This window comes from Ixodes scapularis, unplaced genomic scaffold, assembly GCF_016920785.2.
Source record: "Ixodes scapularis isolate PalLabHiFi unplaced genomic scaffold, ASM1692078v2 PGA_scaffold4__175_contigs__length_147842914, whole genome shotgun sequence".
NCBI classification, from domain to species: domain Eukaryota; kingdom Metazoa; phylum Arthropoda; class Arachnida; order Ixodida; family Ixodidae; genus Ixodes; species Ixodes scapularis.
In genome coordinates this window covers 124,418,507-124,677,606 of record NW_024609879.1, presented here as the reverse complement: position 1 = coordinate 124,677,606, position 259,100 = coordinate 124,418,507, and the positions used below count along the sequence as shown (strand labels likewise).

The following is a 259,100-nucleotide window of genomic DNA, read 5'->3' as shown; positions in this document are numbered from 1 at the left end:
TTTTTTTTTTTTTTTTTTCAAAAAGTTTGTTTGAAATGCTTCTTTTTTGTTTGGATAAAGGAGGGATAAAGTTGGACACTCGCAGGACATTATATTTATCTATTTATTTATTTTCGTACAGGTTTCTGTTGTGATTTATAACATGAGGAGTTTTGAGTGAGTTGATTGAACTCCAATAATTACCGTGAGCTTCAATACCATACATGTTTAAAAGTTGAAAGTTTACCCGGTGCGGACTGACTATACAAGGTTTTGCATCTTTCTAGAATCGTTCACTGCGACAAAACGCGAAGGATTTTATGACTAACAGAGTATATTATTAGTGATTTATGTCTAATATACAAGCTCCTTTGCCAGCTAATACAGCAGGCATTTGTCAAGGTGTGCTGTGATGACAATTTTTACGTTCGGGTTAGGCACTAAGTGCGGACTATGCGCCGCGTATACGAACTATGCACCGGGTGCGGACTATCTGAGCAAAATCTTTCACTTTGGACCCCAAATTCGCCCCTCCGACGCACTGTTTACAAACAACCCCGCATTTGCCCACACCAGGTGTGGGCACTGCACGTGCGCAGAAACCAGATTCGCGAGAGATGAAGCATCTGCGCATGCGCCGTGGAGACAAGAGCGCCACCGCAGAGGCGTGACGTCGGAGCCGCGTGTTGGTCTACACACCAGGTGCGGACTTAGTCCGGAAAGTACGGTAGAACCTGCTGACGTCTTCTCATCGAAACATTTTTACGCACAATCATGATGCGCCATCGCCCACATCAAACTGGGTCGACACGGGCCGAAACCATGCAGGGCAATGTTTTGCTTCCATTGTTTGGGGCCACTTGTTGATTGTGATGACGTGCCAAGACAAAGCCCGTTTTGGTGATGGACACGCCGTGCTGTCTGGACGGTGACAACTGGAGAACCAGAATGAAATTAAGCAAAAAGTGAAGGTCAGGTATGGTCACGTTCGTATACGGCCGTCCCCCGCAACCTAAAAAGTGTGTTCAACTTTTGGTCGGTCTGCACTACCGAGGTCCGATTAGCTGAGATATAGTTGACAAAAAGTGCAGTGTTGATAAAATCACCCTTACATTTCAGATGTGTCCTTTGAAGGAATATAATTAAAACAAAATAAATAAAACGTGTACTGGTCACGAAATCGATGTTGTGTAGAACGGCTGATTAACGCAAGGTATATTTATATTTGCTTATTAAATTTGAGGAGTCAATGGCCATATGTTTACTACCTAGAACTATGCCGATAGTTCACTAACACACCAACCGAAAGCAATTTATTCTTTATCTAGTAATATGCGCTATCGCCTTTAATATGAACTGAAACAGTCCTTACTGATCGTAATGCGAAACAAAATGAAGAAACTTTCAAGTTGACGAAAAAGACAAAAGTATGAAAACGACTTGAAAGTTTCCATATTTTTTTCGCACCACAGTTTCAGCTCATGATTATAATTACCGGCTCGCCTGCACACTCATATTGTTATTTTAGTTAGTCCCTAATGCTATTTTAGTGCGCCTCCGAACTATATATACCAAGAAAGTGAGGCAGACAAGGAGGTGAGAGCGCGGGGGCGTCAGAACGCCGAGCTCTCATTGGACAGATTAGTGGTATAGACCTAAAGCATTAACTCCACTGCACTCGTCGGACACGATAGAACGCGGAACGCCGGCGTCCGCCGTTTCATTTTGGCATTCGAGCGCGTTCGACGAATGCAGTTGCAGATCGCCACGAGAAGCGGCCGCCGAAATTGAAAAGGTAGAGCGGCAGACAACGGATGAGAGAGGAGAGCAACGTGGCGGCCGCCCCGCTGCGGCGAGACGCCGAAACACACCTCTCCGGAGTTATGGAATGTCCGCTTGTGCCCATCGCGTTCCTCGCGCTACCGCTTCTTTTCTCGACGGGTTTGAAAGCACTGTTTCGGGTCCTCGCCGCTGCAAAAGTTGTGCGCTGGCGTCAAGGTTCCCGAGAAATGCTCTGCGCTACCAGAGCCTCCTCGCGCTCGAAATCTGCGACCGCGGACACTCTATGGCTCCGTTGTCGAACTGCCAGGCTTTGAGAGTATATAGAGGAGATTATGGCAGTGGGGATAAAGGCACAATCTCTCACTTTCTCAGCGCATATGAATAGAACGCGAAGTCGAGGTCCCATACTTCGGACCACATGCGCAGAACATGGCCGGCTGGGATGTTTTAGGTCATATTGGCTCATGATAGGACATAATATATTTATGAAACTTCATAATACTTGCCTCGATATGTTAACCAAGGAGTTCGGCAGGTTAGCTAGCTAGCCAACATCTTGGCTGGAGGTATACGGTGGGAATGCTTTATAAGAAATGCAGACATCCGGAAAAGATTCGCCCATCGCACCTTTGACCCAGCTTTTTGCGTCTGTGATGTGTTTAGATGAAAGAGGATGACTTGAGGGATAAATTTCAAGCGGAGCCTCCGCGCGCGCTGGTTGCCGTTGCGTATAATTCACGCGGAAACATATAGTATCGATCAGAACTTATCCTTCAGGATGGAGTGATTGAGAGCAATTTTGAGCCCCACGCTGCGGGATTGGCGGCCGAGTTTAACGCGTCGCTGCTCGGAGCACGTGGAGCGAAAGCTCCCGGCTGTGCACCCCAGAGATCTCAATCTGAACGAGCATCGTGCTGGCGTGCGGCCTCTCTTCTACAGGGTGTCCCAAAAATATGTTTATATGGTTATTTTGTGTTTGTGTACATGTGCGTGCGTGTCCGCAAAAATCACTCATCCTTTGCCCATATGTGGCGCTAGCTGTCCGAACCAAATACCGAAGTTTCAGAAACCGTTATATTATTGAAAGGTTGCAAGCAGGGCGGACAATAAAAAAAAAAAAAAAAAAATCAAGATGATTTAAGTTTTAGTCAGGCCTGTTTTACTACAGTGATTTAGATCAAACCTTTATCGCAAAAATAATCCCTCGAAAACATTTTAGTTTTCAGTTATCTACCTTCAGTTGCTTTCTTTTTGTATTTATCTAAAAGTAATCATCAAAGAAGAAAATATTTTTATTAGGCTAAACACGAGCAGGAGGCAATATCAACCACATTACTAATATTTAAAAAAAAAGGATTTTTGTATACAATGTTTTTACTGGGCAATAATGCGACTAACTACGGCCACTGTGGATCCGATGCTCAAGTACCTAGAGTTTTAGCTCTATTGTTAAAAGTGAACAAATGATAAAATAGCCTCTAGAAAAAGTTTCAGCTTACACTTAAATCTAAGGTGTGTTAACAAAATCGCAACAAAAATGCCTAATTATGGAACGGTTAGGCAAGTGGCTAAGTTTGTCATTTTATTTAACTTTGAATATAAACCTAAATAAAATAAATTTAACAAATTCAAATAGAACAGTTGGCGTGCTTTATCATATAAACATTGTTGCGTTGCAGGAAGGTGTATTATTTATACCAGTGGCCCAAAATCGTTGTTCCACCTCTACTCAGACGCGATCTATTTTGACGAAAACAAGAAAGTATCTTGCGAAAGTAAGGTACATTCCGTTACGTGGTCATATTTTCCTGCCTCATATAAGAACTTAATTGAAGAAAAATCAAATAGAAGTGACACCCCCATGATCGTACTGATCTGGAAACACCCAGTAACGTCTGACAGCAAGAAAATCAGAATGTCAAAGAGAAAGCAAATATAACTTCCTAACGAACTTAGAAATCAAGCTGATTTTGGTCTCATAAGGCGGGGTTTGCATGAATAAATTGTGTTGGTTACATTCCTTCAGGTTTACAGTAATTCTTTCTTCCGCATTATTATCGGTGATCGGACGAATCAGCTGATTAATCTGCCATGTTCAAAACCCCATATTGTGATAAAGAGTCCATATTTTCGAGCTACAGTGATTTAAATCTGATTTAGATAAAATAAATCTAACTTAAATAAAATAAACATGTTTCAAATAAACCAAAATACAACTGCTTCAAATCAAATAAATTTGATCTATATAAAATTAAATTTTTCGATATGTTTAAAGCCGCTAGCAGTGCCACGCATGACTTGTGGTCGTGGTTTAAATTATCGGTCGATTGCATCCACAAGTTCGTTCAGTTGCGAATGAAAAAAGTAAAAAGATATAATGCATAGATCCCCCGTGACATCCTTTACGTGAAACGCAAACTACGCCGAGCTCACAAACTTTGTAATGAGAACAACACTTTTGTTTTTCATTTCAATAACAAACACAAAATACACATTTTTTTTTTTTTTTTTTTACTTTGCACGGTTATTTACGTAGCAACCCCCCGAAAGTTCTGGAGGTTCCTGAAACGAAAGAAATCAATTTTCGTGGACATGGAACTGTGCAACGACACAATATAACTCTGTTTCATACTTCGTGTGCGACGCTGTGAAAGCTACTGGCGCGAGCGTGTGGCTTGATCTCGTTGCTCAATTGCACGCGTTCTCGCGCAAACAAATAAACCATAGATGAAGCCACGCGTGCTCACCAGTAGCTTTGACAGCGTTGCACGCTAAGTATGAAACAGACGTACAAGTGAGAAGCAGCTCATTTCTAACGCAAGGGGACAATCCCGAGTTACGAGGCCTCTCCGCGGATTACACGCGGATCATCCGCGGATATCCGGAGTAAACTGGCGGATATGCGGATAAATATGGATCAGATTTGGCGGATTACGGATAGGGTGCGGATGCCTGAGGCTGATGCGGATTGAATGCAGATATCCGCGGGAACGGATCTTCATTTTTTTTTTTTTTTTAACGAGGCGGCCCATGAACGTTAGCGACCGCACAGTGCAGAGTGAAAAAGTGAGTGAGGCCATAGGTATGAAGTGCATAATCCAATGCACTGCGGGAGAAAACTACTCTTTCAGATAAAAAAAAAGTTGCCAGTCGGGGAGACAATTGTCCTCTACGTCAAGAAAGATAGGATTCTCACCAAAGGTTGCTTTAGATTTAGAACATTCTATCTCGTCAAAAATGCTGTCCCTATAAAAAAAATATAATGATAAAAAAAAAAATACGAGAGCATTAGTTGTCCCAGGAAAGATTGTTCTTGTTTGGCAGGGAAAGAGCAGAGAACGTTCTTTGGGCAAAGAAACATCAAAACGGATACAAGCCAGAAGAAAGTAGAAGAAGCCTGCAAGTGCATGGCTTCTTCTTCGCCTACAAGTAGATCGAGGAGTCTGAAGTCGGTCCTCTAGAGTGGTGGAGCTTGCGCTAGCACGCGTTTCCGCACCTCATTATTGTAGTGCAGTTCGTGCATATGCCATCTCAGCATCAAGTGCACCAACGGAGCGAAACTTCTCAGCAAGAGAGGCAAACCAGTCTGAATCCGTCAATCTTGCAGAATACGATAAAACTGACTAACCATATTCTGACACGAAGAGTTATTTGTAGAAATAACTTTTCCTGCTTTTTTATTTTTATTTATGCTTGACTTCATGATGCAAATTAAATGCGCGGATTGAGGGTCGAATGCGGTTCCGAGTTTTGCGGACGCGGTTCGCACGCGGATACGAGTCGGATGTGGATGATCAAACCAGATCAAACTGTTATCCGCGTAGGACTTTAACGATAGGGGACATCACCATTTCTGAGGAAGATGTATTTGCGGCCCTTAATCTAAAAGCTAGGAGGAGTGCGGCCCCGACAATATTCCGAATGCGTTTCTTTTTAGCTACGCTGAATGGTCGGCTAAATTTTTGCACTTGATTTACTGTCATAGTCTTGACGTGCCAAACGAGAGGAAAATCGCAAGAGTCTTATCAATATTTAAATCGGGCGACAACCACTCTGTCGAAAACCACCGCCCCATTTCCCTTTTGTCTGTGGCTAGTATGGTGTTAAGGCACCTTATTTGCAAGCGTTTAATTGTGTTTTCCTGTACAGTAATTTTTTTTTTTTTTAGAAGGAACAGCATATGAGTTTAGACGTGGTATATTAAGTGGGACGCAGCTAGTACGCACGATACATAAATTCGACGATGTCATTGATACAAACGGTAAGACGAACGTTTTTTTTTTCTTCGAAAGCTTTTGTAGCGCATTTTAAGAAAAAAAAATGTTACATAAGTTGAACTGTGTTATCGGTAATGTGAATGTAGTACGTTGGCTATAGACTCCTATCTTACCAATCGACGACAGTATGGGACTGTCGATGGAGTTGTTTTATCCTGAGTCATCTGTATTCTCGGGCGTACATCAAGGATCCGTCCTGAGACCTCTCTTGCTTTTGGTCTTCATCAACGATTTGAAGATAAAAAAAATCCATCTGCGCAAAGTCGCTTTTTTTTCCTGACGACTGTGTTTTATTCTTTATGTGTAAGCACCAGGACCAACTTGAAGTTGGTCCTGGTAAGCGCACTGTCACATCAGATAGAGCTGAACCACTGCCTTGCTTCAATGCACTCATGGTGTTTAAAACGGAATATAGTATTGAATTGCCAGAAGTGTGTTCAAATGTCTGTGACGCGAAGCATGTTCACCATTGTCTTTTACAAATTCCATTAATGCCGACGCGAAGCATGTTCACCATTGTCTTTTACAAATTCCATTAATGCCGAACCACTTGTGTCAGTTGATCAATTTCGATATCTTGGTGCTTTAATTACTTCTGACCTAACCTGGATCGCTCATGTAAACGCCATCGCCCAGAAAGCTTCGCAGAAACTGTGGTTTGTTTAAAACGGAACCTTTGTCACTTTACGACAGAGACAAAGTGGTTGGCTTATGTATCTGTAATTAGGCCTAAGCGAGAGCATGCTGATGTTATATATGGGATCCCCACACCAAATTGTCTTCTAACGAGCTCAAAGCTGTGAAAAAAAGAAAAAAAAAAAATACATTGTGGTTTGCGTACGATTGCTACAGTTTTGCGTCTTCAATATCCGAATTATACGTCCTGTGCGTAATTTCTTTATAATATCGTTCGTGGTGATTTACGATTGCGCCTGTACGATTATTCGTCAATTAACGAAGCTAGATCTACAAGAAATAAACAGGAACTACCAATCATCGAATCATTGCGTAGAACCACATTTTTTTACATCGCCCTTCTTCTCTAACGCAATAGGCGAATGTTACTCAATTCAGAATCACTGACCATTTTTAACGACGGTCTACTCAAACATTTCTTTGGCAGTTGTTTACCTGTATTGGATTGGCATGGTTTGTTTTTGTCGTTTTTGTTGTATGCATTTTCTGCCTCGGCGTTTATATATATTGTATAACAATGCTGGGCAGTATAGACAAATAATAATGATAATTAAAAAATCTGATTTAAATCAAGTAAATCTGATTTATTTTTGTCCTTAAACAAAGGTCTCTTTTTTATCTTTGTTATAATTGATTTTCTTAAATGGGAAAATGGCGGTCGACAGAGCCTTCGAATAGATAGAGCTCACACATACCAATTAAACTTTTAATCAACTTTTTTTTTCTTCCTCTAACGCTCGCTGTAAGCATGCTTTAACCAAGGTGCACGCAGCAATGGCCGCCGTAAATACATGGCTCGACATGCTGATGATCATTCCCACTTTTTTCCAAGAAAAAAAAAAACAAAAACAAATACGACGATGCTACATTCTATGCTTCAGAATGCATGCGCTCAGCAGCAAGGCCATCACAATGGCCGCTGATCTGCAGTGGTCACGTGCAAGCCATGTACAGGGTGCGCCCCCCCCCCCCTTTTTTTCCCCCCAATTATTATTATTATTATTATTATTATTATTATTATTATTATTATTATTATTATTATTATTATTATTTTCGAAAATGAATTACATACACGTTGCCGAACACTCATTCTCTCACCCAAATGTAGTGCACCGGTCCGAACGGCCGAAGTTTTGGAAATACAAGTTATTCAAAAAGTTAGGTGACTTGCCTAAATTTTCAATGGGGAAATGGCTGCCGACGGAGCTCTCCAATACATGGCGCCGAATGGACGCCAGTTACCGAAAACGGGCGAAGACGGGCCCGAGTTTCCCATTTAGATACTGAGAAAATCTCATAACCTTTGAACGAGATAACGGTTGGTTCTCAAACTTGGGCGTCATGGTTCGAACCCGAAGTGCGCTACGTTTGGGTGGAGAAGGAGCGTTCGCCAATGCGTTTACTTTTTGCCCCCTTTTTCTCTCTCTCTCTCTCTGTGTGCATGCGTGCGTGCGAGTGTGTGTGCGTGTGCGTGCGGGTGTGTGTGTGCGAACGTGTGCGTGCGCGTGTGTGTGTGTGTGCGTATGTGTGTGTGTGTGTGTGGGGGGGGGGGGGGGGGGGGAGTATGCTGTTTATCTGATTTGGATGAATTCTGATCATCTATTCGACGCACATCCCGACCTGCAATGTTCGCTACCCGCCAGCGTTCCAAAGGTCCGTCGCTCATTTGTTGACAAGGGGTGACGCCAGTTGTAAATATCGATTTATTCGGCGCGCCGACGACGACGGCGACGAGAGCGAGGAGGAAAAGCGGCTATTTTCGACGCCCCACTGGGCTAAAAATAGCAACGAAGTCTTAGCCGTTAGAGCTCCTCAGGAGGTGTTAGGGAAAGATAATGCCTCGCCTGTTGCCATGGCGTAATAAAGACTTTTTTTTCTCTTTTTTCGAAAGTGCGCGTTGTTTATTATTTGCTGCGCCAATTATCCGAGCTAGTCATTAAGTTGGGCACGCAGGTCGGAGACATAGGTCTGCACACCGGGGGTGGGGGAGGGGGGGGGGGGGGGGGGGGGAGTGCATGTTTTTTTTCTTTATTTGTTAGACAAAGAACAAAACATTTGTCATACTTATTTTTATATACATATATAGAGAGAGAAATAGGCTTGCAGCCCCTGGCTGTTCATTTTCTGCTGACGAGACTGCAGCATTTAAAAGGTATTCACTTGGGCTAGTTGGTGGTACATTTCAGGAATAGAAGCGCTAAAGAACGAGAACCAGTGTGTCTTCTTTACTGGTCTTCTTACTGATCCTCGTTTTTTAGCGCTTTTAATCCTGAAAAGAGACTGCGGCAAAGCATTCTCTGATCCATTGTTGCATATCCTTACTAGTATTTGATGGCAACTTATTCGCTTTTCACCCATATATAAAAGCACTAAGACTGGGGTGTCAGAGTAAGCTGAAAACACTCCAAGTCCTTTTGACATTGTCACACAACTGACCACTGAAGTATTTCGAACATCACTCGCCCATGCCTAGACTGGGTGCCGAATCAAATTAATGGTTTCTTGATGAACGGTGCTTTTTTCTTAGTGCACGGCACTTCTTAGGAGTTCGTATCTTCCTCTAACAAACTCATTCTGCCACTGAGAACAGAAATCGGTTCCAAAAACAGGGGTCCTTTGTCAAAATGCACATAAGGCCAGTTTGCTGTAATTGTCTAAATCAAACCTTTTCCACCAAAACATTCCCGAAAATAATTTTTATTTAGCGCTCGTAATTTCGCTGCAATTATACAATCAGTCTGCACCAGAAGTAGTTGCACACCATTCGAATTACTAGTGCACCGAAGGCAATCAATTACAGTTACCCATTACATTCAGAAAGCAAGGCAATTACTTCTAATTAAAAACAGGCCTTACCATTCGCCTATTATTTGATGAATTCTACGTGCATTTGCTTTCTATTTAAATGTTAATTTGTCCTTTAATTTTAGTTATTTCATCCGCATTGTTATTAGTAACCGGACGAATTGATCAAACAATCTGCCATGTTTAAAACTAACGGTTTGCCATCTAGCAAAGCGAGCATTGTTGCATTATAATCTTTTTGTGGTATTGAGATTAATTGCTTTAATTATAAGAGAATGATCATCACGTCAACTAATATTCCCCGCTAAATAGAATGAGTTTATGAACTTCATTAGAATCTCTTGCCCTTTTATCAAGGAGGATAGAAGGGTAGGAGAGGGCATGACGCCAGCCGCGTAGCCTCCACAAGCCATGCTCCCTTGACGCCTCGCATCTTTCTCATTTTCCTCCTTACTCTCCTCACTTACCAGGGTAACGTGACCAGATCACGTGACCGTAGCTAGCCTTCGTCTTGCTATGGGTTACTAGAACGCACCACAGCCTAGCCTTCGATCTGATAAAACCTACCGGACGGAGCGCGCGCAAGCCTGCAAGAAGTGCTTCTACAATCAACCATCCATCTCACACGTCACATGTCACGCGCACCAATCGCCAGAGAGATCAGCCGTCACGCTGGGCACAAAATCGTTTAAACTTTTTATGACTAGGCTTCACCAATACTGCGACGCGCCCCCTCCTAGTACTTTTAACCTCCTTGCCTTATATTGTGTACTCCTTCATGCCTTCGCCGACAAAAGTCGGCCGGTGGTATTCTTCAAATAAACAACAACAAAAAAAATCTATACTAAACCATAATAATTTAAAAAAAAAGGTCCGGCTCGTCACGGAGCATTACTCATTTCCCTTTTTATGTAAAAATTAAGATACCTGTATGTGCATTTTACAGCAGATATATGTTATCTTATCAAGATGTGCACGTTTCAAACGCCAAAAAGCATCGTATCGTCCTCTGGCAACCCTGTCTTGTAGGAACTACTTCGCGCGGCGCATGAAGAATGGGCAAAATAGCTACAATAATTTAAATAAAAATAGTATAATTTAAATTATGTAAATGTTATTTTTAATCATTATTTTTTTACAGCCTGCGTATTACCCCTATATTGATATAAATAGAAACAATAAACATGTAAAAAAAAAAAAAAGAAAAGGGATGCAGTTTGTGCGATTCGACATTCAGAGCGGAGGTCCTTCGAAACCCCAATTATTGGGGGACCACCGACAAAACAAAATCTGGGGGACTCACGGAGTGCCCCGCGCACGAAACAGAGAAACAACAAAGCCGCCCAGCCATAACTTCCCGACGAAATATCAGGTAACCCTGAACGAACTTTGAATGTAATTTGCGTCACTTGTGCGAAAGCCTTGCTCACATCTCGTGTACTACGTATGTACGTTAGACTGCGCGCAACAACACATACCAATCGATCAATCGCAGGCCTTACTTTTCCCTTAATTAGTCTTTCCAGTGTTGGAGGCCTTGGTTCCAACATCCCAGCGTCCTGCCCGGCGCTGGTTGCCGTCCCCTGAACTTTCTGGCCAGCCAAAATCCGCGCATTTATTTTGATGTCGTTAAATACAACAGGTTACAATTAAGTATTCGTACGATATTGGATTCGCCCTTTTCGTGGCTGTCCATCCACAAGCATTTGCGCGAGATAAAGCGTTTGCGCATGCGCAGTGCCGACAGCAGCGCCACCGCAGCAGCGTGACGTCAGAGAGTGGAGTTGTTGTGTAGCTTAAGGTAGAGCACTATACACTCCGTGCGACGCGACTGGCGCGCCGCCGCGCGGCCGGTACCGAAGGTAGGCAGTGAGCACTCCAGAGAAAACGAAACCGAAACCACGCCGGCGTACGTTGGTACGCGTTGAAGTCGGAGTGGTGCTGTTGCGCTGGGTTCACAGCATGAGGTGCTGCCTGTGCTGCGTCATTAAGTGCTTCAATAGTTATGCGTCGTATCTCGTGGAGACAAAGTTTCACAGTTTTTCCCCTCGCCGATGTTTTGTGGGACAGCGACAACGATGGAGCCGTGCCGTACGACGCGAGAAATTTGGTGTCCCGATCATGTCTGCCACTGTGTCGGCACGGCTGACATATTCTACACTGCCGCTTTGCGCTCTGCGTTTGTTTTCGTACCAGTAACGCCTACATGTGTCAGCGCCGATGGGACGAACTGAAATGCCATCCCACACTCGCGGGTATGCAGTGCCGATTTCGTTGGAGGAATGCCCTCCAAAGAAGTTTCGTCCCCATCGTACGTGTCGATGATATTTTCGGACAAATATGGCACGCAATCTGTACTTCATGAAGAAAGATTTGAACGGTAAAAAAAGTGACAAATATAAATCTAAAGAAAACAACCATGAAACTCGGAATCACTGGAGAGTCGGCGTTTGAGTATGGAAGTTTATGTGGTGTGCTTTCTTTCTTGATAAGCCTCCTTTTGGATGTGGAAACACTGACACCCCGAGTTCTGTAGACAACAATTTTTTTTCTCGGCTCTAGAGCCACCTATTGCAAAGTGGTTCGAACTGGAAGTACCGCCCACTGGTCCCTTCCTACCTGTAAAGTGTGCACCTCCCACGATGAGTGGTATTTTCTGACAGCCTTTGACGGTCAAAGCCAGTTCCCATTTAGTTACGCCGCCCAAACTAAATTTCCACCTGGTTTCGCTATGCCAACTATTTTTGTTATAATAAGTGTTGTGCCAAGTGACGGTCATGTCAAAGTACCTGTGGGCCGAAAATCAGCACCTCGCACAACAGGTTATTACACAACAGCTGACCGCAAAAGCCCTTGGCGGCCAAACCGTGTGTTGGCCGACAACTTCGTTTTCTCGGCTTTGGAACCACCTTTCGTAAAGTTGTTTCAATTGGAAGTACAGTCCACTAGTCCCTTTCTACCTCTAAAGACTCCACCTTCCCCGACCAGTGGTATTCTCTTGACAGCCTTTTCATGGTCAAAACCGGTTCCCATTGAGTTACGCCGCCCAAACCAAATTTTCACCTGGTTTCCCTGTGCCACCTTTTTTTTTTTTTTTGTATAATAAGTGCTGTGTCATGTTACTGTCAAGTCCAAGCACCTGTGTGCCCAAATCTGCACTATGCACAGCCCGCTATAACGCAACATTTTGGGCCCAATATTGGATATACCGTACAGCTTTATTTCTTCATTCGTTAGAAACAACTTTCACACCTGCTGTCTTAGTGAAACTTGGCACACTTCGTGCAGAAACTTAGTGGACATCTCACTCGCCTCCAATATCATCGTTCCAGCAGTCCTACGTTTACAGCGACGAGCGAAATAAATTTCCCACTCAAAGCAATTATGGTGGCGGCCGTCTTGCTTTTCGGAAAATTGCTCCAACTCCTTTTTTGGCCGCAACTAGAGAAATTCCCCCGAATAACGACTAAAACTCATTATATAAGAAGAGGAGAACAGCTAAATGCCCTTCTTAGGTCTGCCCCGGCATTCATGCAACGTCACCCTCAACGTATCGGCTCAAAAAGCAAAAGTTTCGTCCGTGCGCGCTTCCGCCGCCACAGCTTGGCATGCGAAAAGGCGCCGCAGGCTGCTGAACGCGACTCACGGTCGAACGCCAGCTCCTCCGCTAGCGGCGCTGCGCGCGTTTTTCAAAGCGCCCCCTATAGTTCCCGCACGGAGTGTATATAGCTCCTTCGGAGCAGAGTAGCGCAATCTAGAACGCCGCCTCTCGGCGACTAGCGGCGAACGCCCGAAGGTTCCAACTGCGGTCAGAAATGCATGGAGAACGTGAGAAAATCGTTGTTTCTTCAGTATTGTGGGAATATACGGAATGGAAATCGTTTGTGACATAATAATGAAACATTTTAGAATAATTTGGGCTAAGTCTTGTGACCCGCAAGAACCTGACTTTTTTTTTAAAAATTGCTTGAGCGGCATCATGCAGCAGACGACACGGCGACGTCACACCATTCACGTGACCCGCTCCGGCCAACCCGAAAAGCCCATCTCCGCTGCGAGCAAAAATCGTCTGCTTCAAACGCCATTGAAATGGAAATTGCCTTCTCAAAATTTGCACACGCATCCGATATTATTAAAACTTTGACAAAGTGTTTAGTGCTTTACTAACTTCACGACAGACTAGTTTTGAAAAGTGTGAACTCGCCGTTCATTTTTGAATCAGCCGTGTTGTATCGATCTCCATGTATTCTCCCATAGGGCGGGCCGCCTCTTGGAACCCTGAGTACCACGTGACTCGCGCCGAGCCGCTCTGTCGGCCATCTTGTCGGCAAAACACGAGGTTCAAAGGATTGCGCTACTCTGCTCCGAAGGAGCTATATAGTGCTCTAGCTTAAGGAGCTTTGAAGTTATCCAAGCGTCAAAAAAAAAAAAAAATCTTAATTTTTTAATAGTGCACATCAAATGTATTTTATCTGAATCGGAATGATTGAAATCAGTGTAGCGAGAAAAATGGTGATCCTTAACCACTAGATGTATATTGCAACATGGTAGATTGACTGAACAATTCGTTCGATCACTGATAACAATGTTATAATATCAATAACAGTGTAACAATAACAGCGTAACAATATAGCAGTTTCACCAACAACTTTGTAGCACAAAGAGTTTTTTTTTTTCTTTAGTTAGTTAAAATAACTTTTTTTTTCTCACTTTAAAGTTTTGACTTGATGGCAATAGGACATTGATTTTCTGGTTTTCGTTTCTTTCTTTTGCGTTTTGATTTTGTTGCAATAAGTGAAGGTAGAAACCAAGCTCAACGCTCCAATTTGCTCAAACGAGCACTTGTTTTTACTGGCGTTCAGCGTTGTATAAATCTTACTGGCTCGATGATATCATCGAGCCAGTAAGATAAACACAAAAGAAAGGCGCACGCAAAGCATTATATGATAGACAAAACGCTAAACCAGAAAATATTTACTGGATTATTTTTGCGGGAAAGGTTTGATTTGAATAATCCCAGTAGATCTGGTCTGACTTCATATTTATCTTCATTCTCCACTCTGGGTAGGATGTCACGTCATTAAACGTATAACAAAAAATAAATGAATAAAAAAAGTAAGAGCAGGTTGACAGCGGAGATCTACCGGTTGTTTCAAGTGGCGCCCAGGCTCTTTAAATCGATAGGTAAAGAAACCGAATTTTGCGGTCCATTTAAAGAGCCTTGCCACTATTTGAGACGCCCAATATGGTATTTTGTGTGTAAATATGTGGTAACTTATAAGCATTCGATAATATCAGGTGTGCGTTCCCATCAAAGACCATTTTATACTTTAGACAAACCACTAAGTGGCGGAAATCGCTATAGTATATTGAATGAGAACATCCCCCCCCCCCCCCAAACACACACACACACACACACACAAGCAAGAAAGAAACTTTCTGCTAGATGTGATTGGTGGTTTACTTTTTTCCACTCGCCTCCTCTCCGACGCTCGTCATGACAAAGTGGAAGGGATGGTGTGCTTTGTAGTACTTTTTAGAAGAAGGTTGTCCTGCTATATGTAACAGAGTGCGTTGGAAGAACTTGAAAATGAACTTTTAGGGAGGAGCTGATGGAACCAATCAGACAGTGTAAACATAAGCACCATCTTCATGTTGCTGTACTTGCTCCATCATCGCTGAACCAATCGTAAACAGAAAAGGTCTAGTGACTTGAGCTTTTGACGCTTCTTAATTAGTCCTATCGACTGCGCCATGTCTTAAAAGTTTCCTCATGGCTGAAGAAGCTGCTCCGCTGCCACTTTGAAGCATACCTCAAGTTGTAGGCATGGTTTGCACGCGTGACGTTATTGCACCGTAACAATGGTCATTCCTACCTGTTCTTGCCGAGAAAAAAACTATTCCTGTGGTTCCACATGTTTGCAGCAGAATGTACGCGAGCAGAAGCATGCTCCTTCACAATGACCGCTGGAGTGACGTCAGTGAAAGCCATGTTGTTTGTTTTAATAAGGAATAGAATCGATACCTGGTGGCATATAACTATATACACGACGCGGGCTTGGATACTTACATTACACCATGTGACGTCGACCGTAAACACCTCTGCGTAGTCTCCAGCGTCGAAGTGTGCACCAACCACCACTTGGCTCATTCCAAACTCCGTGACGCTGCACCAAAACTAAGCTGGTGACGAAATCGAAACTGCCGCAGCCGACCCCTTGGAGCCGGAACCCGCTCGTTAGCAGACGGAGTATTCGGTGACGAAGAGAGCTTTGATATGCTGGAGGGCGTCACGTGATCGCGAGAGGGCCGGATACGCGGCAAGAGAGAAAGAGAAACGCTTGCGCACGTGCCGTCCGTGCCATCTTGGGACCGGCGTTGGCCTCTCAACTAGATCCAGCCGTGTCGGGTTACCCTAGCGTTTATTGTCCGCACGGATTGTTCACGCTCGGGCCTGGTACAGCCGCGACTGTTTACACATTGCGTTCAAACAAGGGACGATATGGGCTCGGGCCTCGCGGTCAACGCGACAACATCCAGGTTCTTCCGGGGTGCATGCTCTGCATGTGTATAGCATTACGCGTCTATTCTCTTTCTCTCTCAATAAATAAAAAAATAAAAAGGTAACCTCCCGTGGAGTGAGGGGGGGGGGGGGGGGGAGAGTAACGTCTGCTATTTCCGTAAGAGGCGCGCAAATATCTGACGAAGAGGCAAGTTGCACTGAGTGCAGAACCCTGGGGTTCAATCCCACGGGAATTCCTCCACTCTTTCAAACTTGGCAGAGCGAACGCTGGGGAGGAGGCCAGTTGGAACGAGGGGACGAATGTACACGGGATCAGCTTGCCCTGCTTTTCTGAACCTGCAACATAGTAAAGAAGTGGCACTGCGCTCGCTGAATTTGTCATCTACAGCGGAACCACCAGACGCCCATTGGGGCCAACTATAACTTCCCGCTGTCTAAACATTAGGGAGTTTTCGTAGACCGCGCTGCCCCCTCCGCTAAGCGTTCCGCAACGAAGAAGTTGCTACTGCGCCTGCGCGCCGATAGCCTTGACTGGGGAGTTCCCGCTATCGTAGCGGGTTGCGGAGGGCCTTGCGGGACGGCGAGAACGATCTACGAAAACTCCCTATTAGCGAGTTTTAGTAGACCGTGTTTCCCGCTCCGCTCAGCCCCTCCGCTACCCGGAACTCTACAGCGAAGGCCATCGGCGCGCAGGCGCAGTGGCGGTTTCTTCGTAGCGGAGGGCTAGCGGAGCGGGAAATGCGGTCTACTAAAACTCCCTAATAGGGAGTTTTAGTAGACCGCATGACGTCTCATGTGAAGCGGATTCCGAGCTTTTACAAAATGACATCGATTCGATTTTATTTTGGAGTAAAACATGGAAAATGTACCTCAACTTCAACAAACGCAACTATAGGCAAGCACCCGGAAAAAATTAGAGAAACGTACGTCCGATTTTAGAATATGGTTGCATCGCGTGGGACATTCACACCTTGGTCAAGTATGGATGAGCTAGAGCGCATACAAAAACGAGCAGCGCGGTTCGTGCCGGGTAAAGTTTTTAAAAGCTCATCAAGTATCTGGGATTGTCCTTACAGCATAGTCAATAGCCGAAATGGCATTCGTAAGAACAATACATAAAAGGTCCAACTTCCGTGTAGCCCCGTACCAATCATCATCTAAAAATCCGCGAGTACAGGAGCAGAATAAATATATTTAAATACGCATGTTTTTTTCAAGAAAACGAATACTTTTTTAAAGGTTTTTTTTTTTTTTGCTAAGTGTCAAATAGTGATTTTAATTGCTAATATGTTTGCCGAGTTTTTTTGCGAATTTTATATTATGTTATTATTTTCATTCCTGATGTTACTGGAACTCGATGTATAACTTTGTATTTTATATACGTTTTTTTTTTTTATTGTTTTTCCCCAACAATAATGCCCTGCTAAGGGCGATGTAGGTAAGTGTTAAATAAAGAATAACTAAAAAACGATGACGTGTCGCTCATCAGGCATCGATAAAATCTATCCCCAGCACCTCTCTTTCCACTTTTGTGCGTCCCCTGCCAATCATTAGAGACCGACAACCAGTTCGCGCTTTCCACTTTTCCCTCGCTTCCTCTTCTCCCCTTCTACACTGCCCACCGTTGCCTGTTTCCTCCTCCCCATAATGAAGAGGATCTTCTGCCTTGCAGAATCTCTGCCCTGTGTCCCCCCATCTTCAAAGATCATTAGCAGGGGACGCACAAAAGTGGAAAGAGGGGTGCTGGAGGCCCGTCCAATAGAAAGAGCAGGCACGAGATACCGTGTAAGCCAGACTTCAATTTACCAACCACACGCTGTATAAATATCCCCCCTCCTCCCCCCCCCCCCCCCCCCCCCCCCACACACACACACACATACAAACCAAAACCTTCAATTTAACTACATAAACTAGAGGTCGATTTTATCGATGCCTGGTCGAGTGGCACGTCATCGTACTGCTTGATTTTAGGGTGGTTTCTTGTTCGAGCCGTTTCAGAGCGCAGCTTTAAACGCCCGTTTCCGGGTTGAGCGGCGTCGGCGTCGGAGTAACCGCGCGTTGCATTATGGGATGTTTTTCATAATGACGTCAAGAGGGTAAAATGTTCCCTCTAAATTTTGTGGGAAAAAAGTTTTCCTAAATTTAGCGGGAAATATTTCCGCTAATTGAGTGGAAAAAATGTGACCCTCGTGACGTCACACGTGACGTCACGTGTGATGTCATTATGAGAAACGGGACGTCACACGTGACGTCACGCTAAATTTAGCGGAAACGTCACGTGACTTCAACACCAATTCGAATCCCCGCTAAATTTTCGCATTAAAACGGCAACTAAGTTCCCATTGACTGAGCGAAACGCCACCTAAAGTCCCATTGGCCAAAAGCAACGCAGACGGTTCGTCACGGAAAGCGGTGAGGCACTCAAGGTCAAAGCGGACGCGCCTCAAAAATAAAACACAAAGAAAAGCATAGCAACGCAGATGCATCGTCAGGAGCCGGCGGGGGGTGCCGCGCCTGCGCACTGGGGGCGCGATGTCACCGCTGGAGCGCCACGTGAAAAAGAAAGACGTGGCGCGCTGCTTGTAGGGATCCGCTGCGTGTAGGATCGCTCTCGCATTCCTACATGTAAGTGTCTTTTTTTTTTTTGAGGGGGGGGGGGGGTTGTACACAGCGGGTGTGGGCAATTTTTGTAACTTTGCAGGTCTTTTGTTAGAAGTTTGAACTCGTGACAGCGTTTCCCTTTCTTTTCAAGTTTGGCACATTGTCTTTTTTTTTCTTTTTTTTCCAAGCTTTTGTTTGCTTTTTCTTATTTTTCCGTCCTTTTCGATACGCTGGTTTGGTCGCAAAAAAAAGTCGATCGGATGTTTTTTTTTTCTTTTTTCTTTTAGAAGAAGAATTTAGAGGGTTCTGATTTTTTTAATCCCCTTGAATTCTGCATTTGTAAACATTTAAGGGGGGGGGGGGGGGAGGTCGCAAAGAAACGACACGGTGAACCCCCCCCCCCCCCCCTCCCCCCTTTTTCTGCAAATACCTGCGTCCGCCACTGGAATTACGTGTTTATATTCACTTTTTGTGATCTTGGGCCCACCGGACCATGTCATTTTAATAAAAGTTTATTCCCTCTCTCTTCCTATGATCCATGGCGTAGCCAGGATTTTATTTCGGGGGAGATTCAACAGAATTATAACCCCCCCCCCCCCCTCCCCTCATTACGATGTAGGGCGAACTCGACTTATACGGACGCTCACGCAAAGATTAGGGATAAAACGGGTAAAGCTGCGTTGTCACTTTTGAAAACGGAGCAGGCTTCATTGAAGGGCAACTCCGCTCAATTCCGAAAAATTTAGGCTCACATGTGATTCCATTTCACAAAGCACTACTAAACAGCTCTACGTCCTCGGATTCGCGAAATGTGGAATATTATTTGTGTAATCTTAATTTAAACATCAGCTGATACAGAAACCGAAACTTCGGATGCGTCAGGCAACATTGGTCTCGTGCCGTCAGAGTCATGGCCACGTCACGCCAAACCACGTGGTCTTGTGACGTTCGGAGGGGGGGGGGGGGGGGGGCGAGGGACAGGACACGCGACGCGGGCAGGTCGCTTCACATGGCGTGGGGTCGTGGACGGTGATGGCCCGGGGGAGAGGGAGACGACGCAAGAGGAGAGGGAGAGCCAACGTTACTAAAACACTCAGTTGGGAAACTCCCATAGAGACAGCTTTGAAAAAGTGGCCCCAAACTGTCTTCGAGCACCGAGCTGATGACGAACACAACGACACCATTCCTCCCGCAGCGGCCACTCGAGGAACTGCACGTGACTTCTATTTTGGCGTTAAGAACAGATATAGCGGTAGAGGTTACAGGGGTGCCACCCCCGTCTCCCCGGCGGACGCGCCGCGTTGAGCTACCGAAGTTAAAATGCACCTAGGGCGGGACGTGCTACCTGAAAGGCCCGCTGAGGCATGGTTGTATAAAAACAATATTAATTGTGCCGCAAAACCCTGCAAACTAAAGATTTTAAAAACATAACGCGCCCCTCTTTTGGTACTAAACTCCAATAAATTTCATACAAAAAGAGTCTTTTTCGTTTGTTTTTACGCAAAAACAGGCTTTCAAAAAGCTCAAGGTGACCACAGTACAGACAAATGATAAAGAGTGGCGCTGTTGTCGCATTTAGCTCGGTCTCGGTGGACGCCAGCGGCCCAGGTTTCGACGGCGAGTTTCCCAACTGAGTGTTTTAGTAACGTTGGGGAGAGCGGAGAACAGACCGATAAGCGCGCAGGGCAGCGCAAACTAGCGCATCCGCGTTACGGTGATCACGTGGACTCCGCTCAGCCAACACTGGGAGAGATAGATAGATAACAACTTTAATGTTCCACCAGATGAGGAGACACCTAGTCCTCGTCCCCGGCACGCAGGCCTAGGATACGGGGCCAGGGACCTCCGCGGTTAGAAGCAGGCAAAGAGGTCTTGGCTCTTCGCGGCTTCTTCCGCCAGGCGGATGGCTTGCTGCTGTAGAGCAGGGACCTCGCTCCGCAGCAGAGCTTCCCAGGCTTCTCCACAATTTATATTTGCTTTAGCCCCTGGGGAGCTAGCACATTCCCAGATTATGTGGTCAAGGGTCCCTCTCGCCCCACAGTGCTTGCACTTATCGTGTTGCCTGTCATCTATCCGAACATGGTATGCCCAAACTGGGTTTATGAAGTTCCCAGCTTGCAGACGCCGCCATGCGACTGCCTCCCTATTGCTTAGACTTTTGTCTGGTGGTGGCACCTGTTTCCTTTGTAATCTATAATTTTCCACAATCTCCGTATAAGTTTGCAGACGCTCGTCCATGTTCCGGCAGTCGGGCGGCTCCACAGTTACCCGGAAGTAGAGAGCTCGGGCTAACTCGTGGGCCGCCTCGTTGCCAGGAACGGACGTGTGTGCGGGGGTCCAAATTAGGCTAATTTTTCTGTTTAGCTGTCTACCGGTAAGAATCCTTGCCGCTTCCGGCGAGATCCTACCCTTCCCAAAATTCCAGATGGCCGTTTTGCTATCGCTAATAATAAAATTGGCTTTCGTTCCAACGCAAGCGAGCGCTATCGCAACTTCTTCAGCCGTTTCTGCGTTGCGGCTTCTAATGGTGGCGGCCGATACGGGAGCACCTCGGCCGTCAACCACCGAGGCGACCGCCGCACCCGACTTGCCACTTGCCGCGTCCACATACGCAACCGACTTGCTGTCCATTAAATCGAAGCGTCTGATTAGTGCTTCTGCTCTCTTCTCCCTCCTCTCCGTGTTGAATATGGGATGCATGTGACGAGGGAGGGGGGGAATGATTAGGTTTTCTCGGCAGTCCTGCGGAATGCTTGACTTGACTCGTAGTCCCCTATCTGTTTGTAGGCCTACCATCTCGAGGATAGCTCTGCCCGTGGTTGTTCGGCTAAGTCTTTCGAGCTGCGATATTCTGACAGCCTCCGCTTTGTGCACTCCCATAGAGAGGAGCTTCACTGTGGAGGTGCTAATTGGTAAGCCCAGGGCCCTCTTTGTGCATCGTCGGATGAGCGAGTCTAGTTTTCTTCTCTCCTCCGACCTGATGTTTAAGAAAGGCGTGGCATAGCTCACGCGGCTTATTACGTATGCTTGAATTAGTTTAAGCAAGCTTCTTTCTTTCAGGCCTCGTCCTTTCAGCGCGACCCTTTTAAATAGTCCAAGGGCTTGCGTGGCAAATCTTTCTAGTCTTTTGATTGCACCATCATTATATCCATTCTCCTGAATGAACAGTCCCAAGATTCTGATCTGATCTACCTTTGGAACTGGTTTCTCCTCTACTTTAATGCTAAAATCCCATCTGCGTTTGCATCGGAGAGACTTTGGGTTATAGACGAATAATTCAGATTTTTGCGGAGAGCATGAGAGGCCCCTATTGGCAGCATAATTCACGACAGTGTCTGTCGCCGCCTGCAAGCGCTCCTCAATGCTCGCATCACTCCCCTGGTTAATCCAGAGGGTGATGTCGTCCGCGTAAATACTGAAATTCAGCCCCTAGCTCTATTTTCCTCAGAGCTGCTGGGAGGCTCCTCATTGCCACGTTGAAAAGGAACGGGGAGAGAACCGAGCCCTGCGGCGTGCCCCTGCTCCCTAACTTTAGTGTGTGTGACTCAATGTCTTGGAACTTTATGCAGGCAGTTCTGTCTGACAAAAAGTCCTTGATGTAGTCGTACGTTCGCGTACCTACCCCGATTTCTTGGAGACCGCAAAGGATCGCTTCGTGTTTAACATTATCAAAAGCCTTTGTCAAGTCCAGGCCGAGAATTACTTTGGCGTCTCTAGAACGCGAATCGATTATGTCATGTTTCAGTCGGAGCATCACGTCCTGCGTACTCAAGCCCGGCCGGAAGCCGACCATCTCGCACGGCCACAGGTCGTTTTGCTCCATAAAGCGCGTCAATCTGGTCTGGACTACGCGCTCCATCAATTTCCCCATGCATGAGGTTAGGGAAATTGGTCTTAAATTTTCTAGTCTAGGGGGTTTGCCCGGCTTTGGGATTAGAATTACGTTTGCCGACTTCCACTGCCGAGGCAGGTGACCTTTAGTCCAAATATCTTGCATGTACTCCGTCAGAGCGCTGATGGAGTCATTGTCCAGGTTTCTTAATATTTTGTTAGTTATCTCGTCAGGGCCCGGGGCCGATTTTGTTTTAGTCCCAATATTTCTGCCCTGACCTCCGCTTCCGTGATGGGTGCGTCGAGCTCCTCGTTGGGAGCTCCGTCGTACTCTAAGAGGGGGGTACTAGCGGTATCACCAATATACATGTTGACTAGTTTGTCCATAAATTCTGCGTCTGTTCCCTCGAACGCGTGCCTGGCTTTTGATAATCTAATTCCTGATTGAGTTTTCGAATTGGTCGAATCTAATAGGTGTCTCAGCAGACCCCATGTTTTGGCAAGGCTCATGCCCCGTTCCATCTCGTCGCATCGGCTGCACCAATTTTGTTCGCACAATTTGATCGCATAATTTTCAATTTCTTTGTTATGTCTAGCAATCTTCCTTCTCAGATTGCGGTTCCATTTTTGCCTCTTTAGTCTGCGCTCCATACCGTGTTTTGCCTCCCACATGTGAAGCAGTTTGCTATCAGCTACCTCAGGGGCATTGTCCCCTTCAAGTGTCTTTGTGGCCTCCCCAACGTGACGCTTGAGGATCTCCGTCCATTTCTCTATGTTTGTGATCCTCCCAGTGGCAGCTTTCTCTCGTTTATTCCAAAATAATTCCCATTCGGTAATCCTCGGTTGACGCGCACAACGCGTCTTCACTCCTTTTTTAATGATCGAGGCCAGAATAAAATGGTCGCTGCCGAAATTTTGCTCCGAATTTTGCCACGTCAGATCTGTCACATTTTTGGAGAATGTCAGGTCAGGGGAGGTGTCTGCGCACACGCTGTTACCCACCCTGGATGGACTACTAGGGTCGGTGTGTAGTGTGAGTCCCAGCTCATGCGCATCCTCCCATAACTGCCTGCCTTTAGGATCTTGTTTAGCGTAACCCCATTCCGGGTGCGCCGCATTAAAGTCACCAACTATTAGCAAGGGGTTGGTGCCGGCTGCCTTAATCGCTTTGCGGAAGAGGGCCCTGAATGCCACCTTTCTCTGCTTTGGGGGTACTATACAAATTTAAGAGGAAGACGCTCGGTTCCTCCTTTCGTCCCGTAAGTATTTCCAATAGCACTGCCTCAATTTCTTTCGAGTTTATTTCGTGCTCAATAGCTGCGATATTCCTCTTAATCAACGTTGTGACGCGAGATTTCTCACCCCTGTCACTTGAAAAAGCTTGGTATCCTGAGAGTTTTGCTATTTTGCCCGCCTCCTGCAGGGCTATCACTAGCGGTTTCTCATCTAATAGCGTCAGATATTGTTGCACTAACGCCCGCTTGCGTTGGAAGCCGCGACAGTTCCACTGCCAGATTAACAACTCACTTCGTGCGCCTCTGGTCAGTTTGGAGCGGGTCGAATTTTTCCTCAGCTTTTTGTTGCCGTTCTCCGATGGCAACTAATTCTGCCCTTTGCTTTTGAACTTCACCCGTAAGGGCTTGTATCTGGCTTTGAGTTTGACTTATTGCTCCCATAATTTGGGCCATGAAAGAATCGAATTTGGCTTCGATTTTGGCTTCTAATTTTTTCTCCAGTGCCACCAACGGATCAGCGTCTTCCCCTTTGCGTTTCGGTGGAGGCGGTCTAGCCAATTCTAAAATCATCTTTTCCTTCCCTGGTGCCGCATGCTGCGTGGAAGTCTCAGCCCTAGAGGCCGGGGGGGTTGGTTGCAGTACCAATTTTGGTTGAACTCTGGGGGGGGGGGGGGGGGGGGGGGGGGAGGGGGACCTCGTACACTTCTGCAATCTTGGTTTCTGTAACTCTTGAGTGAGCTTATTAACGACCTCTTTAAGCTCCCCAACCTCTTTCCTTAATTTATCGATCTCCTCGTCCTTCTTATTTTTTGCCTGGGAAACCTCACTGCCAAAGCTTACACCTTTTCGATCCCTGCTCGGGCTCCGCTTCTTTGTCCACGCGTTCGCCGGGACCCGGGAACTCGATCTCCCCCCGGGTCTGGATCCGGAGTGCGCCCTGGTGCGGGAGCTCGAGCGGTTGCGCTGCTGCTTCCCCCCGGTGGTCTCCCCCAGCCTCGGGAAGGAGTCGCTTCTGGCGCGAAAGTCCTCGTTTCCGCGCCTGACCTTGGAACGACCTCGGAGATTCCCCTCGGTGGTCGCTCCGGCTTGCTGCTTTTTCTGAAGTTGCTGATGCTGTTGCATGTTGATCTTGCGTTCCCATATCTTCCTCTTCACCTCGTAAGGAACATGATAGAGTTCTCTACATTTTTTGTCCCCGAGCGGGTGTCCTCTCCCGCACAGTTGGCACTTGGACTCGCATAAATGGTTTTGTGGCGGTTTCTCCATGCCACAGCCACGGCATTTCACATTTTCGGGGTCCGGGCAGACGTCTTCGCGGTGCCCGAGCCGGCCGCAGGCGTTACAAACCTCGTACTTCTTGCGGTAGAGTACGCAGCGTTGCGCCACGGGCGTGAGTCGCACCCAGCGCGGTACCTCTCTGTCTTCGAAGAGCATTAAAACTGTCCTCGATACTCTTCCGAGTCTTCGCACTCCTAGGACCGGAGGATTCCCGTAGATTTGCAGCCTTTTCAAAATATCTTCGTCCGAGAAGGACAAAGGGACTTCATGAACGACGCCTTTCCCGCAGTCCTCCGGCATAGCGATGTACGTAGTCATTTCTATTTTTTCCCCTTCAAACATGAGGAGCTTCAAGTCGGCGTATTTTCTCTTCCTCTCTGCGCTGACGGTGGCGACGAGAATGGAATGTTGCTTCACGTTCATCAAGATGACGTCCTCCCCGGCCGCGTCTGGGCTGACACCAGCAGCCCTAAGTATTACGTCGGCCAAATACGCACTTCCGTATTTTATCATACGTGTGAGACCGCCGTGCGACCTCATGACTATTTTGTCGGCGCCGTCCGGAACTCGGGCAAACTGCCTTTCAACCGATTTTGCCGCCAGCTTCCTCCCTGCGAGCTTCTCGGCGGCTCGCTGCCGTTCCATATGGCGTGCCTCGTTGTCCACTAGGGGGGCCGCTTTTCCTTTCTTCTTACTAACGTACCATTGTCCTGGCACGTTCAACTCTTCCGGATCAATCTCCGTACCTTCCACGGTCTCCATCATGGCTAGATCAGTCTCCGAGCGGAGCCTCAGCCGCCGCCGACGACTTCTGGCCGATGGGTCTAAGCTTAGGCTTAGCTCACGACATCGCTCGTCGAACACTTCGGAGCCTCGAAATTCGTGAAAAACAAGGGCCCACCTTGAAACAAAAATGATGATAGTCTAGATGTCCGTTCGTCACGGGCTGTTGATTCCAGTTAAAATTTAAAAAAAATACCCGGTGTCCAAAATCAGAGGAGCATAGGCGAGACACGCCCACACTCCATCCAATCTTCTTCGTTGTCTCCCAACACTGGGAGGAGAAACTCATGACGTCATCGTTCAATTTCGCTCTGAGAAGTAAAAACAAACAAAACGTGAGAATGACGTAGTCATGCCTCTGACGTAGTGGCTCAACGTTGGCCGTTCCAACTCCGTCGCATTGACTGCGCTGACGATTGCGCCTCCCGTCGCACGCTATAGAGTTGGCAGATTTCGGCGACTTGGCTCGCTTGAAAGTTTCCTGGCCAGTTTATTAAATATATAGACGGAATTAGATCGTAACATTTGACATGGGGTCTTCCTATATTATAGTGAAGAGGGCTGCATAGTTTTCTAAATATCAAAAATGAAGCGGAGTTTCCCTTTAAAGGAATACGGGCGTGATGGCTCACTGTTCTCCTGTCGTCGTAGTTGCGGTCCACCAACTTTGAAAGCTTCCTCACAGCACACAACTCCCTCCACTTTCTGAGGCACCACTGCATTACCAACGCCTGCCGGCCGAACAAAAAAAAAAAGTTATATTGTCGAAAAAAAAAATTAAAAAGCAAAAAAAAAAAAAAAAAAAAAAAAATCCCGTCGCTGACAAATCAGAGCAAGCGTCCACTCACAAGCACTAGGCATTACTCCAAGCTGCCACTAAATTGGCCGAGACAGCGGAAGTTGAAATTCAGATGCCGCGATCGAGTTGCAAACGTCACCGCTCTAACATCCCCAAATGGTAGCACAGAAGAGCATTTTCAGCGCTCCGTATTCCTTCCTTTCATGGATTAGCTGATCACACAGTTAGATGGGACCGACGTACGTTGCAATTACCACGGCCACTCGATTAGGACTGGGGGGATCGAGTGGCCGTGCAATTGCTTTTGTCGCTTCTGCCTGTAAACATCTTGGAAAGCGGAGCAGCTCCCGGCGCTGAAAAGTTTTTGGAGCCCTATTCAGGCCTGGTTTAGGTTTCTGTGCTCCAATGCGAGCTGCTCATATGCTGCCAAATGCAAGAGGGAGAAACGCGAAAGGCCCGTCACGTCTGCGCGGTCGCCCTCTGTCCGGAGGCCCTATTCCTAAACGTCCATCGTCTCCTCAAAAAAGATCCTATCGATTCTGCCCGTAACAATTAACGGTAAAAGCTGAGCTCTCGTTCTTTTCACTATGACGGTTGAACAGATGCCTGAGAGCGTCCTCTTCGAATGAGCGACTGCTCGGTCTTGCGCTTTTGAATGTTTACCGCAATAGGAAGTATTCACTGGCGGCCATAGCTGTGTGCGCGACTGCTGAGCGCGTGCTGATGGCGAGCTTCCACAGTCCTTTTGTATACGTGCATTTCGCACCCTCAAGATTGCCGGTCTTGGCAGCCTATTAATGGGGGCTCGTTCTGAGCATGCGCTCTAGACAGCACCTACAAATATGGCGCCCAGTGAATACTCCTTATATTGAAGTTTAAGCGGAGGACATTTTGGATATTCCTTGCCGTGAATGCAGTTGGCTACATCTTAATGTGTAGGCGCTTGGCATAAATGAGATGGTCAAGAGAGCCTGTAAATTGCTTTCTGAAATAACTAGTCACAGTTACTTTTTTTTATTCGTGGTAATTTCTAGTTGGAAGCACGTAATTCTGATCAGTATATTCAAGGTGTGCGCGAGCGCAGAGTCACCCGTTGCTTAAAGTGAAATTTTTATTACAGTACATTTGAAATTTAAACATCACTGACATTGTTACATGTTATTACCTTGCGTTGGTTTATAATGGTCGCTTTGGTTTGATTGGACTTTGTATTTTAGTGAGGATAGTTTGCTATACTTGAGCTTGAAATTTCCATCCTTCACCCCACAAATGTTTCGAAATATCCGTTTTCTATGCATCTGAGATCAAGTTCCGCATCCCATCAAATAAACATGAGTGAAGAAATATTGCCCATTTTATTTATTTGAGCTTTTTCTACCCCACAAACACTTTTCCCGAAAGCATGTAAGTTGGAGATAGTCCGCGCTCCCCCTTTGCTCCATGCCCCGTGCAAAACCAAGCACAGCAGTGGCTAAGGCAAAGGGGGGGGGGAGTTCGACTTCCTCCCTTTGCCTTAGCCACTCCTGTGATCTCTGCAACATTTTTTTTTTATCAATGTATTTACAGCTTTTTGGAGGTCACAAAAATGGTGTTCATATTCTTTTCTATTTCTAATAACCCACGACTTTGAATATAGTTCAAGTTGGTACGCAATGCATAGCTTGAAAGCCAAGTGACCATGGAAACTAGAGCGAGCGCGACTGAGACCGGCTCTTTTCGGGCGGAAAGAAAACGAATTTCGGGTCGCAAATTGTGCTCTGGGTAAGTGAACTCTTATAGATCATGTACAGATAAGAACGTCGGCGAGCAGAAATCTTTGGCGTAAAATGCCCTATTAGTAGACAGTTTTAGTATAGCGTTGCTGGATCTTACGTACGCAATACGCAATAGTATAGCGTACGCTAAAAATGACCTGCTCGGGCCAAATTTAGCTGTGCGTTACGTTTTCGAGTGAACACCGCGCATGATCTTGGTTAAATTTGCTATAGAGCCGTAGAATTCCGCGTGCTTATAGCGCAACCATGCTCCCGGAAAGAAATATTGAAAAAGAAAAAGTGACCAATCATTTTATTTCAGATTAAACCAAGCCACAGCTGCCTCGTCAAGCGCGCTCTGTACCCGTCAAGCGGGTACAGAGTAGCTACGAGTACGAGTGCGTAGCCAAATTCGATCATGGATCCTCCATCAGTCGTCCCGTGGAAACGGCACCTTTTATCAATGCTATCGCGGAATGAAATTCATGACCTACTGATGTCCAGCGCATAGCGAGAACTGCGGCGATTTCTTTAAGAGTCGTTCGTGCGTCGGCGATTAACTGTGGGAATAGGCTTAGCGTTGAGCAGATGGCAGACGCACACTGCGAGCGGCGAACATTTCCACTGTGCAGCTGCAGGGCGATATGATTCGACCGCGCTAGGTCCCAGAAAGAATCGCCGAGCTGAACACCACGCAATAGACATTATTCAGATTCGCGCGCCATCTATCGGACGTGGCGCCAACCTTCCTTCCGACGCCATCTTTGAGGCGACTGGCAAAGCGCTGTGGCCGTTTGCGGCGCGTGAAAGCGACGCTCAGCGACCGCACGACTGCTCTGTTCCGCTATCGTATTCAACGAGGAAAAATGAAAAACAACCGATGTAAAGATTCGAATCCTATTGTTTTCTTTTCAAGTTAAAGGTATTATAGCCAACGTTTTAACAGCCGTAGCGCTTTCCTGCACTATTCATGCTCCTAACAAGAGCCACCCGCGCGTTAGTTTTGTGTGCTTTTACAACACTTTTAAACCGCTTTTAATATGTGACACTTTCCACAATGGCATGAAGGGCTCATGATATTCGCATGTAACAACAGCGAGCATCTATTATTTGATGTGATTTTTTGGGAGCTCGATGCTGGCTAGCATCGTAGCTTCGCTCGCGCAGAGGAATGGCGAGGTCCAGTCAACATCACTAAGATACACTGGTTCGAGACTGTTATTTTTTTTTTTTTTTCTTATTCTCGCTCAAGTAAGTCTTTTACATCCGATTGAAGGCTGATGCAAAGTGCAGAAGAGCTTGGCAACGTTACAACTTCGTTTAACACATGAATGATAAAGACAACGATGCTAAAAAGCAAAGGTGAACGCCCGCTTACTTTACGTTGTATCATTATTATCACGCGACTCTTACATTTCGAGAAACATTTCCGAGACGTAGACGAGAGCATAGAAGCGGGCTCTTCTTGACCGCTAACCTGGACCTGTTGGCGAGTTCAACAGTCGCGCTTGCTCGCTTCCCAACAAATCGGGCTCGCGCTGCGGGAGGAGCTTTTTTATTTGAAGCCAATACCGCAAGCAGCCACTTTTATGAGCACTGGTCATATTCTATTGCTAGTAAGCATAAAATTTAACTCTATTTAACCACGCTACCAGGAGGAGCACATTAAAATGTCGCTGACATTTATTAATGCACTTTCTCTCAAGGGGCCAAGGAGTATATATGCACTAGTACTGAATTTATTTGCTGGTATTATTATTATGATTATAAAAGAAAAATGTTCCAACTTTCCGTAAAATCGCTTCTCTTTTTTTTTTTTTTCTTTTTTTCATACGTTATATTCCGCATACTTGCATTGCCGCGACAGGCCCGGTCATTTCCTTTTACGCTTTTGTGCCTCGCATACGCTTTGGTGCATGAGCATGCTAGTGTAGATCTTCAGCGTTTTTTTTTTATTTTTTACCTGCGATAAAAAATACTACTATCGTAAATTCGCGATGTATCACACGCTCTCCTTATAATGATGTTTTGAGCTACCTTTCGATGATCTCCCAAAGAAACTAAATAAAAATCGATATAATATATTTGTTTTCATGCCTTTTTGTGTGTGCGTGTGTGCGTGCGTGTGTGTGTGTGTGCGGAATCGTATCTTCAATATTCCTAAGGTTAAGACAACTGAAACCAAAATTAATGTTCAAGGCCGCAATCATAGAATTCTGCAATTCGGGTCTGCACACGCTGGGCCAATGCGCACTGGGTGAGGAACTCCTCGCATTATTTAGACCCGCAGCCGCAAATGCTAAATAAAAACAAACTGTCACACAGTAGCTGACGGCTCTGCTAAATATATCATATAAATCGTCTTTGTGCGAACAGGCATAATCGGCGGATCAGGCAACTTAACGCACGATCCTAAAACAAGTGCGTGAGTCGGCCTGCTCTGGTGCTGGATTGAAGCTCATTTTTATAAAAAGAGATTCTTAGTGAAACCGCTGAAAACAAACTTGAGCTTAGTATTCGCAAGTTATTCTCGAGCAGCTAACACCATCAATATACAAAAAAAAAAAAAGAAAAGCGCAGGAACATGCATACATGCATGAACGCAACGCGGGGGAGGGATTCGTACTGCGGCGGGCGGCGGGGAGGCGAAGCCTCAAAGATGGCACCGAACCTCTGATAGTACCCGAGGCCGCCGAGATATGGCGCTAATAATGAATAAGGTCTATTTCACGTAACACAGAACTTCGAAAACACCACGTCGCCCTTGCTGCGCCAGTCGAGGCAACCGCCATCTTGAAACTGGCTCTCTCGTTGGGTCCGAGATCTCTCGAGAGCGTCCCGCAAGGCACGCTAGCCAGCAACGCAAAATCCCCAGCGTTGCGTGCGTACGCAATACGCTAGCCCTTCTATTGCAGTCTGCGCATGCGCTCTCACGACCCGCAATCTCCTTGCGTACGCTAAGCTATAGCGTACGGTCCACTTAAACTAGGGAGTTTTAGAATAGCGCACGCTAAAGCTTTGCGTGCGCAAAGAATAGCGTCGTCGCCACTGCGCATGCTCCGAACGGAAACCAGGTTTCGCGCTTTGCGTGCGCAATTTTAGCGTGCGCTATTTCTCGGAAATAGCGTGCGTACGCAAAGAGTCTTTGCGCTTCTCGAAGGAGGATTCGTGATGAGAAGTTGACTTAAGCCAAGACGAGCAGAGTTAAAAAAAAAAAAAAAAAATGGCGGCTTCCAGGATTATGTCGGCGGCTGCTTTGGCGGCGTCGTGAGTGCGACGTCGGCGGCATTCCCGCGACTGGAATTTTCAATACGGGACGACAATGTACTCGGTTTGGCAGCGATCACCGGCAACTTGATGCTTGCGACGCGCGAACATTTCACGGCGAAGGAACGATGTGCGAAGGTCAGTACACGAGTCCTCTCTTGCCGAGTCGACGCAAGCGGACACGACCGGTCAACCGCTCGCGTCGCGTTCTCATGTTTAAACAAATTAAAATGCTACTCTGGACCAAAAAACTCGTTTTCTTCTAAAGTTACATCACTTCGTGTGTAAAATAAAAATTTTTACTGTATCTTGGTGGCGTCGCAAGCGCGAGATGCTTGGGCTTTTGCGTCGTGGCGGAGAAACGATATATTCTAAAACTCTCTCGCGTCGCGTGCGCTAATACAAGCGCTAAATTTAGCGCTAGCGTGTGCTAAAATTGCGTACGTTATTCTAAAACTCCCTACTGTCTAGTGTCCCTTGTGAGGATTTTAATCTTCCCGCTCCTGAATGCGCACGCTCGCCGCACGAGTGCACGCGCGAAGTTAGTTTCTGTCTTGAAGTTTCATTTTATATCAAATTAAATTAACTATATTTCGAACTTATATAATGCTTTCCCCTGTTACTATCGTGAAAAATAAAGGTGTTTTGATCCGGTTCAACATTAGTTTATTTTCTTTTATTCCCACGAGATGCCGCTTCGGGACTGGGACACGTTCGTTTATATTAAAACAGTCAAAGTTTAAACGACGCTACACTCAATGAACCATTGACGTCACCTATTTAAACGACTTTCGCTTGAACAGGTCAAGCGAAAGTTGTACAGTGAATGACCCTTCGAGTCACTCCTCACGACACCAAAGCGAACGCGGGGCCACACAACACGATCAAACGAACACACCCGATACGCCGTCGCCTTGTCAGCCTTGTCCTCATCCGTGCAAGAGTTTGATTGGAACAACGGCGGACCCTTTCACATCGCAAGTTCAAAAGGCAGCGAAGCGTGTTTCTAGTTCTTTTTTTGTTTTTCAGCGACTTGTAAGTTATCAAAATTGGCACCGGCATGTCATCGCAGCGTCTGGCAAGGAAGGCATCCCACGCGGGAAGTTGGTACACCGATTCACGTAAGACTGCAATCGTTCTTGCGCTGGTTTGACACAGCTGTTTTTCTTTCGCTTGCGATCCTTTGTTTTCCTGCTGAGTTTCCTTTGTTTTGCTCAAGTCATGTTTTTGTACGGAGATCGTCGGCTTGTTTTCCCGTGCTTGTCATGCGGGTCTCGGCGTCGGGGCTCATTTGAAGCGATTCTCGGATGATCCCCCCTTCGTGTTGTCATGTGCGATGAGTTAATATTGTATCTGTTTACTTGTTTTTTTTTTTGTTTTTTTTTCTTGCTTATTTGGTCCTTTGTGATCATTGTCCATAAGCATTCTCCACAGCTCCTAGCTTAGGCGCTTAACTTGATTACTTTTAATAGTTTATTTTGATCCCCCATGTACGTAGAAAACGCCATAAAAAATATCTGCCTTTCAAACTTGACATGTTTTTACTCAAAACGTGTATTCGCGTGGTAAGTATGCTCCCGAGGCTTCCTGAAGTCAAACGTTTAATTTAAAAGATTGAGTACACAGAGACTACAGACGTCTCGATCAATTCAGTGATCCCGGTCGAACGTGGATCGTGGATCGTGTGACTGCAAATTATACGTTTGGAATTTTTGCCGGAGCACAGATTTTTGTTATACCTAAGCAGACAGAATTGATTCACGCCAACTTCGAACGGACCAGTGACCAGCAATTTCAGTTTTAAAAAGTGCCCACTCACCGTTTAACATGAAAAAATGTGCATTGATGTCTCAACTTTGCGGGCTGCATAGCGTGCACGGGTACGAAAGTGAAGCAGAGGCTCATTCTGAGTGCACTAAGAAAGTGGCAGCGCAATGGAGTGGCACTGAAAACTCGAAGGCTGGTTCAGACATTTTCGTTTGAGTGCAATCGATTGCGCTGCACTGACTTGTAGCCACTTACGAGAGAACAGTCTGCCACTCTGGTGCCACCCGCCAGGTAGCCCTGGAACGATTCTGACCTGCCAATATATTTTCTCAGTTTTTTATGCTTCATTCTTTCGCTGTGGGCTAGAAATCATTCTTACAATGCTTTGAGCATTGGGAATACTGGGAGAACACCGCAAAACCATCATTCTAGTTATACACACATCTGTGGTGTTCCAGGGCCGCCTGACAGATGGCAGCAGTGTGCAAGCGTGTTCTGTCACAGCGCGCTCGATTACACTTAGACTTAAATGTGTGAACCAACCTCAACTTTCCTTATCTGTGGATGCACGCACACCAGAGTTCTTGCGCTGTTCCTTCGTGCAAGATTATTTCTTAAAATTCTTTCAAACCAGCCCATTTTTCTCTTTGTTGTTTTCAGCACGAGAATTGAAATACCAGCTCGAGAATTGGTTATCGGCTGCAGGAATGCCATCCTTTGGACCGGCGAGAGCTGTGATTGCACCGTGAGGCTTTTTCCTTTCGTCCTAAGGGGACGCCAAACTGCCCCCCCCACTCCACTCCACTCCCCCCCCCCCACACACACATACCAGAAAAAAAAGCTTAATTTTTACATTGGAGGACTCGTTTTGAGTTGGGAGCAATTTCGATGTGTGCTTCTATTTCGACATTGACGACCTGAAATAGTAGTGTGTTTTAGAATTGCTCCTGTTTAGTTAGTCAACACCCCCAGAGAAAAGAAAGTGTGACAGCACTAGTGGAAAAAGATTCCTGCTATCTAAAATAAACTCCAACTTTAAAAAGGACAGCATCTGACCCTTTTTGAAATTTGGTCAGGTCATTTCCATCATTATCATCGTCCAAGCGTGTGGCATCCATGACATGATGTTAATGGTGGCCGCCTCATGGACAGTAAAGGAAGAAGTTGAAGACGTGCACGGATAGCACGAAGCCTGTGCATTTGGGTGCCGACAAAAATGTGACGCACAAATTGGGTATGAGCGTTGCATCTGCGTCCAATCAGTCTGCTGGCACGTGCCTGGCCTGCAAGCTACTCGAGTTAACGCTTTACCTTTGTACAAACCTGCTATGTTTGTACAAAGCTAACGCTTTGTACAAACCAGCAGGTTCCTTGTTGCCGTCGAAACCGAAACGCAATCAAGAAAAAACTGCGTCACGAAGAACAGACTTCCATCTGTCGTTGCCACATGAAAGTTATAGTGCCAGACGAAAGGTCGCATTTCTAGCTTCACGAACATGATGAAAGGTGAACTGATATCTGAGCCACTGAATGGCTCCGAATTTCGGGGAGGGCCTCTTGATTATGGCCAGAAGCGTTGTCTGCAAACCGTGCCAATGAAATCTCCACCGTTGAAGACTAACTTACACAGAAAGGTGGGAAGAGGTGAGCGTGGCTTTATCACCTCTCTGCAAAAATCTGAGGGCTGAAAATTTTAGATGCATGCTAGCCATGCGATTTCATCTATGTGACAAGTGACCACAAATGTGTGTTTGGGTCGTTGCAGGCATGCGGGCTACCAGTACTGCGGAGCCTGTGCCGCTTACGCGTACAAGCAGGTGGACCCAGACCATGTGTGAGTGCGAAGTGCCACTACTACATCTATTTGTTGTTGTAGATAACAGAGTGATTGAGTTTCCAAATTGCATGCAAATGAAACATACTTTGACATTCTCCTAATCTGTCTCGACATAGCTTCAGCAGATACAATTGTTCATATTTAAAGTGCGAGATACTGTGTTCGTGCTCTCTTTTGCGGTGTGTAGTAAGGGCATCTCAGCAGTCACTATACATTTGAGCAAACTGTTTTCAGGTTAGTTAGTGCTTCCAGCCTTCCTCAATTGAGATTACCTACAGTGAGGAAGCTAGTGATGTTTAGTATTGGAATAAAAGTGTCAGCATTAATTATTAGCTTGGAGCTCTAAGAAACTGTATGAAGTGTGTAGCTTCTCTCGGTTCGAGTCGACAACATTTTCGTGCAACTCTGGTCGAAGACGGGCGACGGACGAAAATCCTTGCATTGTTGGGGGTCAACTAAAATAAGGCTACTTCGTTGTAGGTAATAGGTGCACCCAAAAAGCAACGTTTTTGTCGCAAAACTCTCGCCCGAAAGATATAAATGCCTTCTATGCAGCGGGCTAAAATAGCTAGAAATAATTGAGTGTGTCACGGAGCACGCCCAACTTTGTCCCCTTTTCCTCTTTCCTCCTCCACATCGCAAGGAGGAGAAGAAGCAGCTAGAAATAAAGCATCAAAAAATAAAAGTGGCGTTCAAGCCAGTAACATTTTCCGAAGAAAAAGGTTTAAAAAGACAAAAAAACGTCACGGACAGGGTTCTACCGGTACTCCGTCCCACCTTACGATAGACCGCGGTGGATGCTGCGAACCGTCTCGGCGAACCCGCCGCAGTTTTCCGTAAAGCGAAACGTAGTATGCATGCAAGACAGACCGATACCTGGAACGGACAGCAACAAACGTCCCCGACTGGAACGTTTGCGGATCTTTCGGAAGAACCCCGCGTTTTAATCACGTGGTCTCGCGGGGCTGGTGCCTCGACAACTCGTTCTTGCCGACGAGCGTTGACCGCCTTCTCGGTCGATTGCAGACGGCGAGTGTTCATCCTGGGTCCCTCGCACCACGCACGTCTCGGAGGCTGTGCCCTCTCGCCCGCCAAGGTGTACCGGACGCCCTTTTACGACCTCACCATCGACCAGGAAGGCGAGTGGCGTTCGGTACTAATAATAACAACAATGATAATTAGAAGCTTATTAGACGCGTAGAGTGCAGGGTGATATTTGGACCCACAAAGGTGCAGACACCTTTGCTTCGTCGGATTCGACGAGTCGCGCAGAGAGTTCTGTGTCGTGCCCATCTTCCACAGGGCACGGTGAGCCGAAGCTGTGTAGTCCAGCGGTGCTGTGCTGTTAATCCTTGTAAGGGGGGAAGCTATGTATAGATTTTTTTCGCAAGGGTGCCGCCATCTTGAAATATTGTTACTTCCAGTATGGGCAAAATCATTGTTTTGCTGTCGCCACGCCTAAGAACGCGTTTAGGATACAAGTGCAGCTGCACCCATTCTCGTTTTGCCTTCCCTTAATTATTTTTACAATTTGCAGGTTGAAATGTTATACTATTTTTTTGTCACCCATAGCAGATATGCCTACCAGGTGGCTGGCGGTGAGAGTAAGTTAAAAAAAATGGTCTATAGTGACTCGACGTTATTACGTTCAAGGCAGGATTTGTGCACATATTTATATAATCGTTGGCTGGGAAAGCCCTTGATATTACAACCGACTCATAAAGGCCAATTCCTGCAGCCTTTACTACCTGGTGCAAATATGAAGTGAGTCAATTGCATCATTAAGTCGTTTATTTATTTATTTTTTTTTTGTGATGCCACTTGATATTTTATTGAGATGTCTGTTGCTCGTCAACAATGCTAACCGACAGAGTGCAGAGTATGACGCGGTTTCTGTTGTTCCAAGTTAGCATTGAGTACCAAACATTACGACCTTAGTCAGCACTGCACATAAGCACGTCCCACTTCACCTGTGGCTTTGATGGCAGCTGTTCGGCTGCGGGAGATAAGTGGGGAAAACCGGCGATCGCATGTTTGTGCTGTGTCGCATACTCTTAGGTACAAACAGACGACAACATGTGTCACTCTCTATCTGTTGGAATGGCATCAAAACCATTTAGTCAGCATTTCCCCATTGCTTTCATCATTGAGGAACAGACTTGTGTGCGCACACCGTCGTGTGTAACGTCAACATGGCATGCGACGTGTCAGTCGAGGCGTGTCATAAGTCAGAGAGCGGCCACCGGATGTCTCTACGTTCCTGCGTTCTCTCCGACTTAAACACCTGCTAGGTGGCACAAGCCACCACCCAAATTGGAAGGTTCAGCCCCACGCAGCCATCCATCCCGCAACGTTGAGTGCCTTGTTCTTCCCGCTCGTACACAGTCTACGAGGAGCTGTTCGAGACCGGAGCCTTCGAGGAGGTCAGCCTTCACGTCGACGAGAACGAACACAGCCTCGAGATGCACCTGCCGTACATCGCCAAGGTCATGGAGGAGTGAGTGTAACCGCCCCTTTCGTTTTTCCTCCCATGTTGTGGTGCCTGGTGCACGTTTCCAACTGGTGTGTTTACCGCGTGCTGACTTGTGTATCAGATAGCATCATTATATGTGTGTATGTACCAGATAGTATCAGTATGTGTGTGTGTATGGTATCAGATAGTATCAGTATGTGTATGTATGTATGATGGTATCAGTAATCAGATACAATGCATTTCAGGCATTGTATTTTATCTCATACTTATTCAAAAAAAGTAATCAGTTTGAATTACTCTCGGTTAAAAAGTATTCTGTTAAATTATTCGATTACTTGAGGGGAAAAGTAATGGATCGTTACTAAAAAAGGTAACCATTATTTTTCTGATTGCATCGGATTTCCGAAATGGTACGTCTTCCTGCCTGGTTTGGAAACGGGCTTTTCGTACTGTTAGTTAGGGTTAGGACCACCGGATTGCAAACTACCCATCTTTCGAATCCGACAGGCCGTCCCCGCCTGTCGGAGACTTGGTTCAAGGATTCCTCAGTGTGAAGGTTGCAGAGACAAAGGGCGTCATTGGGAAGGGGAGGAAAGAATAGTCGTAATGGTTGCAAACAATTTTATTACTTTTAAATGTAATCGGATTACTCTCGTAATAACTGTCTAATAAAGGTACCGTAATGTCCCGAGAGATGCCACCCCCGAAAGGTAACCTGCCCCTATTTTTTGGCTTATTTCGCTATTTTATTTTAAACACCGAAAGATAGCCCGCCCCTAGTAATCTTAGTGTTCGGATCGACAATGACCTCGACGTAAATGCAGCCGGTTAGCTATGGCGGGAGATAAGCAAACGTTGCTGACTGGGAAGTACGGTCATGTTTGCTTCATTGTCCCTCGCCGCGATAATAAGTTTGGCAAAAAAACATAATCTAAAAAAAAGAGTTTTTTCGTTTTTGAACTTTTCTTGATTGTACGCCGAAAGATAGCCCACACCTTATTTCCCCCGATTTGCTCCCGATTTTAGGTGGTGACTATCTCGGGATGTTACGGTAATCAAATCACTGCAACATTACTCGGAGAAGCAATCGATTACAAACGATTTGGTCACTCGAGACGAGTACCGTGCGAGTCTGCTGCACACCCTTGCTGTCCTCCTTCTGGCGCTCATTGCGTCGCGCCCGTTTCGCAGCCGGGAGTTCACCATAGTGCCGATCATCGTCGGGTCGCTGACCCCGGAGAACGAGGCCTTCTACGGTCGTCTCCTCAGCAAGTACCTCGCGGAGCCGGACAACCTCTTCGTCATCTCTTCCGACTTCTGCCACTGGGGTGTGTGGATGCGCTGCCCTCTCTTTTCTCTGGGATGCGCTCGTTCAGAGATACGAGGATTACAACCGACTCAACTTTTCCGTACCACATGCGTAGGCCATCGATCGCCCCCGATCGACGGCTTCTGCACGTTGCCAAAGCTCAACTGCGGTGTTCAGGGACACGTTACATAATCTCGTGGATGGCCGAATGACCCAAGTTTTGATTTCGATTTGATTTTGTGCTTTCATACGAGCCGGGGGCGGCATTGGCACTTTCCAAACATGGTGTCCGGGGGACGTTGGGGACGTTGACAAATACAGCCTCGATCGCGCAATTTTACTGCTTTTGCTGCTTTTTTTTTAAACGACTATAGCAGTGAGGGCCATGGATGGTGTGATATTGTTTGGTTTGAGCTCTGTCAGCAGTGTTTCACTTCCGAGGCTTGGAATATGAACCGCCGAATGCAGCAGCTTGTTTGAATGACAATGGTGCCACAAAAGCTAACTTGCCGACAAAAAAACAAACAATACAGTATCAGAGCAGAAGTGATGGTGCTGGGTATGGAACACACTTTGTATGTTTAAAATGTTTTTAACTCGTGGCATTGTCTGATAGAGCCACAAATGTTTTGACTCGTTCTAATTTTTATATAAATTTCGAGTTAAAAAATTAAGTTTTGAAAACGTTTTCCAGACATTATTGTAGCCACCCTCTTCTTTTAAAGAACAGCTTATCAGCAACATTTTGATATATCATAATGAGCTATATGTTGATCAGTTCTTAAAAATTAAAAATGTTTTGTCTGTTACTCAGAACTCGCCACACAATCGTGCGGAAAGGGTTGAGAGCAGTTGACAACAGCTCACCCAAATAAAATCCATGTCTAAAACAGAATAAAATAGATGTGCACGATTTTGTTTAGACTCAAACCATACGTCATAGGCACATCTAGCTCTGGGCTAATGTGTTGTATACTTGTACCCATAGGTAGGCCATTGAGTAGTGAGCACTTTATTTTAAGGCTATGGGATTAGTCGTACAACAATGTTGCCTGTATAATGTAGCGTGAACAATTTTGCTCTTGCTTTTCCTCTTATTCATGGACGAGACTGTGAAACTGGTCTTAAACCAAAAATCATCCAAGTCTGCATTCATAGTGCAGCGCCGTAGCTTCTGCGACATTGTTGCAGGATCGCTGAAACTGTTTGAAATATACGGGAGCGGCTGCCTCGGTCGTCCTGGAACGACGTACTTGTGTGAAGCGTCGCAACATTCCTCGGCTGTTGTTTTTTTCATTACAGGGGCTAGGTTCCACTATCAGTTCCACGACAAATCCTGGGGCAACATTCACCAATCCATCGAAAGGCTGGACAAGCAGGTAAGGAGGGGCGCTCCATTTGCTGCCACTTTTACTTGTTGCTCAAGCAGTCAATCAATTGATCCATAAGTGGGTCGCTCAGTCCTGGAGACATAGCAAAATTAATGAGTTTGATTCAAAGCAACTTGTACGCTCGCGCAGGGTATGAACATCATTGAGGAGCTCTGTCCGACGGCGTTCACGGCGTACCTCAAGAAGTATGGCAACACCATCTGCGGACGACATCCCATCGGCGTTCTCCTCAATGTGAGTGCTACTATTTCGTACGAAGCATTTCCGTAGGGGCTCTTTGGATTAAACGTTACACAAATGTTCTTGATGTTGTTCTGGTAGAAACAAACTTGCATTAGTATTGTAGCCTTTACGGAGCTTTCCCTGGTGCGGCTGCCGCCTTTTGTAATGCTGGCAGCCAGATAGAGCCGTCAATCATTGTTAAGCCGACTCTACACAAGGGTCTGGCATTGGACGGGCCGCTTTGAGAAGGTATGTTTTAGTTTTCGACCACCTCGCACCTCTCCGGGTTACGGGACAGCTTGAAGAAGCTTAGTCTCAGTAAAACATTATCTGCCATTACAAAACCCTCAAGGTGACTTCTTTTTCGGGTTCTATAGTTCTATATTTAGTTTTATGCAATTAGCTTGCGGACTCCACAATACATTGAAAGTCCACTGAGCCTAAGTTGGTTATGGGTAGGATCCCGTGTAGACGGTATTAAGGTTGGTCGGAGCACAGGGTCAGTCGTCCAGGGAAAATGCCACTCCAGCTTCCCTTCGAATCTCCGATCGTTGACGAAAGGGGTCTTGCCGTTTATCGCTTCAAAGTTTGCTCGGAGCACAGGTTATTGTACACTGGGGTCGCAACAAAGGAAACCGTTTCGATTTCTAGTAAAGCATACTGTTTCTGGAGGAAGCAGGGGTTGTGTTTTTGTAACAGTGAAAGCTATGAACCATGGACGTTTTATACAAGGGGGAAGAGGGGCGGGGGAGGGGTGGTCATTGGAAGCTTCCATATTACACCCTTTACCACAGCATCCCATGCAGCCGCAGGGTAGGACGATGGAGTGGGCTACGAAGAAAACATAGTTTCCTAATGACTATCCCCAAGACAAGAATCCAAGAAAGAATAAAAACACTTGGGGACAAGGACGGACAGCACTGTTCTTTCAACTGGCAACAAAGATTTATTGATGTCTCCTTCGGTAAAACTTCTAAAAATGAAGAAGATACATAAACGAAAAATAAAACACCTGGAAAAGGAAGAAAACCTTGAAATAAAGGAAATAAGGAAAGGTGTTTTTTCATGTACAGGGTGTCAGCAAAAAAAATTTACAGGGTTCTTTTTACTGCAAAAATAAACTAGGCATTGCCGAAAGCTCATTCTCCGCTTAAAGGTAGAGCTAGAGGTCACAACGAGATGCCAAAGTTTCAGCCGAAATGGACACCGAACTCAAAACTTATAAGTGATTCTCTGAAAATTTCAATGAAAAAATGAAGCCCAACTTCGCTCGTTTTCGGTTTCTGGTGCTATAGAGCCCCATGTATTTGAAAACTCCGTCGGCCGCCATTTTCCCATTGAAATTCTCAGGAAATCACTTTCAACTTTTTAATAAGGTGTCCATTCAGGCTGAAACTTTGGCATCTGGTTGTGACCCCTAGCGCTACCTTTGGGCAGAGAATCAGCGTTCGGCAATGCATTGCCTAGTTTATTTTAGCATTAAAAAAAAACAATTTTTTTTTTTGTGTGTGTGACACCTTGTATTTATTTTAGTTTAAGAAGTTGGGAGGGAAAGTGTATGCATTGAAGGAGACGTCGGTAAACGCTCGTTGCTATAGTTGGTTACAGGTTAAGAAGATAGCGGCAAATGCCCCTCAAAGGGAATCGTATATTCCTCCGCCACTTCCGCATCCAATAGCGTCCCATTGTTTCCGTGACATTGCAGCCAACGCGCGAGGAGGGTTTTGCCTTTCTGTACATATTTGATTTATCTTTCGACTTTGACTTAGCATTGTGGAAGCCACAAGAGGGAAATTAAGTTTTCCCCCTCCGATGGAAGCAAAGGTCGCTTTCTTAAGAAGTGGGATCGGATACAAGTGGGAATTCATTGAAGCGGAACAAGGAGCGTTTCCAGTGAACTCTTCTTTCGACTGCGGAGAGATTTGAAACGAGCGCATCACGCTTGTGGGTGAAGCTTCTCCTAACTTCTTGACTTGTAACCGACTATAGTTGAAAGAACTGTGCTGCCTGTCCTTGTCACCAAGTATTTTTACTCTTTCATTGATTCTTGTATCACAAACCCCTTCGTTGTCCTTTACCTTCGGGAGTTGAGTGATTTTAAGGTATCGATGTTTATCGAAGCAGTACTTGTTTGCAAGTCTTGTTGAGGGACAAATTAGTATTGCCAATGGTAAGAGTGCCAATGCCAAATCCAGGTGAAGAGTTATTAGTATTTGTTACAAGCACATTTCTTTTTTCTTTACGTCTACCATATGTTTACATCCAAATAACATTTATTTTTAGTTAAAAAAAAAAAATAGGGAACACTGCAAAATTAAACTCGGAATTCGGGAAAGTTGGGAATCGAACAAAACTGAACTTCGACAAACTCCGAATTTTGTTCGACGAAAAAATAAAACTCCATAAAATGTCCTCCGACTCCGACGAAAAATAAACTCGAAAAACGCAGCACTTTCGTTACGGAGAACCCGTTGGTTCCGTCGTCCCTTCTGCACACACTAAGAAGCAACATTCCTTGAGTGGCAGTGTGAAGCGGGACACGGAGCTTAATCCCTTGAACACCATGCTCAAGTGTGCTCGGTCGTGATTCCGTGTGGTTTCAGTTTTGGTTTGATCCCCGCCGCTCCCGGCTGCACCGTCAATGCCTTTCTCGTGTAGCGCCACGTACGAGCAAGCAACGAAAACAATGTTCTTACCTCGCAGTGTCACATTTTGACGGCACGCAAAAGGGTTTGTTTAGGCAACTTTTACTTTGGCGTGCTCCTTCGTTGTTACAGAATGGCGAGCATGTATTTCGACCTCGTGCTTCGTGGCAGATGCCGAGATCTAGAAATCACTAACGAGCTCTCGACGACTGTGAAAACAAGAAAGGTAGTTTTTTATTAGGGGGCAAAAAAAGGCAGAGTAAGGTTGATCTAATGTTCGGAGGCGTGTAGACTTTTTGCCCATTAAACTATGTGTCCACGACAAATAAATATTCTTCACAAAGCACGCCACAGTTTCACTGAGACCGAAATTTACGTTCGGCCTACAGAAAAAGTTCCTCCACCCCCTTCATGGAATTCAAGGGGATAAAGAGATGCTTAGTGTGTGGACTTTCAACTCTCTATGCTCTTCAACACCGTCTCGATTTCTTTGTGGAAGAAGGCACACGGCCTGATTCTCGTTTTCTCTCTCGCCGGCATCATCGGCGCGCAGGCTGTGGACACCCTCCAATCTTCAGGGAATGGTCACAGGATGGCGCTGAAGTTTCTGAAGTATGCCCAGTCCAGCCAGTGCATGAGCACGAGCGACTCTTCGGTCAGCTACGCGTCTGCGGCCCTCCGCCTCGAGTGACGCGTGGACGGAACGCCCCCGCGTCCTTGCCGTGCCCGTCTCTTTGCCTGCTAAAGGGTCTTCCGCTCGTCTGTCTCTTGCGGCGGCGCTCTGATGCAACCGGCACCGCCTGCTGTGCCTCCACCGCTGCTGGCGTGCTTCGTTTGACCCGTAACTTAGTAAAGAGCAAACGCTGTGGCCCCTTGGAGCCAATCGGAGCGACTGAGGGCCAATTCTGCGACGGCCCTTACCAACCAAAGGTACGGGGGCAAGAGCGTAACCCAAGCAGTTGGAGAAGAGGGGAAAGAGGAACTCCCCTTTTACGCTCTTTTGTCTCTACCAGACGTCGCTTTTGTCCTCCTTGGCGATTAGCCCGTCGCTCGAAATTTGTACAATAGCGACTTTTTTTTCTTCCTTCTGCCCGTGGCTTCGACGGTACAGCACGCAACTGTCGAGATGGAGTGTGGTCACGTGTTTCCCTCCGACGCGCCGATTGGCTCCCTGGGACCGTAGTAGTCCTCACTATTCGCGAGGATGCGGTGAGATGAAGTACGGTAGTTGGCTCGAAAAAACGCAGGCTTTGTCTCGACGCAGAGGCCAAAGGAGTCTGCAGAAAAGTGGGGAGGGGGGGGGGGGGAGGGTGGTTTCTAAAGCCCGAACGTGTCTTCTGAAATCTCTGGGGCGTCTGCAATAGATCCCGGCGTCGTAAAAGCTCCAACTTTCACTGAACTTGCGTTCGGGCGGTGCCGCAGGTTGCAACCCTCGCCGACTTGGCCGCCCGCAAGCAGATCCTTCGTCAACCCCGGCAAGTTTGTTGGCTTCGTGTTTCCCAGGAAAAAAGCTACACCTCAAAATTTCACCACATAAAACGTGCCACGTAAATGCACAATCAGGTAAAGTTCGAGCCTTCCACGCGCAGAAGGCAATTTTTTCGGCTCGTCTCGCGGCACTGGGATCCATTGCGAACACCCCACGTGGTACTGTGCTGGTATCTTGTCGTCGAGGGTCTAGTAAACCTGGAGAGAATTATTGCAACGATCTACAAGATGAAGGATGCAAGGCACTTGGTGTGCTCAGAATCCAACGGTAGCACCTCTTAATAAATGCGGCTCAAAAGGGAAATAGTCTTCTGTTTTGAAGGATGATTCTGGTGGTGTGGTGTCTTCTTGACCGTTATACTTTAGACAGGCTAAGCTATGTTTTAATTTGTAAGAATCTTTTGCATCGGTGTTGTGGATGCAGCTAGAAACTCGAGCGAGCATCAGATATGAATCTTGTCTGGCTAAATTAGGCCCTTTTTGGAGAATCTGTGCCATCTAGCAGCTGAGCTAGCAGTCTAACTGCTGCCATACTAATGCAAGTAATGGAAATATCATAGGGTATTCTACATCTGCAGCCAGTGCGTTTGTCACATCCTGTCGACGTCTTAAATGCACAAGTTGCGTGTCACATTTGTGGTCGCGCATCTTTACCTTCTTATTTCATCAGCTGCCTCAATGTTGCCATTAGCGCAGCACAGACACCATATTGTCAATCGAAGTGGCCAGACTGAATTTCAGAATGGGTCAATATTTGGCTGGAGCTGCTGTTTGGAGTTGCAACGGACTTGCAGTTTCTGGGGAATCCACAGGCTTGGCTCCAGGTGCTCTTTTAGGCGCAGCATATTGGAGCATGAAGGCAAGGACAAGAACCATGCAATGCAGAAGGTCAGCTGAATGGTGGCTCAGATGTCCTTGGTTGAAGATGGAATGAAGAGTGTCAATTTTAAAATGTCTTGCAAAATTCAGTTTGTGTAACCCTGTGTTTCCTTAATTCTTTTCAGTTTTATCAGCATGTCGTCCGAAGTTAGTTATTCTCGAAGCATCTGAAAGTGCCTCTTCTGGAGCACTGTTAATTTTTCTTAAGGGCTGCTGCTGTTCTTAGTTAGCAAGACCATTTGTACTTGTCTGGCCATCTGCAACATGCAGACATTCCAGTCGCAGACCTTCAATCTGTGATATCACGACATAAAGATTTTCTTCCGCAATTTATTTGAGAAGGTACTCCAGATTGAAGACTCGTCTGCTGTCTGTCAGAGCAGTTTGGGTTATAACTTATTGCAAAAAAGTACTAAATTGCTTCTTTTTTTTTTTTTTTTTTTTTTTTTAGCTATCCGTCGATTGGAGCATACAGATAAGTTATCCTTGAGCTTTCATTTTTAGAAGTCGTACAGATTTTGGGTGTGCTTATTGTATGAATAAGTTGCAGGACTTGCTATGTGCATCTGGGCTCTATGACTTGGGGACATGCACCGTGCTCAGTCTGCCTGTCTGACTTCAGGGGGTGCCCGAGTTATAGCAGTATCAGACGAGAAGTTCCACAGTACCAAAAAAACAAAAACCTAGAATAAGATACACCATGAGCAAACACAGATCAGAACCTATATTTAAGACAATTTGGAGAAAAGTTTTTCTTTTGTCATAGCACTGGAGAACTTATGTAGCAGCTCTTCCATCTCTTGTTTTGAAAGTGTCGGAGTTTCCATGCATGACGGGGCGGGTTTTTTTAGGGCAAAGTGCCACATGACAATGCTTTTGATACTCGGTATGGCGTTTGAAATGAAAGAAAGAAAACGGACAGAGTGCAGCATATATTTTTTTTTTTTTGCTGGTACGGGAGCGATGTATGTCTGCTATTTGACTGTCTGTTGCTATTCTATGCTTTTAACTTAATAATGACTGACAGCTCCCGGTACATAAAGCATGGCAGTTGGGGTGGTTCCACAGCCGCACAATTTTTATTTAAAAATGCGAGGTCCTGTTCCTTTGACTCTATCGACTTCGTTGCGAGAGCTTGGTGATTGTAGTACCCGTTTTGGATTGCTGTGCTGCTTTTTTCTTTGTGTGTGTGTGTGGCAGACTCTTTATTTGATGATGCACCAGAGCATCCTTGTGCGTCCTTCACAAATGTCCTCAGCAACTTTAGAGACATGCCATGCTACATTAAATGCCATTATGGAGTTATAACAGAATGTTCCAATACCTTTGACAGCGATGCAATGCATGGCCGCGGCGTTGGCAGAGCATCTGGTATCGTCGGAGTTACCGGAACAATCTACTAAAACTCCCTAATGGAAGAGCTGCCATGTTTTGGCATGGCCTCTACCAAGCCTTAACAATGGTCTGAAGGCCAATGCATGTTTTTATTTGTGACCTCAATATATCCGATTTCCTTGATCTCAAAACAGTACTAAGCTCTTATTTATACTTTTTTGTTTTTCTTTTCTAGAAATAAGTTACACTTTCTCTTCACATCCGTCTGGTGACTCATGACGTTTGAGGTGTCTGTATTTCCACATCATTTAAGTTTGAGTGCTTCAGAGGGAGTGGGTTTGTCATAAACACCCACAGGAGGGGGAGTCGCTATACACCTTGGAGGTCATGGGACGTAGTAGTAGGTCATTCTCCAAATCTGAACCTTTTTGGTGAGATTAGGCAAGTGGAACCTTGTATAGGTGTACGGCTGCATATGTATAGTGCCTGATGCACAGCTGGCTACCATGTCTTCTAGTGGTTTTAAGGTTCTAGCGGCATGGGACTACTGTTGCTGTAAGATTTAGACGAGGGGCAGTGCTGTTCAAAAAGCATTTAACTCAAATAAGGTGATGTTTGTGGCAGTTGGCACAATACTTGATTGACTAGGGCTGGGAGCATTACGGTCTTTGAATAGGAAGGTACGGCTTTGAAGTGACCCGGTACTTTGTATGCATATGCTTGAGACCTTTTTTCTTTCTTTTGAGTGAATAAAAGGAATGAGTATTTGTATTGATGTTGTGTTGTGACTTACCTAAGGTTTATTAAGCAATAGCAAACTTACAAAAAATATTTCCTTTACATTGTTGCTAGATGTTCATTTCCCTTCATTCTAAAGGCCCATCCACACGCTTACAGCCGAGTATGACCGAGTGAGACAAGACGGTGGCGGAGGACCTGCTCCGCAGCAGCCGTCTTGACTCAAGACGGCTGCTGCGGAGCAGCTATCGCAAGAAGCTTAAAAATTGGTCTGGTCTCACTCGGTTGCAAGTGTGCGAACGGTGCTTAATGGAGGCCTGTATAACGAGCCATATGCATACCTGCCAAGTCATCTGTATTCTCGGGAGACTCCCGAATTTCGGCCAGTTTGTACGGTTGTACGATTAGCAGAAAAAATCTTTCGGAAAATGCAAATTACCCCCCTGCACTTAAAGGGCAACTCCGGCCAAAACTCAAAATGAAGTAAATTACTGGTATCGCTGTAGTGACACAAAATGCGACCCTAGCCAAAATATTACATCCGTGGGCCGCCGCATTCTCAACTAATGCCGATAATAAAAATGCGACCCGCCGCGAGCCGCTGATCCTTAGCAGGTGGCCAGCGGGTTGCCGATCGCTAAAGCAACATCGTGACGTCAGTATCATTTTCTTTTTTTCCTCCGGTCTGCGCTTAGAGTATCGGTACTCCGTTCCACGACATTGTTGTGGGCGCCACCATTTTGGGGCTTCTGCAGGGCAGACGCAACTGCCGATCGTCATGATTCAAACGTGCGACTTCCTCAGCATTAGAATCGGTGTTAGGAAGCTCTTGTAATATTGCTTTGCTCTGTTGTAAACTGTTTAAACGTTCGTAGACGACGGAAAAGAGTTTCCTGTGATTTGAGATAAAGCTTCAGTAACTGGCAACCATGATTTTAAGCCACAATATGGCCAAGTGTCGTTACTCTGAAGTAGGGGTGTCACAAACTTTTGTCGAACCGGATTTTTAGGTCGAACTTTCGGGGTTCGACTGGGTCAAACCGGTTTGACGAACCCTCGAACTTTTCACCAGATTCGACCGGCCCGACTTTTTGGACAGTGTGGTCAGACCTTGATACGAGCATGTCTAGGTTTGGAGAATTTTTTTTTTATGCAAAGGATTATTTTATGAACAGTTGAAATTAAAAGAAACCATTTCTAATCACTGAAGAAGTTAATAACTTATTTTTTGTACTGTATTAGCTGAAATAGCCAATCAGCATTGTCCACTAAAAGTTCAAAAAAGTCGAACCTGGTCGAACTCGAACCTCAGCCGGTTCGCGCACCCCTACTCTGAAGCGTAGCTTATTTAGTGGCGCTAGTCCGGGCGTTGCGCGGAGTGCGCTTTTTTGAGCCGCTACCACTTCGGCTTGGGATTGGCATGTTTAGCCGTTGCTTTTATCTGTAGCTTGTGTAGCTTCGGTATAGCCTTTTGTTTATTTGCTTGTGAGGACTCCAAAACTCGTTTTAGCGAGCAACTCTGTGCGCCCAAGACTGCCCAGCTGTTCCTTGAAGGATGTCGAGTGCAACTTGTAGCGCTGTGGGCTGCTCAAACAACCCGCTGCGCAACACAGAGGTGCTTTTTCACAAGTTCCTACGGACCGGAAGTTGGAGAAGGTGTGGGTGAACGCTGTTCAACGAGTGGACTTTGCACTTCGGCTTTTATGCTCCCGAGGAAAAAAGAACAAAAAAACAGACGTGTACAGCCCAGCACACGTGTGTTTGGGCGCTGTGGCCCGCGCCGGAGAGCCTCAAAGCTTCGTGTCTGGGACTGACCCGCAGCACGAAAGCGTGAGGGCCCCTAATACTGTAAGTCACTGGCAGCGCGGCGTAAAGCAACGCCGCTCCATCCACGGAGCCCCAATGACAATTTAGGCCTAGCGACAAGTACGGAAGACCGCACACCCGGCGACAGCCGCCGAGTACGGCACCGAACGAGTTCACTCGTTTTCCAGTCGCTAATGTTTGGGTATACAAACAACGAGTACGGCATAGTGCACGCACGGCGGCGGCAGCCAAGTACAGTACCGCACGAGTTCACGGGTTTTCCAGTCGGTAGCTTTTAGGCGTACGCACTAACTCTTGCTACATATGCTGTCTAACTACCACATATTCAGAATTAAAACAAAATCAGCTTATCTCTTATCTTTAGACGGCTAGCTTAACAGAAATAGGTGCCACTCGGCCTGCGTACTCGTTGAACGTGAACGATCCTGACGTCACGTTCACATGGCTGATTTCCAGTGTTGCCGGGGCCTCGAGCGGCTAGTTTCATTTTTGTTGGTCGCGCCCCAAACAAACCTTTGAGGCGTCGATATCTTTAACACACAATAACGAGAAAAAAATTACGCCTTGCAATTCAGGGACGCTGACTGCACTAAAAACAGTCATAATCCCAAAATCTATAGTATGGACCGTGGTTGCCCTTTAAACAAGAAGTTTTTGCCATCGAAGCAGATGGCTGCAATGATAGGGAGGCCCATTTACATCTCGCTAGCATAAGCAATAGAATATAAGTATAATAAAGCTGTCTTCATGTTAACTTGTCAATATTTATTTTTAAAAAATTCTACCTTGCCCTTTTCCCCCCACACACTTAGAAAGTCTTCCGGTTTTGGTTTCCCCGAAATCGGCAGGTAGGCATATTTGTGACAAATCTTGGAATGGCAGCTTACAATGCAGCGTGGCATTGGTTGCTGAAACTTTTCAGATTTGTGGTTAAAATAGCTTTGCATTCACTGCCAACAGCATGTGCTGGGCTCTAAGCGCTTTGGTCGAAATAATTTAAAGAAGTGCTAAATAACCTTGCCATGCCTCCATGCAGAGATGGAAGCAAGGGAAATATAAATATGAAAAATGTTTAGATTAAGCCTTCTAGATCCTCTAGTGTCTATATTACAAGCAACTTGCACAAGATACTAGAAATAAATAGATGCCGAATGGCAAACAGTATTTTGGTGCATTTTTTTTTTTTTACCAATGTTTCAAAACATTATTTACCTTTGGGTCAAACCTCTAGCACTGTGGCAGATACAGTGCTACATTGGCTCAAGACATTCAGAATAAAGTAAATGTAAAAAGGCCAACAATATTTTTGGTGGCAACATTATTACCGTTTTAAAACAATATTTACCTCAGCCCCCCCAACCCCCCCCCCCCCCCCCCCCCCCGCCAGCACTTGCATTTGCTAGATACAGTGCTATATTGATTTAGAAGGCAACTGGTACATTTAATGAAAAGTTTATTGTAAACTTGAGTAAATCAGCTTATGTTTGTCAAGACCCACAACTTTGAACACTATTGAAATTCATTTATATGCAGTACAAAAGTATTGCCGCTTTTCTGTCAGTCGATAGATACGTCTGTAAATAAACAAAAAAGAAACGTCGTAGCAGAGCCAATTCAGGATGCATCCCTCTTGAAGACAATCTTCCCGTCGGGCCGCAGCATCACCTTCCCCTGAGCCACCATCTCCATGGCTTCTGGAAAGATCCGGTGCTCAACCAGCTTGACGCGTTCCGACAGCGTCTCTTCCGTGTCGTCCAATTCCACCGTTGTGGCCCCCTGAGCGATGATGGCTCCGGCATCCACTTCGGGGGCAACATAGTGAACCGTGCATCCTGTGATCTTGACCCCCATGGCCAGTGCCTGCCTGTGGGCGTCGTGGCCCCTGAAGGAAGGCAAGAGCGCCGGGTGGATGTTGATGATCTTTCCGTACCATTTGTTGATGAAGTCTTCGGTGATGATCCGCATGAACCCTGCGAGGCAGATGAACTCTACCCCCGCGGCAACGAGGGCTTCGTGCATCTTCATGTCGTACTCCACCCTGTTCTTGTAGCCCTTGTGGCTGATGACCTTGGTTGGGATGCCAGCCTGCTGGGCACGGACAAGGCCTTGGACTCCCTCCTTGTTGGAGATGACCAGGACGATCTCCGCGGCGCTGCGACCGTCCATCCTCGCGATGTGGTCAATCAAAGCCTGGAGGTTGGTGCCTGAACCGGAAATGAGGACGGCGAACTTGCGCTTCACGACCTTGCTGCCGCGAGTGTTAAGAGATTCCTGGAAGTTGCGAACATTCACCTTGGGCGACCCCTCTTCGATGTTCAGGATCTGTCCAACGATTCGGGCTTCGCCCTCAGACTCGTCGATGATGGCCTGTGCATTTTCGGGGGACGCAATGGCGACCATGCCGAGACCGCAGTTGAATGTCCTCAGCATCTCCTCGTCTCCGACGTTTCCTTCGTTGGCGAGCCATTTGAAAACTGGCTGGATGTTCCACGTGTTGCAGTCCAGGAAGGCACCGAAGCCGGGCGCAAGAACTCTCGGGATGTTTTCGGTGAGGCCACCACCAGTGATGTGAGCGAGGGCCTTGATGTAGCCCTTCTTAACTGCATTGAGTAGCAGCCGAACATAGATTTTGGTTGGGCTCAGAAGGACTTCCCCAAGCTGCCTCGATTCTTCGAATGGAGCTCTGTCTGTGTAACGGAGCCCGGCACGTTCAACGACTTTACGGACCAGACTGTAACCGTTGCTGTGAATCCCAGATGACGGAAAGCCGAGGACAATGTCCCCGTCCTTGATGTCGCTGCGTGGAAGCACCTTGTCCCTATCAACTGCACCGACAGAAAATCCGGCCAGATCGTAATCACCAATGGCATACATTCCTGGCATCTCTGCCGTCTCTCCACCAATCAGAGAACACCTTGCTTGCCTGCAACCCTCTGTGATCCCAGCAATAACTTGCTTGGCAACACCAGGATCCAACTTGCCGCATGCAAAGTAGTCGAGAAAGAAAAGCGGCTCTGCCCCTTGTGCCAAGATGTCGTTGACGCACATTGCCACCAGATCAATGCCGATGGTGTCGTGAGAGTGAAAACTCTGGGCAATCTTCAACTTGGTACCAACACCATCTGTACCAGAGACCAGAATGGGGTCCTCGTAACCAGCCGCCTTGAGGTCAAACAGTCCGCCAAAGCCACCGATCGAGCCCATAGTACCAGGCCGCTTGGTTGAATCTGTCAATGCAGTGATGCTCTTCACTAGGCGATCTCCAGCTGCAATGTCGACTCCAGACATGGAATACGTCAAGGGATCCTTCTTTGACACCCTGCCAATGGCCCGGAAGGCAATGTCGTGTCTGAAGAACTTTCCGTCGAACCTCACTATTTCGGCTCCAAGCTGTGCCAACTGTTTGGCCGTCCTAAGGTCACTGTGTTGGGCCAAACAGACCATGACTCGTCCTCCGGATGTGACAATGTCGTTCCCGCTCTTTGCAGTACCAGCGTGAAAGATCTGCACTCCGTGCTCCCTTGCCTTTTCAAGCCCAGTGATGACCTTGCCCTTGGGGTAACTCTGTGGGTAGCCACCACTTGCAAGGACTACTCCCACAGCATAGGTGTCCTTCTTCCAGACTGGAAGTGCCTTTGGAAGGTTACCTTCGGTGCAGGCCAACAGAGTCTCGTACAGGTCAGACTCCAAAAGCGGAAGAATAGACTCTGTCTCTGGATCTCCAAAGCGGCAGTTGAACTCGAGTACCTTAGGTCCCCTTTCGGTCAGCATCAAACCAGCAAAGAGGACTCCGACAAACTTCCTTCCTTCACTTCGCAGACCGGTGAGGGTCTTCTCAATGACATCCGTCCTGATCTGTTCCATGACCTGAGACGAAACCAAGGGGCACGGACAATAGGCTCCCATACCTCCAGTGTTTGGTCCCTGGTCGCCATCCTTGAGTCTCTTGTGGTCTTGAGCGGGGGGCATGACGGAATAGTTGACTCCATCGGAAAACACAAGCACCGAAATTTCATCTCCATCAAGAAGCTCTTCGACCACCACGGTGTCTCCTGCTGCACCGACCATCTTGTCCTTCATGATGGTGTCCACCGCAGAAATGGCTTCTCTCTTATCAGCAGCCACGATGACCCCCTTGCCAGTTGCCAAACCACTGGCTTTTACGACAAGCGCCGGGAAGTTGGCGTTGGTGATGTACGTCTTGGCGCTTTCGGCGTTCTGGAAGTTCTGGTACTGGGCTGTCGGGATGCCATGCTTGGCCATGAAGTCCTTGGCGAACGCCTTGCTTGCCTCGATTTCGGCTGCCTTGGCGCTGGGACCGAAGCATCTCACTCCGGCCGCTTCAAGATCGTCGGCTAGGCCCCGACACAGGTACTCTTCGGGCCCAACGATCACGAGAGCGATGCCGTTCTTGATGCACCAGTCCACCACGGCCTTGTTTGTCTTGACGTCGAGATCGATATTGACTGCCTTGGATTCCGTGCTGGTACCGGCGTTTCCTGGAGCAACATAGACTGTGTGTATGCGAGGAGACAGCGAGAGCTTCCATACTATGACGTGCTCACGACCACCGCCGCCGATGACGAGAACTTTGTCGGACATGATCGACACCTGTTAATTGGCAACTCCGCAAAAAAATATGGAAGCCGATGAACTTCTGAGGACGTACGAACTTGGGAAGCTTTTCAAGGTCCTGCGTCTGACGACGGCGAATAAGTCTGGTGGGAAGGCAGCAATTGAAGAAGCTCGGACCATCCGAGATAAGATAGCGCGACGACCCGCCTGCCGATAGTTGCCCCGCGGCCCAGCGAGTTCACTTTGAAGCGCCCCGGAAAAACAACTTTTTAAATGGTGGCGCCATCTGAAAGGACGTTGGGCAACTAAAAGCGCGCGTGCGCTCCGAAGGCTTTCTGGTTTCTGTTTCGGGTTCGCGCGAAGCGCGCCGTCTACGTGTTTTTGCAAATGGAGCATTAGGCTTTCCCAACGTTACTAGATTACCTAGGCTTTGCCTGACCGAATGGAGAAACAAAGCTCTACCCTAAAAAAACATAAATAATAATATTAAAAAAAATTAGACGCACATGCGTTTGTTGGAAGCAAGTCGAAGCAACGCGTTGTCTTTTTATGCTTTCTCTTGTCCTACCTAGCCGAGGGCGAGACCAGTGGCCTTGAGAAAACTTGTCCTTCTCTGGCGTGCTCCTGACCGGAATGCAATAAAAACTCCGGGTACGCAGTTAGCAGGGACAAATTTCTGGCAAGCTCTGCTCCAAATCAGGACTTGCATTACCCGAGGGGGTGAACAGAATGTGTTGGGTTATCCAATCAGACGAGCGCCGCAACTTGCAAGGATGTATTTTTGGCGCCGTTTGATTGGCTTCATCGGTTACGTTCGGGAAGAAATAGTTCCCTTTGCGTGCTTTTCAACAAGTTCCGCTTCGTTAACAACACACTTTCGCAGGCTCCGCAGCTTAGTTGGTGTAAAACTAAAACTTAATTGCAGTTTTGTTCTTCGGCAAGCGAAAGAGGCAAGCATTCATGAGCGGCGCGCCCCAAGATCCTTTTGAAAATACGCAGACGTTCACTATCTGCGACTGCACTACGTTCTGTCTGGCGTGGTCCGATAGCGCCGTTGAAAGATAAATCTCCCAAACCGGGCTTGACGGTATCAGTCCGAGGGCGAGAGCGAGCTAGGAATCTCGTGTGCTGTCAAAGCGTCTACAAAGCGATTTCGCTACCCGCGCAAGGACAGTGACTCAGCACCTTTGCGGAATCTATCTCGGCCGCTCACCAATATTGAAAGGAAATACGCAAACGTCGTCTTATTCTTTTTATGAGACGCGCCTGGAAAAGACAAAACCGGACTAAAAACGATTATTCGGTAGTTTAGTAGTAGTAATCGTTTTATTTTTACATGAATCATAAAGTGCATGATCCTAGAAACACTAGTATTTACTACATTCATTGATTCGTATACGGGCGAAAAGCGTAAATGACATTCATTTTGTCATTCGGAGTTGCCCACCGGTGTCTTTCATTTATTTATGAGTCCCACGCTAGAGCGATAAACAGAAACAACCGACACCGACAATCCACAAGCACGTGCAGAAAGCACGCGAAGGTATTTTTGGCAGGTTTACAATCAGTCGCGCTCTCTGCACGCGCTTGAGGCTCCTCGGTGTCGACTGTTTCTGTTTGTCGCTCTAGTGGGACAGTGATCAGTCGCTGCGAGTACGACGGAGCCCTTTGTGCTTGGCGCTGAATCCTGATATTATTATTTCACTCTACGGTTTGTTAGATTGGTCACACAGTTCCTGAAACACCATCGCTATTAAAATGCTGATGTGATAAAATGAAGGCGGGATTGGGGGAGGGTGGAATTATCGAAGGCAACATATGTTCCGAGATTGCTTAGTCATTCTGATCGCACTTTGGTCACGTGGCAAGCAACGCGCCACGGCTAGCCAATCGGACCGCTTTTTACTCGTGGCGTCGCGGCTGTGCTCAGGAAATTAAATTTCTGCTGAACAACTGCGGCTGAAAAAGGCTGTTCCAGTCGTCGCGGCTTCTTACTCTTCAGTTCAGCGGGCAGGCCGCGGTTGGATCGGTCGTCTGGTCCATCCAGCCTTTTACCACTCCTACAACAGTAACCCTTCAACATTCAGCCTAGCCCGCTATTCAGCTCTCAATCAGACTGAACTTCCAGTTCGTTGAAGCTCGCATGTAAAGGAAGGTTTGCAAGTGTCTCTCTTAATTACGTTCTGCGATGACAGAACGGCTATGGAAGTCGGTGATGGCAAGTGTTGGCTTCCGGACAATGTGTTTGTTGTTCGCACTGCTGACAGCACACATCGGGGGCGTGGCATCGGTAAGTCTTACGAACTATTACCGTCCGAGGCTTGTAGAAGATGTAGCGCTCAAGCATAAACAGTAACGGTTATTTCCACCATTGAAGCAGGGACCACGGCAAACACTGAGAAGTTCAGCGATATCTTAGCCAATTATTTTAACCTTTCAGTACTTAAAATGATGGTGTCATTACCTGGTTGTACCCTTCAAAGGTGCGTTCCATGTGTGACTATCACTATGTAAGTTTTCTCATGTAAAAATACGCTTGAACTATGAAAACATGCTGACCGAATGGATTCATCACGCACACAGACGTTACTTCCCGGTGGTATGGACGCACGATTGACACAAGCCGCCATGCAAGTCGTCAAGAGCCACACTACGCATCAGGCGTACCCCAGCGCTGGAGATGTTCCACCACTCTTCAGCAACGATCAGCTGATGCACTCTAACTACAGGACTAAGGTCGGCGTCAGTGACAGAGAAGGTGAGTCGTGCCATAGCCTCATCATGGTGACTATACCGCTACCTTCTTTATTGAAAAAAAAATAAAACGCAACTTTTATGGTCTTTGGAAAATTTCGAGTTTTACGATATGAGAGCAGGCGTGCTGCGTGCTAACTCCCTGCAAGCGCTACTGTCATTCGGCTATCTTCTTGCCCCCTCCCCCCCCCCCCCCCCCCTTATCTGGAAGTTAAAATAGTCCACACGATATGGTCAGCTTCCTCACACCTGACCTGTGTCTCACCTAAAGCTGGAGAAGCGACTCATCCCGCTCTCCGCTAAACCTTCAGACCGAAGTTCCCGCGGTATCTCGCGGTTTTGTAATTGAAAGAGAGAGAGAAAAAAAAGAAAAGAAAAGCGTGATTTACAAAATAATTTTGAAGTTTAAAGAGGAAAAAATTTAAACACGTTTCCTTGACGTCAGCCTCTTGCCTTATGAAAATAAAAACCACGCGGTCTTCAGCAACATTTCCTAGTTTTGGCGCCAGATAGGCTTAGCATAAAACGCCATATCATAATTATGTCGGGCGGTGGTGCCGAAAACGGACTGAACACACGGCGACGTATACACCTCTCCATCTTGTGCAGAGTTGCAAGTGACGAAGCTGATGCTCTCGGCCATCAGGACAGACGTCTACGGCGCGGCCCGTTGGACGCACATTCACCATAACCACACCGACCACGTGATGGCCACCACGCGGAACGGCGTTCACGTGTGGCGCTTCAACAGCCCAAACGCAGAACTTCGGACCAGGGACGCGATGTTCCGTTTCAACTCCGGTTCGGATGAAATCATCGACGCCATTTTGTTCGTGAGAAACGAGAAGAACCTACAGACCATGTACCTCGCCCTGGTCATCAAGGCCGGGCAGACCGCCAAGTTGGTCGCGTATGAAGTGGACTTCGCCGGACAGGCTATGGTGGGTGCATAGATCATCCTTTCTCAATCCAAGTCTTAAAAACAAGAAAAGAAAAACAAGACTGCGATTTTGTTTTTGAAGTTGTATCTATGGGCGGTTTCATTTGGATTCAGGCAACGAGGTGCGGTCATATTTTTATTTTGCTTCAATCTTTTATATTTCGTGGAGCACGTTTCAAGAACAATCCTCTTTATTTTAATGTCCTGACATGTATAGTTCTGAGAAAAAAAATATCAAAGAAGCGGGAAAGAACGACGAGGTTTTGACGATTGTCGTGTGTGGGTAAGTAGGTAAGTAGGTAAGACATTATAATTACTATTTATTATTCGTCGCTCCGATCTTTGTAAAAATCCCCAAACATGGCTCCGCGAGCTGTAACCTAAATTGCGGATTTTGTTTTAGTAGATTTTGTTTAATATTGCTTTTAAAATACCGCGTGTAGAACCTTTCATTGCCTTCAAAATTAAGCAAAGTCTGTGTTTTTATTGTGTACGAGTACTGAGAAATTATGAAACAGGTTTTCACTTTTCGTTCAATTTCAGCACGCCATATAAAATATATATATTTTTTTTAGTCTCGTTCTTTTTACCACCCGTCTTTTACCCAGAATACATTACGTTAAAGGTATATGCACTAGTTGAGTTTTAAGCCTCTAAATATGCTAAAAAAAGAGCAAATGCTGATGGGTTAATGGGTTATAGCTGTATATTTCATTCTTTATTATAATAATCTAAGGGACGTTTAATGAATAATCATAAGACATTGATGTCGTTAGGCGTATAATAACAAGTTTGCTATTCCAAACGCCTAAACACCCGCAACTGCGGAAAGCGGGTTTTCAGACAATATTCGCCGGTGCCATGATTGGAGAGACCCCAAGCTATGCGCGACATAATCTATACTACGTTAGAAATATCAAAGTATAATATTGCAAAAAATAGTAAAATTCACTTTCTGTTGGAAACTTAGATCTTTCAATGCGAAATTTTATATTTTTAATGCGGAATTCGTGTTGATAACAGAACAGAATAATTTTTTTAGCACATTTGGAGGCTTCAAAACTCAAAACCAGTGCATATACCTCTAACGGAATGTATTCTGGGTAGAAGAAAAGTGTTAAAACAACGCGACAGCAAAAAAAAAAAAGTTTTTTTTTTTTTTTTTTTTTTATACAGCGTGCTGAAATTGAACGAAAGGTGAAAACCTTCTGTTCCATAATTTATGTCTCAGTACTGGAACATGATAAAGGCACAAACTTTGTTTAATTTGGAAGGCAATGAAAAGTCCTACACGTGGTATTATTTTGAAAGCAATACTAAACATGGTCGACTCAAAACAAAATTCGCAGTTTAGGCCACAGTCGTTCGCGGAGGCATGTTTTGGGATTTTTTACAAAGATTGGAGCGACCAATAATAAATAGTAATTATAATGTCGTTTTACCTACTTGCATATATATCGCACTAAAAAATATAGACGCTCTCTTTTGAATACTTCGAGATTGAGAGTGATTAAAAAACGCAACACACGACAATCGTCAAAACCTCCTCGTTCTTTCCCGCTTCTTGCAGGTTTTTGCTCTGACACTAAACATGTCAAGAAGGATTGTTCTTCTTGGAACATGTGCCACGAAATGTAAAAATTTGAGGCAAAATAAAAAATACGACCACCTCGTTGGCTGAATCCAAATGAAACCGCCCCTATATAATACATAAAATGCGCTTGCATTTATTTAGCGGACATTAAGCAGTCGTTTCGGGGAGTAAACCTGTTTCTCCACTAAATTTAGCGAAGGAAATGACTTGTAATGGGTCACGTGACGTCGATTTCGCAGCTATAATTAGCGGGGGAAATGGCATTTTTGGGATTGGAGGCTTCTGCCAAAGTTTTTCAAGCTCTAGAAGTCCCCACATCGAATACACGTTGCAGCAGGGACGTCGCACCCGGAACAAAACCCAAGTAGCTAGAGCACCCCCTGGGGAGTAAAGATGACACCATTGGGGAGAACGCCTTAGCAGCTAGCCCTCGGGGTGTTAGCCGGTGTCCGCAGCGGACCTTACGAGACATAAATGAACATGTCCCAGGACGCGCATTTTAAGGGTGTTACTGGAACACCTTTAATATGCTAGTAGCCCCCCCCCCCCCCCTTATAAAAAGCAGAAAAACGGGTTTTCGCAATTTTAGCAACATTTTAGATTTTTACGAGCAACAACTGCTTCGCTCTCGTCAATATTTAACCTAAAGCTCGACATCTCAGCGTTCAAGGAATGGATCTATTAAATCGGAGGAATTAGTATAGACATTACTCCTTCAATACAATCGGAACCCCCTTCCACATAAAAGCCGTTCGGGTGTACGGTCGCTTACACCTTTTTGAGAAACAGCACAGTTTTGCACACCGTTTTTACTCCTTAAAAAATAAAGGGTCTTCTATGCCACAGCACCCTATGTGGGATAAAAAAAAGGGCATACTGCTAGAAATAAGCGCTGAACAGGTGTAACCATGGGTTAACTTGGAACACCCTTTCCACACCCTCAAGGGTGTAATTATCTGGTGTGTGTAAAATAAACAAATTACAGGACCCTTAAAACTGCTTACGTGCAAAAATGCGAAAGCATTCCTAGACGCAGCGCATTCCTACAAGAGCGTGCCTTGCTGTCCTCCGCAGAGGCCGCCCAAGCCGCACAACTTTTGGCCAAGCACTCACCAATGGCTGGCGATGGTCTTTTGGCCAATGGCCAAAGAGTGGCCATTCATCGACCAATGTTTGGCCGATGGCTGACGGCCATTGGCCAATGACCAAAGGCCAGTCATCGGCCAATGGCTGGCCCCTGTCTATGATCATTGCCATTGGCCTGCTTGGGCGGCCGGGCGGGGCGACATGGCTGAAAGCAGAGCATAGAACACGTGATACAGTAGTGCAGAAGGAGCGGGAATTGCCCCCCCCCCCCTTTTTTTTTCCTGGCCACGCCTGACACGTGACCCAAGAAGAGAGCGGCGGCCGCGCGCGCCCCCCCCCCCCCCCCCCCCCCCCCCATCCCCCTCCCTTTTATTGGCCCGCGGGCCGCAGTGCCAGGAGAAGGCTTCTCTGTGGGGTGGCGCTCCTTGGAACGATGACGCGTCGAAGCCGATGTGACTTTAGGTGCAGTTTCTCTCAGCTAATGGGGAAAATGTAAATTTAGATCTTTTTCGCAAACACAAATGCCGCCGGCCACCAAAAGAAAAAAAAGAAAAAAAAAAAAATGCCGGCTCTTATAAAATTGTGTTGCTTTCTTTTCGCGCAGCTTTTTTCGTTGCCGTTGGGAGAAGTTCCTATAAAAATTCGCTGGCTCCAGTCTCAACAAGAAGGTGCGCTCGTTGTGCTCTTCCCATCTGCCTTTGCAGACATCGGCTTCACCGACATTCGCCAGGGTATGTTGGCTTCTTTATAGAAGCATTTCTCTCCATTTTTTTTTTCTGTACGTTCATGTTTCGAAAATTGAGCCCCGGGAAATTCACACAAATCACGTGACCCCGCTGAAAATGCACGCTTTCGCTTTCATTCGCTTTGTTAGTTCACTGTGCTCATGATGCGCTAAAATCGAAGACAAAAAAAAAAAAAAAAAGCAATCTGAAAACTAGATGTGAAAGCCAATGCACAAAAACTCAACATAGAAAATCCTTTCAATGCTGCGAATTGTGTTAAAAATATTGTTGACAAAGGTCCCAATTTTCGACCAGTTATTTGGCAGATCGCAGTGGTCAGACAAGACAGTCACGGAAAACAGCCAGCAGACTCCGAATTTTTTTGTTTCTCTAGTCAGTTTTCGCTTGTGCCATATGTGCGAGGTTGTGCTCTCAATGCCGATTTTTCCTAGGAGGAATGGTGCTGAGCCATATTGTCAAGCTCCATATGCCAATGGCAACTGACCTCGAGACTACAACCATCAGCGGCTACGGTTACATCACCGTGAGCAATGCCACCACGGTGGTGGTGTATCGGTCTGACGAACTGGCGAGCAATTTCAGGGTCTTCGACATGTGAGTGCATAAATTGCAACTTTTAAAGCACGCAGCAACTTAAAAAAGGAAAAAAAAAAAAAAAAACGAAACAAACATCTATGGAAACATTTAAACCATTTCCGAGCACATATGCTCATATATTTTACTGATTCCTGCAGTTTGTTGCTTGCATCAAAGATATTGATGCAGTTGATATCCCCAGATCAATATTTCAAGCAGATTCACTTTCAAGGGAAATATTCTACAAAATCATTGTCCTCCAAATGCTCGATTGTCCTACACTGAGCTCACTAGAGTTCAAAGAAGTTCCAGCACTACAGACTTTTCACTTTAATGACAGAGTAAACTAACAGTATTGCTTGCTCCTTTTCAACGCTTTAGCTTGCATGGTGCAGACCTGACAGACATCGCCCTCTTCAGAGTCGGCTTCGAGTCTTTCCTGGCCATAGCGGGTTTCAAGGACCAGTTTCTCTACGTCTGGCGTGGAGGAGGTTTTCACTTAAGCCAAGTTTTCTCCATTCGTGACGGGTTCCAGTGGCACCCTGTTGCTCTAGGCTCATGTAGGGATGACGTGCTGCTAACACTGGCCACGAATGATGCAACATACCCAATGAAGCTGTTTGCATGGTCTTCCGAACTGAGGCAGTTCATGGAGATTCAAAGAGGTTAGTGAAAGGCTGAATCATTCCTGCAGTATGGTTCCCTTGTTGAAAAATCTCATTTGTACGAGAAATTTATTGTGTCCAATAAACACATATGAATCATGCAAGATATATAACATATAAGAAGCATATAAGAACTATAGAAGAACTATGAAAGATGTATAAGAACATATAATAACCATAAAAGAAACTCGTGAGAAGTTTCTTATATGCTCCTAATGTTTTATATATCTTGTACAGTTCTTATTACGGTTCGTATATGTTCTTATATATCTTGTATGATTAATGTGTTTATTGGACTCAAGAAATTTCTCACAAATTCGTTTTTCACTAGGGTCCTGCTTTGGCTGAGTAAAGGGTTCAAGTGAATTCTTTTCTATTAAAGATTGTGATCCTTCGAGCATAATTCTCTTTGAAGTGTTGTACCATCTTTGCCAGCAGATTGGAGGTTTTCCGGCTCTCAAGAAGTTCCTTTAAAGTATTGTGTGCCATAATTTGCCAGCTAATTCTTCAGAGCAAATCTTTCCATAGGGACTGTTCCTCTTGGAGGCTTCCTGGCTCTCAAGGACAGCCTTTCTTCATTCAGTCTCAAGGACAATGCTTGGCTCTTCTTCACGGATGCTCTTAAGGGAGGTGCAAAGTCCCTCATGGTGTCCACCAAGGTCGTCCTCCTCCCCAATCCCGTTCAAGAAAAGGGATCACAGCTGGTTCTCCGAATGAGAATTGCCAAGGTATGTTGCTAGTTCCGTTATATTCAGCATTGTCGATTGCCTGTGATTGTCCTTCGTTGGTTTTAATGTCCACTCCCTGGTAAGTCAGTCCAAATGGACTACCGAACTGGTCCCATGGATCCTGCTGGGACAACTTCTATAGTCCAGCTCCAGCTAGACTCATTTTCACATGCTAAAACTCCCAAGGCAAATGCCGTAAAAGGAGCCTTGTTGTAAAAGTGCTGATGTAGTACAACTCAGTTCAAGGATGCAGTTTCTTGGCCTTCCTAGGGTGGGCACAATGAGACTACACATGTATTTTTCTATCCTGGACAATATAAAATTTTACAAACCTGCTCAGAAAGAGCTTTGGAATTGTATTGCATACGTGAAACGTTCTGGCTTATTGCTCAGCGGTTCGTCGGAGATTCTGTGCACCTAAACGCCCAAGTTCGCGGCGCTCTTCGCAAGACCGGTACCATACCCACTTATAGCAGTTCTGGAATGACGCGATACTGCTAATCACTCCTCAGTCAGTGTGCCCCTGCTCAAGCTTGTGAACACCTCCTCACAAACTTGTAGCCACGTGACCTTCCCCTGTTAGTGCGTTAAGCTTCCTCTGTCGGTGCAAAAGAGGAACTCCTCTAGCCATGTGATCTCCCCTGTTAGCCATCAGCGTCCAGTCTCTTCATTCCTCCTCCCCCCGTCAACCATCAGTGCCCAGTCTCTTCACTTTTTGGGCTTCATGATATGCTGCGCAACTAGCTGAAGGTTTCACATTAATTAAAACCCTGCCACATGTTCTTCGCTTGCTTCACATCTAACAACAAATCTTCCTTGTTGTCAAAGGAGCAACTGGACCAGCAGCAAGTTTTGCTCGGGCAAGCATCGAACACACTGCGTCACGCCATCAGCTCAAAGACGCCAGTGAATGTGGTCCGCGTAAAGCAAGTAATTCGGTCCGTCCTTGTCAATGGACCAGTCTCCATGGGTTTTGCAAAGCTACCACAAGGTCTCTCCATGGAAGGCTCGCCAGTGTCCATGAACAAACTGTACGCAAGAATGCCGGAGCTCCAGAGAGCCATCAGTGAAATCGGTTTCAACCTCCGCAGGCTGACATCGTCCCTCAAAGGTACACAATTCCTCCTTGCAACTCTGCTAATTTGTAAATGGCTTGCAAGATATACTACCTTTATAATTATGCATCAATATTTCACTATTGTGAGCATTAGGTACTAGTTTATATTGTAGAGAAGCTTCAAGTTCCATTGGTCCTTGAACTTATGTACTTGTATTGCAATATGCAAGCAGCAGGACTGAGGCTAAAAGTAGTGCCATCTTTTACTGTTTTGTGTAATAGCAATTGTATAGGTCAGGCATAGATTTGAAACTATAATTGAGGAGCATGAAATGTTGGCAGTTCTGCCCCTTTATAGGCTGCATTTCTGGCTTTAGTGTGGGGACAGATGGGGCAACCAGCTTGCTTGCATCTTGGCTTTACCTTCCAATGACTTGCCTGGTGCTCAGAACTCAAAGACGGCCGAACTGTCTTGCAGACGCCGTGTTCAAAAGCCAGCCGGTCACAATCACCATGCCCAAAACAGTCCAAGGATGTCTGTCAACACAATTGTTAAAGACTGCAGAGGCCAATCTTGACACTATCCAAGGCGTCCTCACCACTGACCTCTTCAGAAACTTGTACTGGTATGGCAGTCATCTTCTTTACATTTTGTTTTATACTGCTATGATGTTCTTACAATTACTTTTCACTCTACTGTGGGTAGAATATTGCTGTTTTCATAAACTATACCTTGCAAACAGCCATTGGTACCACCATTTTGAACCTAAATAGCATTTCATTGTTTAAGCTCATATGCAGTCACTTACTGTTAACAGTGTCTACTAAGAATTTAAATATTATGAAAACTTAGTTCTCTCCAGGAATTTCTTTGGATGTGGACATATGCGAAATTCGCCTTATGCAAAATCGCTTGGTGGTCTGACAACACTGGGAGCATCACCATTTCAATGTTGGCAAGAGTCGTCGGTACCGGAGCACAGCGACGGCAACGGAGACAATGCAGTGTGCCATGGTGCGGCAGCTGTGTTTTCTGCCTTCTGACCGTGGATTGTGGACGATCAATATAAACAATCTACTGCAATTGTCTCACGAAGCTCTGAGGCCTGTGCACATTCAACAACCTGCACTGTGTAGACTTCCACAGCGAAGGTGTAGGACTTGCTCCGCTGCTTCAACGAGGTTGTCGCCAGCGTGCACAGGCCTCCGAGAGTTTCGTCGGACAGTTGCGGTAGTTCAAGTTGTTCGTTCACATTCCATGGTCAAGCGGAAAACACTGCTTCCGTGCCATCACACGCTGCCCATACACTTGTCTCCGATGCCTCCACTGTGCTTCGGTACAGACGACTCTTGCCAACATAAATGGCAATGCTCTCAGTGTTATCGGACCACCAAGCAATTTCGCATAGTCTTTCTAAGGTGTTAGGGAGGGGGAGGGAACGACCGCTGCACCTTTTTGTGCCCTCTGCACTTCCTCCGCCGCACAGCAGTGATTTTGTTTTCAGATTGATCATGCAGTACTGTCACATAGTGCCAGAACCTGAACGGCTCTGTTAGACTCCTTAACTGCCAACTCCTGCCCATAGCAGAGAGTCATCCGCTTCTTGTGCAGGAGTCAACGTTGTTAGATTAGCTCAGTTAGAGAAATGCTCATAGATGCTGCATGCATAAGCAGAACCCGTCCCCCTTCACTCACCGCGACGTTCGGAGCGCCAGATGGCTGCTTTCGTAACTGCAGTGTATTCTATGGGATGCGTAAGTTTCGAAGCGCAGCGTCTAGATGGCGTTCCACTGTGCTCTATGGAACACGCAGTTCATAAACGAAAATCTAGATGGCGCTTTGAACAATGGGACGCGGACTGAAGCGAGTGAGAGGATAACCCCCTTCTGCGAGAGTTCCACAACTGAGGTATTCTAATAACGTTGGCAGGAGTTGCGGTGATGTCAAAACGACTTCGAGCTCCGATTGGCTTTGAAGGGATAGTGCGTAGGCCTGAAAGCTAAATGCCTTGAAGTCTACCAAATATTTTCAATTGCCCAATGAGAGCTCAGCATTCTGACATAATTAAAACCCCTGTGCACGAAGCAGACAAACTTGAGCTCCCCATTCTAGCCAGATGGTATTGAGCATTCGCACTTCCATTTTTTTCTTTCAATCGTGAACGAGCTGGTTCTAATCTGGCTTGAGCCCTTCCAGAAGACCATGGATGATTGACCTTGGAGCCTACTTTGTGGGTTTCCAGTGCCTCAAATTTTGCGGAAACGTAGTGCTTAGATGATGAACCCAAACAACTAAATGGTTGAAGTTGCAAATATAAAACAACTTGGAAATATTGCATCTGCAGCAGATTGCCGGTTATTCGCAGCAACACAACCCAACTCGGAGTGCAGCACATCGATATAACTGCACGTGGGGACACTAAAGGCTAATTTACTTCACGACTCTTTGAAGCATGCTTCAGCTTGCTGCACTGCGCTAGGTAGAACCCTGTATTATATAAGCTACTCTAAGATGGGATATCAAAGTGATGCTCAGTCTAGATGCATTACTATAACTCATACATTCCTGAAATAATTTCGCTACATGATCATTACTTCATTGGTATTGACAAATGTTACATCTGCAAACTGTGATACTGAAATGAGAAAAAAACAAAAACATTACAAATTCATTATGCCTCATCGCCTTAACACGGGCACTTTTACGACCCCTTTTTTCTTTGTTAACTGTATCGCCACATAGAACCGCATCGATGAATGCTGAAAATAGTGCAAATCTGTGTGCTTTTCTTGACAATATCTGTAATGTGTAATGGTGCTTTTACTCTTGATATACATACCTACTGAATTGCTTCAACCTCACAGCTAATGGTGTGTTAAAAAAAAAATTGTGCACTAATCTTTTGAGAATATTGCCCTGCTAATCCCGAATGGCTCTTTGAAGGATGAACAAGCCTACACCCATCACTGGAAGGATCACCCTTGCAAGACCTGCTAGGGTGAGGAACACACTCCAGTCGCCCTCTATCAACGGCTTGGATCTTGCAGCAGCAGTCACCACTGACCGGCACCACACTCTTCATGGCAAGTTTTCTTCAGTCTAATAGGTTCGATCCAGCATATAAAATTAAAATACGGCTTCAAGAAGCTGTCCTTATTTTTACCCTTGGATATAATTTCCAAAAGCAGTCTGAAATGAGGGTAGGTGAATGTTTTTCCAGAAAAGAGCATTTTCAAGTTCCCTATTCGCAACTCCAGCCTGCCGCTTGCCCTCTTGCGGATGAACAAACAACCAGAGGAGTGGGGGCGGCGGCGACGTGGAAACGGTGGCAGGGACTGTGGGCCTTGACGCGTGAAGTCGTTTTAACGAAAAGTGAGAGCGTTAAAATAGGATTTCTTGTGCTCCACCTTGCAACAGTGTTGCATATAGGACTGTAGAAAAATTGTTTTTAGCACGCTGACCAGTGTCAGCGAGCCGGCGCATGGGAAATCCTGGAGAATCTATCCCAGTCTCTTCCGCCATCTTGGAACTACCGCCCCGCCACCTATAGGGCGTTGGAGTTGCAAATAGCGAAGTGTGCGATGCTTAAGAGGAGTACCATCGAAACTCCATGTCCTATTTGAGCATTACATCAGGTTACCACGTTCCATGTGCTGGTAGTGTATAGTATTGGCAGTAAAGTGGAAATGCTCATATTCGTGCAGTTTCCTTTCCAGTCCCCTCCTCATACCTGCCCGTTTCATTTTTCAGGTCTAACCACCTTTGCCAGGCCTCTGGAGATTCTCAAAGACTCTGCCTTGGAAGGAACACTGAATGGCATTAAGCTTTCCAGTCTGGTCACATTGGCAGGAACTCACTATGTCTCGGCTTCAAAGAGCTTTGCTGTCGTAAACGTCGTGAAGGAACTTTCCGCCCACAGTGTGGACGGGGTGGACATCGTCAAGGCAGTCGCAACGTCTCTGAATGTGGTAGATGACCAGGTTGCTTCCGGAGTCCTCAAGTTCACGAGGGATGTCCACGCCAAGTCAGTGTTTGCTCCAGTTCTGAATGGCATCGATGTTAGTGATATCGGTGGTCGCTTTGTTCGAATGGACTGGCCAGCAAGCATCACGGGCTTCAAACACTTCACCGGTGGCTTCGAGGCTCGGAAGCAACTGCATGTCTTCGGAAGACTCAACCGTTTAGCCGTGCCCCAAGACCTCTTCCTCAAAGACGTCGAACAAATAGTCAAAGGGCGAAAGTCCTTTAGGAGACTCGTGACAACAGTGACGACAGTGGAAGGCCTCGTTGATGGAATTTCTATTCCAAATGACATCTATAGGGTAACTGATGCATCTGCAATTGACGTTCCACTCGCATTTGCCAACGGGATCAAGGCAGCTCGAGATGTTGTGGTAGCAGGAACTCTCGATCAGGTTGACGTGTCTGATTTCGCAAGTTACGCCTTCAAACAACCGACCAAGGTTGTCAAGACAAATGTCATCTTCAAGTCTCCTGTCACTGTCCGGAAGTCTGTTCAAGTGAATGCTAAGGTCAACAGTGTCCTTCTGGATTCCCTGTACAATGATGCAATCTTCCCAACCGGTGACCCCATCATCACAATGGCTGGACAAAAAACCTTCCATAATGGAGCACATATTTCTCGGATGACGGTAAAGGGAGCAGTGAACGGCTACAATCTTCTCGAAGACCTCATGGCCACCGAAGACCACCAGGATGTAGGAGGTAATACTATGAAAAATAGTTTTCTAACTTCATAATAAAATGTTTAGTTTTTATTACAGGAACCAAGACACTTGCTGGACCTGTTGTCTTTGAAAAGGATCTCAACTCCAGTAAGTTATATCAAGTTTTTTGGCATAGTTTCACTTAAACCACAACATTGCAGATTTCATAGCTTCATTAAGATAAATTGTTTGGGTGTGCCATGGTATCACCATTGCCACATATTTTATATTCTGTTCACTCAAACTGGTTTGTAATGCACCTTTAAGTGTATCAAATTGTAGTGTTGGGAGGCAGGCTCGTTGTGTGATGCTTACTGAGATGTCTTATCTGATGCAAGCCTTAGTGTAAAAAAAATTAGAACTTTTAGCTGGGTACATGGGAGAGTGTGAAATCCAGCGCGCTGTAGAAATGTTCTCCAGCCTTGTTCACTGTTCTACTTGAAATGTTGGACTTTCTATTGGTGCATCAGTATTAAAGGTTTTGCATGTACCTTTGTTTTTCAGCCACCGGAATCGTTGACGACGTCCCGGTTTTCAGAGTGTTTGCTGGGCGCATCACTCTACACAGCGAGCAGAACATCACGGCGGAACCACTTTTCCTGGACACTGTAAGAGTGGGACACCTCTACACACTGGGACGCATCCAGGGACTCTTGTTTCCGCAAGACCTTGTGCTGAAATCGGTTCCCCAACAAGTCTATGGCACCAAGCACATGGTTCATGGCCTTTCTGCTGCTTTGCTAGATTCGAGAATTCAAGTGAGCGTTAAGGGACTCGTCGGAGGAGTGGACATTGTAGACATCGATAGGAGGAGGGTGACCTTGTCGAGGCATCAAGTAGTCTCTGGAGCACTTTCTATTGGCAACGCGACAATGTCCTCGCTGAATGCTGTGCTCATGAATGGCCGACCGGTACAAGACTTCTTGCAGAATGTGATGTCCAGGACCCGGCTACAAGTTGTGACTGCTTCGAAGACTTTCTCAGGTACGAAAAAGATCAATTTGTCTACGGTGTTTACGACACTCCAACGCTAGTCTGGCCACTTTAGTTACACGTAATTAGACTCTTGCTACTGTGTGCTTTATAACCAAGCCCTGTTCCTAGCTTAAAGGGCAATTCAACTGCAATGACTTGGACAGCAGGTGCGAAGTTAGCGGCCAAAGCGCGTATTTTGTAGCAACCCTCAAACCTCTTGTTTTATAGCAATTGTTTTATCTTGTTGGAGTACCCTCACTTTCCCTACCATAGAGAATACTATGTATTTGCCCATTCAGCACAAAGCGCCCACCCCCAAAATTTTCAAAATCTGAAAAAATATGAACAGTACATATAGTCGACGTAAAATTGATGACCTCACATGTGACCATTCCCTATTTTTTGCGATTATCTTCAAATTGTGAGTGGGTGCTTGCTTGGTATTTCATGGTAGTTTCAAGCAACAATTTCTACATCAATTTGCCCTCCTGTTAAAGAAAGCAGTGAGACACCAGTTTGCCAAAAAATGGTGTTGCAATTTGGCTAGCACACTGAGATTGCTCACCTTGGGTTTTTAATGTGTCGTGGAGTAGTTCTACAAATCGAAAACTGAAGGAATTGAACAGCTTGTGCTTTCTCTAGCTACATGCTCAATTAAATTTTGAACAGTTTTGATGATGCAAATGTTTAATTTCTCGCAGGCATTCTCAAGTCTTCGGCGCCAGTGTCGACTATGAAAGGAGTAAATGATGTTTCTTTGAAGCTCATCAACACAAACGCTGTCGGACTGCGAGGTCAGTCAGTCATCGGTGCGCCAGTGGCTATGAAAGACATATTTGTGGTGCTCGGGAAGATGAGCATCCGTGGCATGTTGGATGGACGAGACCTCAACACATTTGAGGCGGACACTGTTCCGAAGCGAGGCTGGATTTCGGTCCGTGGCAACTGCGTCTTCTACGGAGGCTTAGCAGTTCATGGCAACATTGCCGCTGGCGACGTGAACGAGCTCATGCTTTCGTACGATGCCCTGCTAAAATCTGCCGACCAAAGTATCAAGGGTGAGTAGTTCTTTTTTTGCTTATATCGGCGATCCACCTCTTTTTGAACTGGAGCCTCCCGTCGGAGACTTGGTTTAAGGGAAGACACTGGCTAGAGGTTGAACTTCTGAACTACTCAAGTGATCGGAACGAAATTTGCAAGGGAGATTTAACTTCAGATATGGCATACTGTGCAAACTTTCAGCTCTCTCGGACAACTTTACATACTGTACCTGCATAAGATGTGTCGCTCTTCGTTAAGAAATCTACAATATGCAAATGAAGCTATTAAGCATCATTTTAACTGATTGAATATACAGTGGGGGATGTGGGACTTCTGGCTATCTAGTTTTTATAACTCAAATGTAAATAATTCAGGAAGAGTGATTACCTCAAAGTATGAGATGCGTATCTGTCCTATGCCAATTTTTGAAAACAGCTTTTTCCAGTGTTGGGTAAAGTACATCTAAATGGTACTTAAAGTAAAGTTTATATCAACGTGGCTATTCAACGCATGGTTATGAAATTTACTGTAATTAGTCTCAAATCAAAACCCTCAAAATTGAAAAATGAATTTTTTCAAAAAATTTTTAAACTTGCGTTCACGTCCCCCCTTAAGGATTTCTTGGTAGGAAGCTTGAGAAACAAAAAGGCACACCATTGAGGGGGGGGGGGGGGGGGGGGGGGGGTTGCGGGACGAAGGACGAGAAGTATTTTGTAGGAAGTTGGGGGCAACAGATCAGCCATAATGGGCACAAGAGCAATGTTCCCAGAGCTGTCTAAATAGCGATAGTGCCAGCAGCATCTAGCACAGTCACTTAAGGGGACGTTGGTGCACGCTGGTGCCACGCCCACACAGCTCATACCAAAATGACTCCCCAGATGAAAATATGAAGCAAGATTTCAAGTGGTCCCGCTTATGACCACTTGAACTGCAAGTGGTTTCTAAGGTGGGAGTACTTAAATTGCAACTGGTTCCGCTTCCTTTGAAGTGGTTCCACTTGATGTCCAGTTGTGACTGTTTGGCCTGTAAGTGGCTTTTGAACTTCCAACATCAACAAGTCCATCTTGCAGCACATTAATGTCCTTCAGGTAGGATTTCTTCTGATCAAAGTTCATGGCTTCCATCGAATGATATGGCATATCTGGGTTACAATGCTCTATGCCGATTGAAAACTAAATACCATTGTTGATATTGTTTTGTCGCCTATACCTTCAGAGTATAGGCGACAATCTTGAGATTGAACTGGGGGCTATTTAGTTCGATATAAATTTATTTCATCACTCTTAAACAAAGCTAGCTTCAAGCCTACTTTGCACAACATAAGCTCGTCCATAAAGCATCATTTATGTGCACGAGGTTTTCAAAACATTGTTTTTGCTATTTCTCTAAGGTCACCTTGTGTTCAAGGTATTGTCATGGACCTTGTAGCACACTGTATTGCAGTAAGTGGTAATTACTGCGAGAACGAGGTTGAAGTGAGGCATTGTATTTCCTCCCTAGGTCATTACCATTTCAAGAAGAATGTGAAAGTTCTTGGAGATCTCCCGCATTTAGGTCACGTCAATGGCATCGACCTGTCTGTGTTGGACATGCTGGTCGCCAAAGAGGACAGAGAAAATGTCATTCACTCAGACTTGGACATCCAAAACGTGAGATTTCCTTTTAAGTAAGTGAAGTTGCTTGCCGACTGATGTGTGGCTTTTATATTAGGTGGCCTCAGTTGAGACTGACATCAATGTGGAAGGACTGGTCAACGGTCACAAGTTACGCTATTTAAAGGATAGGGCAATCTGCCATGCCAGGCACCACGACATCCACGGTACCAAGGTCATCCGTGGACCAGTCGAGTTCCTCAATTCTCTCGACGTCCGCCACTACGACAATCGAAGCCTCTCCGCCCTGTTCAACGACATTGTTCTCCTCGACGGTCATTTTGTGAGTGCTCCTTTCCCTTTGTTGTTCACCGTCAGTGTTTCTGCAGGTAAGGGTGCTTGTTTACCTTCTCCAGACGACTGCACCCAAGACATTCAATGATCTCCTCCTTGAGGGCTCCATCAAGGCTAAACAGGCTCACTTGAAAGGGCATGTGAATGGCGTAGCGCTTGACATGGTGCTGACGGATGCAGTTTGGATCAACGGGAAGTGTGAATTGTATGGTGAGTTGGCTAGTTCGCATCTCAGATTCTGTCACTGTGCAAGTCTCATTATGGGCTTTCATCATGCTCACAGGAGAAAAGACTTTCAAGGACCACTTCACGGTCCACAAGAATCTGACTGTTCTTGGTCTTCTGAATGGGCTTCGTGTACCGGATGATCTTCTACAGCTCTGCCACACCAACTGCAAGTAGCTCCATTGTCTTTCCTGCTTTTCCTTCAGTCTCCTTGACAAACTGCTTCACTATAGTGGGAATTAGTCTGTCCACTTCAATACATCCCTTCCTTACTCCAGTGCCTGCCGTTTTCACTGCAGCTTGCCCGTACCAGCAGCTTCATAGCCCAACGTTTGACGAGTTGCAAGTGCCGGGCCATGTGCCGGTGTCCGATCTTGTCAACGGGCACAACCTGCCACAAGCCCTGAAGAACACACTGTTTGTGCATTCTAACCAGACAGTACCAGGAACAAAGGACCTTCAGGTAGCTCTTCTTGGTGACGGAATTGACATGCCACGTAACCTCTCGTCTCGTTTTTCATTTTATTCATTTCAGTCTACAGTTTTCACGAGGAATGTTCTGCCACGCCGTGTCAACGGGGCATCTTTTCACCAGGAGGTGGTCACTCTCGAGACGCCACAGACTGTGTTGACAACAATTGCTCCCTCCAATGTGATTGCTCCAAATGTCAATGTTAAAGGTAAGCACTTGAAGGCTCCTTGATGTTCAATGTTTCCCAATTAATAAATGCGAGAGTGCAAGAACCCACGGCTTTGCTTTGCTGGTTATGTACAGGTTTGCGGGTAACTTGTTAAAACTTGAGGCATTGTTAAAAAAAACCATGAAGGTAATTTAAAATTTTTTTAAAAGGTGTTTTTGGTTACATCAGGTTTCATTTTTTTTCGAGCTCCACTTTTTTCTTTTTTTGTGCTTGGAAATAAATTTGCTACAACGAAGCAAACATTTGGACGTGACGTCGAAGAGCACTGTCTGTTTCCGGTAGGCTTTAGTGAATGCTCGGTGCGCTTCCGTCAATTGGCTAGAGTGCACGGCGGTCTGTAAACTTAAAAGGACATCACTGTGCTGAGTTGCTCCCGTCCAGTGACCTCACGTCGGCAGAAATGGACCCTTCTCAGGACTCGAAACTCTGAATTGGCACTTTACGAGGGCACCCCAGACTTGCTGTCAACATCTTGCCTCGGTCGCCGCCTTGAAGCGGGACTCTCAGATTCTCCGCCCAACGTGCTGCCGCAACGCCAAGAGCGCGCCATTTGTTTTAGACCAACTGCCTGACGAGGAGCCCGTTGTCGTCGTGCATCGACGTCCCACAGTAATTTAGTTCACGTTTCTGCCGCCGTTTTGGGGGGTGAGGGGTCTCCAGCACTGTTCCCGGCACAATTATTACCATAACCGTTCGATCGGTGTAGCACCCAAACGTCTGTTCAGACTAGAACTTGATTAAGTGTCTTCGGTCGTCAAATAAAACTTGTAAGGATAGCCTTCATGGTCCCTTTAAAAAAGGGGGGCCATTTCAACTAATACTATATCTGGCTTAGCTAAGAATTTTACGTTCTAGGTTTTTATTTTCATAGAAAATTCCATCCTTACTATTGCAGTATGGATATTATAATTCCTAATGTTATTTTATGTAAATTTATGTAATTATACTCACTCTCACTAAAACCATGCAGTACAGTCAGAGCTACAGGTGATTGTATGCCAACCTGTTCTAGAGGTGGGAAAGGAGGAACGGCAGAAGGGTTGGGATTCCCGTTCTTTCTTCCCTCTTGAACAGGTCGGGAACACTCTCTGCCCTGCAGCTTTCGCTGTATTGCATAGTTCCCAAAGCGACAATTATACAATCAAGTCCCAATGTTTGCTGAATGCCTTGCACAGGTCTCATCAACGGCATAGACTTCAACAAGCTTGTGCGGGACGCAGTCTACCTCAACGTCCCGCAGACCATTCCGGCTGCTCTGGAGCTCAACACGGTTGTGGCACAAAAGAACATCAAGCTCGTGGGCACACTCAACAAAGTACAGCTGCCCCAGCTGCACAAGGACCTCTCGCTCTTTGAACGTGCCGCCAACCAGCTGGCCACAGTCATGGGACAGAAGATCGGCGAACATGAGGCTGTTCTTGATCGCCTGTCCTGCTTCCTGACGGGTGAGCAACACTTTCTCCCGGATGACCCACATTTCACCCCCTTTGGAAAACACTGGTTGAGAGATGAAGAAATGAGTGACCTTTGTATTCTACAGTGGGTTACGCTGTGTTCCAGAGCAAAGTGTCTCCTTGGCTACATCTGTCGCAGCAGAGGTGTCTTGCACCATCTATGAGGCGACCCCAGAACTGTACTTCATTAGAACGACGGTTTTACGAAATATGCGAGATCAAATCAAACAAATGCACTGTTTACGAGAAATCGTTGTTTTTAACAACGTTGTGAAAAGCTTTTTTAAGCCGAAAAAGAATGAAGGAAGGTAAAAATAGGAAATGCACTAAAACAGTGTCCTCAAAATTTGGGAAGCTGGGTGGGCAGGCAATTGTAAACAGTAGCGATCGGAACCCAGATGGTGGGGAGCTAAAGCTACAGGCATCCGTCGTTAACTGCCATACTAGATCTCCGGTTTTTGTCGTCCAATATAAAACGCTCGCGACGTACGGAAAGTGGCAAAACAAAACAAGACTTGGAGCGAGGCATGGATGGCACTCGTTGCGCTGTCCGTGTACACCTCTTTCCCGGTCCCTTTTGGTGCTGGTAACATGTCGGTACCATGCATAACCAACTAGCCAGACTTCTGACCTCGTCGTCTTCATTTTCCTCTTCAGATTCATACTCGTCGGTGGATCATTTTGTTCTGCACCAGTCGCTGGACGTGGAAGCCACGCTGGTGGATGCAGAGTCCAATGTATACCACTTCCGTCTCTTGGACAGCCACGTGGGTCAGCCGGTGGCGCAGGCGTTCCACTTCGGATGGAGTGGTGCGGACCAACGGTGGCATCTGGAGAGCAGCGTGACGTCCGACGAGGGTCGCCGGATTTATTTCCGCCTCGAGGGAAAGCTGCTCTGGCTGGAAGAGCCGCTGCCGGACAGCAGGGCTAAACGTAGGTCTGATTTCGTCCGCATTATGAAGAGGAAAAACGTTGGCGGGACATTCCTATGCTGTAGTCGGATCGCAGAAATCCCCGTCGGGTGTATCATTGACGATCATGTCTCACCAAATATGGATGGATAAAACATTTTCGGGGACAAGCCGGTTAAATATTAGTTTTTGTCTCATTATGGGCAATTTTTGGGGGGAATGGAAAGGTGCATATTGACGAGACATAGCTGTGTTGGTCTCTCAAACGTCCATACCAGTTAATTTACAATTGTTCACATTTTTGAGACATTGCTGCCCAAATGTCTGCACCCTTTTTACAGGCGTGCACCTTATTTTTACTGTACATCAGGTGACCTTGTAATCAAAGTACAAGAATTTAAGGTCATGTTAAGAGCAACAGATGACTGGCATTATAATTCTTTTTTATGCATGAACTATGCTACGGAGGGGCTGATTTGTATCTATGCTACAAAATGGCAAACCTAATCTTGTGTGCTCTTGGTGTTTCCAAGAGCTCTGACCGACCATATAGGTATATTTATTCCACTGCAGCATTTAGTTTTTGTAGTTTTCCAGCACCTTTCGAATTCGGATGGTTATTTGCATATTAACACTGAATTCCTTTGCCTTCTCGGCCTTGTGGTGACATTAAAATTTGCAAGAAATAAGGCAAGAGCCTACTATTTGTTTCGTATGTGCTCTCTAGCCAAATTGTCTGCCCCTATTCACCTACAGGTGGGATCCTGACTGATGGCACTGCGGTCCTGTACAACTTCGGCGACGTGCACAGCATGTCTGCCGTGGCTGCGGATGCCACAAGTGCCATCGTTGCCAGCTTGACAAAGAACGGTGTCTTGGACGTCTTCAGTTTCACTCTGCAACGCTCTGAACCTACAATCATTGGCACCATCAATCCAGGACAGGGTACGTGGCACACTATTAGACGACAGTGAAACCTTCAGGACTGTTAGAGGGGCAACGAGACAACCTGCAGGACTGTTAAAGGGATGGCAAAACAATCTTCAAAGTTTGGGGAAGATATCCTAGAAGTCTTCCAGACTGCAAGCAGGTTGCATCATAGAACAGCTGCCTCAGCAACAGTGAAAACACTCAAAGCTTTCCCCCTCCTCCCCCAGACTGCCATCATAGAACCCAGATTTCCCAGAGCTCCCCCAAACACCAAAATTATCTAGCATCCCAACCTTGCTCTTTTACAGTTCCAGTAGCTGTCGTAAAATCCTGTAAGGACGCGACGCGGCCCCCCCACAGTCAAGAGATCGCCCATCCCCTTCCTCTCGCTTAATACCCGTAACATAAAACTCCGAAACATTGCCCAACACCATGTTATGCAATATCCCATGACCTATCTATTGCGTGATCTGCGGTACCGGTAAGTCTAACAAGCGAGTTTGTAGCGGGTTCCAGGGTTTTTGTCTGTCAGTGTGATCTGCGCACGCGATATCGGTTCCCGTGACGACAAGTTTGTAGCGGGTTCTCGCGTGTTTATTGCACTGTGAAACTTAATCTGCTGTGTTTGCAGCCTGCGGTATGCTTTCCCAAACAAGATTTTGCAGCGAATTCCAGTGTTAATCGCATCGTGAAACTCGAATTTGCCTTGTCTGCTATCTGTGGTATCAGTTAATGTTGTGGTGGTTTGTAGCAGGTGCCTCTGTGTTTATCACCAATTTTAAATAGTTCCTGTCGCATCCCCAAAGATACCCCACCCCATGTTTTTCACCATTTAGCCAGTTTCGGTGGGCATTCTTGTGGGATTTGACAGTAGTGGTACACCCTTTGGGGTGTAACACTGGTTGTCTGTAAGCTCCTGAACCGCCTATGACTCCCTCCCGATCGAAGAGATTCGGAACCTCTGCTATACATCATTGCTTCACATAGTCACCCTTGGCACTAAAGTGCACCTTGACTCATGTTCCCTGTTGCTGTCGATGCTAAACACCGATCATGCTAACTAGATTCTTTCCCCATTTCTAAATGTAGGTGCCCAAGCTGTCAAGCTGTTTGCTTTCAAGGGGGCGGTTTATGCCGTCGTATCGACCTATGACCCACAAGCGTGCCTTGTCGAAAACATTCGGTCAGCTGTCTACCTACGGACAGGCCGGGACCGCTGGACAGTCATTCAGAGGGTGTACGGGGGCGCAGCCATCGAATCCTTCAGCAAGAACGAGCGACTCTATGCCGTGTTCACTGACGTTGATGTCTACAGTCACTGCGGCGAACCCAGCCTCGTAAAGGTGACTTAATGGTGGTTCCACCATATTTCTGGAGTTTATTCATTTTCAAGTTGCAAATTCAAAGAACGATAGATGCGCATTGTTACGTTGCTACAGGACTAGAGTTTACACAATAATGGACGTGTCTTTGTACTTGGTGAGCTATTTGCTATTCAAAATGACTCATTCGTGCGTGGACATGTGTATTTGAAGCCCAGTATGTACAAATCTTTTAATTGCACTTCGTGTGTTCAGTTTCATTGCAAGTAAAGCCTTTGTTTTGGGAACCAGCTTTATGCTCCTCATAAGGTGAAAATAATTTCATGTGCATTGAACCTTGCATTGCAACAGTTGTGCTATCTAAAACAAAACATTGTAAAGTAAAATTGTACCACCCTCCTTGCTTCCGAGCACATTTGCTCTTGTAAAGTCATTCTCTCCAATATATTTTGAGAGCAACATCCATCCCTAAACATGTCATGTTCCATGGCACTCAAACAATGTTTTATGTTCAAATTTTGTCTTGAACTCCCCGCTGCTTGCATCTATCGCAGGTGTACCGCACATGCGCAAGCAAGAGCTCTCCTTTCGAGCTGTTCCAAACCCTTTCGGTGGTCTCGGTGTCAAAGTTGGCGGTGGTGCACTTCGGAGCTCGTCTCGACGTCTACATGGCTGCTGCAAACCACACTACGGTTGTGGTCTACAAACTACAAGGTATCTGATATTTAAATATACCATTAACCTCTTCTTCCGTTCGTCCACCATCCCTCCTTTCTAAGGCTTTCTGACCTACTTCATCGTGCATACCTAATGCTTAGTCTGTTATTCACAACTGCCCCTTGGTCACTTGCTCCCAATAGTAGGGTTGTGTGAATATTCCGAATTTCGAATAGTAGTTTCGAATAATGCACTATTCGATATTCGCTTCAAGAAAAACTGCACTATTCGTGTTTTTCGAAGTGTTGATTGCGTTCGGTTAGCCCCGTTGAGTGCGCTTCTTAGTGAGCACCGGAGCACTGCGGAAAAGCAATACCCGCGAAAGCGAGCTCCGCGGGTGATGCTTCTCTACATTACATCGGTGCTCGGTAAGAAGCACACTCAACGGGGTAACCTGCCGCGATAAACACTTGGAAAAGTATAAATTTCGCCATTGCGTGCTTGAAAAAAAAGCATACATTCAAAGCGGGATGGTGCACGCATGCAGTCTGCATTTGAAAATAAATGGAAACTTTGTGAGTGCAGTTTTTACATTGTAGTAAAAGTTTCAAAAATTGAACTTATTGTTATGCAAGAGTATACTATGCTGGGCAGATATGCCCTTACAGCCTGCATTCATCATGCGCGATTCATTCTTTCTTAACTCGAGATTAAAGAAAGAATATTTTATATAGCAAGATTTGTAAATTCACTCAATTGGGTATAGTTGGCCATCTCTATAGGATTCATTTTATGTCAAATCTGTCGTTTACTTGCCATCCCAAAACATCGGAAACAAGTGGAACAACCTTCACAAGTTTTTCTGGGTTTTCATCTAAGCATTACGCAGTGGTAGTGAAAAGTGTGGAAAAACTATTCGATATTCAATTCGAAAATGTTCGGCCAAAACCACTATTCGCTTCGAATTCGCTTCGACCTCAAAATCCACTATTCGCACAAGACTACCCAGTAGCAACTGAGCTAGACCATTTCTTCAGTCTGGCTGCATATTTTGCAGTAAAATTGTCATGCTGAAAGCTAACCAGAAGTTATTAGTGGGAGTATTTGTGGCTTCCATATGATTTCTAGAAATTCAATGATTAGCCTTTTAGCAGCTGTTAACATTTCTATGGGTAACCTAGCATGCTAAACGTTAAGCTATAACATTTAATTTGTGAAAGCTTCAATTAAGCAATAGTCATACAAGTGCAAATGCAGAGCTCGCCAAAAAGTCCCTAAATAATTTTATCTGTGCATCTCAATGTCAATATAGCGTTTGAACTTTGAGTATATAAGTGTACAGTGTTCCAAGCTCCCGAAAGTGGAGTGCCACACGTATAGGTGTAACACCTGGGACCGTGAATATCACGAATGGTACAAGTGCACTTGTACCATTATTGCACGTAGCCCCTCAATTCTAGTTAGGTATCCAGATGCTACTCCTTCATTTCAATGGATTGTGATTGTATGCCAGCGGGAAAGAATGTTGCCTCGTGCTGCCCAACATTCTTCAATTTGCTTTCAGGGGAGAGCGGCTTTGGGCTTGTGGCTGCAATCGCCGTGACTCAACTGACCGACATCGGCCTGTTCGTTCTCGAGGGGGACCTGTACCTCATAGTGGCTCAGGGACACAGTACGGACAGCACTGGGAAGACCATAGTGTACAGGGCGGCCACACAAGGTAGTGTATAAAGTTACTCGCATGTGGAGCTCAGGGTCAGTTCATCGTTACTAAGGAGGGTTCGCTCTAATATTAGTTTGCACCAGGTCGGAGAACACTGGTGAGATTGAAGCAGGATGCTTGATGAGGCTACAATGTGAAAATTTTGAAAACCCCAGTCTGACCGTTGCACTTACGCCCAAGCAATGCATTTGTTGCCGTAAAAGCTATTCCCTGAACAGCAAAAACTAGAAAATTGTTTACGATTAGGTGGTTGTCGTCATTGGAAAGCCTGGAATGGTTTCCAGAAACCCCTACTCCCAAAAAATTTGTCTGTCTGAGCAAAAATGTGGAATTGTAGGGCTAACTGGTTAGTTCAGTCTGCAAGTTCGCAGGTAGCCCTGTGCGAGCCTGGATCATATTCCTGTGTGGAACTGTTTCAGGTGCCAAGGAAACCTTCAGGAGGTACCAGCTGACGTGACCATCCCTTCAGCGATCTGCGACTGGGCCATTTTAAACTGTTTTTACGGTATATATACAAATGGGCGAACTAATTGTTATCGTTGCAGTAACTGCCTTTTTTGGCAACGTTTTGTTGTTTTATGGTGCGTAACATTTTTAACCACGCAAGAAAAAAAATAATATTTCAGAGCTGTGTATTTGGTATTGTCTCGTGTAGCGTTAGCTGTTAAAAAACGACTGCACATGTGCCCAGCACTGCCTACTGTGAGACAATAAAGACATGATCATTCATTGTGTGCTCAAGCTGCTATCAATTGGTTTCCACTGTCTGGTTGCATCCACTTCAAAATATTTGATTCTTCTGATGTGCAACATACGTCTGATGCACATTGCGAAACTCCAATTTTTCTAAACCTTTAGGTTCTGTTAAGGACTCTTGCACCCTAAAAGTGACAATCCCATATTCTAGCACAGGGGTTCTCAAACAGCCTAGAGACGGTAAACATGCTGCACACCTTGGTGCTGACAGAGTGAGAAGGGCAGGGCATATCTCGTGGATGATCAGCCTCCAGCACCCTTTCATTGCTTTCTGCTGCACATTCAAGCTTCACGGTTGGGGAAACACTAAGCGTTGCACGATGCCGAAGGTGGGACGTTCGGGCTGGAGGCGGGACAACAGACTGACCTCCCTTCCATTCTCGTCCTGCCTGGGACCATGGGTGCATTTGGCTCGTAGCTGCTTGAAGTGCGAAAATGCTTTAGCTTACGTAGAGACAACATAGAATTACGGTGCCCTGGGATAGACCTTTGGTTTTGCAAATCCACCCCTAGGGGCACTGTTCTCAACTGCCAATGTTCCAGGATTAGGAAGACTGCAGACCTATATTGAAGCATGGAAACAAAAAATAATTTGCCCTAATCACTGGGCACACAAATGGCTTGGTGTATATAGCTTTGCAGTCATTGTCAAAGTTTTGCTTGGACCTAGAAACGGCTTTCAGAGGCTGCAAAGGCCCCCCCCTTCCCCAAATTTAAGAACTGCTGTTCTATGGCATGCATTCTCTAACTGTACTCCAGAGTGCCCACACTGGTTTCCCAAACTTCCTCAGCTGTCCCTGCACGTAAGTACATGTTACCAGCTTAAACTTTTGGCTACCAGTCTTGAATCGCTAAACTGCAGATGTGCGATTTTTAACCACGCACAGTGCCTTGAAGTGAAGGTGGGTATACCCACAGGTGGAGACACTTTTTTTTTGTTTACTTGAGCCATTTTTTTGCTAAAATTTTTTAAATAAATTTTGGTGTTTACTTAGAAGATAGTGGCAGTGAGTAATACGCATAGTCTTTTGGATAATATAATTATACATATTTTCAATAGCAAAGATGGTAATGATTTTTCGGAGCCGCCTTCCCATCACTGGAAAGTCCTTGAAGAATGCGATCAACTCCTTCTTCCACATGCCCAAATGCCTCAGATTTTCCACATGAGAAATATGACTCTTTCCCCGGCGATTTGTCGACTAACAGTCTGCAAGAGCCGAAAAACGAGTCTTCATTTCTTGTTTATTCTTACTGAAAAAAAAAAAAGCTTGATTTTACACCAGCCAAACAATAGCACAAATACTAGCTCCATCCTTGTGCATGAAATGTGCAGTATGAACGGCCTCGAAGCTCTCACCGCGCACGGTAGTCAATGGGTTGGGGACCATTTTAAATCTTGGCCGCCCACTGATGCAGAACTACGAACCAAACAGATCCCAGTATGTGCGTTATTGTTTACAAGCTCTGTTGGCTGTTGCACTGCTCTATTGCATCTGATGCAGACCGAAAGGGGTTCTTCGGCTCCCATTTGAGCCGGATGGGGGTACCTCAAGACCAAAACGTCTGATAACCCCTGTTCTGGGCCACTGGTTTGCTCTCAAATCTCTTCCGCTCGGTTGAAGCTCTCCAATCTAGCCAAAAAGTAACCCGTTTGTCATTCCAAAAATGTTTGAGACAAGACAAGTGCCTGTATGTCCTGCGGGCATGTGCACAATTTCAACAAGTAAAATGTCGAACGAAAAAAGAATCATGTTTAGCTAGCAGCATTGAAACATTTTCTAGTGTCCAGATCGCAACTGCGAGGTAGCGGCTAGAAAGTTGACCAATCGTAGGGCACCCCTTTGCCTGTGGCAACCCGAACAGGGAGCGAAAATTTGGAAAACGTTTATTTGCGCTACACTAACTTGCAACCTCCAATTACACAAAAACAAAAAGCAGTCACTTCAATCACGATGCAGCAGCTATTGTATGAAAAATCATGAAATATATAGACTCATTGGTGACCTGTCCTGTGGTCTGTCGGGGGTCAAACGCATAAATCCTAAAAGAAGATAAGTGACTGACGTGATGACGCATTCACTGCTTGAACTTGAATCTTGCGAGGGTCTCCAAAATGCTGGGCTGGGCTGCGTCCCTCTTGGGCTTAGCCTTGGAGAGGCCGAGTCGTCTTGGCTTGGTAGCCGTCGCTAAATCGAAGGTACATAAGACAGCATTAACCGCAATAAAATGTATGTACCGTAAACGTCTTATTTTTCGTAAAAACTCGTTCTGGTGAGTCTAACACCCTATGGCACCGGATACATAACATCACTCCAGATCACAAAACGTGCCCCGGAATTCGCTTTCCTCGAATAGAACATTTATCTTGCCTTATCTGAAGGGGTAAAGACAAGCTACCAATTCTATCCACACAATATACTTTGAAGTTGGAAGTGGATGATGTTTACTGGCCACACCAAACCTACTTCAGCAGCCTCGGGAAGAAGTAGCACAGGAAAAAGTAAGAAGGAGGCATGATATTTTCTGAAATATTCATAAACTGAATATTTCTTGAATGACACATTTTCACTTTGAAAAAGACCAGCACTTTCATAAAAAGTTTTGACGATGCAATTAATGACAAGCAGCACCTTTTCCCGTAAATGCCGCTAATTGCATGTGCAATCGTTCGGCACAGTTTTCTGGGGTTCAGCACAGTACTGACAAGAACTACTCCTGAAAGAGCCATAGCTTGAACTTTGATAGCAAAAGAACATGTTATGTCCACATTGTTTTAAATGCGTTAGCACTTATTGCCCTGACGCATTCAGCAGTCTTTTGCTTGGACGGTGGACGTTTGTATTGGATTTGAACAATTTAATGATGCTGCGACGCGGTTCCCACCATGCTTTTTTGCTTGGTTTGCTCACTCGTCCTGTCCACTTTCCCTCTTACAAGAGGGAAAGAGTCTCCTGGCATGCTTCCAATGACATGCCACGGGAGAGAAGAGGATTGAGTGGTTGTGGCAGTGGCACAACGTAGGCGACAACATAGGTTGTCGTCTACTGTGATCCTTTCCACACCCTTTGCCTACTGTGATCCTGCTTCGCACGGGAAGCTGTGGTAGAGACACCAAAATCGCCGACATCAGGAAGAACAGTACACGGACACAGTATGCGGACCATTGCGCGGTTGGTATTTCCATCCTTTGCTGAGTCCGAACCCCCGCGCTATATGTTGACTCATTTCGTGGAGAAGCGCCGTAGCGAGAGCGGCAATTTTGGTGCGATTTCTTATAGTTTCCAGACCACTCAACATGAGGTGCTAAATAGCCACGCTCGCACCAGAGGGTCATTACACAGATCTCTCAACATAAAGCAGCACTAACCAGCCACAATTACACTAGAGTGCAGCATTCACTCAGATATATAAGACCGACAATACACCCACCTTTCTTGATTAGCCTCTTCGGAGCACACCGCTTCGCACCCACACCGTTTCCCAGCACGACTCTCGTCTTCTGAACAAAGAACTCCTTCACAACTGTGAGGTCATCACTGTCACTATCCCCAGTCCCGCCTTTCAGTTCGCACGACGACCACATCATTTCTCCTTCCTCTCGAACGTTTGGCGCACTCTTTGGAGTCGCGGCAAAGTCAAACGAAGAGCAACAACTCGATGCTACACGGTCGAAATCCACCGCGTCGCTGGTCTCAGACAGAACTTGCTTCGACCTCGGTAAGGGCGACTCATCTTCAAAGAAAGTAGATAAACTCTCGTCAAGGTCGTCTGCTTTTATCTTCGGGTCGGATTTGCAGGACGCTGCCATAGAGTAACGGAGCAATGGATCTTCACCGTCGGAAGACTCTGCGTCAGAACCGAGCTCCAACCCTTGTTCTGTCTTTTTTCGTGGGGGAAGCGCGACGAGCCTTTTGGCAAACGGATTAAACGGAGCCTTTCCCCTCTGCGGACCACTTTCAGCCACAGCTGTCACCGCTCCCAACGGATCTTCGTCCAGTTCATGTTCGTCGTCGTGCACTCGCGGTACAACCTTACTACCGGAGGAACGATCTAGAAGAGACGTGCTTCGGTTCTTGTCGATTCTCTTGGACGTGTCTGTGTCATTCATCTCGTCCTCGCTGTCTCTAAGCCTCTTGTAACTGTCCCCAGTGTCTACGGGGGCGTCGTTCGTCTGCTTAGCGTCTTGTTCCTTGTCTGCTAACGTTTTGTTGTTCCGAGCCGGAGTCGTAAATCTGTCATCGCTCAGCCGAAGTTTCTTGAAGGGAGTGGCCGCAAGGCGAGAGACCGGCGTCGTCTGCAAGTCTTTTGCCTTGGTGGTGGAGCCCCACTGGAATTTCGTCGGAGACGCGAGTCGGCGGACGACGGGAGAGAGGGGAGGGTCGACGTCTGGTACGGTTTCGCTGTCGACCTTTCGTTGCCATTCGGTTAACTTCGTCCCGTCCAGCTTCGTCTGCGATGATTTTGCCGGTGGTGACGAGAAGAACCTTTGGAACACAACCGAACAAAAATGGCAACATTAAAATGCGAGAAAAGAAGCAATGCATGCGACAATGGTACCAATGAGAACACAAACATAAAACTTGATCTAACGAAGCAGAAGAGTGCCGCAAATTACTTAGTTAAATCAAGAACTTCGTTAAGAAACCAAAAATGGCATTTTCAGGTACTAAATTCGACGAACCTAGATTGAATGTACGGCATCCGGAAAGCTACCGCAATACCCCATTCCCAGAGCGCTCACGTGCCAGAAATGTGATTTATTCGTGTATAAATTTAGTTTGTGAGGACGACCGGCCCTGCAAGTGCGTGAGGGAAATCTTGAAACTCTCGAAAAAATGAACTGAGGTTGTTTTTTTTTCAACATGAGAATCTGCGTATTTTTGTTGGCAAACTGTGAGACCCAGCTGGGGCTTGCATTGAAGTCCACATACCCCACCAGAGACGCGAAAAGAGTGCCCTTTTTGATGCAAGCACGAATGATTTCTGCATTTTCTTTTGAGGGTCACACTTTTTTTTCTTCGAGGCTTTGTTTTACGGCGACGCAGAAGTTGTTGATACAACAAGCGCACGGTGTCATTGTTCATTTCTGATGTCTAGCATCCAGTGTGCACTCGTTGTATGCCGTCACGCATTGGTTGTGCATGCATGCTCGAAGATCACGAGACATGGGAGTGCCAAGTGGAAGGCTCGCGTTGGAGGTGCGACGACTCAAGACCTCTCTGCCTTTCTTGTCTTGGCGATGCCCTGCCCTTCATATCCGCCGCGCCCGTCGTTAGACCTAGCGGGAGGGCGGATCATTACCGAAAGTAACCGATCTAAAACCGAGCGACCTGCGAGCTCCGTCGGCGCAATCTATTGCGTGCGACGTGAATGAAACGCCGTGAAACGGCTAGAGCCATCTGGCATAATTTACCAAAAAGCCCGGAGCGCCAAGTTTGTGTTTCAGTAAAAATAAAAATGTGGTCTTGCGATCTTAATGCTGGCACGCCAGCACGAAACTTCAAAACATTCTAAACAAAATAATTTTTTTAAAATTTTTTTGCTAGATTGAGTTGACGGCTAAATTTATTTTGTTGTTTTGAGTTTATAAAAACATTGAGCCGGTGGGGAAATTAGAATTTGTTAGTTAAATCGAGAATATCATATAACCGGGTTTCGTACAATCGAGTTCCAATATTTCAAAAGAGGCAATCGACACAGAGGTAAGTTGAAATGCAAAGCTGCCGTCCTTCCCCATGGTGAAAATAACAATAGATTCTTGTGGCTATATAGCCTGTTGCACGTCAAGAAAAGCAGAGCGGGCAAACTCCCAACCTCCCACAAAAATTCTGTTTGCCGTGCTTAGTGGTTTCTTCCTCTCCAACATTAACTCTGCTGAAGTGGAAAGAGAGGAGGGTTGTGAGAGTGGAGCTTGTTTTGCATTTTCTTAACCTGCAATGAACCATAATTCCACACGAGCATTTGTACAAAATACCCAATTGCAATAAAAAGAAAAAGTACAGAGTCACGGATAACTTGCAAGGACATGATGTCCTTGCAAGTTGTCGCTTTAGGGTTGGTGAAATCCCCACCTGCTCCGGAGGACTGCGGGCTTGGGAGCGACCTTGAAGATGTTCTCGGGCTGGTTTTGGACTCTGGGAGACGGAGACTTCGGCGTCCTCGGCTTGTTGGGCTCGGAAGTTCGCTTGGGGCTTTTCCACGAGGATTTGCGTTGAAAGTCATCCTCATCATCTGTTTCGAGAACTGAGGACCCGAAGCGTAAAAGGTCAAACCGGCAGGATGCAGAAGAGCAAGTGATGTTTATAGACTACCGTAAAATCCCATGTTAACGTCCTCACCTCAGAGATCGCCCATTTTGGTTTTCTGGCGAAATATCCAAAACATGAAAATTCTGAAACATTGCACACACATGTGTTGATGTCCCGTTGGACATCATCACATGTCTCGTCAAGTATCTCATCAATGTCGCATGACATGTAGTACCGGTATGTTTGACAAGCAAGTTTGTAACGGGTTCCCGCAATTTTTGTCCGCAATCGGCGCGTGCGATACTGGCTCCCGTGGCATGCACACCCGCAACAGGTTTCCGCATGTTGATTGCACCATGAAAGGCGAATCTGTTGCGTCTGCCATCTGCGATATTCTCTCCCGTGACGCGGGAGTTTGCGGCAAATTCTCACGCGTCTATCGTGGCATGAAATGCGGATTTGCAGTGTTCGCGACCTGCAATACGAGTTTGCATGTTGCATGGTTTGTGTCGGTTGGCCCTATGTTTATTGTTACCTTTTTTATAAGTTTTTCTGTCTCATCTTTAAAGATTGCCCAACCCATGTTTTTCACCATTTATATCTTGGTTTTGGAAGGGCATCCTTATGGAATTTTACGGTAATGGGGTTCGATTGAAAAATCGGTGCACACGTGCCTGAATTGCCCGCACGCTGGTTGAAGTAGCCGAAACTTAATGGTCTTTGAATCCTAGATGTGGGCTGGGGTTGGCCAAACTCGTTAATTGCCTGTTCCCAAACTCACAAGACATACCAACAAAAAGGACCAGAAAGTTTGAAGCTAGTCAAATTTCACAGCGCGATAGGTTCAAAAGTACCGGATTTTCCGGACTATAGTTCACACCCAGTGCATATTCCACATGGGAAAATTCCAGGTGAAAGAAAAGCTTTTCATTTCACTAATAAGCACCCGGTGCACAATCCGCATGCAAACGCAGCATGCACCAAGACATGCTTGTCTTATTAGCGCACAAATAAACTTGTGTCATGCAAAAATCATCAATAACATGATCTGTCAATCACAAACTTAATCATGCATCGTCATCTTGAACAATTTTGAGAGAGAAAAAAAAAAAAAAAAAGCCCTTGTATGTAAAGTGCAAGTTGGTCTGCTTCGTTTGCAGGGGTTGTGGTGAGGTCAGAACGCCGATCTATGATTGGCTCTGATGGAAGTATAGTGGGTTATGTTAAACAAAAATATGACTGCATCTCCACGCGGTGAATGATGTTGATTGGGGCGAAGTTCTGGCGGTTATGATGATACGGATTTTATTGTTCATAGGTAGTGCTGATGGTGCTGATCTTTTTTTTATTGCTCATAGGTAGTGCTGAGTTCCGGGTTGCGTTTCAACTTCATTATTACTGCTTTGTGGCCGGTGAAATGCACAGCCAGTGGTTCTTCTAGCGGATCAGCTTGGATCCGCTAGGAGCCGTGGGAACGCATCTCCACCGCTTAAGTCAACGGTCCATGTCAGAAAGAGAGTGTGTGGTATGGAACGTGGTTATATACGCATTTGAGCATTTGACCGCAGCGCCCTCTCGTCTATAAACGTTCAGCCAATACATGCAAAGTTTAACGCTATTATATACGCATTTGATCCCAGCGCCCTCTCCTGTATAGACGTTGAGCGGCTACATGCAAAGTTTCATCCATGACATCCCCAGCTCTTGAGTTACTACCACATCTCAGAGCCCCCTACTCGTCCCGCAGTCGTGGCCGAGTGGTTAAGGCGATGGACTAGAAATCCATTGGGGTCTCCCGCACAGGTTCGCATCCTGTTGACTGCGCAAACATTTTTTCTTTTTATGTGAGCATGGACACCGGCTGGACGGACAAGGATAGACCCTAAGGAGCTTCGCCCCTAAAAAATATTCTAATCGCATTGTTTGATCAGTAAACCTTGAGATCTAAAATTGATTGCACCACCTCTACTCGTGTAACAGATTTGTTACCTTGATTGCCAGCGATGTAAGGGCAACGATAATGACCGATAGAAACAGGACAGGGTCAAAGAGTGCATAGATTGACCAATCACTGACCAACGCCGATGTTTTCCATCGACTTCAGCGTCCTCGAAGGTCGCGGAGTCGTCTTGGGCGCAGCCGACGCGGGAGCAGATCTCCGCTTTGTGATCTCAAACGCCCCCAACCTTGGCGCTTTGGGCTTAGAGTCGCCGTTCGCAGGATTCTTTGTCTCCTTGTCAATGTCCTTGCTTTTTTCTAGGCTGAGGACCTGCGTTAAACAATGAAATACGGTGATGTCTCGTTAGCATAAACTCCTCCAATCACCCTAAAAAATCGTTAGTAATGTAAGTCGTCCATAATTAACGAGACAAAGACGCACGTATAGGGTGTCCACAACAAACTTTAGCAATGTAAAACGAGCCTCGAAAATTGGCGCTCGCACATAAAAAGCACATTTTACGTAATAAAATTCCAATGCTAAAAAAAAAAAAAAAAAAAAAAAACAACAACTTTTTTTTAAAGGCACAATTTTATGAACTACAATGGTATCAATGTCGTCACTCCCACACCAACTTAAATAGTCTGGTGTGTGTCCTGTGGCTTTTACTTTCAAAGTATATTTTCTTCTAAACAATTGGCAACAGTGTAGCAGTAGTTCAAACCTTTCCATCAAAAGGAACATAGTCGTCCACTTGGGTTCCCGTGTTGACGTCAACGTTTCCAATGGCCATCTGAAAGGCGAGCTCGTCCGAAACATATCTTTTTGTCGCAGATGTCAAGGATGAAGTCCAAAATTCTTTTTGTGCGCGGTCCTACAAGCTTCAAGGACTGACGCACTGCATTTCCGAGTGCCCTTTCTTCATAAAGTGTGTTCAAGATATCTGGGAGATTTTGCGGCAGACGACCACGCAAATGCCCTCTGGCCTGAGGGTACTATGTTCAATAAATAAATAACTCCCCAAGAATAAATAACTTACCACCAGCAGCGGTCACTGTGAAAATCATTGAAAGCTCTGCATCTAAAGAGACAGCAGGGTGTGGAATGCCTTTTCTATGACCGTGTGATCCTTAGATCATGCGATGGTGTTGTATCTGCTCACTATGACTCAGGGGCGGATCCAGAGCTCCGTTTTGGGGGGTGGCAAAAAATTTTTAAGGATACTATTCTCTCATTCTCTTTCGTGCAAGGGGGGTCCAGCCATGTCAAATTGCCCTCCGAGAAGGGGGGAGGGAGGAGGGTCGACCTTGTTTGGGAGGGCGGCCACCCCCGTCGCACCCCCTCCCCCCCCTCCTCTCCTCCTTCCCCCTCCCCTGGATCCGCCACTGCTATGACTTGCTGCCTGCATGTTACACTCTTTCGTAACAATAAGCTAATCGTATGGAGGCAAGCCCTAAAACACATTTTGTGTTAAAAAAAAAATCATGGGCCAATTTTTTTTTTTTTTTTTTGCAAGTGGCAATTTTGGAATTTACAGCTATTTTTCTTATTTGTAAATGTTCTACTTTTCTCTATCAATACTTGAATCATAAGATCAGTGAATAATATCTATGTAAGTTGAATTCATAGAAAATGATGCTAAAACGGTGCCTGAAATGAAAGAAGTTATGTCTAAACCAGTATTTCCAAATTTGCAGGAAGGATGCATATCTCAGTATCTAGGGCAACTAGAAACAAGTTTGTTTGCAACACGTAGCAAGATGTGCAAAGCACACAATGATAAGAGCAAATTACCGACATCAGTCTAGCAAATTTTTCAATTGATCTATCGTTTTATTACTTGCCACAGACTGAGCACTGAAATTCGTTTAGTGAAATCCCTACTAATGGTTCTATCTAAAAGGTACATTCAGCACTGCGTTCTTTATACTTCATAGTATCTAGCCATGTGTCACACATAACTTGGTGTAGAGCCGTTTTTTTTCTCCTATTGCCTTTGAAAACAAAGATAGGCAAGTTTCATTTATCTTCAGGCCTAATCTACTGACAGAAAATATTTGACCGGACATACAAACTATTTGCAAAGAGCTGAACAAGCTCGTGCAAGTTTCATAAAGTTTCGCCAAAACATAAAGAAAAAGGCTCGAAGACGTGCGTTCCCCCTTCAAGGATACTGTCCAGCGTAGGGCAGTTCTTCGGGCACCATGCCCGGCCTGTATGGGTTCAAGGGCACCAGGCGGTTCTGGAGCGGACAGAAGACGAGCTGGTGCAGGAAGGTATTCTCTGCCTTCAGGAAGCCCTCCAGATAGTCCTCATCCACCGTCAGTGACGGCATCTTGAGGTACGAGGGCAGCTTGGGCAGCGTCTGCGACGGAGAATGACCTCTCAGGGGTAATTCGCTACATACTACAGATACCTGTCACGCAAGTGCTCTCCACTGTCACTGAGCCAACGGCAGTTGACTCAATCGCGATTGGCAGGAGTTAATGGCGGCGCCGACTGTCAGTGGGTTGATAACATGACTGTGGAACTCAACTACCTACTCTTTTGGAATGTAGGAGTAAGGTATCCAGACACATATGTAACAGTGGATATTGTAGGAGAGGACATGTGTGGAGGTCAGAGCTACCTTTATAACGATCTTGGCAGGTTGCGGGAGACAGCACAACAGCGCACTGCCTGTCTGCACTGGCTTGAAGCGTTCCAATTCTCATTTCTTTACTCCAAGAAGGAATCGCGTATGTATCTCATTTCAAATGCTCATCAAGAATAAAAAAATGTGTCTATAATAAATTTTTCTCATTACTTAGGGCAATGGTTCTCAGAACCGCTCTGGTGTGCAAAGACATTTCTGGGGTACGCAAAGCCCTCGCCTCAACCCTCAACCCCCCTTCCATTGTTGAAAAAATTTCTCTGTTGACCCTGGCTGGGTGAAGCCTGTTATGAAGGGTACAGCCATTACCATCTATCCATCCATTCATCCTCTTACTTGATGCTTGTCACTTCTCCTGTCTCTAACAGTAAAAGATGTCTTTTTCGCACTGCAATTATACCCATTTTCACCCCAAGAACCACAGTAAAAGAAGTCCAGGTCCCCGTTGAGAATTACTAATTTCCCCCTTTATGTAGATAATTAAGACATATGAAGGTGAATTTTGGATTATATTTATGTTATCTTATCAAGACAAAACACATTCCAAACGCCAAAAGCATTGCTTTTTCCTTCAACAACCAAATCTCGTGCGGCGCAACTTTGAGCTGCATATGAACAACGCGCAAAACTTGCTCTCTTCTTGAGGTGAAAAAGGGTCTAGTTTTTTTTTTTTTATTGTATACCCCCTCAACCCCCCCCCCCCCCCCCCCCCCCCGCTCCTCCCCATGCTGGCACGGAGTCTCCCATCACTTTGGCATGTTCCCAAGGGGCCCCCATGGCCACATCCATGTTTGAGAAGCACTGATTTAGAGAGATCACATGACATCAGATTTGGTTTTGTTTTGGTCTCAATTGAGACTAAAATAGTTGTGTAATATCATCTCAGGTCAATTGAGTTCAATGGACCTCTTGGCGAATATGTGCTGCCACCTAGACACGCGACTGGGTTTGAGGCTAAGTGGCGAGAAAACAACGCGTGCGCAAGGCCTCTGGCATCCATTCTACACCCAAAACGTCAGCTACATCCTGTTCACCCATTGCGGCGCTGTGATCTAGATACGGCTCCCCCAAACTCGCCTTTGTCCCCATCGTGCGTAATCTTCCGCCCCGAAGTCGACACGACGAAACCATCTTCCCTCCCTGCTGGGCCAGAAGGAAGAGAGAGAAAGTACTGGAACCATTTACTCTCGAACCGATGTTTCTACAAAAGGTCCATTGTAGCTGGGGCTGCCAAATTCCAATACTCCGACAGTTACGATGGCTCGTGTAACAAGGGTGAAAATCGGCCCAGAGAAACTTCATAAACAATAACCTGTGTTGAGGCTCAACTGCACGCATAGAGTTCATGCAGTTGATCTAGAGGACGAGGTTTGCCGTCTTCCCATCTGTCTCGGTTGCCTCCCAGTATGGAGGAGCAGGGAGACGGACATCGGTGGTACTGACCGGCCAGATTGCTTACCGGGCATTATTAACACAAAGAAGCAGCAAAGTCTAACTTGTAAGGTCAGTGGTACTCAGCAGTCCCCTCTAGCTTTATTTTGCGAGAAAGCACCAGCATCATGCACTGTACAAAGAAAAACTAAAGTTGATAAGCACTCTAAAAAAATCTTCAAAGCGTCGTGCCAAAATGAACATGCTTAATGTGTTGTCTGCATCGTTTTCCCAATCGTCCGCTTTGTAGTCTGTTCTTTGTCCCTCTGTTTGTCTGTTCTGTTCTTCGGTTTATCTGTCTATTCTTCTGCTTGTCTGTCTGTTCTTCGGTTTGTCTGTCTGCTCTTTTGCTCCTGTTTGTTTCAAATCATCTGCTACAAATTGTCTGCTTTGGTTTTTCGCTCTTCTGTCCCTCTTTTTTTCTCGGTACCACCGATGCCAGTACTTACGATTTGCCACACTCCCCTCACGTCCTTACTCCCTTTCCTGAGACAAAGAATGTCTTCTCAAGGGCAATTCGTGGCATACTACTAAATAAGTCTAAAGAGCTCCGAAGACAGCTAAGCCGTACTGAGGCCGGACCGCACAAGACGGACACCCACCTTCTTCAGGTCTGGGTTGGTGATGAGCCCGAAGAACTTGCAGGCCTTGGCCAGGCCAATCCCCGGAAGGCTCTGGAGGTAGTCGCAGCCGGAGAGTATGCACATCTGGCGGAACTTGTCGTGGGTGAAGCGGTCGGCGCAGTTTCCCAGGCACTTGCCTATCGCGGACCGCTCGTACAGCGTGCCGAAGCCGCCCTGGTCCATCTTGAACACTACCTGAAACACGAGGCTCTGACGGAGTAAAGCCCGAAAAAGCAAAGGGAAGTCGCACTGACGAGAGACGGGACGCATCTTCCCGTAGATGTTTACTGGCGGTCCGTGCAACGCGTGTAAGGGAGATCTTAAAGGCCGGTTTGGACGTTTGCGTCCGAGCGTGAACTTGCACTCTGCTACAACGGGGATTTCGAAACATTTCGATCTCAAGGAACCTTTTCTGGTCTCGGCATTAAGCAGTAAAGCGGGGCAGAGGTTGAAGAACCTTGTAAACAACGATGCACGTGCCGGGGAGCATTTGGCTCATAGTTATACGTCAACGGACGGCTAAGGTCTACTAAAAAAAAATGACGTCTGAGATCCCAAGCTGCCGTGGCAACTGTCTCGTCATAAAACGTCCGAACAAGCCGTAAAGATTGCAAGCTTTCACTTCCCTCCTCCCCAACAGCAATTCAGGAATGAAAACATAGAGGCCACCAATGTCGGCTTGGAGGGCGCACCGACTGGAAGCGGCTCTATGTGACTGACACGCAAAAAGCATCTCTACGTTGGACGCTTCGTCCAACTTGTCTTCCACGGAGTTTGGCATTTACCCGAAAAAGGATCTGTGGACTGGATCGTTTACGTCGTCTTCCCCAATCGAGCACTGAGCAACTATTAGAAAACGAGCACCACGTTGGCACGCGATCTCCAGTCAAACGCCGACGTGGCGCTCGGCTACGTGAGCCTCGCGCTGTGTCAGAAATGAAAACAATGTTGGTGCCGTCCCCCCAAGCGCAGTCCTCGGCTAAGCCGCCGGGCGTGCGACGGTTGAATCCCTTCCCTTACAGGGAGAAAATATTGCGAAGACGCGGTTGGCTCTCTCAAGGTTTCCGCACCTTCTCGCAGCCGAAAAGTATCAGGTCTGAGTCCTCCGTGATCACCACGTCGGCCAACCCACGCTGCGTCAAGTACGCCAGCTGCGCGTCTGCTTCGTAAGGTGCCACAATGTAGTCGATTCCTCTCCTCCTGCATTCCTGCGACAGAGGGAAAATGTGGTGGGGGGAGAACACGATTAAAAACGTACGGCGCACAAAGACGGGACGGAAGAGAGAGGACACGCAGTCACCGAACCCAGACGAACGTGCACGGCAGACAGCAGCGGCAATGAGGCTGACGGGGAAGCCGACCTACACCAGGGCCACAGTGAACTTTATCCTGCTCTGGCTCATGGGGACCCAGAAAATGGGTGTCTGGGAAAAAAAGTAAATACTTTTTTTTTTACTGCAAAAGTAAACTATGTGACACTGAACGCTCAGTCACTCCTGTCCAAACGTAGCGCTGTAGGTTCGGAGCAGATGACAGAGTTTACAGGGCTTGCAGTTCTCCAACACAAAAGTTATAAATTATTTAAAAAAATTTTTAATGAGGAAATGGGGGTCAACAGAGCCCAGAAATACATGAAGCCAAATGGTGCTGGCTACCGGGAGCAAACAGCATTTTCTCATTGAAAATTTCAGAAGAATCGGTTATCACTCTTGAACTTGGTAATGGCAAGCTCTGAAACTGGCATCTGGTTCCGACCGCTAGCGCTACATCTGGGTAGAGACTGAGCGTTCGGCAATGCTTCACTTATTCTTGCCGTGAAAAGGAAACAACTGTAAATTCTTTTCTCAGACACCCTGTACACACGCCCATAGGAAAAGTCGTCCAATGCTCTTTACGGGATTGCAAGCAGCCACACTCCAAAAGCTAGTCGGCCGCTGAGGGCTAACTAGTACAGCTGAGGACAGGCGGGACAGGGGAATAATTGGGACTCCCTCTTGTGTGGCTCCGGCCCAAAGTCTCAATCCTCACAAACAGTGGGCACAATGTTGGGGTAACACAAAATATGTTTAACTAGAGGAAAATCGGCGACTTCCTTGCTGGGGGAAGGAGGCGGGGGGTGATGTTTTGTGTTTTTTTGCTCGATCCCCCAAAGGTCATCCTGATGATATCTCAAACTGCCTAGGGCAAGGGGAGGAATAATACTTTTGATTTCTAGTCTAGGTGGTGCAAGCTACCACCCGTTATAGAGGGTAAAACCATTAGCATCCATCCATTCATCCCGCAATCCATTAAGCTCCCGATGAAATGGAGTGGAGCTTCTGCCTTTCATTGCAGCGTAAGGAAGGTTGCTGCATGCGCCTAATGGATACCTTGATGAGGTCGAGCGCCATTTCGGGGGTGATGTCCACTGCCCTCTGGTAGCATTCTCGTGCCTCCTTGATGCGCCCCTCGATCAGGAACTGCTTCGCTTTCTGGCGATTGGTCTCACGCTGCCTGTCAACAAGAATAATGAGCAGTTAACCTTTACATAAAAAAAAAGTATGGCACAGAGAGGAAAACCTTTCTCCGTTTCACTTGAAGTGCGAGCGTAGCAGAAGATATAAGAGCGAGCAACGCGTTTTCAACGTCCCTGTCGCAGCGCAGGCATCGTTCAGAACAGCACGCTTGTGCTTGTATACTTTCAGCTTCGCTCGCACATAAAGTGAAACGAACTACAGATGCGACACTGGACAGCCACTTTATAAAAAAACACCCTCCAACAAAACAAAAGGTACAAAAATTTTTTTTTTTTGTTTGGTGCAAAATGTTTGTTTGAAAGACAGCTTGTCATGAACCCATGCTTTACACATAAATGTTGAGGCGACTAGGCGAATGCACAACATTTCTTTAGCCCAAACCAAACACTTTCCATGTTTATATGTTTTACTTGAAGTGCAGACGCCACTACTAGTTCAGTTTGAAGGTGAAACTTGCGTTACTCTCGGGTGATCTGAACAGATAGCAAAGCCAAGTGTGTCGGATCCATGCCAAAATTACAGAAAAACTTTCCGCGCACCGCCTCTTCTCAAAACGTTTACAGTTCTCTACAGATCGTGGTTATTATGATGATGACTTCCAACCTAGCGATCAACCCTTCCCAGGACACCAGTCCCTCGTTCTACGATAGAGACTTGAAGAAACATGAACGCGTCTTCTAAATATAACAAATGAAAGTAATCATACTCACTCTCGGCGCTTTCGCTCAGTCAGCTGCTTGGACGGCAACCGCTGACCATCGAACACCAGGATGGGTCGGACTCCGGCCGCTACGAGTGTGTTGGTCATCTTCATGCAGTACGCCACATACCTGCACGATCACAAAGAAAAAAAAGTTAAACAATAAAGATTGGCAGCCGAGTGAATATTGGCTTTGCCACTTGGAGTATCTGGTGTGCAAGATCGCGCTGGAAAACCCAGGAATCCTGGGTTTTGATCCCCAACCCTGCCTGTTTCGATTTGATAAATGAATATTGTTCCGGGTGATCTGCGAACCTTTCACTTTTTCTTCTTCTGACCCATCGACCTCCTCCTCCATACGACCGCCTCAAAGTTTGAAATATGAACGTACAAGGTGTTTTTTTTTTTAAGCTTTACAGATTTGTTTAAAAAAATGCCATGAAAGTTACACTTATGCGGTTTGTGCAGGTGAGTTATACGGCCAGGAGGAGTTAGTATAGGGGGCGAATCGTAATGATCAGTTGGCTAAATAAGTAAAATTTATTAATTAACATTTTAATTTGTAAAAATAGACCTACGTTTCCAATTTGAAACTTGTTGAGCGTCATCGAAAACCACTAGATCAGTAATTTTCAGAAAGACTTTGAGCGCGTGAGAAGCGTAGTAGTGCACTAAAGTTACCACTTGTGCAGCAAGAGCAAGGCGTCCGGAACAATAAGATGCCCATGTGATTTTACCGTCTCTTATCAGAGCCCCAGCCTTGTACCTGCTGCATGAGTGGTACCTTCAGCGCACTACTACGCTTCCCACGTGTTTAAAGTATCTAAAAAAAATATTGATTTAGTGGTTTTGGATGACGTTCAGCAAGTTTCTAAATGGAACCATGTCTATTTTCACTAATTAAAAATGTAATTAACAGATTTTACTTAATTAGCCGACTGACTGTTACGATTATCCCCCTATACTATGCCCCCTGGCAATGTAACTCAAATGCACAAACAGTAAAAGTGTAGCTTTCACGACTTTTTTTTAACAGATCTGTAAAGCTAAAAAAAAACTACATATCTTAATTACAATAATTAAAAAGTTAATGATCAAATTTTAGTTAATTAGTCTAAAAATAGTGATGGTTATATTCCCATCTAAAGACCGCCGAGCCATATAAAGACACGGTGAAAACCGCATTTATATAACTTGTCCCCGTATTTAAATATTTGGTGCAGCTAAAAGGGAACACCCTGTCCTTTTTTAGGCCGTGCTGGTATACCAAGGCTCAGCAACTGGTATACCAGCACGCATTCCTGACCCTCACTATACACCAACTCATGTTTACAAACAAACCGGAGCGCCCCTAGCGGACGCCACCGGCGCCGCGCATGCGCGGTGGATGGTGGGCAAGAAGCCCGCCGTCGCCCATAAACAAACCATTGAATTGCGTTGTTGTCGGCGTCGGTGGGAGTCCCCGTGCTCTTTTTCGCGTTGGAATTGTTGATGCTACGTCCTCCTAACAATGTCTGACTATTTGAGCGGCTTCAGCAAAACTAACGAGGCAAAACTTTGCGTGAATAATGTGACGTGCGCCGATTCATTTCACGTGGACGCCACAGAATGGGCGCTAAAGCCCGACTCCCACGATGAGATTCTGCTCGCTGTTTTCAGACGCGACGTTGCTCGGACTGCAAAAGCGTGGACCGTAGCTGAGATGGTGGACGTCGATACTGAAAACCGCAAGTAGAATCGGGCATTACAAGTCGGTGATGGCCACTGGTAACAATAGTGATAAACATCTTCTTGTATCTGTTTACACTTAGCCTACTTACCCCAACCAACCTTCAAAAGTGTTTTGAGGCCTGCTCTTAGTTTTTATCGCAATTACCGGGTCAACGTTTGGTTTCCGGGCCGCTGTCGTTTGAACGAGCTGACGACAAAAATCAGCCAAATTTGAAAGAGCAGACGACAGTTCGAGCGCATGCGTAATGGGGTACGGGCAAGAAGCACCGCGTCCCGCGTCAACAAACCACTCGAATGTCACGTTGTCGGCGTCTGTGTGAGTCTGCCTACTCTTTTTCGCGTTGGAATTGTCGATTCTACGTCCTCATCGCAATTTCTTACCACTTTAATCACTTAAGCGAAATTATCAAGGCTCGTTACGCCGCTAAACTTTCCGTAAATAATTTGACGTGCGGCGATTCATTCGCATGAACGCCGCAGAATGGACGCCAAAACCATGATGAGATTCTTCCAGCTATTTTCGGTAGCGACGTCGCTCGTGTTGCAAAAGTGTAGAAGGTAGCGGCGATGATCGACGTCGATACTGAAAATCGGAAGCGGGAACAGACCAAGCGTAACAAGTCGGTGATGACCATCGGTACCAATGTTCGACATCTTGTATCTACTTTTTACACCGAGCCTACTTAAGTCTTTTGAGGTGTGCAATTACTTCTTATTGCAATCACCGGGTCAAAGTTTGGTCTACGGGCCGCTTTTGTTTGAACGAGCAGACGACAAAAAGCAGACGTTTGAAAGAGCAGACGAAAGTTCGAACGATCAGGCGGCCGTGTGAATTTGAAGACGCACTGAACCCGTGGGTGGTTCGGACAACTTGGCGGTTTTCTCTCGTTTATGTTGGAACAAAGCAAATACATCTGGCGACCACAAAGTGTTGCCCGCGCACGCAATCGTAGTTCGACAGCGTCTGGTTTGCCCTTTTCACGGCTACTATCCACGTTCTCGGACGAACGGAGGGGGCAAAAACACATGAAAACTGATCTTCAAACCTTTCCAGACTCTCTTGGTACAACCCCCGTCGCAGCATTTTGACGAGATAGCAGGTTTTTTGTCTCGTTTCTTCCAAGGGAACACAGGAATGCACGTCTGGCACGGCGACTTCTGCCCACCGCCACAGACCGGAAGTGCGTCCGGCGCGCCACCACCGCGGCGTGACGTAGGAGAGTTGAGTTGGTGTATAGGTACCATTTTGAAGAACGAGTGGCGCCACCTATAGACAGTTATGAGTCGTGAATACTTCGGTGCTCCCAGCAGCCGTTAGAGAGTTTTTGACACTACTGACAGAACAAAGGCTCGAAGGAGCTGTCTAAGGTGAATGGGGCTTCATAGGCATCCTCGTGATCAACACCTAATCACCCCACCCTCTGCCCGCCTTTTCACCGTGGTTATGTCTTTTAATTGTGACTGCTGTTGAGACCGGTTATAACGAAGTCAATGAGAATCGGAAATCACTTCGCTATATTTGCTTCTTTGTTATATATGAACTCATACAAATAACATGAAAAATAAACAAAGATAACACGGGCTGTCACGGGCACATGTTTATCGAGTCAGCAGAAAGCGGTCGAGGCTTCCCTGCACGCGTCCTCTGCTAGATCGGAGTCACTTATTGCCAACTGTGAGAATCTCCGATTGAAAAAAGATCTAGCTACTACGTATGAACCGTGTCGACAGCTGCGACGGCCCCACAAGGGATGTTGGCGGTGGATGGCATTCTTTACGTTTATGTGCACTCCATCGAGGATGGCACGCTTTTTATTCAAGGAGATTGCCTTCGTCTTCCCCGCCGAGGTGCCAACGGTGCTGGGACTCTTCCTTGTTGAGTGGCGATGTTTCACCGAATCAGTGCTCGAGCAAAGTAGAATTTCGCGCAAGAGCGACCTCACCGACCAGATGCTGACACGGATCACGAAGCAAATAAAGAAGCACGTACGGCACTGAGTTCGCGCTCAAGCTTGTTTGTCGTCGGTATAGAGAGCCTAGATTTAAGAGATGGGGCAACTGCTTGATCAGGGTCACATGGTTTGTGGGCCATGTTTGCAAAACGAGCTGCAGCATGCAAGGACTGAAAACTCAAAAAGCGTTCACCTTCTGCAGACGTGTCCGCCTCTCCGCCCACGTGACAATTTAAATGAAGGCGTACTTACCGCTCCCTCTCTTAAATCTATGTGTCTCCGTCATCTCCGCCGGTATGTTGTCGCTAGCGCTCGGAATGCCCCTATCGGCATGCCACGACGGCTTCTCCGCGTGCGATGCTGCAAAGCCGCTTCCCATATAAGAAGCGGGGAGCAGACGACGTTGCAGAGACTGCCACTGGCAGCCTTTCCACCATCTTCTGCAGCCTGTTCTGGGTGGCTTCTTGGTTGCGGCACCAAAGTGCGGCGGTCCAAGACTTAGTAAACTTTCAGAATTTTATGCTTGTTTAAAATTATCACAAGATTTCTCGTAGCTATATCTGGGGGAGCCACTCAATTTCCTTTGCTAAAAACAGACACAAATGCATTGAAAAAGTGTGAATGGGATTGGGAAACTGGGATCGCTTCACTATAGCCGCTATTTCGTTATAACCGGTCTTGACAGTGGTTTGTTTATGCTATTGTCTTCCACAGGTGGTAGCGGGTTGCCGGCGATCTGAGAAAGGGTTCTCACCTATCTGTCCAGCCTTGTACACCACCACCTGCACCCTTCCAAAAGCGAATAGAATGATTATTATTATCACGTAAATATAGTATTGTATGTATAATATTCTGTTCTTTTCCTGTTTCTATTGCTGATGTATAAGTGATGTATTGCCGTTGTCAATTGTATAAGCGCAAATTGTCTTTCCTCTTTTTTTCTTTTGTATTTCTGTGTGTGACAGTGTGTGTGTTTTGTGCGTGCTGCTGGACCTCGACCCCGATGTAGGCCGTCGGCACCCCGAGGCGACTTTGTCTCGCCCTTTGTGCTTTTGGACCTTTCAAGATGAGTTCCCTCTCGCCTGGGAAAAATGAAGATGGTTGATCGAGTGATTGACTGATGATCGTCGCAGCGGCGTGCATCACTACAGCGTGATGCACTTAAAAGACTGTCTAATTTTCTCATCTACAGCGGGGAAATCAGACGCTCACTGGGGTTGACTGATCTTCCGCTCTCTAAATTTTAACACCACACAATTTGTTATACAGTAACGAGCAAACGCGAGGAAAGCGTCTCAGCTGACATGGCGCTCGCCTGACCTCGTTTGACAGCTAGTGCCGACGCGACCTACCAAACGCATTGGGAACCATTCACAGTTCGACTACTGACGTTTAAATTGTAGATCTAACGAATTGAGATGTGAATCGTCATTACCCGTCTGTTTTCTCGCCCTTGGCAAGTCGTTCGGCGCAGGAAAAGGCCCCTTTGTGCAGCCAGCAGTAAGTGTCCACTGCAGCGGTGCCGCCGCTGAATTCCTTGATGTGGACCTCGCGGCATGCCTTCTTGACGAACGGTAGTAGCCCCTGGATCCCCATCGCCGTGCGCGATCACCGTGAACGTGGTGAGATGGGAGGTTTTAGCTCAACTATTCGACCTCATTTTACGCGACCAGGGACAAGAGACACACACGACCCAACAAAACGCGCGAAAAAAAACTTTCGCGCGCTCTGATGGGAATCACATGACCACATTACTACTTACGTCACGAAATGTTTAGTCATGTGTTCAAGCTAACGTTTTAGTCTTCTACAGCCAAAAACAAAACTAACTTCTCTTTGATGATTTGATTTCAATATTTTAGGTTAATTGTTTGTTTTGCTTAATTTGTCAGCTGGCACCTGACACCGCTTACGGTCAAGTTGTATCGGTTGTATCCTTAGCCAAACGAGCGTCCAATCCAATCCGGTACAAGTCCCAGCTCCTCTTCCGTGATTTACGCGTTTACGCTGTGGGCTGGGAAATGGTACACGTAGTCAGCTGAGTTTTCACGCGAATATTCCCACTAGGAAGCCCAGACTTGCGGGCAATCCCTCCCGATAGACTTCAGGAGAACAACAGAAATCCCATGTGAACTCAATTTTGAATCCGTATTAAGAGGTGAAACGAAGAGTAGTGCGGCCTTCAGAGGCGTGGGCATACAAGACACAAGTATTAGGGAGTTTTCGTAGATCGTTTCCGCTGTCCCGCAACGCTCTCCGCAACCAGCTACGCTAGCCGGAACTCTACAGTCAAGGCCATCGGCGCGTCGGCGCAGTAGCGGCTGCTTCGTTGCGGAGGGCTTAGCGGAGGGCGAAACGCGGTCTACGAAAACTCCCTAATAACAGCATGTCATTCGCGTGTCGCAGTGTCGTGGCGTAGTAGTGACAGCAGCATTGCTCTAACGTAAAGGAGGAATCGGCAGGGTAAAGAGGGGTGGAATGTCATGATGGATATTCAAGTGCACGGCTCCAACGGCGAGAATGGACAGAGTTCAGACGCGAGCTCGACGGCTTCGAGCGGGTACGTCAAGATCTCGATGGACTCCGAGGACGCGGACGCCCTGCGCAGTTTGGACGGGGATTCACCCGTGCGAGAGAGCGTTCCAGCCGTCGGCTCCCTCGGCGCGACGCCTGGCAAGGACCTGGACGAGTTCGTCTTTATGTCGACGTCTGCGACCAGTTCTGGTAAGATGGGAGTCGATCGTCCTCCGTTGGAATGGTCCTCGGTTTGTTGCTTCTTTGGTCTCGCTGACTTTTTCCGTGCTCGGGTAGTTGATAGTTCTAAAACAAACAAACAAACAAGAGCTTTACATGCGCACAGAAAAACTATCAGTGTGGGACATGATGAGGTTTTTATTTTTTCCAGGTTGCCCCGCAGCGCCAGGGTCATTATTGCAGGAGAGAGGGTGGCTACAGTCAAAAACATATATCACAAGCCGCGAAATTTACGGAAAAGTAAAAACAGAACAAAGAAAAGCATGTTTTTTGGTTGAAGCAACTGCTTAAAAAATAAAAAAAAGATATGCAATAGATAATATGCAGAACAAGAACAGATAACCAAGAAACAGAAATGCTGAAAATTATCGCACAGATGTCAGATGTAGAAAAAAACAAGAAAAACAAAAACATCATTTGGGCACCTTCTATTTCCTTACACATGGCAGCCGTCCTAACTAGTGTGTGTCAGTTTGTCATAGAAGAGAGCATTGGACGGGATTGAGACAAAGTTATCAGCTAATTCATTCTACTGCGTTATGCTGTTAGGGAAAAATGAATATATTAAAATATTTGTTGCGGATGCAGGTTCTCTCATTTTCTTTGAGTCGACCTTCGTATCTATGGGATATGAAGGTAGGCGGTTGGTTGAATTTCAACTTATCTATCCCGGTTTGATTGTGGAATCGTGCACACTCTATTGTAGATTGTATGTGAACGCCTAGGTACTTTACTGTTTTTACCTTTGTTAGCGGAACGCCTAGAACCTTGTTTAAGAAAGGAATTGGTTTACGCTGTCTGGCGAATGTCATCTGGTTACACATTGATAAACAAGGTCGTTAATAAAATTACAATTTAATTAATCAGAAAACACAGAAAGAATAAACAAACAGATGAGACAAGTGACGGCACATCTGGTGTGCTTGTGTCGCCCTTGTCTGTGTAGTTTTTTTCTGGTATACTCTTCAGGTTAATCAAATTTAAACTTGGTCCATTCTAATAGGCTAGAAAAAAATGCAGCGAGGAATATCGTATGAGAGGAAAAACTGATCCTCAGTGTAAAACCTGACACATTAAAGGGGCCCTGCAATTTTATTTAAGCGTCCACCTTGTTTGCGGTTTCCACGTCTCTTGTGGTTCGGGCAACCCAGCGGGCACGGAGAGAGTAACTAAATATCAGCGCGTCATATTTTAGCCTGACGATGCGGAAACCTCGTCCTACGGGGGCGCCCCGTGGTGTTGAACGTGCGCGGCATTTGACAAAATCGTGACGTTGTTGGTCTTGGTCGGCCGAGGAGGGAGAGCTACCTTGTTCCCAGGCAGCTCTCTCTCCTTGGCCTCATCTCCTTTTCCCGTCTTCCCCTCCCTCCCCACATTCCTCAGTCACCGCGGGCACGGGAAAAGGGGGAAGAGAGGACCAAAGACGTCATGAACGAGGTTATCTTGTTGTTTTTGTAATTTTAATATGCCTATAACTCTTAAAATAAAGCGAATGTCGAAAGAAGAAAAAGTTTACTAAGTTGCTGCGTTCAGTGCGCTCAGGTTCAATGCTACATAAAAAAAAAATGTTGCAGGGCCCTTTTAAATGCAGTCATCAGTGTGCACTGATTCTACCTGTATGTCATAAATACCAGTCTTTTACCATCGTGTTCAAAGAGGTGTCAATGTGACATGTCAATGCCATGTTCTGGAAATGCAACTTGCTCGCTACGTTGTAAGCTTTCCTACAAACTATTCTACTGTTGTCAGTGGGATTGTAGTGGGAAAGTTGTGTGGAGTTTCTCTTTCTCTCTCCCTCTCTCAATCTTGAATGCATTGTTCCGGAAAAAAAAAAAGAAGCAATTCTCACTCCAAAATCTGCACAAGAGTATTGTAGCCCCCTCAAACTATACCTATCATGTATGTATGTCCCTTCAAGTATATTTTTGCTTGCAGACATAACCAGCGCCCACCCCCAGTGTTTCAGGATTGTTTCGAGTAGTTTGGGTGGGCCCTTGCTTGATATTCAGTCTGGCAATTTTGATCACTCAGTGTTTGGCACTATCATCATCCCAGTATATGCCACCTGTGCCAAACTTATGGCAGCCTTTTTGAGGCTGACGAAGGAAGAAGTTGAAGATACTACTGGCCGGAGAATATATGAGGCCCGTAAGTTCGGGATGTCGGTACAACACGACACATGAATTAGACACAACGGCTGTGTAAGCGTTTATTTCGGAGTGTGGTCCAATCAATCGCTTGGCACGGGTTTGGCTCTTGAGGCTTTTGATGGCGGAAATTCAATCGAGGGGCTTATGGGTCGCCGCTTTGTGCCAGTCAGTTATTGCGTTCACATCATCGAAATTCCAATAAATCAAGAAATAATTGCGAGGTGCCCAATGACAAACATTTTCGCGGCTGCCTTTATAGTTTGTCGAAAGTGAGGAGGATTGGTGGCTGAGTGGGCTAGCGCACACCAGCTTGGTGCACGTGGAGCGAAAACTCGCGCTGCAGAACCCAGGATACTGGGTTCAATACCCACCCCTGCTGGTTTTGATCTGGATGAGCATCGTACCAGTGTGCGGTCAAGTATCGCTAATGGGTGATGCAAATTAAAGACCCCAGGTTAGTTGTTGTACTGCACTGGCTAAATTTCTCATCTACAGCTGAGAGACTCATTGCCCGTTCAGGCAGACCAAGTTCTAGGCTGTATAAACATACACACAACACAATTATTATTTTTTTTTCGTTGTTGAAATAAATTGCTTTTTGAGCCACCAGATAACAATAAATTTTGCAAAATTCGAAATTCGGGAGACTGAAAGCTTTATATAGTAGTAGGCCGCTCCTAACTCCATTCTTGTGAAACGTGCTTCAGCTTCCCTTCAACGGCTGCTAGCGCCGACAGACATCTGCTCTCGTCCCAACAGAGTACCAGCCGCTGACGGGTTCGCTGGACGACTGGTCCTCCTCGCACCGGGGAGGCAAAGGGGACGGCAGCTCAGGGCTGGGGGGGCCTTCCCTCCCTGGCACATCGTTCCTGCACCAGAAGGGCTTCGGCTGGCTCCTCGACGTGGAAGAAGAAGCCGAGGACGACGACAAGGCCCCTCTCCTGTGAGCGCCTCGCTCGGGCGTTGCTGTCGCTCGCTTTCTTGCTTTCGAGGTTCTTTCCTTTCAGGGATGCCAAAGTGAGCTTCGGAAGAGGTGTCCCAGACTAGCAGCAGGCTTTCGGGCTTGAAACATTCCATTGTCGAGCAAAGAGATCAGTGTTATGTTTGACGGCAACGGTTGTTATCAGCGAGGTTTCTTGGCAAATCCCATGGCATGTTGCCCCTAGGTGGGGAGGAGGCTGGGAAATTCCTCTGCTAAATTTGACACTGTGACGTCGGTGTCACACCATGACATCACATGACACTGTGACATGTGACATTGTGATGTCACATAACATCATGGTTAGTGTACAGTGTGCTCTGCAGCTGAGTACAGTACCTCGGGTGTCGGTGCCGTTCATTTGCAGGACATGGCAAGGAACCAGGAATTTCTTAACAAGAAACTAGATGCTAAGTGCTGGCCCCATTGTTTCAGGGAGGAACTGGACGTGGACTTGCGCGACATCTACTACAAGGTGCGGTGCGTGCTGTTCCCCTTCCCCTTCATGGGCTACAAGCGGCACCTGGTCAGGGACAGCCCGGACTTCTGGGGGCCCCTGCTGGTTGTGCTGCTGTTCTCCCTTGTCTCCCTTTACGGACAGCTTTCCGTGAGTAGTGAAGCATCTTCAGCGTCCTTTGTTGTCCCGTACCGGGTGTTGTCTTTAGCCGTTGCTTCAAGTTGAGCCGTTCTCCCACTTTCAGCCGTCATATCACTTTTGGTCATTCTCTCACTTTCAGCCCATTCATTCACTTTTGGCCGCTGTGTCTTTTTCAGATGTCTTATTCAGGCTGGTTCAAACCACATGCAGCACAAAACCAACACTGGGAAGAGTGCTGGTGCGACACTGACTTGAACTTTGCACTGATGCTGCACTGTATCAGTGCTGTATCACTAATATACCGCTAAGTCAGCACGGAATCAGCAAGATTAGTGCTATTCCCAGGGCTGATTAATGGTGCTGACGTGCACCGTGTTGTATGTGTAAACAGGGCATTGTCATTGCTTTTTTAGAGCATTTCCCATCTCACATTCTGTTCTTAGTTGCATGCTGAACCATATTTGTTTTCTTTTAACTTTACCCTCTAGCAAGTGTGAAAGTCATGGCGGCAGCCATATTGTCCCACCTGAAGGGACCCTTGGGTCTTGTTTTGTTCAGGAAACCTTGGGCTATCTTGGACTCTGGGCTCTGGTGCCCCTGTGAGGAATCTGTGGACGTGAGCAAAGAGCTAATGTTGGAAAGGAATCGGGCAAAAATTGAATATTTGTACTATTCGAATAATTTTGGAATTCAAATGAGGTAACTTTTGCAAAGTTTCGGAAGAATATTAGAAATTGTTCAAAAATATTTTTACTTTCTTAATATACTTGCGATCGATTCAAAGGTTGAATCGAAAACATCAGTATTCAGATCGTTATTCGAAAGTTTAGAATATCAGAGCGTGTGAAGAAGAAATTTGCAAGAAATCACAAGACTTGAATCAACATTTAGGATCTTATCAGTCGTCTCTCTTCATGTGTTTTGTGCTTTCAGGTGGTTTCGTGGATCATTACAATGTGGATCTTCGGTTCACTAGTCATCTTCCTTCTGGCGAGAGTTCTCGGTGGGGAGGTATGAACACTTTTTTTTTTTCTTATCATTACAACAGAATGTGTTTTATTAGCTCATTTTCAGGGAGTTCTGTAAAATTCGGCTGTAACAGCTGACTAACAAAATATTTACACCAAAAAGTGTTACATCCGTAGAGAACTCACCACCTCGAAATTGTGAGCCAAGCGCTTTGCCGACTGAGCTGTCCAGGGTTCGGTGGTCGGAGCGTGCAAAAGCAAACTCATTTGCGTGGTCGCGAGCTTTGCGGCCTTTCTTGTTATGCTGCGTCATCCCATGGCGTACGTCAGAAAAGAGAGTGAATCTTCGGTTTGCTGCGGTTCAGACGCCCTCCTCTTCTCCCCTTGAAGGCCCATCACACATTCTGGGCTTACCAGTCTTTGTCAGCATTAATTTTTTCGTGAGGCTATTCTCTGACATGTAAGTTTCTTGATGGAGTCGGCGTTTCTTCAAGCAAGCTTGAATTGAGCTTTCAACGATTTGTTTATGAGTGCGACGCAGACTTCTGTACCTCGAGGTGCCCCTCGTCTTCAAATGTCGGGCACCATCCCATCTAAAGATTGACCTGTCTTTGTGGTGTTTCTGCAGGTGAACTACTCCCAGTGCTTGGGTGTGATCGGCTACTCCGTCTTGCCTCTGGTTGTCACGGCAACCACACTGCCTCTGGTCCGCCCTTTCCACCATGTGGAATTAGTCTTCAAGGTAGTCACTTCTTTCTTGGCTGTATTTCTCTGTCTGTCTTCGTACTGTTGCGAGTGAATTGCACTGCAACAACGCATAAAGTTGGGGGAGTTGGTTTGACATCATGAAACGGGAACAGCGCGAAAATAAATGAGGGATGAGTAGAAGCGAAATGTCTGTCGTTACCTCTTCTACTCGTCTCTCGCTCATTTTCGTGCTGTTCTTGTTTCGTGATGAATTACACTGCTCTAGAAGTCACTGGCAGTCACACTGAATACAGCCCGAGTGTTCTAGGCCACTTATCACTTTTTTAAAGGAGTACACCGGCCGTTTTTTGGGTTACCCAAACAAGTTGCATATCTGACTACCTGGAATTTAGTCTTCACGGTATGCTATTTATTTTCTCCAAATTCACAATAGCAATTGAGAAAACCGTAAATAAAGATACGTCGAAACCAGCATTCAAATTTTCGCGCGCTCTCCAGTGGTGTGACGTCACAAATGGTACAGACTTTCGGGTCATGCAGGTAGTCTTAAACAGAGTACGTCGAGTGTTTTTTGCATGCTTCTCAGTGAATCAGCTACAAAGCATTCTTTTCCCACCATCAAACGTTTTGTAATCAGTTTGGAACATGGCTTACTCCCCACTTTGTACCATTTCTGTTGTCACACTTCAATGTTGCCAATAGGGGTTCCCGGTTCAAGAAGCACGATGAGAACGAAATTAGAAAATTCAATAACTTTGCAAAATGTTTTTTTTTTTTTTTTTTTCATACAAGACTTAGGCAACTGGTAGAGCCATGTCTATTGGTGTGTTGAGCCGATTTTGAGGCAAATCGGTGACCATGAAAAAATCGCCGAAGTACCCCTTTAAAGAAAGACATAAAGTTTCAGTTGTAGTGCTGCAGTTGTGGTCACACTTTTTGTCCTGGAACGGGTATGGTGGTTGGCTTACCAACTCATGAGTGAAAGAAGTCGGGACGGGAGTAAGCAACGTTGGATTAACGTTGCATTTTTGAGGTGTCATAAAATGATGATGATGATAACAGAAACTCTCTGTCTTGAGGGGGGAGGTTTCAGCAGCATTCTCAGCGCTATACTTTACCCTTAAGTGGAAGCTGCAGCCAATGCGACAGGTACGAGAGCTCGAGGTCGCTGCTTTGAAGTGTTCTTTCACAGAACAAGGTCTCACGCTAGAAATGCATGTCTCCAAATCGATTATGAAGTTTAGAAGTTTTGTGAGCAACATTCCTATATTTAATGACGGCATTCATGAAACATGTTTTTTTAGCGAAATCGCGAACGCACTACGCCCCCTTCTTTTGAAATATCGGAAATCAGAGTCGGGAAATGACATCGCCTTCTAGCTTTTTTTATCCTCTCTCAGAAAACATGGCGGCGCCCGGCACATGTAGCAGTGAGGATGATTGGGGAATGGGACGAGGTTCTCTTTACGGTGCCTGACGACCTCGCAGTCTTCAAAAAGGAAATCGTCAAATCGCCGAAACGACTGGGTTTGGTGCCTGTGCACGAGGCACGAAGCCAGGGGTGGGGGAGGCCCATGGGGCCTGGGCCCATTGGGCTGGGCGCCCCCCCCCCCCCCCCCCCCCCCCAAATCTTCCATTGCTGGGACCTCCTCTTCCCCCTCCCCCTCATACAGCATTTTTTCATGGGCATCCCCCCCCGCCCGGAACAAAATCCTGGCTACGTGCCTGCTGTGCACCATAGTTTTGGTTGTGACCCCACTGGGGCAGCCTTTCACGCAGCACCGGTACGACATGGCCACTCACGTCGCTCACAAAAGTCCACTGCACGTCCTCTTCAACCTCGTCGCGCCGTTTTAAAGAATTTGAGATTGCCGAATGGGCCCTAAAGGTACTTCAAACTCAAAACTGAAGCTTCGTCTGCTCACAGTGGTAGGCGGCACTGTGAGCGGGACGCACGAGAACACGACACTTCCGGTTGGGATGGTTTCGCGGCGAGAAAGAAACTTGATTTGCAGGACAACGCAGGGCCGTAACCAGGGGGGGGGTTAGGGGGGTTCTGACCCCCCCCCCAAAATTTGTTTCTGTGTACGGCCCTGGTCGGTGCACTTGCAGCCAGCCGATTTTAATCTCCACCTCTGCGCACGCGCAGTGGCGCCGGTCGGCTACCGGGTACCAAACCGGGACCGGTTCTCCAGTTTGCTATAACTCTCCATTATATGCCACCGATGCACATGTTTCATAGGCGAAAATAAGACAATAGACATTTTCAAAATGGCCGCCGTTGTCCCCGAAAACCCCCCCCCCCCCCCCCAAATTTTTTTCTGGGTACGGCCCTGGGACAACGTAATCTTTGACAACACTGCACTGGCGTGGATCGCGCGGGAACTTCAAATTCGCCTTTTGGAAATTGTTTCTTTACTTCACAAATACTGAGTTCCCAAGCTTCTAAATCTGAGGGTAATGTCCAGGCATCGTTTTCAATCGTTTCAAATAATAAAAGAAAATATGACCTGCCAGTGCCTTTTTAAGAGTGAATGAAGTATAGTGCAAGACACGAAAGTACCCAGAATCGCCATCAGATGGCGTGCTCAAATTGGCTTGCCATGGCTTGCATGCTGCGGTGGCTAATGGCTAAAGTTCCGCACAGTGAGGCGGTTAGTGGCTAAAGCTCTCCACTGTCAGCCAGCCAACGCTAGCTATCGCAATTATTATTTATCACTGTTTCAGTTCACTGCCTCGCCGACGTTGCCCTCTTGAGCTTCTTGACCAAAGTTTGTGTGGCGCGCGCGAATCGCATAAAATATTTAACTGGGCCCTGATTTTGCCAATCTGGGACATAATACTGTCCTGACTGGGACTAGTCGGGTCTCGGGAATTCGTATGAAAACTAGGGACGATCCCACAAAATCCGGGACTTTTGGGAACGCGTGGGCGCGGCACGGCTTTGTCTCATCTTTGCAAGTAGTAGTCGATGTACCGTACAATTCAAAAGTATGAACTTGGCCGTTCCCAACCCCCTGTTTGGTTGGAACAATTTAATAGTCATTCAGTATTTGTCTTCCTTTACTAAAAAAAAAAGAAAACGTTTTTGGGAGTGGGTGGGGTTTGATCTTTCAAACCACCTTTTGCCTACGCCACTGCTTTGGGGGATTGGGCAAAAAAACTGAAAACATCACCCCTGCCTCCTCTCCCCAGCGAGGGAATCGCCAATCTTCCTCTGGTTGAATCATGTCGGCGTCACCAAGCTCCTTCGACTCATTTTTGCCAGACTTTATTGTTTCCACGCACATTTTTGACAAAACTATTGGGGTGTGTGTATGTTTGTACAGTCTAGAACTTGGTCTGCCTTAACGGGCGACGAGTCTCCCAGCTGTAGATGAGGAATTCAGCGAGTACAGCACAACCGCTAGCCTGAGGTCTTTAATGTGGATCATGCATTTGTGATACACGACCGTACGCTGGTACGATGCTCATCCAGGTCGAAACGGGCAGGGGTGGGGATTGAACCCAGCATCCTGGGTTCTGCGGCGCGAGTTTTCACATCACATGCTCTGAGCTGCTGTGCGCACATTTTTGAGAAACTTGCTTATAGTGCGTGTTTCAGCCCTCCATGCTTGAATCATCTCTTCGGACATGAACAGGTGGCTGTGTTGTATCTTGGAGTTGCATTTGAAGTGGACACAGGTCTTCACATACTGAAAACACTCAGAGACTGTGAAAAAGGAAGGACGGACAAACACACAGGTCTCAAAAACCTCTGTGTTTGTCCGTCCATTCTTTTTTCCAGTCTCTTTTTTTTTTTTTCTATGTTCAACTACTACTAGTTTGTTTGTGCCCTAACCTTCAGCACATGTCTTTGCTGTTTTCTCCCAGCTGCTCGGAGTTGTTTGGGCCACCTACAGCGCTGGATCACTGCTCTGCGTGCAAGAACTGCAAAACAAGAGGCCTCTCCTTCTGTACCCGGTTTTCTTGCTTTACGTTTATTTCTTTTCACTCTATTCAGGTGTCTAGGGCACCATCTTCTGTCACCCCCAGCTTTGCCATATATAGTTCCCTTTTTGGTTCTAGTTTGGAGCATCGAAGATGCGCACGTCACCTGTGTTGTGCAAGACAGCTCTGCATGTATATTTATATATATATATATCCGAGCACCGGTACATCGTATATTTACGGTCTGATGACGTAAAAATTGGGAGTCGTGTCAGAGGGGTTACAGATGAAGGTGCCCTTATTTTCTGCGGGGGAATAAAGTGCTTAGCTCGCCTATATAAAAAAAAAAATTTTCCCTCTTTTCCCTACTTGTAGTGGGCATTTTGCGGGGATTTTTCCTTGCCTATTGCAAGGAATGTGCATCTGTGGTGGCACTGGAAAGGGGGAGGCTTGAGTTGCTGATCTTCTATTTGTACATAAATAAAAGCAATTGTCGACTCTTTTGCTCCTCATGGTCGTGATATGTATGTATAAGACTTGACAAATATGGCAGCAGCATGGTAGGTTGATTGCACCATTACATATGTTAGTACATTTGTGAATTCTTGATATTCTCAGGGGGGATCTCCAAAAACGACATAGAGAGCTTCAAGTACTTGACAATACCCCATGCCTCTCAAAAACTTTCAAAATTTTGCTTGAAGAAGGGGGGGGGGGGGGGGGGCTCCCCCCCCCCCCCCCCCCCCCCCTTTCAAGTAAAATTTCTGAAGTTTTAAGAGGTGGTTTTAAGAAGCAGTGGCGTCGTCAGCGGTGCCGCTGATGACGCCACTGGTTTTAAATAGTTCACTTTGTAACCCAAGTAGATGCTACCGATAAGCCCATTTAGGGGTGTCTTTTATTTGCGAGGGAAATGGCCGGCGATCTCGTGTTCGCGATGACTACGCCGCAGGCCGAAGTAAATGAGCATTCGAATTCGGCGGGCAATCGGCATGAATAGAAAGTGGCGACTAGGTGGCGCACGCTGCTGCCCAGTCGCCACATTAATGCATAGCTCTGCTTAATAGGAATAGATCGATAAATGGACATTCGGGCGGTGGCTTGCGCCTGCTTGCACCACTTAGCTAATTCCTTTTTTTTTTCTTTCGTTTTTCTCTGCATTCTTGTAACAACAAAAAAAAAAAATAAATAAACAGCAAAATAGCCAGAAAATAAAGGGAAATATAATGTCAATTTTAGCGCATTTGTCTTTTGTTTGGCCACACTGAGTAACGAGTTAGATAAAAAGTACAAGTAGCCAATGCAATCCAACGTCGACTATCTTCTGTTTTCGGTGCTTTTGGTAGGTGTATTTACGCTTATCAAGCGAACGGCTGACGAACAACGATTCAGAGAGTACTTACGCCGAGACCACCGGCAACGACCGCCGTCGAGCCTACGCCAGCAAATTGATCCCTTCCAGAAAAATGGACCTGGCTAAAGTGAAGGACGACGAGAAACTCCGTCTATGTCGGTGGTACTACAGGGGCGGCTTCTTCATCCTCCCGTTCCTGTGGTTCGTCAACGCCGTCTGGTTCTTCAAGGAGGCCTTCGTGAGACCGCCGTTCGACGAGCAAAAGACGATCCGAGGCTACGTGATCAAGTCGGGCATCGGAGCGACGGTATGGTTCGTCGCTCTCGTCGTCTGGGTGGTGTTCTTCCAGCTCAAGCGAGCAGAGTGGGGGGCCACAGGAGACTACCTGTCCTTCATCACGCCTACGGGCATCCCCTGAAGCGCGCGCCCGACGGTCGCCTGTGAAGCGAAGTGCTTTCTACAGACGCGCTTGGATTGCTGGCGATGTGCCGCCGGTTCTTTTGTGCGGTGGCCGTGAACGCACGGTCCGTCGATTTGAGCCCAAGCTTTGTCTACGGTAAATATTGACAGTAAAGGTCTCATTTGTTAACCGTTGCGTTTCGGGACAAGTGAACTGCGGAGATACGCGGGCTACTCTGTTGTGGTGGCATTCGTTTTTCGTCCGATGGAATTTCAGTATCAAATAACGGTATACATGGATTTGCCATCACCCTGCAGTCGCCGACAGGTTTTTACGGTTTCTAGGCTAGGTAGCGTAAGCTACCAGCCGTTATAAACAATACAGCCTTCAGCATCCATTCATCCATGGATGGATGGATCCTCGGCCTCCAGAAATGCGCTTGTTGCCTTCCGCTGTGCTTTAGTGGCATCTGTATGTCTAAGCCCACGAGGTGCTAAAGTATGAAGCTTGCACTGGAGGCGAGACAACTGAAAGACTTCCTTGATGTTCTCGTCTTCTCAGTGACTATACAGGGTGATTCAAGGAGAGGCCAGGCTCTTTAAATCTACTGCAAAATTTTGTTTCTTAACCTATCGCGCTACAACTTTGTGCAGTGTTGCCCACAGATGGTGCATTTTCTTTGTAAAATTTGCAACAACACGGCACCGTTTCGCACGGGAGACAAGAGATGGCACAAGCGGTCGCGACGCCAACTGCCGCCAACGAACAAGCATACAACGCCGAGAGCCGGCGTCTTTAGCAGACGAGAAACAGCAGTTCCTTGTTACTGCGCCTGTTTTTGTTTCTGCGACTGTCGCCGCCTGCTAAACGCGCACCGCTTTCGAGTCGAAAAGATTGTCTGCTAAAGACGCCGGCACTCGGCGCCTTATGCTCGTTCGTTGCGCCATCTCGTCTCCCGTGCGAAACGCTGCCGAGTTGTCTGAAGACAGGTGGCTTCGCTGCGTTTCCATAGGAGCTAAGCCTTTTTCTTTCTTTAATTTTTCCCCAGGTAAGTTCGTTCTTTGCAAATTTTACAAAAAAAATGCACCATCTGTGGGCAACGCTGCACAAAGTAGTAGAGCGTTAGGTTAAGAAACCGAATTTTGCGGTCGATTTAAAGAGCCTGGCCTCTCCTTGAATCACCCTGTAGTTAAAAGCTTTCTCAAATAGTTTGATTGATGTCTTTCCTGGGTGACCGTTGCTTAATTTGACATGAAGCAAGTTTGAGACGGGTCCATATCACGAGTGCACGATGTCTTGGGGAACAGGAGTCATTTGAGCGAATCAATGATTTAGCGAAGGACAAGCACCACTAAGGCGCGCGTTAACCCCCCCCCCCCCCATTCATGACGCTTCGCGGCAACAGTCTACGGCGACTCATTACAAGAATGTTAACCCACCTGAACCACCTGTACACGCAGCTTCTTCACAGCGGCCGACCATTTGCTAAAGTGTCTTTTGATTAAAAGCCGGGGACCGAACTTCGTTCGATAAAACATTGCTAGACCAACTGAGTGCCACCCTTTGTCAAAGCTTGTCAAGAAATCGTTCACCAGCAAGCGAGCACCCCTGTTAATGAAACATCAAGTAACAGTAGGAGATAAAAGAGGCAACAAAATCTTTGTAGAGCATGTGGTGTGATCTTAGAACTGGTGCCAATGCAGCAGCTGTCCTGTTACACATATATGCCTCCATAATAAAGCAGTAATTGAGTTTGACACATGCACGCACAATATGGTAGCGGAAAAAGCATAACTTTATGGTGGTTGTCGCTCAGGGGGAGTACATCTGGCAGACGCATTTGGCAAACGTTTCCGAGTAGCGCACCCAGACTTCGTAGAGGTGCAGTTCACTGTAAAGGAAAGTGAGGAGTGCGCATGCAGAAAAATATTAGTCGGCATATCTTAGGGTTTTACAACTAACAAATGTGCGGGGTTCACCGTTTTCGGGTTCAGACTCTAGTTTCGATTTTCAAAGCAAACAAAAGGCGTATCTTTAACTGTAGGTACGATGTACACAAAGTAAACAAGAATGTCTCGGGCACAAGATGACTGTGAGTAGTTTTACTTAAAGGGGCCCTGCAATGACTTTTTTACTAATTTTTAATTTCCACCGAACCTGAGCGGACTGAGCTTAGTAACTTAGTGCAACGTTTCTTTTCTCAAAATTCCCTTTATTTTAAAAGTTATAGGCAAATTAAAATTACAAAAACAAGCAAAAGATAACCTCCCCCATGACGTCCTTGGGTGCTTGGGAGTAGCCGTGAACTAGAGGAGAAGTAGTGAGCTCATCGAGCGCTCACGGCTGCCGCACTCCGACTCGACGGCGCGAGAGGGCGCCATTGAAGCGTGTTCTGAATAGTCTGTATGCAGCGGGCAGTCAGAGCGGCTCACATTGCTAATTCTAATACTAATTCGGCATGACACTTCATTGGCCACAAACGACAGCAAACACGGGGTAAAGATCAGTTCAGAATGGGCGCTACTTTGCGCTGCCATAACGCGAAACGGCGAAACCGCAAGACAAAGCTTCTCGCCGAAGGCCTTCGGAACGCTCGGAGCCGGTCAGATCCTCCTGCCCAAACGATAGCAGCGCCGCCGCGTACATCCGGGACCTTTCCGTGTCGGCGCCAGATCCCACTACTCCTTTCTAGTATGCGCCGCCCTTTCCACCGCTTGGTGGCGGGTATGTCGACGGGTCGTTTCTTGTTTCCATACTTTATGAACTGCATTCGTTTCTTTTTTGATCTAAAATACTGAACAAAAACTACTTTTATAAATAATTGAAATGGTTTGCGCCACTTTTATTTTGTATTTCGACTAAAAAGAAGCTTTTAGCGGCTCTGACCAGTAGTAAGCGCAGGACCAAAGACGTCACATTTTGCGCGCTTTCGGTACCGCGGGTCGCCCTTGTCGGTGGAGTAGGTTTCCGCGTCGTCCGGTTAAAGTATGACGCACTGATATTTAGCTACTCTCTCCGTGCCCGCTGGCTTGCCCGAACCCCAAGAGACGTGGAAACGCCAAAAAAGGTAGACGCTTAAATATGATTGCAGGGCCCCTTTAAGGTGGGTGCTGTTTTCGCTTGTAATGCGCTATTGGATATTGGGCTACATTTTTTACGTTCTTCAAGCATTCCTCTATTTCGGACTGAAAACTGGAACAAACATGATTTACAAAAAATATATCAGGGGTTCAAATGTTGGGTGAAATTGGGTTTACTCCAGTACAAAGAATCCTGCATAGGTTGTTCTGACACCTATTGTAAAATACCGCAGAAGCGCGCACTATTAACGTTCCCCGAACTTGGGAATTCTGTAAATTGTGCGTCGAGCGCCCAATCCCTCCAAAGTGCGGGCATCGACCCAAAACATTCTCCCCATTGCGGTGGCCACAAGACTGCCAGCGGCAATGACGGGGGTGCCGTGTGAAAATAAATGTGCTTTCTCCGATTCCGTTCACCCTGCCTTCAAAGCTCTTTATTGGCCACCATCTTAATTTTTACCAGTTTGGCCAGACAGGCGCCCATATCCAGATTAACCCAGTTTTCGTTGAAAGTGGGGAGGGCACTTCCCCGCTCTCTTACAGCATGCCTTTCAAACACAGGCACAAGAGCGTGAAACAAACTGAAGGCGTTGTGAATTCCGAGAGTGATGAAGGAAGCTAGTGGCTGCAGTTGCTTAAGTTACGTTTATGGGCATCAAAAGGTATGAAACTCACTGGGGAAAAGTGGCACTCTGAGGGCTTTTCGAGAATGCCTCCATCACCACCTGTAGTTCTTCGCGAGTCCAGTGTGCCGACCGGCATGGCTCAATGATCTGCAATAAAAGGGAAAAAAGAATTGCAGCGCTTACTAATTGTAGAAATAATGGCCGGGCTAGCATGGGCTGGAGTTGCTCGAAAGAACCAATAAAATGGCAGACGGAAGCTAGATGGGTGGTACAAGCTCATTCAAAAGTATGACGGATCACTCGAATATCCATCTACTGACATTGGTTATACCGGCTAATTATTAAAGTATCTACATACCCTTTTTTGTACTCGCGTTAGAGTTTCCTGAAGGAATATCTCATTTCGTAAAACAGCGGTCCACTCCAACCCTCCATACGCATACTGCAACATTGTGTTGTCTAGAATGATGGATTCCCTTTGAATGTGCTATGTGCACTCTTGTAACGCTTCTTAGCTGGCAAGTGGCACACACTATTACGCAAGACTTCATGGCAGCATCCACTAGAGGACACTAGCTACACTTACCTTCTCAACAATGTCTATGAAGAAGTCCCTCAGGTCTTTGCTGTGGTTGAGGCCATAAGCAATGTTGACGAGCGTTCGTGTGAGAGACTGTCAAAGGGGCAGAAGTCAAGTCGGTTTAGGTCAATTCATGTTCGATTGCATAAGGATACATCAGTGGACAGGCTGAACTAAAGCTGCAAGGCCTTACGAGATCAGGATTGTCTAGAGCTTAGTGATAGCAGACATTACAACAAGGCAGCAGTACTAGCTTTTATGCAGGACTAGACTTCTATGGAAATGTAACATTCAATCTGAAAAACAATTTGATGCCATAGTGTGTTGAAGTGAAGAAGGGAGACACTCTGTGTTGGGAAGTACTTCAGGTACATTGTACTTAAAGTAACATAAATAGATTTAGAAAACTTTTACTCAAAGTATGTTTTCTGAGTATGAACTTCTACTTTAAAGTATTTTTTCTGGTACTTTGCAAGGAAAGTACAACTGCCGACTTCAAAGACCATTCCCCAAATATTTTTCTGTTAAATTTGTACCGGAAAATGACGTTTTGTTAACTCAAAACAAATACTGGGAGGGATATTCTACTCTCAGCAGAAACGCAAGAAGATGATGCATTGCTTCATTTGTGCCGGAAGTGGCCTTCCCGCAGAATTTAGAACTCTCGCTACTTTTCGCTTGGACGGTGCAAGCAAGGTTAAAAATATTAGAAAAGGATACACCTCCACGAAAGAATTGCTTGCGGAAGCTACGGGGCTGACGTCATTCTCTCCTTGTGTTAAAAAGTACTAGTAACTTTACTTTACTTCAAGTACATGGCACCCAGTGTACTTACTACTTTACTTGAAGTACATAATCTCTCATTTACCTTGTACTTTACTTCAAGTACTTTTGAGGTGTACTTTGCCCAACACTGAAGACACTGCATATTTCTGGAATGGGGATACCTTGAAGTTGGATTCCAAGTCTTGCAGGGTGTGCTTGGAGACCCGGCCCCAGAGCGAAAAGGTGACAGCATCCTTGAGCCTGTCCAAGTGCTCGCGATCAAGGAGGGCTTTCATCTCCCGCAGCTGCTGCAGGAACTCTCGATCCATCTCCATGCCAGACTCTTCATACTTGCAATCTGGGACAGGTTTACGAGTCTTTCGACAACTGTGGCACGGTGTGCTATACGTTTCAAATGCATGTGGTCTATAAACGTTGCCAAAGATCCTGTTGATTATGTTTATATGTAGACCATTTTGTTTCATTTTCTAGACTCATGTTTGGGTCTTAATTTATTTCCATTTCAACACGGAAGCCAGCTGTTAAAGCACTGGCAGTGTCTGATGTGACATATGAGCCACAAGATTGACTTGGCTTGTTCTACCTTAATGGTCACGCATTCCAATCTGCAGCCAACATTGTCCCCTGGTAGTTAGCACTGTGACTTGGCCAGGAGGAAATAAGATCTTTCAACTCAGAACACAATGAAATACTGGTGCGAATAACTGCCAACATTGAGTCAATATGTGGGTAGGCCTGTCCACATAGAATTTCGAGTGTGCCTGGCTACAATTAGTTATGCGTGCGTGTACCATAAAATCCATTTCCCAGCAGTTCCCACCAACAGACAACTATGGCAAAATTATGAGGATGGGCGCTCGCTTGAATAAATTTGATGCATACATTATATAACCAATTCTGAAGTTAATAAAAAAAAATGATGAGTCATTCCACTCTGTAGAGTTGGATGACCAGCAAAGCTGTTTAGTACACGACACAGATGTGACACGGAATTTTGAACAAAGGTATGAACACATTTATTGTCTTGATCGGTGGCCGTCGTGACGAACGGTACGCACACACATGTTGAGACTATCACCACCCCGAGGAGCCGGAGGAAACTAGACACACACAACGGGACCGCCACCTGGCAGAGGGGAAAAAAACTAGGCACGCAAGCGCTTAGAACGACGACAAAGGGAGGGTGGTGTACTTCCCTCCTCCTCCTTTCCTCCTCCTCTCCTCGTGCTGCTGAATTTGTTCATGGGTGACGTGACACGAAGTCGTGACGTCATTTTCCCCACTTAAAGGGTCCCGTGGATTTTTCACGTGCGGCAACAGAAATGACGTCACGGCTTCGTGACGTCACGACTTCGGGTAACGTGACGTCCATTTTTCCGCTAAATTTAGTGGGGAAACTGCATTGGTGTTGAGGTCACTGGCGTCAATTTCCCCGCTAAATATAGTGGAAAAATTTCCCCACAAATTTAGCAGGGAAATTGACGTCATGTGCCATGACTTCGTGACGAAGTCGTGTGACGTCACGAAGCCATGACGTCATTTCTGTTGCCGCACACGAGAAATCCACGGGACCCTAGCACCCATAAACAGCTTCGCTGTAAAAAAAAGTGACTACAAAGGATGGCACATTCAAGCACAAAATTTTATGGTACTACAACCTCGTGACATGCAGTTAGGATGAGTGTGCAGCCTGAACCAAAGGACTGTAAGTTAGGGTAGCTGGTCTATGACTGATGTCAGCCCCATATTTTCATGTAGCTTGGGAGAACTTGCAGTAGCCAATAGCTGCGCCACCCCAAAATTTTAACCAAGGCCTGTTTATGTGAGTGCGCGTTATTATAATGATATCTACAGTAACTCATGCATGCACTGCAAGAGAAGTAGCATGTAACCGCAAGTTACTTGGATTTCGGCAGCTCCAGTTGTTGATCATCTGGTCGACGCAGAAGATGAAGTTGTCGAGGGTAAGGTAGTTGAGTTTCTTCTTGCCAGTCTCGAACCGATTGTGGGTGATGTACACGACGGCTGCGTACTTCCTGCAGGGCCATTTTAACAGGCGTCAGTAAATCAACAAATTAGGCAAAATCATGTTGAGCAGTGAAAACTTGCGATATAAAAAGATGTGTCAACCTCGCCAGCTGCTCAGGGAGCAAGAAATGTGTCTGAATGTTCTTGGTCAGCGGGCCAGGCATTTCTTCGATGACTTTGTAGACCCTCTTGATGTTGTCGAACTAAGAATAGACGAAAGCAATTTTAGTTGTTCAGAGTTTGTATAGCCCATGTAAAATCAGCTCACATATCATCCACACAACTTCCTGTTCATGATGCTCATTTATCTGAAATACCTGCCGTCTGCAGCTCTTGATGTCAACTCCAGTCTTCTCACTGACTTCGTCCAGGTCCTTTCGATTCCTCGATGACAGTTTCTTGCCCAGGAATTCTCGTATGACAGAATGGTCAAAGTCGTAGTACCTATAACATTACATGACCGAAGTTGAGGGTCTTAAGTCTGGGAATCGTTCCAAAACAAACTAATAAGCAATGTGGGAATCATTTCACCGGTTCTGGGGTTCACCCAGAAATCAGATAAGTGTCCACTACTTGATTTAGTACAAATTAAGCTTGTAGTTGTTAACAGAAAAAGATGTTTTCAATGTAAAGCAGATTAAAAAAAAAAAAAACAAAAAAACAAAGAGACGTTTAAAATTTCTTGTAACGCCGATTTAGAGCGCAGCTCTTGAGGAAAAGGTATGGCCCCTCCTCCTCATCCTTCTTTCACATGCGACGCTTCGGCGCGGTGCATTATGGGATGTTTACCACAATGCACCGGACGGTTACGACGACGCGGACACCACGCGAGCCGAAAACGGGCGCCTAAGCTGCGCTCTAAAACAAAAATGACCGGAGAGAGGAACCTGTAATTAATCCCAAGTGTATATTTTCTCACTAAGATGAGCTGAACAAAGGTTTCAGTAAAACATACAAGAAAAAAAAAAAAAAAAAACTTCGGCTGACTACGTGCTATCAAACAGGGAGAAGAAACCGTCATACTTGGCAATCAACATTCGCTGGGTCTGCGGCGTCAGTTGAAAGGTCCACTGCTCTGCAAGGTGAACAGGACTGTGCAGCAGTCGCTCGAGCATCTGTAACGTCCTGTAGTGGTCTAGAACATCGCTCTTGAGCAGTTCCAGCGGAATGTCGCTTTCCTTCATGACTTCGTTGTGGTGGAGAGTCACAGCGGCATCTTGAGCTGTGGACGGTAGTCACGCGTTCATGTCGCTGAATATGGAAGCATTAGCACTGAATGAGAAGTATATTCAGCACCTGAATATCCTTCGAGCCATAGTTGAAACACGTCTGGATCGATGAGTGTGTTGTTTCCCACGAAAACGTCCACTTCAGCGAGCATTAGGACAGCTTGCGGCAACTTGTCCTAACGGCGGCCATTGAAATGTCAACAACTGAAGCGAAAGCGAAACCACATAAAACGTTGTTAGGGTTGTTGTCATTGAATTTAAAAGGCACTGTCAGTGGCTCAACGCGTCAATAAACCCAACAAACTCCCCCTTCTAGAGATATTTTTCTCCTAATAAAAATATGTATAATGGGAAATAAACAAATAATTGATAAAATTTGCATTTATGAAGAGTCATATTCAACGCGTTTGTTTGCAGCAGTGTTTCTTGTCCAGTGCGCCTCATTTTAGGGTTGAGATGAACGCTTTAGACATTTTAATGTATACTGAGCACACCGAACATCAACAGGAAAACATGCAAACAAAGAAGAGTTGATTAAAATTCGCACCAAATTCTCGGCGTATTCGTCTGGCCACGAGGTACAAAAGCACGACGCCATTACGGCTTGATTTTTCGCAAGACTAGCCGAGTGCGGGAACATTATTTTCCACGACTCAAAACCTAATCGCGCATCGTCGCAACGAAGAACTTGACCGCGGCGGCGTTGAAGAGGACCCCTCGGTCCTGATGTCGAATCCGTCGTCACCGCCGGCGTAGGATCTGAAAAGCTCGGCGAACGACAGCTCATCCAGGGGACGAGACATGTCTTCTCGTCCGTTCAGAGGAGGCCGCAGAGGCCGTGGCGGTGGCTTTATTCCAAGGGGCCAGTTTCGTGGTCGTGGCCGAGGTTTTCGCGGACAACCGTACGAACCTAGGGGCAGGGGTCGGGGTAGGGGCAACTACAACAAGCGGTTCGACGACGACAGATCGTCGGGCCGGTACAAGTCGGAACGCTACTACCCGTCAGCCAGGTCTAGGACGCGGTCTCGGTCGAGATCGAGATCGTATTCGCGCTCGAGCTCTCGGTCTCGGTCTAGGTCCAGGACTAGGAGCCGGTCTAGGTCGCGGGAAGTCACCAGGGCAAGGAAGATGCCGACAAAGAAAGAACTGCAGAACGTGAGTGGCGCTTTTTTTATGCGGGGGATCTTGGTTGTTTGTTTTGTCTGTTTGTTTTGTGTTTGCCGGCTCGCGGGATGCGCAGTCGGTGCCGGCGCACTCTCTTCGACTGTTGTTTTCGCGAAAGCGTCGGCAAAAGAACCCGTAACAACCGTAGTCGAAATCTTTGTTTTCTTTTTTTTTTGGAAATAAATGAACTGCGCTCTGTGTGTCGTACTCGTTTCTACCTCTGTCCTCGTCCTTTGCGCAGTTCATTTATTTCTAAAATCATGAACCAACTAGCCCGCCAAAAGGTGTTATTTGTTTTCTTATTGGTTACATTTTTAGGCCGAATCTGACACTTGCGGTGATTCGATAGATTGTACCTACGTTCACTGTCGGTAAATTGGGCGAGCCTATGGTGATCAGTCAACGTAGCAGCGCTCTTTATTTGCACCCGCTGTCTTTTCTAACGTCGATTTCAAGCGAACACACACGTCCGCGTGAAATTCGTGCAATGCTTATAAGCAATTATAGAGTTAGTAGATCGTTCCGTGGACTCTGATAAGGGTACCCGAGTGCATCACAACTGCAAAACAATTTTCGCAGACTCTAAAAAAGCAAAGTGCTGAAAAAAAATATAAATAAACATCGAAAACAACAATAGATTTTTTTCAATTTTGACATGTTGGATGGGGCTGATCAGAGCATATCAGTAGAAAAGGAAACAGGAAATTGTGAGAAGAGAGAATGCAGGGGGAATCAGCTGTAACAATATACAGGATACAAAAACAAGAAATAAAGAAGGAACAGCTTATAATAATTCATTGGGGAGCCCATTGCTGTTTGAAGCTAGAACGGGGGTGCTAAGAACGAAAACATACAGGGCTGAATTCCAGGAAATAGACACTCTATGCGACATACGCAACCGCTAAAGGGACACTATAGAACATGTAATTTTAAGGTGCACGAGGGTTTGTCCCACCTTCTTGGGGGCGGATGACTACGGACTTGGAGGGTGCACTGGGATTTGCAGACATGGATGGACGAATGGATAGGGAAAGAATTGCACTAACTAAGAGGAGATGGTAAGATTGGTGGAAAAGATCTAGTGAGGGGGAAAAATACAGATAAAACTAAGCAATGGAAACACTTAAAAAAAAGGGGGAGAGGGAAAGGTTGTGTTAAAACAAAATTTATAAAAATTTTAAAATAAAAGGGATGACGAAATATTGGGCTAGGTGGTGCAAGCTGCTGCCCATTACAAAGGGTATAGCCATTACCATCCGTCCATCCATCCATCCATGCTTAATGATCACGAACAGTTGCTGTTCTGGAAATATACCTCTTCGCTGGGGTGCTGTTCCTAGTAACAATTAAATGAGGCAGCTGCTCGTTCATATATGCAAACAATAGCATTCACGTAACGGTGTCTTTGTGGTGGTGGGGCTGATTTATGTGATTGTCTATTAGGTTCTGTTCATCAACTCATTTTTTCTACAAACAAGAGAAAGACATTAATCTCCATGTGTGTTGTAAAAAAATTTAGCACTGGTTAAAATTAAGGTATCATGTGTCCAAATAAAACTGCAACAGCTTAAAAAACAAGACCCCACCAGTAAAATGTTCCTACCTTAATATCCTGAGAGATAGCCCACCTAAAATAAAAGCAAGAGCAAATCAGGTGAAAATGAGGAGTAAGCTAACTTTTGGTGTGCAATCGAAAAACATTTAAAAGATACTATTTTTGTTTTTTGTGACCTGTCAAACTTGTTTTCACATTGAGGGGCAATAGAATATAGACAATTGTCTTTCTCATTCAGCAGTTTGTGTTTATCTTCCACCGTAACTAAACAACCACATTTCGGCCGAGGATTACCTTTCGGAGGTGGGGCCTCTTTTGGGATATTAAGGTAATTTCGAATTATCCTTAAGACCCCTTATTCAAGGTGGCAAATGACAGAAGAAAGAAAAAAAAAAATGGCTGGGTCAGTTTACATTAGTCTTGGTAAAAACGGTGGTTCTGAGGAGAGACCACTCCAGTCTCTTTACTTGCCTTGGAGGATTGACAAAGGTGGGCTTATCAGTAGCGACCATTCAAAGCAACGTTGCTGCATTTCTGGGTCACGACACAAGCCGACACGAAGCAAGTGATTGTGCTCACTTCTGCCTCGGGCTTTGAGTTCACAATAGGAGATGTCCTGAGATTTGCAGTAAGGGCTTTTCTCTATTAAAGTGGCTTTCTGTGATTAAACTTTGCCAAATGCCAAAATTAAAGAAATTTGAAATTGAATGCAATTAAAGTCCGATAAAATGCCGGACGTACAATCAGTAGCGCACTCTGTAGAACACTCTCTCAATGTCTCCAGAAATAATTTCAGAAAGCACAAAATCCCACTTACATTCATTGGTATCCGCACATATCACTACACTGGTAGTTTTTTTTTATGACTACCTTTGCGCCGTCCCTGAGTCGTACATGGAGTTTGGTCAGTGGAAGGTAGGGGCAGAGCAAGGGCGTGCACCAGACGCGGATGGAGGGCTGGACATGCACTCTTGGCTAACCAGAAGCCGAAAATAACTCCCCAGCGGTCATAGCGAGAAGAAGTTTTCATCAGCAAGTAAGAGTTCATTTTAGTGACTCTTCATGGTTGAAAATATGGTACAAGTGATGTTTCGATAATGATTGTGAAAGAAAGATGTAAGGAACGAATGTGCGTCCCAAACTCCATTTTGCTTGGAAGGAGCCTGACCGCTTAGACGGCAGATGTTTGTCCCTCGGCGCCTGGCGTACGGATTACGTCGATCGTTCTGCTAGTTGCGCATGCTTTTTTAATTTTCCACCATTTTGCACGGCCATGATCGAAACATCACATGCACCTTATTTTCAGTTACCTAGAGTCATTCCGACGCGCTTTTTCCTTTTTGTTTCTCGCAACCACTGCCACGGTGTCATTCGCGGCTTCTGGTTGACCATGTTTGAATTTGCGAAGATGCCCTGAAACATGCCCAGCACGCTTTCGGCCAAAGGTGCCTCATCGTTTGCCTTCCATACTTCCCAACGAATGGCCAGACCCTCTCTACACTTTGCTCTGCACCATCCGAGATGAACGACAAATACCTACGGTTGTCTTTTTACAAACTGTCGCATTTTGTGCACATACATCAAAGAGAGCTGTCGTGTTATTTTCTGCACATACAGATCTGTTACAAAAAATGTCTGTTGCAGCACGCGGTCTGCAGTAGAAGCTCCGCCTCCGATGCGAGCTTTCTACCTTCGATAACGCGCAGCCAAGACGCAGCACGAGGCAATGTGCACGTGCCCGAGGCAGAACTTCTCCTAAAAATCTTGCGTTGCAACGGACTCCGGTCGTAATGCACTCTTGTGAGGTGTGAACGGCAGGGAGGAGGAGCTTCAGTTGTCCCGCCTCCAGTGCGAGTTTCCGGCCTCTGACGACGCTCCAACGTGTACGCAGCCAAAGCACGGTGGAAGCTTTCGAAAGGCACGCCCTGCTGTTCTCGCTCTGTCGGCGACTGTAGACCGTTCTGCTAGCGTGAGAGGAGAGGGGGATACGAGCCTCCACGTTTGGGCAGTTCCAGCGGTACGGTCCACTAAAACTGCCTAAATGACAGGAATGGTCATGTTGAAAAAACAGCGCGACTAAGACGAGGACACAGACGAAGAGAACACAAGACAAAGCGCTGACTATCAACTGGTTTGTATTACACACTAAGGAAGAATGGCAGTGAAATGAAAAACATGGAGTCAAATGTTTGCGCGCTTGCTTGGCGCCTCGTGAAATATGTCCCTTTCTTCTTTTTTCCCCGATCGTAGATTGGATTTCTTCTTTCTTCCCTCGGGAGCTTTTGTCACCCTGAATCCAAAAACTTCATCTCGCTGGGAGTCAGAGTCGCCGATGGTTGGCTCATACACGAACTGTTGTTCTTCGTGATGTTGTAGGCTTCTATCATCTCTCGACGTGTTTGGTCGCGGTGTTGAAACAATATACTGGGTTTTCGAAGCGTGGTTCGCAACCGCAATCTCTGCAATGTATCGCTAGATGCGAATTAGCGGTGCCCTTCAAGGAGCTATGGTGCTCTCTTAGTCTGATGTTTAAGCACCGGCCAGTCTGCCCGATATACCAGTGCCCACAAGAGAAGGGAATGCGGTAAACCACGCCTTTTACACACGACACGAACTGCATCCCATGCTTTACCTTACATGTGTTATATTCTGATCTTGCTTTACCCTCCTTGCGTGCACGTACAGCAGAACATAATCTACTTAGTTTATTTTGAGCTGAAAAAACAACGTTCACTTCGTATCTGGACGCGACTTTTTTAAGTCCGTGTGAAATGCGGTGAAGATAAGGAATGACTGAAACTTTCTTTTTTTCTTTTTTAACTGGTCCTTCTAGCATGGAATTGGAACTATTCTTTACGATTTTTATTAAACTGTCGCATGCTGATGAAATAATCGAGTCTGGGTATCCTGAATCCCTAATCCTTTGAATTTGGGAAGTGAAGCTAACGCCCATTGTGTGAACACATGATTTTGTTAAGGCGGATTTCAAACAGGAATACACTATCCCTCTTTTGACGAGTTTCGAATGTGCTGACTGGTAGTTTAGCAAACTCTTTGATGTTCTAGGATGATACAACCAACAAATGTGTTCTATTTTAAATTCAACGAGGAGATCTAAAAATTGAATTCGACTCTCTTTTGGGATCTCATAAGTCTCATCCAAGGGAAGGTAACGTTGTCGTCTTGGGCGATATACCTGTCCCACTTAGAGTCCTCAACTTAGAGAAAGTCGCGTCAGCAGCCAAGAAAGGAGAAAACCTAACGTTAATGGTGTTTTTCTCCGCTAAAACCCATAAACCGGAAATCCCTTTCCGCACCATAGTATCGGAACGCAACACTTGGCAACACGCCATCTCGGGATATTTACAAGAACAACTAAATTCCCTTTCAATCGTTGACCCTTTACGCATCCCCAACTCCAAGGTTGTTATCGAATTTCTAAGAGACAGCAATCTAGAGGGGTGCACAGCATTCAGCATTGATGTAGAGGACTTATACTACTCTTTGCCTCATGATGACCTCATGGTAAGCGTTCAAGAGTGCATTTTGGAGTATAACAACGAAACTAAGTTTAGAACGCAATGCGGAATAACAGTTGAACATTTCCTTGAACTATTATCCATGTATTTAAAATCTACTTTTATAGGGTGGGAGGAGAAAGTGTTCATTCAAAAGTCAGGAGTTTGTATAGGGTCGAGAGTAGCGCCTGTACTGAGCGATATTTTCCTCGGGAAGATAGGCAGAGCTCTAGTTCAAAAATTGAAAAATCACACCATTAAGATCTTTAGGTATGTTGATGATTTTTTGGTATTTGTTGAAGACTCCAATTGTGAAAAAACACTAGAATACATCCTTAAAGTATTCCATGAGCTTGGCCAAGGCCTTAGGTTCACTTATGAGACCCCAAAAGAGAGTCAAATTCAATTTTTAGATCTCCTCGTTGAATTTAAAATAGAACACATTTGTTGGTTGTATCATCCTAGAACATCAAAGAGTTTGCTAAACTACCAGTCAGCACATTCGAAACTCGTCAAAAGAGGGATAGTGTATTCCTGTTTGAAATCCGCCTTAACAAAATCGTGTTCACACAATGGGCGTTAGCTTCACTTCCCCAAATTCAAAGGATTAGGGATTCAGGATACCCAGACTCGATTATTTCATCAGCATGCGATAGTTTAATAAAAATCGTAAAGAATAGTTCCAATTCCATGTTAGAAGAACCAGTTAAAAAAGAAAAAAAGAAAGTTTCAGTCATTCCTTATCTTCACCGCATTTCACACGGACTTAAAAAAGTCGCGTCCAGATACGAAGTGAACGTTGTTTTATTCAGCTCAAAACAAACTAAGTAGATTATGTTCTGCTGTACGTGCACGCAAGGAGGGTAAAGCAAGATCAGAATATAACACATGTAAGGTAAAGCATGGGATGCAGTTCGTGTCGTGTGTAAGAGGCGTGGTTTACCGCATTCCCTTCTCTTGTGGGCACTGGTATATCGGGCAGACTGGCCGGTGCTTAAACATCAGACTAAGAGAGCACCATAGCTCCTTGAAGGGCACCGCTAATTCGCATCTAGCGATACATTGCAGAGATTGCGGTTGCGAACCACGCTTCGAAAACACCAGTATATTGTTTCAACACTGCGACCAAACATGTCGAGAGATGATAGAAGCCTACAACATCACGAAGAACGACAGTTCGTGTGTGAGCCAACCATCGGTGACTCTGACTTCCAGCGAGATGAAGTTTTTGGATTCAGGGTGACAAAAGCTCCCGAGGAAAGAAAGAAGAAATCCAATCTACGATCGGGGAAAAAAGAAGAAAGGGACATATTTCACGAGGCGCCAAGCAAGCGCGCAAACATTTGACTCCATGTTTTTCATTTCATTGTCATTCTTCCTTAGTGTGTAATACAAACCAGTTGATAGTCAGCGCTTTGTCTTGTGTTCTCTTCGTCTCTGTGTCCTCGTATTAGTCGCGCTGTTTTTTCAACATGAACTCTCACCAACTCGCCCAGTTATCTATCCTTATCGACAGGAATGGTGCGTTCCCTTTTCTTCTTCCCCACCGAATCGTTCGAAAATGCCCGCGGAAGACGGCCGGTTTGTCGTCTGCTGTCGGGATTGGACGCATGCCCTTTCCCTCTCCTACTTTGACGATTCCGTTGAAATGCCCGGTTGTACGAAGATGGCACTGCGGTTGAACAAATCGGCGCCACCCAGAGAGCCCTTAGTGGGAGGGTCTACAACACACTACCTCGTTCACCTTTGCAGGTTGTCAAGAATGTGAGCGAGGTCATATCTAAAGAGCGAAAGGAAGCCAAGCGGGAGCCCCCTCCAAACCCCACGCCGAGCAACCGAAGGTACTATAATCAAGAACCGCCGCAGCAGCAGCAACAACAGCAACAGCAGCAGCAACAAGGGGGAGGCAGCCATCGGAACTCGAGTCCTCCTCCAGGGGGTGGAGTCGGGGGAGGAGACAATCCTTTCTCTCGAGACTTCGACGACAGGGACTCGCCCCCACCCGAGCCTAAGACGCCGCGCCGCACGCAAGCACCCATGACACCGCATCGCACGCAAGCACCGCAGACGCCGGGAGGTAGTTTCAGGTATGCATCATGGTAGAGACCAAAGTCAAGCTCGTCCCAACTTTTTCCACTTTAGAAGAGTTGAAGAGGAGTTCACCTCCTTCCCAGCATTCACTCTGCTATAGTGGAAAGAGGTGGGAGGAGCTTGGCTTGTCCCCAACTATAGAAAACTGCTCAGGGTGTGAGCACTCTTTTCTCTCGTCTGATGCCGCCAAGATGCTCGTTGGTTCGTTCCGAGTCACATGACTTTTTTTGTCTGTCGGCAGCTCGTGGGTGCAGCCATCTTGGTGCTTCGAGCCGCACTGGCGCCGTCTGCGACATTTGTTGTTCTGGGATGTGACTTTTTTAGTGGCTGATATGGTGTTAAGAGGTGATGGCGGTATCATTTTTCACTGGAGTACGCTGTTTCAGCAAGCAGGAAGACAGAAAGCACTTTTTGCAATTTTTGTCAGGCACGTCATCAAAAGCTGACGGCAACTGGCAACATTGAATCTACGTTCTAATGTGGCTGGAGTGTTGTTATCTTAAAACATAGCTTATTTTGTGGCTCTAGTATAGACGTATCAGTGTGCAATCACAGCCGTGTCCCACTGGAGCGACAAACAGCCACGAACGATAGCTAAATGACAGTGAGCGACAAATGACACCGACAGACAGCCTGTTCGTTGGAGTCTGCCGTCCTACCTGGCACAAACAATGCAAAATATGGGGACAAGGAAACTTGTTTCCTTGTGGGACTGGAATTAATGAAACACTTCAAAGTACACCGACAAACTGAGTACGGTGGCGCGGTTTTTATGTTTTGCTCTTTAGGTGGAAAACGCGCCAACAAACACGGTAATAGTTAGGGATGCCGCAAACTTTTTTCGAATCAAAGTTTCGATGATCGAATCAAGCGGTTCGAAAGGTTCGAAAGATTTCGATTTTTCGAATTGTCTATATCGTGAAATTCGACGGAGGTCGAATTTTCGAACTTGTTAAGCTAAGAAGTTCGACGCTTTTCGGACCGTCAAACTTATTACGCTAAAAAATTCTATCTTTTTGAACTTTCGAACTGATTGCGCTGCAAGGTTCGATGCTTGTCGAACTTTCGAACTTGACTGACCAAAAAATCGATAAATTTCGAACTTTCGAACTTATTTATCAAGAGAATTCGAAAAGTTTCGAACTTTCGAATTCTGAAAAGTCAGCTGTTCGACGAACTTCGAACTTTTAGGGTAAAAGTTAGACGTTCGTCGAACTTCGAAAGACCGGCGGACGGTTTCATTTGATTTCAAGTAGTGGGGTACATTCGTAATTTTTTTTCTCAAACTTTTACACGCGGTGTTGCGTTCCTTAAGAAAGACGATGTCGTTTATTTCAATTTTCTGGCATGCTTAGGTTTAAAGAAATAAATCCCCGAAGGGGCGAGGAAGGACGACGGGTTTTTGACGATTATCGTTTGTGCCAGATTTGAAGCACGCTGCAGCCGGAGCTATTTATGGTAGACATGTTATACTTTTTTAAGAATGATCTATGTATAGCTTAGGTAAGTGCCGTCTTAAAATGTGATTATTGTTATTCAACGTGAGTTTCGAAGAAATGTCCAAACATGTATCTGTATAATTAAAATATGGCAACCAACCAATTCCAACCAGAGAGATTTCTCTCAAATGTTTAGTTTCAAATGTATCTGTGTGCAATTTTGACCTAAACTTGATATTTATTTTCGTCTAAGTTGTTTGAGGTATCGCATTTAAATTAACACCACAGACAGTACATATCATTGACATCTGCAGAATACAAAATAATATATTTATTGCTTTTTCACGTTAAGGAATAAATTACCTCATGGGAGAAGATTTCTAATAGTGTTCAAGTTCAGCACGTCATTAAAGAAAACTTTTTTTTTTTTTTTTTCGCTTCACGTTTTTGGGACGTGTTTCTTTTAGCCTGTACACATTTTGGTAAAAGAAACTTGTTTCGAAGTTCTGAACCTCTTAATATGCAAGAATAGAACACTTCCGACGAATTCTTGATAGTTTTTTTTTTCTCCTGCTTTTTATTCCCGCATTTCTTCTTTTTTTTTTGTTTTTTTGTTACTATCGGCATAGGTATTTAGGTCGAAAAGACAGCTTTGAACTTCCGAACCACTAAGCATGTGACGAGTAGTGCCTTCTGACAACGAGTTTCTAACAATGACCATCTACGCAACCTTTTATGCAGTGAAGAGCGACAGTAGCTATACATATGCATAAATAATTTCAGATTAAAATAAGCTCGACCACGCCCTCTTTCCCCGTTTTGCTTTCTTTAATAGTCCGAAATACCTGCAAGGTAGAGAAAAAAGCAGAAGCCCCCCCCCCCCCCCCCCACTACCCTCTTTTCCCCCGTTTTTCCTCTTCCGACGCCACTTGTATGGCAGAACGCTCCTCGACCTCGAGTTGTGTCGGCTTTCGTGCTTTTTGCGAGGTGGTTCCTCCGTCCCAGAAAATAAACCTCCAGGACAATTATAAACTTCACCGGATCGGATTACTACCAGCGTGCAAGGGGTGGCGAGCAGGTTTGCCAGGTCGCTTCAAGGTTTTTCTGAGCCTCAACCTCCTGATCGCCCCTGGCCGTTTCGAACTGGATGAGTCTCGTAAAACAGTGTGTTCGTGTAATCACAACTGCGTGATGCAGGTTAACCCCCCCCCCCCCCACCCCCCGGGGGCTAGCGGCCACAATTCTGCACTGACAAATATTCCAGCACATCCGGGACACTCGTCGTCTCATTTATTTGCCTGACCAACTTCGCAGAATCTAGATATCACACCCTAACTTTTCTAAACTTGATTTTGTGAAAACCAGTGAGCCGTGAAAACGTTCTTTGAAACTGAAACTGTGGAAAAACTTGAAAATCGGACTTCGAACTTTGAAAAGTTGGATTAAAAAAAAAATTCTAAATCTTCAAAGTTTTTTTTTTTTTTTTTTTTTTTTTTTTTTTAATTTAGCGTTAAAAGAGAGTCGAAACTTTCGAACTTTTCGAACTTTATGCAGAAAGAAATTCGAAATCTTCGAATTGTTCGAACTTCATGTCTATAAAAATTCGAAGCGTTCGAAGTTTTCGAATTTTGTTTCCAAAGAATTTCGAAATCTTCGAATTTATCGAACCTGAAGGAAAACGATATTCGAAATATTCGAATTCGAAATTTTAGAAACCGTGAAAGCTTCAAAATTTTCGAATTCGAAACTCCGCTGTGGTCAAAAGTTGCGAATTTTTCTAATTCGAACCTCGGTCGGTACGAAAATATCGAAATTTTTCGAAATCGAACCTCAGTTCGCTTCGCAAATATCGAAACCTTTCGAAATCGAACCTAGGGTGGTTTGCGACATCCCTAGTAATAGTAGAGACAATTACTTTATTTCTTAATTAAAGCTTCCGCTAGTCTCGATTTGCAGTAGGCGACTTTTTGCAAACCGTCGTGAGAATCGACAAAAAAGTTTTTTTCGTACTAGAATTCCCAAATCTTTTCTTGTGTGGGTCATTCGAGGTGAGCGTCATGGAATTTGATGCCGATTTTGAGGATATTTATAACCTTATATCCAAATCATCGAGGGCAGGCATTGTTTTGGGGACAATACGGCTAACTGATTATCACAGAACGTGATGACAAGTCTCTCGCCTGCTGGAATGGCTTGCCCGAACATTGTGTCGTACTTCATGGCGAGCAGTCTTACTGTGGTGAGTCCTCGAACGTCGGCGTATCCATCCCAATGCAGGGACGTAGACCTCGGCGTCTTGAAGCACCACCTTGTGCACTAGGTTTTTCGTGAGCAAAACCAGCCATGCGAATTCACCAGGTTTTTCGTGAGCAAAACCAGCCATACAAATTGTCTTTTGCAACACGACCGCCAGCAAGCAAGCCACGACCACTATGAGCAATCGAGGGAGAGGAACTGCGTGAACGATCAGTGGCCGCCAAGGCCTCCTCTGAAGGTTGAGGGGCGGATCGAGCCGCAGGAGAAACAGGAGGAAGGGTAGAAGGGTAAGAGAGGCAACAGAGGGTACAAGCAGGCGATGAGAATAAGTTTGTCTCGGAGAGATGTTCCTCAATGGGACTGCTTATGGCGCTTCAAGGCCAACGATATACAAGAACTTGTCCGTCGTCGGTCGTTAGTCTGTGCTTGTCAGCATTTGTCGGGGGTGTTGGTCGTTACAGTGGGACAGCACCAGCGACACTGAACTTTGTGGTGTTGCTAGACCAAAAATTGGTGTTTGTTGCTCTAGTGTAACGACGCTATAGACCATTTGCTATATCACCCAAGCACCCCAGCACGCACTTTAGGAATCATGGGAACGGTGTTCTTACAGCTCCATAGTGATCGGTAATTTTGACCACATCCACGGTTGCACTGTTTTGAGTGTAATTCAAAGTCACCCTAAACAAGCGTCGTATAGTGCCCAAGGTCCTGTCATATCGCTTTTAGAAATTGTCATCAATGTCAATGTTTTCGATACTGTGCATGCTGTCCACCCTTCAACCAGGCGGAGCTGCAGAAATCTCCCACATTGTTGTCATTCTTGTACAGCTTCAAGGACACTGATATTAAGTTAGAAACGCTAAAAATGCTGTAAACAGCCTCGCTGACTTCGAGCTCAATCCTAGTTTTTGTTGTTGTGAATTCTTAGCTTTTAAAGCAATTTCTGCTAAAACGACAATCGCGAGAATGATAATATTGTAAGAAATTTCATGCTGCTCAGCCAGATTGAAAGGTGGATCGCATGCACAGTATGAAAAATGCTGACATTGACGAGAAATTTTAATAATGATATGACAGGCATTTTCAGGGTGACTCCGAATTACGGCCAAAAACTGTGTAACCATAGAATTGGTCGAAATTACCGATCACTAGGGAGCTGAAGGAACACCGTTCCCATGATTCCTCGAGTGGGGGCTGGGGCGCTTGGGAATCTAGCAATTGGTCTGTTAGGTTACCAAAAACATTTGTTGTCCCCTCCCTCCTCGCTTGGTTTTCGAATGCAGGCGGCGACGCGAGTTTCAGTCTGCTTTTCGCAAGCAAACAACAACTTTGGGTTTTCGTCTGCTTTTCGAAAGCAGATGGCAACTTTGGTTTGCCATCTGCTTTTCGGCATCAAGTTTGTGGTGGGGTTCTGGGTCTTTTGGGAGTTTCAGGTAGAGGTTGGTAGATTGAATTATTGGGAACGAAATAAAAAGTCTTCTTAGTCACGAAATAATAGCTAGATTGTAGTTTTAGATGGTTGAACTCTACTGAAGATATCAAGCCTGTTTGGCATTCATGCTTGGAAAGAGAAGTAAACCATTGTTGAAATTAGTTGCGGAAAGGTTCTTGTCATGAAACCACTTTCTTGAGACGTGCGCCTCATTTCGTTCCCAGCGCTTGTATCGCAGGCGCGTTTAGATTGAGTTATAAAATATCTGTATGTAATATTTTTTAAAACTTTGATACAGTCTGCTCTATACAACAATCCCCTAATAAAAACAATGTAAGTGATCGAAAAAAAAAAAAAAATTACTTATTTGTATTTCATATGCATTTAGTTAATAATCTCTTTCAAGTATCAACACGTTCAGAACTGAAAGCAAAAAAAAAAAAAAAAAAAAAAAAACTTTGTAGGCATGCTTAAATGGATGGTGAACCAAAATTTGGATTTCAAAAAAACAATGCAGGTGATGTAGGCGGGACGCTACGGTCCCTACAACACTACTCGTAAGGCGATATCTCGAATGGACGGCCGTATTTTTGGAAAAAGAGGTCGAGATTGAACCAGGCCAACGAGGCACGTGACGTGAATATACTTCGTTTCCTCCTCTATTCGCTTTGCTCCCTCAAGGCGGCGAGGCAGAGAAGACGCGAGGCCATTCCGTCTTCTTCTCGGAGAACCATGACGTTAACATTTCTGTCAAATGCGCCTCCTTTTTTTTAAAAAAAATATGGTCATCCGTTCAAGATATCGCTGGATGAGGGAAGTTTTGGTGTTTGTACCATCCCGTTGCTCGCTTTTGCCGTCATGGTTTGTAAAATCCAGATTTCGGTTCAGCATCCCTTGAAGGGTGTTAAAGACACAATTTCTAGAGAAATCTTGCAATTGTCTGCAGTACCCCTTCACAAACTTGTTGGTGACTGCGTTGGTAATGATGGAACTTTAGAAAGAGTTTTATACATAAAGACAGGACGGTACAACACATCTTTCAGATGAGTTGTCCCGTCCCCTGTTTTTATGTATAAAAATCTTTCTAAAGTTACACCGTTTTGCAGCAGTAAATACTGTGGGCTTGTTAGATCCGTCCTTTTAAGAATGTTCTTCCTTCCACTGCAGGTCTCAGCTGCTAGAGATGGCTATGAAGGAAAAGCAGAAACTGGGGCTGGACAAGCTGGACTCCCCGCGGTCGAGCTCCTTGGCGCTCAAGGCCATCCAGGGCTACTCGGAGGAAGCGCGCTCTCCGGAAAACTCGGACCCCGACGACTCACACTCCAGAGACCTGTACGATGACCTGCCAAAGCCCTTATTTCCCATCTCGGGCAAGGACGGTCCTGGCGCCAGGAAGCAGCAGCAGCATCACGCCGGCTCCGGCGGGAACAAGAAGTTCACGGCTTCGTTCCAGCCCCTGGACGAGCCACGCAAGAAGGTGGCAGACGACATCTTCCCGGGGGTGGACGAGTTCGATCCGCGGCTGGACACGCGGTCCCCGCTGCGTTCGGATTCCCGGTCGGATTCGCGTTTCGACCACCGCCCGGAAATGCACTCCGACTACCGCTCGGAGGTCAGGCCGCCGTCGAACTCCAGGCATGACAACAGCCGGTCGGACCTCAGGTACAGGGGAGACGAGACAAGGGGTCAGCAGAGGCAGCAGCAGCAGCAGCAGCAGACGGTCACCATCCCCGGACTGGGAATCGACGAGAACATAGACGACGAGGATGCCTTTCTCTACGGAGACACTGAGTTCCTGCACGGTCCATCGGGTCACGGTCCCTCGGGGCACGGTTCTTCGAGCCGCAAGCCGTCGATGGATGACTTCCTTGAAGAGGATCGGATGCAAGAGCAGCAGCGGCGGCACGAAGCACAACAACAGCGGCACGAAGTGCAACAGCAGCGGCATGAAGTGCAACAGCAGCAATCCCGGCCATCGGAGCGAGACTCTTGGCTGTCCTCGCAGCAGCAACAGAAGCCACGGTACCGCGACACTCCGCCGGCAGCCGACGAGTCGGCCTTGACCATCGACCTCAATCTCCAGTTCGACCGCCGCGGCAAGTCGGTGGCAGAGGGGCGACTCGCCGCAGAGAAGATGGCGGCCTTCAGAGATGGCGGGGGAAGGACGGGGCTCGCGGAGGCGGGGCCGCAGCGGAGGGCGCCGCCTCCCTCCACCTTCGACGACGACCTCCTGTTTGCGCAAGCACGCAGGTCAATGCCGCGCCGGCGGACGCCCTCACCGAGCATCAGCCCGCCCCCGCCGGTCCGTGCGCAGCCCAAGCCCGCCCCATCGAGGGCAGCGGCCACGGCCGGTCCGACGTCCATCGAGCAGATGAAGCAGGAACTGATGCAGCTGAAGATGATGCTGAGCAAGGAGAAGGCGGCAGCCGCCGCCGCTCACTCGGGGGAGGATGCGTACGAGCAGCGTAAGCGGCTGAGGAGTCCGTCGCAGGAAGGGTCGTATGGGAGGGCGCGGAGCCCGAGCCCGGCGAAGCGGAGACGAGAGAGCTATTCGCCGCCACCGTCGTACCGGCGCGGCCATTCCCCACCCTCGCACCGGAACCGGAGTCCAATCGACCGGTACCGTCACCCGTCGCCGCCGTCCTCATCATACCGTCGCGAGCGGCGCGAGAGCCCGTATTACCGCGGTGGTGCGACGCCGTCGCGGAGCCGCTACTCGCGGTCTCCTGGCAACAGTCGCTCGCCGGCGTCGGACCGTTCTTCGGGGCGCCGCAACTGGTCCCCGAGCCCGCCGCGCCGCTCCCGGCGCACTGGAGGCGCAGGGGGCCGTACGCCGCGCTACCGCGAGAGCCCGCGGAGGGATGAGGCACCCTCACCCGTGGGCCCGCCCCCGCAGGCCTACTTCCAGGAGGCCGTCCCGCCCGCCCAGCCGCCGCCCTACTACGAGGCCCCGCCCCTGGCCCCGCCTCCGAACCTGTCAGTCCCACCCCCCAACTTCAACATGGCGGCCGCGGCGGCGGCGCCACCTTACTTCGGGTACCAGCAGCAGGCGGCGCCACCCGGAGCGAGCTTCCCATACCCGCCGCCGCCCAACGTGGCGCCGGTGGTGTCGACGGCCGCGCGGTCGAACCTCCGCATGGTACCGCTGCAGGGTGCGGTGCCGATCGTGACCCCGGTGAAGGAGGAGTCCGTGGAGGCCGTGAAGCAGGAGGCGGGGGACGCAAAGCCTCCGAAGGGGGTCCAGCTCACGAAGACGGGGGTGACCCAGGAGGAGATCGATCACTACCTACGACTGGTGGAGCAGAAGGATGGCTACCGGGAAAGGATGACCATGCTGAAGCAGGAGCTGGTGCGGCTGGGCAAGATACAGAACGACATCATGAGGCGGCGGCAGCATGAAAGGTGGGTTCCCTCGTATGCCGGCGTTATCCGGCTTTTCCTCGTTGCAGAACGTTTCGGTGTGAGCGTTTCCTACTTTGTCTGTCGGCTCTTTCGGTGCCGCGAGTGGGTGATCGCCACGCGGCCAACAAGGTTCAGCACCGCGTGTTCTTTCGTGAAATTGGAGACTTTGAAGAGGTATGAGCTTACTTACGCTCACATTTGTTTTCGAGAGGTTCGAGTGGGGTGTACCTCTTTGGTCACATGGATTGGAGCGTCGATACAGTCCCGATACATTGATTGCAAACCCAATGCTGTTTTCTATGGCCCAGAGTCGAGGCCGGTTCACGAGCTTGTAACTGCTTAGGACCAAATCCTTGCGACCTCTTACGTCGTCATCTGTCGGGAAGTTGCGAAGCACACTCGATTTGCGTACGATTCCTACCTTTTCTTCGCGCGTCATTCTTTCTTTATTGGCTCAACAAAACTTTTGACTGTGTTATAAGCGACTGTTACATATCATCTCGCAAATACCGCAAGACCTTCGCTCCGATGAAATGTCGTTCCAGGGCCACCTCGTAGATGCGCCAGGGAACACAAGTTGTGTTCTGTGGTCGTAAAGGCTCATTCACACGGTTGCATTTAAGTGCGACTGCAACCACCTGCATCTCGTTGAGACCGCTTGCGGCGAGCTGTTGCTATGGCGACCCTTACGACGAGCCAATGGGGAGGCGCTGTACTGCACGGCGCTACGCAGTGCAACGCAGTCGACGCAACTGTGTGGACGAGCCTTAACGCGTTTGCAGGAATTCTTGGCGGAAGTAGTTGCAGTTGTTTGAACCAGCCTTTAGCATTGCACACAGTTGCGTACAGTGCATTCTCACTCTCTGTATGGGCGTAAAAAAATAGCGCAAACAAGCCAACGAACGGATTGAATCGAAACTTCACGAAGATGTCTTTAGGTGGTGCATGTATCGTGCTGAAATGTCGTAAATGTGGGTTTTTAGTAAAGAAAAGCTCGGTATTCCTTGTGCAAGAGGGGAAAAAGGAAACAAAAGCGTTCATGCTGCGATTCGCCTGTCGTACCAGAGACGCTTGGATATGCTGGACCTGCTTTGCAGGGCAACTCTGGTTCATTTTCAGTATTAAAGGAAACCATGTGGTTCTCTTTAGTATCGCCTAAAAAGACCTCATGCCAAATATTTCCATTGAATTCCGTCTGAAAGGGGATGACACTGGCAAACAAAATTTGAGGTGCGTAAAATTTAGCAATGCAAAACTGTAAAAAAAAAAAAAAAAAAAAAAAAGACTATTGATATAATTAATATTTTTTTTCTCAAAAGTATAGATAGTGTAAGAAAGGATAAATAGTGGACTATCAACAGTGCCATGGATAGTAGAGGGATGTGTCGTTAATATGGGTTCGAATATGGGACGCCCCCGTTCCTCCCAAAGATCGTCCATAATGTGAGTTGTCAGTAATTAACGAGACAAAAATGCTTGTATTTCCCCAGTTTGTTCCCGAAAATGGTGTCCATATACCAGGGTGTCCATATTAACGGAGTCCACATTAACGAGTCACCTAGCTGTGTTTGGAGATTTGTGTTCGTCCTTTGTCCCTCTTGTTCCCCTTCTCCAGGGATTATTTTCGTCATTTGTGATTGGTGGTATTTATGTTGCAGTATAATCTTCAAAATTTAACTGTAGCTTTTATGCAAGGGCAGTGATGTTTTAACAACCTGTGTTCATTACTTGTGCATGTTTTGTTTTTATTCAGAATTGAAGAAAATATTTTCATATGGCAAGAAGATTTATAAATCCCCTTAATTAGGTTGTAGGTTTAATTTTATGTCAAATCTGTCATTTACTTGCCATCCTAATGTAGGCATGGGACTGTCCGAGGCCACACTCTATAACTATAGCTAGATTAAATTTAACGGAGCTCATAAATGGGCAATTAGAAGCTTGGGGACAACCTTTGCAAGGTCAGCTGAATTTTTGTTTAAGCATGCTGTAATAGTAGTGAACGGCATGGAGAAAGGCGCTGCAACCGTTCAATATTCGATTTAAAAATATTTGGCCAAAACCACTACCGTTAGATCCCGAGAGATGCCCCACCTCCGAAAGGTAACCCCCCCCTATTTTTGGCCTGATTCGCTATTTTCTTTTAAACACCGAAAGATAGCCGACTCCTAGTAATCATGGCGTTGGGATCAATGATGACCTCGGCGTTAATGCGTCTAGTAAGCTATGGCGGGATATCAGCGAACATTGCTGATTGGGAAGTATACAGTAATCTTTGCTTCATTGCCCCTCGCCGCAATACTAAGTTTGACAGAGACACATGATCTTAAAGCAGCATTTTTTTCAATTTGATTGCACACCGAAAGTTAGCTCATTCTTTATTTTCCACCATTTTTTTTTTTTTTTTTTTTTTCAGTTTTAGGTGGGTTATTATCGGAATTTTACGGTATTCACTTTGAATTTGCTTCGAACCCAAAATCCATTATTTTCACTTGCCTAACAAAGCGTTATATTTTTTTTTGTGAACTGTGCTCACATTGATTACATGAATAGGTAACGCTACTCATTGTGATCAGTTAGAGTAGCTATGTGCTTTGCTTTGCTGCTCTAATAACAGTAGCAGGTTGAATATGAGCGACGGCAGTGTGAGACACATTCGACACAGAAGTCTCCGTTTGATGACGAACTTGCAACAATTACCTCACCGTGATACAAACCTTACAGAGTAGCCAAAACATATTTTTTACGTCAAACACAAACTGAAGACGCCATCGGCGCTCCTAATTGAGACTTCTGGAAAATTACCCGCGTATGATTGTTCAAGAAATAAATAAATATCTGTAGTGGCCAGGTCTCCTGTAGGTATGATACCTTAAATAGTCTCTCAACACTTCAACAACTGAAGCTTTTTCCACAGGCTAACTTTTAAAGAGATTGTATGAAAAATTTTTACATGAAAGCTCAAAATTGTTCGCTCCAAAAGTGGGAATCTCTGCTCCAAAACCCGTTGCTCGCTGCTACAGGAGCTGCTCCAAATCACAATTTGTCAACTCCACCACTGTATATTAGAACAGTTTGTTTCACTTAACCCAGTTGTCCTGCCAACAAACAGTCTGCAGATCGTAACTAGAAGAGACACTCTCCTCATCGCAACATAGTAGAATTGTTCCGACCCCAGAAAGCTTACCCCACCAAGGCACAGCAAAGAGAAACGTTGGCTGCAGCGGTACATTTTTTGCTTATGGAATCTAGCAATAGCACGGTAACTACCGATAGTTACTAATTTCTTTCAATGCGCAGTATTTCTGTTACTGCAAAAACTGAAAGTTGTGCAAAAAAAAATTATTAGAATTTGCGATTTCACAACCCACAGTACCGGTGTTATGTAAGTATCCGGCTTGGAATTCCTTGTTTTGTTGCATTTCCATGCTAGTGAACCACACATCTCTTTTAAAAGAAACAAGTATTTAGCATAGATGTGCAGTTTACTTAGAAATGGGCATCCGTTGTAGTGATCTATGCTTATCAACGTCTGCCTAGAGCAGACGACGCATCCACACAAGCGTCTATTTAAGTTTAGGCTGTACGCTGGTAACACGATTTAACCTTCACTGAAGCATTGAACAGTGCCACATCATTTTCCTCTAAAATTGTTTTCCCACTGATGCTTTGCGTAGAATTGAATGCAAGAATCTCACGCGCAAACATGGAGAGCCTGTTTGGCAGCCATACTTCTATCCCCGCTTCGATGATGATGATAGCACGACAGTTGTGCCAACTCTAGGCCAATCTTGAGACCAATCTCCTGAAGTGGTCATGCTTAATGTAAAGAACAGATATCCCGCTGAATCTGGAAGTCGGCTGACGTAAGCTTTCGTCGGCTGACGTGTGTTCATCCTTTAGCCTTTAGTGTGTTTATCTCTAATTAGTGTTTAAGATTTTTTACCATATGGTGTCATATGTGAGTAGCGGCATCAATTAGGTGGTTTGCTTCTGTTTTCCTCCCGCACACAGGAAATAACCAGTGTTAGGAAATACTTGATGTACATTGTACTTAAAGTACTACTTCAAGTACCATATTTTCCAGATTATAAGCCACATTTCCGTATATTGAGCCGTTTTCGCAGAAAAGTTTTTGAAAATGCGCTATCGTCTTTCGAGACGTCATCTGGTCATTTCTTTGAGTGAGTAATGGCGGCTATAAGGCTTGTAGAAATAAATGCCTTATAAGTTGATTGTGTATAGTTCTTCTGCGAGGGTAAAACAATGGCTCTGAGGCCACTTGACTTTATCCAATATTCGCTTCCATTTCTGAAAATAAGTGATGTGCTACTAATCCTGGGGCAATGCACAAAAGCTTAAAAAAAAAAAAAAACTATATGGAAATAAAAGGGCATCATGAAAGATTGTGTTTAAAAAGTACTCATACTTTGCATAGTTCAGAGGATAAGCTTTTTTTTTACGCGCATTGGTATAGCGAAATCGTAGTTTCACACGATCGGCCAGGTTACACATACCGTTTGAAGCGCAACTTCAACGTTTCAACTTGAAAGAAATGCCCGTAGCACGGCGCTGTCTGGCGGGTACAGTCCAGTGTTATTCGAGCATACACACGCCGAGCGAACAAAAGTTTAGCATGCCAGACACTCGTGAACCAAGCTTCGGACTACTAAGCCTAGCCTAGGCCAAGTCACAAAGAGGACTCGAGCATCGATGCGCAGGCAGATAAATCAATCTTGACACACTCCTTTCGGTATTGCTATATGATCCGCTAGCCGCAATCCTTCCTTTTATAGGTAGCAACACGACTGGAGCATGGCAGATAAAGACTGCTCATCAAACTGGAACTGATAAAGACACAACGAAATTTTCTGCTATACATGTGTACCAGCCCACCTGTTTTTTAGTGTTACTGGACTGAAGCAGAATAGTACAAAACCATGGCTGGATTAGGCAATGTTGATCACATGCTGTAAAAGCTTTATTCTCTCTGTCTTTCCTTTCCACGTTGAGCGGCTTCGGGGAAACTAAAATTTCTCGCTTTCGGAGTCCGTCATGAAAAATGCAGAAGAGTGCGGCGACACCAGTGTCTCCTGGAAGGGCAACACCACCAGTGGCTACATAGTTACGGTGCATTACAAACAATGATGCGCAGTGCCTAAAAACAATTGTATTGCACTGTGAATTAATAAAAAAACACATAAAGTTGCATTATTGTATAAGACACACCAAGAAAAATGCTTGAAGAAAACCGCAACTTGTACTCTGGAAAATATGGCAGATTTAGGAAACTTGTACTTTACTTGAGGTATGTTCTCAGGGTATGTACTTGTACTTTACTTAAAGTATTTTTTCTTGTACTTTCTGAGGAAAGAACTACAACTTTTGAATTCAGAGAACATTCCCCAGATTTGAAGACAAAAAATTGGCATATTGCCAAGGGAAAATGTGTTATGGTCTTTCGAGACGTCATCTGGTAATTTCTTTGAGTGAATAATGGTGGCTACAAGACTTATACAAATAAACGCCTTATAAGTTGATTATGTAGAGTTCTTTAGCGAGGGGAAAACAACGGCTCTAAGGCCACGTGACTTTATCCAATATTCGCCACCATTTCTGAAAATGAGTGATGCGCCACCGATTAACCCTGGGGCAATGTACAAAAGTTTAAAAAGAAAATGCTGTATATGGAAATGAGAGGACATTATGAAAGATTCTGTTAAAAAAGTACTTGCACTTTTTAAAGTACATTATATTTTTAGTACTTTACTTCAAGTACACTGCACCCGGTGCACTTACCAGGTACTTTACTTGAAGTACATAATCTTTTATTTATTTTGTACTTTACATCAAGTACTTTTTACATGTACTTTACCAAACTCTGGAAATAACAAGTTTCTCATGTGTTTTTTTTCAGCAGCTTACCCTTACGAAATTTGAGTATGATTAATGCGCCACCTAAAGATGCCTTTGTGAAGCGTTTAATTGCACCTAATCTATTGGCTTACTAATGCAAACATTTTCTTTATGCCCATACAGCGCTCGGAAATGCCCTGTACGTGTGAACAGGTTTTTCGTCTGCCCAGAAGTGCGATCCGTAGCGGTTGCAGGGTGTCTAGCGACCTGGAAAACCGGGAATTGTCAGGGAAATTTTAATTACCGGGAAAAATCAGGGAATTGTCAGGGAACCTGTCAAAAAGCGAGCCCAGTCAGGGGAAATGAGCCGGAAATGCCATCGAGTGCCCTAAGCAAAAACTTAAGAATTGGGTGCAGAAAAATTGGCAATGAATTCTGCTTAGAGCGGAGCGTGGGCTCTGCTTACCCGATGTAGAGTGTGCTACCCGATTCAAAGGGAACAGCTGGCAAATTAGTCCAACCCTTGGATTGGATTGAGGGCACGACACTACGCTAGATCCAGTTAGAGCCACTAGATTTAGTGACAAATGGGAAAAGCCGCAGACCCCAATCTGATCCAAGCCTTAAGCCGAAAGTATCCGAAGGTATGCATCTGGTGGCCATGACTTGGCCATGCTGCCATTCGGTTATTGACGTGTGTGGTTGAGCGTTGTGTTTTCATCGTGTTTCCGGAAGTGGCCTCTTCACTGACGATGTCGGCGGCAAGAAAGCGCTTGTTTATTTCGGACTGGACAAACCCGGGTATTTCGTAATATGCCAGTTGGATTAAGCTTGTGCATACTGATCCTCACAGTGTTCAATGCCTTGTGTTGTAATGGTCGTATATATTTAACCACCTCTGCAGTGGTCAGGGAATTTCACCTGAAATTGTCAGGGAAAACTTGGAAACGTCAGGGAATTTTAAAATAATAATTTGCTAGACACCCTGGGTTGTGTCGTCCTTGTGCAGGGACGGCCACCGGGATCCATTCCTGCTGGAGAGCAGCAGCATGTATGAGGACGTCAAGAAGCAGGTGATGGACGTCACGTCAAGCGTGGAGGAGATCTCCCGCAAGATTTTCAAGGTCACCCAGAAGGTCAAGCTGGAGGCCCTCAACTACAAGAGGAGGCTCGAGGAAGAGGTGAGAGGGCACGTCGGGGCGCGATCGACCGGGTGAAGTCCTGTTGACTTGCGCCCGAGCAGCCTCAGCTGATCCTCAGCTGCGCCGCCTAAATGGCACAGCTGAAAAAAAAAAAAAAAAAAGAAACAAAGCAAAAAAAAAAGTGTCTTATTCTTACGGCACCTGGGTGTGCATTCTTTCTGGGCGTAGCGTCTGCTTTGATTTTTACGGACGCTGGCTCGAACATCATGCCAGAGGTCTCTCCACTGCAACATGTTTGTGACAGTAATTGGCGCCGTTGAGGCACAAAACTAGGGTCAGTGACGAAGCAATGTCTATGCGGAGGACAGGTCGTCTGCTTCTTGCGCAGGAGTTGCGGTGACGTCAGGACGACATGAAGCTCTGATTGGCTTTGATTTAAAGTATAGTAGGTAGACTTCAATGCTAGATGCTTTGAGGTGTGTACGCTGTTTTTTTTGTTTTTTTTTTCAATTGGCCAATAAGAGCTTGGCATTCGGACGTCATTGCAGCCCCTGTGCAAAAAGCAGACGAACTTGCGCTCTTGGATGGGGGCATTAACTGGACGCCATATTTGAGCATGCCGTCCACTGTGCATGCTTAGAACGAGCTCATATTTATATATGCTGCTGAGACTGGCATTTATTAATTGCTTGTCTCATAAGGTTTTCAAAAGGGATCTCAAATAACCCAAAATCTTCTCAACAAAAATGTATTAAAAAAAATCAAAAACATTCAAGACAGAGCAAATAGTGAATGTGGTGACCCAAACAAAGAACAGAAATTCACAAAAAACAACAAAAAAGACAGAACACAGTTTTGTATATTTGCACTCAACAGTGCAAAAAATAAAAAAAGTCCCGTGTCATGCACACAGCAATGCTTTCTTTAAGGGTGTTTGTTGTCTTACTTTTTATTTTCTCCCCCAAATCTTGACTTCGTGTTGTGTCACTATTCCTTTCCCCACACGCTCAACTTTATCTTCCCCTCCTTGCTCCTCTCATTCTTTTATTGGCAAGTTCCTTCCCGTAAAATACCGAGCATCTGCCCATTTCCTACTAAGTGCCCACCCCAAATTTTGCAACATCTGAAAAAAATATGCACAGTAGATATGTAGATAAAATTAATGACCTAACAAGCGCTCATTCCCCAATTTTCTCGATTATCTTCATATTTTGGGTGGGCGCTTGCTCGGTATTTTACGGTAAGTTTTTCTTATTTTTTTTTTTTGCATTCTTGCTTCCCAGTTTTATTTGTTGCTTCCGTTTCTGAATGCACCCAGGCCCAAGCAGCAGAGAGCCCGGACACAGCCGGGATCAAGTTCATCTACGAAGACACACAGGAGCACTGGTGTCAGCCATGCAACATGGTGATGCATTCAGTCAACGACATGTTCAAGCATCTTCACTCCCCCAAACACAAGGAGGTGAGTGTTGCCAGGCTTGTAAGGGCCCACTGGAGTCGGTGCAACACTCTTCTTGGCCCTGGAGGACCCTCATTTTCGCCCAAAGCAGGGACGCTGAAGTAAGCCGAGGGGACCGTGAAACTTCAATGTAACGACAGCTTCGTGTACACTTCTCCTGCTTGTGCTCGACAGCACTGTCCACCGCAGGGACATGTTCTTGTTTCTGGGGGCCCATTCTTAGATGTGTCCCTAGAAAATAGGGACACATTTAGGGAGTTGTCCCCTTTTGTAAGGGCACTTTGAGAGAGATAGAGAGAGAAGTCTTGCGAAAGAGGAAATACTAACGTGAGAGTTACAGCCGAGGGCCGAACGGTCATTGTTAGTTGAAAGGGGGGGGGGGGGGGGTAACAGCCTTCTAGGGGCACATCCCTATGTGTATCCCTAAAAGTAGGCACTCTTTCTTCGATTTTCTTATTGAAGGAAGAACAGCAGGCTTTTTAATCTTTTTTACGGCTCCTCATTTGTCGAAATAGTCAGTTGACGTTTTGCACTAAGTTCAGCTCTCTTTGTTGCAAGGAATTCTGGGAAGGGACAGTATAATACTGGCTGTACCAGACAACGTAGGCGGGTGCGGTCAGGCTGTTGTGCCATTTTCTCTCTCAATCTCTTTAGTGTTGTATAGCGATGCTGCGAGAGCAAGGACATTCCCAGCATTCCTTTGGGATTTTTGGAGCAGGTCTAGTGATAAAACTGTGTTGTCTGAACAACATTACGGACATGCCCAAACGAAGTTGCAGACAACAACATTTGTTCCCTCGATGGCGGACAAATTTCTGTAAGCACATATAGTGGTGATCTGTTAGCATTATTTTCGGCGAACCTTGAAAGCCTGTGAGAAATAACATTTTTCAGACAGGATTGCACATACGCTTAATGGGCACAACCAAGGATGTGCTGCCGCTGCATGCATGATGTTGGGGGTAGAGGGGGGTTGGGAGGTTGAGTCTTGGGTGGCCGGACTCGAGGAACGAACATAGCGTCTCTCACGCGGAGTGGGCTCGGCGTCGTTTCTCCGACCGCGCCCTGTGGCATTCCTCCCAGACCATCCCGGCACACGAACGACCTTGGGCCGACCTTGAGAAGCCGGAACCCATCTGCAAGCCGTACAAGAGGACCATTGTCGCCACCGTCAAAGGTGGGTCTTCTTCGCCCTTTGTCAGTGACATACGAGGGATGATCAGTAAGTCTTGCCTCCTAGGCCGCAACCTTTTTATCCAGTGATGGAATCGAATTATGTTACCTTTGAAAGGTTGGAATCTCCTCTTTCCCAGGAGCACATAGCCCCCAGAGGTGGGGATGCACTTCAGCTACCGGTGCACTACCCTCCGTAGATGACGGAGGGCGGCTGTTGAAGACACCAACAGTGCACTGCATCGATTACCTCGTTGTTGGACGCAAAACGTGCACCCTTCAGATGTTCATCGGCAAACAGCCAAAAGTCTAATGGCACGAGGTCGGGGCTGTAAGGTGAATGAGGCAAGGGATCTTGAAACTGCAGCTCCTCCAGTGCGGCGGCGTTGGTCTCGTCAACAGCAGCCCTCAACCATCTACGACTGCACGCGGAGTGCAGTACACCGGTGGCGGAAGTGAGTCGCCGATGTTAGGGGCTATGTTGAAAAAGTTGGTTGTGTCCTGCGAAAGATGAGATTCCAAACTTTCTTTTGGATGTATCATCCTTCAATTCCATCACTGATCAACAAAGTTACAGCCTACGGTAGGAGGCAAAACCTGTGGATCACCCCTCGTGCCACATATTTCCATGTGCTATGCAAAGGGACCATGAAACAGTATTGGATTCAATGTTTGGAAACTGCATGTTGCATAGTGGGGCAGACCCCTAGATGTGTCCCTAAAAGTAAAAACATATTTAGTGGATTTTTTTTTTTTTTTTTTGAATAAAGCTTTTAATATGCTTCTAGTAGTAGGGCTTATATTGGGACACAGACTGTGTCCCAATAGTATTGGTTTGAACTTGTCGCCAATAATACCGTAATGTCAAGAGAGATACCACCCCACCCTTGACAAATGACCCACCCATATTTTTTACATGATTTGCTATCTTTTCAGAAACACCAGAAGATAGCCTACTTTTAGTAATGGTGACCTCGGCAGAAATGGTGTTAATTAGCCACGGCAGAAGAGAAGCGAACATTGCTGACGGGAAAGGACATTTGAATTTGGTTCATTGTCCTCCCTGCGATCGCAAGTTTGGCAGGTTACAGAATTTAAAACTAGTATTTTTTTGCCTTTATTTTTATCGCACACTGAAGTTAGTTTTCTTCTTATTTTCACTCGATTTGCTTTCGACTTTAGGTTGGCTCTTTTTGTGGATGTTACGGCATTCCCCCCGGAAAAAATGCAAAGAGAAGCCTGCATCGATTGTGGAGTCAATCCTCAGCATAACACAGAGCGGTTTACTAGTTGTGTCACACTACTTCTCTGTGATACAAACGTTTTTACAGCCCAAACCAAATTTCGAAAAATTACCTTTGGCAGTTTTTATTGGTTTCTTTGGTTTAAATGAGAAAGATGAAAACTCAAAACTGATGTGAAATGATTTTTCAACTCCTCTTTCTTCAGCTTTCCTCCTCAACTCAAAAGCGAAAGGAGAAATCGCATGGTTGTGACGTTGTGACATGCTTGGGCTCCGGAGCGATGACTCCAAGCTTTCACCGTGCTTTTTAATAAGCACACCATGGAGCTTGACATTTGCAAGTGATGATAGGCACTCATTGGCCACAAATGCGAATCCAAATATTTGTCGACGGATTGATTGTTGACGAGTGCACACATCCAAGCGATGCCTCGCGTCCAACAAGATTGTCCGCTATATTTTTTAATTTGCATCCCGAAACTCCGGCTTTTCACTTCCTACCCCCCCCTTTTTTTTTGGCGCATAAAGGATACGTGATTAGTAAAATATCAATCTAACATTTATCCCAGCCCAAAATTTATTTATTAGTCCCTTTAAACAGGCAGTAAAGATTCTTTTTTTGGGTTCTTTTTGTGGCAATGAACTAATCTACTGCACCCTAGACATGCTAAGAGATCTAAACTTTGAACATGCGTAGACTTTTTCTCGTTTAAAAATGCGACCACTCATTGCTACACACCTTTTTTTTTCTTAGATACACCTCATGAAAGGTTCAATAATTTGTTTGCATTTTCAAACAGTTATTTAAAAAAATGTGCTTTTCCATAAAAATATATTTTTTCGACCCAATATTTATGTTTTAGGTTGAGAGCCATTTTGCCTGCTTGCGTGCGCTGGCTCAAAAGTGTTTTTTTTACTTCAAGGTCAGTGTCACAGAACAGAGGCCAATTTGTCAGCCTCCTATTGGTTGGAATAAGCGCAGTGGAGAGCTACTGCGCCTGCGTACCTCTCCTCCACAACACTAAGCACTGCGAAAAGGCCTTGGAGAGAAAATCGGGAAATGTATTGGATCAGATGCTCTATCCACATTTTTATCTAAGTTCAGTCTTTCAGCGTAAAAAATGTATTTTCGTACATGTATAAAAGTGTGCAGTGCAGACGATACAAGGATTTTTAAATTTTTTTTTAAGATCATTAGTTGTGATGAGACTCGATAGATTTTGTGTGTGACAGGTTTAGCTGACAATTATTCCAGTATGATACGAGCCTTGTTGTGCGTTAATTAAGTAATCACTTATCAGGATGTACTCCGCGTTATAATTTTTTACATGGAATATGTAGTATACTCATAATCATTTCAAGAAGCACAGTAAAAAAAAAAAAAAGGTCAGGCTGCTCGTGGAGCCTTACTTATTTACTATTCTATGTTGTGAATTAAGGTATATTCTGGGAAATTTTAGATCAGCTTGCCGTCATTTTATCAGAACATAGTACACGTTTCGAACGCCAACAGCATAGTTTCATCTCAGACAACCAAATCTCGTAAGAATTACGTCGTGCAGTGCACGAATAATGCGCAAAACTTTCTTTTATCTTGATGCGACGTGTACAAGGGCGGACTATGTGCCTCGTGCAAAGTATCCTAAAGAAAAATTTTTTTTTTTGCCGAATTGTGTTCCTGCAGATTGTGGACTGGGTGTGGACCATAAGGCCCGTTCACACTCTTGCGACTGCTTGCGACCTCTTAAACCTGGGTTCCTTAAAACTTGTTAAACCAGAAAATACACTGGCGCCATCTATTGGGAAGCAGTGTAAACTCGGCGGTCCGGCATATTTTTTTTTATTTCTCGAGCATTATCCTTTCTTTCTTGGCTCGAAAAACTTTTGACAATGTTATAAACGAGCCTTTCTATGGGTATTACGCACATTTGACCTCGAAAATCCCGCAAAACCTTCACTTTTGTGAAATGCAGTTCCAGGGTCACCGCATAGATGGCGCCACAATGTCAGTGTGTTCCCTCATTCTAGAAACATTTAAGAAGTTGTAAGGGATCTCATCTCTCTCAGTCGTACTCGGTCGCAAGAGTGTGAACGGGCCTTTACTCTGAAAATATGGTAGCTCTCCTGTTAATTTCTTCTTTGAGAGATAACGCACTCCGTGGCACGCTGCAGCGCTGCAGCGTCTCCACAGCGACGGTGCATGAGGGAGCTTGGCACGCATGTGGTGCTTCGACGGCATCATAGTGCATAACGTTTCCTAAAGGAAGCCCCTCTGAAGCTGATGCTCCGGCGGGAGAGGGATGGGTAGAGGGGAGAGGTCCTGCAAGCAGTACCGGTGACCAATCGCTTTTCCTACGACACTCTTTCGTTTCGGGAAGTGTGTAAACTGCTAGGAGTCGGCCATCTAACACATTCTGTGTTAAGAATGGTGTTTAACTTGCAGTGGTCGTTCTGGGTGGCGTCGAGTAGGACAGTTGTCGCATTGGCAGTCATCGTACGTCTTGAAGGAACAGAAAGGAGGCAACGCTACATTTTACCTCGTCATCTAAAACCCTGAATTAGGGAGACGATGGACAAGAAAACGTCTGTTATTTTATTTCTCCATGTCTCGGGTTTCGGTTCGCCTGCACTTTTTCATTTCTTACCCTATTTTAAGGTTTCTTTTTTGCATTCTCTTTGGTCTCATCCAATGTCTTATTTGTCTTCGAGACCCGTCAGATCGACACCCCTCTCCCGACACTGCCCCTTCAACCCTCTTCGACGATGCTTCACTCAACAATACCACGCTTGACGAACCCATTGCCCGTCTAGCGTTCCGACGAGCTACTGCTGCGTCGTGCGTAGCACTACTTTTAGGCGCCTCGGGAAGAAGGGCGAAACGCACTCTTCCAAAAAGCGTTGATCTCACGGGCATCTGTACTCCGTCTCACCATAACTTCGCAGAGGGCCAAGCAGCGCGTCGCAACGAGACATGTGATTAGTTTACTCTGCCTCACTAGTTGTGCAGAGTGCCGTTGAAGCCGCAGGTGGGAAAGGGAGAGGAAAGCCACCTTTGGTGCGGATATTGAGCGACGGGCCAGTCTCCGAGGGGGGCAAGAGCTAAGCCGGGTGGTCCTCCACCTCCTCTTTTCCAACTGCTTTTAATGTTTTGTTGAAGCTGAATAAAGACTGATTGACTAAATTGATTACGTCCTTGCCTCTCTACCTTTGTTAAAGACTTTCACGTGCTTCGCCTCCGTTGCTTTGATTGGCTCAAAGGGGACATAGCGTTTGCTCTTTGCCGAGTTACGGTGAAACGAAGCGTCGATGACGGAGGCGTTGTTTTATCTTCTGTACCTTAACTCGAACTTGACCTCCATTTTGTGAGCCTCGAAGGTTGCGGCATGTTTCTGACTTGATGTGGTTACGGTGATGTGCGACACTGTATGAAAGAGAAGTCCTTTTCTCACTGTTAATTGCATGCATGCACAACCAGATCGGAAGCACCGCATCACCTTCGAAGCTTGCGATTGGGCTCATTTTAAGTTTGGATGCTGCAAGGTTGTTTTTTTTTCTTCCTCTCCGTTCCTTTGTGCAGGCGTCCAGTTCATGGTCGGCATGTCCGGCTACTACTGCAAGCTGTGCAAGGTGATGAGTGGCGACTCTGCCATGGCACGGAATCACCTGCACAGTGTCGAGCATAACCAGAACTACACGGTGGGTGACTCGGCGTCTCTAATGCTTTGAGCTTGGGGGTCGGTCTAGCAAGCTTGGGCGGCTAACCATCTATGACAACTGTGAATGGTCCACTGAGGATCTTGCATTTTTCATGTGTTCTTGTGGGATGCTTCAGTGTGAGTGGCGACAATTCCCAATTAAGTCGAAATAGCAAGAGGTAGAAGAAAGGAAGCAAGTTGCTCCAGCAACTTGATGAAGTGTTCACTTCCCGTTCTTCTAGAGTTTGCCAATCGAATAATCTAATGACCACAGTGCTTGGAGTGCCCATCTGGCCAGTCCTTTCTTCTGCCATTTTTTGTTCATGACTTTGAGCCATGGATTGGTCTAATTCTGGTGGTGGTAGAGTAGAATGAGTGGACGTAACAGACGCTCGCTCTTCAGTAGCCTTCTCTACAGCCGGTCGACTGAAACAACAGTAGCCACTAATTCTGGGGAAAAAAAAAACAAAAAAAACAAATGAGAAATTTTATTTATAACTAGGGTTTCAGGTTTTTCGTTTTTTTGGGGGGATTTTTTGTTTTCAGTTTTTCAGGGCCGAACTAAACACCGGCATTTATCGAGGCTTACGTCGGCAAAAACGGGACGCAGGCGTAAGGTTTCCCAACCTCCGGGTAACAAGTTACCCGAACGCTCGTGAAACGTCTTGGTGCCAACGAGAAAAGGAAGCGAGATGGCTGTTGCAGTTCCCAAAGAGAGAAGCAGCCCCGCAGACAGTGCAGTGCACGCCGCATTCCGCATCGACACAAGGCGAGGCAGTTTGCGAAGGTTTCTCCTCGCGAAGCTTAGGATTCTTCTTCCTTAGGGACGGCTCCGGTCGGAGGGTCTTTCGGTTTTTCCCGGCTCCGGGAGGTTAGGCTCGAGGGTTCATGGGCATCCACTGAAAACGCAGAGCCCTGCTTAGTGCCTTTTACTTCACAATGGCTGCGTGCTTGCGCTTGTGGCTCACGAGATGCGTCGTCGAAGGTAGGAAGCTCACGTTGAAGACAACAGGACAATCGAAGTACCTCCCTGCCCTTCTTACCTCATCGGTAACTATAGACCGTAAAAATGAGGGTAAGTTTAGAATTGCGAGCGTTTGAGTCGTCACGGGTCACGGTCGTTCCCTTGGTCCGTAAAAGCGCATACTGTACTGTCTGCGGATTAAGGTGGAAGGTTTCACCTTCACCCATTGCCATACTTCATTCCACCTCGAGTCGAGACGCAGCCGACGCCAGGAGCCGATGGGACTGATCGGATGGCGTCAAAAGCGCACCACCATAACGTCCTTCACGTTTCTGTACGTGTTCCATCCCTGCCGAACGAATCATAAACAGAGAAGGTTCGGTGACTCGCGCGTTTGACGGCGCACTATTGGTCTCGTTGGCTCGTAGCATCGGCCGAACCCGGACTTAAGCTGAAACGTAGCATAGGGTTTGCTGGACGTGTACCACTGGACTTTGTTGTCCTATAGTCCGTCGCGGGTCAAGAAAAGTATGGCAGGCTTCTCCCAAAAAGCCCTCCACTCTTTCCATTTTAGTGAAGCAAACTCTGAAAAGGAGAAACTGCCAATCGTGGCTAGCAGAGGGCTTTTGTGGGAAGGGCCTGTCCTGCTTTCGTAACCTGCAACAGACTATGCGAAGAGCAAGGCTTCTTGCACAGGGGCTGCAGTGACGTCAGAACAACACCGAGCTCCGATTGGCTTTGATCGAAAGGATAGTGGGTGGAGCTCAGTGCTAGATGCCTTAAGGTCTTCCCACCATTTCTTTTTCAAATCTGCCAGTAAGAGCTTGGTATTCTGACATGATGGCAATCCATGTGCAAGTGTTGTAAGTTGGACGAGTTGCTATGATGACATGGCGAACAGAACAGCGCACAGAAAGACAAGGACAGAGAAAAGGAACATGCACAGCACACAAGTGCTGACTTGCAACTGAGTTTATACACAAAAGGAAAAGGAGAGGGCATTCTGAAAGACACGCAGGGCACGCAGTGCGTGTCACACGCGACACAATACCGTTTAACTACAATGTTTTTGCCCCAGAGTCCGATCTAGAAACAAGGTTTCAGTTTAAGCAGTGTCACTGATGGGTGGCTGATGCAGCAGTCCCCCAAGCTGTTGATGCAATGTGCTTCCAAGATTTCTGAAGCAGTAGTGGAAGCTTTTAAGAACAATAATTTCGACAGCCACTCTTTGTTCAGCGTTGACGTACAGTCTCCGGCGATATGAAAGACCCACTGGGAGCGCGTGGCCAAGGCGGTGGCTGGCGGGGGCGCTGCGAGCGCTCCGGGCAATGCCATTCTGCTTCGAGGGGAGGACGCTCACTCGGGGCTCAGCACAATCTGATAAGCGCGTTTCGCTTTAGCTGAGCCCCGAGGGAGCGTGCTCCCCTCGAAGCAGAGTGGAACTGCCCGGAGCGCTCGCAGGGCCCCCGCCAGCCACCACCTCGGCCACGCGCTCCGAGTGGGTCTTTCATATTGCCGGAGAGTGTACAAGACCTTTTTATTCCGTTCCACACGAAGCATTTACTGGCCTCAGTCAAGTCCTGTATTGAAGAGCAAGGGGAGTTCTTTTTCAAAAACTCTAGTTTAGAAGGTTTTTTAGAACTTCTGCAATTCTATATAAACTATGATTGTTGGGTGGAAAAATGATATCTTTATACAGTGGTCAGGTGTGTGCATAGGATCATGTGTGGCCCCCATGCTTAGTGATATTTTTTTAGCAAATGTTGATTGAGCAATCGATGGTGTCCTTAGCAGATCACAAGTGTCAAAGGTGTTTCGATATGTCGACGATTTTTTGCGCTAGTGTATCCCAAGTCTGCTGAAGCTGATAACTTTGATAAGGTTATGAGCGTATTTTCTAGGTTTGGTTTTGGTCTTAAGTTCACAGTTGGAAAACCTTTGGACGGGAAGCTAAAATTCCTAGATTATTTGTTATCTCTTTATACAAACCATATCTGCTGGAGTTTCTCACCTGGGTCAAAAAAGGGCATCCTTCATTATGCATCAGATTGTGGTTTTCATACTTGGGGTTGCACTTACGAAGTCCTGCTTTCTCACTGTTTGTGAAAGTTTTAACGCTCAAGTTGAGAGACCCCATACGTCGGGCATCCCATCACAGGTTTTAAACATGGTGGTGGAGGCCTCGGTACGTAAGACTAAAGGAATTTAGGGAAAGAAACCTATAGATCAACAGAAACAAAAGGTAGCTGTACCATACATGCGCCAAACCTCGCATAATTTAAAAAGGGCAGCCGAAAAGTATGACGTGCTTGTTGTGTTTTTAGCTTTTTAAAAGAATGGCGCGAATCTGTTCAAAGATTCGCTCGATAGCGGAAAACCTTAAAAATGTCATGTGCCAGAAACGCCATAGCCACCTTATGCGTCGTGTTCGATTGGCGTTGAGTACCAAATTCCACTAATGTGTCGTAGAAGCTATGTGGGCCAAACTGGACGGTGCCTGATCAATTGCCTTCTCGAGCATGATCGCTCACTAAAATCCATGGTGGGCGGCCATCTTCCCGTAGATTGCATTTCCTGCTCGTGTTCTCCGATTCTTAAAGGCACAACAATAATAGGACATTATTGAGACAAACCGACTCGCAAAATCTTAGAAGCGCATTGCATCAAAAGCTTGGGGGACTGCTGCATTAGCCACCCATCAGTGACACTGCTTCAAACCAAAACCTTGTTTTCAGATCGGACTATGGGGCAAAAACATTGTAGTTAAATGGTGTTGTGTCGCATGTCTTTCAGAACGTCCTCTTCTTCTTGTATAAATTCAGTTGCGAGTCAGCGCTTGTGTGTTGTGCATGTTTCTTTTCTCTGTTCTTGTCTTTTTGTGCACTGTTCTGTTCCCCGTGCCATGTGCAAGAAGCAGACGAACTTGCACTCCGCATAGTCTGCCGTCGCGAGCGTGCATTGTAAGAGAGTAACCCTACTCCCCTTTCTCGCCCCAGAAATACACGCTGCTGAACCCGTACTATGAACGCCGTTGGAAGATCGAGCGCGACATGGCGATTGGCAGCGCGGTCAAGGACGAGAAGGACAAGGAGAAAAAGGACAAGGAGAAGGAAAAAGACAAGGACAAGGACAAGGAAAAGGACAAGCGGCGACAGCGCTCCAAGTCTAGGTCTAAGTCTCCCGCCACGTCGGATCACTCCTCCTCAAAAAAGTCCTCGGGGAGCTCTTCAAAGAAGAAAAAGGAGGAGCAAGACAAGATCCGACGGAAGAGCGAGGAACTGCTCCGCGCGGAGCGGGAAAGCAACCGTTCCGTCAAAGAACTCGACGACGAAGACATGTCGTCCTCGGCGAAGGACGCGCCGCCTGCCACCAAGGCACCCGAGAAGACTGGCGGCATCAAGCTGAAGCTGCTGAAGGGACAGAAGACGCAGAAACCTGTCAAAGCGACGCCCGTCGTCATCATCGGGAAGGCGCCGTGCTTCAGGCCCTCGTTCCTGTCGGGCAAGGCGAAGCCGACAACAGCGGCTTCGGCCAAGACGGAGGAGAAGCCATACGGTCCGGCTCTGCCCCCGGACCTGGCTGCGGCTACGTCGGAGGCCGCAGCCGAAGCTGCGGCCAAGGCGGCGGCTCTGGTGGCGGAAGCCAAGAAGAACGAAGTCCTGGAGATTCCGTTGCCCGTGCCGCCTGCTAAGGGTCAGTCTCACAGAATGCGCGAGTGGTTCCTCCTGTGATCGTTGCTGTCTCGTTTGCCGCAGTTTTTTCTTTTCTTTTCGTCTTTGTGCAAACGCTGGCATAGGAGTCTGGCAGAAAAGTCGTCTTTTTTTTTTTTTTTAACACGTTGAGGCCTGTAAGATTTGGGCTCTTAATAAAACTTGATGGTCATTTGTTTGTATATAGAGGCTTTTTATTTTTTTAATCAAATTTTTTTTTATGGTGAGGTGGTCCCCTGATTTCTTGTCTCGAAACTTTTGCCAGCTTGCCTTTGTGATGAAGGCCATGTTAGTGCACTAGTTTGTGTTGCTCTGATACTCAGGTCGCTTTGCTAGTTAGACGTGCTTGCTCTTGAGGAAGTTGCTCAGCATGATGCGACAGTCAGCGTCGCAACACATTAAGACGACATATTCCTTTTGGAGTATTACTGTTTGCGTTTGTTTGGCTTATGTAGCAGACCCAATGTCCCCTGTGATAAGCCACAACCTGCTTAAAGCTTCCTGAATTAACTTGCAAATCTGCGTCCTCTCGACATGAAATGCACAACAATGTTATCAGACATATTTTACGACTCTTCTGACTCTTAAAAAACGAACCAGGGGCAATTGTTTGAGAGTTTTCTTTGGCCTATAGATCCGAATTAAATGCGTCTGAGGACCCCTATTTTGCCCTCATTTCTAATGGAAATGATGTGGATCAAGCATTAGAAGTTTCTTACTTTTAAACTTTTTATATATGTTTTTTAAAATTTTTAACATAATTTGGAAGTAGTTTGGTGCTTGTTAATGCAGATCATCACAGAACAGCGATGTCTGAGTGGTACAAAGGTTGTGGGCCTTGGAGTTCCTTTTTTTCTGCCGGTCATGGTTTCAAAATGCTGACTGAATTAGTTCACCGAAGAGACTCGAACTTGGTTACCAATCCCAGTGGGCCGTGCCATGTGGGGACATGTGCAAACCAGATACAAAATATGTTCAAACAACTGGTACCTGACCGCTTGCAGAGATTCAAACACTACTGGAAGCAGACGACTATGTTTCAGGCGATAACTGCTGCAGCCCGGCAAACGTTTCGGACCCTAGCGACATTTTTTGGGGACGGCAGGATGGAAAAGTTTCCGGACCAGTGAAATCATGGGACCGTAATATTGCTGCTAGTTTCCTTTTGTCAACTCGGTTTGCCACCTTCTTTTTTTTTTTCTTCTTACCAGCTTTTGCACTATTTGTAGCACAGTTTACTGACTTGGCTTGCTTGGAGGTCACACTATTGCCATAGCAGACGACCCCTTGGGCTCGTGCAAATAGCAGGTTTTAATGTCATTTCGGGTGCGCGTCTGTCGCTTTAAAAGCCTGAAAAATCGGGCAGCCCTAAGCTTTGTGGCTTGCCCCATTTGCTCCCCGAAAGCCAGAGCACAGAGTCACTGGATATTCTCGTGATATTGCATCCCATGGTTTCTACTGGGGCCTGCTTAGAATTCGTGGATTGGCCGCTTGAGGTGTAGACTGTTGCAGCTTGATAGATGCCGGAGAAGCCCCTTGCATAAACCTCTCTGCTCTCTGATTGGTTGTTTCCCCCCTCTCCATGGTTTGCTCGCTAAGGGGAAAAGAGGGGAGGGCGTTGTGGGGGCAGCCTGTCCTGCTTTTCCTAACCTGCAGCAGACTACAACTTGACCCAGTTTGTGAAACAAGTTCTCAGTTAGATTAATTGTAAATGCGGTCACTTTCATTTGGTGATGCAAGTACTAGTGACACCACATGCGCCATGGCGCACCACTAATGACGGATGGCTCGAGCAGTGTGCGGTCTGTAGCACCCCAGTGGAAAACGTTTTCTTCAGTTTGCAGCTTTGTGGCAGTTGTTGCCCCAAGTTTTCCGGCATTAATCTTTATTAATGCATGATCGTGATGGTTGCAAACTGATGGAGCAGTGTTTCTCTTTTGTACCTTCCTCAGTTTAGATATGATGACACAAGCATTGACTGCACATTCCCTTATTGAGAGAAGGTCTTTGAGCAGCAGAGATCTTCTCTGCTGCTCAGCCGAGCTTAATTTGATAAAGCAGAACTTTAGTGTTTGCAGAAACTTGCACTTATTGTCGTTTACACAGACTTTATTCTTTCCCTAGCGTAAGCTTGGTAGGTTCTTTACTCAAAGGATATCCACTGACTCGAGCTGCCGCCAGAAAGAAAGGGGCAGCCCATTTTGGAAGACGAGTAAAAATGCCCTTGATTCCACAATAAATGCTTCCCTGGCAGAAACACTGCTTAGAATGTGGCGTTCTCGTTTTTACCAAAAATGAACGGTGACCTCCATGCAAGTCAAGTACAGTATGCACATATCAACAGCATTGCTTCCATTTTCATCGCGGATCCAAGGTTTGAATTTACAGAGCTACTTTTGTCTTATTGCCTGTCAGACTTTTGCATGTCACTCCATTTCAAAGCTTGTGCGCAATGTAGTAGTTAGTGCCTTAATAGCTGCACACTTATAATTGCCAAGTGGATGCATTGAAGCCATGTTATTTCTAAGGCATCCCTAATCTTCCCTTACTAAACATGCGAGGTTATGTTGCATTGCTTGTAAAGTGTTTGCGACCTCAACTGCATTGCACGCACTCTTTGAGGTTGAATATTTAAGGTGAAAATATATGCTTGTGTTGTGGGACTTGTCCAATCCCTGCGCTCATTGGTTAACATCCTGTTAATGTAACAAAATAAGTTGGGAGGCCTAGTTTGTTGAACATATTGGAAATATTATCACGAAAGACAAAGGACACGGGAGGGCGCTTGTCCTGTGCTGTCCTCCCTTGTCCTATATCTTTTTTACTAATATTTTTAGGATGTTTATCCTGTTAATACTGGTGCTGGTTGGTACCCATGGCTGCCTTTAGTCATATTTTTTTTTTACTAAAGCAGGCAAGCGTTTAGGACAGGGACCTATTTAGTTGGTCATAACAGACTGAGTATTTAGCATGACTTGTTTGAGCAGAATTTTTTATGTTGAATTTCAGGCGAAAGGTTGAGTGTGTAAAGGTCTGGCATTCATTTTATTGTTAATGCTACTTGGAATTTCTTTGATTCTGGCTCATTGAGACAAGAACTTTTGGTGTCCAGCAGGAAGTGTGTAGTCGAGGAATGTAACTTGCAGAACTTGAACTTACAAAACTGCCCAACTGTCTGCTCATGAGCCTACAAGACCCTTATGACAGTAACTGTGCCATAGATTTGGCACTTGGAGTACCATAATGTCGTAGTTTTGCACCACCAACTGCCATAGTCCTGCATAAAAGGCACTAGACTTAAAAAAAGACATTGGTAAGTTTATTTTTAACTGTTCCTAGTGTAAATGAAAATTCTCAAGTTGCGACTTTTTGGTTTGTGGAATTAATATTTGTAGCCCGTTCAGAGTTTTGTAAATTTGGTTGTGCACGTGCTTTACAATGAAAGGGCGAGTTGGGATTACAGCAAAACCTCATTATAACAAAGTTGAAGGAGCGGTCGTAATTATTTCGTTATAACCATTAGTTTGTTATAGCCAATGTCCATTTCTTCCCACTATTAGCAAGCAAGGGGAATTATGATTGCTTTGTTATATCCATTAGTTTGTTGTATCCCATTTTGTTATAACGAGGTTTTACTGTAGTGCCGATGGTGCACCGAAGCAACATAGAAAAAGGTATGCGGGGGTGGTGGTGTCACCCGAATTTAGATGCCACCATGCTTTGTGGGGTCGGTGCCATCGTGGCTCGCGTGGCCCGGCGCCACTACATCACGTGATCCGGGGGGTGAAATCGCGCTGTCACGTGACGTCGCGGTGTTGACAACGTTACCATAGTTTGTTGCAGGCCGAAGAAAATGGGACAAGCTGCTTCCACAAAGACCTCTGCTCTTTCACACTTTGGCACAGCAAATGTCAGAGGAGGTCAGGGGAGAGGAGGAAACAAACAGTCGCAGCAAGCAGAGAGCTTTGTGGGATTGGCTTGTCCCGATTTTTCTTGACCATAACCGGCTACAGATGTAGTAACGGGCGTCAAATCACGGCGTAAAGCAGTGGCACGTCACCCGGCATCATGTTGACCGTCATTTGTACACCATCATAGCTTTCTCGTTTTTTTTTTTTTTTGTAGGAGAATGCACTAATAAATTCGGCAGGAAAGTTCGAAGGTCGTGCAACTAAACGCAAAAGCCCCTCATGTCCAGGCCACGAGAAACTCGAGCGAGCTAGGAATCGCTGCTGTTATGGATGGGAAAACATGGGGCAAAGGGTCTGGGTCCTTTCTAGAGTTTGAGCTCCTCATCACGTGAAACTGCTCCATGGCATAGCGTGCTCAAAACACGAGACGTCCGACGATGTGCGACAAAGGAACGATCGTCGGCAATTGCAGACGCGTCTCGTCCTTCCAATCTCTACCTGCTTCGTAATTGTCACAAACACGAATGCCCGTAGAGACCTGTATCGAACTTCATGAACAGTAGTAGCCAGGGTAGACCTGGTTTGTTCTCCAAAATACTGCTGTAAGTTCGAAAGTTTAGCGGCACTTTCATAGTTCTGATGATCTTTACCGTTCCTTCTTTTATTGTTTGCTTCGAAGGGCACGATTGACGGGGAGGCACCTAGTATTTGCAGGGCATGTCTCAACCCTTCGTTGGCCACATTGCCGCAAACTTCATTGCAGTAACCGAGCTTACGCCGCCGCAGTTCTTTGCTACAAGCTAGCATCGACAGAGTGTCGTAAATTATTTTAACCGGTGCCTGTTCAAGCATTGTGGGAAACAGAAATGCACGGCACATTCTTATATCAGTACATATGACTAGGGTTCCACGTTTTCCATACATACCGACAGACCCCGGAAGGTAAACCCCCGCCAGATTTCTTGGATTCAGGGAACAAACTGGAAGCTTTGCAGGAAGAACTCTACCGCTCTGGTTATGTTCAGCGCGGGCTGTGTTCCCGATCACTTCAAAATGACCCTGGAGACAAAGATTTGTCCTGCGACGCTTGGGTTTTCCTCACTCGAGGAAGGTTCCAATTCAAGGTTGTTCGTTCATCCTTCAAATCTGTTTGGGGGTTCTCTATCGGGGTTTGTCGGTAAAAAAATGAAAACGCGAAACCCGAGTTACATTTTATTGTTTTTATCAATAACTTAAAATGTGAAAATGCAGGACTACACTCCGTTAACCTTTCCGTTGAGACGGCAGCCAAGGCTACAGGCGTGAGCTAGCACGCTCCTGACTTTGAGAAGCGCATCTTTAGCTTGAGCGCTTGTTCTGTGAAAGACCGCTTCAAAACAGCGACCTTGAGCTCTCGTGCTTGTGGCATTGGCTCTAGTCTTGACTTGAAGGGGTTCTCCGGCGTTCTCTTCATAGTCCCTGATTTCCCTGAAAATTTGCTAAACTACACACCAACACACATAGCTGATATGGTAACCTAAATATTGCACCAAAATATTCATTTTTTTTTTTTCGCAAAGTCATTGAATTTACAATTTTGGTTCTCGCTGTGTTTTTCAAAGTGAACGTCTTTACTGGCAACAATGAAAAAGTGACATCAGTAGAAGACATTGGTTCACTCTTTAGGTTAGGTTGGGTCAGGTAACAGCCAGTTCCATGGTGTCAAATGAATGCTCTGGAAGCTCGTTCCAGCCCCTGCGCAGCAGCACAAAACGAGTTTTGGCATAGTCGATTTTTAGACTGTCCACTTGACCGGCAAGCCCGTCTTCCACTGATGTTGCAGCGCTGAAAAACGCGAGTATATTTGAATGTATGATGTGGCATAATTCTCCCCTGCCGATTTCACAATTACTATCCTGAATTTTGCGATACTAAATAGGGTACCGGACAGGGTGAAGGCCGGCATGAGCGTATCAACCGGGGGGGCAAGGGGGGCACTCCCCCCCCCAGTTCTTAGAGTGGGGGGGCGAGGCATGTGTTTTGCCTTCCCCACCCCCCGAAACAGCCACGCCACTGGGCAGTGCAAACACTGGCCAGCGGCACCCAAGGAATACCAAGGGCGCCGGCACGGGGGGGGGGTTCTGGTTTGCCCCTCCCCCCACCCAAAAACAAGTTGGTATGCCTCTGAAGGCCGGTCATTTCAAAAATATAGTTGGGGTAGCTAAAAAAATAGCCGGAGTACCCATTTAAGGGCGAGCGGAGTGTTGCAGGTTATGTGTCTCACATCCACTGGCAGCTAATGAAACGGGGGTTTACCTTTGTAACGAGACAAAATGTGAAGGAAGGATTCAAAGAGAGCTTCAGACCTTCCAACCTTATTTTGGGCACTCTGAAAATAATCAACCTGAATACACTTTATCCACGATAGAATGGCATGCTTCGTTTAGATCACTAATGCTGTGCCACAGTGTAATTTGTCTAGGCCGAGCTTAGTTCTTGCGGTATTTTTCTCCCAACTTCGTGCTCAGATGGGCCCCGGCTAGGTTTTGAAAATTTATTCGGATTCCAGTTTTGCCCAATGGAATGTTGAATAACTTGAGCAGCCAGGTTGCATTGATAAGAATGCAAAGCATGAAACTTGCTGGGTAGTTTCATCAGCTGTTTACTAATAATGAATCGTGGGGCACACCCTGAAACATTCTCAGTGTAGTGAAAAATTAATTTAAGCAGGCTCCATAATTTTTATATTGTTCTCTATAACAAAAAAAAAAGAAATGCTAAAGAGAGTAGGTTTCTGCAGGTTCCATTTTCTCTTACAATCACCATGCATAGCAACTTCCTGTTTGCTTTTTTCTCCTTTTTTTTTTCTTGAAGCGGCAAAAACGGTACGAGTTTTAATTCTTGCAGTTTTAATTCTTGCAGCCTGGCTTTTCCATTCTGGGTAACACGGGAACGAGCTAAACACTGGTGAAAGCTGGGTTTTGTGGGGCATACTCGAGGTAGGAAAGCCTGCCCCATGCAATGGTACCCGTGCAGGTTTGCTGCTCCGGCACCTTGCCGGAGCAGTGAAGCCTGTCGCCATTCAGTTGGCTCACATTCTACACTCTCGTACTTCAGATCAAGCTGGTCAATAAACCGACAACTGTTTTCAAAAAGATGAGGGGGTTTCCGCACACAATTTGTTGACCATGTGTTGCTGGTGCCGGCACACACCTTTTCCTAAATGGCTCGAAAAGGAACCCCCTGGGAGCTGACATTTCACCAGGACACTCAGACCAGGACACTCAGATCCTTCGAGGCCCCGCAAAAACTAAGTCTCTGGGTTATGGGTTCTCAAACTCGGCTTCCCAGTGTACCCCCATGGGCTCCCTGAGCTGTCAGATTTTCTCAACCATTCCTCTCTTTAAGTAAAGCGGGGCCCAGTTTGAGCGCCACTTTTTTCGGGCGCAAGCCACTCACCGATGCGTAACTATGTTCCAAACACTCGGCGTCGATTATTTTGCACTACGTTGCCAAGCCTAGCGTGGCTGGCGCAGTGTTCCAACGCCGTCGTAGGAGAAGAAGAAGGAGACACAAGGTGAAGCTACATGCTGTCGCAGTTGCGCACCGCGGAAGCTACTTTGGCCTTGATGACGTAGCACAAACTAGCTGGTGCCGAGCACAGCGTGTGCTCTACTTCTTATAAGGACTCTGAGCTTCTACGCCGCTTTATTGGGTCGAGACGAGACTTGTAAGTGTTTGTCGGCTGCCGTCCGAGGCGAATGGTGGTTCCTTGCGATTGGAAGGTTGCTCTAAATGAAATGTTAGTCAGTACTCTTAAGGGGTTGATGAGGTTGTGTCTCAAGCGTCTGTACCGGCTTCAGTTACTTTCTCTTGTTTTCTCGTTTACTTTCCTAAGGGGTCTCGGGCGGTTTTTCGAGCTATGAAAACTGTTTTTTGACAGCAACGAAATATATAGTGTTGGAGCTGTCCGAAGTGAACACATTTTAGGAATACCCAGGCTCTGCTCTTCCCGGCATTCTATTTATTATCTTAAAGTTCAAAATAGCTATGAAGGTTATGCTATGCCAAAACTTACATTCAAAGTCTCTTGCGCACTCCAGCGGGGTGACATCGCACGTTGCGAGACCTGCAATTTTTTTCTCCATTTTTGTTGTTGTGATTACTAGGGCCTCTCATACCAAGCTTAAAAATTCAATAACCCCCCCCTTTCTCCCAAAATAAAAAAAAAGATGTTTGTGACTCGTAATTTAAGCCACTAGTTCAGGTATGTCTATTTATGTGTTCAACTAATTTTGAGGCAAATCAGTGACTATCCGAATTTTGGCTGGAATTCCCCTTTGACCGCATTGTATTGTAATGGCAAAAGCGAGCGTTCACGATTGAGCTTGTCTCTTGCCTTTTGACTGCGCAGTGGTCGCTCCCAAAACCTCTTTTGCCACCGTGACGACCGTGAGCGCAGCGGTGCCGACGTCTGCCATGCCCGCCCTAGTGGCCACGACGCAGAAGCAGCCGCTGAGGGTCGGAGTCGTGAGGAAGAAGTCGTTGCTGGGACCGGGTCCAGGCCTGACCGAAGAAGACATGGACCTCAAGCTTCTTGGCATCGAGCGCGACGACATCAAGCCCATTGCACCGGTGATACCGCCGCCCGTCTACTCGGCCGTCCAGCTGCCCAACCTGTCCGTGCCGCCGCCCATGTTTACCGTGCCCCCGCCTCCGATCTGCACGAGCTTTCCGCCGCCGACCTACATCCCGCCACCCCCGCTGTCCGGTGAGTCGGCACCTTTTTTTTTTTCTTCTCAGATTGGGGTTGACTTTTGATGGCCTGCTCGCACACTTGCGTTTCCTTACGACCGAGTTTTTGCAATCTCCTGGTGCCACCTGCGAGGTGACCCCGGAACTGCGTTTCACTAGAGCTAAGGTTTTTGCAAGATTGAATGCTTATAGTGTCTACGAAAAATGATTGTTTACAACGCTGTCAAAGGTTTTTTGATGCAAAAGATGAAAAATGACGCTCGAAAAAATGTAAAGTGTACAGAAATTTCAGGAGTTTCACTGTTGCCCGACAGGTGGCGCCAGCATCTTCTCCCGTCTTAAGATATCCCAAGACGGTTTAAGCCGCTCGGCCGTATGCAGTCGCAAGAGTGGGAACAGACTTTGGTGTGGAAATTAGAAACGTCGAAGTCAAAGAACAAGACACAGCTCAAACTTGGATATCTTGTTCCTTATAGATCCTTATATATCCTTGTATAGGTCCTTTCAGTTAAGCGAGCATTCTTCGAATTTCTTGGTGCCCGTTGGTGTCTGTAAAGTCGCGAACGTGGGCTGTTTGTTTGCACGCGACTTGGACCCTCAATTGTTTGTCTGCTTCTATAGCGTGCACCGGCATTGTGGCGGGCTTAGTTGGGCGGGTTGCCCGTTCAACTGAGTCTACCACACTGCCAACTAAGGTGATGTTTTTACTAGGCTGAATTGATGAAAGGAATTTGCTTAGGGTGCTGTAGCAACTATTGCTGGACATCTACAGTAGTTGCTACAATAAAATTCTTTTCTGCTCCACGTAACCGGTAAGGGTTCTATAGAGGGCGATACAAAAATAGTTTTTCAACTATGCTTAGGTATTTACGAAGGGTATTTGAAAAAAAAGTTTCTCCTGATCCATCCATCTATGAGAGACAGAGAAGACTGGTTCTTTGGATAACACCATTACAAGTAATGTTAGTTTGTAAGTGGTATGCATTTTGTTCAGCAACTAGAATGATCTGGTGGCCATAGAAGAGAGTTTTATAGTGTATGGCTCGTGGAACAGTGGCACCTCACAAGGGGCACGACATCACGCTTGTAGCTCTCGGACCGCACAGTCATAAAGGATAGGAATATTATCTAGTGAACATCAACCGGCGGGAACACATGCCCTGTGGCTGCCACTGGAAGCATTGTTACGAGAGTAATGCATGTGTGAATGTCTTGTGGAATTTTTTCCACCGTTGTAGCAGCAATGAATGTCAACACTTGTGCCGTCTACTTAGTAATAATAATAATGATAATAACCTCATGTATGCTAGAGGAACAGACACAAGATCAGACCTGCCAAAGCCAGACGCGGCTTGACTGCCCGCTTCAGGTAGTGATGATTCACAAAGCCGAAGGTGGTGGCATCGGCAGAGCCATTAGCAGTTGTTTCGACAGGACAGGGAAGCCTGCAACATTTTGTTCATGTCCGTATTCCCATGGTAATCCTTCCAGTGACAGCCAGCTAGTTCATGCTTGGTACTGTTCCTATCTTCGATGACTACAAATCTGCCAACGAATCAGGCTTGTCCATGGCACTCAAGGTGGTAACTGTCTGGAATCTTGAGTGGGGACTAGGTAGCATCTTCGGTGAATGGTGTAGGACAGTTTCTTGCTAGGCCAAACTATCAGGCTTGCTACTTGCCAAGGATTTTCTCGTAGTTAGTATGAAGAAGTCCATACTGCAAGCATGCCGTTACGGCCTGTTTTATATCAGCATTTTTTACGACATGATGAGAAGAGTTTACTTTCCTAATGAGACATCATTGCGTACATTGGTAATCAGAAACTGGGGAGAGTAGCCAACATTTAGGGATGCAAACAATGCAGAAAGCGTTGCTCTATTTTCCTCCACACAGCATCTGAGGGGTTGTAAGTCTCAAAATGTGCGTGTGTTAGACATGTAACCCTCTCTTCCAGCAGCCGAGTTTCACCCTGCCACATGTCCGATCATGTTCACTTTCTTGCGCGCCACCGTTTTCGCATGGGCGTGCTTCTTCATTTTTCATGTTTTCGGATTTGACCATCAGCGCTGGAGCTAATTGCCCGACCTGCACTCCTTCCAGCTATGGTACATGCAACTGCTCAGTCAGTTGGCAGTGGTGGTGCACTTGTGGCACAGTATGACCCTACAAGGCCGCCTCCGATTGCTGGGAACATGAGAGGCCTCATAAACACCACCCCAGTTGCATGTCCACCTGTCGCCGCCATGCCTGCCTTGCTGCAGCCACCTCCTCCTCCACCCCCAGAAGAACCAGAACCGACAATGTTTGCGGCGCCGGTTGCAGTGCCGGTTGCAGCGCCTGTTGCAGCGCCTGTTGCAGCACCTGTTGCAGCACCGGCTGCAGTGCCGGTTGCAGCACCGGTTGTGTCACCAGTTGTTGCACCAGTTGCAGCATTGAACGTTGAGGCAGTTCTCATGGACTTGGATGAAGAGAGCACCGTTAAAACCAGCGTAGCCAGCATTGTACCGCCAAAGGAGCAGGCATCTGTGAAAATCGATGCCACTCTAGAGACATCTGGAGTGGCTAATGAGAAAACTGAGGCAGTAATGTCACCTCAAACCCCTGAGAGTGGAACTGTCCATGCATTGGGAGTAGTCGAAGTGCAGACTGGAAGTGCAAGCATGGTGACTTCTCAGCCACCTGTTGTTGAGAGCATTGAGACACCAGCCAGGACTGAAGTGCAGCATGAGACTATTGAGCCACTCAAGAATGGTGAAAGTGAAGAAAGGTTGCCGACATTGGAAGCGGCTCAACTGAAGACTGGAGGTACTGACTCTTCCTCAAGTGTGACAACAGATGAACCTTTTGCTGCTGAAGGCATCCAGATACCCTCAGTGGATCAAGTCCAATCTGAAATTGCTCAGTTACCCAAGGGTACTGGAGGCACAGCTGTACAGCCATCACAAGCCTTTCCAATGGAAACGTCTGACTCGTGTGCAATCTCAACAACTGGTCAGCTGCCTGCTGAAGAAACTGTCCAGGAATCTTCAATAACCGAGGCCCAGCCAGAGACCCAGGTACCCGTAAGTACGGAGAGTGACACTGCGCAGACAACAGTAGTGGCACCGATGCAGACTGAAAATGTTGACTCATCTGCATGTAAGCCTCTTAATCAGCCACTTGTTGACAGTGGACAAACATTGCTGGTTCAAGGACAACCTGAGAGTACTCAGTCAATTCCAGTTACTGAAAGCACAACATTGCACTCATTGCATGTCCAGGTGAAGGCTGGAAGGGCCGAAGCATCTGCAGGCACTGTGTCTGACCAATCAGCTACAACTGCAGGCAACCAAGCATCAGCAGTAGCCCCAGTGCACTCATTGCATGCTAAGATACTTCCGAGTGACTCAAGTGTTAAGGTCCAGGCACCAGAAGTCTGTCAGACTCCTTCTGAAAATGCTGCATCAGTCGAAAACGAGAGCAAGACAGCCCTATCATCGGAAGAGGCTCAAGACCAGTCAGAAGACGACTTACCACTGGCAAGCTTGGCAATACGTCAGTTAGCTGCCCTTCAAGCCGCAGCTATTCAGGCATCAGAACCAGTGGAAGTGCAGCCTGAAAGTCCAAAGGCATTTACAACTACAGTTAAGGATAAATCCTTGACCAGCACAACTGCTGTAACTAAGCCCACCCTAGAACTGGCTCCAGTGCAGCCTGAAAGTGCGGATTCACATGTGGTTACAATTATTAACCACTCATCTGCATGCAAAAGTTTACCTGTGCCGCTGCAGGAGCCAGAAATAACACAGAAGCATCCAGAAGGGGTAGAGTCCAGCCAAGTTTCAGCGGAAGCTCAGTCTTCTGTCATAAGTGAGGTAATGCCTGACGGCTTGAACTCGAATGTGATTCCGCATCAACCAAGAAGTGAGGAATTGTTAACAAGTGCTGCCCAAGATCAGCTATCTCCCTGTGAAACTGTGCAACCTACTCCTCAAATAACCGAGATGGCACAAACACAGCCAACATGTTCTCAGGTGCCCTCTGAGGTCACTCAAGTGCAACAGCCTGAAAGTGTGCATTTGGTAGCTACCACGAAAATGGCTCCAACACACAATGTTGTAGCCACTGAAGCTACATTTTTTGATCCCCAGCCCTCATCCCCTTCTGTGATGAAGATTTTGTCAGAGCAAGAGGTCGTACAAAGGCCAATTACACAGTTGGCTGCACAGTCACAAACTGATGTGACCCCGACATCCATGGGAACAACATGTGATAATGATGCAGCAAGTGCAGTTCAGCAGATGACAAGTTCAGAACCCACGGAAGTGGGCTCGGTGGCCCAGAGCATTAATCCTACCTCGGAACATGATGATACCAGCTGGGAGGCAGAAGACGTACCAAGACAGAAGCCCGATGAAGCTAGGGCTGACATAGCAAGTTTGGATACTCAGAATGCCAGCCAAACCCTAGCACTTGAGCAAGAAAGAAAAGTCCCCGAGGCAGACGGAAAGAGTGTACAAAGTTCAGCGATGAAGCAAGTAGCTTCGTCATCAGTGATGGGGGATCCCTTTCAGCTTGGCTTTCAAGTGGACAGCACCAGTTCACAAGAATGCAGAAGTCCTACCCTAGTCCCGACATCCGATAGCTTAAGCACAGCTTCTGCAGGCATTGCCCCAAATACAGGTGCGGCGAGTGACATCCAGGCTTCGGTTGCTGAGGGGTCCGGCTCTTTTGAAGAGGCTCCCTGCTTCTCCATCATAAACGTGGTCAGCTTGGCCCCCGGTTCATTGGCCGCAGGTTCGGAAGACTACTCCACAATCACCGAGGACCTCTCAATGACATCCGAGAACATCACAGAAGACATGGGCCTCACAGCAGGCACAAACACAGCCCTCAAGTCACATCCGTGGTCGGATTTCAGTACGGACGATCGAGTGGTCCCCAGCACAGGGCAGGCATCGAGAGCGCTGACCGCCGAAAAACGTCGGTTTGGTTCGGCCGCTGAAGAAGATTGTTCGGTGCCTGTCATCACGACCTTGGGCCTTGACAGTCTTCTGGACGACTGTTCCGACTGGAAGAGCGCCATCCTGGAAGTCACCGAAGGCCCGCTGGACGACAACATCACGGGGGGTTGCCTCTTTAACGACGACTCTGTTTCAGCGGATCCGCTGGCGAAGACAGAGTCTGTTCTGCTGAGTGCAGGCGCAAACAAGATGGACGACGAGGCGTGGCCAACCGGGGCCCAGACGTCCAACTTGGTGAGTGTGGCTTACCTTTCTCGGTGCCCGGCGAGAGCGCATAGGGGTGCTTTGAAGCCCTAAGGTTGGGAACTCTCTTGTTTTCCAGTCGTCGAGCTTGCAGGTATGAGTGGTTTGAGGGCTAAGGCTTGCTCACACATATGTCCCAATGCCAGCTCAGCTGTACAGCCAAAGCGCTGACTTCGCACTGTATCAGCGATCGGATGCATGTCACTCTACCTTTCCATGCTTACACGCACAGTGCAGTGCTAACTCAGTGCCGGTGCAGTGCTGACCTTGCGTTATCTCATCGCTGAGATGCATGTGTGATCCAGCCTTTATGGTGTCTGTTTGTGCTGCCCGGCTGCCCAAGGTTGTTTCTAAATGCTGAGGCACATTAAACATGCATATTGTGACTTTTGCTTCATGCGAAGGTATAGTTTTTGCATGCAGGGGAGAAATGGGAAAGGACTGTGCTGGGTTTTTGAATTCTGAGATGTGTCGCAGACTTCTTGGAACTGTAGAAATAGGTGGGTGAGTGGGAACCATATGCTCGCTCTGTTGTGCGTTCTGTAAAACGTTTTTTCTGTGCAAAGTTTCCCAAATGATATGCGCGCGAACAGCATATTGGATAACCCCTTGAATGCACCGTTATCTCGCAGTGAACTTTTATGTTCTTTTCTTTGTGGTTGCGTGCCTCTCCTTCGGCACGTCGGGGCGTGCGTACGTTTCTAGCCTCCGTTTTGTGGACCGTACGGACGCGACAAGACAAAAATAGAAGGCACGAAGTAGACAACTTCACTGGGACAAGGGTGAGACTGCAAAGAAAATCCGAGGTGCACTAGCAGCTGTGCGGGTACGACTAGACGAAAGCCGAGCCCTAGTCCCGTTTGACGAACTTTATGTTCAGAGTCATTCTGTTGCTGCGTAAGTATCCACTTTGGTTGTCTGCCTTTTACATAGCGTGTGACCTTTCTGAGTGCATTGTTTACATGTAATGCATCTTATTTTACTCTTTTTGGTGGAAAGATCTGCTGCCAGCTTGACGCTGGACTGCCCAAAAAGTTAAGGTTCCTTTCCCCTTTTCTTTCTCTCTTCCATCCATGTTCCGACAAAATCGTTTGGGACGAAAAATCGACAGGGCAAAGCGACAGTGGAAGATGCGTTGCTCGGCGCTGGGGATCCAGTGACCGAGGATGCCAAAGACGAGTTGGAGGGTGAGTCTGCACTTTTGGGATGCGTCTTTGTTCAGTCGTTACTTTGATTTTATTAGATTCTTGGCCATCTTTTCAGTTTATGTTTGGTGTGCGATTTCGCGAGATGACTTTGTCTACCTCTATACGGCAGTGGCGCTCGTGAACGAGCCCCAACCTCCTGATTGGACGCATTTAACTTCGTTTTCCCATTCCACTTTGGAGGGTCAAGTCGTCGCCGTCTGGTTATATCTTGTTTTTCGGGAGCCCGTTATTACGGGTGGGGCAACTCCAACAAAAGTGTTCACAAACGTTTTGCCCAACAAAATGATAGTCCGAAAGCTAGGGCCGAATGCAGTTTTGACTTTTTCTGGAAAACTTTTGGATGCCCTCGAATGTCCGTCCTTGACTCATAGAGTGTCAGCGGATCCGACAAAGCTTTGCAGAAGTTGGAGGTGCCATTTCAATTTCATACCTTAAAGCTCGTTTATAGTCCAGCACGTGTGCTTGCAGTTTCCCATATCAGACTTGCTATGTTGGCTGCATCGTGGCAGTCAGAAATTTGACCCCTCCGCAGTCAAACCCGTCCGACGTCGCTCGCCGTTGTGCCCCGTCTGAGGGGCACGTGCAGAACGTTCTGCGACAAGCACGTCGACTGTCGTCGACGCTGCCTCGATGGTCTTGGCACCTCTTCACAGCGGTTTAGAGAGCAGAAGCGCTGTGCAGCTTGGTCTGGCAACCTGATGCGGCCAGTGCAGACAGTGCTCCATCTCTGCGTCGGCACAGTTGGAGCATGCCGAACGCTGCTAATTTTTCGGTCGTGTCGGGACGCAGACCGTAGAGGGGCTGGTTTTCCCTTAGGCCACGTCGCTGCACTGCACTCGCCTTAAGGCCCATTCACACTCTGACGACCTCTTAACCCCTTGCCTACTAATAACGAGTGTCACTCGTGCCGCCATTTACGGACCATAAAACCCGACCACGAGTGTGACTCGTGTTTCGGTTTCAGAGCTTGTTTTGTGAGCTCTGCGGCAGATGGCAGCACTACCCCTGTTGCTCCTGTTTACCTTGGGTTCTTTTCTTGTTTGCTTTGCCTTTTGACAGAGAGAGGGCGCTCCATTGACAAAAAATAAGCGCGCTATTGTAAGCAAGCGCGCCAAAAACATGTCTTCGGCGCGGAGGTCTGCTTTGGCGGACGAAGATATACAAAGACTTCTTTTTGAAAGTGATGAATGCGCCAGTATTTCTGACGATGAATCCTACTGCCTTTTCGATTACTCGGAATCCGATGAGAGTTCAACGGACAGTGAGAAAAGTGTTGAAAACGATGCGAATCCTGGAAGCATTTCATCGACTTCGGCGTCTGCACGTCAGTGGAACTGGGAGAAGAGGGACAACCAGCCTGCTCAGTTCACCTTTGTAGAAACCCCAGGTGTGTCAGCAAGGGTTTAACGCAGTCTTGGTGAGAAAACAAGCGCCTTGTCGACCTTTTCCGTGTTTGCAAGTCATGATTTTTGGGCGTCTGTCTCTGCTGAGACAAATCGCTACGCCGAACAAGAGATGGGCGACGAGGATCGTCCCAAGAAATGCTATGAGGAGCAATGGTTTGACACCACTCCGGATGAGATAAAGGCATACTTGGCCTTGTGCATCATTATGACGCAAGTGAAAAAACACAGTCAAAATGAAGAGGTCCATAGTGGAGACCCCAATTCTCGGCAAAACGATGTCATATGTGAGGTTTCTGCTAATCTCTCGATTTCTATCATACTGTGAAGAACTACTGAAGAAGAGGAAACGACCAGAAGTCCTGGTATAGAGCACGAGACTACGCCTGAAAGCCAAGGAAACGTTTTTCTTTATTTTGACGCAAATTGCTTGATTTAAATAAAACTTTCTGTACAATCTTTATAGAAAAAAAAATGAGTAGGCAAGGGGTTAAAACTGGGTTCCTTAAAACCTCTTACAACGAGAGGACACACTGGCGCCATCTATTAGGTAGCAGTGTAAACTTGGCGGTTCGGCATATTTTCTTTTTCTCTCGCGCATTATCCTTTCTTTCTTGGCTCGAAAAACTTTTGTCAACGTTATAAACGAGCCTTTCTTTTAGATATTACGTACATTTGACCTCGGAAATCCCGCAAAACCTTCGCTCTTGTGAAATGCAGTTCCAGGGTCACCGCATAGATGGCACCAGCGTGCCAGTGTGTTCTCTCGTTCTAAGAAATTTTAAGAAGTTTTAACAGATCTCGTCTCTCTCGTTCGTACTCGGTTGCAAGAGTGTGAACGGGCCTTTACGTTGGAGTATAAACGAGCCTTTACGCCATGCCACACACTGGGAACTATTCAAAATGCCTACGGATTTCTCTGTTCTTCATTTCCTCTGGAAGTTTGCGGACACTTTTGTGTGGCGTATGTCCCGTCCAGAACACAAGGTTTTCAGCTTAAAATGCTGACCTGCAACACCTTTTTTTCGGAAGGGTTGAAAATCATTCCCCTTTCTCTCTTTCAACTTGTAAGGAGATCCTTTTGTACAAATTTGAGCCGAAAGACATTGCTATTGTAACATCCTTAGAGGCGGCCCAGCTAAAAGCGAAAGCAAATCGGGTGAAAATATAGGGTAAACTACCTTTCAGTAAGTCCTAAAAAAAAATTTTAAAAATGCTAGTTTTAGATTTTGTGACCTGCACAACTTGCGATGGCAGGGACGGGCGACGAACCAAAGACAACTGTCCTTCCCAGTCGGCAACGTTCGCTTATCTCCCGTCGCGGCTAAGCAATGTCATTTCTTCTGAGGTCTCCATTGGCCAGTGCCCCCTCCAATTACTAAAAGTGGTCTACCTTTCGGTGTATCTGAAAGATAGCAAATCCTGCCAAAAGTAGGTGTGGGTTATCTTTTATGGTTGGGACACCTCTAGGGATATTACGGTACACAATTTGCTCGAAAGCGATGCCTAAGGCTATTCAAATAAAGGATCGTTAGATTTGGCTTACTTGAATGCTGCCATTAAAAAAGGGACAATATTCCTCCTTTCCCTCTCAAACTGCAGGGAAACCTTTAGAAGAAGTTTATGAAACATACAAAGTTTTGGCAGTAGTTAGCTAGGACTGGTGTTTTTACTGTAGAGGTAGCAGACCATGACCTATTGTTTAGAAAACAAGCATTTTTTTCGAGGAAACAGAAAAAGGCCTGAAGGACTTAACAGGGGCAAAACAGAGTACTTCAAACTCTTCTCGTGTGGTGGCAAGAAGCCACAACAGAATGGAAACTTTTATGTTTTCGGCAGATCGTAATGGCATTTATGTAAGTGCTCTGTCCTACCAAAGACTTGCAGGGCAAACTGATAAAAATTGGTACTTGAAATGTTTTTCTTGAGCCATATCTGGCTTCTGTTTAGGACTTTTTCTGCTCTATCTGCTCTTTTCACATGAGGCTTCGTAATGACAAATAATGTATTTGCGTAATGGAAGTTGAATAAGACTATTTTATTTCTGTGTTTTTTGAGCTGATGTATGCTAAGTATAGTAATATAAGTTAGGCATGCAACACAATGATTACCAGACTGTTGCGGCCGTTTCATGCTGCTAGGCTGTGGAACGTAGTAAACCAGTACCGGGTACCCACCTCGCAAGAACATATACAAATTTTTAACGTACAGAAGTGCTTTCAGTTTATAGAAAGTATTGCTACCGTTTCAATACTAAAGTAACTTTGGTGTTTTTAGTTTCGCCGACCGGCAACCCTGAGTTCCGGACAACTACTTCTGAAGAGTATGGACATTTTGCAGTAGACGTTTTTGCTCCTTGTTTGCTGAAAATACAGAGTATATGTTTTAAATTTGTCTCGCTAAAGTTGTCATCAAATGGCATCTGCAGCTTTGAAGTGTGACACATGACTTTTTTTTTCTGGCACTGGTACATTTGCAGATAACAGAATCCAGGACATGGAGTTTGCAGTGCTTGACGAGTGCTCCGACGAAGCTCAGGCCGACGAAGCCCCTGCTAACGAAGACGATGACATCATAGTGATGGACCAAGCTTGAACAGCTGTGGAGACAAAAGGACATTGTTGTGTTTTATTTGGCCCTTTGTTTTTTTTTTCTTTTGTTTTTGTTTTGTCTTATCCTAGTGGCAACGACGTCTATTCTCGTGTTTTCCCACCCGTTTTACCTGGCATTTTCGTGCCATCCAGGTGTCGTGCATAACCAACATTCTTCTTTTTTTCTCTCCCATGTCATGACTATCAGAGCACTGTGTATCTTTGAAGAAAAAAAAGATGTGGATTGATATTTGTGTTTTCTTGTAGGGTTGGGCTGTGTGTCAACTTGCTATAAGAGAATTTTTTTGGCTCTGTTTGCTTCTTTGTCAATGTATCCGGCATCCCAACGTTCCGAATAAAGTAAAAAGAAATTTGGTCTCGCCCTTTGGATTTGGTGGCGGCATTATGGGGTGGCACCGACCCATAGGTAAGGGCCTGGACGGACTTAATACTGCATGGCAATTCAGAAAAAAGGCTCAAGAAAAGGAAGAATGAAGAAGCTGGGAGCGCGCCTGGTCTACAACAAAGAGCAGTTGGCAAAGAAAATAACTCCATCAAGACGAAGAGGTGGCGCCTAACGTAAGTTTCGTTTGCCAAATCTGGCCGATTGATCAGTGTTGACAAGGTGCTCAATTTATGTGTCATTGACGCTTTTCAGGTGTTATTTATTTATTTATTTTTTTTGCTTTCTCTTCTACTTGGGCTCACGAATCGCTTTGAGCTCTCGAGTCGTTGACGAAGACGGTGGATTGGAAAATTGACGCAAACGTCTCGACCAGAAATTAGAGACGACGTAGCTCTACGGCCAAGAGTCGACTGAATGTGCTTGTTGTCTTACTGCGTTCCGTCTCTTGTTCTTATCAAAACGACCCTGGAACTTCTAGTAGTGATCATTTGAGTTGAACTCCTGACAGTTTGGCTCTTTTCTTGATAACATTGTTTAGAGTTGACGGTATAGGAAAGAAAGACAGCTGTTCCAATGGGTGACAGTGACAAGGCTGAAACTGACTGGACCCTGGGTTCCCACAGTGGTGCCGCTGAAAATGGTCCCAAGCTTAACCACAGTATGTGCCGACGTGTTGCCGCAATTTACAAACCTACGATTTCAATGCCAACTGAAGATCGGCAGTTCTTCTACGGCCTAGTAGATAAGCTTGTGAGATAACTGCCAGAGTTCTATTTTATGTCCGTCCTTACCTAAGCTATGGCAAGACGAACAGGTGCATCAGGTACATGTTGCCATGTGCCACTATTCTACAAAGCTTAAAGATCATGGGACGAAGTACATCTTCCTTGCAGCGCTGCTGGCTGGAAAATGGTGTGTCGGGCGAGGTTTGCTTTACAATATTTAGAAGGACCCTCCTTTTCACTGGACTAGGAGATGCTTTGGCACAGCATGCAAAGGGCTTTAGAGGGACTATGAAATTATATATTCAACCCGGCTAACCAGTGTTCAAAATAAACACTGTTAAAAAAACATAACAAACCAGCTCTTGTTTGTTCACGCTGGCTTTTCCTTTGCCTAGAGCCCTACGTTTTTCCCCTTATCTGGCTGGCCAAGCCCCTTAAAATAAATGGTGATAGAATTATCTCTTGGCAATGAGTAATCCAAGTCCGGCTTGTCCAAGTTTGAAGAAAAGGAGCTGTTAGCTTTAAAAGAAAGAAAACCCGAAAAACACCATAGGCAATGGGTTGTTATCAGAGGTGTGAGAATTGTGAAACTTCAACTCGAATCGAATAGTGTTGAATAATGGTTGAATCGAATATAAATGCCAGAGATGTTATTCTATATATTGACTAAACAAAAAAATTCACAGATGAGAAAAAAAGTCCTATTGTGTTTTTTCTCCCGCAGGGCACGCAGAACGAAGGGAGGCTAGCACAAATCCAAACAGGGTGAATGACCCCAGTTAAATGACAAACTTGAAGCATAGCCGCAGGAAGTGTCCCACCCTTCGTGTAGGGATCTGCAGCGTACTGGAGCAATGGATAGGTAGATATGGAGGAACCATTTCAATCGGGCAACATCTCGCATCGCCCTCCAGACGATGAGCAAAGTGCCAGGATTGAGAGCCTGAGGGAGCTTGAGGGGAGGCTTGAGAAACTAAGGGCTCCCTCAGACCTTGTACTTTCGAGCCTCCTGGCCCAAGAGAGCAATAGCTGTCATTTGTATTTTCATAAGAATTTCTTGATTATGGATGTAATAATCAAGGATAGGTTCGGAGTCCACACAGTTGGGTGCAGGCAACGGAAGATCCTTGAACAGACCTTTCCGGAAATATGTAGCGCCCCCACGGTATGCTTGACGTATTGTGACATTCTGACGTACGGCATGCGAGATGGATTATCCAGGAGTCGAGAACGAAGTTTATGTTGGCTTAACATTTTGTGGTTTTAGGACACAGAGAAGGCAGAAGGAAAGCAAAGGGGGAATTTCCTCCTGTTCTTTCCTTTTGTGTTTGCTTTATTTTTTTAGCGTTTCGAGCCCTTACTGATGGGAGAAAATGAACCACGTAGCTACCAGAATGTACAAAGCGTTCGAGTGGGCTGACCGTACATCGAAAAAGCCCCACAATTCCCATTTGCTGCGAGGTCTCCTGGGATTTTTCAGAAGGGCCTATTCAAATTATTGGCGACGCGCATGGTTTTCGGTTTCTTATGGAACGCATCCAAGAAGCTGTGTTTCTCAACCGCTTTGATCGAGGAACAGAGAAACGAACAAATTTCTGTCACATTGTTAAGGCCACTAAATCCAGGCTCGACCTACATCCAATGGAGGCACGTGCAAACTATTTTGACCACATGAACGGCGTTTCCGAGTAAACCCGAATTATATTGTCAACAGTACCAATATTCCATGTATTGAATTATTCGAAAACTCGAATGCTAGGAATTCGGATAGAATTATTTGGACGATTATTATTCGATTTGAATTTGAAAGTCGAATATTCGCACACCTTTAGGGTTGTCTCATTCTAAGGAGATAATCGCGTGCGGGGAGGTGTCGTTTGGTTTTTTTGCAACCAGCTGGAGGCTTTGAAGTCCCTTTAATATTGCTTCAGTGACGTCGGACTCCACACGGCTCGCCAGTACACATTCAGACATTATTTCTAACGGGAGTCTTGCAATTTGCTCAGAAAAGGCCCCACGTTTCTTTTAGCACAATTCTGGATTGGGCGACAGCAATGTTTTGTCCGCGGCTGACACAGGGTGCACAAGCAGGGATTAACAGGAGAAGTTTGATTATCAAGCAAACCTCTAGCTGGGCCACTTTATTCCCCGTTTTCAAGCAACGCGTGGGGGGAGCGTTAAAGAGCGGTGCAACCCGGCACCTAACATTGTGGATCGTTTCCATCTTGCACAATCATGACAGTTGGAAATGTTGATTGTTTTGCTGCTAATTTTTGCGACTTCTTTTCCTTGAAACAGGGGTCTCCAAATGTTTTGGCAGTCTCGAGGTCCGGAAAATAAATAGGCAAAAATAAACAACGAAAAACTAAATATAAATAAGTCGACAGCCGTTTAAGTACATTCATTCAAGTTATATTAAAAAATAAAACTAAGGTGAATAAATATGTATGTTTGGAAATTATGCATTCAGCTAATTAGGACATTTAAAAAAATACCGAGAGAACACACCAGACATAAATAGAGATGAATAGAATATTTGCCATATTCACAACAAAATAATAACTGGTAGAGCTTATGATAAAGATATGTCACAGCTTTGACACAAGACACTAAGCACAATGTGTGCATTGTGCTTGGAGATCTGCAAAGGAATTTTAACACAGTTAAAGAGACATAGCACGAAGGACTAACGCCGTTTTCACACTGGCAGTTAAACCGCATTCGCAAAACGGTTGCGAACGCGGCTGAAAATCTAATACAATTTCACGTGCATTTGACGATAAAAACGAGCAGATCTGCTTTGCGGTTGAGATTCGAATGCCAGCGTGAATGCACCTTAACATTGGTGATCGTGGCGATGACCACATGCAATGAATACGGCACAAAACTATCATTGGGGTTTTGATTGGAACAAATACGATTTGCTTGCTGCACGTTGTGGGTTATCGTGCACATAAAGCACGATAACCCCTAGAGCCAGGAGTTTGCACGTTGCCTCTCGACAGTTGACTTGGCAGAAGATGAAACAGTGTTGGCAGCAAGAGGTTTTTAGAGCTGTTTTCTCAGGGATGTTGTGGAAGTGCCAAATCAACTGCTTTATCTATTCTAAGCGTGCAAGCAATGAGAGTAACAATTTTCACACCCTGAGAATTATAGCATTAGCTCACAAGAAACACCATTTAGCTGTAAAAGAGGCATGCTGATGCACTTGTAGTCTGCTGCTTGTCATCAGTAGTGAAGTTTGGTTGTCTGTTGTGCTAAGCCTACCGTTGGTGGCTTTGGACACTTGGTCGTCGTTTCATGCAAGACGAGTCAAATTTCTCATTTGTTATGGGCTCTCGGTAAGTGAACTTTTGTATTCAGAAAGGTGCTGTTGCCTGATCATTCCAAGGGTAATGGAAACTTGTGGAGTGAATGTCTTACAAGTTAACATTTTATTTTGCCTCTTCACCTAACAGAGATGCACGAATTCCTGGTGAAAAATATTTGGTCCGACTCGTGGTATGTATAGAATTGACCAGCGTAAAAAAATGGTCAAAGTAGCAGATGATGACTTGGGAAAAGTGTCCTTGTATAAAATTTAATAAAAGAAAATGCTGCCTGAAACAACTGTAATACTCTGCTGTAAGAAAAGTGAAAGGTCACGAGGCCAACTTCGTTGGCTGGTTGATTAGGATTCTAAAATGATGATTGCCAACCTTGGCACTGAATCAGCAGATCTCTTTTTTTGCGAGCTCTTTTTCAGTTTTCGGTAAAACGTGGACACTGAATCCAGTTTACAGTATTTAGCCCCAGGTCCAAGCCTGATTCGCAAGCAACCTTCTACCCGGAAGTGCGAGATTCTTGGGTGCTGATGAAATGAAAATGACTGTTTGAATGTCCACCAGGGTAGGGGAAGTTTATCCTCAAAAGTCTATGGAATTAAGGTACACTACACTTCGTTCACCCCTACGCCGACAGCACAGTGGAATGCTTGTTGGTCAGCTCTTGCGTCTATCTTTCACCTCGTGGTCATGCTCCCGCCCTTGTTCATGCACAGGGAGCCGGGTCAGGTGACAAAAGGGACGCGGTTGATTGGTCAGGCGAGTCCCTAGATCCCACCACACTTGCAGCTTAAAGGTGAATGCATTATACCAGAACCATTGATGAGTAGATACATTTTACTCATCAGTGACTTGCAAATGTTTCAAAATCCGGGTCATCCAATATTTTTTTGGCAGAGTCAACAACCCATTGCAGCTCTTTTGCGTCAGCCTTTTCATCAAGTTGCTGTGTTGGGTGCCTTGATGGGTAGGGGTCTGTTTTAAAGTAGTGACATAAGAAGGCACCCCATTTGTTGGAAATAACTGCTTTCACTTGTTGAAGCTTTGTCCGTGTTACTGGTTTTCACCTGCCCTGAACCAGTGTCTGCTAGCTTAACTGCTCAGAGTTTGTAAAGTTCAGTGACTGTTTTTCTCATCCTTGATGTTTAGATTTCCTGCACAACATTGGCAGGTATTTTTGAGCTGGTTGCAACAGAAGTGAAAAACCGTTAAACAAAAATCGCCGGTGCAGGAGGTTGCGGTATGAAAATCCATTAGCATGTGCTCAAATGAGCACGGACACTCCCTCGACAAAGGAGGCCAGATCCTTCCGATGTCCCTTTTTCTGCCAATGTGGCTTATATGTTTCCACAAAATTCGTTCTAAGACCGTCTCAAAAAACGCCAAAAAGTACACAAGAACTACTTGCAACACTTTATTGAAGAAAGAAAAATCAATCTCTAAGGAGTGTTTTTTCTGGCGTCAACCACCATTTTGTTACGAGCTGTCTGGTGCATATGCCAAAGTCAAATGTTTCAAGGATCGTCTGTCGCCTTCAAACCCGTATCTAATTGTGTCCACCATTTAGAATGAGCTGTCTGGTGCATTCCAAAAGCAACTATTTCAAGGATTCATCTGTCACCATCAAATTCATAGCTATGGTCAGTGCAGCGCCGCTGTTGCTTGTGTATTTTTTGCCGCTTTTTTAGGTGATCAGGAACCATTTGGCTAGAAATGCCGCTTCGATGTTCCGCTTATTTCCTTTCCTTGTGCGCGCATTGTTTCATCCTGGGAATCCTCGAACCATGTTTACCACCAGGTGGCGCTAGTTATTTCTAAATGATATTTGAGTGCTCGTGTTTAAGAGTGTGTGTGCATTCGTATTTATTGCGTCGGTGTCTGTTGACCCTGCGTCTCCACGTCGTTCAGCAGCGGGGACAGATTGGGCGCCCGCGAGATGGATACGTGGCGCTTTTTCTTGATGGCGGACCTGGGGGCCACGGTGACCGTGGACATCTTGCGCGGGCTCGGCCGCTGTCCGTACATCTTCCGCTTGGCCGCCTGCCAAATCGTGCTTTGGATCAGTGCCTTTGCATCTGAAGGGTGCATACACTCAACAATGTTTTAAGAAGAGATGCCGCAAATTTTTGTCAAACCTCGTGGTTCGACTGAAAGTTTTGCTTCGCTAAATTTAGCGGGTTAAGTTCCCCCGCTAAATTTAGCGATAAAACTGTCGTCAGTCACATGGCTTCAACACGAATTCAGTTTCCCCGCTAAATTTTGCAGGGAAACTGTGACGTCCCATAATGCAACGCGTGTTGTTACGCCGACGGGAAAGCCGACACCGCTCAATCCGGGAACGGGCGCGTAAGAGCTGCTCTCTAAAATGTAGTCTACTGAACCAAGGAATTTGGTGTCCATAATAAGTGGCGCACGTTCTTTCCACGAGCCAGCAGCCGCCGGTGTGCGCGAGCACAGGCAACAAAAATGACGTCACAGACCTCCATTCGTGGTTGAGATGACAGTGAAATGTATGGGCTTCGGACCAAAGGAGAATAAAGACAAGTTTTTCATCTACACAGTGGTGCCTGGTGTAAAAAGTAAGCGATGAATTGGTCTAACAAGCACGTAGCTTTCACTTGTAGAGATGAAAAGCCTGTCTTTATTCTCCTTTAGTCCGAAGCCCATGCATTTCATTGTCCTCTCAACCGCGAATGGAGGTCTGTGACGTCATTTTTGTTGCGTGTGCTCGCGCACACCGGCGGCTGCTGGCTGGTGGAAAGAACGTGCGCCACTTATTACGGGCACTAAATTCTTTGGTTCAGCATCCCTTTAAAACCCACTAAGCAAGCAGAAACATACAGTTTCGATTTCTTTTGAGGAAGGGGGGGGGGGGGGGGGGGGCTTGTAGCTTGTTCCTAGGCTACGTTGCAGGTCTGGGGCACGACTGCTGCGAATCTTGTACACCACGCGTTTGAGAGCGAGAGCTATGATCAGTAGCGGCCAACGTTGGTAGCAACCACGGATCTCTTGGGGTAGGTTGGATCGCGCATGGGAGCCCAACGGTGGCACCACCGGTAGCCATTACTTGACACCAGGCAATACATGCAAATCTATAAGAGGAATGAATAAAAATGAACTTTTTAAAGCTTCCATCTTGCAAAGAAACTTTTATGAGGTTTTACAGAAATAGTAAAGACTTTGCAGTCAGCGGAAACTGCAGAGGAGGTTATTAAATCACACGAACAGCGTGCCAACCACTGCTATCTGCTGCGATCTCCAGAAGTCGTCTGCTCGACTCTTCAAATCGTCGACATGCTTCAAAACCTCCGTTTCCACTTGAAATAACTCGCAGCACAAATACAGTTTCTTATGAGAATGTTTTAAAAACAGATAAGTTACTTTAGCGAGCAAGAGTAGATTTGTTATCAGACGTCGTCTACTTTGATTGGGAATCAAAATGGATGCATCAAACGCAATCCGCAACCCTTCGTAGTAAAAATATAGAAGAGCATGGCGTCGAAGCAAACCTTTCTGGCTGCTTGCATGACGGCGCGGCTCCCACTGGCTGCTCGTGGGGCCCGTGGAGAAAGTCAACGGTGGATAGAAAAATATTTTTCGCCCCAAGACTTTAATGTAGGAAGTATTGGCATCGCAACACAAAAATTTCTCACCATTCCTAGAAAAATTCATCGAAGTTTGGTCGTCCAAATTATGATACAAATTGGAGGGATCTCACTTTTTCACATTTATCCAATGTTTAATGTTTTTCTTGGTGTCAAGCAATGGCCGCCGGTGGTGCCACTCGACCCCAGCAAAACAAGCCTCGATTTGTGATACAGCCTACTACAGTAGACATCAGTGGCAGCGACTCACCACGTATTTAATCGGGCCAAAGTCGCGGAAGCACTTCATCATGGCGTGGCCCAGGAACATGATGAAGGACATGAGGAAGATGATGCAGGTCACCAGGGTTACGTTGCTACTTCCTGCACAATGGAAGATTAATACTGTTGCCATCTTGCATTCGGTTGGTTTGAGGTATAACATCCTGAAGTTCGAGATCTAGCAAGTGCTTGCTACTGTAATAAAATGTGAACCTTATTGCCATCAATTGGCAACAGTGCTCATTACGTGTGCAGCCTGAAAGAAGTACTTATAGACGAGATGGTGGCTTCTTCCCTTAGTGAAAGTTGCTAATCTAAATAAAACAACATCCCTCCAAATAAAAAAAAATGTTTTTTTTACTGCTTTTGAATTTGGTTTGTGACAGACCATCTGGATTTTGACTGCCTTTCTGTCTGCGTTATCTCAGCTGATCAGCTGCCATGTGGAACTGACAAACATGGTCGGTACTCTAGTCTGGCGCACATTTACTGTACTTGTGGTTATTGAGAATTGCCATCGTGCTTTCGTTGTTGCAGCATAACCTCATAGGAGGCAATTTTCAATCTAGTGTGCGAGGCTCCCTGTGCCACCGCCGTGCCTGTCTGGGCTCACCAGGTGGCGTAACAGCTCCAGACTTGAGTTTTTCTTCTGTTGTTGGCTGGGGCACAAAGTACATTTGTGTTCACAAAGCTGCAACATATAATCATTGTCATCCTCACCATTCTCATAACTCCCTCTATTTGTGTTTGAGAAGGAACCTTTTAAAAAACCCAGATTGGCGGCCAACATTTTGCTGATGCTTAAAGGGGCACTGCAATGATTTCAACACTAAACCAGTTTGCAGCTTGTATTTTTATATTGCTTATCTTGGCGCAACTGTGAAAAAACGCACCACGTTCCCCCGAAATAATGAAATTCCGCTGCTTAATTGCAAAAAAAAATATCTTTAAAAATCTAAATTTTGCAATTGAACGTGGTGGTCATGTGAACCATAGTGTCACACCATTGGGAGTACACAAGTTTATGTGGTGCCATCAAACGAAAGTCAACAAAAGTATTTCTTCTTCGCTGTTAACCTTCCCCTCTTTCCCGTGGCAAACTCTCATTTGTCACGATCTCTCGCTGAACCTTCCACGACGCTAAGGGGGTGCGGTGCTCTTTTGTAGCTGAATCGGATATTCAAAGATTGACAACCGCAGAGGGTGGCCTGGGGATCCCCGAGTCAGGACCCAACGTGGTAGGTCCCATTCTAGATACTGTGCACCCCACTCGAAAGGCGGTGTGAGAGTTGGCTCCAACCTTCGATTACTTCAACAGCACACGCAAGAAAAAGTTATTTTATGTTATTTAACTTTCTAAATATAGACTAATTTCCACAATTGGCCAAAATCCAAAGCTCCCCCCCCCCCCCCCCCCCCCCCGCCCCGCCCCTTTAACTTTGCGTTGCTGGAGCTATCTCTCGTTAAAATGTTGCCTGCCAGTCTCAGATTTCCAGACGGTTCAATTCCATTATATCTTCAACTGTCTTTCTTCGCATTCTGTTCTGGACCCGCTGATATGTGAGCAGCAAGTCGTCTGCTTCTTTCGCAGGGGTTGTGGTGACGTCAGAACGACGCCGAGTTCTGATTGGCTTTGATTGGAAGGATAGTCGGTGGCCTCAATTCTAGATGCCTTGAGGTCTACCGACCATTTTTTTCAATCAGCCAATAAGAGCTCGGCGTTCTCACATCATCGCATCCCCTGTGGAGGAAGCGGACAAACTTCCGCTCTGCATTGACAACTGACCTGCTCTGAGGAAGAAGAATATGAAGAGCGTGAGCTGGAGCAAGATCAGCGACAAGATTACGAAGTCTATGGCTGTCGCATGGATGTATTTGTTCGTTTTGGAAGGGCTGTATACGAAGTAGATGTTGTAGCGGTCTACGCTGTGCTTGAAGCAAAGGTATACCAGACCTGCATTGAAAAAGGAAGCGGGACATTTTGTTAACCTATTGCAGATCAACAAAGTTTATATATAGTGCCATCTAAATATGAGAGTTGTATAATTTTTTCATCAACCATAACTATATACGGTTAAGATAACTATAAAATGTTCTAGCTCCTCACTGTCTTTCTGAGAAAAAAAAAAAAAAGAAACACCTAACTTTATTGACACTTTGTTTCTTATGAACACATCGCTACGTAGCGAATCTGCTCAAGGTTTTTCGCCTCAAGGTTTGTCGCCTTCGTATTTTGTGTTGATTCTTGCGGAGTCACGTACTGAAGTTATGAGCGGGGAATGTAAAATAATGTATCAGACGGTAAACGTGTCTTTTTGGGCGTTTCGATGGGCCATGCTTCGTCTCAGCTTGCGTCCAGATGCAGCCGACGCTACGAGGTATAGGTTCAATCAAGCAGCGCCAACAGCGCCAGTCACTAGGCCTTTTCTGTTTATGATTGGTGCAACGATGATAGAACAGCATGATGCTGCGTTTTTGGCGGTATCTGATTGGTCCCGTCAGCCCGTAGCGTTGGGTGCATCCGCACGTAAGATGAAACGAAGTACAGACGCCGGCGAATAAGCATTTTCTTATGCTTACATGTCGACCTGTTTATTTTATGATCTGACTGGAGCGTGTAGTGTGCTCGCATTTATGTGGGTTGACGTAGCCAAATAAAAAGAAAGCCTTTCAGCTGGTGTCCTGTGTCATTTCCAACCCCGTATGAGGCGTGTCCCTCTAAAAGGCCACGCGACTTCCCGCGATAGTACTCTATCCTACAAACATGCATTTATTTATTTATTTTTAGTTTGCACGCTGTCTATAATCTGCACTTAGTGCCTAACCCCAACGTAACAATTATACACAGCACACCTTGACAAATGCCTGCTTTATCAACTTGCAAACACAAAAAAAGAAAAGCTGGTATCATACATAAGTCGTAAGTTAACCTATTCTACCGTTCACAAAATTCGTCTTGACATAATAAACAATGTAGAAAAAAAATTCATGTAGATCGTGTGCGCCGTGTAAAATTTCTACTTTTAAACATAATTTTAATACGGTAATTGAAAGAACGCTATTTTTTGTTTCTTTCCTAGGGCGTTTAGCACGTGTAGGTTTGTCTTTTTTGATGCAAAAACCTATCTCAAACTTCACTTTAGCGTGCCTCTAAGCAAGGAAGTCTGGTTCAAGCATCGTAGAGTGTGATTGGCTTCGGAGGTAAGTGCCGTCGCGTGCTGGCGACCTCGGAAGATTTGCAGTGTAACCACTGGCACAGATTTAGGTCTTTTTTCTTTTTTCGTAAAAAGGATTCGTCGTTCTCGTAACAAGAGATGGAGTGACCGTACTTAGGCTTCACTTCCAACGCTACAACCAGACTGGGGCAATCGAGCGACGCCAGAAGGGCATCGTCTCGGCATTGGTCAGCTTTGGGCGCCTGATGTCGCCGACTGAACTAATCGCCACAGAAACCGTTTTTTATGCCTCTTTGTGGTGACGGCCGACAACCGGTCTCATTGTTGCGCAAAGCTAGAGGGCCTCCGAGCAGATGAAATGGTTGCGGATTTCGCCGCTGTGCGTCTACACGCGCTGTCGACGCTTTGCCCCTCCCAGATACCAGAGGGCTCTGTTTGGCCCGTATCGTGATGTTATCAACCAGTAATCGGCCAAGTTTTTTTTTTTTTTCCTTTTTTTTTTATTAGATTATGTTTTACTTATTTTAATCGGAACTTGCCGAAAGGTACGATGAGAGGACAGGACAAACTGTAGACCATGATGATCGCAAAAATGAGTAGGTACCAGGCGTAGTGGACGCCGAAATGGAATTCGAACAGAGACGCCTGCAAAGCGCAAATACAACAATTGTATATACACACTCCCCTTACTCTTTTCGCTGCAGTCTAGCCTGGATTCGTTTTCCCGCCACAGGTGAGTTCGCTGTTTTCTGTTTCCGCTTCCCCGATGGAAATTTTCGATTGAACTGATTTAGGCAGTTTTATACGGTGAGCAAGTCTTCTAAAATGCATCCTTCGCTCGTCGGAACGCAAGGGCAACATAGAGAAAGCGCGATGACGAGGCAGCCAAGATCACGCGTGATTGGTTGAGGTCGGGGGAAAAACAAGCATGTGGGCGCGTTTGGGGGGTAAACAAACACACGAGGTGGGCAAGGAGCAGACGAACTTGCAAGCCATATACAGGGTGTCACAAAATAAAATTTACACGGTCTTTTTTACCGCAAAAATAAACTAGGCATCGCCGAACGCTCATTCTCTGCCCAAAGGTAGCGCTAGAGGTCACAATCATAGGTACCAAAGTTGCAGCCCGATCCAATGATTTAATCAAAAGTTTTAAGTGATTTTCTGAAAATTTCAGTGGGAAAATGGAGCCCATTTTTGGCCCCTTTTCTGTTTCTGGTGCCATAGAGCCCCATGTGTTTGAGAACTCCATCGGCCGCCATTTTCCCGTTGAAATTTTCAGAAAATCACACAACTTTTGATTAAGTTATCGGATCGGGCTGAAACTTTGGCATCTGGTTGTGACCTCTAGCGCTACCTTTGGGCGGAGAATTAGCGTTCGGCGATGCCTAGTTCATTTTTGCGGTAAAAAGACCGTGTAAATTTTCTTTTGTGACAGCCTGTACATTGTCTGTCACAACTGGGCAAGTAACAAATAGGACTGTTGCAGAAAATAATGGATATCACGAAGTGCCATCTGAATTGCATCCGCTTGCTCGATATGAGTTTGATTAACCAGTCATTAAATCCAGTTACATTATCGCGTGCAGTTCGCTCAAATTCTTGTACAATATCTGTCCCGAGTGGCTTCCTTGTGAAATGGGAAAGCAATAGCATGATGAAGGGCCACCACAAAAAAGGGCATATTCCTAAAAAAAAAAAAAAGACGTTAAATGTGACACTTTTGGTGTATATCAATTTCAGAAACTCAAAAGAGCCTGTTAGTCTCCTTGAAGCACCTTGACATCTTGGAACTACATGGATGTTTCAAACCGCTTAATGTTTTAGTGATTTCAAGGAATGCGCCCTTTGTCAGCCCTTCCAATTCACCCATACAAGAGCAAAGACACTGGAAGTCTGACTCTTGATTGATGATATATTGTAAAAATCAACTGAAAATAACGTTTCCACTGCAAAGGTAGTAGGGAGCTTTAGTAGGTCGTGCCTGTAATTACGATAACGATACGGTGTATGCGGAAGCGTTTAGTTTTGGAACGATCTACCGTGTTTAAAAACCAGAAGCCAACTTTCAAGACACGAATTCAGCAAACTCGTAGATATCCACGTTCTGTGGATATCTACCAGACGTTACAATGTCCAGCGTCCCATGTACGTATGTTGTGTCTAGGTTTTCAGCCATTTAGCTGTTGTTCGGCGACGTGAGTTAGGGAATACTCGCACTCACTCTTTGAACAGCGAACGTCTCTGCTTTCGACCGTGACATGAAGGTGTACAGGATAAAGAGGCATAGCTGTGGGAAGCGAATGAGCTCCATTGTGGTGCCAACGAACGAGGAGGTGACTACGTAATTTATGAAGAAGGCGCCGCTGTCTGGGAGAAAGAGGCACCTGGTGGAGAAAAGAGCGTCGAGTGCTGTCAGCAGCGGCTCTGCATGACAAAGTTATACAACACTTTTCTGCACACCAGAAGATCCGTTTCTTTTACAAGGTACACTGCGCGACACTTTTAGCGCGAACACGACTCATTTTTCCGCGTTTTACTTTGAAAGGGTACTGGCAGGCATCAAAATTCACCACTTAGGCTATAGTACGTCAACTAAGCACTCTCCACCACAATGGTAGTAGTTTTGATGACAATCCTTCAATACTGGGAGCAAAACAGAAAACCTGCGATGTCTTGTTTGCGCTGACAGCGTCGCGGAGTGTACTGTCGGATACGAATGAAAAGGGAACAGCGGAGCGCGTGGTCTTCGATACATGCTGCGATACATAGAGGCAACTAGCAACTGGTCTGCGAGGGTGCACGTCTACTCTAATATGTGCACACCCTGTAGCCCCTCTATGCACTTCGGACTTTTATCAGTTCCTCTTTGCTTTCGGTTGCGCAGCATGTATCGAAGGTCACGCGCTCCGCTGTTCCCTTTTCATTCGTATCTGATAGTAAATTCATGGGAAAGCAGTTCGTGTGGCGAACGCGGAGCTCTCCATCCGCCCGTGTGTTCCACGTTTTAGTTCGACTTGAATACGAAAGAACACCAGTAATGACGTGGCAGAAGTCTCACGGTTGTCAAGACAATGCATCAACGTGGGGGAATTCCTGTACGGAAATCTTCATTACTTTTTTTTTTCAAAAACTTAAACATGTGCAATTTGAGTTTTAAAATTAATTGAGTTAGCTAAGCTTCATATATGCCAACTTACTTCCAAAATTCGGTCTGATTGCTCGGTCTAAATGCCCAGTTGACGAATGCCTCAGCACTGCAAGGGAAATAATCACGTTTATGAAACGTTTGAACAGCTAAAAATCGCCAATGCAAATTCGAGGAGCAAACGTTAGGCAAACTTACTCCGCGATACACGTCATCGAACCCAATTAGCCGTATGAACTTGAGATTGTTAGGTGCACTCGAACTGTCATGCAGTACTCGGAATTAAGTTTCGTTTTTTTTTTTTTTTTTTTTATTTTCACCTTGTTAGGCCTAACGAAGGTAGAATAAGGACCATGAACAGAAGAAACAAAAATATCTTCCTCATAACGGAGTGGTTTCTTGATGACCTGTTAGAAACAAACAAACGAAAAAAAAACCTTGACATTTTTGTTTGTTTATATATTTGGACATTAAATTCTTCAATTATAAGATATGCTGTGACACCCAGCGTCCACTTCCATATTAATCACTTTAGCAAAGTGCTGCGAAATATATTTAAGTTGGACTGACCTGGTCCAGTGTGCTATGAAAACGTCAGACATGGTGACCATAGCGGGCATCGCAGCAGCCACCAGCCAGAGCATCATGGTCGGCAGGAACTTGGAGAAAAATGGATTCTGTGCGTAAAGGAGGCAAGTATACAACAGTCTAACCTAAAAATCTCTGATGAGATTAAAGAAATACAAGAGCCAACTCGCCCCTTCAAACAGGAAAGGACTTACTCCAACTCATGGTTCCTGACGTCCATGTCAGGCTACCCTCTAGGGAATTGGGTATGCGCAGATGCCTTACTCTTGGAAATTACTGGTTTATGTACATGTGCTGTTACAACGAACATGCTGTTTACCCTTCAAACAGTACAATTACATAGTGAGACATTTGACACCTTTAAGGGCGTAAAGAAAAAAAAAACCGCTGTTCCGGAGACACTTATGCCCTCTTTCGAGTAATACACTGCGATTCATTGCGTCAGTATATATTTGCTGTTTCTGTGCATGTGAAAACTGCATGTGTTGCTTTTTGTTTCTAAACTCGTTGCTCGTAAAAAAAATATCAAAGGCTGCTAAGATCGCCGGCATTCCACTTTTATTGGGTTCATAATCTTTTTTAGGGGTGTTGCTGTGGACAAGCTGATTTGCACCCATCGGGGTGTAAAATTGTTTTTTCGTTGGGGTAACGAGTTTGTGCGCGGAATTATATTTTACCATTGGCTGCGCAGACCGAAAGATGCGGTCGAGGTTGGACACGATGATGAAGGGAGTTGTGAGAAAGAACAGAATGAGGAAAAGCACGAAGTTGATGACGAACGAGCGGATGTACCAGGCCCACTTGCCAACGGACAGATTTTCCCTGCGAGAAATTATCACCAGAGTCATTAAAGGACGTGCAGAGCATCGGCACTCCACTCTCCGATTTTCTTGTAAGCGCCGCCATTTTGGTCGTTGGTGCAGAGTGGGAGCATTTGGCGATCGTTGCAATTCGAAAATGCGGGATTTGCTAAGCTTTAGTTACACGGTTTCAGGCAGCTCTGACGATATGCCCTGTCGCGAACTGTTTTAACATTTCTGGAGGACAGAAAAGCGTTTCCTGCGGTTTCAGTCAAAACTTAAAGACAAGTGGCAACCATGATTTTAGGTACCGAGATGGCTGAATTGCCGTTACTGCGGAGTTTATTTACTAGTTTTAGATATAAGAATGGAGAACGAGTTGTTTATGAGGGAGAACAACGAACGGTTAACTCTGCATGTTTTCTGCAAAAGCGCTAACGACACCGCTTTGTGAACAAAATGTGGATTGCTTCCGGGAGTCTATGGAGCTTTGTTTATGGTTAAGAGCGCAGACAATGGGGGAGCAAGCCTCGGGAGGAGCCATGCCCCTAAAATAAAAAGTTTGAATTATAATTGAGACATAGGTTGTTAAGGAGTTTTTGTAGACCGCGTTTCCCTTTCCACTAAGCCTTCCGCTACGAAGAAGCCGCTACTGCACATGCGCGCCGATGGCCTTGACTGTAGAGTCCCGGGTATCGTTGGGGAGAGCGTTGCGGGACGGCGAAAGCGATCTACGAAAACTCCCTATCGACGGTATCTGAACCACGCAAATAGGATTAGTTGAGAGAAACGTCCCACGTATGAAGTGATTTTCTGATACTTCGTTGGTAGCAAACGCTAGAAAACCGCACTGGTTAAAGTCAAGAAATGTTCTAGGACGAGTCGATCGGTTATGTGGCTTCCAGTTTCCCTCACTCAGTTTTGGTTTCCACGCTCGTTTTCACCTCAAGAAAGAGCAAGTTTTTCGCATTGTTCCTACGCGCCGCGAAGTAGTTCTTTTACAAGATTTGGTTGTCGGAGGAAGAAGAGACGCTTTTGAAGTTCGAAACGTCTACGTCTCGATAAGATAACATATATATATAATCTAAAATGCACCTCCATATATCTTATACCCGTGCCACACGGGCAACTCGAATGCCATTTACTACGAATGACATTTGTGTGATCGGCGAATCAGCTCGCAATCTGTCGCGCGTGGAATGCGCTACGCCCGGAATGTCGCGCGCTGATTGGCCGTCCGCTCAAATGTCATTCGTTGTAAATGGCATTCGAGTTGCCTGTGTAGCACAGCTATTAATTCTTTAAATAAAGGAGCAGATTAGTAATGCTCCGCGATGAGGCGGACTTTTTCTACTGCGGTTCTTGAGGGGAAAACGAGTATAGTAGGCCGGTTGGCAGCAGTCCGTGGTTTCTTGGCTACCGCTCACCAAAAGATGTCGCTGGGCGGAGGTGCAAATGTGACCTTCCAAGTATTGGGACGAAGGTCCTTGGTCATGCTGGACGTCGGCATGGAGTTTGGAGAGTAGCATTGGCACTGGGTTCTGTGGTCCTTGCAGACCCTTTGGCGAAGATGTGGCAAAACAATAAAAGCACGCTCGTTTTTGTTCGAGTCTTTAATCTACATCACAAAACTCCCTTTTTGGAACAGCACCCTTTATAGACGTTTAACTCGTTTGTTCCAAGGTAGACAGCTTGATTAGGAGAAAATTTAAAAACTATATTCTGCAGCATATAGGCCGAACATAATAAAGAAAAGTCACTTGAAACAACTAAGTTATATGTTAACGTTTTCGGCGGCGGCGATGGTCATGGTACAAGTGTGATGTCCACGACTGAGAATTACACTCGTGCCATGTTTCTTAGCGAGCTAAAAGTTTAATTAATCGGCATTTTAGATATTAATCTTAACTGGCACTTTTCGAACGGAGATTTGCAGTCTGTTGTGCAAATTGGCCACAGCAGGTGTTAGGTTTTATGGAACTAATTTCTACTTCCTGCTATTCAGTGGCTAATTTAAGAAGGGCACATGGTACCGATACTAATCAGTTAATGAGCGAGAAACCCCCTCCTAAATGACGGCTAGCGGCCGTGGGATTGGGAGGCGAGTAATCGGGGCACTGGCGTGATATATCTGGGTTCTTCCCTTTTGGTTTGCGGGATTGCCTTCTTTCTTTTCCCGCTATAAACCATATTAGGTGCTCTGGTCAATTTTGACGATGGGCTACACATCTCTGATTATGATGTGTCAGCTAAGGTAAATATCTAAAAATTCCATTAGTTGACTTCAGCTTACATCTCTGATTATGATATGTCAGCTAAGGTAAATATCTAAAAATTCCATTAGTTGAATTCAGCTGAGAAAACACTAAACGTATTCCAAAGACTGAGCTTTAAAGGCGAGTACAAAGCAGTTTGTGCCCGGTGCATATGTTACAAGAGTGCTGAAATTTCAAATCTAAGTAAATGACTTAAAGTCAAAACGGGAATGTGTGTATTTCTAGACAGTACATTTTTCAATAAAAAAAAACAACAAAAAAACTCTTCTTCCTAGGACGTTTATTATTATTATTATTATTATTATTATTCTGATAATGATGAGTGGGTTTGTTGGTATGCTGCCATGTGTGACCTTAGTTCTGTGATGTAGACGAAGCGGCAACGTTCGAGAATCGAGACACTTACGACGTCACCCGGTTTGCTGATAAGATTTGTGGTATCCCGTTTCGTCGGGTATGTTAACTAAAATCTTCACAGGAAGGAGCGCAACCGGTTTACTTACATCATGGCCATTTCCTCGCTTTCGAAGGTGACAAAGACAAAGCCCACTGGCCTCCCGAGTGCCTTTTCGCGCTCCAACTCCACCTCCCTCAGATAGTCCGACTCTTCTCTTAGGTAGTAGTCGAGAGCGTCCACCTAGAACAGCCGTGACGACGTTCACCCGAGGAGTTGCAGCGGCCACATCCTGGCTTCACATTCTTGTTTTCGAGGCTATCTATAGCATTATAGAGACCTTTAGTAGGTCGTTCAGACACCACCGATGGACCCCCGATAACGATACATGGGCAAAGGCGGTGGCGGAGTACCAAGTATCGTTGTCAGAGTCATCGTAACGGTCTATAACTAAAACTCTCTAATGCTGGGCATGTCTTGTATAGTCGCACGTTGCCTTCCGCCGTGCTTTGGCTGCACGTGCATGCTCGAAGTCCCCGAGTCGCCGAAGCGTACGTCAAGGATACGAGATTGCGCTGGAGCCACGAGAACTGAAAGACCTCATTTGTATTTCTCATCCTGTCAGTGACCATGGCAAAGATAAAACTAAGCAAAACAGTTTTTTTAGCAATTTTGGGAGCAGGAAAAAAGCTCCAGTTTGGAGCAGATTTAGAGCAGCAGAAACGAGCTCTTGCAGCGAGTAAGGAACAGCGGAAGAGTCTTAAGAACGTTAAAATTGACGGTAAATGTCCCCTGGTTTTCAAAACCCATGGGAATATGGCATGCAGATAACGCCATGTGAACTTAGCGGTAGTTTCAATTACCATTTTATTTGAACCATTTTTCACAAAATTACGTCAAAAGTGCACGGAACGTATAAAGCAAGACTGCACATGACAGTGTGACACGTGATAAAACCGACCTGCAAAGAGGTAAATACATAAACAAGCATGTATATAGAAATAGCTTTCAGCTCGTACCTCGCTCCGTCATATGCCTCACTGTTCGCTTGCCTTTGTTACGTCCCCAAGTTTTCTGCTCGGAACCGCCGGGCGAGCAAACGCTGGCTGGGGGCTTGCAATACACCTTTCCGTAAAAGCGTATTAGGGCGCGTCCACTGCTGCTTTCGTGTGCTATATGCACGCACACTTTCTGGCTAGCCGCAATTGCGAGCGAGCGCTGGCTGGACTGTGATTTCGCACGTGTGGACTGTGATTTTTGTAAACAGTAGAAACGTATATAGTCACGAAAGTAGCCAGGAGGGAGGCGCGCGCCAACTTAAATACATTTGAGTATATCGCAATATGGCGGGGCTGTTTGCTCCACTATTCTAAAGCCCCTTCATGTTTGAAAAGTAGCGCAAGGTGCGTGGATGCACGAGGGACGTGCAACCTGCAGCCCTTGGGAAGATCATGGTGGCACAGCGCAGCACTGAGTAAATATATATATAGAGAGTAGAACACTGTAATGTAGAGATTTTAGACGCCATGTTCTTCCCAGAAGTGGTGCGCGGCACGTGTCTCAAGCATTTCCACAACAATGAATGGCGAGACTTTTCCCCGGATAGGGGGGATTTACACTATTCAGATGAAGTAACTCCAGGACTTCGGAAAAGCACACAGCAACGGCAGCTATACTTTGTTTTAGGTTATGTCGAGACGCAGTGTGCTACAAACGCCAGGATGTAGCATCGGCTGTCTCGCGGAAACTGCTAGAGGGCTAATTTCGACGAGGCTCGTGTAGATTTTCAGCTTGGGCGCACCTTGGCGTAATTTTGTTCTTATTTACACTCGTGTATCAGTGTGACGCATGAGAAGTCATTAGGCGTCCCATGGCGCAATTGGCGCAGCAATTCCATTCCTGCCATCGAGACCAAAGAGACCAGTGTAGTGAGTATTGCTGGGAGATTCAGAGCTATAGTAAGCGTAGCTATGTCTGGTGTAATCGATCCACAAGACTTTGCAAAAGGTATACATATCGATGTCGAGTTTGTCGTCTGATACATTGGGTGTTTGAAAGAGAAGAAACTTTATTTTTTGTTTTGTTGCAAAAAAAATTACGCATCCCGATTGCTCAGTCTTCGCTCGAATGTGGCGCTAGCGGTTGGGACCAGACTTCCAAGATTCAGAAGTTAACGTTTTCTTCGATTTTCATAAATGGCGGCTAACTATGCGCGCGAATAGGCTGAGATGAATGGCGTCTGCTGCGAAGAACGCGAGCTCCCTTTTCTCGTTAAAAGTTTTCAAAAATCGCTTATAACTTTTGAACGGGGACTGAAACCGAAGAATAGTTTTAGCAGGTCGTTTCCACACGAACGGTTCGCCCTCGAACGCATCCGCGACGCCACTGCGCATGCGCGCGCGAGTCGTTCGGAGAGTCGGGAGGCTCTTCTCGTTCGTTTCTCCCATTCCGGCCGCTGGAGTCGTCACCGCAACGCAGCCAGCACCGTTCACGACTCGGGTAAAAAAAAGATGGCGGTTGGTTCGGTGACCACCTTCGCCGACCCAGCCGAGCGTTAGGCTTAGTACAGCGGGAGGCAATTTGTCGTCCTGCTAGTCTGCTTCATCTGAGAGGTTGAACCAAATCATTTCGAGGACTGCTCACAATGGTAAGCGATCGTGAATGCTGTAAACGGCGCATGCTAGTAAATTTTTGCGATCTGCGGGCAGACTAGCTGCCGTGGCGACCGCGAGCAGACGAAATGATTTGGTTCGACTTAAAAGCTCGTTGGGTTCGACGGCACACAATGTGAACGATCGTTCAAGTTCAAGATGACGGAGACACACCACATACCTTTACGGTCGTTCAGACACTTTTTACTCTATCTAGCATCGCAGTTCTTGAAATTCCGACCGGCAAATGTTACGCCAGCCGTCTTGTTTACATCAGTCGTACGCCGGAAACACGAGCCGCCACGGATTTACACGTTGCAGAATGTTTCACATGTTTGCTAGAAGATGGCGCCACCGTTAAGCATGATCATCATCATCGTTTACACGGTCGCGCCACTTTCACGATTCGCTAAAGTATGTTGAATTTGACGTACGGTTTCACGGAACGGACCAGCTGTACCGTTCGTGATTTCGGAACCGTGTGCTTGAAAAACGACTTGCTAAAACTCCCTAATAGCGTTTCAGTTACGGTTACGATTACCGTTTTCTGTTGATATCGGCTTCGTTTCAGTTTTTTTATGGTTTTAATTTTTATGATTTCGATTACCAATCACACGTTTTTTAAAAGCGTTTTTTTTTTTTTTTTGGTTTCTCCAATAATTTGTTTTATTAAAAAGCTAGAGAGTCGTTTTATAATAAACGGTTTAAAGTAGTCCCAGATATGACACAAACTCAAAAACGTCTTAGTACTTATAATTGGTCAAACGTTGCACACGTTTCTAACTCCAACGCTTGTTCACTACTTCTATTTGCTATATTTATTTTGATACCCAAGCATACATGTTACTCCGCTTCGCATTCTACATAATAAAAATAAAAATAAACATTGCTACTTTGTTGTTCGGCAGCGTTTGTAAACAACCCTCGGAAAGTTCCCACTGGCTGCTGGAAGAACCATTCGCACCTTCTCGTCGCTATAGTTTGTTGCAGCCTAAAATATGCCAAAGAGGCTTCGCTCACACTAAAGGAAGGAGCAGAACTATAGCCCTGCTCTAGTGAAATACTGCTATCTGGAACAAAGTAATAAAATTAAGAGCTGGGCTAGTTGGTGAAAGTCCAACATAATGTAAATGCAAAAGCGCAAAACAAGGGAGACTACAAGGAGAGGAACGAACAACACAGAAAGCTGTGAACTATGCCCTGTGTTGTTCGTTCCTTTCCCTAGTCTCCGTTATTGTGCGCTGTTATACCTACGTCATGTTTGCTATTTCCAAGCAAATGGAAATTATATAGAAATTATAGAAGCGCACGTGTCTCGCGTTACTCGCTGTCCAATTTCGTGAGGCTAGAAAAATCGTGCATTTATATAGTTGCGCCATTTTTCTGCGGGGCTTGGAGGCGGAGCTTCTCCTACAGATAAGTTGCAACTAGGGTCCAATGATGTCACGAACTTTTAACCAAGTTCTACAGGGTTCAACTTTGTGGACAGTGGGGGTAGACTTTGATGCAAGCATGTGTAGGTTTGGTGAAATGGTTTTTACGGAGTAGGTTGTTTTATATTATAAATAGTTACAATCAACGGAACATAATTCTAATAACTAAACAGTTAATAACATAATTTATTTTTGCTTTATTACCGAAACAACCAAACAGTGTTCCCTACTAAAAGTAGAACGTTTAACTTAATAATTTGGTAATCACCCAATCCAAAGCTAACTAAGTCAGCCTATCGCGCATGCGCATAACAGTCGAATCCTAGTCGACCTTTCTCGAACTTTTCAATAAAAGGTCGAAAAAGTTGAACCTGGTCGAACTCGAACCTCGACCGGTTCGCGACATCTCCGGAACATCGGTGGTTTTGAAAGAACCGAGTTAAAGGGACATCTCAGAATTCTAACTTTTATTAGTTAATACTTTAAAAGCGACACATGCTATATACATCTAGCTATTGTAGGAGTGTGGAAGATTTAGAAGTAGGTACTTTTTTTAATTATTATTATAAGCTTGGACCACTGATTCCAACTAAGTATTCTTAATCCTAAATTTAGATTGAACGGAAATGTATTACCAGATGCACCACTCGCTGGCGGTAACTCTGTCAAATGGCCACGACATTTCAGGATCCCTCCTCAAAGTCGTTCTTGAGGAAAACTAATTTTTTTTTCCGTGTCATACCGGTTAATATTGGTTACGGGTAAATAATTTTGGTAAATTTCAAAATTTCAAATAACGATTTCTTTCCGGTTCTGGTCACTGAAAAAAATTTCGTTCCTAAACGGTTTCCGGTTTCGGTTACGGTTTGAGTCCCTGCCTTTGAATCGGAGAACGGTAACTTTTAAAACTTTGCTATCCGGATCTAGCTGCTAGGGCTACACTTGAGTGGAGTGTTCGACAATACGTAGTTTATTCTCTGCGGTGTGTAAAATACGCTTCTCCTTTCGCCCAAACAAGACGTTTTTAGAGAGTCCATTTATTTTGTTATGAGTTATTCTGAAGGATGACTGGGTGTTATGCACCTCATTTGTTCTTAGACAGAAACGTTATCCGGAAAATTTAAGACCTTAATGATTGCTGCAGCGTGCCCATCTGCAAGCAGGCTCTTTCTACTTAGAGATTAACATGTCTATCGTAAATAATCGCGTACCTGATTTCGTTTTTTCGTTAGTAGTATTTTATTGCTCGGAAATGGTTGTCAAGATCTGGACCTACCCGTTTACAGCCACACGCATCGCCGAATACCCAGAGCCTGCTAAACTGATAGGGCCTCATCTTGGGCCGCTCGCCGGTGCTGTTGATTTGATTTTCACACCACATTCTGGCCTGGGTCGACACCTCCCTGCGGACGAAAATCCGATTAATGCCGTTTCCTATCTGAGGCAAACATATATACCCGCTTCCACCTCAAAACCCGTAGTAAAAAAAAAAAAAAAAAAAAAAAAAAAATGTTTTTGATGACCATTATTAATTTGTGCCTGTTTGTGGAGAATCAAGATATAGGTATGTAGGCAGACCTGTACGTAACGCGTTACAAGTAATGGTTTACTTGTAATCGATTACATTTGACTGTAATTTTGTAACGTTTCAGTTACTTCCTTTAACGAGTAACGATCCTTGTAATTCAATTACTTTCTTCCTGTAATCGATTACAAAATTACTCAATACAATTTTTTCTCTTTTTTTTTTTTTTTTGCGAGAGGGGTTAGAATTGCTGGAGTCACTCAGTTCTGGGTGGGTGGGGGGGGGCACTGATTGTACACGAGCGCTACGTCAGCGTTCGGCCGGAGCCCGTATCCAATCAGCGACGACACAAGTCCCAGCCGAACGCTGACATCATCACTCGTGTCCAATCTGTGCCCGGCTGCGCTGCAGCCTCCGGTATGTGATGTAGAAAATCTAGCACGTATGGCACGGAGTCGCACGAGGGGAAGCGTCTGCGCATGCGCAGTACCGACTAGCAGCGCGGCCACGGCGCCGTGACGTCATCAGAATTGACCCGCCATGCTTGTGGTCATTTGATCGTACAGTCGCGGACGTAAAGTCTGGCCCACACGTTCAGGTTTGAGCGGCTGTGCTGCAACCGCGCAGGTCGATGCGATACAGAGCCAGAGTATCGCTTTCATTTTCCTTGCGGCGCCAACTCTGTATTAGCGGAAAAGCGGTCACGTACGGCGAGCTGGATTCAACCACCGTGAGGGAAAGCGACCTTGCAGGTGCCGAGTTTCGGGAGGAGGAGGATGTTTGTCGCTTTGCCTTTGCTAAATATACACACCGTATGCACTAAAATCGAGCGAACTGCAAGGTTCCTTGGTTATTGAACGCGATGTGTAGCCACTGGGTACAGTGTAATTTCGTTGTTTTATAACGTGAGCGACGTTTTAAAACATGTTTGCAAAGTCTGGGAAGCAGACGACGCGGAGGGCGGTCGAGCTGCTCGAGTCTGCGACGCTCGCGGAGTGATACACAACTGGCACATCCGGGCACCTCGAACCAGACAACAACGCGCAGCTACGGCTGGCCAAGGGGCGACATTTTTTTTTTTTTCGGCTACTACGTTTTGCTGAGTACGTAGAGAGAACCAGAAGACAAATGAAGGGACGACGGCGCACGCGTGGCGTGTCGCCGCACTATATCTTTTCTGCTCCGCACGCTACAGCACGCCGCCTCAGCCACGCCATCCGCGCCCCCTGGTCTCCTGCAGAAGTGACGGTCCCTTTCCGCAGTGCGGCCTTGGATCCAACATGGCCGACTGGGAGCACCATTGCGATACTCTGCTCCGCAGGCGCGAGCATATACAGTTACTCTAGGTGGGAGAACAGATACGCCATCTACCGAGTCGCCCTGGAACACATTCCTATCTCCGTGTCACTAGACTCAAGGTCCGGTAGTATTGGCGAGATCAAATCTACGCGCTATCTATGAGAAGAAATAGTCTCTTTTAACTGTTAGATTGTTTTTTTGTTTTTTTTTTTTCTCTCTTTTCAAGCAAAAGGCGAAAGAACGACGCATAAAATATTCGATAATCAGAAGCCTTGCAGGGATTCCCGAGAGATGGCTCCAGTGCGTTCTCTAGTCGTTGGATTTACAAGCTCTGGATAGGTGGCGCGAGCCGCCGCCCGATTAGATGGGTTCAGGCGGTATTCGTTCGGCGGTTACCACGCAGTCGGTCACGGTCAAACGCGAATGTTTGATCTAGCCTTTACAGACACACGCCGTTTGAGGCCGTTTGATCGTGGTCGCGGACGTAACTTGCCTATACACAGAACTGGTTGTTACCTGTTGCTATCGAGGACAACCAGCTCCCTTATGTCGTAGGCGAACTGAATGTCCTGGATGAGGCAGTCGGGATAGGCCTCGCTGCGCCGACGCCACCCGGAAAGCAAGGAAATGGTACGATTAAACAAAGTGAGGTCGGACTTCCTTCCGCAATAAGTCGCCCGCAGACTTTGTTGTGTTCCGCTTCCGGCCCGCTTCAATCAATAGATCGAACGGTGGCGCTGGCTAGCGGTCGCCGTCCGAACTATTCTGCGGGAATAACATTCCCGCCGCTAGTATTCGTTCAGCCATGGAGGACGAGGACTTGAGGCTCGTGAAAGGTTTGTGGATAATATTTATCTGCTCGAAAAGCATCTGTCTCACTTAGCTTTAAATGTCGCCGCATTCTCGTTGGAAGCAAAAACCAACCCACGTGTAGACGCTCGCAATCGGCCGCGTCGCTCCGGCTGCCAGGTCGTGCGTGACTGACGCGGTGTGGCGATGTTCGTGCGCTTCCTAGGTTGAAGAAACCGTATTCACGAAACACGCGCATTGTTTTTCAGTGTCCCTGTCCCTTGCAACGATCATCAGCCACATCGGCGAGAGCAAGAGGTGCCTCGTTGAAGGCGAGGACGTGCTGAAATGTGATCATGTAATCGAGGGCAGCGTCGCCCCGGAGACATTTTCACCAAAGCATCAACCAAAATAGTCATTACATTACGTTTTCTTGGAATGCCGAACACGGTGGTGAACATTATAGCGTAAAATGTGGCTAATTAGACTGCACTTTGGCATTAAACGTTACAAGTTGTCTTTTTCAGTTTAATCTATCGGTTATTCAAAGGTACACGGTTCACGATGAAATATCAATGAGTTCTGCACCGGCGAGGACTTAGTCATACACACATTTGCATTGCTCAATCGAAATTATAGGAAACGCAAAATGATTCACGCAGTTGCGTAAATATCGCAATATCGAACTGATACTGTTACCTAATATGTTCTAGCGTAAAAGCTAGCCTGGAATAAAATAGTGATCAAATGATAGCAGTACTTCTCGGTGGCTTCCGAAGCCTCACGACCCGATCGTGTGATCCCTTCGGAAGATTTTCAGACGGAACGGCGTCGCGTATCAGGAACCTCCTTTTGTGCACTGTTATGAAATAACGTGGGGATATTTTGCCGGCAGCCGGCACAACCACTTGGGGAAAAAAAAAAAAAAGATTGCCGGGAGCTTCGGACGGCAATGATTATTCTAAAAAAGAACTAAACAAAAATCGTCAAACGTTTTGCAAAAAAAAAAAAAAAAAAAAAAAAAAAAGTTTGTCTATTTTGATTTTAACTTGGGACCCACGGCACGTGTAACGGACACCTTTCCACTGAGATACTCACACAACTAAAAGTTCCCGGTTTGACTATTCCTTTTACACGAAACCCAATGGGAACAACTATCGGCATTTTTTTTTTGCTCGGTTTGTTGTGCCGGTTGCCGGCAGAATATCTACTACCTATAAAATACAATGTACTGTTTGAACGGATGCCGATGCAAGCGTGAATTACGCGCGTACATGCCTCGTCTATTAGCGTAGTTTACTTGGAAGGCATCGCTTGAAAAGTGACGACCACACACCACGTCGTGTGCAGTCAACTTCTTCCCTACTCTTACTTATGCACTGCGATTTGAGTTTTTTTTCGGCAGGAAAGCAATGAAAAGTGATTCTAGGCTCTAAAGCATGCGCTGAGCACTGCGGTACGCAACAAGAGCGTACTATACTCTAACAAACCTGCAGGGAACGCGGCAACAACTCGGCAGCCAACTGGAACGCCGGAGTTGTTTTCCACGCAGGCGGTATTGGTTTTGGTGAACGCAGCGCCCCCTATAGTTCGATCTCCTCGCCAATTGCTTTAGCGAAATTCTAGATCTTTAGTGTATATGTGTGAAGATGCGAAAAAAATAGGATGGACACCAAAGCATGTACATCGTGTGTACCCGCCCCCCCCCCCCCCCCTCTTTTTTTTTTAACTCCGAAATAAATTGCATTGCCGAGCACTAATCTTCCGTCGACATGTGGCGCTGACAGTTCAAACCAGATGCCAAAGCTTCAGAAATGATATATATATATATACAGTCTAAGCTCGTTATAAAAGACCCTGATTTTGACCAAGATTTTAGTCTGTTGTAAGAAGAGTATGTTGTATGCAGATATGAAGTTGAGTCAATAATATGTAGAGGAAAACCAGCCCAACTTCACAAATCGGTATGTTATATCCAAATATCTGTTGTAACCAGGTCTGTTGTAATGAGCTTAGAATATATATATATATATATGTTCAAAAGTTATAACTAATCTTCTCGAAAATTTCAATGGGAAAATGAGGAGAGTTTTGGCTCGTTCTCGGTAACTGGTCTCACACGGCTCCATGTATTGAAGAGCTCCGCCGGCCCCAAAACTTTTGAATAAGATAATGGTAAGTTCTGAAACTTTGGCACCTGTTTGGACCGCTAGCGCTATACATTGGCCATTAAATTAACGTTCGGCGATGCAATTTATTTTCGCGGTGAAAAAAAAAATAAAGAAAAAAAATCTGGTTGGGGTACACCCTGTACTTTGCCGTATGTCATGCGCGATTCAAATTTTAATGCGAGCTGTTGGCGAAGTGTGCGATCGAAAGCGTTGCTGTGGTCGGCCCTCCATGATTGGTCGGATGCTGACTATGACGTCAGCAAAGGATGTCTTATCCGACGGAAATAAGATGAAAGTAAGAACTTCAATTTTGACGGTGTTGACAGTGCTCAGAGCCTAATGATTTCAAGGTTGCACCGTGACCATTCGAATTACAAACACCATCGAACTTGGTTTTTTGCAAGGTAATGGCGTCGGGATAGAAGTATACCCTACGAAGGCGCCACCCCAAAACATCTTACCGCTAATACTGTGGAATCTCGTTAATGTGTTACCCGAAGGGGGGGGGGGGGGGGGGGGGGGGCAGAATTTTGTTTGAATAATGTAAAGTTTTAATTACAGGGAGTTTCAATTCCTACCTATACTCGGCGACAACTTTTCTTGGCAATGCAGTGGAAGGTACAGGCCCGCGTCCCCTCTCCCATTTTGAGTGTACGCAGGCTCTCCTCCTCCCCCATTTCCGGGGAGAGGAGGAGAGCCCGCGCACACTTAAGATGGGAGAGGGGACGCGGGCCTGTACCTTCCACTGCATTGCCAAGAAAAGTTGTCGGGCAGTATAGAAACACGTGGGACGGGACCCTGCATCTTAGTTCGAATTATCCGCGAGTTTGAATTAAGAGAGTTCGAATTAACGAGATTCCACTCGCTAACGTAGCGACTGACGGCATGAAGGAACACATGGCATGGTAAGACCCGATCATCTCATTATCGCTCCATAGCCAATGGGATTGCGACATTAGCAGATAAGAATGTCCATGGAAGAACCAATCGGGAAACCAAAGCGGACACTGGGGCGCTCCGTCGGAGTGCGGTTTTCAAACAAGAATTGCTGTTACGTCTCACATACCCAAAGATTCGACGTTTTGTCAAAACATAATGCACGCAATGCGCCTAAAAAGAGAAATAATAGTAACTTTCGGAGGCTCTACGCAACTCACTATTTATTTGGTCGAATTTTACGAAGGAGGTAGGGACCCGAGGATGCCCCCCCCCCCCCCCCCCCCCTTTCCCCTAGGAGAAAATGGTGCCCGTGTAATTTCTATTGCTGGGAGTTCACTAGGACGTCTCGCCATCTAGAATTGGACATTTTTTTATTCACTAAAGCCTTGAAACAAAGTGCCATCAAAAGCAAGCTTCTGCAAAAAGCACTTGAGTGCCCCGTGAAACCGCAGCCGAGGCTACTATAGGATCCAGTGTGGTCAATCAAACAGCGCCAAAAGTTGATCGTAACGGCGCTAGTCGTCTTTGAGCGTCTGCTATCGCCAGCTAAAGCAATCGCACATAAATAAGCCGTGATCCTGCGTTTTATACGTGATTGGTTTAGCCGGTGATAGCAGATGACCGAAGAGGACAAGCGCGCCATGATCGTCTGCGCCCGGACAACGTGAACCCGAGTGTAACATGCGTGTATTTGTACAGAATTCGGGGTTTGATCATACGCCTTTCTGTAGGGTTTGAGATTTACCCGCCTCTCTCGCGAATAAAAAAAAAAAAAAAAAAGAGAAAGGGCAACTGGGCCAACCTAAAGTGCTGGCGGAACATCTGGCCGTTGCAGTTCTTCCGGGGCACTCCGACGATCATGAGAGTCCGGCTGACCTGCATATCAGCGTGCCGACCGGCTTGTAAGCGACCCGCGCCCATTTTCGTCGCATTTTAGTCGTGGGTTTTCAGCAAACGTCAATACATTGCCCGATGTAGAGCGTGTTCTGTAGAGCCACCAACTATACGCTTTGAGTATCAGCACTCCGTCCCCCGATTTCCCTGTAAGTACGCGCCCATTTTGGTGCTCGGGGCAGAGCGGCGCGCGTAATGGTCCCTTTTCAAAAGTCCGTCAAGCAACAATAACGGTCGTCATTGCTTGGACACGTAATTAGATCCGAGTTCACGCCGAGCGATGACGCAGTCTTCCGCGGACTTTTGAAAAGGGTGTTTTGGCGATCGTACGAATTGAAAATACGACTACCCTGAGCTTTAGGCACGCTGCCATGGAAGATCGTGCGCGGTATTGTTTTGCTCTGTCGAAGACTACCTTAACGTTTCTGGAGGACGCAAACCCGTTTCCTGCGATCTGGGATAAAGCTTCAGATAACTGGCAACAATAATTTTAAGCACAAAGATGGGCTATAGGTGGCGCGAGCTACCTACCGCTATAAAGGGTACAGTTGTTAGCATCCATCAGAGCCGTATATGTAGAGGGTTTGGCCGGTCATTGGGAGACAAATCAGGAGGTGCCATTGGCCGAGAGCGGGCTGGGCGTGTTCCAGGGCGTCTTCACAAATTCGAATGTGGCCAACCAGAAGCCGGAAATAATATCCTGGCGGTGGTCGCGAGAATTAAGCTTAATAAGTGCGTCGGAGTAACTGTCGGTCGAAAATATGGCGCACCTGACGCTTCCATCAAGGTCATCCAGGTGGAAGAGTGCGACTAGCGGAACGATCGACATAACCCGTACGCCAGGCGCCGAGGGCCGGGAATCTGCCGTCCGAGCGGTCACACTCTGTCCCACCAAAGCAGAGTTGAGCGGCACATTCGTTTCTTACATCTTTCTGCATGGTCATGATCAAAACATCACGTGCACGATATTTTCAACCAAAAAGGGTTACTACATTTCACTCTTACGCGCTTATTAAAACCATGTACCAACATATACCTACGATTAAAACTGTTTCTCGCTACCACCGCTAGGAGATTCTTTTCGGCTTCTGGTTGGCCAAGAAGGCATGTCAAGACTCAAGCCCTCTTTCTGTATCTGGTGCACGCCCTGGTCAGGCACGTAGCCAGGGGGGGGGCATGGGGCCCGGCCCCCCCCCCCCCCCCCTCCCCGAAACAAAATCCTGGCTACGTGCCTGGCCCTGGTTCTTCCCGCGCTTCCCATTGACGAAACTCTCTCTATACACAGCTCTGCAGCATCCATCCATCTCTCCACACCTGGGGTGTCATTACTCTGATGCTTAGCTTAGTGCCTTTGTAACGTTCGTTAGGCCGTCCCAATCGGAGTGACTGCAATTCGGTGTGTTTCGTGGGTCATATTGACCTTGTAACATGTACATAGGCGGCAATGCGCAATTCTAGAGTAGGCTGCAGAGGGCCTTCGGAGCTACCGCTGTAAAACGAGCCGGAAAAAGCGACGCTTGCACAAAGAAAGCTCAAATTTTCACGGAATGTGCATTTGAGTAGGTCAGTTTTTCCGTGTAAAATTTCAAAACGCCGTTCTGTTCCTGAAAAGAAGTAAAAAAAGGAGACGGCACAAAGCGTTGGTAATTTAATCGTCTGCGAACGCGCCTAACATGGATTTCGGCACAGTTTTTTCGCTCCTAATTGTTCCAGGAAGAGAACTAAACTTCACACGGTAAGACTGACCTCCTCATTGCATCTTTGGGGAAAGTTTGGGCTTTCTACGTATACGCGCCGATTTTTGCAGGCTCGTTTTACAGCGGAATGGCCGCTTGGGACACCATATACAGAAGCCCAAAGGCATTCCAAAGATCGCTATAAAAAATCGAAACACGATTTTAGTCCTAATACTGATGCAAGCTTACCCTGCTCTCTTCCGGATGTATGTGGAGTTTGGCTGAGAAGTGTCGCATAAACATCACGCCCAGCGGCAGGAATAGGAAGGCGAAAACCACATGGACCCACAAACTTGCTGCCCTAAAGATAAAAAAAATGCTGCCTTATCTTCAAAAAAAAAAAAAAAACAAAAAAAAAAAACCATCTCTTTTAACATCGATGGCCAAGCTCTCCAGTCAGACCTGGATTAGTTAACCACGTGGTGCTTTTCGTGGCCAATGACCCTCAACCACAACAAAACAAAACATATGTCGTTTACCAAATGCTCCTCTCAGACTCCAACTTCTTGCCTTCTGAATAACAATATTGTTGAACTCACCTCAGCCTATAAGTACCTGGCCGGGTGTCCACTTTCAGTCTGATTTGTCCTGGCACTACCACATTGATTTCACCCTTGCTTCCGCTAACCGTTCCCTTGGATTCATAAAGCGCTATCTTAAACAAGCACTCGCCCACTCACGAAAACTTGCTTATATCACTCTAATCCGCCCCGAAATTGAATATGCATCTGCGATATGGGATCCTGAGCGAATAAGCAACAATGAGTCCCTGCGGAACCGTGCTGCGCGTTTCATTTGCTCTGACTACTCTCCATTTTCCAGTGTTCAAAAATCAAGCTGAGTTCCATGACCTATCACGCCACCGTAAACGGGCCCGTCTGTCATTATTTCACAAGCTCTATCACCATGCATCGCTTCACGACGATGTTTTTAACCCCCCCCCCCCCCCCCCTTTCCCCATTATTTTGTCTCGATCATTTATCCAAAGTAACGCGCATCACATGCCACTCATCTAGTTACGCACGATCCTTCATACCACGGACCATAATCGACTGGAACAACCTACCGGCTCACATTGCAACTGAACTAGTTATGTCTAACTTCCAAGAGCTAAGGTTCTCATATTGTCGTTTTGTAATTTTTGTGTTTTATCTGTGTACTATGATATATTTGCTCCCCCCCCCCCCCTTTGTAGTACCCTCATACAAAGGGCCTTTAGGGGTATTTTGAATAAATAAATAAATATATATATAATATATATATATAATTATTATTATTTTTAATTTGGAAAGCATGCTGTAGATGCGTTTTCTCCTTTTTGCTTTGCAGGGTCAGAATTGACAGCGAAATTATCTCTTATTTATTGATTTGGTTCTTGCTGACAACTCTCTGAGGCGCCAATGTTCATTTTGATATTTGTATTTTTATGTACATCAGGGAGCACGCAGAACACCGTTGTTTTGGGTTGTCATCCTTTGGAATGCTTGGACTGAGTTGCCGATGGTAAGAGCGACGCAGGAGGTGTATTTATACTAAGGTAGAACCAAAATCTTTATGCTGAAGTTTGCTTTAGGCACCGTCAGGGTGACTCTAAGGGTTCCACGTGTTCGTTTATATTATGTGGCTTCGCGCAAGCAACTGCGAGCACAAAGAAAAAGTACTATGAAAAAACTGTCTACTCTGGTACTTCATAAACCTGGAAAGGCGAGACAGACGTATGCAAAGATCCATAAAAAAGAGCCATTTTAAGTAAAGAGCCGCGGTAAAACCACGCGTGACAGTTTTATTTTACTGTGATTTTTTGTTTATGACTATATAGCGAATTCCACGCTTGGAGCAATAGACCCTTTCCGAAATTCAGTGCCATCTGGTGGCTGAAATGGCGGTTTAACTTTTGCCATACGAATGGCGGCAATGAACCCGTAGCCTGCAGTATTTTATCGGGCACCGTCACTTTTGCATGTCAACGGCAGACGAGAAAAAACTTTTCGCTATCCAGGTTTTTCTGGATCATCTCTTCCAGTGTCGATTCCCACAACGATGCAACCAGTCAGAACGAAGCGCCAACCCAGACAGACGCCTTGATAAAGTTCTATAAGTCAAGGGGTTTCAAAGTCGATTTTGTGCCACTAACAGGTTCACTGGGCTCGAATTAGAAAAATGAACACTTACGCAGCGCTTGCATTCAATTTTGGTTTCGCAACGCGCTAACGTCTAGAATGTATAGGACTCGAATCCTCAGCTTAGGAGTATCTTCAACATGTTCCTTCATCAGTAGATCGAAAGCCGCCATTGGTATGGCACATATGGCATTTTTCAGATGATGATGATTGTGATCAAAGTGGCCAGACTGAATTTCGGAAAGGGTCTATTGCATGTTTTATTTTTGTTTTTTGTCGTGCGTTCCCATTCCTGAAATAAGCTCCTTGTAGTTCGACTTGAATGATGTCGTTGCAGTTTTGAGCAGCTCGGTTAGGTATTTGTCCATCAGGTGCATGCTGTTTTGATCTTACCGCTTACATTGTTGATGAGAGTATACCACAGCAGCACGCACATCTGAATTTCCACAGAAGTTTCTTGCCAGCAAGCTATATGGTGGAACAAGGCTGTCAAAACTCGAGTTGCCTTCTATGCTTTATCTTTTTACAGCGGAGCTGTTATGAGCTAGGTTCCCGAGGATCGTGTCTGGTACAAAATGCTTGTCGACAAAAACGCCTCTGGACAGCTACCGCCATCTATAAGCGACGGCGGCAAGCACACAACCAGTATGGTTGCCGCCGTCGCTCATAGATGGCGCCAACTTTTCCAGCTATCCAGAGAGTTTGGCCAGTCTATGATCTCGCCGCCGTAACGCCCTCCTCCCGAGTGAGCCAATCAGATCCACGGCGCAGAGCGAAAGGCGTGCGCGCATGCGCGTGAACTCCAGGCTGCTCCTTTATATACTCCGCGGCAACTTTTCTTGGCAATGCAGTGGAAGGTACAGGCCCGCGTCCCCTCTCCCATTTTGAGTGTACGCAGGTACAGCCCCGCGTCCCCTCTCCCACTTTGAGTGTGCGCGGGCTCTCCTCCTCTCCCCGGAAATGGGGGAGGAGGAGAGCCTGCGTACACTCAAAATGGGAGAGGGGACGCGGGCCTGTACCTTCCACTGCATTGCCAAGAAAAGTTGTCGCGGAGCGTGGCTAACCAAAGAGGACCGCCATTTTCATTCATTCGCCCGGCGGACTGCATGGGATCGGCATATAAATTTCGGTTCTTTCCTTTTATTTGACAGCCTCTGGCGAGAAAATGATATAGTGTTTTTCCTCGCAGGCTTAAAAAGCTAACAAAGGAAGTTTCTCTACGTTTGAACACAAACTTTGACTCGGGCGGAAAAGAAATAAGTTCATAGCGACTATACCTAGCCTCAGCTGCTCGGCGCCGACAGCGTTGCATCAAAATGGCGGTCGTCTACTCTTTGCTCCCTTCTTTCTCTCTCGCTCCTTCGGCGCTCTCCTCCCTTTCCTTCACTTTTCTCCTCTCCGGCGCCTTCGTCGCCACACTCACTGGCCAAACTCTCCCAATATACGGCTCTGCAGCTATCATAGAAGAATGGATAGTTGGGCGGCGCGTTGGTGGGAATTCATCGCGAAAAACAGACGACGACAAAGAAAAAGCACACGTAACGAGCGCAGCGCTCGTCACGCGTGTTTCTTCGTTCTCGTCTGTTTTGCGCGCTGTTTCCTACGCTCCTCCCAGCTTCGGTTTGGACTTAGGATGGGTCGGCTGCGCGCCCTTTCGGGGAAAGAAGACCGGCTGCGGAAGGAGCGACGACGTACGCAGCAGCGTGAGTGGGTCCGTAACCGCCGCAAAGCCGCTATCGCCTCGACTTCCACTGCGTCGAGCGCTTCACATTCCCTTGCCAAAGAAGAGCACGTTGCTCGCCTGGAAAGCCGCCACCGAGAACAAAGCCAGCGATGTAAAAAGCGCCGGCGGGCCAACGCCACGGACGACGATCGTGCCACGGAGGCCAAGCGCAAACGCGAGGCCCGGCGACGACTGCACTCCACGCCGGCTGAACAGTTCCCGGGCGCGACGGCGATGTTCCGGAGGGAGTTCGTGGATTACTCGTTTGGCGTCACGTGCGCTGTTTGCGACGGACTCCAGGTCGCCGGAGACGTATGCACGATCGGCGGCGTGTCGGACGAGAAGAAGCGGGAAACGGGCGCGTGCGCGTTGCGGCAGTGTACCAAGTACAGCTCCGCTGGTCTTCCTTCTTCACGAAAGTGGAAAGGCTGAACGCTTTCTGTGAGAAATATAGTCCTTCTGAAATTGCGGGGGAAAGGAGAGTTTCCTCCCCCTGCAATTGGATGTGATTCTCCACAGACGGGCTTGGGAGCCATAAGTGGAGAGCCACATAAGGCTCGCGAGTTGCAGTTTGGCCACCGCTGCTCTAGAGACTATCTGGACAAGGTTGTGAACTGCGCGCGGTATACAGGGTGTCACAAAAGAAAATTTACACGGTCTTTTTTACCGCAAAAATAAACTAGGCATCGCCGAACGCTCATTCTCCGCCCAAAGGTAGTGCTATAAGTCACAACCAGATGCCAAAGTTTCAGCCCGATTCGATTACTTAACCAAAAGTTATAAGTAATTTTCTGAAAATTTCAATGGGAAAATGGCGGCCGACGGAGTTTTCAAACACATGGGGCTTTATGGCACCAGAAACCGAAAACGGGCGAAAATGGGCTCCATTTTCCCATTGAGATTTTCAGAAAATCACTAATAACTTTTGATTAACTTATCGGATGGGGCTGAAACTTTGGCATCTGGTTGTGACCTCTAGCTCTACCTGTGGGCGGAGAATGAGCGTTCGGCGATGCCTAGTTTATTTTTGCGGTAAAAAAGACCGTGTAAATTTTTTTTTGTGACACCCTGTATATTTGTCCCATTTCCCAACTGAAACCGGCTGGTAGGGTCTCGTAGAACCTTTTGCAAAAATCCCGAGAGGCTGCGCGCGAAGCTCTGTACGGTCCTCCTTGCCCCCGCGGCCACTACCACGTGACACTGGAGAGAGCGTGGAAAAGAGGGTAGCGGAAACGCTCGCCTGCTTCGCCTCGTCTGCTACAACCGATTCAAATAAGGACTAAAAAAAAAAAAAAACATAGAGGACGGGGTCAGAAACAGAAGTTGTTTCCTTCCCCGCCCTTTGTTTTTATTCTTTCATGCATTCGTATGTAATTCACCTAAGGCGCTCGTCTTTTATTAATACAACCGATTCTGCCCATATCATTCCCGGCGTTCGTTTCGGCGCCGCCGGAACGACATATTTAACTCACTTCGGGTCCATGTTGTTGAGGGTGGTATGGACGAACTTCCGCGCGTCTCCTTCTGCAAGCGTTGAGGAAAACGCGTGTCATCGCCCATTTATGACGTCGCGCTTGACAAATCAGTCTTGCAATGCCCTCATTTCTACCTTTTTGTTGTCTTTTCTTTTTCCATTTTACATATTTTTAGAATCTGCGTGAAAAATACTACGTGTTCTTTAGGAATGACAGGCATTATATCTTTTGCAAATGATATACACATTTTTTAAACCATTTTGTACAAATGTATATCTATATATTGTAAGAGTGCATATAGGTTCAAATGTTATACAAGATTTTTTTTTTACCATTTTGTACAAATGTATATAAGAGTGCATAGGTCGATGTTGTGGGCACACTAGTGCATGGGTCCCTACCGATGTCTCCGAATACATGGATGGGCAGGATGATCCCCACGCAGCAGAGGCACACGATGAGCACGAAGACAATGATGTGTCTCTGGAAGGTCAGGTACTGCACTGCGTCCGGACCGTTCTTTTTCAACACGTGCCGGTCCCTGCACCAGAGGCGTACAGGTGGCGAGTTAATACGAATAGATAGGTTGAACCCTTTGAATCGGGCGGCAGCTCGCGCCACCTAACCACTGCTTTTTTTTTTTTTTTCTTTTTTTTACTGAAGAAATATGTACATTTTTACGAAGACGCCACGGCGTATGTCAAAATTATTCTTCTCTGAACAGAAAGTCAGAGGGAAAACAATCTTGGGGATATTACTAGACATAACACAACCCCCCACAACCACGCGACTGCAGAAACAAAAACGACACACACGCACACACACGAACACGCACGCGTGCACGCAGAATGTATTTTTTTTTATTCCACCGTTTCGGTTGCTTATATATTTATAGAAAAAAAATGAAAAATCATTTTGACGTTTAAAAAATTAAATTGGTAAACATTTTAACACCGCTCCTCATTTAGCGAGTTTTCAAGGCTGCTGGTGTGAATTCTCGTTCCAATCCAATGCAGAGCCTCCGGCCTGCTCCGAAGGAATCGCGAGTAAATAAAAGTACAAATAAACATAACGAGTGTTCCCTAGAGCGCTTAATGTGTACAGTGTTCGTGTGAGCGACCAAAATAGTCGCGTTGGTGTTTTCCGAATACGGTACTGTACCGAAATCTCGCTGAACGTATAGACCTTTTCCACAAGGGCGCCGCCATCTTGAATTGACGTCACTTCCAGTATGGGCGAAAACGTAACTTTGCCGTTGCCACGCCAATAGAAGACATTTAGGATATAAGCCTAACCGTCACACATTCTCGTTTTGGCTCGCCTCTATTTTTTTACTAGTTACAGGTTGAAACGTTTTACTTTTTTTTCGTCGCCCATACTGGAAGTGACGACAATTCAAGAAAAAAAAGGCGTCGCCGATATGAATAACATCTACGCCCATAATATGTTCAAATATTGCCGAAATGCGGCCCTTTGATCTTAACAATATACATTTCTTCTTCTCGGTTGAATGATTTGACGCGAGCAAAAACAACGCACTTGCCATACTCCGTTTCAGCTCAAGCCCAATCGCAGCCAACGGCATACAACATTTGACGAAGCCAACCAAGCAGAGTACGAAATTGAAGTCTCTCGATACCTCTTTCACAAGCAACGACAACCATTTTGTTTCAGCGGAATGTGCTTTGTCATATGTGTATATGACAAAGCACATTCCGCTGAAACAAAATGGCAGCATTCAGTTAAAACATCTGGTGTGCGCTGCCATTCGCTTCCCTAAAACCTGCACCGTCACGCAGTCGGCGCTTCAAAGAATCTCGCTACTTGTATGGGAAGCTTTAATCCAGGGACTTTATACAAAAGTGCGTCGCCGTGGCGCACGTCGTCTTTGAACCACCGACATAAACGAAGCACGCACAGTGACTTCGCCGTGATTCAGCGTTTTTTTTTGTTTTTTTTTCTTTGCGCTATAGGCCGGTGATGGCAAGCATACCAACCAAAGACAAAGAGCGCCACGACCGTGCACTTTTTACCAAACGGAGCTTAAGACGTTGACTCCGAGGTTGTTCACAAGCTTCGAACATAACCGCGGTTCACTGAACAATGAACAGTGTTGATTCATTCATTCTTACAAGTACTCCTTTATCGCAGGTGCGGAACCGTGAGCCAGGCCATCAGACGGCGCGTACCAAAACCGTTGCGCACCCCGATCCCTGACGTCGCAGATGACGCACTCTATTTCCGACTTCAAGCATTTCCACTCTTGTCTCTTTTTTTTCTTCTTCTTCTCTCTCTGTTTAAAAATTACTCGAGAAACGCATTATTTAATCGCATTATTCTGGTGAGGGTTCCGATACACCGGCTGTGTAGAACCAGGAACTAAATAAATAAATAAATAAACATGTATATACAGTGTTTCACGAAAGGTGGACAAATTCCACATTGCGAAAACTACGCGTCGCAGCAAAAGAAGGCTTGTGTTGTTTTGGTCCTGGGCCAGAGGGCCTAGTTGGGAAAATTATTAAAGTCCGGGATAATTAGGTTGTTAATTATTTTTGCGTAATTAACTTTTTAATATTTGGTTTAAGGGCATAGTTTCAATTAGAAAATTTTCTCGACATCATCGAAAAACACTAAATCAACAAATTGCAGAACGATAGAATAAGGTACGCGAAGCATTTTACGGCTTTCTGAAAAACCGCACAAAATCGACGAGTTTTTAAGTTTCGGTTTGCTCTCTCCACGGGGCGCGGTGCCGTCGGGGCCGACATACGCTCCGATAGCAAACCAGAACTAAAAAAACCCGTCACATTCGTGCGGTTTTTCAGAAAGCCGAAAATAAAACGCTTCGCGTGCCTTCTATCGTTCTGCAATTTGTTGATTTAGTGTAATTTTAGCGGGAAAATTGACATTGCCTAAGGTCGCATGCCGTGATAACGTGACGTTGTCACGTGGCTTCTTTTCTGCCGCTATATTTCGCGAGAAAATTGACGACACGTGACATTTAGCCGGGAATCTGACGCGACGGTTCCTCGCGACGGTTTTCTCGTGGAATTCGGCTGATAAAGCCCATTCTACGTGAAAATACAAACGACGAAACATATATGGGCATTCCATACTTACTTTATCAGGAAGATTGACCAAACCCAGCTGAGGAATCCCTGCAAGATTTCAATGCTTTACCAATACTCAGAGTAGAAAACGGAACGTCCGGGGGATGAAGAGGAGAGGGGGTCAGGCATAAAGGAACAGACAAAACGTTCCATTCAGTTCATCGTAAAGACGCACACTTTTCCGGAGTTTTCCGTCGAGTAGTCCAGTACACCTAAGCACCTCTCTCACGAACTGGAAAACATCGAAGCAAGCCGAATACACGAGGGAGTGTCAAAAAGTAATGCCTGTGGCCCTGTGTGTTCATAACCTCTTTATAAGGCGACTTATATTAATATGCTTTGTATATATTATGCGCACGACGATACTCTACTAATGTGTTTTTTTTTTTCTTTTTGTTTTTTAGATTGACGAATGGAATCGGTGGATGAGAACCTGATGCACAGAGCCGTATACTGAGTTTCTGACGAAAATGGACTGCTCGGCTGTTTAGATTCCCAGGCGCCCCAGAAATCTGCAAGATGATGTTGAAATGGATGTGAGCAATATCAGGCGTTGGGTTCTGAAGTACAAAGTTGACAGAAACCAAAATCGTTGACAAGCAAATGAGTGACGTCAAGTTTAGTCAGTGGTGCAGGGAATTTTAGGTGTTTCCAAACTGGATTCGAGTCGACAGAACGCTGGAGGCATTGAACGAAACGGGGACTATGTAGAAGGGTAACCCTGAACGGAGGACACTTTTGCCAAGAGAAAGATACGTAACTCCTTTTCAATCTTTGCATTATTTCGATATTTACAAATCAACGGGCGTTACTATTTGACAAGTCCTCGAAGTAGAATAGGAAAGCCCCTGGTGCACACGTCTGTGCTCAGAAAACGGCAGATGGAACCACAGAAACAGCTCTAAATTGCGTTCGTGAGATGACATTTTTATAGCATGTTTATTTTTATGAGATGCAACGAGTATGCATTTTTTCGGTCTCCGGGCTGATTCCGAAATCACGTTTCCACGAAAAAAATGTTTATTTTAGGTTATTCTTCAAATGTCTCTATAACGTATACCCGAGTGTGCCCAAACGTTACATTACATTCGTGACATTGTAGTAACGTTATGGCAACATTTGGTGCTATTAGAGTAGCGTCGGCTGCCTCTCAAGGTATGAACCAATCACGAATAATTATTCAATTTCCGGGCTTTTTTTTTTGTATTTGTTTATGCTTTCGATTGACCAACCAGAACATTCCCCACATAACAGTTAGGCGTATTCGGCGACATTTTTTATTTATTTAGAAATTTAGCTTTTGGTACCAGGTATTGATTGTTTCAGATGAGTAGAAGAATTACCTTAAATTATGTGTCGGTACAACCGACGAATCTAAAGTATAGTCGTGGAGGACATGAAAAAGCACAGGCGAGCGCTTGGCTTCAAAAACCTTTAGCGCTAACGGAAAAAAAAATGCTGAGCTATCATCGAGGCTATTTGTAAATGAGCGGCATTTCAGCGGCTGTTCGATTTCTGTGCTTACTCCCCACTTGGTTGGCAAGCGATATCTGAGTCAACGCCGATAGAAGTGGTGCTCGGTGAAATAAAATAAAAATGGCTTATCGTCATTTATCCCACGAGCTTATTATCACACGCCCAAAAAACTGATTGCTCAACCTGCCGACCCGTTGGATTCGGCCACGCTTGACTTTTGTCATTTGTCGCAGGACGCCTCTACATTCGGCGAAATCGGCATGAACACAGCAACTGATGACAACAATTTAACGCTGAAGCCTCGATGATGGTTGAGCTTTCTTCAGATAAAAAGCGCGATAGCTATTAGAAGCCACGCGCTTGCCTGGGCTTTTTTATATCGTCCGCGACTGTATGTACCTATCACGGCGAACCTCAGTTGTTTTCCCGCAACCTGTGAGTTCACTTACTGTCTCGTGCCGTATTACAGTCTCAAGGGATTCAAGGCTTTCGTCCGCTTCGAGTTCTGTTCGATTTCCGTAAATGAGCTGGGACCACCTTTGAAAGAAGATGACACAAATTACAATTATGTTCTTGGTGGTCTGTGCGGAGAGCAAATCGTCTGCTTCTTGCGCAGGGGCGACGTTATTAGATTAGCCCAGTAACGGAACTGCTCATAGACACCGCTTGCACGAGCAGTCCCCCCCCTCACTCACCAAGACTCGCCTCCTGTCAATCGACGCGCCACACGGCAGCTATGGGAACTGCAGTGCAATCTGGAATACGTACGTTTCGAAGCACAGCGTCTAGATGGCGTTCCACCATACTTTATGAAACACACAGTTACGAAACGGAAATCTAGATGGCGCTTAAAGCGACGGGAGGCGGACTGAAGTGAGCGAGGGGGGGGGAGGGGGGCGCCCCCTTCCGCGGGAGTTTCACAACTGAGGTAATCTAGTAACGTTGCGCAGGTGTTGCGGTGACGTCAGAACCACGCCGAGTTCTGATTGGCTTTGATTGGAAGAATAGTGGGTAGACCTCAATGCTAGATGCCTGCGTTCTGCCATCATCACAACCCCTGTGCAAGAAGCAGACGAACTTGCACTCCGCATTGAAAACATTTATTTATTTATTTATTTATTCATTCCCTCAGGGCCCGAAGGCATTATAGAGGGGAGTGGGCACATACAGCTAATTGCAAACAAAGAGTAATTAGGCAGGTAAGCATAAAAATCCAAAAAACAGAACATTGTTAAAACAAAACACTGTCAACCAAAATCCAAAAAAATATTCGCAAGGTGCAGCTTTGAATCCGGCATTCTCGGCTATGCTGGCAACAGGTGCGGGAAGGCGATTCCAGTCCAGTGATGTCATGGGTATGAAAGACTGATGAAAGCTTGAGGTGCGACACTGAGGGATGCCAACTTTATTTTGATGGTCGAAACGTGATGAGACGTATGATGGTTGTGTTAACAGATGCTGACGAAGATTTGCAGTATGGTGGTAAATTTTATGAAATAAACATAGACGAGATATTTTTCTACGTAGGGAGAGGTCAGGCAAGCTTAGGGTAGTTTTCATTGCTGTTACGCTAGATGTGCGATGATAGTTATGTAGTATGAATCGAACAGAACGGTTTTGAGCAGCTTCTAATGATAATGCAAGCGTTACACCGGGGTCCCAGATAGCGGAAGAATACTCAAGTTTGCTTCGTACCAATGATTTGTAAAGAAGTAGTTTTAAGGACAGTGGGGCAAGAGAGAAGTTCCTTTTAGTTTCCTTTTATGCATGCAGTATGCAAAAAAAAAAAAAAAAGAGGTTTGTGGGCAAAAGAATAATATTGCAAACATACTAACGATTTTTGGAAATTCCTTTTGCAGACGGTTGATAAACAGGCGTCTTTGGGGAATGTGCTTGCTCAGCACTGACGTCATACATGCGTTGGTATAGGAACCATATCTTGCAAGTTCCAACACAGTTTATGAGATTGCGACGCGCGTTTTACAACACGCTGAAGCTGCTTAGTGAACAATGAAATTATGGCGATGACTTTGTTGATAGAGAGTTTTCGAAGATCGTTTTCGCCGTCCCGCTACGCTCTCCACAACCCGCTACGATATCTGGAATTCTACAGTCAAGGCCGTCGACGCGCAGGCGCAGTAGCGGCTTCTTCGTTGCGGAGGGCTTAGTGGAAAGGGAAGCGCGGTCTACGGAAACCCCCTAATGTGGTCGTCTCCCTTCCCCCAATCATCATTCGTAATGTAGTACGAGACCCAAATGAATGTATTTACCATTTCTGAAAACACTCTCCATACAGTGGGATATCCATATTAATGCGATAACGAGGCATGCCTTTTTTGGTGTTGAGATGCATTTTAATCTAGGGTTCATTTTCGCTCCACTGAATGGAGGTCGTCCTAAAATATCGAGTTAAGAAACGGTGCTACACCGCGAGGTGTGTATTAACGAGGAGTCGGAACGATACGTGGCAAAACTCAACAAGCCGTTTTAGTTTCGCTGCATCAACTATAGCTCTTTCAGTATAGTTCTTGGATTGTCATATTGATTTCTTGTGAGTATTTTTATTATTATTTTGGTATATAGCAATAAACTCGCACAATGCACTCACTTCTGGTCGTCTCGATTGTGGAGCAGCGCCATTCTGCTGTAGTTCTTAGCCGTTCTATTGAGAACACTGTACAGCGTGATGAGGCTCTGAAAAAAAGATACTGTAAATCAACGAAGTGGACAAAAATAAATGCTTAGGCTCTCTTCAAAGCCCTGCGACACGGTCAAAGTAAAAATCTAACGTTATATATATATATTTTTTCTGTATAAAATCACCCCTGAGCCAAAAAATATATATACATATTAGTTGTTAAAATGCAGGACTATCCGGAAAGAGAACGCTGATTTAAAGTTCTCATTTCAAATAAACTTTGAACGACAGAAATGCATTCCGTACATCGGGGGGTAGAGACAGGTTAAACGTTCTATGGCCCTTGAGGTGCTTTGCACTCAACACGAACAGTATTGCGCGACAAACGTCAAAACGGTAGTCTACTTCTTGTCTTGCGCAAATCAACGGGTTCCTAGTTATGTAATTCAGAGCTAAAACAATTTCCCTTTTCCAAAAAGGCTGCTGCGCATGCGCAAAAAGATACGAGCGCCCCCATCCAAGCTGAAAGTAAAATGGCTGTACAAGCCCTTTTTCGCAAGCAAGAACTGCGTCGTGGGTCGCATTGTCTCCCATAATGGCAGCGCACTGTATCGTCAAAGAATGCAGAAATTAATTTTACAAACAGAATTGCCTGGTTTACTTCCTTCTTTTTTTTTTTTTTTTTTTAAATTTCGGTCGGATAAGCACCTGTCTCGCAAAACAGAAGCTTGGACAGCTGTCATGAAGAGAAGGAAATCAAACGGCTCGCCCAGCCGACAGAGCAATGAGGATCGACCTGCAACGCGCATTTTATCACGGTTACGTCGATTCGTAAGTTTCCGACAAGTCTTCCATGCACCACTAAGCCGTTTTGCACCCTTTTTCCAGCATCGAACCCAAAATTTCGTCGTTTTTGGCGCTGTACAGTACGTGGCGCGCTCCGGTCCGCAAGTCGTCAATTCGATATCTCCAGATATTTCAGTCAACAAGGTAGGTTTCAGTGAAGAAGGTTCTAAAAATTTTGAAGCTTCCTCTGTCCATGTGATATGCGGGATGTGTTTCTTTGACAGTTTGTTTGAAATAAAAATATGAATTATATCCTCTCTTTTCGATTAGCATTTATTCAACCCCAAACTGCAGTAAGGGAACTCACCACCCACATTACGAGATTGATTAGAAGGTTTTCTGGAATGCCCTGGTAGCCGGGAGCGAGGGTAACCGTGAAATTCGCCTTCTTGAAGAAGTTGCACTTGATGAGGGTGCGATCCTCGAAGAGCATGAATTCATCGCTTTGCCAGGGCTTTTGGGTCATTTCTTTAATTTATTGCAAGAAATTCGTCCGCCAACAAATTACCTGTGGAACAGTGGCATTCCATGTAGTTTATTCTATTGCAATATCCCCAAGGCCCTGACGGGCATTACAGATGGGGTGGGCACATAATCACACACAAGAAAACAATACAGAAGCAAAAACCAAAAGCAATACAAAGAAGCAATAAAAAATAAAGTCACCATACATTTTCACAAATATAATTAGTAATAGACGTGTTAAACAAATCAAGTGATGGTATTAATGTTAAAACTGACGGTAAGTGGTTCCACGCTTTTGATGTTCTGTGAATGAAGGAATCGATATAGGCAGAAGTATGGTACTGAGGAAGTCCAACTTCAAATTGTTCATCGATTCGTGAAGAAATGCAAGATGGGTTCAACAGTATTGTCTTTCTTTTAGGTTAGGAATAGAGTGATAGATTTTGTAAAAGAGGCATAGCCTAGAACATTTACAGCGCAACAAAAGAGGAGGTAAAGATAGGCTGAATTTCATGGCTGTTACACTAGCTGTACAATGATAATTGCTAAGAATGAAGCGAACGCTGCGATTTTGAACTGACTCGAGGTTAGAAATGAGTGTTGATTGACCAGGATCCCAAATAGCAGCTGCATAATCTAGTTTACAGCGAACCAGATATTTATATGGTAGCAACTTAAGTGATACGGGAGCTAAAGGAAAGTTACGTTTAAGGTATCTTAGCATGGAAGAGGTTTTAGCAGTTATGTGATCTGTGTGGATTTGACAGGATAAATTACAAGTGATGTGTAAGCCAAGGTATTTATAGGAAGTAACATATTGCAAGGGATCGTTATTAAGGAAGTAGGTGGAAGGCAGTGTGTTTCGGCGAAAAACTCATTCATTTACATTTATCTATGTTAAAGGTTATGTGCCACTGATTACACCATTATGAAACAAAATTTAGGTGTTTTAAAGAAATGTGTCAGAGTCATTATTTATTTCGCGATAAATTACACAGTCGTCAGCGAATATGCGACAAAACACACAAGGGTAAGTCGTTGATGTAAGTGAGAAATAGTGAGGGTCCTAGGATGTAAAAGAACTTCTAGAAGAATTAGAATTATGTCCATATACAAATTGGGAGCGGTTTGTTAAAAAAAATACTTAATTCATGTTAGCAGGTTAGGGTCGAGATGGAGCTTACTTTTTAAGAGTAGTAGGTTGTGGGGAAGTTTGCCAAATGTTTAGCAGAAATTCAGAAAAATACAGTTAAGAATCGAGAATAAATCGTTAGTGAAGACTAGAAGTTGAGTTTCACAGGAAAGAGATTTGAGAAAGCCATGCTGTGATGAAGAGAAGAATGAGTTAGGATCGAGAAATGTATAGGTGTGCATAATGTGCTCTAAGATTTTGCAAGGAGTGCTTGCTGAGATATGACGTTACGGTCGAAACGTTGCCCAGATGTATTTTATTGACCGATTATTTGCTATACCACCAAAATTAAACTTTTGGGTGGTGTCTATCGATGATTTTATTAAAACAAAGTTGACCTTGGGGAGCTTATAGGGGGGTGAGGGCGGTCGCCCCCCCTTTTCCTAAATCCGTCCCTGGCTACCTTCAATTGTGCACTCAGGAAAATCGGAAAGGAACTCCAACTCTCTATTTATGGTGTTAAAATCGGATTTATCGTAGTCGAGGAAAACTCTATAATCTTTTTTTAAGTGATATACAGGCGCTTAGGTGAAAATGAAGCAAACAGGGATCACTGAAACCAGGAAGGTGAGTTATTAAAGGAGCCCTGCAACGTCTCTTTTACTGTATTTTTTTTTTTTTTTTTTTTTAATTTGCACCGAACCTGAGCGGTAGTAACTTCATGAACTTTTTCTTTTCTCGAAATTTGCTTTATTCCGAAAGGTTTAGGCACATTCAAATTACAAAAACAAGCCAAAAGGAACCTCCTTCGCGACGTCCTTTGTCCTCTGTCCCCTTTCCCGGTGACTGGGGAATGTGGGGAGGGAGAGGAAGACGGGGAAAGGAGGTGAGGCTGGGGACAGAGAGCTGCCCCCGGAACGGGCCAGCTCTCTCTCTTCGGCTGACCAGGACTATAACGTCACGATTTTGTCACACGCCGCGCGCAATCGGCACGACGGGACAATTAATGAAAAAACGGTTAAAGTACAGGCGAGCTGGTGGATATTTACCATGATGGAACTTAACCCGAGACTGGGGTAGAAACAGAAACTTAAGAGTAGAAGGGACAGAGACAAGTGAAGAAGAGAACGTACAGTCTCCGGCGATATGAAAGACCCACTGGGAGCGCGTGTCCGAGGCAGTGGCTGGCGGGGGCGCTACGAGCGCTCCGGGCAATTCCATTCTGCTTCGAGGGGAGGACGCTCACTCGGGGCTCAGCACAAACTGATAAGCGCGCGCTTTAGCTGAGCCCCGAGTGAGCGTCCTCCCCTCGAAGCAGAACAGAACTGCTCGGAGCGCTCGCAGCGCCCCCGCCAGCCACCGCCTCGGCCACGCGCTCCCAGTGGGTCTTTCATATCGCCGGAGACTGTACCACGGGACGCCTGGGTTGCCTGAAAATTCTCCAAACCTAGATATGCTTGTATCAGTCTGGCCACACTGCCCACAAAGTCGAACCGAGCCCGAACGAAGACGTGGAAACCGCAAAAAAGGTAGAGGCTTAAATTAGGGGTGTCGCGAACTTTTGTCGAACCGGATTTTTAGGTCGAACTTTCGGGGTTCGACTGGGTCGACCGGTTCGACGAACCTTCGAAACTTTTAGCCAGATTCGACCGCTTCGACTTTGTGGGCAGTGTGGCCAGACTGATACAAGCATATCTAGGTTTGGAGAATTTTTTTTTTTTTTTTTAATGCAAAGGGTTATTTTAGTTTTGTGAAAAGCTGCAATTAAAAGAAACCAATTCTAATCACTGAAGGAATTAATAACTTAATTTTTTGTACTGTATTAACTGAAATAACCAATCAGTGCTGCCCTTGGTTTATCCCTTAGCCATTACCATCCAATCCGAAGCCAACTGGTCAGCCTGTCGCGCATGCGCACACGAGTCGAACCTCAATGCAAGGTTCGTCGAATTTCAGCTAAAAGTTAGAAAAGGTCGAACCTGGTCGAACTCGAACCTCGGCCGGTTCGCGACAGATCAGGCGAATAATTACGACCAAGGTCCAGCACGTTCTCAGAAGTTACCGTGATTCTCGTTGGTTTAGACACAAGCAACGAAAAAGAAAAATCTAAACAGACTTAAAAACTCGAAACACGCAGAAATACTGGAAGATATAGTAGGATATCCGACAGACCAAATAATGCTGGGGAGACTGAAATCACCGAGAAGAAACATAGACAAGGCGAACAATCTGGAATTCAGGTATCGGTAGTTCTTTAATTAAATTGCCGGGTTTTCTTTTTTGTTCAAGTGCCCTTACTTTCTGTTTCAAACAGTACTCGTGTTACACGAAATCCAACTTTGGCAGTATTTAGTTGCTACGCGTCATACTGGATGGTTTCAGAAACTTCCACTGCGCTTACCCACTTACTTCACCCATGACCGAGCAATCGTGGCGTTCGTCAGTGGCATCCACGACGCGAACCACAACGGCAATGAGAATTAACCGCGTCCACACCTCCGACCTTTCAGCTCTTCGCACATTGTGGGCGAAAAATACGACTTTCTGTTTGTGCCTGTTAAATATGAGTACTTACGGCCTAAATTGAACCCCTGAATCCAGAAGAGCAGAGTATTGGTAACGTATTAGTGAAATTGCAGCATCGAACAGCACCGAAGAACCGTGATGTTCCACATGGAGCTCTTCTTCTTCTAACATTAATTTTTGGGCGATAGAAGATGTCATACTTACTTGTTAAACTCTTTAGATCAGCTAACAGAGTATATCAGCGCCTCGATGCAATGGCATACTATCATCGAGCATCTCTCAGTCACGAACGAATAAAATGCTTCAAAGCTGAAGCCGTTTTCGAGTGGCGTCGTAAGATGGCGGCGGCCACGGCGTCTCGACCAAACCACTCTACGTGGCTTTCGCGCTCCATCGGAATTTGTCATCACGTGACGACATCACGTGACCCGCTGCACATTGTGGGAGCTAGACCTGTGCGCCGGTCAGAAATCGCCGGCGGCGGCGCGCCGGTGTTTGTACCTCCGGCGGCGGCGTGTTGACGGCGCGGGGATCAACGGATCGGCGGCGGCGTGGCGCGGAAGAGGGAAGGGAGGGGAGGGGTGTAAATTAGAAAGTGAGGGGGAGAGAGAAAAGAGTCGTTTGAATTTGGAAAACAAGATGCAAATAACCATAAAAAGAAACACACTTTTTTATTTTATTTTTTTCGGGAGAGCCTTCGCTTTCTGGATATTGCCTTCGCTGTGAAGAGTACGTCCGTTAGAAGAATCAAGTACTTCGGCGTCTTATTTAGTCTCGTTTGTAAGAGAATATGTCGCCGGCTGGCAGCCGCGGCCCAAGATCCTCCGCAAGACGAGGACCGTCGACAACAGGTATTTTATCACCGCGTTCCACCTCACCACGCGCTTGTCGCACGCCTCGTACCTAACAAGTCGACCGAGCACGTTATTCGATCACCGACAACGACAGGGTCTTAACCTCTCGTTCGGCTTCGCGGTACTTCGCCGACAGGCGCATTCAGAGCATCCCTAACAGTACTTTACACTCCCGAAGCTAACAGGTTTGTCGAACGCGCCAACGGAAAAATCCTTCCATGTCTGCGCGAAAGAACGTCAACGGCGACATCGACCATTGGAGCGATTACCTCCAGGCAACCAGCTTTCAAGTGAACCAGCAGCCGTACGCCGGACTTCAGACATCACCGTTCGAACTCCTGTTCAACTTTGTCCCACGTAGACCAATGGAATTTTCCCCGCTTCCCGACGAGGTCGGCGACGTCCGCGCGAACTGCGACGCTGCAAACGCGAACCTCGCTTACCTTCACGGCATGAAGCGTTCCTCCTACGATGCAAAACATCGACCAGCTCCATACAGCGTCAGGGACAGGGTATGGTACACGAACGGCCTTCCTACCTCGAAACTTGGCCTGCTTTTTCTCACGGACACTTAAGTCATCACCAACGTGAACAATCAAACCTACACCATTTCCAGGTTTACCCCGCAAGGCACCCTGGATTGCCGCCTAGCTGCCGCACGATAGCTCTTTTTTTTTTTTTTTCACGAACAACCTGCAGCGATTGACGTCGATATCAACCAACTCGCCTTGCACCGCAGCAGATCCTCCGATTACAAGCGCATCACGCCGACGCCGCCCTCCACGATGGCTAGACGCGTAACGAGAGGATCATGACAACATTAACAAAATGTGCGAGGGCGCAAGGATTTTGAACTCGGGAGTGTAAGCAAATACGCTGGCGGGAAAGACCCGTAAGGAGAGCCTCCCCGACTCGACCGGATGGGGGCTCGACTTCGACCCCCGATGCTGGATCTCCGCGTGAAAACGAGAAAGGAGGACCCCTAGAAACACGATGTGACAGGAACAAGCCAGGCGTGTGGATCAAAATAAAATACGTTTGAAAGAAGCCCGAAAACGGACGCGAATATAGCCCTCTTGCATCAAATTATTTCGCAAAGTTTTCATGAAATCGTTTTGCAGTCTACAAAACCGTTCAGTCCGTTATAACGCTTTAAAAACACAGCCGAGCTGGTGAAGAACTTCCATAGTAACGGGAGACACGGAACGATAAAAATAACGGACAAGACAACAAGTCTCAAACACAACTTCTATACACGTTTTCACGTCAAGAACTCTAGTAGAAAGAGTCCGACTCTCCACGAACCATTACTAATTTCCACCTTTATACGGAGAATTAAGATATATGTTGCTGGATTCTACTATATATATTATAAAGACGTGCACGTTCCAGCGCCAAAATCATCACTTTTTTCTCCGACAACCAAATCTCGTAAGACTTTGCGTCGCGTATACGAACATCTTTGTTTCATGTATGTGCTCTCCCCCTCTGTAATGCCTTTGGGCCTTGAGGGTACTTTAATAAATAAATAAATAAATAAATGCTCGAAACTTTCTTTTTTTCTTGAAAAAACGGGTATAGTTTATTTGAACAACGAACGCTCTTATATATATACGTCAAGAGTCAAGACCCTCACCCACCAAAAAATAACTCTTTAAATATACGGTAACACCATACACCCTTTTGTCCCATATAACGCACCCCAAAACTTTAGTTCGACGCACAGACGGCCATACATTTTACGAGGGGCTTGATAACGGAGCGATCTAACTTATTAAATATCTGAAGTACGTATCAAAGACGACAGAAAGAAAATACTGAGGTTTTGCAGTAGGGCCAAGAAAACACCGATTATTATTTTTTTTTTTTTTGTAATTAGTAAAACATACATTAGCTATTTTAATTACCGGCCGCTGGCACCTCGTCAGGCAACCTGTCTGCCTTTTGTGCCAGCGGACCGTTCAAGTCGAATTTGTATTTTACTTGAAAAAATAAAATGATTGATTGATTGATTGATAATAAGTTGTACCACACGGCTTTTAAGCCTCTCGTGAAAGTTAGTACTGCCAGATCGACGCCTGAAGTTTTGGGGTGTCTTATATGGGACAAAGGGTGTGAGAATACACCCTTTTTTTGAGAGTGTAGGTCACTGAAACTCAGACAGATCCAAAGGATTCATGGTCACACCAACCTGCCACCCAGACGACCCCGCTTGATGACTGACCAGCCACATGCGATAACAGGCAACTCCATCATAATCCTTACTAATATGATACACGCGTGACGAGATGTCCCTACAGCGTGCAATTCGCTTAACGAGTGTCGATGAAACGATCGTGTCGACAAAACGTGTGTCCGTGAAACGTGTGCCCATGAAAAGTTGTCTGCGATACGTAATTCCACGAAACGAGTTTCGACGAAATGAGAGGGTCCCGTACACAACTCCTGCTTGAAAAGTTACATCTGGGTTCTTATGTTTTTTTCTGGCGCCCCTGAAGACCACCAGAAAGGGGGTTGACCTTTCTAATTTGTGCTGAGCTTTGAAAAATAAATTTACACCGAACCTATTTGCCACTGATATAAAGTTATGAGAGATTCCATGGTAGTAAGGCACACACACAACATTCTTCACAACCGGTTTTTCCACAGGAGCCGGATTAAACCTTTAGCACCTTGAGCACAACTCTAACAATTACACCGTGGTGATGGCCCGCTTCCAAACGACGCATCTTTTGCAACTCAACTGCCTCACCAACCCAAAACATACGGAATTCTTTACAGGCGCGTTATCCATCGCAGACGCAATTACACCACTCTTAACTATTTTCAAGTGACAGCTGTCAGCTGTCAACAGAGGCTTGGCTGATTCCTTGCCGTACCTCCAGCACAGGCCCTTTTCCGTGTGCAACAGTAGGTCTATAAGTACTTAATTCGACGTTTGCTATGGCAGAGTTGTGCGGTCCAATCGACAAGGACCGCACAACCGTGTCAACGTGTACATAAGTCTCGTTTAAAAAAAAAAAAAAAAAATCTCGGACAACACTGGAGCAATTTACGACCCGATACACACACCCTGTTTTTGAATAAAAAAAGAGAACCATCAAAGTCTACGGCAGTGGACTCTAAATGAAACTCCAGAATGCTGATAAAACTATCGATCTACATCAATTCCAGTGGCAGACTGCAACTTTACTAGATTATCATCACACCACCTCCTGACCCTTATTAAGAGCTCCGACTTATCCATAGAGTAGTTCTTGATGTCTACAGTTGTCACATCGCACCTTCTTCCGTGATGCGGATTCAATGTTTCAATCAATTGCTCAGAGTTTTTGAGTGACAATGGACTGTTGCTCCACTTCTGTCGGGCATTTCTTGATAAAAACCGTCAAGACCTTTTGCCAAGCTCAATTTTCGTTCACAACCATTTTAACAATTACACCAGGATGGGATTGTTACAGTTGTGCTCAAGGTATAAGGAGGAACGTACGTTTGATCCGGCTCCTGTGAGAAAAAAAGCCGGTTGTAAAGAATGTTGTGTGTGTGCCCGACTACCTTGGAATCTCTCATACTTGATATCAGTGGCAGAGAGGATCTGTGTAAATTTAGCTTTCAAAGCTCAGCACAAATTAGAAAGGTTAGCCCTTTTCGGGTGGTGCTCAGGGGTGCCAGAAAAAAACACGTGTACAACACGTGCCGGAACTATTGATGGCGTCCGCCTCAATTATCTCTCTAACAGTCTTATCTTTGTGCCTAGCGAGAACAGTGGAAGGAGCAAATAATGGTTTTCACCTGCAGTCATGCGTGGTTTCAATCGACTTTGCAGAAAAAGAGATAGTGTATTTGCGGTCCGCGGCGGGGCCACGGATTGGTTGAGATGTGGTGCGGTGACGCAGTGTGTTTCTACGCTGAGGCTCTTGGATTACATCAGTTGAAAGTAAGCGCTCTGTGGTGTTCTTCTTCTGTCTATGTCTTAAAGCGCAATCATGTTTTCTCACGGCAATACCAACTCGCCCAACAATCAGCAGTGGTAGGAGAGTTCTGAGGGAGACCATGCGTATTTTGACCTCTGGTAATTGTGTAAGCACACCGTCCTTGGCACTGGACAGTGACATGAAGCGTTTTTTTTTTGTGTGTGTCTCTATAAGGTCTTGTTTTATGCGTTTTCTAAGAATTGTAAGGGCTGTGCTGGAGCTGGAGTTGCCTGTTATCGCATGTGGCTGGTCAGCCCTCAAGCGAGGTCATCAGGGTGGCTGGTTGGTGTGAATTATTTAGATATGCCTGAATCATGAATCATATGGGTTCTGTCTGAATGTACGGCTCTCGGTGACCTAGTGAAGAGGAGGTGTTTCTTTTTTGGTGGTGAGGGTCTCGAGGTTATGTAACAACGTTCGTTGTTCAAATAAACTACAAACTGTGTTTGAGACTTGTTGTTTTGTTCGTTTTTTTATCGTTCCGCGTCTCCGTTTTCTATGGAACTTCTACATTTATTGATATATTTACAGGAGTAAAAATGAAAGGGAAAAAAGCATACAGACACCATTGTATCTATTCATTTTTATGCATAATATAGTAGGTAAAACTCACAGAAGCAGAAAAAAACACCAATACCCCCCCCCCCCCCCCCCCCGCACCCCCCCCCCCCCCCCCCAAGAAAAAAAAAAAAAAAAAAAAGATGGCGGCGCCGGCGGCGCGCCGAATTTATTGTGCGGCGGCGGCGGCGGCGTGCTGGCTCTGGGGATTCCGGCGGCGGCGCAGGGCGGCGGGAGCAAAACAGGCGGCGGCGGCGGCGCGGCGCGGCGGCGCACAGGTCTAGTGGGAGCTGGCTGTTGTCGGTGCTTGTGTGTGTTTGTGCGATTGGTGTCCGTGTGATTTTGTGAATCGTGATTTTAAATAAGAACACGAAATGTGCGTAACGGTCAGCCTCCCACCGACGATCGCACGATTCAATGCGGCGCTCGGTATGTAAGGTGATCTTTTCGATCGTGTTGTGGCTGGACGATTCGCGGAGCAGCTTGGCTGTGCCGAAGCCCAATCCGTTTCTCTTGTCAGGTGTTCCGTATCCTCGTGTAAAAAAACAAACTGAAGAACGCTTGTGGTAATCAAACGCGAACTAGCGAGCATGACACTTGCGTTTCGACGAAATCTGGGCTAACAGCGTCACGGCGGAAGGCGATCCCACCGATCATCATACTCAAATGGCGCGCATCGAAAGCTGGCAAGACGTGCTGGACAGCACCTGCGACCGCATTCGGCAAGGAAACGGGTTTAGCGCGTTCGCCGCCCTCGAGTCCAACGAGGACAGGGTCAAGTTCTGCCTCCGCAACGAAGTGGCCAGGCCTCGACTCCAGCACTGGCTCACGGTGCTCTGTTCGTCCAAGCACCGCAAGTTCTGGGAGAAGGCGTCCGAACTACGCAGCGAGGGCAACCTGTGCTTCAACCGCAAGCAGTACGCCAAGGCGGCCGAGCTCTACACGCAGAGCGTGCTGTCGGCGCCGTTTCCGGACACCCCGGACGCGGACGGCCACTCGGAAGAGATGTCGTTGGGGTTCGCGAACCGGTCTGCCGCTTTTTTCCACGCGGGGAAGTACAAGCAGGCCCTGTGCGATGTTCGATACGCCTTCGAGCTGGGCTACCCCGTCCACCTCCGGTACAAGCTGTACCTGCGAAAGGGGCAGTGCTACCTCCGTCTCGGCAAGCCCCGGGAGGCCCTCGAGAACTTCGATCTCGCCAACAAGTCGCTGCGTCGTGCTGCGCTCGAGGGACGCAAGCTCGCGCAACAGTGTAAGGAGATTGACACATTCAAGGCTCTCTGCTCTCAGGACTGTGCGCCCACGCCGACGAGCGAGGAGGAAGACCCTGACGACGAATCGCAGGTGCCGGATGTTGCTTACGGTGCCCATGGGACAGTGCCTTCTTGCAGCATGGCGGTGGACATGCTGTATAGTACGGAGAAGGGCCGGTTTCTAGTGGCCAACCGCGACCTTCAGCCAGGGGACGCCATCTTTGTAGAGCGTCCATATGCATCGGTTCTACTTCCCGGGCACACGAAGACCAACTGCCAGCACTGCCACAAGCGGCTTCTCAACGCCGTGCCTTGTGCGCAGTGCAACCAGGTGCGGTACTGCTCGTTCGCCTGCGCCAAGGACTCGTGGAACTCTTATCACCGCTGGGAGTGTGGGAACCTCAACCTCCTGTACTCCGTCGGAATTGCACACCTCGCTGTCAGGGTGCTGCTCGTCACGGGGCTGTCGGGGCTTGCGGATTTCTGTCGCCATCTCGCGGAAGGGAAAGTCGACGTGGACAAAAACGGCGGCTATGGGTCGGTCCATGAGCTTGTGACACACTCGGAAAAGATGCATGTGGAAGACCTCTTGCAGTACTCCCTCACAGCGGCGCTGCTGTCAATGCTTCTAGATCACGTCTTGTTCTTCAATGTCGACGAGGCCTCCTGGAAGATGAGCGAACTCAGTTTCGGCTCTAGGAATGGCTCGAGCTATCGTCTGGCGTCGACGGACGTTGCAGCTCTGAAGACGGTTGTTGGAGGTCTTTTGCTACGTCACATCCAACAGCTCGTCTGCAATGCTCATGCCATCACCAGCCTGGAGTCAAAGACCTCCCAGGAAGATGATGTCGTCATGACAACGGAACAAGTCCGCATTGCTACCGCCATCTACCCGAGTGCCAGCTTGATGAACCACTCGTGCGACCCTAATATCTTCTCAAGCTTCCGCTGTGGGTCAACGCTTGTTGTTCGTGCCATCCGCAGAATCCAAGAGGGTGAGGAGGTCCTCAACTGCTACGGTCCGCACCATCGTCGGATGTCATTTGCTGAACGACAGCAGCTACTGCAGGAGCAGTATTTCTTCGTGTGTTCTTGCACGGCTTGCAGCTCCGGTGAGGACGCTGAGCAACGTCTTCAGGCCTTGAAGTGCGAGTATTGCGAAGGACCGCTGAAGCAGCCAGACGACAGTGGAAAGGCGACTTGCCTTGACTGTGGCACAACTCAGGAATGTCTAGGAAGTGAGCAGAAAGCTTTCCGGATGCACGACCTCTACGTTCAGGGTGTCCAGTTGGCTGAGAAAGGAAATCATGTGGAGGCTCTTCAGCGGCTGAACAAGTGCCTAAAGACTCGTGAGAAGGTTATGTACAAACACAACCTCAAGCTCCTTGAGGTCAAGGACATGGTGGCTAAATGTCTCTGTTCCTTGGGCGACTTCCGGTCAGCGTCGGGTGTCTTGAAGCCCGCTGTGGATGCTGTGCGAGTCATCTATGGAGAAAATAGCATCGAGCTTGCCTACGAACTGCAGAAACTTTCTGATGTATTGGTCAGTGCTCTTCCGCAGGCGGTTAAAGAGGAGGCGTCCTCGGAGGAAATAAGCAAGCTTGTCAAAGATGCTGATGCTGTCATTGACGAAGCCATGACGATCTTCATTCTGCATTACGGCACGCGACACCGGACGACACGTGATCAGCAGGTAAAAAGAAGGATGTTAGCGAGTGCATTGTAAAGGCTCTTGACAGTCATTTACGCGGAGAACTTTTTTTTCCAATTTCAGGTATTGCCCGTTATTTATTGTTCTGATTGCAGGGTAGCTTGCAAACATTTCTGATGACTAGTTCAAGTTTTTTTCCTTGTTTTCTCTCAGTGGCACCTTTGAAATATCAACTGACCAAAGACTGCCATTTCTCTTGTGAGTCTTTTTTTGTTTTTAAATGAAAGAGGGTACGGAGCAGGGTTACACAAGCTGGTTAAAAGATTTCATAAAACAATTGTTAGACTTTGGCTTACTATTTCTTGAATAAGGCCTTTATGTTAACTAAGCTTGGCACATCTTATTGTTTTGTTCAGACACAATAGTTCTAACTAAAATAGGTGTTGGAGGCTCATATGCTTTTTTTTTTTCTCTTTCAACTACTTTACCTTGTGAAAAAATGGTCATATGGCTTTGACATATTAAATGTCATTTAGAAATCTCCCTTGGTGATAAATATTTAATTCAGTCATGCTTGCTTGAGATGGGCCAACACACACTATGATGAGAGCAAAGAGCACCAGGAGCAACAAATTGGGTAGATGGAAAACCTCCTGTAGCCAACAGCTGCTTATGGCAGTAGGTGTATTAGAAAACAACCTTGCAATGACGTCCTCTGAAAAAAAAAAAGAAAAAAAAAAAGGTAATCTGGTTTTGCTTTCGCCCCTTACAACTTCTGCAGCTGTTCTATTTTTCACAATCCTGTTTTCCCTCCAGGTATATCTCATTTTGCTTTTCTTTTCAGTAGCAGCAGTTAGCATTCATGATTCTGTATTTCTGCATCGTTCTTGGAACTAAAATGCTTGTTTCTCTTCCACGATGCCCGCATACTTTCCTCGAACTGTGAAAACGATTTGTGCGCTGCTCTGATGTCAAAGGGAATGCAGTCTTGTATTTTGTTTTGCCAGCCTAGGTTGCTGCAGGTCGTCATGGTAGTCATGTCCCCTGTCCAGTACATGTACACTGCACAACCCTGTTAGTGCAAACACAACTTTGGTACTTTATGCATTTTACTTTGAAAGGGTATTGGCAGGCATAAAATTTTCTAAGAGAATGGGGTCGCTGCCGAGCACAATGAGCCAAAACATGTAATCGCAAGTAATAAGGTTGTGCTTCTCGAAAAAATCCGCGGACAAGGAGGTATACACGATGTTCCGGGCGGACGCCCTTCTTCAAGACTTGAAGAAGGGCGTCCGCCCGAAACGTCGTGTATACCTCCTTGTCCGCATATTTTTTCGAGAAGCACAACCTTATTACTTGCGATTACGTGTTTTAAAATTTTCTCACTCAGGTCAGTGCCTCAAGTGACTGCTTTTCACCCCACTAGTAGTTTTGATGACAGCCATTTGATTCCGAAAGAAAAAGGAAAAAAAAGAACAGTGATCACTTGTTTGCGCTAGCAGTCTTGTGCAGTGCACCTTTAGATTTTGGCTTGATGTCGATCGCTCTTCAAGAAACGATTTTTGCTTGATTATCTAGCTCTGCACTAGCAGTCTGTTACAATATGATGCCTAGATGAAGCAATTAAATGAACAATAAATTAAAAGCAATGCGCAAAAAGAGATGCGCACTATGCAAGTGGTGATTTTAATCTATTAAGTCATGAACCAACTTGCCTGCATTGCTACCGTAAAGGGGTGCAGATATTCAAATTTCGGTCGGAAGAGTCAGGCACGACGGATAATAGCTGTAAATGATTATCGCCCGTTTGTGTTTTGAACGACTGACTATATTTTTCGTTCCAAACGGTGCACTCGAGCAAGCGCTTGAAGAGAAGCGAACAGAGAGCGTGATGCGTTATGGGATATCCGGCGCAAACAAAAACAGAAAGAAAAGATTCCCCGCATTCATGACGTAGCAAGGCTGGCGTGGTTATGAGCTTCGCCGTTGGTGGCATTGTCAGCGTTGTGGTGATGTCAATAGCGTCAACGCAATACAACTGAGCCGTTCGAAGTACCCATAGGGTGACGAGCGTGTGGCTGGTCCAAGGAGCACTTAGCTTCCACAGCACTGTCAGCTTAGGGGTGAACAAGGTGGGAAAAGCAACTTTTTTCAAAATTTTGAGCAATGGGCTAATCTTCTAGGGGGGAGAATGGCTGTGTCCAGGTACACAAACGAGGGTTTGGAACAATGCGCAGTTTGTGAGTTGAGGAAAGCTATGAAGGGGAAAATGTTGAATTCCAAAGAGCAGCACTGCTCTCATGGAGCTTGCTACGTCATGACTACGTAGCAACTTCCCCAACTTTGCTAGATTACCTCCCAAATAGGCTCCACATGCATCCACCAAGTGCACATTGAAAGATTGTTTAATTAGCTTTAAATGCAACACGTTAAGGTTAAAAAATGAGTGCTGGAATTTTGTTTCCGTACCCCTTTAAGTTCGGTGAACAGGTATGTGTCTCTTCGATTTATGGAATAAGTGCCGATACTCCCAGAGTGTTTTTTATTTACACTCGTTGCTTCAAGGCCCCTTCTCTAATTTCAAGCAATATCATAATCTCATTCATTTTGTTGCGACAAACATCCAAGCGGTTCCTAGATCTGCCATGACAATAAAATAAATTCTGGTAAATTGAGTTAGTGACAATTGTTATGTCGTGAAACTTGGCAGTGTTTTTGAGTAAAATACTGGGGTTCTATGCAGTGTCCATGACATGCTCATGTTTTCTATTTTAAGCAGATAGCAGCATCAATACCAACTTACTTTGAGTTTCCTGCAAACTTCCATGCAGCATACGTAGGCTGTAGACTTTCCGGTTTCCTTCGCAAAACACCGATAAACATCCACCGGTGTCAAAGGTACAAAATCGATTAGAACTGAGGAACACATATCTGGGAATTTTTGCTTTGAGCAAGGACCGTTTTTGTCAGAAATACCCTTCTCGACTGGTCGGGTGCATGCTCTTACCTAGAATCAAGCATACTGCCAGCCCTTAATCACTGAAATCACTGACCTTGGAAGGCACTGCCATGAGAGTTTTGTCAGAGAATCGATCGCCATGGATTGCCCCAGTGTTTTTCTTCTATTCAGGTTAGCGCTGGATGACAATGTGTGAAACTAAATTGGTTGTCGCATTTCGCGAAAAGTGCAAGAGCAACTTTACTTTTTCTTTGTGGAAACATTTTGCTCGAGAACAATTTAATTTTTTTTTCACGACACAGAGCAGCTGGGTTGCAGTATACAAAGAAAATGAAAAGCTCCGAATGCTGACGCTAAAGGGCACTTGGACTTTAGCCCGTCTTCAAACTCTTTGTTGGTGGTTTGCAAGTACATTATGATGATTATGATAAGTGTGCATTATAAGTGTCTATACTAATCATAAATTAAACTTGAACTCTTATTTTTTTATGACTCGCAGATAGTTACCATTTTAGCATCTGTACGAAAGAAATGACTGAGGTACACCCATTTTTTAGAAATAAATCATCACCGAAAACCATTTGCCGCTTTTCCTTATATGTATGAGCCTGAAAATCTATTGTCTGGTTATATGATGCTTGTAAGGCACGAGCAATAACGAGGCAGTGGCTAAAATGTAACTTTCACTTTGTCAGCAATTAGAGCATCAAACCCTTTCTAGCAAAAAAAAAAAAAAAAAAAAAAAAAGCAACCTTAGGACGATGCAAATTTGAGCGCTAATCTGTCTTCACCAGGACTGAAATATATACATGTGGCAAGTCCGAAATTGTCTTTAGCTCCCCTTTAAAACACACCACCTTTCCAAAAGATGCATAAATGAATTCGGATCTATCACACTGAACATGAGCAGTTTTTAAGTACCGAACACCAAATTACACTGCAGATTTAGTGCCACTTATCTGAAGGTACTCATTGAAATTGAGTTGAAATGGTCGTATGCTTACATTGTACCAAGTCTATTTTTCTTTGTTTTAGGGTCTATTTTCCTTCGAATTCGGGGTTTTTGATCTATTTCAGAATCAGTGTTTTTTGATGTTTACTTTCAGTGCATTCCAAGAAATTGGGGTTTATCGGAGCTAATGTTATAAAACGACTGTATATCTATAGATTTGATACCCTTTCAAGGGTCCATGGAACTTATGTCTGTGTGACTCAAATACTTGGAAAACATCATCCCGGTACCGACAACAGGAGAGGGTGGCCCATGGCAAAGGAGCTAAAAAAAAAAAAAACAAAAAACTTTAATGACAAATAGTATGGGTTGTATTCAGGGTCACAGAAAGAGTGCTGCAGATTGCTTTCCCCCAAACCGCGGATTTTCCTATTCAAGGGCAGCTCCAGATCTAAGTTTTTCGATGTTCTCCGATTCCGAGAACTTTGGGGGCGTTATTTATCGGGGTTTATTGGTATTTACTGAAAACGCAGAACCCTTGTTATAACCATGGACTTGTTTAGTTCAGTGAAAATCATGTTTAGCATCTTAGCCAGAAAATGGCAATGCACAACTCTGGTATCATAAATCTAAAGAAAGAGTTGAGAACCTCGAGACTGACTTTGGCCACAACCTTGATCCTTCCATGTGCCCATTAAAATTGTTTCAGTATTATATGATGTTAAGAATTTTACCCGGGTCTGCCCTGCTTGTTTTTAAGGTAGTGTAAACTTCATACTACATAAATTCACATCCTTTGGAATAATTTGGGGAGTAGTATTGCTCCACTAAAGTTACCCAAAAGCCAGTTAGTTTGCACTTGAATTATGACTAAAGAATTACACAGTTAATTTTGTTTTAGTTTTCTCATACAATGCTAGAGGTGTGTGTAAAGAGATGTGGTTCACTTTGAACCCTGGTTTCTGGTTCAGAGGCTCTGTGGCACTTTGATGTATTTTAGTTTAGAGCTCGGCGTCATGCCATGCTTTTGAGAAGAGCAGAAAACTGCGTTTATAAAAGAGTGTAGCCCTCTATGTTCCATACTGATACATCACGGACAATTCTGTATAGCAGACAAGTTTCCTGGCCACCAAAGTAGCGGTAAAGTCGTTGAATTCTTTCTAATTCTTTCATGCACCATGTACGAGCGCGGCAGAATATTCTGTGCGCTCCAAAAAAAAAAATCATTTTTTATAACATTAAAGACAGATTTCTCACTCAACTTTACAGGGTATGCTCCGATTTACTAAATGGCGCGTTTGGTCTACAAACTGCGCAGTGTTCTCCCTGTCAATTTAAGCACCCTTTTGCCAGTATTGCCGCTATTTTTTTTTAAATTAACCTTGTTTTTGTTTTAGTGTTTTTGAAAACAAATTGAAGGGGGGTATTAGCACCTAAATTAGTATTCTTACCAAGATGCCTTCTGCCCATTTCACGTTCTGTCTTTGAAAGTTATCTTTGCTTTATCCGCATATAGACGAATTGTATAAGAAGTCCTGAACCGTTTTTGACGTGGCGTCATTTCCCTTGCGCAGCGCTAAATCATTGATTGCTTTCTTTCTGTACCGGCAATAGGATTATCTCCTTTGTGATTATGCTGTTCTTTACACGCCCTAGAGGCTTACTATACCTATTGGTTATATTTCATCTGACCATAGTGCATCGAAACTGTGAAATACTCGGGAGATGAGTGTTGCATGTGTCTGGTGTGTTGGAGTTTCTGTGTGCCAACGAACTCTGTGCTTTTGGAGCACGTTTCTTATCAGGGTGCTGTTAAGGATCTCCGGTTTTTTGTTTTTTTTTTTGTACGCTGAGTTTGGATGGTATCAAAGTAAGAAAAAAATAGTGTACCTTCTGATAGCTTTTTTCCATGGAAGGTTTGTAGTTGGTGGTACCGTCGAAGTGATGTTTTCTACGTACGTGGAATGATGACATTTTTTTCACCTTTCTAAGGGCCTACTATAAAGTGAATGGAGACAATGAATTATGCATTTAACAGAAAGCCAGTTGCTGCTGTGCATGGTTAGGGAAAGGTTGTGACGGTCTTTTTAGTATGTAAATTGTGGCAATAAATGTGTTTGTGGAAGTTGGTTTGAACTGTTCTTTGTTCGCAATTTGCCTGCATTCAATATCAACTGGTGAACCTGTATACCCGAAATGTACATCTATTTTTAGGGACTTTAGAAAGACACGCTAGGGCACAATCTGGCAAGAAACTACTTCGAGAAAGCTTCTACGACAGACGCCACGCAATAAGGCGAGTGCCCGCATAGATTCTCGCAGAATCGTGCAAACCGAACCGCATATACGTATCTATTTTTTTATTTTTTTATTTTAAGACTCGTACGCCTTCTACGCATGCGTTCCCGCTGACGCGAGGCATAAATGGTACGGACAACATAATTATTTGCGCAAGACAGTAGCAGAAGCGCTGCGATGAGGCGCCACCGTTTATGTGGACATTGTGGGCGTCCCTCTGTTGTCTGCTAAGGTTGCAGGGGTCGTGCGGTTTACGCAACAGCTAAAGGAGCATTGCACGGGCCGCTTTTACGTAATCGTCAGCTGTTCTTGACCCCACCAATGTCCGTAGCTGCATCGCAACGGCTTCGCTGCGGTGTAAAGCTTTTCATGTGAGCCTTTCTTTTTTTTCCCCTCCGAGTGCGGTTTTTTGTTCCGTGACTGCATCAATGTGCCAGCTGGAACTTTTATTTCAACACCGCGTTCGCTCTTGTGGATTGTGCTTCTTTCAAGGAGCGGCTTTGGTTCCGGAGAAATGACTGTCTCGCTTCAGGGTCGCGTTGGCTGCTTGTGGTACACGTGAGGTTGCTTGAGAGATTTCGTAGAAATCTTCGGATTGATTTAAAAGAGGTCTTGAAGCCCTGCTTCCTTTTTTTTCGTTTCTTATAGGTGTTTTTATGGGCTACAAGCTCGGGGTTAGCATTGAATGCCGTATAAGTTACGAATGTAGTTCGCCCTCGGGTCGCACCAAATTTACCGGTGATCGATAAACAACTAAAGCCTATTGACAGGACGCGAGCCTAGACCAGAGCTGTCTATACTAGGTCAACGAGGACCTTTCACTTGCGGCGCGTCCTCTTGCATGTTATTGCACGTTTGGAGCTCTCGCAGCATACATTAGAACGTGTCTACCCGCATGACCGGAGCAACATTGAAGGCAATGCCCCTGTGCTGAGGAGAATTGGACAGTGGTGTCTAAAAGGTCGATGACCTCTCGCGCGACCACAGTATGAAGTGGAGCGAACGGAACTAAAGGAAGGAAAAATTGAAGGTCAGTTATGGCGGCGCCTGTGCACAGCTGGTGAAAAAGCCTCTGGTCGCGGCGAGAGCCGCGCTAGGTGGCGCCACTGAGCAGCACGTGAATTTCAAGTGACGCCCGTAATCGCGGCGCAGTGGTTCTTTGTGGTTCTTTCAGCAGTGGTACAACATGCGCAACTGAAAAAGGTATGTTTCTGTGGTGTAGCCGGGAATATTTTTCGGAGGATGGCTGAGGTGGCTTGGATGTCCAGGGCTTGAGGTGCGGTGAGGTGGAGGCGGAAGGGGGGGGGGGGGGGGGGGGGGGGGGTCAAAAGGTGTGTGTATATTTTAGGGTCGGCTGGAGGATTTCGGGGGGGGGGGGGGGGGGGGTGGCTGAAACCCGATATGCCTCGCCCCTGAATACGCCACTAATATGTTTCCAATTATATCCGAAAAAACAAAACAAAACAAATGGGTGCGTAGAGATGGCATTAAAAATTAGTTTTACGATTCTCTGTAATGCTGAATTGGAGCGCAGCTTTTGAGGAGGGGAGGGTACGGAGGGGAGAATATGCCCCTCCTCCCCCTCCGCATCCTCTCATCCTCCACTCCTGCTCCTCTCCCATTTAGCGAAAAATTTTCCACTAAATTTAGCGGGGAAATTTTCCCGCTAAATTGACGCGTTACGTCACACGTCCATTTAACCTGCGACGTCACGTGACACGACGTGAGAATTCACGTGTGACGTCACTAATGGAAACGTCCCACTAAATTTAGCACAAAAATTTCCCACCAGATTTAGCGGGAAATTTTAACCCTCGTGACGACGTCATAAGTAAAGTAAAAACTAAGACGCCAGTATCATCACTTAACGTGAAGAGGATGCGGATACGTGGAAGTCAGCATAACGTCCACTCCAACTGGATAAAGCGTACTTTCAGGAGAGCGTTGAAGACCTTGCGGCTCCGTTTCACACCGCTGGCGAACGCTGGCGTGCGTCGCCAACGATGCGGGCGCTTGGAGGAATGGTCGGAAATGTTCATCTTTAAAGGGGTCCTGAACTCGATCCTGGGATCGGCCTTTTGTGGTGACAACTCAGTCTAGACGCTCTAATCATCCCGCCAAACCCGAAATCACAATCGTGCGTGGCTTATATCCTCGTTAAAAGCGTGTTCAAAGATTGCGACACGCCTTTTTTGGGAAGAATTTCTTCCGAGTAAAGTGGTCGACGAAGGGCGCTTATCGGCGAGTTGCAGGCGGTGGCTTCTCCCGCGGAAAAAAAAAAAGAGGAGCTTTATACGAGTGTGTACCTATCAGACTCTCTTCGAAACGAGTTATAATAAAATCATTCGGAACCTGCGCGTGTTGTAGGGCTTCCATTGGTTCACACAGTGTAGTCCACGAGAAAAAAAGCGTACTCATATTTTTCAATTGCCCTGAGATGAATAGACGGTTTTGTAATGTAGGAGTAGGACTTGGTATATGTGGCAACTAACACATTTTAAACAATATATAATCAAAAATGATCTTTTCGGAAAATGACTTCAGTGCCCCTTTAAGAAAAATATACTACCTCAGCAACAACAAAAAGTACTTTTTTATATATTTTCTACGTTGAACAATTCAGGTGGATTGAACTTTTGGCTATTTCTAAAGTTGCGGTAACCATTGCCCAGGCTTTTCTGGCTCTCGATCAGTAAGGATGATCTCTGCATAAACTGGAGATTTTCTCATTTAATTACAACGCGTCAAAACGAGGCTTTGAAAATTTAACACCAGCCACTCAATTATTAGTTCTATGAGAACAAACGAAATAAAAAAAGACATTTAGAGCAACGAGAAAGTAACTTGCTACTATAAAGCCGAGTTAACGCGTTCCTTTTGTGATCGCAGCAAGGAGTATCGTAGTTACGTTTTGAGTGACGAAGGAATAGCGGTATTTAGTTACTTTATTTCGGTAGCGTGCGCATCCCTGGCTTCGCCGGCAGCGCACACGTCTACGGAGGTGTGTGCTGCTTGCGTCGCCATCCCCGCTGTATGCACCACGCAAGTCCGCCCGGAGAAAGTTCTCCGAGTCTTCAATTGATAGAAATCCGGCCTTGACGTCAGTGGCCTTTCCTTCATTCATTGTTAAAGTGCTTACTGCGGCCCGAAGAACGTTTACCCGTCAAACGTCCGAGCCAAAAAGGGCGGAGCACTGCCATTGAGTCTCGTCGACATTCTCTTCTTCTCCAGAAGAACTGTTTGTTCTTCAAGTCGCACCCACGCCTCCAGATCACACGTGCCCGAACTTGCTTAACATCACCGTAGCGCTGTAGGCACCACCTACACTCTCTATCGCAAAATCTGAAGAAATTCTACCCATACTCGGGTAGTGATTCAATTACTGTAATTTAATTACTTTCTTTGTAATTTGTATTTGTAATTAATTACCTACGGCTAAAAATAATTGTAATATTAATTTAATTGGTTTGTAGCGTCAGTAATTGCGAAATTGCAGGCACAATTATGACTACTTTTGCGAGATTTTTGCGACGGAACACCTCTGAAAATCTCGGCGATGGCACAAGCGACCTTGAGTTAAGTGACACACTCGCACACATAGGCACGCACGCACAACAAAATGGCGTCGCGTTGTTTGTTGTTTTGCTGCTTTCACTGCGGGCTGAGAGACAATCCTCTTTGGAGCCTCCCTCAACGGCGCCGTGTACGTGGCGCCCTCTGCGGTGCCAGCGTAAAACAATCGCGTAACCGTGCGAAAATATTTAAAGACACAACATTGAGCTGCAGCTTTCAGCCGAGGTTGAAGATTTTAATTCTTTATAAAATTAGTTTTTTTTTTTTGCCAGTTTTTATATCTTTTTTTTTTTTTTAAGTCCTGTCGCATATTTGTTTCGTTGAATTATTTTCAAGCTTATTTTCTGTTGCTTTTACTTCGGACATTATTTGCGTAAGCGTTTTGGAGACTGACCTCCCTCCTGTAAATATTGTCATCAGTGATTTGGGAGCTCCCGTACGGTTCTTATATATTTCTGAGCCATTATAATTTCAGCTCGATCTAAATAATTCACAAAATTATGAAACGCTTCTATGTGAATGCGATCGTATTAGCGTGTGTGGATTGTAGTTTTATGTTAACACTATTAAAATATTCAGATATGACTGCTTGTATCATTTTTATTTGCCTGACTTACAAAAGCGTGTCAACCCAATTTTTCTTTAGCAATCTGGCGTCTTCGAGTATATGAACTAATTTATTATTATTTATTGAAAATATAAGAATGTTCAACATCATTACCCCAAACTGTCAACTTCTATGATTAATTTAACAAAGTTCGCAAAAGGAAAGTAGGATAGGTGACATTTATACAGCGATGGTTAAGCCTCCTCAAGCATTGGGCAAGGAATGAACAAATGCGTTGCATTCTTAACAAGTCGTTTGAAGTTATATGGCCCTAGACGGCCGGTCGCTCTCAAAACTAGGTAATTGTAAAGTATTTGTATTACTTTTTATAACTAATTTGTGATTGTAATGCATTACTTTTCACGTAGTAGTAATTGCAATTGTGGTTAAACTACTTTTGGAGCAAATTGTAATTGTAATTATATTACATTTTAGAAGTAATTTACACACGTACCTAACCGGCCCCCCCCCCCCCCCCCCTTTCCCGTAGAATTGCTCAGCAAAGAAAAAATTAAATAACAAAGCAAGCGCATCAGCAGTCTTGTCGTTTACCTAATGTAATATACAGTTAGCACGTAACTGCGAAACGATAGTTTTATATATATATATATATATATATATATATATATATATATATATATATATATATATATATATATATATATATATATAAGAAAATAAATATAATGAAAGCACATAGCTAACAATTAATATCTTCTACATAAACTATGAATTCATAGGAAACCTATTATAACATAAGGTACAAAAAGCTTACAATTAATGGGAATACCGATCTAAAATTCGATACATGCAGTAATGATTGATGAAGAACTATTCAACACAAAGCTTGCACATATACAATCAATATTAAGATAAGCGAGCAGTAATATAATATTATTCAGAGATCAATAGAAGATCGCTTTTCGCAGCACCTTTGAAGCTAAGCGTACTAGTATTTTTTTTATTTTCTTTTTATTAATTCAGAAATTTTAGGGTACTTGTTTTTAGGAACTTAAAGGGACCATGAAATGATTTTAAAATCGAGTTTCATCCACCGCACGTCGTAAAAGGTGTGAAAAGAAACACAAAAACACAAAAATAGGGAGCCAAAAAAAATTATTTGCTATAGAACTTTTAAAAGAAAACTGGACTCTTTTGCGCCTTCCTTCCTTCGCCTGTTCACTACGATGCATGCGCGGAAATGGAGCACGTCAGCCAAAGCCAGGTCGCCTATTGGGTAAGAGCCTACCTCACCAGCTCCGCGATCGTAAACAATAAATAGCCGGCGAATGTTTCCTAAAAGTTTTGTTAAATAATATTCAGATCCACATTTTGTAGCATAATTAGAGATGTGTGGCGAAAATTGCCAAATTTGATAATGCTGAGAGCCAAGCGCTATCTATCGTGTGGTAAACGAAGCAACTACTGCGCGTGCGCAGTAGGGCAGGGCCGACAGTTACTTGGGTGGCGGCGACCGTCGGAGGTTTATTTTCTTTGTTTTCCTTCCTCTCAAAACTCTGACTGACTGAACGTTTATTTTTCTACGTGTTCTTCCCGCGCGTGCCGACTTCAAGCAGCAAGAAAACAGTACTTAAAACAGACCACGACGAACAGGAACGCTGGATCCACCGACTCCGACGAAGCGAGCTGCTCAGAATTAAGGCCTAGCAGGCATTCCGACTCGGCGCTGCGTTGCTTCGTCGCAAGACCGTCTGCCTACGACCGGCTGGCGTGCTAAATAGAATATGCCCGCGCGACCCTTGTGGACCCTTCCCGTATTATAGTTTGATCACTGACCTCAATTCTAGATTAAGAGGTGAGGTCAATCTCTTCCCCTTGTTTTCCGAGGCAGTGTTGACGAACACTCGTCGATTCTATCTTCTTGTTTTGTGTGATATAGAGCTGAAATAAACGCCGTATGGATTACCTTCGTAACACGGTATGTACACTTTGTTATTGGTATGCCATTTTTATTCTGACAGACTGCACGTCACTGTCGAGCTATAACAGTTCGTGGGAGGTATACGTACAACCCCGGTCCAACCTTTCTTTGCCGAGTGTCGCGTCAGTATCGAGTTGCAATCGTAAAAGAACAGTGCCTAAGCGCTTACAAACAGCGCGAATACAGCACTTCCATCAAGCGCGCGCGTCCGCTCCAAGTGTAAACAGGTATTTACGTGGCTCTTGCTGACACTCGTAGTTCAAACGTATCTTTTTTAACGTCGGCTCGCTCCTGCATCTCCGAGGCCGCGAAAAACGCCATCTACGTCACTTTGCAAACGACTGACACGGGCCGGCCCTTCTGCCAACAATGACAGGGTGGTTGACTTCTGGAGTCTTCACCGGAAGACTCGCTGCACTTCCCAACAGGCATACCAGCGTATGGGACTAGTCCCATGCTGTCGCTGTAGCGCAACATATCTCATTGAATTTCGCTCAGCTGCGATGCGGCGATGAGAGGCGCCGATTCAGGAAATACGTCGGTGACATCAGCGCAGTAAAACCTACCGGCGCGCCCCAACTCGTTGCCGCTAACGCCGCTAACACTCCCATTCTCCTACTGCCGAGAGAACTTCCGGTTCCGGAAACGGTCTACGTCACGGCTTGTTTTGCGGTCAGTTGGAGAGAATGAAAAAGTCGATATTTAAATAATTTTTTGTGTAGAAGTTAATAAACCGAGACGAAAACGGATGCCTGTTCGGCATTCAGTGAACATTGACGGTTTAATGTATAAGTTATCTGGAAAAAGTAAAAAGGTCATTTCATGGTCCCTTTAAGGATTTAATAGGCTAGTGCTCCGGATCCATAATTTGTCCACATTTTGTGTTTATGTGGAGTTAATTTCGGAGATTGTGCTGGGTTGTTTACGTGTGGCGCGTCCACCGCTTGTGATTGGCTAGACGAATATCACGCGCAGTGATTAGTTTAGCCAATCACCGCGATTGCGTGCGTGATCCGTTTTAGTGAGTGACAGCAAACGTTCGAAGACGACGATCACTGTGACGAGGCACTTTTGGCTCCGCTCGATTGCCACCATCGGGTCGGGGAGTTAGCTGCGGCCGCACTTGGGAGCATTAAGGGATTCTCGCTGGCGGTACGTGGCCACGTTTAACCTCGCCGTAACCCCAACCACCATCAAGATGGCAATCTCGCCGATGACTCACCCGAACGCGTCGTAAGACTTTCCCGTTTGACTAAAGAGCCGGTGACGCCGTGACTCACCTAATCACCGCTCTGCTGTAACTCAAACGAGGAAAAGAAACAAAGGAAACGGCTATACAGAGAGAGAGTGCGACCGACGTGGTTTATTATTCATCCCTACGCTTCTTCCGTTGCATCATAGCCTTTTTGCAAGCGGTCGCGTGCTCCATTTTGTGTTTTTTTCTGGGCTGCATTGTTCGGAACCGAGAGGCGGGGGCCACGGTGCGTGGATTCAGGCGTGCCCCATGCCCAGGCAGGCGCCCCACGTTGCGCGGGCGACGACGTCATTGGGCACTTCCACTTCCGCAGTCCCGCACTGTCTGTCTGTCTGAAACACGTCGATCGCAATATAGGGTCCTTGTTCGATTCGTTACGAAAGGATGGTTCACCGTGCGTTTATCTATAAGGCGATTGTCCACGTCCGAGATGACGTGAGGTGTGAATCTATCGGTTGGCGCGTCTGGCGTCGATCCGAGATTTGAATCGACACGAGGAGGCGCGCTAGATTACGGTTGAATTGTATGTCGTTGTAATATTGTGTGACGAGAGCGCGGAAAGAGACCCCCGTTTGTCAAATGCATTGGCGACCGCCATTCGTTGGGAACGAAGCGTGTGATCAGATACAAGTTCTCGCCGAACGCTGAAGAAACCCTGATGTCCAATACAAGCTGAGTGTACGTGCCCACAGGACTCGGATTATTGGCGCAGCAGTTTCTATAAACCCCGTTTCGCGGTAACTTGGCGAACTGCAGAAGCTCCCGCTACCTAGTAATATCTCAATTAAAACTTTGAATTGGTCCTGTTGGTCCATCGTGACCTAGAGGACGTAAAAGCGTAAAAAAAAAACACGAAGAAAAGACACATAACACGGAAGAAGAGACATATACAGCCAGACTTGTAAGCAACGCGTTTCAAGTAATGGATAACTTGTAATCGATTACATTTTACTGTAATTTTTGTAGCGCTTCAATTACTTGCTTTAACGAGTAAAGATCCCTGTAATTTAATTACTTCCTTGCTGTAATCGATTACAAAATTACCCATTCCAATTTTTGTAATTTTTTTTTTTTTTTTTTTTTTTTTTTTTTTACGAGAGGGTTTAGAGGTGCGCGAGTCACTCAGTTTTGGGCAAAACCGGTCGACAGGTTAAGAAATATCTGCGAGCTGGAGAGGACGAAGCAGACGAAAGCTTGGGAGATGGAGCAGATAGAGTCGCCGACGCTCGCGAGCTCCAAAGTGTCTGAGAGCGAACGAGAAACGCCGTTCGCGCGAAGACGTTCCCCGCGTCGCGTAACTTGAGCGCCCCGTACACGAGGCGTCTCTACTCTTATTTCGTTTTATCTTACCTTAATAACCGAGAGCCCAGTCTTCAGCCTGACTCCGCACGAAAGGTTGTTTGTGTGTTCTGTTCGCCAAAATGACCTAAAACAAAACAGAGAGGAGACACCTCCTCTCCACTCGAAGCTTGCGTTTGCTTTCTCCTCTCTTCCACGTAAACTTTTCTTAACCCAATCCCCCCCTGAATCCGATGGGAGTGCCATTCTTTATTCTGCAAATCTTCGAATCTGCCAAAAGTGTGACCAAGTCTACTGTAATGAGTCTGCGTCATCTGTTTGTGATTTCTGTGCGTGTGTGAGCGTGTATGTGTGCACGGTGATTTTGTGCGAATACTTTTAATCGACCTCTTATTATTGCTGGGTCTGGCCACACTAGCCCTTCACAAGGCTTTGGCCAGACCCGAAACTGGAATCTGACGAAGCCGTCGCCAATAAATACAATTATTAGTATTATTACATCATCATCACAATAATCATCATCATCGTTATTATTATTATTATTATTAAATTTTGGCTGAAACATGCATGTGCCTAAAACCGTTCGAAAATAAAACGGAAACTGGTACTCGCGAAAATAATTTTACAGTATTTTCGACAACGGAGCGGATTTATTTAATATTCATTGAACGCAAACAACAAGTATTATATCCTCCAAACCAAATTCGCGATTTCTGCACCGCAAAACGCCTCATGTAATTACTTTTTCAAAAAAAAAAAAAAGAAAACGAAAAAAAAAAAATGATGTGGAACTATTTTTTATGCTTCGATTATCGTGAAGATTCCATCGGTTCTTTTCTTTTCCCGCACGCGTGTTTCAGCCTTTATTATATTAAACATGTACTTAAAGAAAATTCAAGCTTAAAAAAACGTTTTTTTTGCGTCATTTTTCAATGACATCAAAGATCTAGAAAAACAAAATTCGGTAGCATTCATTTTGTTATTGAAGGGGAACATCTGGAATGTAAAGGGCCTTTCAGGGAAACCTGAACCGCGTTTTTCTCGGCGAAAAATTACACTACGTCTGGCCGAACGCTCAGTCTTCGCCCGAATGTGCCTGCAAATAAACCGCCAGTCTTAATTATTCCTGATGAAGCTTTTTTTCGTGTGACGTGCTTATGTGGTTTCTATATACCGTATATTGTTTTTTTTTTAACAAATCTTTTCTGTGAGATGTCAATTTACAAGACATTAGAGTGAACCCTTTCAATAAATACATGTTCGATAATACTACTAGTTTTTACAAATATTTTCTCTCCGATGTCAGTCGACAAAGGATTAAGAAAACCCTTTCAATAAAGACACCTTTAATAATTATAATTTTGACCAATATTGCTTTCTTACAAATGTTCTATCTTCAATGTCAGTAGAAAAGGGATTAGATAACCCTTATAAAGGCACATTTAATAATAATACTTTATACAAATATTGCCTTTTTTTACAAATATTCTCTCCTATAGTAGTAAACAAGCGATTAGAGAGAATCTTTTCATAGACGTGTTTAATAATATTACTTTTTACAAATTGATTTTTTTTGCAAATATTCTCTCTCCAATGACAGTAGACAAGGGATTATTGAAAACCCTTTCAATAAAGACGGTTCAATAATAATACTTTTTACAAATATCGATTCTTTACAAACATTGTCTCTCTGATGTCAGTAGACAAGGGATTAGAAAGAACCATTTCAATAAAACATGTTTAATGATAATACTTTTTTTGGATATTCTCTCTCCAAAATCAGTGGACTAGAGATTAGAGAGAACCCTTTGAATGAAGACATTTAATAAGAATACTTTGACAAATATTGCTCCTTTTTACAAATACTGTCTCTCCAATCTCAGTTGACAAGGGATTAATTAAGAGAACCCTTTAGGAGTATGTTTTATGATAATTTTTACAAATATCTCCTTTTTTACAAATATTGACTTCCCAATATCAGAAGAAGATATAGAGAGAACATTTCAACGCAACGTGTTTAGTGATAATACTTTTTACAAATATTGCGTTTGCTACAAATATTTTCTCTCTGATTTCAGTAGGCGTGTGATTGGAGGGAACCCTTTCTATAAATACTTTTTTACAAATATTGCTTGTTTGCATATATTCTCTCGGATGTAGAACCATTTGAATGAAGACGTGTTTCATAATGCAAGTTGTTACAAATACTGCTTTTTATTTCCCAATTACTCTCCGACGTTAGAGAACCATTTTAGTAAAGACATCTTTAATAAAAATAAGCTCTACAAATATGGCTTTTCATTTTTTTACAAACATATTTTCTCTCATATCAGTAGACGAAGGGACACGAGATAACCTTTCCAATAAAGTCATGTTTAAAATTAATGATAATTTTCTCAAATATTTTCTAACAATTTTTTTAATGTGTTTACATTGACAATTGTCAAGGGTTTCAGTTTGCTCATGACATTCGTCCGACAAAAGCCGAGATGTTGCACACTGTCCTGAAACTTGTTTCCTCGTCGAAGTCGTCGGGTTGACGAGCCTCGAGATCAATCTGTCGGCTAAGTGTCGTATTTCCTGTTGTACAGCGTGCGCAGACCCTTCGTAAGTTAAGCGGTCGCGGGAAAACAAAGACGCACTCATGTATTTTTTTTGTCTTCCTCATGGGTTTCATCGATAGTTTTGGTGTGGTTCTTCCCCCACTTGCTACCTTCTTGCGTTATCACGGAAGTAACAATGTCTTTATTTATCAACCTAGTGCAATGCTTAGCCGAACCAAGAGAGCTTTTTTTTTTTTAATTTTTATCTCGATGCTTATTTCCCTGATCTCGGGTTTTCACACTGTTGAAAGTTCAACGGCTGCCTGTGTCTTCAGTAGAAATCTCACAATCCTGCTGAGGTTCAAGTTCCATCAGATTCAACGTTTTCAGACTTCCTTCGCGAATTCGTGTGTAAAAAAAAGGTTGAATTTTGTTCGCTTGCGTGAAGGTTGAAAACGAGCTGACGTGGGACCTAACGGAGGAAAAATGCAACGTTTATCGGGTACTATATTATTTCGTTGTTTCAAATTAACAAACTAAAATTCTAAAGCGTTGAAATTACATGTTTGCTTCTATATTGCGGAAACCTTGGAATTCATTTTATAAAAAACAAAAATAAACTACCTTTTATATCGTTTCTTTCACCCCCCCCCCCCCCCCCCCCCCCCCCCCCAATCGAAACTTTTGAGGAGAAGCAGGGCAGCGCTCTTCGTAAGTCGAACTTCTTTGACTTTTTGCCAGAAGTTCGCGGCAACCCTAGTCTTCGGCGCCGAAGATGCTGCCGGTTGTTTAGAGTCACTATAGAGGAGCCACTAACTAAGCCACGCTTAGATTACCGGCACTCTATACCCCTATTGTGCTGTGGGCGCCACCATTTTGTTGCCTCATGCAGAGCGGGTGCAGTTGGCGACAGCTGCGATTTGAAAAAAAAAAACGATTTTCCGCGCTCTAGGTCCGGTGCCCCCGGAAGCTCAGGCGATGTAGTAATTTTAATATTATTATTATTACTATTATTATTATAATTATTTCAACAGTTTCCACTGTGATTGACTATCTTTATCCGTGCCATGTACAAAGTCACTGATTACTTCTCCCACCGGACAACTGTGATTGTCTATCTTTTATAGTTTGTTAACTAATTATGTACATAATGACTTACTGCCTATCCCGGGCCATGTACCAGAAGCCTACTTTATCTTTGATGGGCGCGAAAATATCGGAAACAAACTTGAATGCGGAGTAAATATTGTAAGCAGTAAGACATTGTAAGGCAGTAAAGGCATTGTAAGACCCCATCTCATGGTCTACAAGATGTCGAATAAATATTATTGTTATTATTATTATTACTATTATTATTATTGTATCGTTTCTCCTCTGTCTCGGACTGTTTTAACATTTCTGGAGGGCGGAAAAGCGTTTCCTGGGACTTCAGGTAAAGCTTTGGATATCTGGCAACAATGATTTCAATCACCGTGACGGCTGACCTCTTCCCACTCTGAAGCGAAGGTTAGTCAGTGGCTCTAGTAAGGTGCGTGGAACGCGCCTCCGGACGGTGTGTTAGCGTCCTATCCTTCCCATACATCAAAAATGGTCTCGAGTGACATCAAATGACGTCACAAAAAAAGGGGTGGTCGGATGTCGCGATCCCTGCGGTTGGTTGTAGAAATGTCTAGCGAGAAAGCACGGGAAAATGCCAGTGTCGCTGTCATCGCGGCGTCCCAACTTCTGGCTGCTAAAGCTTCCGTGAACTGTCAAGCTGGATTAAGATCTACACCAGAACAGGCGTCTGCCACATACACTATACCGCTGCTGGGACACCGCCAGGATCGCGACCGCCGACAGCATGGCTGTGTTCCAAATCTTACCCAAATGGATCCGAGTTACTCCGGCGAGTCGTGTCACGTGACAGCAAAGATTGGAAAACACTAGACGCGGGTAGGTTTTGGAACGCCCAGGTACAAAACCCTTACCCTATAGAGTAAGTTTGAGTAAATTTTGGAACACGACCCATGACACATCTATGACGTAATCTGGCGAAAATCGAGGATCACTTTTTTTTTCACGTGGTGAACAAAGTGTCTCTAGTATTCACAAAAAAGATCACCAGGCACAGTGTCTCTAGTAGTCACCAACAAAGAGTTTTAGCACTTGCGACGAATCACAATCCATCTAGTTAGTCTTCACCTTGGTTAACTGAAAAAATAGCTACTCTTCACGCTCGTAGTTTAAGGAAACGGAAAGTATTTCAATTTTGCGAATCTTCTGATTGCTATATGTAATTCAATTTTCGATCTAGTTGTACTTACACTTCATAACTTTCGACTAGGGGTATACAGTTTTAATTGCAATGTAACATTACTTTTTTTTTGTTGACAGAAAGTTAATTGCAGTGTAACATTACTTTTTTTTTGGCGGAAAGCGAATTGCAATGTATGAATTCCAGTGTAAATTTAATTTTATGAGGATTTTGTAACGGTGGAGCTTGCTCATTCCGAATGGAAACGCCAAGCGTACACCACACCCTTCACCAACAACATGGGGAGTTTGCTTTTGCCGTATGTAAAGGGAGCAGTGAAATAGCTTTTGACCTCAATGGAACTCGGAGTTTGTAGTGTTTTTATTTTATTATCTCGGAACATACGAGAGTAAACATCATTGCCCTTCATCGGAATGCGTGCAGCAGTTCCCCCGCGTTATCTTAAAGAAACAAACTAACTTCTCGATCCGGCACCGCGCGACCACAACTTTGGATGAAGTTTCATTGCTCACTTCAGGCAGTTAAATGGGTTTCTCTTTTCGGACATGGAAGTTAATCGTTTGAAACGCTAAAATATGTGAGACAAAACCTCATATTGTAGGTGAAAACATTGTATTAAAAAAATAAGTTTGTTCCGAGACATTTGGGTACAATAGAAAGCCTTTGTAGAATTTGTTCTTTTCCAAGAGCTATGACATTTTAAGAAAATGCTAGATTTTTGTTTTGCGACACGAAAGACTAGTGAAATCTTTTCCGAGAATAGGAGGTTTTCGTCACAATGTCTTGATTGTGTGCAATAGAAATTGTAATTCTAATTGATTCATTTTAGAGTTACGGACTGCTAACTAATTAAATTACATTTCAGAAGTCATGTAAACGACTGTGAAACAGTCATATCGGTTTGTGCTGTTTGATATAGACTCCGCTGACATAGATACTCGCTCTATAGATAAAAAAAAAATTCGGTGCCGAGCTATAAGCATTTTGTCTTGTCATTATAGACAACTCAAATTATTGTTGATTTTATTTTTTTTGGGGGGGGGGGGGGGATGAGGTGTCCGTACTAAAGAGACATGGCTGTTCACGATTAAATATTCTTTAAATATATTTTATTGATGAGGCTCGGCTTTTTTCAGGCTGCTTAGGATATATCTGCAGCTTAGGATATGGTTTTTTATCGGGCATAAAATAACCGGAGGTGGCTGTTTTCTCTCCGGAAAAACGCCGTGGAAATGTCGACGTTCTTGTGTACAATCTTTGGAAGAGTGCATAATGCCGGAAAACAGATAAGCAGTGTTTGTCTATGGGTTCCAGACCGTCACTGTTTTCCATGGTCGTCTGGCAGGTAATCCAGCACAGAAGCATGTATCTTATCAGTCGCCGCAGGAGAACATCATATCTTATTTTTCTGGGAGAAGGATTTTTGTTACACAACCGCTTACTTTGTGTTTACTTTCTGCTCTTGCCAGGATAAAAGCGTGACATTCCTTGACTCCAGCTAGCAACATTTGGGAGCCAGTAGAAACTTGCTTTCTTCTCGGAGACAGCTATCTAGTTAGTTTTCGAAAAAATAGCTTTCCAATTGGAAGAGAAAACAGATGGCTTTGCGAAGCTACTACACCCTTCCTGGTTTTGAAGGACTGTTTGTATATTTTAAAGGATTTGATTTGTAAAGGCCAACGCGTTTTCTAATGAAAGTAAAATGTTAAGTGGAGGTGAGCATGAGTAATTTTAGCTGCTTTTTAAAAGTCTCAGATAGGACACACGGAAGTAACGCGGTAAAGTATCACATAGTACACACTAAAGTAACACAGTAAAGTCTCACATAGTACACAAAACTATCCATATGTCTTCTTTTTTTTTTACTTTCTCGATCCTTGACATCAAGATTGCAGGATCATCTGGTAAGCAGCGAGTAATCAGAAAACAGGAATCATAGAGAAGCTTTAAAGATTTTATGGTGTCGATAATCGATACAGCGGAAAATATACATGGGTTTTAAATCTACACGTCTCTGCGTCTGTGCACGTTGTAACATTGACAATTCAAACTTGAAGCCATATAATGAGTTTATAAAGTTTCGTTGCAAAGAGAATGCCATATTCCCGATCGTGGCTGGCATATGTTCAAGACGTGAAAATGCGAGACGCACCCTTTTTTTTTTTTCCTCGTTTTTTAATTACCGTTTCATTTTTAGCGGAGTCCAAAATATTTCAAAAATGAACGTCACAACGTGCGCAGGCGTGAGTTGTTTCGGGATTTCGAACTCGCTGCTAAAATGAGAAATAAGGAAAAAGAAACAAAAAAAAAGAAAAGAAGGGTTTTTGTTCAGCAAAAATTTAATGTATTGGATAAATCTACAGCTGGAATTTGAAATACAGCAATTTCTTACGATAAAAACGCACAAAAAAGGCATCTAATATATATATATTCGCAAGAGCAGCACTATTTGTATCGCGGTATCTACAGTCATCCTGTTACAACTCTTACAAGCTGACGCTTCAACTCCTACGCTTAAAAAAGTAAATATACATCAACTTGGCGGGTAGGAACAGTGAACCGTTTTGGCGCACTACGCGGAAACTCGTGAGCCAGATTTTGTCACGCCGCTCTAGTCCACGTCGTCTGCTACCATTTCTCTCGGGACAGTGACTCATCTCCAAGCCGTGAGATGAATGAGGTGAAACAAAAAAAAAAAGAA

At 45.7% G+C, this 259,100-nt stretch overlaps 11 protein-coding genes across 17 annotated transcripts; 6 read left to right on the top strand and 5 right to left on the bottom strand.

Annotated features, from left to right (window-relative positions):
* Positions 1 to 24,342: 24,342 nt before the first annotated feature.
* Positions 24,343 to 25,769, bottom strand: LOC115332543. The gene is made up of 2 exons (XM_040222480.1): positions 24,498 to 25,769; positions 24,343 to 24,387 (listed from the first exon to the last, which is right to left on the bottom strand). The coding sequence occupies exons 1-2, from the start codon at positions 25,767 to 25,769 to the stop codon at positions 24,343 to 24,345; spliced, it is 1,317 nt and encodes a 438-aa protein (XP_040078414.1).
* A 6,727-nt stretch (positions 25,770 to 32,496) lies between these two features.
* Positions 32,497 to 47,727, top strand: LOC115330058 (protein MEMO1). The gene is made up of 9 exons (XM_029991757.4): positions 32,497 to 32,731; positions 34,038 to 34,122; positions 35,143 to 35,211; positions 36,241 to 36,353; positions 37,600 to 37,711; positions 38,879 to 39,015; positions 40,299 to 40,375; positions 40,517 to 40,621; positions 43,808 to 47,727. The coding sequence occupies exons 1-9, from the start codon at positions 32,671 to 32,673 to the stop codon at positions 43,943 to 43,945; spliced, it is 897 nt and encodes a 298-aa protein (XP_029847617.1). The 5' UTR covers positions 32,497 to 32,670; the 3' UTR covers positions 43,946 to 47,727.
* A 3,230-nt stretch (positions 47,728 to 50,957) lies between these two features.
* On the bottom strand, positions 50,958 to 54,642 carry LOC8026455 (trifunctional purine biosynthetic protein adenosine-3). Its single transcript, XM_002403698.4, has one exon. It carries the CDS (start codon positions 54,121 to 54,123, stop codon positions 51,136 to 51,138), a length of 2,988 nt encoding a protein of 995 aa, XP_002403742.3. The 5' UTR covers positions 54,124 to 54,642; the 3' UTR covers positions 50,958 to 51,135.
* Positions 54,643 to 56,318: 1,676 nt separating this feature from the next.
* Positions 56,319 to 81,584, top strand: LOC8026453. The gene is made up of 27 exons (XM_040222481.1): positions 56,319 to 56,386; positions 56,680 to 56,854; positions 57,460 to 57,791; positions 61,075 to 61,201; positions 61,648 to 61,810; positions 62,174 to 62,457; positions 62,986 to 63,185; positions 64,014 to 64,296; positions 64,721 to 64,868; positions 67,187 to 67,326; positions 67,994 to 68,968; positions 69,016 to 69,078; positions 69,475 to 69,954; positions 70,647 to 71,003; positions 72,487 to 72,635; positions 72,697 to 72,921; positions 72,995 to 73,142; positions 73,216 to 73,326; positions 73,457 to 73,620; positions 73,693 to 73,837; positions 75,034 to 75,303; positions 75,970 to 76,245; positions 76,980 to 77,168; positions 78,243 to 78,496; positions 79,030 to 79,189; positions 80,697 to 80,852; positions 81,275 to 81,584. Exons 1-27 carry the CDS (start codon positions 56,336 to 56,338, stop codon positions 81,310 to 81,312), a joined length of 6,063 nt encoding a protein of 2,020 aa, XP_040078415.1. The 5' UTR covers positions 56,319 to 56,335; the 3' UTR covers positions 81,313 to 81,584.
* A 1,900-nt stretch (positions 81,585 to 83,484) lies between these two features.
* On the bottom strand, positions 83,485 to 103,074 carry LOC115330245 (exonuclease 1). The gene is made up of 11 exons (XM_040222479.3): positions 102,843 to 103,074; positions 97,735 to 97,854; positions 96,878 to 97,001; positions 95,579 to 95,716; positions 94,488 to 94,703; positions 91,976 to 92,166; positions 90,526 to 90,622; positions 89,939 to 90,131; positions 87,686 to 87,857; positions 85,044 to 86,098; positions 83,485 to 83,800 (listed from the first exon to the last, which is right to left on the bottom strand). Exons 1-11 carry the CDS (start codon positions 103,001 to 103,003, stop codon positions 83,691 to 83,693), a joined length of 2,577 nt encoding a protein of 858 aa, XP_040078413.1. The 5' UTR covers positions 103,004 to 103,074; the 3' UTR covers positions 83,485 to 83,690.
* A 715-nt stretch (positions 103,075 to 103,789) lies between these two features.
* Positions 103,790 to 113,994, top strand: LOC115326730 (protein YIPF4). Its single transcript, XM_029987683.4, has 6 exons — positions 103,790 to 104,131; positions 107,071 to 107,254; positions 107,726 to 107,897; positions 108,822 to 108,899; positions 109,485 to 109,598; positions 113,438 to 113,994. Exons 1-6 carry the CDS (start codon positions 103,891 to 103,893, stop codon positions 113,573 to 113,575), a joined length of 927 nt encoding a protein of 308 aa, XP_029843543.1. The 5' UTR covers positions 103,790 to 103,890; the 3' UTR covers positions 113,576 to 113,994.
* An 804-nt stretch (positions 113,995 to 114,798) lies between these two features.
* LOC8026448 (gamma-secretase subunit PEN-2) lies at positions 114,799 to 115,933 on the top strand. Its single transcript, XM_029975023.3, has one exon. The coding sequence runs from the start codon at positions 114,958 to 114,960 to the stop codon at positions 115,261 to 115,263; it is 306 nt and encodes a 101-aa protein (XP_029830883.1). The 5' UTR covers positions 114,799 to 114,957; the 3' UTR covers positions 115,264 to 115,933.
* Positions 115,934 to 117,019: 1,086 nt separating this feature from the next.
* LOC8026447 (acidic fibroblast growth factor intracellular-binding protein) lies at positions 117,020 to 123,780 on the bottom strand. Its single transcript, XM_029987682.3, has 9 exons — positions 123,642 to 123,780; positions 123,369 to 123,567; positions 122,663 to 122,789; positions 122,448 to 122,548; positions 122,220 to 122,353; positions 120,479 to 120,654; positions 119,538 to 119,624; positions 119,001 to 119,098; positions 117,020 to 117,136 (listed from the first exon to the last, which is right to left on the bottom strand). Exons 1-9 carry the CDS (start codon positions 123,724 to 123,726, stop codon positions 117,058 to 117,060), a joined length of 1,086 nt encoding a protein of 361 aa, XP_029843542.1. The 5' UTR covers positions 123,727 to 123,780; the 3' UTR covers positions 117,020 to 117,057.
* A 360-nt stretch (positions 123,781 to 124,140) lies between these two features.
* On the top strand, positions 124,141 to 179,151 carry LOC115315739 (zinc finger protein 318). Of its 2 annotated transcripts, none has more exons than XM_029975037.2 (12): positions 124,141 to 124,729; positions 131,564 to 131,898; positions 138,200 to 140,434; positions 147,300 to 147,471; positions 148,751 to 148,894; positions 149,975 to 150,068; positions 154,885 to 155,003; positions 158,963 to 159,659; positions 167,981 to 168,337; positions 170,424 to 173,560; positions 174,681 to 174,756; positions 178,660 to 179,151. In XM_029975037.2, the coding sequence occupies exons 1-12, from the start codon at positions 124,376 to 124,378 to the stop codon at positions 178,773 to 178,775; spliced, it is 7,836 nt and encodes a 2,611-aa protein (XP_029830897.2). In that variant the 5' UTR covers positions 124,141 to 124,375; the 3' UTR covers positions 178,776 to 179,151. The 2 variants fall into 2 exon arrangements, with proteins under 2 accessions (XP_029830897.2, XP_029830899.2); XM_029975039.2 differs by having other exon boundaries at positions 124,143 to 124,729; positions 173,463 to 173,560.
* Positions 179,152 to 185,063: 5,912 nt separating this feature from the next.
* LOC8026458 (calcium permeable stress-gated cation channel 1) lies at positions 185,064 to 228,770 on the bottom strand. Of its 6 annotated transcripts, none has more exons than XM_042293432.1 (21): positions 228,629 to 228,770; positions 223,426 to 223,511; positions 221,267 to 221,354; positions 219,352 to 219,389; positions 216,630 to 216,769; positions 216,226 to 216,277; positions 211,100 to 211,211; positions 209,083 to 209,156; positions 204,898 to 204,978; positions 202,834 to 202,960; positions 197,583 to 197,716; positions 196,231 to 196,362; positions 194,681 to 194,825; positions 193,986 to 194,092; positions 193,736 to 193,822; positions 193,468 to 193,524; positions 192,492 to 192,654; positions 190,807 to 190,912; positions 188,878 to 189,045; positions 187,081 to 187,193; positions 185,064 to 185,265 (listed from the first exon to the last, which is right to left on the bottom strand). In XM_042293432.1, the coding sequence occupies exons 2-21, from the start codon at positions 223,455 to 223,457 to the stop codon at positions 185,089 to 185,091; spliced, it is 2,133 nt and encodes a 710-aa protein (XP_042149366.1). In that variant the 5' UTR covers positions 223,458 to 223,511; positions 228,629 to 228,770; the 3' UTR covers positions 185,064 to 185,088. The 6 variants fall into 6 exon arrangements, 5 of the variants coding, with proteins under 5 accessions (XP_042149366.1, XP_042149367.1, XP_042149363.1 ...); XM_042293433.1 differs by lacking the exon at positions 228,629 to 228,770 and adding an exon at positions 228,474 to 228,598; XM_042293429.1 differs by lacking the exon at positions 228,629 to 228,770 and adding an exon at positions 224,609 to 224,793.
* Positions 228,771 to 234,099: 5,329 nt separating this feature from the next.
* LOC115315738 (SET and MYND domain-containing protein 4-like) lies at positions 234,100 to 242,750 on the top strand. The gene has a single exon (XM_029975036.4). The coding sequence runs from the start codon at positions 234,477 to 234,479 to the stop codon at positions 236,787 to 236,789; it is 2,313 nt and encodes a 770-aa protein (XP_029830896.2). The 5' UTR covers positions 234,100 to 234,476; the 3' UTR covers positions 236,790 to 242,750.
* The last annotated feature ends 16,350 nt before the right edge of the window (positions 242,751 to 259,100 follow it).

What these genes read in the sequence shown, in the direction of transcription:
- LOC8026447 (XM_029987682.3), bottom strand. Translation starts at nt 123,726, where the DNA reads ATGCTCGCTGAAGTGGACGTTTTCGTGGGAAACAACACACTCATCGAT. An exon ending in CAGCGAATGTTGATTGCCAA is followed by an intron (nt 122,790 to 123,368) that starts GTATGACGGTTT and finishes GTAATGTTATAG; the next exon opens with GTACTACGACTTTGACCATT. An exon ending in TCAAGAGCTGCAGACGGCAG is followed by an intron (nt 122,549 to 122,662) that starts GTATTTCAGATA and finishes GTCTATTCTTAG; the next exon opens with TTCGACAACATCAAGAGGGT.
- LOC115330058 (XM_029991757.4), top strand. Translation starts at nt 32,671, where the DNA reads ATGTCATCGCAGCGTCTGGCAAGGAAGGCATCCCACGCGGGAAGTTGG. An exon ending in CCTCACCATCGACCAGGAAG is followed by an intron (nt 36,354 to 37,599) that starts GCGAGTGGCGTT and finishes GCTCGTACACAG; the next exon opens with TCTACGAGGAGCTGTTCGAG. An exon ending in TCGAAAGGCTGGACAAGCAG is followed by an intron (nt 40,376 to 40,516) that starts GTAAGGAGGGGC and finishes ACGCTCGCGCAG; the next exon opens with GGTATGAACATCATTGAGGA.
- LOC8026458 (XM_042293429.1), bottom strand. Translation starts at nt 224,767, where the DNA reads ATGACCCAAAAGCCCTGGCAAAGCGATGAATTCATGCTCTTCGAGGAT. An exon ending in CTGTAATACGGCACGAGACA is followed by an intron (nt 219,390 to 221,266) that starts GTAAGTGAACTC and finishes GAAATCTTGCAG; the next exon opens with GGATTCCTCAGCTGGGTTTG. An exon ending in CCTTCGTTAGGCCTAACAAG is followed by an intron (nt 193,525 to 193,735) that starts GTGAAAATAAAA and finishes TTTCCCTTGCAG; the next exon opens with TGCTGAGGCATTCGTCAACT.
- LOC115315739 (XM_029975037.2), top strand. Translation starts at nt 124,376, where the DNA reads ATGTCTTCTCGTCCGTTCAGAGGAGGCCGCAGAGGCCGTGGCGGTGGC. An exon ending in CAAAGAAAGAACTGCAGAAC is followed by an intron (nt 124,730 to 131,563) that starts GTGAGTGGCGCT and finishes TCACCTTTGCAG; the next exon opens with GTTGTCAAGAATGTGAGCGA. An exon ending in ACGCCGGGAGGTAGTTTCAG is followed by an intron (nt 131,899 to 138,199) that starts GTATGCATCATG and finishes CTTCCACTGCAG; the next exon opens with GTCTCAGCTGCTAGAGATGG.
- LOC115332543 (XM_040222480.1), bottom strand. Translation starts at nt 25,769, where the DNA reads ATGGAGACCGTGGAAGGTACGGAGATTGATCCGGAAGAGTTGAACGTG. An exon ending in TCGATAAATTAAGGAAAGAG is followed by an intron (nt 24,388 to 24,497) that starts GTTGGGGAGCTT and finishes CCCCCCCCCCAG; the next exon opens with AGTTCAACCAAAATTGGTAC.
- LOC115330245 (XM_040222479.3), bottom strand. Translation starts at nt 103,003, where the DNA reads ATGGGGATCCAGGGGCTACTACCGTTCGTCAAGAAGGCATGCCGCGAG. An exon ending in AAGGGCGAGAAAACAGACGG is followed by an intron (nt 97,855 to 102,842) that starts GTAATGACGATT and finishes GTGATCGTGCAG; the next exon opens with GTATGTGGCGTACTGCATGA. An exon ending in CCCGCAGTCCTCCGGAGCAG is followed by an intron (nt 86,099 to 87,685) that starts GTGGGGATTTCA and finishes TGTGTTCCAAAG; the next exon opens with GTTCTTCTCGTCACCACCGG.
- LOC8026448 (XM_029975023.3), top strand. Translation starts at nt 114,958, where the DNA reads ATGGACCTGGCTAAAGTGAAGGACGACGAGAAACTCCGTCTATGTCGG.
- LOC115326730 (XM_029987683.4), top strand. Translation starts at nt 103,891, where the DNA reads ATGATGGATATTCAAGTGCACGGCTCCAACGGCGAGAATGGACAGAGT. An exon ending in GACGTCTGCGACCAGTTCTG is followed by an intron (nt 104,132 to 107,070) that starts GTAAGATGGGAG and finishes TCGTCCCAACAG; the next exon opens with AGTACCAGCCGCTGACGGGT. An exon ending in ATGTGGAATTAGTCTTCAAG is followed by an intron (nt 109,599 to 113,437) that starts GTAGTCACTTCT and finishes GTTTTCTCCCAG; the next exon opens with CTGCTCGGAGTTGTTTGGGC.
- LOC8026453 (XM_040222481.1), top strand. Translation starts at nt 56,336, where the DNA reads ATGTGTTTGTTGTTCGCACTGCTGACAGCACACATCGGGGGCGTGGCA. An exon ending in TGCTTCGAAGACTTTCTCAG is followed by an intron (nt 69,955 to 70,646) that starts GTACGAAAAAGA and finishes AATTTCTCGCAG; the next exon opens with GCATTCTCAAGTCTTCGGCG. An exon ending in TGTGGTCTACAAACTACAAG is followed by an intron (nt 79,190 to 80,696) that starts GTATCTGATATT and finishes ATTTGCTTTCAG; the next exon opens with GGGAGAGCGGCTTTGGGCTT.
- LOC8026455 (XM_002403698.4), bottom strand. Translation starts at nt 54,123, where the DNA reads ATGTCCGACAAAGTTCTCGTCATCGGCGGCGGTGGTCGTGAGCACGTC.
- LOC115315738 (XM_029975036.4), top strand. Translation starts at nt 234,477, where the DNA reads ATGGCGCGCATCGAAAGCTGGCAAGACGTGCTGGACAGCACCTGCGAC.